The sequence below is a fragment of the Budorcas taxicolor genome, chromosome 8 (assembly GCF_023091745.1).
Source record: "Budorcas taxicolor isolate Tak-1 chromosome 8, Takin1.1, whole genome shotgun sequence".
In the NCBI taxonomy this organism is placed as follows: domain Eukaryota; kingdom Metazoa; phylum Chordata; class Mammalia; order Artiodactyla; family Bovidae; genus Budorcas; species Budorcas taxicolor.
The window spans coordinates 105,682,932-105,968,116 of NC_068917.1; the positions used below are offsets into that span (position 1 = coordinate 105,682,932).

General features: G+C 44.5%; 11 protein-coding genes and 1 pseudogene across 16 annotated transcripts; 4 read left to right on the top strand and 8 right to left on the bottom strand.

The window, feature by feature from the left end:
* The first annotated feature begins 17,354 nt into the window (after nucleotides 1-17,354).
* SLC31A2 (solute carrier family 31 member 2) lies at nucleotides 17,355-25,630 on the top strand. Its single transcript, XM_052644598.1, has 4 exons — nucleotides 17,355-17,439; nucleotides 21,272-21,338; nucleotides 23,433-23,622; nucleotides 24,683-25,630. The coding sequence occupies exons 1-4, from the start codon at nucleotides 17,434-17,436 to the stop codon at nucleotides 24,849-24,851; spliced, it is 432 nt and encodes a 143-aa protein (XP_052500558.1). The 5' UTR covers nucleotides 17,355-17,433; the 3' UTR covers nucleotides 24,852-25,630.
* Nucleotides 25,631-27,775: 2,145 nt separating this feature from the next.
* FKBP15 (FKBP prolyl isomerase family member 15) lies at nucleotides 27,776-89,593 on the bottom strand. 2 transcript variants are annotated; one of them, XM_052644597.1, is made up of 28 exons: nucleotides 89,497-89,593; nucleotides 79,466-79,581; nucleotides 72,151-72,235; nucleotides 71,331-71,400; nucleotides 66,980-67,054; nucleotides 66,508-66,606; nucleotides 64,480-64,629; nucleotides 63,172-63,240; nucleotides 61,008-61,154; nucleotides 58,209-58,351; nucleotides 57,592-57,649; nucleotides 54,463-54,570; nucleotides 52,179-52,281; nucleotides 51,569-51,675; nucleotides 49,979-50,093; nucleotides 48,424-48,533; nucleotides 47,624-47,731; nucleotides 47,107-47,201; nucleotides 46,184-46,286; nucleotides 40,240-40,411; nucleotides 38,166-38,302; nucleotides 36,355-36,510; nucleotides 35,128-35,280; nucleotides 34,048-34,170; nucleotides 32,915-33,022; nucleotides 31,987-32,624; nucleotides 30,847-30,943; nucleotides 27,776-28,356 (listed from the first exon to the last, which is right to left on the bottom strand). In XM_052644597.1, the coding sequence occupies exons 1-28, from the start codon at nucleotides 89,547-89,549 to the stop codon at nucleotides 28,279-28,281; spliced, it is 3,576 nt and encodes a 1,191-aa protein (XP_052500557.1). In that variant the 5' UTR covers nucleotides 89,550-89,593; the 3' UTR covers nucleotides 27,776-28,278. The 2 variants fall into 2 exon arrangements, with proteins under 2 accessions (XP_052500557.1, XP_052500555.1); XM_052644595.1 differs by having other exon boundaries at nucleotides 35,128-35,283.
* A 281-nt stretch (nucleotides 89,594-89,874) lies between these two features.
* On the top strand, nucleotides 89,875-123,965 carry SLC31A1 (solute carrier family 31 member 1). Of its 2 annotated transcripts, none has more exons than XM_052644958.1 (5): nucleotides 89,875-89,985; nucleotides 117,843-118,000; nucleotides 119,020-119,092; nucleotides 120,257-120,425; nucleotides 121,536-123,965. In XM_052644958.1, the coding sequence occupies exons 2-5, from the start codon at nucleotides 117,893-117,895 to the stop codon at nucleotides 121,735-121,737; spliced, it is 552 nt and encodes a 183-aa protein (XP_052500918.1). In that variant the 5' UTR covers nucleotides 89,875-89,985; nucleotides 117,843-117,892; the 3' UTR covers nucleotides 121,738-123,965. The 2 variants fall into 2 exon arrangements, with proteins under 2 accessions (XP_052500918.1, XP_052500919.1); XM_052644959.1 differs by lacking the exon at nucleotides 89,875-89,985 and adding an exon at nucleotides 110,743-110,792.
* Nucleotides 123,966-126,223: 2,258 nt separating this feature from the next.
* CDC26 (cell division cycle 26) lies at nucleotides 126,224-139,797 on the bottom strand. The gene is made up of 4 exons (XM_052645255.1): nucleotides 139,627-139,797; nucleotides 132,226-132,335; nucleotides 131,645-131,766; nucleotides 126,224-126,644 (listed from the first exon to the last, which is right to left on the bottom strand). Exons 3-4 carry the CDS (start codon nucleotides 131,723-131,725, stop codon nucleotides 126,468-126,470), a joined length of 258 nt encoding a protein of 85 aa, XP_052501215.1. The 5' UTR covers nucleotides 131,726-131,766; nucleotides 132,226-132,335; nucleotides 139,627-139,797; the 3' UTR covers nucleotides 126,224-126,467.
* An 89-nt stretch (nucleotides 139,798-139,886) lies between these two features.
* On the top strand, nucleotides 139,887-160,880 carry PRPF4 (pre-mRNA processing factor 4). 3 transcript variants are annotated; one of them, XM_052644691.1, is made up of 14 exons: nucleotides 139,887-139,996; nucleotides 140,736-140,913; nucleotides 142,749-142,935; nucleotides 149,140-149,227; nucleotides 149,652-149,731; nucleotides 149,902-149,995; nucleotides 150,507-150,601; nucleotides 152,047-152,105; nucleotides 152,548-152,671; nucleotides 155,024-155,113; nucleotides 157,566-157,688; nucleotides 157,799-157,906; nucleotides 157,996-158,114; nucleotides 158,978-160,880. In XM_052644691.1, exons 1-14 carry the CDS (start codon nucleotides 139,970-139,972, stop codon nucleotides 159,169-159,171), a joined length of 1,566 nt encoding a protein of 521 aa, XP_052500651.1. In that variant the 5' UTR covers nucleotides 139,887-139,969; the 3' UTR covers nucleotides 159,172-160,880. The 3 variants fall into 3 exon arrangements, with proteins under 3 accessions (XP_052500651.1, XP_052500649.1, XP_052500650.1); XM_052644689.1 differs by having other exon boundaries at nucleotides 139,901-140,002; XM_052644690.1 differs by having other exon boundaries at nucleotides 139,922-139,996; nucleotides 140,733-140,913.
* A 4,141-nt stretch (nucleotides 160,881-165,021) lies between these two features.
* RNF183 (ring finger protein 183) lies at nucleotides 165,022-170,683 on the bottom strand. The gene is made up of 2 exons (XM_052645430.1): nucleotides 170,636-170,683; nucleotides 165,022-165,629 (listed from the first exon to the last, which is right to left on the bottom strand). Exon 2 carries the CDS (start codon nucleotides 165,583-165,585, stop codon nucleotides 165,022-165,024), a length of 564 nt encoding a protein of 187 aa, XP_052501390.1. The 5' UTR covers nucleotides 165,586-165,629; nucleotides 170,636-170,683.
* Nucleotides 170,684-177,655: 6,972 nt separating this feature from the next.
* LOC128052122 (cyclin-dependent kinase 4-like) lies at nucleotides 177,656-178,471 on the bottom strand (annotated as a pseudogene).
* Nucleotides 178,472-192,595: 14,124 nt separating this feature from the next.
* Nucleotides 192,596-206,336, bottom strand: WDR31 (WD repeat domain 31). The gene is made up of 9 exons (XM_052645312.1): nucleotides 206,221-206,336; nucleotides 205,728-205,860; nucleotides 202,405-202,479; nucleotides 201,321-201,465; nucleotides 201,117-201,217; nucleotides 199,904-199,971; nucleotides 198,807-198,948; nucleotides 197,257-197,419; nucleotides 192,596-192,756 (listed from the first exon to the last, which is right to left on the bottom strand). Exons 1-9 carry the CDS (start codon nucleotides 206,334-206,336, stop codon nucleotides 192,596-192,598), a joined length of 1,104 nt encoding a protein of 367 aa, XP_052501272.1.
* Nucleotides 206,337-228,730: 22,394 nt separating this feature from the next.
* On the top strand, nucleotides 228,731-255,714 carry BSPRY (B-box and SPRY domain containing). The gene is made up of 6 exons (XM_052645352.1): nucleotides 228,731-228,931; nucleotides 233,298-233,396; nucleotides 241,573-241,803; nucleotides 243,148-243,173; nucleotides 253,554-253,678; nucleotides 255,188-255,714. Exons 1-6 carry the CDS (start codon nucleotides 228,731-228,733, stop codon nucleotides 255,712-255,714), a joined length of 1,209 nt encoding a protein of 402 aa, XP_052501312.1.
* Nucleotides 255,715-258,307: 2,593 nt separating this feature from the next.
* Nucleotides 258,308-261,041, bottom strand: HDHD3 (haloacid dehalogenase like hydrolase domain containing 3). Its single transcript, XM_052645318.1, has 2 exons — nucleotides 261,000-261,041; nucleotides 258,308-259,480 (listed from the first exon to the last, which is right to left on the bottom strand). The coding sequence occupies exon 2, from the start codon at nucleotides 259,313-259,315 to the stop codon at nucleotides 258,560-258,562; it is 756 nt and encodes a 251-aa protein (XP_052501278.1). The 5' UTR covers nucleotides 259,316-259,480; nucleotides 261,000-261,041; the 3' UTR covers nucleotides 258,308-258,559.
* Nucleotides 261,042-264,784: 3,743 nt separating this feature from the next.
* Nucleotides 264,785-279,308, bottom strand: ALAD (aminolevulinate dehydratase). 2 transcript variants are annotated; one of them, XM_052644762.1, is made up of 12 exons: nucleotides 279,148-279,308; nucleotides 273,826-274,013; nucleotides 272,751-272,801; nucleotides 272,205-272,301; nucleotides 271,620-271,755; nucleotides 271,430-271,513; nucleotides 271,239-271,327; nucleotides 270,977-271,032; nucleotides 270,802-270,889; nucleotides 270,639-270,725; nucleotides 270,093-270,222; nucleotides 264,785-269,443 (listed from the first exon to the last, which is right to left on the bottom strand). In XM_052644762.1, exons 2-12 carry the CDS (start codon nucleotides 273,936-273,938, stop codon nucleotides 269,385-269,387), a joined length of 990 nt encoding a protein of 329 aa, XP_052500722.1. In that variant the 5' UTR covers nucleotides 273,939-274,013; nucleotides 279,148-279,308; the 3' UTR covers nucleotides 264,785-269,384. The 2 variants fall into 2 exon arrangements, with proteins under 2 accessions (XP_052500722.1, XP_052500723.1); XM_052644763.1 differs by lacking the exon at nucleotides 270,093-270,222.
* Nucleotides 279,309-282,484: 3,176 nt separating this feature from the next.
* On the bottom strand, nucleotides 282,485-285,143 carry POLE3 (DNA polymerase epsilon 3, accessory subunit). The gene is made up of 4 exons (XM_052644897.1): nucleotides 284,990-285,143; nucleotides 284,804-284,889; nucleotides 284,330-284,448; nucleotides 282,485-284,048 (listed from the first exon to the last, which is right to left on the bottom strand). The coding sequence occupies exons 1-4, from the start codon at nucleotides 285,053-285,055 to the stop codon at nucleotides 283,876-283,878; spliced, it is 444 nt and encodes a 147-aa protein (XP_052500857.1). The 5' UTR covers nucleotides 285,056-285,143; the 3' UTR covers nucleotides 282,485-283,875.
* Nucleotides 285,144-285,185: the final 42 nt, after the last annotated feature.

The following is a 285,185-nucleotide window of genomic DNA, read 5'->3' on the forward strand; positions in this document are numbered from 1 at the left end:
TTCTTTGTTTTGCAATACCAAACAGTACGAGGTGTCTATTGAGTCAACCAGGACTAGCTGCTTATCATATGGTTCTTCCATTTGCCTCTGAGTCACTGTTGTGGTGTGACATCTTGGGCTAACTTCAACCTGATGGAAACTCTTTGGGGCACTTCAGTCTTCCTGTAGGAAGCAAGCGTGCAAGGCCTGGAGCCCTTGGCAGCTAGAACAGTGTCACAGAGGTGTCAAAGAGTCTGTTAGGACAAGCCCAGGGTCCCTGTGAAGTCAGGCAGAAAGCATGTACCCAAGAAGTCTTAGAGGCAACCCTGGCTTCAAGAATGAACATGTCTATGTAGAAAACCCGCTCCCATTGAGGCCAAAGCCAACCATTCTTTTCTTTCTCATCTGCCTATAGTCCTGAGGCTCACTTGAGTTTGGCTAAAGGCCCTTCTAGACAAGCAGAAAAGTCATAAATATTGATGCTCCCTTTGATAGGCTGAATAATGGCCCTAAAAATTATCCAGGTCATACTGGTGAAACCTGTAAATGTTACCTTATACAGCAAAGGATAATTTTGCACATATGATTAAGGATCTTGAGATGGGGAGGTTATCCTGGATTATCTGCATAGATCCTAATTGTAGCCAAGGGGAGGGAGGCAGAAGGAGACAGAGAGAGAAGGCAGTGTGAGATTTGATGATGCTACACTGAGGGCTATGGAGATGGAGGAAGGTGACTTCAAGCCCAGGAATGCAAGGAATACAGTTATAGGAGCAGGAAAGACAAGGAAGTGAGTCTGACCTAGAGCCTCTGGGAAGAGCAACACCTTGATTTCATCTCAGGGAAATTGATTTCAGTCTTCTGACTTCTAGAACCGAAAGAGAATAAAGGTGTTATTTTAAGATACTCACTTGGTGGTCATTTGTTCCTACAGCCATAGAAAATGAAAGTACCCGCCATGGCAGACTGGCTGGTCCATGCCCTCCTTCATCCTGCAGGCTTCAGAAGTAGAGATGATGGATGGGGAGGCCAGAGGCACTGAAGTGCACCCTGTATTCCATGGGGCTTTCTACTGGAACATGGGGGCACAGAGGCCTGGGGGATGTAGCATGGGAAGTGCCCCAGCAGAAAGAAAGAACACCAGTGCAGCCCTGGCTCCCTGAGAACTAGGAAACAGGTCACAGGAACCCCAGGGAGCTGCCCTCTGGGTGCTCACTAACCCAAGATGAGTAGGGTCATGTTTAGGAGTGAAGAAAAACCTTAAGGTCCTGGCAGTGACAGAGCCAGTGCCAAGAGATGTCTCAGAGAGGGAAGAACTTGGGCTCCAACCATCATTCTGAGGACGAATGGGGCCCAGAACCACAGCTCTCAGCCTCCAGAATGGGCCATCGTCAGCGCTGACTGTCATGCACAGCTGCCCACATGTGACTCCTCCCAGAATATTCCTTACTGCTGGCCTGCGAGTCCCTGCTGAGGTAGGCTTCTGTAGGGCCTGGGAGCTCACATCACAACCTCATTACAGCTGCTGGCTGGTGACACCTCATGTGTGCTCAGAGCCAATGTCACTCGCCCTGTGGGCTCTTCTGAACAACTCTGTTGCTTTTCCTCCCAGATCATCGTGAATCTTTCCCTCATTTATTTCATTTTTTAAATCTTTTATTAACTCTCTCTATGAACTGCCTCAAAGCCCCTGTGTGGAGGAAGGACATGTTAGTAAATAAACAAATGGTCAGTTAAACAAAACCAGGGACTTCCCTGGGGGTTCAGTGGTTAAGACTTTGCTCCCAATGCAGGGGGCACAGGTTCGATCCCTGGTCAGGGAACTAAGATCCTGCATGCCATGCGGGGAGGCCAAAAAAAAAAAACAGACAAAAACCAAAACAAACAAACAAAGACCTTCAGAAAATATTAAGGACATTCTACATCCCTGGCCTTACCTCACCTCCACAAAATGAACCCAAGGGATGAAGCAGAAATCAACAGTGTTATAAGTGTTCCAGTTTTTATTAATGCTTAACAGATTACCCCCCCAACTTAAAGTAGAACAATTGTTTCATTCTGGGTAAGATCTTGTGCGACAGGAATTTAGAAAGGGCTTGGCTGGACGGTTCTTGCTTGGAATCTCTCCCAGGCTTTCACTGAGATGTCCACTGAGGCTGATGTCATCTGAAAGCTCAACCCAGCTGGACCTCAAATCTGGCTTCTTTCACCTGATGCTGTTTGACAGTTGGGAGGTGAAGTGGGCTGTCAAATGGAGCACTTATCCATAGCTTCTCCATATGGCTTGGACTTCCTTATAAAATGGTGGCCTCAGGCAACTCAGATTTTTTCTTTTAATGCTTGGCAGTTCAGAATCCTGAAAGACACCTAGCGTACAAAGTGGAAACTTCATAGTTGTTTTTTTTTTTTTAATGACTCTATTGAGATATAATTTAATACCATAGAATTCATCCTTTTAAAGTATACAATTTTAAACAAATAAGGATGTAATGTACAGAGTAGGGAATATAGCCAATATTTTATAATAACTTTATATGAAGTATAATCTATAAAAATATCAATCATTATGTTATATATGTGAAACTAATGTAGTAAGTTAACTATACTTCAGTTAAAATAAATGTTTGCTCTTGCACATAAAAAAAAATAAATAAAGTATACAATTTTAGAATAGTCATCAGTTCAGTTCAGTTCATTCGTTCAGTCGTGTCCGACTCTTTGCGACCCCATGAATCGCAGCACGCCAGGCCTCCCTGTCCATCACCAACTCCCAGAGTTCACTCAGACTCACGTCCATCGAGTCCGTGATGCCATCTCATCCTCGGTCGTCCCCTTCTCCTCCTGCCCCCAATCCCTCCCAGCATCAGAGTCTTTTCCAATGAGTCAACTCTTCGCATGAGGTGGCCAAAGTACTGGAGTTTCAGCTTTAGCATCAGTCCTTCCAAAGCGCAGGCGGCGGCGGCGGCCAGCACACTAAGCTCAGGCGCAGTCGGAGCTACCGCACGTCCGAGGTCAGGGGCAGCAGCCTAGAGTGCCAGGCTGCAACTGCGGAGCAACGGCCGAGAGGAGCTACCCGGCGTCTGAGGTCAGGGGCGGCGGCCAGGAGGAGCAACCCCACGTCCAAGGAGTGGTGGCTGTGCGGGCGCAGGAGGGCCTAGAGGAGCTATCCCACGTTGAAGGTCAGTAAGGGCGGCGGGAGAAGATACCCCTCATCCAAGGTAAGGAGCAGCCACTGTGCTTTGGTGGAGCAGCCGTGAAGAGATATACCCACGCCCAAGGTAAGAGAAACCCAAGTAAGATGGTAGGTGTTGCAAGAAAGCATCAGAGGGCAGACACACAGAAACCATACTCACAGAAATCTAGTCAATCTAATCATACTAGGACCACAGCCTTGTCTAACTCAATGAAACTAAGCCATGCCCGTGGGGCAACCCAAGACGGGCGGGTCATGGTGGAGAGGTCTGACAGAATGTGGTCCACCGGAGAAGGGAATTTTCCATGGGGATGGTCTTGATCCCCGTCTCGTGTACAGTGTCACGAACCTCATTCCATAGTTCATCAGGCACTCTATCTATCAGATCTAGGCCCTTGAATCTGTTTCTCACTTCCACTGTATAATCATAAGGGATTTGATTTAGGTCATACCTAAATGGTCTAATGGTTTTCCCTACTTTTTTCAATTTGAGTCTGAATTTGGGAATAAGGAATTCATGATCTGAGCCACAGTCAGCTCCTGGTCTTGTTTTTGTTGACTGTATAGAGCTTCTCCATCTTTGGCTGCAAAAAATATAATCAGTCTGATTTCAGTGTTGACCATCTGGTGATGTCCATGTGTAGAGTCTTCTCTTGTGTTGTTGGAAGAGGGTGTTTGCTATGACCAGTGGATTTTCTTGGCAAAACTCTATTAGTCTTTGCCCTGCTTCATTCCGCATTCTAAGGCCAAATTTGCCTGTTACTCCAGGTGTTTCTTGACTTCCTACTTTTGCATTCCAGTCCCCTATAATGAAAAGGACATCTTTTTAGGGTGTTAGTTCTAAAAGGTCTTGTAGGTCTTCATAAAGCTGTTCAACTTCAGCTTCTTCAGCGTTACTGGTTGGGGCATAGACTTGGATAACTGTGATATTGAATGGTTTGCCTTGGAGATGAACAGAGATCATTCTGTCGTTTTTGAGACTGCATCCAAGTACTGCATTTCGGATTCTTTTGTTGACCATGATGGCTACTCCATTTCTTCTGAGGGATTCCTGCCCGCAGTAGTAGATATAATGGTCATCTGAGTTAAATTCACCCATTCCAGTCCATTTTAGTTCACTAATTCTTAGAATGTCAATGTTCACTCTTGCCATCTCTTGTTTGACCACTTCCAATTTGTCTTGATTCATGGACCTGACATTCCAGGTTCCTATGCAATATTGCTCTTTACAACATCGGATCTTGCTTCTATCACCAGTCACATCCACAACTGGATATTGTTTTTGCTTTGGCTCTATCCCTTCATTCTTTCTGGAGTTATTTCTCCACTGATCTCCAGTAGCATATTGGGCACCTAATGACCTGGGGAGTTCCTCTTTTGGTATCCTATCATTTTGCCTTTTCATACTGTTCATGGGGTTCTCAAGGCAAGAATACTGAAGTGGCTTGCCATTCCCTTCTCCAGTGGACCACATTCTGTCAGACCTCTCCACCATGACCCGCCTGTCTTGGGTTACCCCACAGGCATGGCTTGGTTTCATTGAGTTAGACAAGGCTATGGTCCTAGTGTGATTAGATTAACTAGTTTTCTGTGAGTATGGTTTCAGTGTGTCTGCCCTCTGATGCCCTCTTGCAACACCTACCATCTTACTTGGGTTTCTCTTACCTTGGCGTGGGGTATCTCTTCACAGCTGCTCCAGCAAAGCACAGTGACTGCTCCTTACCTTGGACGAGGGGTATCTCCTTACTGCCACCGTTCCTGACCTTCAACGTGGGATAGCTCCTCTAGGCCCTCCTGTGCCTGCACAGCCACTGCTGCTCCTCGGGTTGCTCCTTCCGGCCGGTGGCCCTGGCCTCGGGCTCGGGGTGGATCCTCAGGGTCGCCGTCCCTGACCTCGGACGAGGGGTGTCTCCTCCCGGCCGCCACTGGCCTCCGACGGGGGGTAGCTCCTCCTGGCCACTGCCCTGACCTTGGACGCGGGGTAGCTCCTCTCGGCCGCTGTCTGGCTGTCTGAGGAGGCCTTACAAATAGCTGTGAAAAGAAGAGAGGTGAAAAGCAAAGGAGAAAAGGAAAGATATAAGCATCTGAATGCAGAGTTCCAAAGAATAGCAAGAAGAGATAAGAAAGCCTTCTTCAGCGATCAATGCAAAGAAATAGAGGAAAACAACAGAATGGGAAAGACTAGAGACCTCTTCAAGAAAATTAGAAATACCAAGGGAACATTTCATGCAAAGATGGGCTCGATAAAGGACAGAAATGGTCTGGACCTAACAGAAGCAGAAGATATTAAGAAGAGGTGGCAAGAATACACGGAAGAACTGTGCAAAAAAGATCTTCACAACCCAGATAATCATGATGATGTGATCACTAATCTAGAGCCAGACATCCTGGAATGTGAAGTCAAGTGGGCCTTAGAAAGCATCACTGCGAAAAAAGCTGGTGGAGGTGATGGAATTCCAGTTGAGCTGTTCCAAATCCTGAATGATGATGCTGTGAAAGTGCTGCACTCAATATGCCAGCAAATTTGGAAAACTCAGCAGTGGCCACAAGACTGGAAAAGGTCACTTTTCATTCCAATCCCAAACAAAGGCAATGCCAAAGAATGCTCAAACTACCACACAATTGCACTCATCACACATGCTAGTAAAGTAATGCTCAAAATTCTCCAAGCCAGGCTTCAGCAGTACATGAACTGTGAACTCCCTGATGTTCAAGCTGGTTTTAGAAAAGGCAGAGGAACCAGAGATCAAATTGCCAACATCCGCTGGATCATGGAAAAAGCAAGAGAGTTCCAGAAAAAAACATCTATTTCTGCTTTATTGACTATGCCAAAGCCTTTGACTGTGTGGATCAAAATAAACTATGAAAAATTCTGAAAGAGATAGGAATACCAGACCACCTAACCTGCCTCTTGAGAAATCTGTATGCCGGTCAGGAAGCAACAGTTAGAACTGGACATGGAACAACAGACTGGTTCCAAATAGGAAAAGGAGTACGTCAAGGCTGTATATTGTCACCCTGCTTATTTAACTTCTATGCAGAGTACATCATGAGGAACGCTGGGCTGGAAGAAGCACAAGCTGGAATCAAGATTGCTGGGAGAAATATCAGTAACCTCAGATATGCAGATGACACCATCCTTATGGCAGAAAGTGAAGAGGAGCTAAAAAGCCTCTTGATGAAAGTGAAAGAGGAGAGCGAAAAAGTTGGCTTAAAGCCCACCATTCAGAAAACGAAGATCATGGCATCCAGTCCCATCACTTCATGGCAAATAGATGGGGAAACAGTGGAAACAGTGTCAGACTTTATTTTTTGGGCTCCAGAATCACTGCAGATGGTGACTGCAGCCATGAAATTAAAAGACGCTTACTCCTTGGAAGAAAAGTTATGACCAACCTAGATAGTATATTCAAAAGCAGAGACATTACTTTGTTGACTAAGGTCCGTCTAGTCAAGGCTATGGTTTTTCCAGTGGTCATGTATGGATGTGAGAGTTGGACTGTGAAGAAGGCTGAGCGCCGAAGATTTGATGCTTTTGAACTGTGGTGTTGGAGAAGACTCTTGAGAGTCCCTTGAACAGCAAGGAGATCCAACCAGTCCATTCTGAAGGAGATCAACCCTGGGATTTCTTTGGAAGTTCAGTTCAGTTCAGTTCAGTCACTCAGTCGTGTCCGACTCTTTGCGACCCCATGAATCGCAGCACGCCAGGCCTCCCTGTCTATCACCATCTCCCGGAGTTCACTCAGACTCAGGTCCATTGAGTCCATGATGCCATCCAGCCATCTCATCCTCTGTCGTCCCCTTCTCCTCCTGCCCCTAGTCCCTCCCAGCATCAGAGTCTTTTCCAATGAGTCAACTCTTCACATGAGGTGGCCAAAGTACTAGAGTTTCAGCTTTAGCATCATTCCTTCCAAAGTTTGAGAGGGTGAAGGCACAGTGCACCTCTTGCGAGGGTCTTAGAAGCCTGGGCAGGCGAGTGAGCACGATGGGTTTCTACGCTCCAGAGAATTAGCTGGAGAGAGAGAGAAAGAAAAAGAAGAAAGACACAGGGACCCAAGTTCTGATGGCGCAAAGGTGTTTTATTCAACATAGTGTGGGTATATATACCGTCTTACAAGGTAGCTTTGTTCAGCAAAGATAAAGATCGAAAGTCCAGACTTAAAATTATCAAGGAAACATAAGACAATCCATATCAAAGAGAGAGGGTTGTAAATAATCATTGTTACTCTATCGTTCATTAAAAGGAAGAGGGTCATAAATAGTTACTTCTCACCGAATGAAAAAACTAACGATGGAAATGCATGCATTCCTCTGCCCTGGGAGCAGTTTGTCACTCCTTTTAATTCATGAATATTCAGGAATTAATAAGGAACAGAGGATTCATGACAGATCCAAAATAGCACACAGGAAGCCTCCTGTTAAATGCTTCCTGACAAATCCCCCTATTTTGTTATATTTGTGAAAAAGGTCCTGACCAATTGAGTTTGTTTAGTATTGACCAACCTTATAGAAAGGCAATGATAAACAACAAATATAATTACCAAGACAATCACCAAAGTTACAGTTCCGGACCCGAAGCTGTGGGTAATACTTTGAAACCATCCTTGTGGGTCTAGCCCAGATAATTCATCAGCTAGTTGTTCAGCTAAAGTTTCCAAATTAGTGGAAGAGGGCAGACCTTTAGAAAATGTTTCAAAGATTTCCTTTTGCAGTAATTGTACCTTCAGAGAGGCATTATCATGTATGTTTTGTAAATGAAATTTGATTTGTCCCCAGTTGTAGGCACTATGATTGAGATGAACAGGAGTAACACAAAATTTAGTAGAATTCCAATCACATTTTAGTATCACTTGTTTTTGCAAATCTATTAATTGATCTCCGACCCATGTGATGGCTGTTTTTAGTTCCTGTATTTCCTCTTGAATATCCTCATCTACCTGAGCCTGAGTAGCTCATATATTATGAGCATCTTCAGTCCAATTTTGGATAAAATTATGTGTTTGAACCGAGGTATGTAGAGCAGCGCTGGCGACAACAGCAGTGGTGCAAATAGCTATTAACCCCAAAATGCCAAGGATCAGCCATCCAACGAATCATTTAGATTGTTGGAGCAGTTTAGTAAGCAGTGTAGAAGCAAGTCCAGCCATGAGATCTTCTTCCCAGGGTCGTTGGAGATTTACTGGTAACCACAAATTACGTCGAGATCGAAGAATCAAAAGGGAATCATTTCTTAAAGAAATAGAGGAGTTACAACAAGTATATAGTTTGCAATTAATACAAGTTACAGAATGTAAAGTCTTATTAAATTGTAAATTTCCTATGGCTATAACAAAAGGGAGTGAGACACAGGCCTGTATATATGATTGATTATAGTGAAAAAATAGTTACTGTAACTATGACTGGTCCCTGTGAAATGTCCGGTCCAAGTCCCAAGTTCTTCGGTGCTCGCAGCAAGTTTCCAAGTTCAGGCCCACTCTGTTTATCGAGGACAATCCTAGGACGAGGTGGGGCTAATCAACCGTCAAGCCGCCCAAGAAGTCCTTTATCATGGTAATGCTCCATCGTAGTGTCTTTAATTTTCCATGCCGCTTGAATAGCATAGTCACACACAGTGCTGTTAACATCATCTGAGCAGTTAGATAACCACATACCATGGGGTCCCCAATCGACAATCGTATGATTAGCCACAAACATTAATGTTCCTGATTTGGCTTGACATTTGTCCCAATGAACAGGAGTATATGTAAAGTTCTTATGAGTAAACCCTTTGCATGACGTTCTTTGTTCTTTCCCTAACTCTTTCCCTACAGTCTCAGTAGTATAAATATGGTTCACAGACAAAGAAAGGGCAGTAAATAACCCAAGCAACGTCCAAAAATCCTTTTGGGGAGGCAGGGCGAAAGCCCAAGTTTGTCGGCTAACATTTATGCATAATTCTGCTGGGCCCATGCACAAAGGAAGGACTTCATAACCTAGAGAAATGTTAGTTAGTTTTCCTTCTTCTTCAGAGTGTGAGGGCCCTTTAATGCTCCAAGGAGAAGGCATATGTATAGAGTCATTAGTTGAAACGATTGGTCCTCTCTCCATCCATTCGACCACCTGTAGTAGATGGGGGTTGGTATGTAAGCCCAGGAAGCATGATTAGTTAGAATGGGGACAGGCCAGGAGACTGAGCATTGCCAGGAGAATGTATTCAGGGCTCCGAGGCATTCCCTGTTGAGGGACCAAATTTTCAGCTCGATTGGTAAGAGTTTTTATTTGTCCCCAAGTGGGGAGACCATAGGGGTGATGCCGCTGATAGCAGTGCTTCCTGGAGATCTTCAGAGCCACCATGGCCCACACTGGAATCTCTTCCTTCTGGGGTCCTTGTTGTCCCGTCTCCATTTTGAAGGCCAAGGCCTGCCTTGCGCTGAATCTTCCGAGGAGGAAGCCATGTGAGTTTGCTGGATCCATCTGGGGAAATGCAAGCATACCCCTTTCCCTGCAAGATTAGTTTCCCAGATTTCCATTGTTTTGTTAACCCGTCTTGGTACCAAATGGGCAGAGGAAGAGAAGTGTCCTTCAATTCCTTGAAATGTTTTTCTGCTCTTGTTAAGATATCTCCCTGTGGTAAGTTAAAAAATTTTAAAACAAATAAAGCTGTATTAACAATAGTTATAGGTTTAGAAAATATCTTTTGTTGGAATCTAGTAAAGTCTGCTTTCGATAAGGAAGACAGTAGTGTACCTTGTGTATTCCCCCTTTAAAAATTTTTTTATTTGCAACTTTAGTGTGTGATGTGCTTGTTTGACTATGCCTTGTGCCTGTGGATTATAAGGAGTACCTGTAATATGTTTAATAGAAAAAAACTGTAAAAAATGTTTAAAGTGTCTAGAAATATAGGCAGGGCCATTGTCTGTTTTTATAGAACTAGGAGTTCCAGTTACAGCAAAACAGGCTAATAAATGAGTTATAACATGCTGTGTAGCTTCACCACGAAGAGGTGTGGCCCAAATAAAAGAAGAATTACTGTTCATACAGACAGGCAAGAAAGAAAATGGAGAAAGTTCAGGGCAATGAGTTACATCCATTTGTCATAGTTCATTAGGTTGCAAACTGCGAGGATTAACACCTTGGGCGATGGGTCAAAGATGTAGGGTCTACAAGTAGATCAATTACTAATAATTTCTTTAGCCTGGCAGTATGCGATTTATACTGGCAGTATAGCTGGTGTAGGGAGCCAGCATTGTTATGGAACAGAGCATGCTGTTCCTCCAGAATAGCAAAGGAAACCAGTTTATCAGCCTACTCATTACCACGAGTAAAAGCTATTTGGAAATCAGTAGGAGTTTGTAATGCGTTCTCAATTTGAGATTTATTGATAGGTATTACAATTTTATGAGGATCAGAGCCAATTAGAGTTTTAGTCCTATTTCTTCCATTGATAATGATTAGAGCAATTAAATCAAGGTAGGGTGTAAGTGACTTTATTCCCCTAAAACGGGTATAGATCCATTCTACTGGGTGTTCTTGTTGGGCAAGAAGTCCTGTGGGAGAATGAAGAGAGGGGAGTATAAATAATTCTAGAGGTAAATCTAGTTTGATGGGAGTAAGAAATTGTTTTTGTAATTTATTTTCACTAAATAGAGTTCTCATGCCTCTTGAGATAGTGAACGAGGGCTATTTAAATCAGGATCTCCTTTTAAAGTATTAAATAGGTTATTCAGTTGATAATTAGCAACGCCTAAAGAAAGTCTAATCCAGTTTATATCACCTAAGAGCTTTTTTGACTATGCCAAAGCCTTTGACTGTGTGGATCACAATAAACTCTGGACAATTCTGAAAGAGATGGGAATACCAGACCACCTGACCTGCCTCTTGAGAAATCTGTATGCAGGTCACGAAGCAACAGTTAGAACTGGACATGGAACAACAGACTGGTTCCAAATTGGGAAAGGAGTATGTCAAGGCTGTATATTGTCACCCTGCTTATTTAACTTCTATGCAGAGTACATCGTGAGGAACGCTGGGCTGGAAGAAGCACAAGCTGGAATCAAGATTGCCAGAAGAAATATCATTAACCTCAGATATGCAGATGACACCACCCTTATGGCAGAATGTGAAGAGGAGCTAAAAGCCTCTTGATGAAAGTGAAAGAGGAGAGTGAAAAAGTTGGCTTAAAGCTCAACATTCAGAAAACTAAGATCATGGCATCCGGTCCCATCACTTCATGGGAAATAGATGGGGAAACAGTGGAAACAATGTCAGACTTTATTTTTGGGGGCTCCAAAATCACTGCAGATGGTGATTGCAGCCATGAAATTAAAAGAAGCTTACTCCTTGGAAGGAAAGTTATGACCAACCTAGATAGTATATTCAAAAGCAGAGACATTACTTTGTCAACAAAGGTCCGTCTAGTCAAGGCTATGATTTTTTCAGTGGTCATGTATGGATGTGAGAGTTGGACTGTGAAGAAAGCTGAGCATTGAAGGATTGATGCTTTTGAACTGTGGTGTTGGAGAAGACTCTTGAGAGTCCCTCGGACTGGATGGAGATCCAACCAGTCCATTCTAAAGGAGATCAGTCCTGGGTATTCAGTGGAAGAACTGATGCTAAAGCTGAAACTCCAATACTTTGGCCACCTCATGCGAAGAGTTGACTCATTGGAAAAGACTCTGATGCTGGGAGGGATTGGGGGCAGGGAGAAGGGGACGACAGAGGATGAGGTGGCTGGATGGCATCACGGACTAGATGGACATGGGTTTGGGTGAACTCCAGGAGTTGGTGATGGACAGGGAGGCCTGGCGTGCTGTATTAACAATAGTTAATCCATGGGGTCGCAAAGAGTCGGACACAACTGAGCAAGTGAACTGAACTGAACTGAATTGAAACAGACTGGTTCCAAATTGGGAAAGGAGTACGTCAAGGCTGTATATTGTCACCTTGCTTATTTAACTTATATGCAGAGTACATCATGTGATATGCCAGGCTGGATGAAGCACAAGCTGGAATCAAGATGGCCAGGAGAAATATCGATAACCTCAGATATGCAGATGAAACCACCCTTATGGCAGAAAGCAAAGAAGAACTAAAAAAACCTCTTTATGAAAGTGAAACAGGAGAGTAAAAAAGCTGGCTTAAAACTCAACATTCAAAAAATGAAGATCATGGCATCCAGTCCCATCACTTCATGGCAAATAGATGGGGAAACAGTGGAAACAGTGATAGACTTTATTTTCTTGGGCTCCCAAATCACTGCAGATGGTGACTGTAGCCATGAAATTAAAAGACGCTTACTCCTTGCAAGAAAAGTCATGACCAACCTTGACAGAAAATTAAAAAACAGAGACATTACTTTGCCAACAAAGGTCCATCTAGTCAAAGCTATGGTTTTACCAGTAATCATGTATGGATGTGAGAGTTGGACTATAAAGAAAACTGAATGCCGAAGAATTGATACTTTTGAACTGTGCTGTTGGAGAAGACTCTTGAGAGTCCCTTGGATTGCAAACCAGTCCATCCTAAAGGAGATCAGTCCTGAGTGTTCATTGGAAGGACTGATGTTGAAGCTGAAACTCCAATACTTTGGCAATCCAATGTGAAGAACTGACCCATTGGAAAAGACCCTGATGCTGGAAAAGCTTGAAGGCAGGAGGAGAAGAGGATGACAGAGGATGAGATGGTTGGATGGCATCACTGACTTGTTGGCCATGAAGTCTGAGCAAGCTCTGGGAGTTGGTGATGGACAGGGAAACCTGGCGTGCTGCAGTCCATGGGGATGCAAAGAGTCGGACACAACTGAACAACTGAACTGAACTGAAACAGGTTGTGTGTTTTTTGGTATGACTGGTAGGTAGTCTCTCCACCCCTGCTCTGTGAGTTTGGGAGGAAGGGCCATGCTTGGGTTTGCTACCATTATTATGGGCTGCAAGGCCTCATGACTTCGCAGCTGCGCTTTTCCAGAGCTGGGGCATGGCCCTCTGTCTCGTCTGTCACTGTTCCTCCCCTGGTGACCCAGAGGCCCCTCGCTCCAAGCTCCCTCTTCTGGGCTGGGGTATTCTGTGGGTTGGGGGAGGGTATCCCTGATTTTTCCTGTGCTTCTTCACAAATTATTTTCTAACTGCTCCCACAAACCTCCCCAAACCTGCCACAGTCTCATGGGAAATAAAACCATCACATCCAGAAGCTGCCTTGGTTTCTACCACTTCCTTCTTCTGAAGCAATGAAGCACATGCCTGCTGGAGTGTGCTGATTCATTCAACGAATGCTAGCAGACAGTGCATGTTGTAACATGAGCTCTTGTAGGGACTGGGAGTGCCTTCTTGAATAAAAACACAGAAATCCCTGTTCTTGAGGTTCCATTTGAGTGCAGAGAAAGGAACACTAGGTAACCAAATTAAACAGGATACTTACTAGCCAGTGACGCTTGCCATGGAAAAACAATAAAGCAGAGTAAGATGGGGGGTGGGTGGCAATGGTTGGTGAGGGATACAAAAGATTGCAGTTTTAAATCAGTGGTCAGAGCAGACCTCACTAACAGAGTGACATTTGGGAAAGAAAAGGGAAACTGCAGGGAGAAAAGCATACATTAAAAACCACTTTGGGGAACTTTCCTGGTGGTCCAGTAGTTAAGAATCCATGTTACAAATGCAGGGGTCATGGGTTTGATCCCTCTTTGGGGAACCTTGCCCAGTGGGGAAAAACATTTTAGTGGTTCTTTGTCATAGAATTTCTGACTTTACTATTATTATTTACTTAGTCAGCTGTGCCAGATCGTAATCATGGCATGCTGGCTCTAGTTCCCTGACCAGGGATGGAACCGGAGCCCCCTGAACTAGGAACTCAGCATCTTAACCACTAGACCACCAGGGAAGTCCCAAAGTCCTGGCTTTAAACATGGACTTCAGGTTGTTGGTGGCCTGGCTCCTGCTTCCCCCAACCTCATCAACCTCCAGTGTGCATACTCCCCCTACGCTGCACAGCTCAGATGCATAATGTTGTGTTATGTATTATGTATGTATTATACATTATGCTACTCATAGCATATATATATATATATATATATATATATATATATGTATGTATGTATGTATGTATATAATAGCAGAGGTTTGTGGAAGAACAAGGAAAGTTAGCTGAATGGAGCTACATGGCAAAAATCCTAGCCATAAAGTATTCAACCCCAACCTCAAGCTCCCTTATAACTGTAGATTATTAGTATATGAAGGAGCGGTTAGAGGTTCTCCATTTCAGAAAGGCCCAGAGAGGGATAGCAGTGCCCATGGGGTCACACAGACTTATCTGCACATCAAAGCCAGATATTCTGCAGAAGTAATATTTTGTAGACTTTTCATGAGACATCAAGTTCCTCCACCGAACCTCAACAGGAGAAATGACTGGCTGAATTTTCCCTCCACCAACTGAGCAGGCATGAGCTGAGCACCCAGTTTAAAGGGACCCTGGCTGATCTCTGTGATAACTGAGGCAGCACCGTCTTTTCTGACTGGGGATTCTGTCCTGTCCTGGGGCTGTAGGTGTGCGCTGGAAAGACAAGGGCAGATTCTCTGCTGTTTCTCAGGAGAAGGGGAGCCTACTAGTACAGAATCCGGAAAGAATCTCTTGCCATGGACTGAGGCTTGGCTATCTACGGTGTTACCATTATGAACTGGGATTCTGTTCTCTGGGCGCCGGAGGAGGGACGTCTTTGGGAGATCAGGAAGTAAAGGGGCACTTTAGAACTTGAGGACTGTTATAACACAAACGAGGAAGTGAGAACTAAGTGTGAAGTTCATCAGATTGTAACAAAGCCAACAAAAATAGTCAAATGAATAAAGCTGTGTTGAAAATCCTTTGATGGAAGGTGGGGGAGTGCATGGGAGCCTGCTAGTGTGAAGGTTAAGTCCTCTTATTTCTGTTGCCCAGGTGAGACCCAGAGAGGTGAGAAATTACACCCAAATCACCAAGCTCCAGAGGCCCGGATGCTTCAAGAACACCTCTTCTCCCCATTGCTTCCTCCATGGGGCCTGGCACATCCCTGACAGCCGAGGCCATCCCCCTGCGACCCCTTCACAGTGCTGGCCCCATGCTTTTCCCTGAGGCTGCCCAACCCAATTTCCCTTAACACTTACTGCCTTTCAGACTGAGGCCCTTAGAAGCTGTGTGGCCCTGTGCAAGTGGCTTGGCCTCTGAAGTGGCTTCCTCTCATAGTGTTGTCGAACCCAAGTTCATGCGCCCAGTGCACAGTAAAACCAAACAAACCGAAACGTCAGAGTTTGGAGCAGAGAAAGGTTTATTGCAGGGCTGAGCATGAAGAACAGGGCGGGTAATGCTCAAAAGGACTCAAAATCCCTAATGGGTTTCAGGGAAGCATTAAAAAAAAAAATTATTTGTCTGCACTGCATCTTAGTTACAGCATGCAGGGTCTTCCACATGTCATGTGGGATCTTTTCTCTCTAGTTGTGAAACACAGGTTGTAGAACACAGGCTTAGTAGCTACAGCATTCTGGTTTAGTTGCTCCATAGCATGTGGGATCTTAGTTCCCCAACCAGGTGAACCCATGTCCCCTGCATTGCAAGGCAGATTCTTAACCACTGGACCACCAGTGAAGTCCCTCTGGGGAAGCACTCTTAAAGACAAGGTGAGGGAGAGGAGTTGCAGGGTGTGTGATCAGCTTGTGCACAATTCTCTGACTGGTTGATGGTGAGGTAACAGGGGGGTGTCACAGGGGTCAACAATATTAACCCTCAGGCTCCAGCAGGTCTGGGGGTTACACACTCACGGTCATCTAATGTTAACTTCTATGTAGCATCTGCAAAACAACTCAGGAAATTTGCATCAGATACTGTTATCTAGATACTTCAGGAAGGAACTTAAGATTCTGTGACTGCCATACGGCCGATTTTTTTTTTAAGTTCTTACCAGTTTCTCCTGGTTCAGTACCCAATTTTTGTCACTACATGTTCCCCCTTTCAGTCACTAATTCTTGAGTCAGGTTTTTGTGGCTCAGGAGAGACTTAGGAGATGAAGTTTTCTATAAAGGTGAGGCAGGCAGAGGAGGTAGGGAGGGTCTGTCCCAGGAAGGAACCACAGGATCTTGTTCAGTTACAACAGAACGGAAATATTTGCTGCTAAGGATGACAATGGCTACCATTTTTTGAGCAAGCTCTGACTGCCAGGTTCTCTGATGAGGATTTAACACGCAAGACTTCACTTGACACGCTTCTATTATTCTTTCCATTTTACCCACCAGGAAACCAAGGCTCAGAAATGTAAAGCCATTTCCTGGAGGTCCTGCAGCCAGTTCTTGTTGGCGCAGGATTTGAAATGAAGTCATATTCCAGGTTCAAAGTCTGCTAGTGCTGCCTCTGGTAAGGTTTCTCTAAGAAGCCACTTTCCTCCTAGAAGGACTGGCAAAGGGTTGCTGCTGCGGCTGCTAAGTTGCTTCAGTTGTGTCCGACTCTGTGCAACCCCATAGGCGGCAGCCAACCAGGCTCCCCCGTCCCTGGGATTCTCCAGGCAAGAACACTGGAGTGGGCTGCCATTTCCTTCTCCAATGCATGAAAGTGAAAAGTGAAAGTGAAGTCGCTACTAAATATATTTTAAATTAAATACTGTTAAAAATCCCTCATCCCCTATAAAACTCTCCCCACCCCAAGCAGGATGGATGAAATGGACAGAGAATACAGAAAAACGGCTACACCAATAAAAAAAAAGTTTACCATCCTAGTTATTAAAGAAATACAAATTAAAATTACAACCGTGTATTGCTTTTCATTTCAGATTGGGGGAAAAAAAAATAAGAAAAAGGAGAAGAAGAAGAAAAAGAAGAAGGATGGTTACATGAAAAGCTTGGGGCATAATTTCATTAATTTACTTCTAACTTCTTGTTATCACGTCCAGAAGATGGACTTAACAGGTGCTAAGCTGTTTATTATAACAAGCAATAAATCCTTTTATGATAATGGAAAGACAAGTCAAGTGCAAAACAGGAAGGGGCCCAAAGGGAAGGCAGAAGGGACCCCGCTGTGCTGTGCTGGCGGCTCTGGCCCAGAGGCCGGCTCCGCTCCCTTCTGGGAGCTCGGCAGGAGGTCCGGCCGGTGGGTGCGCCCGAGGATGCGGGGACACTGTGGGGACCACAAGTCCCAGGCGCCCGCGCGCGCGCCTCGCCCGGACCACGTGACCGCGCAGCCCGGGTCGCGATCGCAGCGGCTGTTCGGGCTCGGAGCCCCAGTCCCGAGCGAGCAGACGCGGCCCCGGCGCCCGGCCGCCCAGCACGCTCACCATGGCGGTGAGTCCGGGCGCCTCCTGGAGGAGCGGCCGCGGGGTGGGCGCTGGGACCTTGGAGCAGGCGACCCCGGGCATCCCGCGGTGCCCCTGGCAGGGGGCCGGTGAGGGGGTGTGCTGGCAGCGGTGTCACCATCGGGAGCGGGAGCGCTGGCCGGGGCTTTGGGGTTTTTATTTGCTCCTCCTGCTGGGAGTCAGTCCGGCTTGACTAGCAGTCAGCGGATGAGGGTCGGGGTACGCTGGGTGAAGACAGCCGGGCGGGGGTTCCCCCTGCTCTGGGCGCGGTGACTTGGGGGAGATTGCGGGGCGGCGCCCGTGAGGAGGGAATTCTCGGAGCACTTCAGCCGGCGGCGGGGCTCGCCTACACACACCCCCGGGCGGTTCCCTGCCTTCGCAAGTTCGTGATCTGATTTTTTCGGAGAAAAAAACAAACAGAGCTTGCCACTTTCCATCCTCTTACACTTGGGTTGGAAATAGCGTTTCAGATAAACTAGTTTTCTTGGTAGAGTTCACCTGGGCTGGAGAGAATTGACAGCTTGCAAACTCTTCGGTCTATGAATAAATCATGTACACAGTTTTCTTCCTCCAGGAAGAATAAGCGCAGGTCATTTAGTCAAACGCACACACCCAACTCCCGACGGCCCTCTAAAAGGGGAAACAGATGGGAAGGGTTTATATGAAAAGTTCCCCAGCCAGGCAGTGCTAGGACTGGGACCTTAATCTGCCCCTAAACTCTTTGGCTTATCAATGAGGGCGCTTTTCTGGAAGTGCTTGTTGTTGTTGTTGTTTAGTTGCCATGTAGTGTCAGACTCTTTTGCGAGGCAATGGACGGTAGTTTTCCAGGTTCCTCTGTCCCTGGGATTCTCAAAGTGTGAGTAACTCCAAATGAGAAAATAAAGAAACAAGTCCCGTGATTGCTGTCTTTTTCCCCGTCGCCCCTCCCCACAGGGTGGGGCCCTGAACCAGACACACATAAATTAGCTACTCGAGACCCTGGTTTATCCAAAGCTGTGAAACTGGATGAGAGGCCCGCCCCTTGCGTGTCTGACCACAGGGCTCTTTGACTGAAAACTGCAGCTCCAAGTCAGGGTGTGCTGATTTGAATCTTTTTCACGGGTGAAAAGGCAAGAGAGGTGAGTCTTTGTCCCTCCTTTGGGCCCCTCACTCCCCAGTGGGGTGGACGCTCTGTGTGGACACTTGCAGCTTGGAAAACCTGCACTGTCCATCTGCCCTGACTGCTTCCTGCTTCAGAAGATGTCCTAGCCACCTGCCTCCCTGGCTGGGTTAGGTGTCTTCCAGGGATCTTCCGTCCCCAGTACCCCCAGATGCCCCACTCCCCGGGCCTCCCCCTTGCTGAACACATAAACCCCTTTGTACTATTTTTTTCACTCCCTCTCCCCTAACAAACAGGTGCTCCTTGGGGGCCAAGGACTTGTCTCATTTGTCTCCAGCACCTGCACCCCTAGCACAGCCTGTGGGGGTGTTCCGATCTACTGCGAAAATTGTTTGGGGTCGCTGAGATAGCTGACCCAAGCCTAAGGATGACAGAAAGATCCCAGTTTTGGAACCTCTCTGATTAATTAGCCACAGGGGACGTTCCAGTCATGCCAGCTGCTTTATCAAATGAAGTTGGAGGAGGGGTCAAAGCGCCACACCTCACTCCAGCTGCAGAGATGGAGCTGCAGGCTTCTGAAATTCCCTGAGAGCAATTCCAGTGTAAATGCAGCTTCACAGGATGACTTGCACCTATTTGTTTTTCCCCATCAATTTGTTGTGAACATTTTGCCACCTCAGTGGATACTCTTATCTCTGGGTAGTAGGACTCAAAATAATTTTTTACTTTCTTTTTGGTACTGTTTCAGCTTTTTCCATTAAGCAAGTATCACTTTCATATTAGGGAGATAAAAAGCTATCTTTATTTTAAAATTATTCAACATGATTTTTTAAAGACTTTCTAGCTTTCAGTTTTCATCTTACGAGGTTTTGGACAAATCCTTTCCCCTTTTGGAACTCCTTTTACCCATCTGCAAATGAGAAGTGGTTAGAAAGGGACTAGCATTGGACCAGATCAGTGTTTTTCACATTGAATTTCAGCAGAGCTCAGACCTCTCTCCCCTCTTCACCAAAAGCCCTGTGTTTTATATTGTGGAGTTGCAAGGAACATTTTGTCAGTGTTCTGTGGGGGAAAAAGGTGAAAACCAGGGGACTAAAAATTCTCTGAGAAAATGTTCTGGAGATATAATAGCAGGGTGACTAGTTAATAATACTGTACTGTAGATTTGAAGGTTGCTAAGAGTAGACCTTTAAAGTTCTTATCACAAGAAAGAAACATTGTAATTGTCATGATGGATGTTAACTAGACTTCTTGTGGTGACCATTTTGCAATATACACATATATGGAATCATGTTGTACACCTGAAATGAATACATTATTTGTCAATTACGTCTCCATTTTAAAAACTTTCGGGACACTTGTCACTCTGGCATTTGGAGATTCTAATATTTGGCCATTGTCTTTGAAAGTGAAGTCTTCCACCAGCTGATCCCAACTCAGCCAGGATCTGCTTGGCTATAGCTGGGCACTGACAGTGCTTCTGCTGGTTGAGGTCTCACCCGGTGACAGGAGGGAAACATCCCTTCTTTGAGAGTGTGAGCTGACTGATTTCTCTGGCTTTAATCTTGCCAATCATTAAGCCTGATGCAGGCATTTAGAATCCCATTCAGTTCCCATCTTGTCCTCTTCTCTTGGTCACTGAGAGGCAGCATAGACGGATGGGGCTTTGGCATCTAACTCGACTCGGGTTTGAATCCCAGTTCTGCCAACTTATTAATACTAGCTTTGTGACCTTCGGCAAATTACTTTTCAGAGCCCAGTTCCCTGTTTTCTTTCTTATACGATGGACCTAATTGGCCCTGCCACACAGAAGATTGTGGTGAAGTGAGATATTATATGCAAAGCTCTTTATGCCACCCAGAACACAGGGTGGACCAGCTGCTCTTTGAGAAGAGCCTTCAGACAGGTGCTGCGTGCTCTTTGCTTCTACCTTCATTCTTTCCATAAGACTGTGAGCTCATCAAGGGCAGACACATTAATCTCTCTCCATAATGCTGGGCATGGGATTAGGCTCAGCAACTGTTTAGTGAATTTGGGGTGAACAGGTGTGCAGTACACACTGAAGACAGCTGACCCTGGGCTCATCCATGATAAACACTGCTGGAACAGAATGGCTGGGGCCCTGGGGGTAAGAAGAGGCAGTCAGTCCTCAGCTTAGCACGTCCTCATTGCCTTTCAAGGGCACAAAGGAGTCATCTCTGCATGACTGAAAGCACTGTGACTGGTTGGTCCAGTGAGGATGGGCACCCTCAAGCACCTTACATGTACCAGGTACTGTGCTGTGCTCAGTAGCTCAGTCATGTCTGACTCTTTGCATCCCTATGGACTGTAGCCCACCAGGCTCTTCTGTCCGTGGGGATTCTCCAAGCAGGAATACTGGAGTGGGTTGCCATGCCCTCCTCCAGGGGATCTTCCCAACCCAGGGATCAAACCCAGGCCTCCCGCATTGCAGGCAGATTCTTTACCATCTGAGTCACCAGGGAAGCCCCTACCTGGAACAGGCCAGCTCAATTCTAGCTCTACTGCTCACCCACTGTGGGACCCTGGGCAGTTCCCTGCCCTGTCTGGCTTCAGTTGGCTCTGATGGCTTCTAATGGCCTTTCCAGCACTTAAATCCAGTGACCTTGTTTTCCTGGGTCTTTAGAAGAGGTTGCTGGAGAGCAATCGGGAACATGATTTCCACTGCCCTAAGCCCCCTCTGACGCAGTCCCTTCTCTTTCAGATGCATTTCATCTTCTCAGATGAGGTAGTGCTTCTCTTTGATTTCTGGAGCATCCACAGTCCTACAGGTAAGAATTGGGAAGCCCAGACTTGTAGACTGAGTAACCTGGGCAGTGGGAACCCAGGTTCTCATTATTGTTATGCTCTGTGGACATTTTCGGGAGCCTGACTCTTCTTCCATAAATATTGAGCGGTAACTTTGCATTTGTCATTCCATTTGGAATCTCTGCCCTTCAGACTGCAAAGAGCTCTTTGTGAGGCCCAGAGAGAGGCACGAGGGTGCAGCTTCCCCCTCCATTACAGGGGAAGGAACTGACACCCAGAGAGGGTGACACCCAGAGAGGGGGAAAGACTTGTCCAGGGACACATAGATCAGGCCCTCTTGGTGCCTCCTAGCACCTCCTTCATACAGGGTTCACTGTCTAGTGTCAGCTCAGAAGCCCGGAGTAGCTGCTGCAGCCTTTGACCTCAAGTGAGACATAAATTTGAAAGAGACGAGTATTCCTTTGACTTGAAAAGGCAGAGTTGGGCACTAATTCATGATGGAGTTGTGTTTCCACTTAAGCACTTACATGTTAAAAATAGACTGCTGAGACCAGAGCTTTCACTGCAGGGATCCAGTTGTCTCTGTGAAGAGTCCACGTCTCCCATCTGCCCATTTTCTCTGATCTTCTCTCTCTCTCCAGCTCTTTATACTTTCTCCCCCTATACCTGTTAGACCTGACTCATATTTGTTTTCTTCAGTCTTTCACCATTTTTAATTTCTGGGCTTATAATCTCTGCTGGCAACCTATGGATGGAAATTGCTGTGATCACAATATATCTACCTACAACCTGGGGATAGACTATGGAAGGCATTGTAACATAATAGAAGGAACAAAGAAACAGAGCAGGATGCGTCGTTTCCTAGTTGAGTAGCTTTATTTAGTTACAAAGTCTGTTATTACCTCTGTTAACAGAAATAATACATGTTTCTCAAAAAGTTACTTTGAAATAGGACATGTGGTTTTGTTAACTCTAGCTTGGTAGGCAGATTATAAAATAAAAGTGATAAGAGGACTGTTCTTAGATCAGCAATGATAGTGGCAAAGGCAAAGATTATGAATAATCCAGTTCTACAGAGCTCAGGTCCATTTAAAACAATGTCATTTAATGGCAGAAGACAACAAAATTCTGTAAAGCAACTATCCTTCAATTTAAAAAAAATTAATTTAAATAAATAAATAAAAATAAAACAATTTAAAAATCACTGTGTTTTGGAAGTGTCAATTCTTAGTTCTTAATTTATTCATTCAATAAATTGTGTTGAGTACCATCAAAAAATAAGATAAAAGGAATAAAAATAGACTGGAAGAAGCCCAAATGCCCATCACTACAGGCATTGATCAAAATTGATGCTGGTTGATAGCTAGGACCTCAGCAGGGGTTGTTGGCTGAGGTCTTTGTGGCAAGGTGGCTAGGTTCCCAGAGTGAGTGTCCCAAGAGAAAAAGGTAGGGGAAAAAAGGGAGACAGCAAGAACAAGGTAAAAAAAAAAAAAAAAGCCTAGTTTTTAAGACCTAGCTTTGGAAGTCAGAGAGCATCATTTCCACCTTTATTGGCTGAGGCAGTCCCAGAGGTCTTCTGGGACAAGGGGAGGGAACACAGATGCCACCCCTTGATGGCAGGAATGCTGCCACTGTAAAAAGAGCGTGTGGGGTGGGATAGAGCGAGGCGGCCATCTCTGCAGAATCTAATCTTTCACAGACATTATGAAGCCACAGAAATAAGGTGGACCTCCATGAACTAAAGGGAACCCATGCACCGTGTTCAGAGGACGCAGTGCTGCCTGCTGGGGTGCAGGTGGGGCGGTGTGCCGGTGTGCCGGTGGGCATGCTCCCCGCCACTCCCACCACCCCCCCCCCCCGCCCCCGGCTTTGTTAGGTGGCTTTTCCTGCTGAGCCCAAAGCTACATTCCAGCAGGTCACTCCCATCAACAATGGGCTGGAAGGGGAAAGAGACAGGAGTTATGAGCCCAGCAAGAGTGGGGAAGAAGATGGGAGGGGAAGGGGGGAGGAATGGATTCAGAGGGAGGGTTGGGGGAGGTGCCAAGTCCCCAGAGAAGCTGCCAGAAGGGGAGCAGTGTTTGCCTGGCTGGGCTCTGTAACTCAGTCTCCTTTGACAGGCATGGCCCTTTCCGTGTTGGTCATCCTGCTTCTGGCTGTGTTGTATGAAAGCATCAAGGTTGGCAAAGCCAGGCTGCTCTACCAGGCCCTGATGAACCTGTCCATCCCCACAAGCCAGCAGCTTATCGAAGAGACAGACCAGGATTCTTCAAGTTCAGACTCCCTGCCTGTCAGCAGAAGCCCTCTCAGGTAACAGACGTGAGGTTGGGGGCAATGGGCAGAGTGCTCACACTCACCTTGAGAGGTAGGCTGGACCTGCAGGACACTTAGCCCCACTTCATCCAAGGGAAACTGAGGCCCAGGGACAGACCGGAACTTGCCCAAGTGCTTCCAGTTAGTTGGCAGTGACGTGGACTACAGCCAGGTCTCCTTATACCCAGGCTGGGGCTCTCTGAACAGCCACGTGGGAGGCTCCAATCTCTCTGACTCCGGTGCAAGCCTCAGTCCAGCAACAAGGGTGTCTGTTCAGCCCACCCCCAAACCACAGCAGGTTTTCTTAGATCACTAAGGCTTCCAAACCCAAGATGGTACCTGCAGCTCTTCTATACAAACGATAAAAATTTGTTGTCAGCAGCGTACCAGCTTGGTAGAAGGCAACCTCTTGCTCCTTCCTTCCCTCCCCGTTCTGATAGCCACTGGGGAGTCCCATTCTGTCCTCTCTACAGCACTGGCTGTGCTGTGTCTGTCTGCTCCTTAGGTGGGGGCCTTGAACAGTCACAAACCCGCTGCAAGGGAGGTGTTTTCATACTGGCCTTACTAATATATGTTTTACTGATGAGGACATTTCAGTTCAGAGAGGTTAAGACGCTTATGCTGAGCCACAGTTAGCACGTGGCAGAGCTAGAAATTAGTCTGTTACCAGGGTCCATGCTTCTTCCATTGTAATACTTCCATTCACAGCTCACAGTTGATTCAGGGGGGAAATGTCTGCCTTACTGATGATTTTCTATTATCCTTTGTCAGATGTGATTGATCACATATCTCATTTTCCCTTTTTGCCCTGGATACCAGGCAGCTCAGAGCTCAGTGTGGTAGAGAAATGATTATCCCAAACTCCTTGCACAAGTCCCTCCTCCCTACTCTATCACTGGTTTCTGACATATCTCTTTAAAAATAAATCTCTCCTGGGTTAAGCGTACGGATTATAAAGAAGCTAGTCCTGTACCTTGGTTGCTCTTTCCACTCCCTGACACCAACTCCTAGCTTCCAGCTCTCTGCCGGCATTAACTGGGCATTCCTGTTCATCTAGGTGGTTTTTGTGTCACTTCGGCCAGTCTCTGCTCCACGTCGCTCAGGTGGTCGTGGGCTACTTCATGATGCTGGCGGTTATGTCCTACAACACCTGGATTTTCTTCGGCGTGGTCCTGGGCTCAGGTGTGGGCTACTACCTGGCCTATCCACTTCTCAACATGACTTAGCTGGTTGAGGGTGAGGGCTCTGGGGGCTGGAAGGACCTGGGGCACCTCGTTCCAGACCCTGAACCCCATGTCTCCTGTTTCTTCTGCTGGCTGTTCTCAAGGCGTTGCCGGCTCCTGGAAACTTTCAGCTGAAGCCAGCGCTTGCTCCCTGGAGTTCTGAGGCCATTGCCGCTCCTCAGCCAGGCTGCAGAGGGCCCTGGCGAAGTCTTTCTGTGCCTTTAAGAAGGCTGCTGTGACAGGAGGTGGGGTGGAGACCAGAACCTGGGGGCAGATTTCATAACCATGGCAGCATTTGCTGGATCCCTTTCCCTCTCCTGGGGCGAAAGTAAATGACAGCTGACTAAAGGCAAAGAAGCAGGATCGTTACCAGGGCTGTGACCTACCCTCCAAATACAGTGAGCTCCTCCCATGGGATGGCACTGCCATGGGAAGATGATAGTTAAACGGATTAGGTGTCGGGGAGGGGAGCTCTTTGTGGCCCTAATCTTATCCTGATCCTCCTCCTAATGCAAAACCAAGAATTCACTGAGTAATATTCAATCATGATGTTTTCTATTTCTTACTTACTGCTCACCCATAGTGATCTGGTGGGGAAACATGATTCGTTCAAATACTGAGTAAGCCACAGGGCGTATCGACTGAAGATGAAATAAGCCATCAAGCCAATGAGTAGAGTTAGGTGGGGGCTCTTCAGATATTGAACCTTTTCGCTTGGAAGAAAAGGAAAGAATAGACCCAGGGAGAGAAAATCACTGCTGTCTACTGTAATGTCTATACTCAAGTACCTCATGGGCTAGAGGAAAGATGCTCTGAAGCTTTGAGAATTAAAAAAGAAATTATTTTAATAAATATATATTTTTAAATAGTCTGTGGGTGTCTTCTGTTTCTCCTCATTCAAACAGCAAGCTCACGGAACCCTGAGAGAGAACTGCAGGAGCTGAGTAGGGCTGCCCAGGGCCTGAGTCTGTCTGTCTCCCATGAAGACAACTCTGTGCTCCGCAAACCCAGCACCGAAACGCTGTTCCCTCAGCAGACACCCTCAGTGCCAGCCTAGTCAATAAGCCATTCTTCTGTTCACGTAACAAATAATGATTAGAAAAAGAACTGTCACATGGACTACAAACGACCATGTCGGCACTGTTATTAGCACCTTCTCTCCCTGAGGGCAGAAGCAAAAATATATCAAAGCCCCTTTTAAAAGTTACAATAAGAGCTGAAACAGAAAGTATACTATGTGACGCCTTCAGTACTGATCCGTGTATTCTCCCCACATAAGCAGGGAGATGGAAAGCTGCTCAGTGTCACAACTGGTGTTAAGATTTGTAGTCTTGTAGTTGGATGGTCAGGCATCCACTTCCATGTCCAGCTAAGACCCCTCCCCTGCCCTGAGGCACTGCTGAGATCATTTCTGTAGGTGATCAGCAGCCTCTTTCGTTTGATAGTCTCTTTAAATACAGTTGAGGCTTTCACAGCATGGAGGGCTTTTTAAAAAATCTGCTGTCTAGAGAAATGGCTTATATGGCCAGGTTAAAGTAGGCATTTCAATGGTCTTCAGAGTCAAGTCACAAAAGGTGGTATTTTCTCTACTCAAATTTTTGTTTTTAACAAACACCTATATAATACTTACTATCTACCAGACAGGCAGTGTTCTAAGCACTTTAGAGTATTAACTCATTTAATTCCCACAATAAAGTAGAAAGTATTTCTGCCCTTGTCTCAGAGATGAGGAAGCTAGGCAGCTACAAACAGTCACCCAGCTAATAAGTGGTCAGGCTCCCTGGCCTAGAGTCTGCTCATCAGCTCAGATGAGGGCTGTGGCTGAGGCAGTAACTGGCTTTGGCCACACGGCATCCAGTGGAACAAGGGTGTGAATGCAGACAGTGGAGGCTGAGAAGTCTGTGCTGTGTGGATTTCACCCTAACAGGACGGAAATTGTTTCAGGGGACCTGGGGTGGGGCCCAGGAGCCTGTATTTCTGACATACAACACTGCCTTCCTCCCTCAACCCGGGACAAATGCTGCTGGGCTGGCCGAGAGCCCCAGCTTCAGAATCCCACGGCCAGGATTTGCATCCCTGTTCTGTCGCTTACTAGCTATGTAAGGTTGGACGGGTGACTTTACCTCTCTAAGCCTCAATCTCCTCTATTAAAGGATAAATATCTTCTGTGAGGGCCACTGGAGATGAGACAGTCTGGGTAAAGTGCCCCACAACAGCGCCTAGTTGTTAGACAATAGAGTTTGGTAAATGGTAGTTCTTATGCCTCCCAGGCCCACAGATGGAAGACAGGCTCAAAGCTATCATCAGAAAGGATACGTCTGATTGGCAGGTGAGATGGAGTGGAATCTGGGTTCTTATAAATATTTAAAATCAGGGAACATTTTTATTAAAGTTATTCTACTTTTTAAAGACTGCTTACATGGTCTTTGGAAAATGCTGAGATAAGTAAAATGACCATGAATATTTTCTCACTACTGTTTCCTGCATTAGTCCTGGGCCTGAAATCAGAGAAAATGGAAGCTGCTCTTCAACTGAAGACTCAGGCTCTCAGGTGCCATCCATGATGGACGACAACACAGGGACCCTCCCCATCTTCTCTGCCTGGCTTCCTAGGGTGTAGGACCCGCAGGAGTCAGTGGACGACAGGACTGGTCCTAACCCTGCTGCCCTGAGCCTGAGAGTGGCTGGGATGCTGGGATAGTGCTTGGAAAGCCTAACAGTTCCAGGGTTAAGTACCAAAGGAAGCATGTCACAGTGCTTTCACGCATGTTAACCAACCCAGATCTGTTACAACCCCTACCCTCACATTCCCAGAGGGTACAGGCTGCTCTCGGAACCAGATTTGATTTCACCCCAAAAGCTTGAGTCAGGTTTCATTGCAGACATTTATTTCTGTTTTGTTAATTTCAAATATTCATTGACCTCTTATATCAGATTTAAGGCAGAGAAAAGATACACGTCCCAGGACTGCAGGCAAGGCTGGTAACTGGGCTTAGATGGGGTACTTTACCCTCTACCAGTTCTGCCAGGGAGACCTCACCACAGAAAGTATAGTATGTGACGCCTTGGGACACAGGGAGCACTGAGAGGCAGGTCAGTCTGGGAGTTCAGAGAACAGAAGGCGTGGGAGAGGGCAGGACTCACAGGGCCTTGCTGGAGGGGAGCTCCCCAGCCCTTTCTCCACGGAGGACTGTGAGGCAGGACCAGGGTGGGCTGCTGCCAACCCCAGGGTTCCGAAGACAGGGCCCCACGCTGCTTCACCTGGTCAGGCAGGGGCTCGGAGGTGGGCCAGCTCAGGCATCGGAACTACTGTCCTCAGCGTGCTCACCTTCACCTCACCCCGTGGCTCATCTAAAGCCAGCGCTGGCTGTGCAAAATTGTGCCTAGGAAAGGGTTGGTAGAGAAACCTTTGCACTGGTTTCCTGGGTCTTCATCCCAGCCAGTCAATGTCATCATCATCGTCATCATCTCCAAAAAGGGGTGTTGGGGGCGGGCGTCCCTTCATGCTCTGACAAGACAGGAAAGAGTAGTCAGTCCTCCCTTGTCCCTGCACCAGATGGACTTCCCGCCTGTGCAAGATGAAGTGACCAGCATCTTTCCCGGCTCCAGGTGGGAAAGGAGACTGCTGGTGAGGGTTTAACTGAAAGGACGAACCCTGAGGCCAACAAACCCCAGGCTTCCAGAAAAGCTGAGACAAGCAGTCAGAGAAGGGCGGCAGTCTTTCAACACGGAGACAAGACGACCAACTTTGTTTGGCTCGTTTCGTCATTTATTTGAGAAACACATGTATTGATTGGACAGGTTTTCTCGCATGTGGTAACTTACACATTTCGTGTGGGAAAAGGAAGGGGGAGCAGGATAAGGAAACAGAGAAGCAGAACCGCCCTCAGGGCAGAGGACACAGGAAGAAGGAAGAGTACAGTCACATCTGAAAAAACGCTGTTGTGGCCTGCGGTAGCCTGCCTGGCTCTGGACGTGGGCCCACCATTCGAGAGAGAGTCGAATTTAAAGTCTTGGCCACCCTACCAAGTGGAGAATCCCAAGATGAAGAAAACCCAGGAATGTAGGTTCATATCCCTGGTCTCACTGGCCCTCCGTCCCTCCCATCAGGTAGGAGAAGAAGGGGGATTAACGAGCCAGAAGAAATTCTACCCCCTTTTCATGACTTTAGCCTCTGGCCTTTTCCCTCTAGACTGGCAGGGAAAATCCTATGGGTTGCTGGGACTGACACTGAAGATAGGCACTCCCGAGTGTTCTCTACTAAGTAAGGTACCTTCTGCTCTGGTGAACTACTCTGGCCCGGGATCGGACTTCCCAGGGCCAGCCAAAGGAAGGCAGTGCAATATGATCGGAAGTCCCTGGGCTAATGCCATCTCCACCCCCAACCAACAGACCTCGAACCTCTCCCTGGGCATCCGTGAAGTGATCTCTAAACTCTGATGGTATGGGACCTTAAAACGTGGCTCACTGCCTCTGTTTTGTTCCAGCTGAGGTTCTGGTGTGCATCTGCCAGCTATGTGACCCTGGACCACCTATTTAATGTTCCAGAGCCGTGGCCTTCTTTCTACAAAACGGAATAAAAGTGCCTACGCTTCACTGAACTGGCAGAAGATTAACTGTCTATAGTTTTCAGAGTACCCAAAAAACAGACATTAACTTGATGATATTAGTATTAACACCAATAATGTTCTGCTAAAGTAAAAAAACTCCATCCATATATAGGACAGTCACTTGAGATATTCAATTGGCTTTTTGTTCATATTCAGAACTCTCAAATGAAAATGTAATTCTTGGGAAGAAAGGCCAGTGGGAGAACCAGTGCGCTTTCCCGGGGAACACAAGCAAGAGAGAAAGGGTTCTTGTACATAGGAGCCGGATCCCAGCTCTGCCACAGCTGTTTTCCCAAGGTCTTGGCAAAAAGCAGAATCCATTTTGGTGGATACAAAAGGGGAGAAAATCTGCCCCCATTCACCTCACATTTCTGTTCCTGGGATGGACAGCCTGACTCTGATCTGTGTTCTCCACCCACATTTTACCCTAGTGAAATTATCACAACAGTCAAACGTCCTAGAGAGAGCCAAGAATGCTTGTAACTTAGCACAATGGGGACCATGAATGCAAGAAACGGGGTTCTGATCCAGGCTTAGTCAGCAGATCACCTTTCTGGCCTAACTTTGGAGTTCTGTAAAGTGAGGCTACCCTATCAGTTGTTGCTGCTGTTGGTTTACTCACTAAGTTGTGTCTGACTCTTTGGGGCCCCATTGACTGTGGCCTGCCGGGGATTTCCCAGGCAAAATTACTGGAGTGGGTTGCCATTTCCTACTCCAGGGGAATCTTCCCAACCCCCGGATCGAACCCGTGTACCCTGTGTCTCCTGGACTGGCAGGTGGATTCTTTGTCACTGAGCCACTGGGAAGCCCTACACTCTCAGCACTTAACCCATTCTCTGCCCAGGGATATTGTGATAACAAAACGAGGCAGCAGGTGGAGAGCAGGCTGATGAAGCAGAAAATGCTTAGAAACAGGTGGTCTGAGTAGGAGCCTGGGGTTTGAGTCCTAGCTGTACCATTAACTCACTCTGTGGCTTTAGGTAAATCATCCTTCTGAACCTCAGTCTGTCTATGAATACAGACGCCAGACAAGAAGGCCTTCATAGTCCTTTCCAGTTCTAAAATGAAACACCTTAGCCACGTTGAGGTCTGGAAACCTGGGGCTTCAGCATTCTAATACGGGACTAAGCAGCCCAACTTTCTTCAAGCAGAAATTACTGCTGCATGAATGGAGGCCATGGTCCTTTTTCAAGAATAGAGTGGTATCTGCCCATCCCCACCAGGCTTACAGAGCCGCTCCCTCCCAGCCCCAAGCCTGCTCGCACAGGGCCCTGAACACAGAGCCCGGGTGTGGGCCACCAGCAGACCCCCTTCCTCTTCTCACAGCCAGCGGGGAGGGGCCCCCAGGGGGCAGCGTGGGGACTTGGCAGGGCCTGGGAGTTCCTTACCACTTCGTCTTCATCTTCCTCCTCAGCCTGTGCTTTGGGCTTTGGAACTTTCAGAGCTGCCCCTTTAAACAGTTCATCCTCTTCATCCTCAGAGAGGCTGAAAGCAAAATCAGGAAAATCAAGTCATAGGAAAATGTTCCTGCCCCAGGCCACAGTGCCCACAGGCTCTGGGCTAAATATCCAACAGCTGCAGTGACTGCCCAGGAATCCTCCGCTTCTCCACGCTCAACCCCAGCACTCTTGACTCCCTCCATAACCTACAGCCAGAGCAATCTTTTAAAGCCAGTAAATCAGTCATATCACTCCTGTGCTTAAATCCCCTTAAAAGCTGCTCACTGCACTGAAAGTCCAAACTTCTAACAGTGACAACAAAATCTCACATCCCTTGGCTCCTACTGAGTTCTCCAACCTCGGCATACACCACTGTTCTCCCACCCACTGTGCCTTCTTCCTGGACTGTGTTGCGCCCCTCCTACCGCAGGGCCTTGCGTGTGCTGGCCTTGCTTTCTGCAAACGCTCCTATCCACTCTTGGCAGAGAAGGCTCCTATCCATCCTTCAGGTCTCAGTTTACATGTCACCTTCTCGGAATCCTTCCCTAGTCACCCGACCGAAGGTAGAATAAGTCCCCGTTTATTGTCTATTATAACCCTGATTCTTTTTTTTCAGAAAGCATTTATCATGCATTTATAACATACAGTTGACTCCTGAAGAATACAGGTTTGACCCATGCAGGCCCAGTGATATGTAGACTTTTCTCAATAAACACGATTTGCACTTGGGTGAGTATGGGGGTGTTCAGTCGCTAAGTCGTGTCCGACTTCTTGAGTCTGGAGATGAGCCAATTGTAAAGTTACACACACAGGGTCAGCACCCTTAACTCCTGTGTTGTTCAAGGTCAACTGTATAAGCATTTGTTTGTCTTCCCTAATAGACTGTAAGCTGTTCAAGTCAAAAACCAACTCCACCTTGCCTCCCACACTCCCACAGAGCCTACTGCATGGCAGGTACCGAGTAAATACATGAATGAATGAGTGATTCAGCCAGCCAGCCAGTCTCTGAGGATGAATCACTCGCCCTGGAAAAAATGGAGACAACCTCCACAGGCAGCCGCCTGCTCCTGAAGCTGCTCAGGGACACACCTGGGATGCTGAGAACAGTGTTCAGATGCAGGTGCTGCTCCTGAGGCTGCCAGAGCTGCCTCTGGGCTACACGGTTCCTGGGAGGGAACAGCGGAGCTTGTGGCATCCCTGTCTTCCTGGAGCTCTGGAGGCTGAGGCTCTCCTCCTGGACGTTCAGGTCCCACAGCCAGTGGGTCCACCTTCTCGGGGTCTGAGGTCGGGGACAGTCTCATGGAGCTTTCTTCCTCCCTGACACGGGCATCTCCCAATGCTTCCTCGCCCTCAGAGTCCACAGCTACGGGGCCTGGGGGCCTGGGGGGAACTGAAGTTGGGGGTCCCAGAGCTCTTTGTGAGGGGAGGCAAGCCAGTTCGGGAGGGACCGAACGTTCTTTTATCTCTAAGCTCGCCTCTGTTTCTGAGGGCTCCCCTTCCCTTCTCTGTGCGTCATCCTGGGGGGTGGGACAGCCCTGAGGAGACGGCGGGGCATCTTCCTGGACCACCCGCTCCAACAGCACTGCAGGGGGCTCCCGCCTCTCCCCGTCCAGGGGTGCCTGAGACTGTCCCGAAGGGCTCCGAGGTTGCGCCTCGTCCTCTTCCTCTTCATTGCTGCTCTCTCCTTTCTCTTGCTCGTGTTGGTCTAACAACTGAAGGGTCACCATCTGTTCAAAAGCCAAGAAGGAGGAGAGGATCACTGACCAGAAACGGAGGCACTCCCAGTTCTTCAGTCTCTATTAACACAATTGGTCGTTGAGTTCAAGTAACTCTGCTGTTCCGTCATTTTTCAGTACAAATGCCTTTGTTTCTTCCTCTCAAAAGAGGCTGCCCATATCTGTACAGACATCCTAGTTACTGATCAACAATCTTGAATAATTTTTCACTCAGGATCCTTTGGACGGCACTTAAGCAATGAGATACCCATCTCAATAACACAAATGACAGCCGGCTGTACCTTGATGGTGTTCATGATGGTCCCCAGAATAGCCCTGCCTTTGTAAGACTCCTCCAGCTCAAACTCTCCCCGCAAGGAGTGAAACACCTGGTTCATAATCTTCTTGACCTGCACGACCACGTGAGGAGAGAGAAACAAGATCAAAATGTATGCTGCCAAAGTCAAGCGACTAAGGGATACACGTAAATTCCAGAAAGGGGCTTCTCTCCGGCGGTTCAGTAGCTAAGACTGGACTCCCAACATAGAGGGCTCAGGTTCCCTTCCCAGTCAGGGAACGAGATACCACATGCCACAACAAAGACTCAGCACGGCCAAATAAATTGGATGTTAAATAAATAAATTCCAGAGAGAGGTCTGGAAGGCTTAAATGAAGCCCTCTTAGGACTCTGCAGTAGGACATAGCTGGTCAGGAACTGAGACACCGAAGGCTGACACTGTGGAGGGGACAATGTTGAATAATCAGCAGCACTTGCCAGAAGGGCTACAGGAAGGACGGGTAAGCTGTGGCGTGTGTGCTTAAGACTCTCAAAGATGGCTCACCAATGCCACCCTCCCACTGAGGCCACCCCTGGAGCTGCCACAGGCTACGAGGATTAGTGGCCAGAAGACACTGGCACGCTCCCCACTCCTCTCCTGTGACTTAGAAACATTTCCCTTATCTGTCAAGACCTCAGATGGGGCTCTTTGGGTTTGCCACCAAAGAGACAGGTTCCAATGGGTTAACTCTGATTTAAGTCAGATGGTCGGAGAAGGCGATGGCACCCCACTCCAGTACTCTTGCCTGGAAAATCCCATGGATGGAGGAGCCTGGTAGGCTGTGGTCCATGGGGTCACTAAGAGTCGGACACGACCAATTCACTTTCATGCACTGGAGAAGGAAATGGCAACCCACTCCAGTGCTCTTGCCTGGAGAATCCCAGGGACGGGGGAGCCTGGTGGGCTGCCGTCTGTGGGGTCGCACAGAGTCAGACACAACTGCAGCGACTTAGCCGCAGCAGCAAGTCAGATGGTGGTGGATCGGAAAACAAGCTAACAACACAACACACTGATAACAAAAATCCTTTCTGAAGGCCTGCTATGCATACGCGACCGCCCTATAGGACGCAGTTCACTTCTCTGAAACGCTAGCTCACCTTTTCTGAGGGGTCAGCAGCAGTGGCTTCGACCCCAGACGTCTGGGCCTTGCTCTCTAGGTCCTTGATGTGCTGTGCATTTTGCTCTCTCAGGGATGTGACTTGGGCCTGGAGGGCTGAACACTGCAAAAACGAACAGGCTGTGGCTGTGGCCTGGGAACCTGGACTTCCAAGTGAAGGTCAGGAAGCCCAGGAGGAGGAGAAGCATCCAAAGCTTTAAGTGTCAACCTCACGTCGGCCTGCTGACATCCACACCCCTCCACCCACACCCCAGGCCTGCTGACCCAGAGCACTCCACTTCCTCATCGCTCAGTCCCAACTCACCGCTCCATCTCCTCTTTCCCAACAAGGTCACTTGCCTTGTTCCTAATTAGGTCAAGAATATGATGAAAAACGGGAGGAAGGGTCTGATGACCCTAGTCACACAGACATATGAACGGTTGCCACCAAGACTGCCTTCCTCATCTCTGAGTGGAAGATTTTCAACTGGATACTTTAACTGACCTCCAGATATGAGGACTTCCATACGTGGTGCTGAGCCATCCCTCCTTCTCTCTCTCGTTTTATGCCAGATGATCCCACCACACCTGTGCTCCAGCCCATCTCAGGGCCTTTGTCCAGAACACCTGTGCCCTTCCCCACCTCATCAAAGCTCCTTGTCCCTCTTGCCTCTGCTCCCCTGGGCACTTCCTCTTCTGGGCCTCACAGCATTTAATGCTTCTCTTTGTTTCTCGGTTCTCCCTTTCTTGATTGTGAGACTCCTGAGGAGTGTTCTTTGTAAGCCTTTTCCCTAACAGAGTGCCTGGAACACAACTGGCACTCAATAAGTATTTGCTTAATAAATAAAGGACCAAATTATAATAGAAAACATAGTCCAGAACATGAATGCTGCTTTTTCTTTTTCTAGGTCACTGACCTGTCATCCCAAATGAGTACGTGAAATATGACTGATCAACCAAAGAGCTGAACCAGTATGATTCTGTTTTCAAAAGTGATTAACATCTTTCAGGTACAAAAGGAGCTACAAGACTTGAACAACCTGTTTGCCCACGCTGCTTAAGTCCAAGGGAAAACACTCACCTTCTCCTCCAGCTGGAGCAGCTGCTGCTGACTGGCGTCTCTTTGTGTACACACCTCGTGGTACTGCTGCAGGTGTTCATTCTTGGCAGATGCCAACAGCTGCTCACACTTGGCTTCCCACTGGGTCTGCAGCTCAGCCTGTACTAGAGACAGCTGCTAAGAGAAAGTAATCACTGTATCCTGGGGGGTCTAACTACATCTTGGGAAACCCCATCTTTAACAAGGCAAGAAAGTTAAGAGCCCAGATTTAGCAGAGAAACAACCATCTGGAAGACCTTGGTTGTCAGGACTCCAAAAGGTACTACAACCAGATCAAGGGAGACTGTCTACAGGCAGGTCCCCAGGGCCATAATATGATCACACTTTTCAGGATCTGGACCCTTAGACCTTTTTAAACAGAAGAAATTTATTTCCCTCCAAAATTCCACAGATGATCAAATGGAGGACACCAATTCACTCTAACTAAAGAACATACAACATATAAACATGAATGCAGAAAATTACAAAAAGAAAAGTGGAAAGTGGAGTCGCTCAGTCATGTCCGACTCTTTGCGACCCATGGACTGTAGCCCACCAAGCTCCTCTGTCCATGGGATTCTCCAGGCAAGAATACTGGAGTGGGTTGCCATTTCCTTCTCCAGGGGATCTTCCCGACCCAGAGATCGAACCCAGGTCTCCCACATTGCAGGCAGACGCTTTAACCTCTGCACCACCAGGGAAAGGCTGCTGTCAAATGACTAGAGATTAGCTGTGTCCTGCCACTGCCCTGGAGAAGGCCATGGCACCCCACTCCAGTACTCTTGCCTGGAAAATCCCATGGATGGAGGAGCCTGGTAGGCTGCAGTCCATGGGGTCGCACAGAGTCGGACACGACTGAAGCGACTTAGCAGCAGCAGCCACTGCCCTTGATTTCCCGGCCTCATTACCTAAATAAGTCCCTTCTTTTCTCGGACGATGCCTGGAGGATGGTGTCTGGTGGGTGAGGACTTTCGCCTTGTCATGTTTGGAAAACTTTTTGCCTTCATGTTTTACTTATAATAAGATTTCCACTAAGCTTTAAAACAGACAGAAGATTCTCCATTTGATTCCTGGCTCTTCTTCCACCTTTGTCCAAAGTTAGAGAGCATCAACTATGAGAAATGTCATCTGAAAGGATCAAGAAACTAGAAGCTTTTCTGAGTCCTTCGTGCCTCCCTTTTTTTCCGAAGTGCTTCAGTTTCCCATTACCTGCTCTGCGGCTGCTTGGTCGGTGGACACCCGAGCCTTCTTCAAGAGCTGTCGAAGTTTGTCCAATTCCTCCTGGTGTGATTTGCGAATTTCGTCTATCTCCTCCTCAGCCTGGCAGCGCTCTTGAGCTGACTTCTTTTTCCTTTCTGAGAGGTTCTTAGGAACAAGAGAACCGTCATCAGTTCTAGTTGTTTGAGGAAAATAAATGGAGATGGTGATGGTGGTGGCAGTTACTAACATCACTGGGTCCTTACTTCGTTAATGATAACAATTCATTTTTTCAATTTAGTTTCCCCAATATATTTAACATTCTCGACTACTGGCAGGAAAAAAAACCCAAAACTGCAACAAGAAGAAGGTAAACTAGAAGAGCTTTATCTACCACTGTATTAAGAGATGAGGAACATCTTAACAGTGGTAGGTGTACAGGGAAATAAGATACTTTCATAATCTGCTGGTAAGAAAGTCACAATTCTGTGACAGGACCTTCAAAATACATACACACCCAGAAACTGCACAAATTAGACTTTATTTTAAGGCAGCAGTAGATCATAAAGATTATGAGTTACAAGGATCGTCACTGTAGGAGTATCGAGAACAATGGAAAATGGAAACAGCCCTCACAATCAGAAAGAACTTTTTCTAAAAAACCTGATAAAATTATGGAAGAAACAAAGTACAGACCAAGATTTATCCTCTAAAAGGGCACTAGGCAAAAGGGCTTTACTAGAGAGTTTTATTAAAAGCACAGAAACGGGACACTCTTTTCAAATCTAAACTGTACCAAAATATAGAAAAAGATAGAAATGTTCCCAATTTGTTCAATGGGGCTAGTATTATCCTAGTGTTAAAATTTATAAAATAACAAAAGATACCATTAAATAAGGTTAAAAAACATCAAACTAGAAAAATATTTGTAACATCTATGACTGACAAAGGATTACCACTTTAATAGTGTTTGTAACAGAGGAAATACAAATAGGTGTTAAGTATATGAAAGCTTTACTACTAACAAAAATACTCCTAAAGACAAGCTAAGCATATTTCACCTATCATGAAAGACTGTAAAAATTTATACAGGCACAGTTGGAAGAATGGAGAAATAGGCTTACTTACACAGTGCTGGAAATGTAAGCTAACATACTTTTCAGGATAATCTGGCGATATTTATTTTAAAAATTTATCTGTTGAGAATTTTCTCTGATGCAGCAATTCAAATTCAAGCAATCCATTTTAAGGAAATACTCAAATGAATTTGCAAAAAAAGTTATATAGTACAAAGATATCCATGAAAGCAATGTTTGAAACAGAGAAAAGTCAGAAACAGAAATACCCATCAACAGGTGAATAGTTAAATATAATTACGGTATAGCCTTGCAGCAGCCTACTATGTAGTAGTTACAAAGAATGAGAAAGCACTCATTCTTATTAGTATAATGGCCACAATACAATCTTTAAAGTATTAAACATGATCACATTATTATTAAAAATGTTATCAGTGTACACATGTATATACATATACTTTATACATACACATATGCATGCTACGTGCATGTGTATGTTATACACACAGAGAACAATCTGGAAGAATAATCATACAATTTTTTATAGTTTTTTTTTATAGTTCTTGCCTCTAGTGTAGAGAAGAGGAAAACATAAATTTCATTTTTTATTTTATATTTTTCTGTATTATTTGTATGTTACAGTGAGCACACACTACAGTACTTTTTAAAAGGAAAATAATAATGTTTGTGAAACAGCCCACTCTGGCCACCTGGGTACAAAAGAGAAACTTCAGATGGAGAGCATACCTTTTCCAGAGACTCCTTCTCAGTTCGCAGGTCAGTCAGCTCCTCCTCCAGGGAGGCCACCCTAAGTTCCAGCTGTCTCCGGCTTTGCTTTTCACTCTTGAATTTGGACTGCACTTGCTGGGAGGTTTCTTGGAGCTCTGAGATATGACAGCACAAAGGCTTGGTTGTAGAACCAGAGCTGCCGTGGGCCGTATGGCATCCTGACAGCTCCTTCAAAACTGCGTTCTCTCATCTTCCAGCCCTCCCACACGAGCCTCTTCCACGCACTTCTTCCAGCATCACCTCATTGACCAGCAACAGGCTTATCAAGCCATGAACTGACTCACTGACTTCCACACCCATCCATATTTATCTCTGTACCTACAGGTCACCTCTGACACACACAAAATGGAAGAGAAGTGTACCAAGCAGTCAGAGATCACCCCTGACATGTATCAGTCCTTCAATTCCATGTCAGTCATCATCTCAACACACTGGACTCAACACACTGACATCTTTGTTTAGTAGTGGTCCAGGCCCTTTCTCAATGCCTGGTAAGATATTCTCAACTTTCTTGGTAGCTGGGACATTCTATCAATAGTCTGTTTTCTAAACATTCCTTCTCAAATAAAGCTATTTGGAATATTTCTTTAAAATGTAATCTATCAAACAACAAGGTCCTGCTGTATGGCACAGAGGGACATCTGTGCCATAGGGGTAATATCCCTATGATAAACCATAATGGAAAAGATTTTTAAAAAAGAATATATATATATATATGTATAACTGAATCACTCTGCTGTATAGTAGTAATTAACACAATACTGTAAAACATTGTAAATCAACTATACTTCAATAAGAAAATAGTAACAATTGTTAAAATGCAATGCATCAAAATTAATTTTCTTGGAAAACTTTTGAGACCTTTATGGTACCCTTAAGGTAACTGTCACAGGGCACTGTGAAAACAGAAAAGAAGATATCAGTATGACATTCGAATCTAAGATTTTCCTTCAAGTTTGCTCATGTGATGCTCTAAGAAGGAAAGGACTTATCTTCAAGGTATCACTTCACCAACTGACATCAGTGTTTTTTAGCTCTCTTTTCGGGCAAGTGAATTTTGTTTCTTCCTAAAACTGTTGCTGATCTTGCCATACCTGGCCTACTGGTCCCATCTGTGCCTTCTACATTTATTTTTACACAAGGTGGTGGATGAATCAACATGCCAGTCTTCACAAATCTGCTATTCACCATGTCTCGGGCAGCACCTTTGTGCCAGGCACTGAACTAGTACTAAGGGAAGGACTTCACAAAGATGAGCAAGGCATCATATTTGCCCTTCAGAGGCTTGCATTATAGAAGGGAAAACAGACACACAAGTAGTGCTGATCAAAGGCTAACTCTGAAAATGGTCATAATAATGCACTCAGAGATGCAAGATTTTAGAGGAGATCAAATATTCTAGGGACAAAAAAAAGGGTGAAGTTTCTGAAAGAGGCAGTTTTTGGAGAGAACTGGAGGTAAATCTTGGTGACGGTGGGCACACCACAAGTCTGGAGAACAGTACTGATAAAAAGCAAGACAAATACAGGATGTGCTGAAGCAGCAGGCTGGCTAGTATGCCCAGAGCTACGATGAATTAAGCAACATAACAGGAAATAAGCCAAGGTGGAGGGGCCTTGAGTGCCAGGCTGAAAGATTGCAATCCATCCTCTAGGAAAGAGGCAACCAATGCAGGAAGCACCTTCTTCTCAAGCCTCTACTGAGTCACAAGTTAGAGGAACCCCTCAGTTAGATTAGTCACAAGTTAGATTCTCTCTTCAGGGCCTATGAGGCCAATCCTAAGTACCAAAGATACTGAACACTTGACCAAACAAAGCAGAACTGTGGCCACTTAGTGGCCACTAAATGGAAGGTCAGTTCTCTTGTCATTTATGTCAAACAATCATGTAGGTTTATACTGGTTCACCTTAATTTTTGGCTTCATCCTTCATAACCTTCATGAGCCTTCTGTCCAATGGACCGAGAAGAAGGAAACAGTGTAATTCCTTACGCTTACTTGGTCACAGTCCCAGCCCCCTCCACAAGGGCTTACCCGAGAGCTCTGCCTGCAGCTGGACGAGCTGGCCCCTGAGGAGATCTGTCTCCTTCACACTCTCTGTGAGCTGGACCTGCAGCTCTGTTTCTTTCTTTTGGTGGGCCGTCATTTTCAGGTGCAGATGAGAGACCTGTGCGGTGGCAGCAGCTAGCTCCTCCGTCACCTTGGCCTGAAAAGCGACAAAGTACGACATCACTTTAAACATGCTGATGCCCAACCTCACATACACTGTGCTGGATGAACTGGTAGGAAGAGAGCTAAGGCCACCTTCAACCTGCATTGAATCAAAATCAAGCCCTCATATGTGCAAGGTTTCTGACCCGGGAATTACCTTGTAAAAATAGTATTCTTGCCATTTTCTAGTTTTCCTATAAAGGACAATCTTTTAAAAAAAAAAAAAGAAGAAGAAAAGAGTATTTTAAATTTTAAATTGAATGCTTTCAATGGCAATGCACTTCTCGGTCTATAACTTCTCCTGAGCACTGCGGTACTAATGGTACTATAAAGATCAGTCATGTCAGAGTAACTGTGTTGGGGGTTTTTGGAAGAAGAGTGGTAATAAAAGAAAGGAACACGCCAACTTCTTTGGCTGCTCAATGCATTTTAAACAGTGCTCGTCCTGGCCACACAGGAGCTAAATATTCTCAAGTTACATTCGATGAAACCAAAATGACACCCTGGAAAAATCGTCTACTATGTTTTGTGTATTAAGGGTGATGATGGAAACGAAAGGATGGTCAGTGAAAAGGAATGGTAAACAAACGACAAATACCACGTTCATTTCACCTGAGCTGACGAGCTCCTGTAAAAACAGGACAGGAAAGGCAGTGCGTGATGGCTCCGAAGGTTGTGACTTCCGGACAGCAGGGTGTATCTGGGCTTGGACCATCTTTCCATACTGTATTGCTACCACCATTCCTCCTCCCTAGACCACTGTACTTCACATGTATTTCTACCGCTGACTATTTTCTTGGTATCACTTGTCCCTTCTTAGGGTTGTCACTGTGCCCACCTCACTTTTACACGTCATTCCAAAGCCTTAATCAGTTTTCTAACTTACATTTAAAATCTGATATTTTGGCTCTCTTAAAGGTGGAGGAAATAAAAAAAAATTGTACACAAAATAAAAAGAAATAGGTTATGAATGAGCATCTGAGTGTCCACGGGCAAAGGCTCTCTCTCTGGCCAAACTTCAAGTCAGGGCCTCAGAGCACTCAGCCTTGGTCTCCCCACCCTGTCTTCGGCCTGACCAGCCCAGTTTTAGCAAGAATCCTGCTATGTAAGGTTAGAGAGAATCTCTACCCCTGATATCTGATCACAGCTCTTTATCCCAGTCTTTACTATTTAAGTCCCTGCCCTGTCGTTAGCAAGAATCCCCCTTCCTATGATTCTCCTCTTAGTAATTTTCCATCCAATGACCCTCTCACTCTGCTCCTTGGCTGTAAACTCCCTGCTTGCTCTCTTGCCCTTCTTGTGTTTAGAGTTGAGCTCAATCTTTCGTACCTATTGCAACAATCTTGATTTCTGGCTGCGCCTTGTGACTTGTGGGATTTCAGTTCCCCAACCAGAGACTGAACCCAGGCCACAGCAGTAAAAGCCCAGAATCCTAACCCCGAGGCCACCACAGAACTCTCATCTATACCAACAGTCTTGAACAAAAGTCTCCCTTACAGTTTTAGTAAGCGTCAGAATAAATGTTTTAACAACATCCTTCAGAGTGAGCTCTAAGATACTTATTTTTGCTGTTCAGCAGCCTTACGTTTTCATCTGTTAAACACAGAGGACAAGGGCAGCTTGAATTTCCAGACAGAAGAGGGTTTTCATCTGCCACAAGTAGAATAAAAGTTTTACTCACTGTCCTATCCCAAGTGGCCTGGTAGAAACTGAACTAACACAATGCTCAGAGAGCTCCGTATTCACCGTAGCTCCAGAGTTCACTAATATCAGCGTGAAGACCATTCACATAGCACCTCAGAGCAGCTAAGACCACGGGAGGGGACAAATTCCAGAGGAGAGGCAGTGCTCACGTTCACCAAGAACAAGCAGAATCGAAGATCACTCAAAAGCTCTTGACCCAGGCCCTAACAGAGAAAGGCCTCTTACAAGCAAGAAAAGTAATACTCTCTCCCAAACACACACATAGCGAAAACCGTGAAAGGATGAATGATATGTATAAAAATTATCTTTGAGTGTGGGGCTTCCCAGATGGCTCAGTGGTAAAGAATCCACCTGCCAATGCAGGAGATGCAGGAGACGTGGGTTTGACCCTGGGTCAGGAAGATCCCTTGGGAATAGGAGATGGCAACGGATTCCAGTCTTCTTGCCTGGAAAATCCCATGGACTGCGGAGCCTGGCAGGCTATAGTCCATGGGGTTGCGAAGAGTCTTAGCACAAGGGCATCTTTGAGTGGGAGGACCATTAATGAGTTATGTTTTATGCTCGCTTATCTGTATTTCCTGGAAGAAACAGATGCAATGTTTGTAATCAGAAAGAAATGTGTGAATCTATATAAATTTATATATGTATGTGCATCTGTGTGCACATGTGTGTGGGTATGTAAATTATGATTGTTTTAAGTAAGGGTCTGCAATATCAAGTGAGAAAGGAAAATATCAAAAACCTACACAGTGGATAGGACAGCTCCCTGGTTCGCACTTGGGATCAAATTCCACTGCTGACATGGAGAGCTGGGAAAAGAAAGCCATGACAAGAAAGAACCAAGAATTCAGAAAAACAAGGGAAAAAGCATTCGGGATGGAGGAGAAACATGGTACTGAAGAAAGATGGCCATCTGGCAAAGGGAAAAGGACACAGCTGGCTGCAGGTGAGGCCCCAGGCAAGACTTTTACTCTACCTGGGCCTCAGCTTACTCTTCTGAAAAAGAATAGCAAACTAGATGAATGTTACTTCTCTCCAGTTTTAACCATTATTCCATGGTTTTTTGTGGAAATATTAATACTGCCGTAGAGAAAAATAATTTCATTTACCAAATATTCATTGAGCATATAACCATAGGTTTCTGAACTGTGCTTGCAGGCAGAGAAGTACCTCCAAGCATGAAAGGACCTTGATTATTTCCATTTAAGAGGAGAGATATCACAGGGAAGACAAGTAAGAAATGGATCAAAAGAAAAATGGGAGCGTCAAGGCTTGGTAAGTTTCACTGGAATAAAGGAGACCAAGTGAAGCATGTATATGGCACCTGACTCATCAAGAATATCAAGGCTATCTCCTGCCATTCGGCCCAGGAGATGTCTTCAAACAGATCTGTGTAAAGCCTGGTGCCTAGGACCGAGGAGGTGATTGACAGGTGAAGAGGGTGGCAGAGGATGAGATGGTTAGATAGCATCACTGACTCAATGGACAGGCATTTGAGCAAATTCCAGGAGATAGTAAAGGACAGGAAAGCCTGGTATTCCAGTCCACAGGGCCACAAAGAGTCAGACATGACTTAGCGACCGAACAACAACAACAGGTAGTACTGTTTTTGTTATTATCACTACTGTTTTGGCTATTATAAGTAGAGCACTGACCAGGTTCATGTATCGTACCAGACACTTTTGGAGTTTATCAATAAACATTTGGGTGGATTAGTTAGCTAATTCAGGGGATTGGCAAGTTATCACCTGCACGTCAAACTGGCTTGCTGTCTATGTTTGTGAATAAAGTTTGACTAGAATACATACACACACGCATACATACCACTGATACTCAGCATGAGAGCCACATAGTAAGCTTGCTAAAAACCAAGGTGTGGCAGCTGCCACCTCCACAGTGGCAAAAGAAATCACTGATAAGAGCAGGGCCTGCTACCTGGCTCTGTCTCAGAATCAAGGGGAGCTTTTAAAAAGTTCAGATTCAGAGCTCAACTAGAAATGTTGGATTAGAATCTCAAGGTGAAGCTTACACATGTATATTTTTGGTCAAGCTCCCTAAGTGAATTTGAGGCAGCCAAACCAGTATTTGGGAACCACTGATCTAGAACAAGTTATGTAATGAACTGTAGACCTGAATAATAGTTAACAGCCACAACAAATAAGATATGTGGCTGCCTTGTTAGGAAAGAGAAAGCAAACAAAAGTAGATGAAAGAGAAATAGTAAAAAAGTAGACTTCATGGGGAGTGGGGATCCAGGCTTTGGGACACAGCCACGACAAACAAACGGCGGTGTCAAGGAGCAGTGGGAAAGATTCAGGGTCAAGACTGGACTCGGCAAAACACGGCTTATCTGAGGATAAGGTGTCCACTTTTAAATTATTATTATTACTACTTGACTGGATACTAGCTAAGAAAACATAAAGAATAACAGCAATGAGACCCAAGAAAGGTCTTGTCATTACCAGAATGTGAAAAAGTGTGTAAAGTTATAAAGTGCATCCTACTTAACTTTTTGTGTTTTAAAAAAATATTCAAATACAAAATATAAGCTACCACCCTGCTTATTTAACTTCTATGCAGAGTACATCATGAGAAATGCTGGACTGGAATAAACACAAGCTGGAATCAAGATTGCCGGGAGAAATATCATTAACCTCAGATATGTAGATGACACCACCCTTATGGCAGAAAGTGAAGAGGCGCTAAAAAGCCTCTTGATGAAAGTGAAAGAGGAGAGTGAAAAAGTTGGCTTAAAGCTCAACATTCAGAAAACGAAGATCATGGCACCTGGTCCCATCACTTCATGGGAAATAGATGGGGAGACAGTGGAAACAGTGTCAGATTTTATTTTGGGGGGCTCCAAAATCACTGTAGATGGTGACTGCAGCCATGAAATTAAAAGACCCTTACTCCTTGGAAGAAAAGTTATGACCAACCTAGACAGCATATTCAAAAGCAGAGGCATTACTTTGCCGACTAAGGTCCGTCTAGTCAAGGCTGTGGTTTTTCCTGTGGTCATGTATGGATGTGAGAGTTGGACTGTGAAGAAGGCTGAGCACCGAAGAATTGATGCTTTTGAACTGTGGTGTTGGAGAAGACTCTTGAGAGTCCCTTGGACTGCAAGGAGATCCAACCAGTCCATTCTGAAGGAGATCAGCCCTGGGATTTCTTTGGAAGGAATGATGCTAAAGCTGAAACTCTAGTACTTTGGGCACCTCATGTGAAGAGTTGACTCATTGGAAAAGACTCTGATGCTGGGAGGGATTGGGGGCAGGAGGAGAAGGGGACGACCGAGGATGAGATGGCTGGATGGCATCACGGACTCGATGGACGTGAGTCTGAGTGAACTCCAGGAGATGGTGATGGACAGGGAGGCCTGGTGTGCTGCGATTCATGGGGTCGCAAAGAGTCGGACACGACTGAGCGACTGAACTGAACTGAACTGAAACCTCTGAAAAAAACAGCAGATGAAGGGTTGCAATCTCCCAGCTGATGAGGGAGAGGCCAAACAGGAAGGAATTCATTCCAGATAAACAGTGTCACTGAAGCAAAGATAGGAGGAATGGGGCTTCCAAACCAGTCCTCCTCAACGCAAGACCCTCAGCAGTCTTCCTTACAGCTGCTTCAGAAACAGGTCAAAATACATAATTCTGAGCTGACTGAAGTCAAACAGCAGTACTTTAAGATGCTCTGGCAGACACAGATGAAGAACTGCTTACTTAAACCATCTCAAACTTCACAATAAATATGTGTTACGTGGCATAACAGAAACTGTTGCTGATTTTTTCAGCAGAATAGGATTCCTTTCTAATAAACTGTGTGAATCCTCACCTTAACCAAATTACTAAGATCAGTGATTGCTTCTAAGTCAACTAACTGTAACGTATTTAAAAAATAGAAATCTGGATGGTGGATATATTAAAAATCTGCTGGGAGATTTCTAGTTCTCTTCCCGACAATGGCAAAAGTTCTGCTCAAAAGCAGACTGGTGAGTACATATAGAGGACACACTCCTTGCCTCTACACATCCTGACTCGGGCTTCTCTCTCCCTAGTTTCTTTACCTTCTCTTGCTCAGCATGCAAAACTCTTGCCTGTGTGTTTTCTGTGGCAGTCTGAAGAGAGTTGTTCCTCTTCTCCATCATCAGGTTACTCTGCTCAACATACCTGTGAAATAAGGAGGGAAAAGAAAACATGGATCGGGCGCTCCACGCAGAGCAGGCACAACCCAGTGTGCAGCCGAGCGCTAGTCTGCTCCTGCATCAGCAGCAATCCCAAAGCAGTTTCCTTTCCTAAGATCTGCAGTAATCAAGTTTGGAGGCAGGAACCTGGGCCCAGGGCTGAACTGCTTTGAATGTGTAGAATAAAGAGGAGAGGAATTCGATCCGGTGTAGTGAGGGGAAATGAGAGAAGAGATAGGAATATGAAGGCTGCAAGGAAGGAAGAGAAGAAAACCAATTCCCTCTCCTCCATGTGGGAGATAAGGGACACTGAACAAGAGAAATATGGGAAAACAGTATTTCTAAAATGAAATGCTATATGCTGTGACATGTTCCCCTGACCACTCCTCCAAAATTCTTTTTCAGAAGGATCTAGAAAAATTACAGTGTTTGGGTTTATGTGGAAATCTATGAAGTTCTGGTTGATAAAACAGTCAGTCCACACAGAAGACAGAAGAGCTGACAATGAGTTTTCTAGGCATTAACACTACTTTTACAGATGAGGAAACTAGAGCCAGAAGGAATAAACAGAATGCCCAAAGCCACAGAACAAATGAGGAGCAGAGCGTGGACTCAAACCCAGGTCTGTGTTCTGTCGCAGGCTCCTGAAATCCCTCTCCGTCACCAAGAAGTCATCCACGGGCAGGAAGCAGAAAAGAGAGGAAACATACATAACCCCCCCGAACAAACACGTTCACTGAACTCAGGCATTTACAAGCTAAACGCTTTTCTCTTCATCCTAGCCAGTGCCCCATACCTGTCATTACCTCTGATTTCGTTCAATTAGTTCACTAATCTTGTCATTCTGTTCTTCTATCCGACTGCTCTTTTCAAGGATCTCTTGCTTCAACCTTTCATTTTCCTAAATTCAAAAATATGTGATGTGTAAAACTGAAGTTTTTAAGAGAAAAGCATCAGATAAAAGGGAATGAACTTGAACTGATCGGTGATACTGTTAAAAAAATCTAGAACTTCTGTCCAGATAAATATAAATACTTACAACAACATATCAAATTCTACTTGATGGATACAAATCACTAAACATATAAATGGCTATAAAGTGAAGTGAATTTTTGGTATATGGTCAAAAAAGAAATGCTTCCTTCTGATTACAGAGTGATAAGTCACTTGGACTAGATTAAGCCACAATGGATTTTCCAGAATTTCCCAATTCCGTCGGGCGTGAGTATTTATTACATGCTCTTATTCCTGGAGTGGAGGTTTTAAAGGAAGTACATCTCCAGACAGAGCACGGGAAGATCTCCAGGCTGAGACCACTCTCACCTGAATAATCCGTTGTATGTTACTCATAATCATGCTTGTTTCCATGGTCACTGACATGCTGGGAATGAGCAGGGAATTGCCAGCACTATGCTTCTGTAACTCTTCAACCTATAAAATGAGTACCAGAAAAGTCTTTAAAATTTCATTAAAATTAATGAATTAAATGAATTAATTTCATTAAAATTAATTTTCATTTTAATGAAATTTTTGCAAGGAGAAATACAATGTATCCAGGATCTGACCACTGAGAGGGTTAATAAGTTTCTGAGACAATCTCTAATGTAAGCAGGAGTTTTCTTCTGCTAACTGCATCCCTAAATAAAACAACTCTTTTGGGAAATAACTACTAACCACTATCAATATGGGGCTTCACAGGTAGCTCAGTGGTAGACAATTTGCCTGCGATGAAGGAGATGCAGGTTCAGTCCCTGGGTGGAGAAGATCTCTTGGAGAAGGGAATGGCAACCCACGCCAGTATTCTTGCCCGGAGAATCCCAAGGACAGAAGAGCCTGGCAGGTTACAGTTCATAGGGTCACAAAGAGTTGGACACAACTGAGTGACTGAGCACGCACTACGAATACAGAAACCAAGAAAGAGTGTGCCTATCGTGCTGGTGGCTCCCTTTTCGCACTCCCTCTTTATACCCCCACTTTATTTTCTTTGGATGCACCATGCACGGCTTTCCAGATCTTAGTTTCCCAACAAGGGACTGAATCAGTGAAAGCAATGATTCCTAACTGCTGGACCACCAGGGAATTCACTTTATGCCCCTACTTTCAAAATGAGATGACTCTGTTACCTTAGTCATTAGATGATCCATTTTATCGGCCACTTTGCTGACTGCCATCCGAATTTCAGTGTTATGTTGCCGGGCTTCAGTCATGAGAAATGAAGCCATGTCACCTGATCCTAAATAGACAAAAGCCAAGAAGAAACTTATGAAACTGTAACAGAGGATACTGAATGAGGAAAAACCAACAGCTCTATCAGCAGAGGAAAGAAAGAAATGAACATTTCCAAAGACTAGGAAAGGCTGGCGGTGAGTCACACTGTCAGGAGAAGATGGAGCAGCGGTAAAGGTCAAAGGGCTCCAAAGCTAACAATAACCACGATGCGCTCCTGCGGCATGCAACCAGCGGTACAGTCTGGTTCCAGGGCACACGTGGGGGCATGAGCAGCTCAGATTGCTTCTCCATTCACCCAACTGCATGCAGGGCATTGGACCAGGTACCAGGGATACAGCAATGAGTGAAACACGGTTCCTGCCCTTGATAAGCTCAGTCTGGTGAGGAGACTCACAAGTGAACAGATCACTATAACAGACTGTTGTAAGTGCAAAGAATGAACCATGTACCAGGTTACAAGGTACAAAAAGGAGCACAGAGAACAGCAACATTAACTTTTTAGTGACACATATACATTTACATCTCTGGAAGGAGAGGAGGGAGGGATGGCAAGAAGGAAGGCTTCTCAGAAGAGATTACAGATTTAGTTACTCAAGTGACTGCTTCCTAAGGTCAAGGGGGTTTAAAGATGGAAGACAGTAAAGTTTCATTTCATACTCTTTTGTGTTGACTTTTTATAAAAGTATATTCTTTTTACAACTTTAAAATTATAACAAAGTAGCTTTCATATGAGATATTAAACAGTCATGCTTTCTCCCAATTTCCTCTGATATTTTCCTCTTTTACTATCTACTAAGAACTCTACAAAGCAACTCTGAGAGAGGAATTTAAAGGGCTCGCAGGAAAAAAATGCAAGAAACAAAACACCAGTCAGAAGGGCTTTGAGGGGGATACTGGAAATGTTCTAAAGTTGGAACATGGTGGTGTCTGCACAACTGTGTAAACAAAGTCACTGAATTGTACACTTATAACCAGTGAACTGGGGCGCTGGATGATAAGACACGGAGGAGTCGGTGGATGCGGGGTACTTTTCTCTGCATCGATTCATTAGGGATACATCTTCAGATATAGAGGGTCTCACAGAGCACCAGCTGACGGCGGACAGGAGTCCCTGGCCACCAGAAAGGAACATATGGATCCACATAAAACTGGCAAAGGTCACTGTTTCAGAGAGTGCCTGCTCCAGGAACCTCCTTCCAGAGTGATGGCCAGGCATGACCCAACTTCCAGTCTACCCATAATGGACATGTAGCATGCACAAGAAATAAATCCTTATTACATTTTTAAAAAGAAAGGAAAAAAACTAGTGAACTCCATGGTATGTAAGTCATACCTCAACTAAGCTGCTTAAAAAAGAAAAGACAAAAAGGGCAGAGATCTACTGGAGTCAAAATGAGAAAGGATGGGAGACGGGGAAGCCCAGCAAGAGCAGAAGATGGAAATGCCTACCTTGAAAATGAGGAGGCTGCGAGAGTGGTGCAGGGTACAAGGGCCGAACGGGCTGCAGCTGGGAAGCAACAGCTGGTGCCTGGGGGTAAGCATAGGCCTGCACACCTGCATAGGGCTGAGAAGAGGCCAAATTACAGCCGGTTTACAAAACATTCATCTCTCTTTTCTGCTTAGTTTGCCTTTGATGGAATAAGGTAGGTAAACTGGATGGAGACTCAAACATATTGAAGCTGGCGATGGATAGACCAGGGTTTGGTATTGGACAGTAACTGCAGCAGGAGAGGAATGATGTAATTCAGTGATGCTAGTCACTAATGCCCTACGGGCATCTCAGGTTACTCCCCAGTCCTCTTGTGATGATTTAATTCAGTAGGAATTCATCCCTCAGCCATTGGGCCAATAGATGGTCTGAGACATTGTCAAACTAAGCAAACTCTACTTGGTTTCATTCAAGTAAAAAAAGAGGCGTTCTGATTCCAAACTAAAACCACTAGTTTCCAAAGGATGCCTCTGCCTAGCTAGATTCTGATGTTTATCTGTATGACCAAGCGCTCTCATTTTCCTCTAAGCCTCTGTCACCTCAACAATTAAATGAAAATAACAATACCACTTCTTATGGTTGTTGTATGGGCTAAATGAAGTGATAGATAGCTAAAGTTCCTAACTCCCTGGTAAGTAAGTGCCGGAAGACAATTAATGTTCAATAAATAGCAGCTGTCACTTTAATAATGATGGTTATTCGTCCTTGAATTAAGGAAATCCAGCTCATTTCCAGGGACAGGTATAACTACCCATCCATTACTAAAAAAGAATCTTAGTATACAAGATATAACTCTCCATTAGGTCCATTCGTGAGTGAGAGAGGGCAAGCTAGGACTTTCCTCATTTCTGATGCACCCTTACTAATGAGGCATTGCCTGACCACCACTGCTCTGACCCCTTCCCCCTCACCCCCCTGCATCTGACATGAAGAATCACCAAAGAAGTGAGAGTCTTTTATCATGGGGAGTTAAATCTTATCCATCAAATGTGTTGGGTAAAAGAAAGAGTCTACTGTCCTGGCAAACTGTCAGCAGAGGCACACAGGCTGTTGCCACTGCTTCCTATGAAAACAGAAAAAAAAAAAAAACCCTACTTTTAAGAGCTCACCTCTGGAGGATAACTAAACAATTCGAGTTCAGCTGTATTTGTATACAGCCTCCCCCACTGCCCCTCCACCACAACCATTCTACTGAGTGTAGAGCAGAATCTTAGCCTATCAGCTCTGATAGAGAAGAACACAAAAGACTTGAATATATGTCTCTAAATTAGACATGTGTGAAAAGGAAGGGAAACAAACATCAGTTGGGCTTTCACTATGTGTCAGGCCTTGTACAGGTGTTTTGCTGGTTCTCACATTTAATCTTGACAACCTGTAAGGCAGGTAATCCTTTGATTGTTTAGACATGCAAAAGTGGTGGTTCAGGAAGGGGAAAAATTTTAAGCTCTGAGGGGAACTGCTGCTGTACAAATTGAGCAAAAAGAGAAAAAGAGACTGAAAAGAACAATAATAAATGAGAGCATATAACTGACATGGTTAAAAAATGTTACCTGAAAGGACTGGGCATTTCCAGATACAGCTGAGTGGGAATCAAGAGATGCAACCTGCATCAAAGCAGCAGATGGTGTTTGGAGACCAGAAACAGATGGCTGAGGTGCTAAGACAGAGCAAAAAGTTTTCACTGTTAAACCTACTCCCCACTTCTTGGTACAAGTCCGGACTATCACCTTACATACCATCACCCTTCACACTTGACCACTTGTCTCACCTAATTCTCCTAAAACCAGACCTCCTGGATCTCAGCAAGTAGGATCTAAACCTACTGAGCTAGTGAAAGGAAACTGGGTGTTTTCGGGCGCACAAGATTCAGACCTATGACCCCATCAGCTGACAGGAAGTGCAGAATTACACACAGGGAGATGGCTCATCAGCTGAGTGCCAGTTTCCAAAACTGAGAATGCAACACAGCAGAAGACACAGCAGGCAGACCAGATACATCTCAGGTCTGACCATGCCCTAGCCAGGGGCAGTCTGGGAAGTTTTATACTCTAGTCCAGTTCTCAGTACTAAAACAATACAGCCTAACATTTTGGAGTACAGTGATGATAATTTTGGTACCAACTCAATTTAAGGCCACAGAGCCTCAGAGGGATTCCTCACCTTGTGAGGTCATCTGTGGAAGCACCGGATGGGCTGGCTGAAGAGAGGGCTGGACGGATGGGGTCACCAAGGGCTGCCCAGCTCCTCGAGGACCATTCACATCCTACAACAGGCATGAGCATTTTGGTTATTACATCTATGGGTCCTTAGCTGAAGACTGAGACCGACTGTCCACCCTAAACCTGCTTACAACCAGTGTTTTAGACCAAAAAAAAAAAAAAAAGAGGAAGGAAAGGTAAGCAGAAAGGCACGAATTTAAGGCATGGGCTCTGGGAGGAAGGCACTCTATTATGTACCAGAGTAGGATCTCTCTCCCTGTAAGTTATCTCAAATAATTATAGTTAAATTTCCAGTGTACATTGATGATGTTATTTTATCTGAAGCAGCTAAAGTGACTGCTCTCCATAATGAATCATTTTCCAAACCAGCAGCTACCTTAAGACTGACCTAGTCTGCTTCCACAGAATTAGGGCCTCTCACAAGGAACCCCAGCGAGTAATGCAGCCTTTCTCTTCTGCCAAATAACCTCCACAGACCTCAAGGTACTCACAGAAAATCACACACAGTAGGATTCACTGTGTCTCATTACCAGGCTATTTTTGACAATATAGTTTTAGAGTATTTTCCCATCATTCTTTTTCTTCATAAAAGCAAAGCGATGCTGGTCCTATTGTAATTCTAAATAAAGTTAACACTGCACGGAGCATGGCTTCAATCACCAGTCAAGGAACTAAGATCCTGTATGGCACACAAAGTGGCCAAAAAAAAAAAAAAAAGAATGTCTAAACAAACTTAATGTATAGCATCTTCCTGATTCACATGAGGAAACAAGAAACTTGAGGCACAATATACAGTGACAGTGAGTGACTGCGATCTGCTAAGCTACAGTAGTTCAAGGGCTGAAATCTCTTCGACATTCTTTTACTTTAGAACTTCCTCTTATCTCCTGAAATCCTCAGAAATGTATTATGTGTTTCTGGAAAAGCACCCCAGGTTTACATGATTACACAAATCAACCTAAACGTCTAACAACAGAATGAAAGGAATTATGATAAATCAATATAACAGAGCACTGGGATATCTTTAAAGGTAATAAAGCTTTGCTTTATTTCTTTTCCTTATATTATTGATACTAACATAAATGTTCATGATATAATATTAAGTTCAGAAATCTGATTATAAAATGACACAAAAAGAATGCCCTTTTTGTTAAATATGTCTTTTTAATTTAAATTACCCTATAATAAGTAAGTAGCACTTACAAATTTTAATGAGAATATTGTCTTACCCAAATTTCATTTCTAGAACCCAGATAAAAATCAATTCTATAACAGGTCCCAGAAATCTTATCTTTGTTAAAATGTTAAATCTGCACACAGCTTTTCCATGAAGAAATAAAATAAAAATATGAAAAAATAAAACTGTTCATGAATTTTTTTCTTAAGATCATCACCTTTGCTTTGCTGTACATCAATGTCAAAGAATCCTAAAAATTAATCACTGTTAAGTGTTTCAATTCAGTTGAGAAAGCATTATTTTATTCAATAAGGAATTAACCAGTGGTTAAAGAACTTAATTGGAATTGTTACTTCTTGTCATTCACCAAATTCCAGATGGACTAAATATGAAATAACAGATCTAAATATATAATAATAAATATTTTAAAGACACATGTAATGTTTACAATATCTGAAAGTGAGAAAGCTTTCTAAGCATATTGTCAAAAAAAAAAACGAAGGGAAAAATTTGATAGATAAAATTTTTAAACTTGAAAAATCAACATTTCCCAAGAGAATCTAAGCAATTCAATCAACAAATATGACTTGAATATTCTTTATGGGTTGAGCATCATGAGGTCTAAAAGGTTTGATTTTTACTAACAATAGAGATTTCAGTAGAAAACTAAAGTAACCGCTTAAAACCGCCCAGTTCTTGTGACAGATTTACAGAATTGCTTCCATTTCTCAGGGGAAGTGCTAATTATAGGAGAAACACATGTACCAATACCAACCTGTATCATTTTGACTATAAGCTCTCTCAATAACAATTCTGGTTAGAGGCAGGAAAAGCAATAATTTCAATTAAAAGAACAGAGAGGGACCTCCCTGGTGGTCCAGTGGCTAAGACTCTGCACTCCCAGTGCAAGGGGCCAGGGTTCAATCCCTGGTCAGGGTACGTCCCACATGCTGCAGACCCAGGGCAGTCAAATAAATAAATATTAAAAAAAAAAAAGGAAGACAGCAACATCTGCACTATTCATTCTAAGACAGCCAGTGGGACATACTTCAATTTCTGAATCATTAGAATCCAGCTGTGGTGGAAGAATGGGCAGCATGGGCTGGCCCATTTTAGCCATCCGAGAGATCAACTTGGCCTTGACTGTATCAGGATTCTAAAAGGAAAGGAAAGACAAAAATCACTGTAATCAATGTTCATTACCTTTAGTCAACTCTATGTCTTTGACTCTTATGTCAAATCTTTCAGTAAGTCCCCCTGTCACATCTATTGAAAGCACTTTTTCTATAAAATGAAAATTAAAGATTTCTTTCCTAGAAGCATACATGGGTCACAATTAATGATAGTAGAAAAAATAATTCCCTACATGTTGGAATGGACAAAGTGGTTCCATCTGTATTCCTTCATTTCAATCAAGTCTCCTTACCAGGCATAAGTATTCTCACTTTACAGATGAAAAACGCAAGTACAGATTAAGGGAGGGAGGCATTTTAGATAATAATACCTTCTCAAAAGCCCAAGAGCAACTCAGTAGGTAAACATTCAGAAGAGATTTAGGGAGAGAGGTAAACAGGAACTCTGTGTTCTAAATTCAGGTTCATTTAACACTGACTTGGCACTGATGACATACTAGTCCCTGAGCTGGATGCCTCTGTATTCATTAACTGGTTCAAAGTGCAGTTTTCAGAGCAGTTTCTCTTGCGACCCTATGGACTGCAGCAAGTCAGGCTCCCCTGTCCTTCACCATCTCCCAGAGCTTGCTCAAGCTACTGTATACATAAGACATTAAACTTGCTTACAGGGATGGACAACACTTCATATAATTTGTAAACAAATATATACTGAGAGCGTGTGCTCATCTTTTTTTAACAGTGAAGGCACATCAGCTAAAAACGTTAGATCCCTTAAAAGAGGACTAATTATATAAACCAATATCCACACAATGGAACACTGGGATCTAAAGATAAAAGAGAATGAGGAAGTTTTCCACGCACTAACATGGAAAGACACTGTTAGTATAAAAAGGTAGATAATACATATGCTATTTTTTGTGAAAGGGAGGAAATAAAATATACATTCCTACTTGCTTGCATTTGCATAAAGAAACACTGAAGGAAAACATAAGAAACTAATAAAAGCATTTACCCAAGGTGCAGGGAGGGGAGGGGGGGGGTGGGCCGTGAAATGAAACAAGGGTACATGAGGGAAGGGTTAGGAATGAAGTCTTCTCAATGTATATCCTGTTATATTGTTTTGCTAACTGTGCCCTATGAATGTAATTATATATTCAAAGCAAAAGATAAAAACTTGGGAAATTCCCTGGCAGTCTAGGTGGGTTTTGTCTTCCAAAGAAGGGGGTACAAGTTTGATCCCTGGTAGAGGAGCTAAGACCCCACATGCCTCACAGGTAAAAAACCAAAACATGAAAAACAGAAATATTGTAACATATTCAATAAAGACTTTAAAAATGGTCCATATAAAAAAATTTTTTAATAAAAACTTCAATGTAAAAAGATGGTTTAAGTTTTATGTCATATGAACCTTGTCTCAATTAAAAAAACAAAATTGCAAAAAAAGAAAGGAAAAAAAAACATTGTAGACCACTAACTTACCAAAAGTTACCGAAGTTTAGAAATAATTGATAAAAGTAGCTGTGTCTAGAGAGTACAAAAGAACTAATACTGAACAATTTTGTCGGCATTCAAAGATCTGAGATTTTACACTGTTTCCCCATTTTCTTGATTCCTTGGCTTAACCTTCTGGGTTTAGATCACTTTTTATACATATCAGATCAATTATTTGCTTAATTAATTCCTACTTTGGATTGGATATAAACAAGTAAACTAGAGTTGGAGGGAAATTAATCATCCATTTCAGTCCACACAGTTATCCTAATGTGGCAGGTGAAAGCTACAAAGCTTTAGAACTTGAAGCACCTCAGCTGTCATTCCATCCACATGCAGCAAACAGATGCCTTCATGGAGCAGGCAGGGCAGCCTCCAACACAGTATACATCCTCCCAAAGGTCTTCAAATCCAAAGTTTATTATAACAATATGCTAGTCTCCTTATCTCAAAGTTTGGGAAACACAGAAGCCCAGCAACCTGCTCAAAGCCAACTGCTACTGCTGCTAAGTCGATTCAGTTGTGTCCAACTCTGTGTGACCCCACAGACAGCAGCCCACCAGGCTCCCCCGCCCCTGGGATTCTCCAGGCAAGAACACTGGAGTGGGTTGCCATTTCCTTCTCCAATGCATGAGAGTGAAAAGTGAAAGTGAAGTTGCTCAGTCATGTCCGACTCTTCGCGACCCCATGGACTGCAGCCCACCAAGCTCCTCTGTCCATGGGATTTTCCAGGCAAGAGTACTAGAGTGGGGTGCCACTGCCTTCTCCGCAAAGCCAACTAGCTGGGGAATTAGTGTAGAATTCCTCTGAGAAAATGAAAGTATAAAGACATGTAGTGTTAGCAGTAATTATGATAATAAGAAGCAATGGTCACTGAGCTCTTACAATATTCCAGACACAATACTAGAAACTCCACAGGCATTACTCCATTTAAACCTCATGGGCTTCCGCACTGGCTCAGCAGATAAAGAACCCAGCTGCAATGCAGGAGATGCAGGTTCAATCCCTGCACTGAAGATCCCCTGGAGAAGGAAAAGGCAACCTGCTCCATTATTCTTTCCTGAAAAATCTCATGGACAGAGGAGCCTAGCAGGCTACAGTCCAAAGGGTCGCAAAGAGTCAGATATAACTGAGCGCACGCACGCACACACACATACACACGTACACACATAATTAAACCTCATAAAAATCTTGAGAGATTACTAAAGACATGTTTTATGTAGGCTCTGAGCTTAGGGCTTTATAAACATATCACAAAGAGGGGCTGTGAGAATTATTTCCATTTTAATAAGGAAGAAACTGAAGATCAGGGAAGTTAGATAATTTTCTCAAGGTCACATGTTTGTAAGAATAAAGATTTGAATCCAGGTCTATGCAGAAGCCCAAGCTAATTTAAACTGACTCCCAAGTAAAGGACAGTGAATCAAGTAACCACTGATTTCTACCCTAAATCAACATTTCTCTCTCTTTTTTTTTCTCTAACCTACCACACCCGAGGCACATGAAACCTTCCTAGCAAACTGAGGTTAAGGAGATAATACATATATACTCACTGTATTTACTGTAAGCTGTTCACTAAGGGAGTTAGATTTGGAACGAAGAGCTGACTCCCTGAAAGCAAATAAGACATATCCTGAGATAAAAACAAAATCTATAATCACAAGTCCAGATTATACTGGATAAACACTGTTTTTTAAGATGTTTGATAATTTAACAGCTGTAAAATAGAATTTCAACTGTTCTGTAGTTCGCATAATTTCTGAAAGCTACTGAAGATAAACAATTTTCCATTCAAACAGATAAATTTACATTTTATCCTTAGAGATAAGTGTTTATGGCTTTTGCCCAATTTTTCTCCAAAGTTTAGCAGATATTCTTTTATATCTGAATTAGTGCTTTTATAGACTATGAATATTAATCCTTTGTTAGAAAATCTGAAGCAATTATGTTTCCCATTTCCTTTATCCCATTATCCCCCCTCAATTATTTAAAATTATTTCAGTTTTCAACTAGTGCGTTGGTCCAGAAGTTCATTCAGGTTCTTCTAGACGATGCAATGGACAAACTTGAACAAACTTTTTGGCCAACTTAATATATCCCTATTTCTGAACTACCCTAAGAATCATGTTTATGGACAATAAAAGAGCTTGATGCAACTGCAGTGTCTCACCCTAATTTGAAAGGCACCGATGCGGAGGGTGACACAACAGGGTCCGCAGAGATGCTGTCAGCAGCAGGGACGGGAGAAGGGGCTGCAGAGCCCCGGGAGCCAACACTGTGCCCATCAGAGCCAGGATCTCGAGCAAATTTGACCTAGGGAAAGACCAACCACAGGGTGAGTAGGCCAACAGGCCACAAAAACAGCCCTCTTCCCCCTCCATTCTCCTTCCATCTTACTTATTCTTCATCACACAAAGTCATTACCTGCTCATGGTAGGCAAAAGAGAAAATGGAGACAAGCCAAAAGAAAAAAAAAAAAGATAATTATTGGCAATTCAACTATTAAGGATTTCAGATGTAATATTTCACATTTATATTATGTGTATGTGTTTTACAAAAATGGGGCCATATTGCTTCACTCACTCACTGATTAATGTATTAATATTTCAATGTTAACTAAATTATTAATCAACAACATCCTTTTTAACTTCTAACTTGAAAGGTCATACCCTTAACTGCTATCAACTACAGGAAAAAGTTTCCAAAGGACTTTGGGGACAGAAGTCATAAATATCTATGTTATCACAAAATATATTTCATCATTTCCTACTTGGTGGACATTCAGTTTATTTCTAATTTCTTCCATACAAACAATACTTCTATGAACAGTTTTATCTCTGTATCTTTGCACATAATCTTTTCCAAAATACAAATTCCCAGAAGTTAAATTGCTGGGTAAAAGTTATACTCACTTTTAAAACTTTTGATATATACCATTAAATTTCACACCATAAAGGGTGAGCTACTTTTATACTCCGTATGTATGCTCAGTTGCTCAGACATGTCTGACTCTTTGGACTGTAACCCACCAGACTCCTCCATCCATGGAATTTTCCAGGCAGGAATACTGGAGCGGGGTGCTATTTCCTACTCCAGAGGATCTTCCTGACCCCCGGGGATCAAACCCAAGTCTCCTGCCCCTCCTACATTGGCAGGCTGATTCTTTACTACTGCACCGCCTGGGAAGCCCTTCTACTCCAAAGTGAAGTGAAGTGAAGTCACTCAGTCACGTCCGACTCTTTGCGACCCCATGGACTGTAGCCTACCAGGCTCCTCTGTCCATGGGATTTTCCAGGCAATAGTACTGGAGTGGGGTGACATTTCCTTCTCCAGCGGATCTTCCTGACCCAGGGATGGAACCCGGGTCTCCTGCATTGTAGACAGACACTTTACCGTCTGAGCCACCAGGGAAGTCCATTTCTCAAAACTCTTGTCCCACTGGGTAGTGCCGTTCTCTATCACCCTCGTCAGCTTTGTTGTTGTTGTTCCACCATGTCTCACGGCTTGCAGGATCTCAGTTCTCCAATCAGAGGCTGAACCCAGGCCATGGCAGTGAAAGCCCAGAATCCTAACCACTAGGCAACCAGGGAACTCCCCCAGCCTTGTCAGTTTAGTAAACGATTTGTAATTCTTTGATTATTGGTAAAATAGGGTATTTCTTTCTTATGTTTACAAAAAAGTCTTAATGGATTAAAATTGATTTGTTATCTATCACAGCCATGATGTCCTCAAAGGAAATGGAGACAGAATATAAAAGCTGTGAAAAAAGCAGCTGGAAGCATGTCAGTCAAAGAGGGCTGAAATGCCCACCAGAGATAAGGGTAGGAAGCGTCACTGAGAAACAATGCAGGAATAACACCACGATGAAGATGGCCATACCATCTACTTGCATTGTATTTTGTAGTTTACAGTCCTAAACACTATCGCATTTGGACCTAATAATCACCGTGTAAACCAAACAGAGTCTTTTTTGGGGTGAGGGGACAAGGGGTTGGAGGGGGAACATTAATGAACCACAGTTGCTATAAAATTTATTTGGGCTTCCCTGATATCTCAGACAGTAAAGAATTTGCCTACAATGCAAGAGACTTGGGTTTGATCCCTGGGTTGAGAAGATCCCCTGGAGAAGGGAATGGTTACCCACTCCAGTATTCTTGCTTGGAGAATTCCATGGTCAGAGGAGCCTGGCAAGCTATAGTCCAGGGGTAGCAAAGAGTTGGGACACGACTGAGTGACTAACATAGAAATTATTTGTAATAAAATCTTTAAATAGTACAAAAGGGTAGAATGTAAAAGTTTCTGAACTCCATTTCCATTCTCCAGAGGAAAAATCACTACATTTCTTTAAATGCCTCCAGAAATTTCAAATGAATATGTGGGCATATATATATATATTTATTTGTATATGATACATACACACACAAGATCATTCTACCCATACTGTTCTGCAACTTGTATCTTTCACTTAAAAACAGATTTTCGATATTCTTTAAGAAATACACAGATGTCCACCCCCTGAAAAACCATAATTCAATCAGTCTCATAATGATGCACACTTAAGCTGTTTCCAGTTCTCCACTATCACAAACAATGTGGCAAAAAACTACGCCTCTGTCTCTAGCTATCTATCTACACACAGGTATACGTGCACACTTATGTAAACACATTGACAGGGTAAACTTGTAGCCACGGGATTACTAAATCAAAAAGTATGAACACTGGGTAAGAATCACTATTTTACAGAAAAAATAAAAAGAGAAGTGACTATAAATACAGAGCCAAGAAGGACGTAAACTTTGGCCTTTAGATTCCAAAGCTGTTGTTCTTTCCAACTATACCATTTCTACTTAAAAGAAAAAAAGAGAGAGAGAGCGAGATCTTCAGAATCTTTTCCAACACATTTATTTATTCATTTTACCTAACTAGCAAAGAGGACTCATCAAACACAATACAGCACAATTTCACTCACCCGCCTAATCTCCACCTCGAACACCAGGATCGAGTCTGTTGAGGGAGTCCATCCTATTACCCCTTCAGAGCCAGAAGCGCAGGCTGGGGGGATGATAAGCAACCGCTTCCCTCCTTTCCTCATGCCCACCATTCCATCCTCCCAGCTCTTTAGGAATCAGAGAAGAGGAAAAGTTCATCAGATACAAACCTTCTCATAAGACAAAGCATAGTAGAGGATCATCAGTTTATGCTCCCCGCTCCCACACACCAGTTATAAGAACATCTAGAATACTTCTTCTCAGCTGACTTGTCAAAACCAGCACATCCAGGGCTAAGTGAAATATCTCAGATGATGAGAGAAACTGGGAGGAACAGAACGGCATTAAAAGAGAAAGAAAAGCTATCATTTATTAAACATACTTTTTTCTAAGTACTTTGGTAAGTGCTTTACTTCCACTATGTTGTTTAATTCCTAAAATAACGTCATAAGGTTAGTAGCAATAGCCCCATTTTACAGAAGAGAAAACTGAGGCTTAAGAAGGTAAGGTAACTAGCCCAAGATCAGTTAGTACATTGTTAAGTCAAGATTCAACACTAGATCAGTCTAGCGTTAAGTGTCATGCCCCAACTACTATCATCTCCAGGAAAAAGTTTCCAAAGGATCCTGGGAAAAGGAGTCATTAACAAAGCTATGGAGAAAAACACTCTGCCACACAGATGAATGAGTACTTAACAATGCATCAATATGTCCTGACACAAGGATACCTCACATGTGTAAAACATCCTCTTTTTAAAAAAAACTTCTAAAAAAAGAAAAACAAAAAGAACTTCTCATTTTATATTGGAGTATAGCTGATTAACAGTGCTGTGAGGGACTTCCCTGGTGATCCAGTGGTTGAGACTCCACGTTCCCAACGCAGATTCAATCCCTCATCAGGGAGCTAGATCCTGCATGTGGCAATTAAGATCTGGCACAGCCACATTAATTTTTTTTAAAAAGAAAAAGAAATAAAAAACAGTGTTGTGATAGGTTCGGGCGGACAGCAAAGGGACTCAGCCATACAAATACAGGCACCCATTCTCCCTCACTCCCCTCCCATCCAGGTTGCCAGGTAACACTGAGCAGCCGAGCAGGGCCCTGCCTGCATGACCTCTGAGTTCTCCGGACTTGACCTGAACTGACTGAAACAAAGGAGAAGCAGCAAGGAAACCACCTGAGGCAAGGTTAAAGAGCCCAGAGAGGCTCATCAAGATTGGGAGATGAGACCTAAGACCCTGCACACACCCAAATCAGGTCAGCAACCCCACCCTTTTGAAACAGTGCAGAGGAAGGAATGAAGATTGTTACTGCCTTGATCCTTAGCCTATACCCTGACTATATAACCTCTCCCTACTCACCAGGGAGGGGGGCACAGGTTCTTGAGGAGCTAGCCTACTGTACTCCCCCTTTGCCTGGCAAAGTAACAAAGCCACTCTTTTTTTCTTCTCTATAACTCTGTCTCCATATTTCTGTTTGGCACTAGTGCACAGACAGCCAAGATCCTGGCAAAAGTTCCCTGTGCTATATAGGACTTTGTTGGTTATCCATTTTAAACAGGAGAGTGTACATGTTGATCCCAAATTCCCTGTCTCTTTTCCTCCCATTCATCACCCCTGGCAACTATAAATTTGTTCTCTAAGTCTGTGAGTCTGTTTCTGTTTCGTAAAATAATCTTTACTTTATAAAATACATCCACAGTTGCTAGAGAATAAATTCACAATGTGAACCCAGGTCCTTGGACTCCAATCCCAATGTCCCTCCTGCTATGTTGCAGTTGCTTCCCAGCATGATTCAAAGCATCCCAGACAGATCAGAATCACTCATTAATGATACACCTCTAGAAGAAACAATTTAATCTCTTTCCCAAGGAGGCAAAAGGAAGAATTTAATAGTTCCCTCAAAACTACAGAATGAAAAATGAAAGGCAGGGACCACAAAAAAGAAATGTACCCTTCTCCAATATATTGTCTCACAGGGAAAAGGCTCTCAAATCCAGATAACGGAGCACATTTTTCTGTATTTTATAATCAAGCCTTTCAAGAGTCTCAGAAAATAAACCTAGCTTAGAAATTTCATAAAATTCAGTCTAAATTAAGCACACTGCAACTGATAAACTCTTACAAGAACACAGTTAAGCCTTTACCTTGATGACTTTTCCCGACCCCAATTTCAGGCGAAGAAGCTTATCTTTGTTAGCAGTGGAATCAAAAACCTGAAAGTTGATCAAAATAAATGTCAGCCAACTTCACAAATAATAATAATCATTATGATGTTCAACTTAACACAGAATAGCACAGTACTTCTGACATAGGTAATGTCAAATATACTGGAAAAATACTTCTGACCTGAAAAAAGGGACCACATCATGGCTAAAAGTGTTATCACACTGAGTATCTCCGAGGCAAGGAATTTCCAGGTTTAGAAAAAAATAAACTTCTACCACCACATATTTAAAATGATCTTAATCTATAAAGAATTTTCAAATAAATTATCTCATTTGATGTGAACAACCATCTGGCCAAGAAAGTAGATAGAGCCCTACTAACTAAGCTCAACTCATGGGGGAAAAAAAAAAATTAAGAGCTTAAATGATTTGACAAAGTCAAGTTAGGATAAAATTGGGACTTGAATCCACATTTTTGGACTCATAATCTAAAGCTCCTTTTATCAAACCATACTACTTTTGAGGGCTTAATAATATAAAAACACAACAAAGCCCAAACTATTCACACTAGTATAAGAAAAACAGAGAAACAACTGTGAAGAAAGTCTAAAAAGTTTAACGCCTAATCCCATAAGAATCTATTCAAATTTAAAATTGGTTCAGGAGGACAAGATGTAGACATAAACAATTACCAAAAATAACACTGGTGCAAACTAGTTTCCACTTGCTCTAAGGAAGAGACACAGTGGCACCGAGCAGATTTTATACACTAGCATTTCATGGCTATGCCTCAAAAGCGGGGGTAGAAGTCAAACCAAGGCTCCTAAAAGATTTCTATTTGCTAACAGCAGCATACAGACTCTTGAGAGTCCCTTGGACTGAAAGGAGATCCAACCAGTCCATTCTGAAGGAGATCAACCGTGGGATTTCTTTGGAGGGAATGATGCTGAAGCTGAAACTCCAGTACTTTGGCCACCTAATGAGAAGAGTTGACTCATTGGAAAAGACTCTGATGCTGGGAGGGATTGGGGGCAGGAGGAGAAGGGGACGACCGAGGATGAGATGGCTGGATGGCATCACGGACTCGATGGACGTGAGTCTGAGTGAACTCCAGGAGATGGTGATGAACAGGGAGGCCTGGTGTGCTGCGATTCATGGGGTCGCAAAGAGTCGGACACGACTGAGCGACTGAACTGAACAGCAGCAATTCACAGTAATATACTGTACATTTGAATAGCTCTCATGCTATTTAAATTACAAAAGAACTTGCAAGGTACTTTTTCTTACCTGGCCCAGAACGTGATTCTGAAAGAGCCAGCTGGTATAGGCCACTTCTAAAGAATCTCCAACTTCTACAGCAGGGCCTTCCACTACAATAAGGTCCTGTGACAGCACTGAATCCAGGGAAGAGGTGCTGTTGCACTTGGCAATGCAAACCTGCGAGGTGAAATGGAAGCAGCATGAACCTAGTTTAAGCTCAGTTAAGGACTCACTCAGTTACTACTAATTGCTCTCTTCCAAACAGTGGCACCCACTTACTTACAAAACAAATTACATGTTTAGAAGCAAACCATCCAGAAGTCAGTAATCTTGCCAGCAATCAAAGTGCTTAAGAGTATGGCTTTGGAGTCTGACTGTCTGAGTACAGATCTGGGCACTGCCACTTATTAACCTGTGACCTCAGCCAAATAACATAACTCCTATGAACCTTATTTCAGAGTTTTTTTTTTTTTGTAGGATGGGATAAAGGCTTTGCATATTTCCTAGGGTTAGACTGAACCTAACTGAACCCTAGGTTAGACTGAACAAGGAGAGTACTTGGCACAATGCCTGGCAAATAACAGTAAGTACACAATAAAACATTTGCTATCATTACTATACTAATTTACTGCTTCAGTGTTTGGGAGCCTATGAAAGATAAGGGAGCATCTAAAAAAAAGGTCAAAAGGCTATTTAAAGAAACAAAATAAAGGCCCTTTACAAAACCATGATGTATTCCTAGAATTCATCTCTACCACCTACAGATGTACCCATATTATGTTAGCTCAGATACTAGATAAAGAAGTCAAACATAGTTTTATGAATAATTTTTATATAGTCAATGTTTGAACATATATACCTTAGAAACTTGCTACTCATTTTCTTTAAAAAAAAAGTTTCATTATTGCAATCAAACAAATGCTAGCTAAAACAATGAGAAGTCATTTTTTTATCAAGTAAATAAGAGTAAGAAGGAAAAAAAAAACTATAATAATTCTAAATGTTGGCTAAGGGGCTTCCATGGTGGTCCAGTAGCTAAGAATCCGCCGTGCAGCGTAGGGGACACTGGTTTGATCCCTGCTCCAGGAAGATCCCACATGCCCAGGGGCAACTGAGCCTGTGTGCCACAACTACTGAGCCCAAGCTGTGGAGCCTGTGAGTTGCAAACACTGAGCCTTCGCACCAGAACTTCTGAAGCCTCAGCGCCCCAGAACCTGTGCTCTCCAACTAGAGAGCAGCCCCTTCTTGTTGCAACTGGAGAAAGTCCAAGCATAGTAACGAAGACTCAGCACAGTCAAAAATAAATAAATGTTGGCAAAGGTATAGTGAGAGAACTGATATGGATGTAAAATAGTACAATTTATACAGAATCTAAAAATATATGAACTCTTTGATTCCATCTTTCACTTCTTCTAGCCTAAGGAAATAATCAGAGACCAATGCAAGAGACATGGGTTCAGCCCCTGGGTTGGGAACATTCCCTGGAGCAGGAAGTGGCAACACACTCCAGTGTTCTTTCCTGGAAAATTCCACAGACAGAGAAGCCTGATGGGCTACAGTCCACAGGGTCGCAGAGTCGGACATGACTGAGCTACTGAATACACATGCATGCTGAAAGGACTGTAACTACATATGCACCTTATACATAGGAAAAAAAAAAGAAATGTCACATGGTAACAGTGATTACTTTGGGTAGTAAGATTATGAATGCTTTAAAATGCTTTTCTAAATTTTCTATAATGACAATGAAATAACTTTTAAAAAATTCTTTTAAAATAATGTCTTAAAAAAGATAGTTGTATTTATTCCTTAAGATAATTTATGAGACGTGTTTAAAGGTATGTTTATATTTAGCCTTTTCTTTCTCCTTTCAAGCAATAAGTATTCTTATTATTTCCCTAAAATACAATAAGTTCAAGGGATGAATTTAGTGGGGTTTTTTAATGCTTGTAACTAACGATATAGCAAGTCATGAGTTTTCCATATATTTTCTTAAAATCAAGGGAAATCCAGACTAGCGCTTGGCTCTTCACAGAAAGAATACAATAATCTTGCCTGTTTATTGAACTCCACAGCAGCCTTCTCCGACTCAAACATGATGGACCAGTTTTGCCTCTGGTCATCATAAAAGGTGCTGTAGTTATTGGGCCGAACCTGGAGAAAGGAGAAATGTTGAGATAACCCAACAGCAGACAGCACAGTGGATACATGTGACTGCCTAAGCTCACGGAGAAGGGCCTTGCCTCAGGTGGACCCAAGGAGAGTTACCAGGGAACTTACTTCTTCCCTCCTATCCTCTACCAATCACCCCTTAGTCCACAGAAGGAAGTCAAGAGACCTTCCCGAGAGGTTCTGTTAAGACATTCACTCTGGGGAATTTCCTGACAAGCACAGCCAAAAAAAAAGATACCTACCCTAGAGTCCAGAGTGAAGACAGTAGATCTAATTCCCACCAGGTATGCACAGACCCATCTTTCCTATAAACCAGTCCCAAAGGAGCTACTGGTTCCAATAGGGAAAGCCTTACCATCAGCTCAAAGTTCAGATGAATCCTGGCAACAGTTACTGGCTGTTGCTGACTGATATAAAGAAGAATCTTATACTGTACTCAAGCATAGACGGGCAGAAAAAAAAGAGAGAGAAGTTAAAGAACAATACAAAGATGTCAGGGGTCATGCTTCATGCAGGTATAAAACTCAAACCTCAGTTAACCCATTAAAGTTTAGAGTTTATCTTCTCACCATCTACTTTAATCTCTCCTCATTTCGACCCTACTCTTTTAACTGTAATTAGCAATGTCTTTATTTTGTTGGTGTTTTTATTTGAATGAGGGGTGACTAAAGAGATAGGCAAATGGCCCACAAGTACATAAAAAAGGTGTTCAACATCATTAGGCATAAAGGAAATACAAATTAAAACCACAATAAGGTACCAGTTCACACCTATTAGAATTGCTATTATAGAAAAAGGGAAAAAACAAAGTGTTAGCAGGGTAGTGGAGAAACTTGGAACCCTCATATATCACTTATGGAAATGTAAAATGGTATAGATGCTGTAGAGAGAGTTCAGCAGTTCCTTGAAAAGCTAAACAAGGAATTACCATTCAGTTCAGTTCAGTTCAGTTCCTCAGTTGTATCCGACTCTTTGCGATCCCACGAACCACAGCATGCCAGACCTCCCTGTCCATCACCAACTCCCGGGGTCTACCCAAACCCATGTCCATCGAGTCGGTGATACCATCTATCTCATCCTCTGTGGTCCCTTTCTCCTCCTGCCCTCAATCTTTCCCAGCATCAGGGTCTTTTCAAATGAGTCAGCTCTTCACATCAGGTGGCCAAAGTATTGGAGTTTCAGCTTCAACATCAGTCCTTCCAAGGAACACCCAGGACTGATCTCCTTTAGGATGGACTGGTTGGATCTCCTTGTAGTCCAAGGGACTCTCAAGAGTCTTCTCCAACACCACAGTTCAAAAGCATCAATTCTTTGGCATGCAGCTTTCTTTACAGTCCAACTCTCACATCCATACATGACTACTGGAAAAACCATAGCCTTGACTAGATGGAACTCTGTTGACAAAGTAATGTCTCTGCTTTTTAATATGCTATCTAGGTTGGTCATAACTTTCCTTCCAAGAAGTAAGCGTCTTTTAATTTCATGGCCATATGACACAGCAATTTCCCTCCTAGTATAAATGCAAAAGAACTGAAAAGAGGGACTCAAACATACACTTGTACATCAATGTTCACTGCACTGTTATTTACAGTAGTCAAAAGGTGGAAACAACTAAGTGTCCAGCAGATAATGAATGGATAAATATTAAAAATGTGCCATATATATATATATACACACATACAATAAGATATTATTCAGCCATAAAAATAACCAATTTCTGATACATGCTACAACATGGATGAATCTTAAAAACATTTTGCTAAGTGAAATAAGCCAGACAAATATTTTATCATTCCACTTATATGAAATACCTAGAGTAGGCAAACTCATGATAGTGTGGGACAGGGAAGCCTGGCATGCTGCGGTCCATGGGGTCAAAAAGAGTCAGATATGACTTAGGGACTGAACAACACAGAAAGTAGATTAGGGGTTACCAGGGAATAAGGGAAAGGGCATGGGGAGTTATTGCTTAAAGGTTACAGGTTTTGTTTGGGGCGATGAAAAAAGTGGAAAGAGTGATGATGGTTGCTCAATACTGTGAACGCAATATATGCAACTGAATTATACAGCTAAAAATGATTAAAATGGTAAATTTTATGTCTCATACACATTTACAACACACACACACAGAAATTAAAATTCAACCCTAGAAGGGAGGGAGAGACTGGTACAGAAGCTCATATATAATCATGTAGTAGAAAGGACCTCCCTTATACTATGTGAGGCATATATAGCAGGGACTGATCACCTCTTGCCAATCCAATTAGAGACTGAGCTGCTCAGGGAAGGATCACAGGTATATGAAGAGCTGGCTCACTTCTGGGCTGTCCCTATTCCTGAGCACTAACTATGGAGGCTTTTGATTGAGAGCCTGGATGGCCTCTGACTCTTTGGTCCTGAAGTTTTCTGCCCATCAGAGATTCTGAGCTGAGATTCTTTAGTCTCTTCCCCATGAAGTTCAAAATCTAGCACATGTATTGAAAGGACATGTTCAAAATCTAGCACATGTATTGTTGCTTCCCAACCGTAAGTCGGATTTTATCTCCTATGAGCCAAAGGCAATCTTTCCCTCTGCTTTTCTGGCATAGTCCGCGGACTTCCACACCACACCCCAGTTCATCAAATGTCCCGTGGGGAAAAACCATCTTGTGTTTGGAGTGCCTTCTGTTTTTGCCAATGTCTTTTTTCCCCAGTGGTCTCTGCTTGGGACACACTTGATGGTTAGTCTACTCCTAAGTATCAGCAAAGAGCTCAAGGCAAGGAAACGCTCAGCTCATTGGCTCTTTCCTCTCAGAATTTTAATTCATCTACTCCTCATCATTTCCATAGCTCCCTAATACAATTTTTTCACTTTGTCTTTTTATACTGTTGCCTGCTACAACATAAGACATTCTCTCTGGAAGTGAAGGGTGGTGACGTCCCCGTGTGCCTGTGCTAAGTCACTTTAGTCATGTCCAACTCTGTGTGACCCTATGGACTGGGCAGCCCATCAGGCTCCTCTGTCCATGGTATTCTCTAGGCAAGGATACTGGAGTGAGTTGCCATGCTCTCCTCCAGGGGATCTTCCCAAGCCAGAGATGGGACTCACATCTTTTAAGTCTCCTGTGTCAGCAGGTAGGTTCTCTACCACTAGTGTTACCTGGGAAGCTCACAGTCCCAATACCAGATTTTTAAAATCCAAATGGCAATCTCTAATGAATTAACAAAGTTAGATAATAATCAACAATGGCTGGTAACAGGGACTTCTCTGGTGGTCCAGTGGTTAAGACTGTACGCTCCCACTGCAGTCGGTGCAGGTTTGATCCCTGGTCAGGGGGCTAAGATCCCACATGCCTCCTAGTGGGTCCAGAAAAAAAAAAAAAACAACAATGGCTGCTAACATGACAAAATGAGAGACAATCAGACATTATATATCTCCCAATGGGAGAATGAGAGATTTAAGGAACACAGTAACAAACTGCAATGCATGGACCGTATTAGGTTGAAAATAACTGTTAAAAAGAAAAAAACAGATAATCAGGGAAATCTGAATACTAACTGGTAGTGTGCATGAGATCAAAGAATTATTGTGGATTTTGTTTAGGAGCAATAATGGTTATGTTTTTAAAATCTTTATCTCGTAGACATATGTACTAAAATATTTCCAGCTAAAACTGTATGCTGGAGATTTATCCAAAATGATCTGAGCAGGAGAACAGGAAGACAGGTTGGAGTTGAGATGAAAAAGATTAATAACTGTCAGACTTCAGTAATGGACATGTGGGTGTCTGATATTCTAGTCCCACTGTTTTCACACGTGTTTTGTATATTTCCAAAATTAAGCTTTTTGTTTTTCATATACATGAGTGTTGTCTATTACTTCAGCTACCCTGAACAGGTAATCTTCTCTCTCAGCATCTCAGAATTTCTGAGGTATGTGGACTGCATGTTATCTGGACCTCTGAAATTCTATTGTTTGCTATGTGTATTTTAACAATCTTCAAAACCTTCTGGAGAAGAATTTGAAGCTAGATACAATCTACCCTGGCCACCTGATGCAAAGAACTGACTCCTCAGAAAAGACCCTGATGCTGGGAAAGATTGAAGTCGGGAGGAGAAGGGGATGACAGAGGATGAGATGGTTGGATCACCGACTCAATGGACATGAGTTTGGGTAAGCTCTGGGAGTTCGTGATAGACAGGTAGGCCTGGCGTGCTACAGTCCATGGGGTCACAAACTGACAAGACTGAGCGACTGAACTGAATTGAATTGAACATAATCTATACAAGGAAATCAGTCTCTGGGCTTCTAATCACATCTTTTTGACTCAAATCAGTATTTTGCTGTGTGATAAACTGTCCAACTCACCAAAAAGATACACACACACACACAAAAAAAAGATAAACAGTGGTCATACTCTAAGCATTGCTCATTACCTAACAAAAGAATGTCCTTGGTAAATGAATGACTCCAAGATTCTATAAATTCTTAAGCTAGATCCATATCACAAAGGTCAAACTTAAGGAATTTGAGTGGTTGAATTTGTTTTAATGCACAACAGTAAGCAAAACGTGACTATAAATATCATTATACACCTAACATTAAAAATTCATATTAAGTACAATCATTCTAATCCTCTGATATATAAGCCAAGTCCCCATAAAAACCAGTTCACTGGTATGATTTGGGACACCTGAATATACATGAGACAAGGGGGCATTCTCACCTCTCTGGTTGTGTGATTTCCCAGGACTGCAGCACCAAATTTGCCCTGCTTTACATATTGACCATTTGTGCTATAGAAGAAAGAAAAACAGGTATTAACATTTCCTTCAAATAAGTAGATCCAGCTTTCAGACATTATATATCTCCCAATGGGAGAATGAAAGAGATTTAAGAAACATAGTAACCAACTGTAATGCATGGACTTTATTAGATGAAAGGTAAAGGTAAGGTAAAGGTAAAGTTGCCCAGTCGTGTCCAACTCTTTGCAACCCCATGGGCTGTAGCCTACCAGGCTCCTCTGTCCATGGGATTTTCCAGGCAACAGTCCTGGAGTGGATTGCCATTTCCTTCTCCAGGGGATCTTCCCGACCCAGGGATCGAACCCGGGTCTCCCACATTGTAGACAGACGCTTTACCGTCTGAGCCACCAGGGAAGTCAAGTAACTGTTAAAAAGAACTATAGAAGTGGGGAATCTAGTCATTCAGCCTCTGGAAAGGGCAGACAACAGTTTATAATTTAAAGCTCTGACACAACTTCTTTACTCTTTAAACATCTACTGTTCATGATCTTTCTCTGAACTTTTAAAAAGGCTGCTGCTGAGGGTATAAGCACTTCCTAGAGAGAGTACACAAGGTGATGGCTCTTCAAAATTTTGTGTACAGAACTGCCCAACTGAAACATTAAAAGCATTACTAATACTTTGTCTACGGCAGGACTGACTAGCCATTTTGCAATGAAGAGAGAGGCCTATCGTGAAAAGACAGGAGCTTATCCCGCAGCCCCAAGCAACTTCAGAAAGCGGTCCTTCTCGGCTACTTACTAACGATAGGCATGGACTGCTGTGGCAACCAACACTGTGGAAGTGCCTGTCGTGGTGGGCGCTGTTTTTGGTGTCCCCTGATTCCCTGATGAAGAGATGAAGGAGAAAACAACAGTTGTCATTCATTTCTTGCTTGAAACTGATTTTTAACCATTAAAGCAGCTTCAGAATTCTTCTTTAACCTTATAGTTGATGTCACAATGCTTTTACAACCTTTGTCCTCATCTGATCCACAAAAGGGCCCCTGTGGTTATGGCTGGCGATGAAGAGACTGAGCCTCTAGGCCCCAAGTACCTTACATGGTGACAGTAGCAAGCCTAGGACTAGCGCTCAGGATTCTGGCTCCATTCCAAACAAACCCTTGGGCTGGACAAGCAGCACTGTCTAGAAAGCAAGATTATGTTCCATTACTTTCTTTTCTCCTTTCAATATGTTGACAGTGATAATTAGTAAAAATGAAGTTGTTTCCCCTTCCTTTACTTTCAGAGTTGAAAATTTTTGATACTGAGATTATATTCATAACTTTACTTTCACAGTAGTAAAGCAACACTAACATTTAAATTAGTACATTTAGAGTAAATCATATATGCACACCCACCACAGGAACGCACTGATGGAACAGTGAGAACACAGGTGTGGACATAGCAGCTAAGAACTTATTTTCGAAAGAATCCTCATTTGATTCTTTTCGTTGTTGTTAAAAAACAAGACAACAGGCCCAAAGTGGAATCACTGAGCCTAAGCTCCAATCCACTAAACAGAGATTCAACGTAATCACAGTTTTGGCTCTTCAAGAAATGGAATCTTAAACCAATCAGGAATGATCTGATAAGTTCAGTACAGTTGCTCAGTTGTGTACAACTCTCTGCGACCCCATGAATCGCAGCACGCCAGGCCTCCATGTCCATCACCATCTCCTGGAGTTCACTCAGACTCACGTCCATCAAGTCTGTGATGCCATTCAGCCATCTCATCCTCGGTCGTCCCCTTCTCCTCCTGCCCCCAATCTCTCCTAGCATCAGAGTCTTTTCCAATGAGTCAACTCTTCTCATGAGGTGTCCAGAGTACTGGAGCTTCAGCTTTAGCATCATTCCTTCCAAAGAAATCCCAGGGCTGATCTCCGTCAGAATGGACTGGTTGGATCTCCTTGCAGTCCAAGGGACTCTCAAGAGTCTTCTCCAACACCACAGTTCACAAGCATCAATTCTTTGGCATGCAGCTTTCTTCACAGTCCAACTCTCACATCCATACATGACCACAGGAAAAAACCATAGCTTGACTAGGCGGACCTTAGTCGACAAAGTAATGTCTCTGCTTTTGAATATACTATCTAGGTTGGTCATAACTTTCCTTCCAAGGAGTAAGCGTCTTTTAATTTTATGGCTGCAGTCACCATCTGCAGTGATTTTGGAGCCCCCCCAAAAATAAAGTCTGACACTGTTTCTACTGTTTCCCCATCTATTTCCCATGAAGTGATGGGACCAGATGCCATGATCTCCATTTTCTGAATGTTGAGCTTTAAGCCAACTTTTTCACTCTCCTCTTTCACCTTCATCAAGAGGCTTTTTAGTTCCTCTTCACCTTCTGCCATAAGGGTGGTGTCATCTGCATATTTGAGGTTATTGATATTTCTCCCAGCAATCTTGATTCCAGCTTGTGTTTCTTCCAGTCCAGCGTTTCTCATGATGTACTCTGCATAGAAGTTAAATAAGTAGGGTGACAATATACAGCCTTGACGGACTCCTTTTCCTATTTGGAACCAGTCTGTTGTTCCATGTCCAGTTCTAACTGTTGCTTCCTGACCTGCATACAGATTTCTCAAGAGGCAGGTTAGGTGGTCTGGTATTCCCATCTCTTTCAGAATTTTCCATAGTTGATTGTGATCCACACAGTCAAAGGCTTTGGCATAGTCAATAAAGCAGAAAGAGAGGTTTTTCTGGAACTCTCTTGCTTTTTCCATGATCCAGCGGATGTTGGCAATTTGATCTCTGGTTCCTCTGCCTTTTCTAAAACCAGCTTGAACATCAGGGAGTTCACGGTTCATGTATTGCTGAAGTCTGGCTTGGAGAATTTTGAGCATTACTTTACTAGCATGTGAGATGAGTGCAATTGTGCGGTAGTTTGAGCATTCTTTGGCATTGCCTTTCTTTGGAATTGGAATGAAAACTGACCTTTTCCAGTCCTGTGGCCACTGCTGAGTTTTCCAAACTTGCTGGCATATTGAGTGCAGCACTTTCACAGCATTATCTTTCAGGATTTGAAACAACTCTACTGGAATGCCATCACCTCCACTAGCTTTGTTCGTAGTGATGCTTTCTAAGGCCCACTTGACTTCACATTCCAAGATGTCTGGCTCTAGATGAGTGATCACATCATCGTGATTATCTGGGTCGTGAAGATCTTTTTTGTACAGTTCTTCCGGGTATTCTTGCCACCTCTTCTTAATATCTTCTGCTTCTGTTAGGTCCAGACCATTTCTGTCCTTTATCGAGCCCATCTTTGCATGAAACGTTCCCTTGGTATCTCTAATTTTCTTGAAGAGATCTCTAGTCTTTCCCATTCTGTTCTTTTCCTCGATTTCTTTGCATTGATCACTGAAGAAGGCTTTCTTATCTCTTCTTGCTATTCTTTGGAACTCTGCATTCAGATGCTTATATCTTCCCTTTTCTCCTTTGCTTTTCGCTTCTCTTCTTTTCACAGCTATTTGTAAGGCCTCCCCAGACAGCCATTTTGCTTTTTTGCATTTCTTTTCCATGGGGATGGTCTTGATCCCTGACTCCTATACAATGTCACGAACCTCATTCCATAGTTCATCAGGCACTCTAGCTATCAGATCTAGACCCTTAAATCTATTTCTCACTTCCACTGTATAATCATAAGAGATTTTATATAGGTCATACCTGAATGGTCTAGTGGTTTTCCCTACTTTCTTCAATTTGAGTCTGAATTTGGCAATAAGGAGTTCATGATCTGAGCCACAGTCAGCTCCCGGTCTTGTTTTTGTTGACTGTATAGAGCTTCTCCATCTTTGGCTGCAAAGAATATAATCAATCTAATTTCGGTGTTGACCATCTGGTGATGTCCATGTGTAGAGTCTTCTCTTGTGTTGTTGGAAGAGGGTGTTTGCTATGACCAGTGCATTTTCTTGGCAAAACTCTATTAGTCTTTGCCCTGCTTCATTCCGCATTCCAAGGCCAAATTTGCCTGTTACTCCAGATGTTTCTTGACTTCCTACTTTTGCATTCCAGTCCCCTATAATGAAAAGGACATCTTTTTTTGGTGTTAGTTCTAAAAGATCTTGTAGGTGTTCATAAAGCCATTCAACTTCAGTTTCTTCAGCGTTACCCAGGGATCGAACCCGGGCCTCCCGCATTGCAGGCAGATGCTTTACCATCTCATGCCACTCAATTCATGAACTGCTGAATATAGCCAATAAGATCTTTAAAATTTAATCAGCTGAATTTTATTAACAGTATTGACATATTTTTTCCTGTTTATATAGAGTACATGTATACTGTAGAAAACTTGGTAAATTCAGAAACACACAAAGAAAATAAAAACAATCTATAATCTCACCACCAAAAAATAAATATCAATAGTATGATGTATTTATTCCTAGCCCTGTTTCTATATATATAAACTTGTCAGCTTTTTCATCTTTTTAAAAAAACAACATTAATGATATGATTTGGCAATTTCCTTTTCTCACTTAGTATACACATTTCCTTATACTCTTCAAAAGAATCTCCAAAACAAATACCACTAGCAGTATTAATATGCCTGCTTTGCATCCTTGCCAACAAGAGGAGATGAGCTTTCTCAATCTTTATCAATGGGATGGGGGGCATTTAGCGAAAGGGGAATGCCATCTCACGGTTGTTTTCATTAGCATTTATTGATTACAGGGAAGCAGAAATTCAACATTTTCTATAGATTTGTATTGGCCATTTATTTTGTTTGATTTTGATGAATTGCCTATTTTAGATTGTTGGCTTATTTTCCTAGTCTGTGGTGTTCTTATTCTCCTTATTATTTTGTAAAAACCGACAACAGTACTTTCCAGTTGTATGTATGTGACGCTATAGAATATAAAACTTCTCTCCAGAGAAGTAGTAAATGACCAAGAAAAAGAGAAACTCAGGCCGCAGTTAACACTGAGAAAAAAAATTACTGTCTCCTCAAGGCTCTCATCTCCCTACCTATCATCCTGAAAATGCAAGGCTGTTCATGGATTTGCTAGAGGGATAAGCAAGTCAGATGTCACAATCATGGGATCTTCTCATTGGCTAAGCATTTCTTCCTCTCTGAAACCAGGATTGTACAGATTGTTTAATTCCCTGCTCATAAGGACTGCTTTTAATATGTGATTTGAAATCTTTTTCTCCAGCAAAGTTTTTCACTTTCCTTTGAAAATATTTTATCTCTTAAATTTTTTAGTTTAAAAATGTCCTCTTACCAGCCTCCTATTTCCCTTAAGGCGTAACCTGTTGTGTGTATTCAAACTGTGTTCCTTCTAGTTTAGCCTTCATTTCTGAAATAATTTTTCTGATATCTCTAATTCTTGCCTGAGTCCTGTCACCTACTTCTGTGATTTTAAAATTCTCATTTATGTTCCCATTTCATGTCTTTATGTTATTTTCTTAATGGTAATAGGTGGCTGCAGTTTTGATCTGTGAGAATGTACAGAACAGAGCTCATGTTATAGGGATATTATTCTGCTCCTTGCTCTTGTAATAACTTTGCATGGAGCTTGATACTTTTCTATTGATTATTTTTATGTGAAATTTGCTTTTCCGAACTTTTAGACAAAAGAGTGGTTCAAGGTGGCTTTCCTAACTTCATGGAACTCACTCCTCTGCTGTGAGGATTCAAAAAAGCAGGGGGGCTTCTGCCTGCTTCCTGATTCTGTTCTAGCCCTACTTTTATCTGAATCTTCTCTCCTTTGCTATTTCTTTTTTTTTAATGTATTTATTTGGCTGTACTGGGTCCTAGCTGCTGCACTTGGACTCTTTTAGTTGCGGCTTGTGGGATCTAGTTCCCTGCCCAAGGATCTAACCCAGGCCCTCGGCATGAGAGCACCAGGTCTTAGCCACTGGACCACCAGGAAGTCCCTAACCTTCACTTCTAATATCCTTAACCTCTTCAATTTTAATTCCACTCCCAGCAGGTTCCTCTTGGGGTGGGGACCTCTCTGAGAAGGTCATCATAGAGGGTGAGTCTCAAAAGTTCATAGAAGCAAGAATGCTCCAGTTCTTCTAGTCCCCATCATCAACCCCTTTACTCAGGCAATTAAAACAGGCAAAATGCTTTGCAGTTTCAGCTTGACCTGCCGTATTTCTCATGAACATCTATTGGCTACTTTGGGGTTCTCCCACTCTCAGAGGCAGATATTATTCCATTGCTTCCTGGTTTTCTCCCATGCAAATGTTGACACCATGCAAGCTGGGTCCACACCTGCTTATACTTGGGAGGTTCATGAAGATCTTTTTTCAATTGGTTTTAGTGTAAGTATTATCTATAAGTTTGTCTATTTTATCTAGTTTCTCTGTTTCTATAGATCTCTGAAGAGATTCAAGAGCTATGCTGCAAAAAAAAAAAAAAAAAGAGCTATGCTGCAGCCACTTCCTTCTCTACAATAACTTGCTACATAAATACTCCTTGAACAGAGAGCATCTCCTGTATTACTAGTTTTTATTTTATTTGTGAATGCCTACATAAGACAATATAGTTAATTTTTCATTTTAAATACCTCTATAATTTCCCCTTTAAAAGCATAACAAATTCACAGTTGTTGTTTTCTAATTTAAAAAAACCAAGTTACTTCACTGGGTAGGGACTGAGGGTATTTGTTTTTATCCACATCCATTAACTCAATCACCATAAACTGAGTCACAAGCACACTGCTAATGAAAAGATGTGCCAGAGGAAATGTAAAAAGCACAGCCTACTAGAAATCTGGCCAGATTATGGCTTGGAGACTAGGACCCACAATCCACGACAAAGCTGTCAAAAGTGACAGGTAAGACTTGGAGCAGGGGTCTGCAAACACTGTATGTAAAGGGCCAAACAGTGAATATTTTGGACTACAAGCTGCACAGTATTTGCTGCAAGGATTCAACTCTAAATATCCTAACAGCACCCTCAGTGTCAGCACTGTGCCTAGCACATAAAAGACACTCAATACTTCCCTCTTTCATCCAACAAAAATTTAATATAACGTCTCTTACCACTTGTTCTGCTCTGGGCTATTCCTTTCATTTACTCATTCACTTGTCTGTTTTGGCCACACTGGGCCTTCATTGCTATACCTGGGCTTTTTCTAGTTGCAGTGAGTGGGGACTGCTCTCTAGCTGCGGCGTACGGGCTCCTCACAGGTACCTTGCGGTGGCTTCTCTTGTTGCGGAGCACGGGCTGCAGGCACGCAGGCTTCAGCAGCTGCAGCACACAGGCTCAGTAGCTGCGGTGCAGGGGCTTAGTTGCTCTGCCACATGTGGGATCTTCCCAGACCTGGGATCGAACTCGTGTCCCTCACATTGGCAAGCGGACTCTTATTCATCACTGGACCACCAGGGACGTTCCTGGGCTGTGTCTATCAGTCCCTCACTCCTCTTCAGACTCTTACACAAATACAGCAAAGTGTAGAGGAGGGCAGAAAAGTTTTGGAGTAAGTCAGATCAGAGTTCAAATTTCAGTTCTGTCACTTACTGGTTTTGACCTTAACTATGCCCCCAAACCTCTCTGAGCCTCTAAAATGGTGGCAGTCTCACCTACTTCACAGAATTGTTAAATCAGACAATCCAGGTAAAGCACCTGAGGCCAGACATGTGGCAGGCATTTAAAAAATATTAGACTCTTCTTCTCTCTTTTTATTCAACAAATGTTCATTCCTTATTTCTTGTGTTCATCATGATGAAAGGTACAGGTGATATAGCATTGAGCATCACTGTCTAGTTGGGAAAAATTCACTGTTAGCATATATCTAACCTATCCAGGTGAAGGATGTGAAAGGCAGCTAGCTCTTCCTTCTTGTCAAAACACTGGACAGTGCCTACTTTGAGTGCCTCGGGCAGAGTTTTGGAGAGTGGTTTCCACCTGGAGCAGAAGGGCTTACCTGTGACCTTCCTCCATCAGATTCCAAACATAAGCATACCACCTAGCCACCAGAAAGAATCTGAGAGCTCAGAGCAGTCTGTGCCTCACTGGTGGTGAGCCTGGCTAAGCCGATCAAGGATGGGTGACCTAGCATGACACCTTTGGAAGGTTGTTTAATGTTCCAACTAGCCTGTCGGAGATCAATCCTAACCTCTTAACTTACCGGTTGGTGCTGTTCCCTGGCCTTTCTTGGGTTGCTTTGGAGCTGTGTACTGGAAGAACTCATTTCCATGGCCAGCAGCTGCCTGATCCAGTCCAAAAAGAGAGGCCAATCTGGTACTGTTGCAGAAAAGGAAAACGACCTTTCATTTGACACATTTCAAACCTGGGATTATTACAAATGCTGCTCATGCTCCACCCTTGAACAAATCCCTCCTCGACTATATATCCCACCACTCGATATCAGAAGCAGCAGCTAAGTATCTTTGAAATCAAGATTGTATTTCTGATCTGGGCAGCACCGAATGGCCTTGCCCCTCCACAGGACTCTGGTCAAGGCGTCTCTTTTTTCTGGGCCTCCGTTTCTTCATCTGTAAATTAAAGGGATTAGCCCAGGTATCCTCTTCAAACTGTACATTCTTACCTTTAGCAAGTCATAGTTTCCTAGTTTTTACTAGTTTATTACACTGAAGTAAAGTTATATTACAGGGAATTCCTGCTGGTACAGTGGTTAGGGCTCTGAGCTTTCAAAAAAAAAAAGGAAGAAAAATAATATTGTCACCTTTAAAAAAAAACTGTATTATAAGCTTACTCCATCAAACATAATCCCAACTATGATTCCATCCCTCATGGCAGAATGATTCTTTTATGATGAATCTTTATAAGATTCATTATGATGAATCTTATGCCCCAGCTATTCCACTGAAACTGCTCTTACTAAAGTCACCAACAATCTCTTTGTTAATGAACAGTTTGTTTGTCTTTATCTTATTTGGCTTTCATCCTGCCTTTTTACACTGTCAACTAATTTGTTCTTCTTTAAACAAACTCTTCTCTTGACTTCTGTGGGGATATCTGCAAGGGTGGGAAGAGGGGCTGGCCCAAATAAGAGGTCAACAAATGTTAATGGGATCCCTCGCTTATTGTCTTTCCATCTCTCTGGCTCATTTAATTCCTTGTTCTCTTCTACCACTGTCCAACCTTTAAGCATCCATGCTCCAAGATTTATTCTCTCCTTTGGCAATCTAATTTATTTACCTTGATATCAGTGCTATCCAAATGCTGATGATGCTCAAATCAGTATTTCTAGCACAAAATTTCTTCTGAATGTCAGACAACACAGATATCCCACAGGGAAGACAAATGCAACATGTCCAAACCAAAGCTTGTATTTTCCAGTGTCCACTGCCCCATAAAACCTGTATTTACTCTTGTGCTTCTTCTCCCTGAATGACATTTTGTGTCAGGGTCCTCAAGACCACCTTCAGGCTCAGTGATTTGCTAGAAGGACTCGCTGGGCTTAACACATAGTTATAGCATAATATATATAATATTATACTCAGGGCTAGGATCTATTAAAACAAAAGGATACACAGCAAAATGAGCAAAGGGAAAAGGTGCACTGGAGCAAAGTCCAAAGGAAACCAGGAACAAACTTCCAAGAGTCCTCTCCCAATGGATACAGGACATGTTAAATTCCTCCACCAATAAGTTGTAATAACGTCTGAGTGTGGTCTGTCAGGAAAGCTCACTAGACATTCAGTGCCCAAGGTTTTTTATTGTGGGCTAGTCACACAGGTGCTTCCTTGTGGCTCAGCGATAAAGAATCTGCCTGCTAACACAAGAGACAGAGGTTTGATCCCTAGGTTGGGAAGATGCCCTGGAGAAGGAAATGACAACCCACTCCAGTATTCTTGTCTGGGAAATTCCAAGGCCAGAGGAGCCTGGTGGGCTACAGTCCAAGGGGTTGTAAAGGCTGGACACAACTTAGCGACTAGAGAGCAACAGTCACATAGAAACCTTCTAACATGTACCAAAATTCTTGACTCTCAGTGTTGGCAATTATGAATAAAGCTGCTAGAAACATTAAAAAAAAAAAAAATCTAGACTCCCAGAAGACAGTTCAGTTCAGTTCAGTTGCTCAGTCATGTCTGACTCTTTGCAACGCCATGAATCACAGCACGCCAGGCTTCCCTGTCCATCACCAACTCCCGGAGTCTACCCAAACCCATGTCCATCAAGTTGGTGATCCCATCCAGCCATCTCATCCTCTTTCGTCCCCTTCTCCTCCTGCCCCTAATCCTTCCCAGCATTAGGGTCTTTTCCAATGAGTCAACTCTTCGCATGAGGTGGCCAAAGTATTGGAGTTTCAGCTTCAACATCAGTCCTTCCAATGAACACCCAGGACTGACTGCCTTTAGGATGGACTGCTTGGATCTTCTTGCAGTCCAAGGGACACTCAAGAAGAAAGACAAGGTTCAGTATAAACCATATCATTTGCACAAACAGTTGAGGCACAGTGAGCTGCTCTTATCATTTGTGGAAAGCTTTATATCACTGTGGCAAACTGTGGCTGTCAATCAAGTTCCCATCTGCCAGCAAAGGGTCAACCTTGTAAGCAGGACTTTCTAAGGATAACAGTCTCAGGTTCAAATGCAGGCTACTGTTACACAGTGGAACTTTTAATTTCTCATATAAGGTACAATCTTTACAATCTCCAGTCTTTGGATATGCTATTCTCTCTGTCTGAAACATTCTTCCCCTGGAAGCTGCTCCTTAATCTCAAAGACTAGGTTAGCTGATCTTCCTACAGGTTCCCAGAGAACTCTGTACTTCATTCATTCAAGAAATATGCACCATACCCTATGTTAAGTGCTACATATACACCAGTGAGCAAAACTGGGTTCTGTTTTCAAGCAACTTGTATACTGTAACAAGGGAATTAGATACACACTATATAACTGTAACCTATAACATGAGATATATAGCAAGTGGCTGTTATATGGAGTATAACATATAGATCACACTATGGAGTAAACATAGAGATTAGTAAAAGTTATTCAGCTGTTTATCATCTAACATGGTAATCGATTATTGATTATGATCACTTCTTGACTGTATGGGTTTCCTAGGTGGCTCAGTGGTAAAGAATCCTCCTGCATTGCAAGAGAGGGAAATGGCTACTCACTCCAGTATTCTTGCCTGGGAAATCCCAGGGACAGAGAAGCCTGGTGGGCTATAGTCCTTGGGGTTGCAAAAGAGTCCAACATAACTTAGCGACTAAACTATATTTTCCCTGTGGTCTGGTATGTAACAGGCTCAATAAGTGACTCAAAGTCTTATTTAGCTCTGAGCGCCACTTCTCCAAAGCCATCTTTAGTTTAGGTAAAGTAAATATTGAAGCTTCCCAACAACTTTTTTTGGCTATTTCCCATAGATAATTTTAATGTATAACACATACTAGATTTTACAAAATAAATTTAATATGATATTAATACCTTGTTTTCTCAAGGTAGTGAGTATACTGTGAGTTTCCTGTAAATAGGACCAGCAATGCCTACTTTAATGGACTAAGAGGTTTCAATGAGATTACAAACATAGACAGCAGTGCTGGCCTACTCCACATTAAGATATCAACAAATGCTAATGAAGTTTCAAGAAGACCAAGAGATCTCCTTTTACCTAGGGCAATCAGAGCAGGTTCCCTAAAAGAATTTTAAGATCCTAGGAGAGTTGAGCAATGCCTTTAACTTTGTGAAAAATTTGCAAAGCTTAAAACCTTGTTAAGATTAACAGATTATGCACAAATCGTGAATGTCCTTGTTAGCTTCAGTAAACTATGAGTACTGACTTTACTGTTTTAATTTTGCAGATTTCTTTTCAACAGAAAGACAAGAGTATTATAGGTAAACTATGCTCCATAGATGCCCTAAAGGCCAGCCAACTGATGACTGCAGGTCAATCCAAAAGTCAGGTCAACCCAATTATCTTTCAGATTAAAGCTATTTTCTATTAATTTTTAAAATGAACTCTACACAGACCAGGGGCACAGGTTTTTTTTCTAAATGATTACATTTTCTACTTCTAAAGTGTTCTCAAATGTACATTGACATCAACACTGAAGTTGCTCAGTCGTGTCCAACTCTTTGCTACCCCATGGACTGTAGCCCAGGCTCCTCCGTCCATGGAATTTTCCAGGCAAGAGTACTGGAGTGGGTTGCCATTTCCTTCTCCAGGAGATCTTCCCAACCCAGGGATTGAACCTGGGTCTCCCGCATTGTAGGCAGACGCTGTACCGTCTGAGCCACCAGGGAAGTCCCAAATGTACATATCCCCCTAATTACTTCAGCAAGAGTGAGTTTGCTAACTCTGGACTTCAGTCTCTAAGTTTATAATTCATAGGAAAAGTCATTACAGCATTAATCACATTTAAAAAGTAAATGCCAATGCATTTAGGTATCAAAGTCCTTATCTAACCTTAGTTTTATATTCCTTTTCTTTTCTCATTCAAAACAGAAATATACACATGTAGGATATATCAATATATTTTAACAAATGGGGATTCTTTTTGTTGTTAAAGTACTTCTTTTCCAAACTGTTGTATCAAACATTTACTTCTATTATAATAAGAAGGCATATGGGTAGTCAGGCATATGAAATCTGCTTGCCTGATTTCAAATGCAGGTTCTTCTACTTTTTAGCTGTTTGACCATGAACAAGCTACCTCTCTGAGCATTATTTGCAAAATGAGATTAATAGTAAAAACTGCCTCAGAGAGTAGTAGAGAGAAATTAAATACAATATTGCATATGTCATACTTCGTATAGTACCTGGCACAGAGTAAGTACACAATATGTTTTATACACAGGTGTACACATCCTATTACCTTAAAAATGTCAATTCAACTCAGATACCCCTAGAAGGAAGAAAGCATGCTTGATCAATGAACAAGCTGACCTGGAACTATGAACTGATATCAGCATAAATACAAAGCTACAAGATGGGGAGAAGTCTCAAAGATCACTGAGAACAACCCCATTATTTAATAGACTGGGGTGTGGAGAGCCAAGGATGGGAAGTGAGGGACTTCAAAGTCACATTCCTAACTGGGGGCAGAAACAACTTCAGAATCAAGGCATTTCCATATCTTTTATACAACTTAAAAATGCTTTCTGATGATCAGTTCTAAATTTCCTTTTTCTACCTCTACAATGGGGATTTATCATTACTATGCTAATCAGACTTGTCTACATATAACTTTTACATAATCTAAAACACAAGTATATATTACTGGCCCCCTAAAAATGCTTTTTGATTATTATTACTGGACTGTTGCATTCCATTACTAAACTGGAAGTTTTCCAGTGGCAGCAACTGTGCCTTATTCCTATCTTTGTCAGCTGAAGCCAAGTACCATACACCTGGTAGACATTCACATATTTCTTCATTTCAGTCTCAAAGCGGAGAAAGGGCCAAGACCCCCCAAAAAAGCATCCTGATTATTACTTTATTACTTCTAGGTTAACCATGGACCAAGAGGACTGAAAAATCGGAACACAAATTATTAATCATCTAGACAGCCATCCTAGGCACCAATACTCTCACTTCTTTTAGGCTTGACTATCTTAAATAGAATCAAGGAAGTCACACATTTAAGTCATGCATGCATGCGCTAGTTGCTCAGTCATGTCTGACTCTTTGCAACCTCACGGACTGCAGCCCGCCAGGCTTCTCTGCCCATGGGATTCTCCAAACAAGAATACTGGAGTGGATTGCCATTCCCTTCTCCAGAGGGTCTTCCCGACCCAGGGACCGAACCCTGATCTCCTTCATTGCAGATAGATTCTTTACCCTTTGAGCTATAGGGAAGTCAAGATACCATCAACTACAAACTGGCTCTAGCAAAGAGTATTGCCAGAGACAACAACAAGGGCATTTGCCGCTGCCTCTGCGGAGATTGAACCCTGTGCTGCTGCAGCTGTTGACCTTTAACAGCTCCTGAGGGAGTTCAGGGTGGAGTGAGGCACTCTGTGCTCCAGGATATCTGGTGGGACAGGTCTTCAGAGAGTTGGGTATTTTTAGGAACTGATTTCATGATCCCATGAAATGGGATTGTGCGGGTAACAATAAACTGTGGAAAATTCTGAAAGAGATGGGAATACCAGACCACCTAACCTGCCTCTTGAGAAACCTATATGCAGGTCAGGAAGCAACAGTTAGAACTGGACATGGAACAACAGACTGGTTCCAAATAGGAAAAGGAGTCCGTCAAGGCTGTATATTGTCACCCTGCTTATTTAACTTCTATGCAGAGTACATCATGAGAAACGCTGGACTGGAAGAAGCACAAGCTGGAATCAAGATTGCCGGGAGAAATATCAATAACCTCAGATATGCAGATGATACCACCCTTATGACAGAAAGTGAAGAGGAACTGAAAAGCCTCTTGATGAAAGTGAAAGTGGAGAGTGAAAAAGTTGGCTTAAAGCTCAACATTCAGAAGACTAAGATCATGGCATCTGGTCCCATCACATCATGGGAAACAGATGGGGAAGCAGTGGAAACAGTGTCAGATTTTATTTTGGGGGGCTCCAAAATCACTGTAGATGGTGACTGCAGCCATGAAATTAAAAGAAGCTTACTCCTTAGAAGAAAAGTTATGACCAGCCTAGATAGCATATTGAAAAGCGGAGACATTACTTTGCCAACAAAGGTCCATCTAGTCAAGGCTATGGTTTTTTCAGTAGTCATGTATGGATGTGAGAGTTGGACTGTGAAGAAAGCTGAGCCCAGAAGAATTGATGCTTTTGAACTGTGGTGTTGGAAAAGACTCTTGAGAGTCCCTTGGACTGCAAGGAGATCCAACCAGTCCATTCTGAAGGAGATCAGCCCTGGGATTTCTTTGGAGGGAATGATTCTGAAGCTGAAACTCCAGTACTTTGGCCACCTCATGCAAAGAGTTGACTCACTGGAAAAAACTCTGATGCTGGGAGGTATTGGGGACAGGAAGAGAAGGGGACGACAGAGGATGAGATGGCTGGATGGCATCACTGACTCGATGGACATGAGTCTGAGTGAACTCCGGGAGTTGGTGATGGACAGGGAGGCCTGGCGTGCTGTGATTCATGGGGTCGCAAAGAGCCGGACACGACTGAGCGACTGAAGTGAACTGAAGGGCATACTAGTTGACTATCAACCTGTGCTTTCCAACTGATGTAGATCCTACTTCAGAGCCATCCCCTGGCCCAAACTAGAAACTTTCCAAGGACACTGCAATTGCGAATACATCCTGCCCCACTTGGAGTAATGCTTTGGGGTAATACAGAACCTTAGGAAGAAAGTCATTTGGCTTTCTAAGGTAGACACTGATAGTTGAGCTTTGTTCAGCTGGAACCCTGGGGGGGGCATAGCTGAGGTCAGCATTGTAGGGTGACCAACAGGTCTAATTCTGCGCAGAATACAAATTAAATGGATCTGGTCTTAGTTCCTGGTGGTTTCATTAATCATAATGGCTGACTCAATGATATATTCACAGGAAAATTTGCCAGAAGTCAGACAGTGTAGAAATGAGGGGTGGATATTCTTGGGAAGGTAGCCTTCAATAACATACCTATATATCTTGTAACAGTTTATATCCTGGACCATCTTTTCACACATATTCATGTGGCAAGACTGAGCAACTGAACTGAACTGAACTGATTTCATGATCCCAATCTTATCATCTCTTCATATCTAGAAAAGCACTAAATCCCTTCATGATGACATCAGATCCTTTCAACTATCAGAAAACCTCTTGTAAAGTAAGCTTGATTGCATTGAACTCCCCCTTCACCAAAATCTTATATGTTGACCTTCCCTGAGTGCCTCTTTTGAGCAGTCTCTCAGAGCTATCTGAGGTGCTGCCTCTCAGGCTGCAGTCCTCATTTTGCCCCAAATAAAACTTAACTCGCAACTCTCATGTTGTACATCTTTTTCAGTGGAGAATACTTACAAATTATAAGTAATATACAAGAGGGACTGAAAAGCAGCCACAGTGCTCACTGTCATGTGTTCTACTTCCTTACAGGGAACCAGAACAGGAACAGCTGAATCAGGAAATGCTGGTGAAACCTTCTGTATTCTCAACCTTAAACTCAAAAGTTCTCTGTATATCCTTGTTTCGAAGCCTTTTTTCATTCAATTAGCGGTTGCCTGTGTTTAGGGACGGAGTCTCATGCCTACAACTAGCTTCTCAAGACCTTGAAAAGCCTGGACAGGAAAGCAGCATCGCTGAGCCACCAAGAACTTATCTCAGGCCAGGAATGTGGGGAAGAGCACATGACTGTTATTATCTATTCAGGAATTTTCAGTCAGCAGTGTTTGTTGCACCAAAGTTGGAAGCCCAAAACTCTACTTAATATTCTAATTTAATAACCTATATGGGAAAAGAATCTGAACAACACTGCCAATCAACTATACTACAATATAAAATAAAAATTAAACTTCCCTCCAACACTTTCACCTAGTGAAGAATGTGAATCTAAAGCACACTTTGTAAACTTTCAAAAGGTACAGCCATTTGAAAAACAGGTTGTTAAGAAAAAAACATTCATCCAAATGGCTGACTACACAGTCAACAGCAACAGGCTGGATGCGTGGAAATATTAGTGAATGCTTTGGGTGCAGTAGGAAAAAAAGGAACCAAAGATTGCTTAACTCTAAAATAACTGAGCAACCAAAAGAACTCAAGATGAAACTAAGTGGATGCAGGCCATCCAAAGTGAGGGCAGGGGTGGAACAGAGCAGTGAGGATGAAAAGAGAACTTAGAATGGCTAATATAGAACTAGTCACTGTGTAAGTCAAAAGATCCTATTTAAGAGCAAAACAGAGCCAGCGCCATTTTAAGTCAACTGAACTCTCCACCAGGACTAGAAGCAATCTGAGAGCACACAGAGCAGCTTAATCATCTCTGTAACCTCTAAGCATTTAGTAGAATAAGGATTGTAGGATTGTATACTGGTGTTTTCCTCATTCCTGGGTACCTTCTTAAATGGTTAAACAGATGTTCAAAGAACGTGAAAGTCTCTCAGTCCCTGCACCGACTCTATATACTCCATTGGCTCAGACGGTAAAGTGTCTGTCTACAGTGTGACAGACCTGGGTTCGATCCCTGGGTTGGGAAGATTCCTTGGAGAAGGAAATGGCAACCCACTCCAGTACTCTTGCCTTGAAAATCCCATGGATGGAGGAGCTTGGTGCAGACTACTATCCATAGGGTCGCAAAGAGTCGGGCATGACTGAGCGACTTCACTTTCTTTCTATACAGTCCATGGAATTCTCCAGACCAGAAGTGGTTAAACAGATGTTCAAAGAAAGGCTCTGCAAACATCAGAATTTGGCAGTTCACAAGTCTGAAGGCAGTCAAGCTGTCTAAAGCTGTCTACCGACACATTACAAGAGAAAAGGTTAAAATGATTACTGGAAGAGACAAGGCCCTGACTCTTGAAAACCTGTGTGTGTGTGTGTGTGTGTGTGTGTGTGTACATATATACATAGACTGGGGACAGGGGACAGCAATTGCAGTTTCCTACATGGGCTCTAAGCTTTAGAGAGCAATTTCACAGTTATCATTCACTCAGCAGGCACCTTCTAGAGCAGTCACTATGTGCCAGGTACTGCGCTGAGCGCTGGACAGCAGGAACAGACTGAACAGTCCGTGTCCTATTAGGGCTTATAATCTAGTAGGTTCGGTGTGCAAGATAAAGGTAAACACACCTAGTTGTGGGGATAAGAAAGAGAAAGCAGTTTATTCTGCCTGGGGCTGTGGGAGAAGGGAAAGCACCGAAAAGGTGACATCCGAGCTAGGCCTTGAAGGATGGTGAAGCTGACCCACCAGGGCCAATTCTGATGGGTCAACGTCTTGTCCACGGAGCAGAGAAAGCCTCATATCGGCACTGGTGGACTCATAAAAATTCTTAGGTATTTTTATCAACAATCATACCCATTTCACAGCAGGAGAAACTATGACCCAGAAAACAAAAGTTCCAACCCTGTGGTCATACTGCGCTTCAGGGGAGATGTCAGGTCCAGAATCCGGGTGGACAGACTCAGCACAGTTTCAGTTCTGTCCAGATTCCGGGACCTGTACAGCACCGGAATGTGGCAAGGGTCTCGGGACCCGGAAGTTGGGAAGAGGTCTGAAAAGAGAGCGACCCCCTCCGACCGATCTGCCAGGCTCTCAGCCACGCCCTCTTGCCCTACGCTTCTGCACTCACCCGCCGCTAGGCGAGAGGAAGTCGGTATCGTCTTCGTCTCCAGCACCGAACATCGCGCCGCCTTTCGCCCCGCTTCGGGGAGGAAGTCGGAGCGTTTCCAGAGACTTTCAACGCCGACGCCGTAAAATGCCGCGGCGGCGTGCTGCTTTCCGGCAAGGCGAACTCTCTCATGGTTATTGGGCCAGGAGGAGACTAGGCTGTGGAGAAGGTGGAGCAAAGGCAAATGAGAGGACCTGGCGGGCGAGGCCTGATGAGTGACGTAAGCTTCTTCTGCCCTCAGAGGCGGTGAGAACGGCAGGCGCTCAGAAACTCTGGGCGGCGATTGGCCAGCGAGTCAGGGGGCGGGGTAGGGGCGGGAATCGACGCTTCGGTGGCGGTCTCGGACACGTCGCGAGGGTCAGAAGTGGAGGGGCTTCTGAAGAGTCCTGGAGGTGTGACGGATTAAGGATCGGAGAGAGAGGCACCGGTAGCGGGACTCGATCTGGAAAGGTAAGGCCTCTTCTGCTCCTCTCGCAACCCGGGCACGAACACAGTCCTTTCTTCTCCGGGACAGGGACCTCCACGCCACTCTGCTCCGCGAAAGGAGAAAGGGCCCGGGACCGGAGGTCTGGAGACCCGAGCTTTCGGCCCAGCCCCCATTGGGACATAACTGGAGTGACCTTGGGTCAGGGTGTTGCGTGCCTCCGTTTCCCTGTCTATAAAACGAGTCTGATCCCCCTGCTGCCTGTTCCCTGTGGCCGCCCTCGCTATTTGTTCAACGAGCTGTTTGTCCAGTGCTTCAGTGTGCTGGCTGGTCAAGAAGCTTTAAGACCTCAGAGGTCATCCAATTCAATCCCAGTCTCCTCGTAATCCCAGACTTCACAAATATGGAAAGACAGGAACTCAGCACTTGGATGACTAGTCCGAGGTCACACAGAGTAAAGGGCTGACTGAGGCTGGATCCCTGGTTTCTTGATTAGGGACTTAGCAAGCTGCCTTGGTCAACAAGAATGTTATCAACCCTTAAGTACTGTGTACTCTCACAGAGTGGGCATACCTCTGGAGAGAAGTTCCTTCCCTAGTGTCCACCTACGCAGGAGAGCTGGGAGCGGGTGATGGAGAGGAGGAAGTTTCAGAAGCTGAAGATCCCTGGCCCCAACCTTGGCCTGGATTTTGCTTAATCTTGTCACAAATCTAAGTCAACATCATTTGTTGTCGACTTCTCTCCAGTTTGCACCCTCTCTATCTGATACAAGCATTTCTTTGGTTAACCTGGTGTCTTTTTTGGAACAATTTATGGGTAGGCCTAACTTAGCCGAAGGAGGTGTGGATAAGCAGAATATGTCCCACCTTAGCTTCTTTACACAGATCTCAATCATATTAGGACAACACGTGTCCCTTACCTGAAAGTTTTAATCTGTTAACATGAGTACGGAGTGAAGTGGTTGGTAACTCCTTCCCAGAGATTTAATGCTTCTTAGCACTTAGCTTGTTCTGCTTTTATTCTAGTTTGTGTGCCTCTATTAAATGGTAAACTCAAGGACAGTGACAGTTTTATTCCTCCTGGTGTCTCCTGTGTCGCGGAGCACTGTGCCCTCTTGCCTGTAATGGGTTCTCGTTTACTCGTTTGTTAGACTGAGTATGTAATTCAGCCTTGTTTCCTTATTCCTTAATTTACCCTCTTAGCATATTTTTTCCCCATGTGACCCAGAGAGCCCAGCAATGGCTCTTGCCTTGTCTAAGTAGCTTCTAGAAAGATAAAAGTGCTGTACTAGCTGTGAACTGTCTGGGTAGCTTAGTCTCTTTTTTTCAGTTGAAGATGACTTTAATGTTGTTTAAAGCTCTAGGGGAGGGGGAAAATGAGGAACGGGATAGCTAGAAATATTATATGTAGGTCTAATTTTTGTTCGTAAAGTATTCCTCTGTTAAACGGAGGGATAGGACTGTTGTCTGCTTCCTGTGTTTATTTTACAGATTAAGATGGTTAAAGCCGCGAAGGCTGACAGTGTTAAAGCAGTGATGCAACTGGAGGCTAAGCACTGGAACAGGAATCCTTTGTGGTAGCTGTCTTTTGAATGTGAGCTTGGCTACTCTGGGTGCAGGGGAAGAATAATCTATATAAGTAACAGCTCTTTCCACCCCCTCTGCCTAGGACTGGTTATTGTCATTCCATCACTGCAGCATCTGAATAGTGCTTTTTACAAATGTTAAAGGGGACCAATGAGCACTTATCTTGTGTTCTTGAGTTGGGAGTGTTTTCTCAGTAAAGCATTTTTTTTTAAACCTTTTAATTTTGTATTGGGATATAGCTGATTAACAATGTCGTGATAGTTTTAGGTGAACATCAAATATCCAGGGTGTTTAAGTTACCTTTCTAGATAGGCAGGAACCCTAACTAAAATCTGGATCACAGATCAGCCTTCTTAGTGACGAGACACCACAAATACGCATGCCCGGTTTGCCCTTGTAGGACACAGCTGCTGGTTCTGATTGGCACTGGGAGAAAGGAGAAGACAGTGATGAGCCTTCCTCAGTCTTCCAGGCTTTTTTTTTTTTTTTTTAAGATTTATTTACTTTTTAAAAGTTTTTGGTTGTCCTGTGTCTTCATTGCTGCACACGGGCTTTCTCTGGTTGCGGAGAGCAGGGGCTTCTCTTGTTTCGAGCATGGGCTCTAGGTGTGTGGGCTTCAGTAGCTGGGGCTCATGGGCTCTACAGTGCGGGCTCAGTAGGCATGTGAGCTTAGTTGCTCCGTGGCATGTGGGATCCTCCCAGATCAGGGATCGAACCCACGTCCCCTGCATTGGCAGGCAGATTCTTAACCACTAGACCACCGGGGAAGCCCAGTCTTCCAGGCTTTGGGCTGCAGGATTGAGTGCACCTAAAAAAGCCACTGTCTTCCTGAAGTAGAATAGTGGACTAGGAATCAGGAAACTTGAATTCCCGTCCTGGCCCTCCTAACTCTCCCTGAGCTTGGGCCAGGCTCCCTAAAATCTACCAGACATCCATTAAATAGTACTGCTGGGGATACGAAGGTAAATAAGCACTACCTTGTCTCAAGTTTGAATAAAGCATTTTTGTTTGTTTTGCTTAAGTATATAGCTTTTAGATGTATTTGTGAAATGTATTGACCCACCCTGAAGATTAATCAGAAAGCATGAATTTTAACAGTTCCTTTAGAATTATCAACAATTTTGCTACAGAGATGACAGTGTTTATATACAGGTACTATATAATTCTATATAGTATATTAATCTGTTCTGGTGAATGATTTTAAAACTAATAGTTTAAAATTATAAGCAAGTTAGATCTTAAGTGTGGTGTTAGGATTATGAACTGAACGTAGGTTTGGGGTTGGAATTCCAAGTGGAAGTGAGGCAAGGCTTTCCAAGTTTAAGACGAGTTGCACTCTTCAGTTCAGTTCAGTGGCTCAGTCATGTCTGACTCTTTGCGACCCCATGAATCGCAGCACGCCAGGCCTCCCTGTCCATCACCAACTCCCAGAGTTCACTCAGACTCGCGTCCATCGAGTCAGTGATGCCATCCAGCCATCTCATCCTCGGTCGTCCCCTTCTCCTCCTGCCCCCAATACCTCCCAGCATCAGAGTCTTTTCCAATGAGTCAACTCTTCGCATCAGGTGGCCAAAGTACTGGAGTTTCAGCTTCAGAATCATCCCCTCTAAAGAACACCCAGGGCTGATCTCCTTCAGACTGGTTGGATCTCCTTGCAGCTCAGGGGACTCTCCAGAGTCTTCTCCAACACCACAGTTCAAAAGCATCAATTCTTCTGGGCTCAGCTTTCTTCACAGTCCAACTCTCACATCCATACGTGACCACTCTTAACTGATGCAATTAGGGCTAGTAATTGGCTAGCTGAAAAAAAAGTAAATTAAAGCAGAGAATGATACAGATATTAGTTACCCGTAGACCTTAAGCATTTTATATTTTAACTTAAAACATAAACATCTTTTGCCACTTTTTTAATAGAAGTCTTTTCTTGGAATGTGGGTCTCGGGGATCTGCAAACTACAGTGTAAGGGCAAAATCTTGTCTTGACCTGCTGCTTGTTTCTGTAATAAAGTTTTATTGGAACCCAGCCATGCTCACTTGTTTGAAAATGAAAGTGAAGTCACTCGGTTGTGTCCGACTCTTTGTGACCCCACGAACTGTAGCCTGTCAGGCTCCTCAGTCAGTGGAATTTTCCAGGCAAGAGTACTAGAGTGGGCTGCCATTTCCCCTGCTCGTCTTTACCTAGTCTTGCCTTAGCTTTCAGCTCGGTTTTCATAGACAACTTCTTGAGAGTCTGTATAGCATAGGAGTTAAATTCTTAAGCTCTGGAGCCAAATTGTTTTGCCACTTATGAGTTGTGTAGGCCTTGGGTACATTGTTCAATGTACCTCCTTTGTAAAATAGAGATAATTAATAGTATCTAGTCCTAGGGTTCTTGTGACATTATCTGAGGTTATTCACCTAAAGCACTTAGAGCAACATCTGGCAGGTAGTAAATACTCAGTAATAGCTGCTGCTGTTGTTTTCCTCTTCTCCTTTTTACTTCATTGCTTTACCTAATATTCTATTAAATTATATATTTAGAATAATAAACACAATTGCGGTACATGGGCTTGTGGATAAACACAACTGATACCCTCAATCAACACATAGTTTCACTTAGACAGCTAGTGTTGCTCCCTTGATACTGGAGACTGGCCTAGCTAATGTGTCATTAGTTAAACTGATTAAGAGAGTTCTGTGCAATAGTTTGCTGAGAGTTTAGGATGATAGTATATATAGGGAAGTAGTGGATTAAAATAGAAAAGGAGACCAGGACCATATTTGTTGAATAGATTGAAAGCCAAGCTTGTACTTAGTCCAGTAGGAAATGGAATTTTTTATTCTAAATGACATGGGTCATATTTTTTAAAATGCAAATGGTTTAAGATGTGGAGTTGATGTGAGAACTGAGTGCAATATGGTATGGTAAACATTACTTAGGGCACTAATATTCATCTGTTAAAAACCTCAATCCAGTTCTTCTTTGGATTATAATCTCAATTTTGAATTGAGAAAAATAAATGTTCTAGACTGAATGTGAATAAAATTAAATGACTTCTCTAAAGGTAACAATGTGTACTGTGCCCCTAAGAATCTGTTTCTTAAGCCCTGTTCCTCTCCTTGTTCCCGTTTGCCTCTGCTGTTGATTCTTTTTGCCCTCCTCACCAGACATGCTGCAAAAGAGAAAAAGATGACTTAGTTGTCACTGAAAAAGCAAGTGTTTATAGCGACAAGATGACTTCAACTAGTGGAATATGTCAGATAAGTCAGTAACCAGGCAGCACCCAGATAACTCTGCCATTTAAAGTTGGCAAGCCAGGCATGGTTGGAAAGGGAGGGAAGAGAGAAGGCAGGTTGCTGACTGATGCCTGCACTCCCACATGCAGATTTTAGCATAATAAAGCCATCGAAAAAAATCTTTTCTGTAGTTTGTAACTAAGTATGAGAAGTCAGCAAGGGTCTGACTCTTAATCCTATTAAAACAAGCAGTTTGTGCCAAGAGAAATCTTAGAGTAGGCACTGGGAAGGAAGTGCTTTTGAAGTTTCCATTGCTTTGAGTAATATTTCATGATTTAGGTAACATCCCCAAGTAGAGGAGGGGCCCATCCTTAGGAATACAAAGCCCTGCAGAGAAGGAAAGGGTTGAGAAGGGTCCACCCTACCTCTTTTCCTTTGCACAAAGGACCTGGGTTTTTGTATACAACCTGCTTTTGTAGGCTGAGGACATTGTGCAGTGCAGCATAATGAGATGGAAACCTGCATGACAAAAGTAAATAAGAGAAATGATTTGGGGGGCAACACGCGAAGAGAGCAAAACTCTAGCAACCAGTAAAATGTTAGCAGAGCCTTTTTTTTTCAGCCAGATTGAGTCTTTCCCTAAATAGGTAGTAGAGTTATTATAGAACTATACAGAGTTTTTATGTAATTTTGAGCAGTTTAGAGCATCTAGAATGTATTTGTTCAGTTCATAAAATGAAAGAAGAGGAATGCTGCTAACTATGTCCCCACAGGTGCCCATTCCTCTCTCCTACCTTTTCCAATGGCTTTTTATCAGATCCCATCACCTTGTGCATCACTTATATCTTAGTACATCTCCTACTGTATTTTAATTATTTGTATGTATCCCTTGTATGAAGGCTGAGCGCCAAAGAATTGATGCTTTTGAACTGTGGTGTTGGAGAAGACTCTTAGCATCAGAGTCTTTTCCAATGAGTCAACTCTTCACATGAGGTGGCCAAAGTACAACCAGTTCATCACACTATCTTCACTCAATAGGTGCACAATAAATTTGAATGAATGAATAAAAAATATGAAAACAAATGAATGAATGAAGAGACTGAGTTTCTCTGGTCAGACAGGTAATAAGCCCCAAGAGTCAGATATTGAACCCAGGTCTTCTGATTCCTAGAACCCCTGTCCCCTGCATTAGCAGGCAAATTCTTAACCACCAGGGAAGTCCCAAGTCTGTATGTTTTCAGTGACATGAAAGTGAGCCCTGTGTGGGACTTGGATATCTCCTTTCAGAGATAAATTTTGTCCTCTAATGAGAAAGCAGGCTATCAGTAATAAAATCTCATATTTACGATACCTTAGAATTAGGAGGTATTCTGACTTATTGATCGTTACAAACCTGTGAGATGGGTAGGGTGGGTATTTGTATATCCATTTTGCAATAGAGGATCTAGTGCATGTTGAGTTCAGGTGATTTGCTTAATATACTGATACATGGCAAACTAGTGTCTACAGCTGAGAGCCTCTGCTGCCTAATCCAGGGCTGTTCCCACTGTTCTCACACTTTTCATAAAACACTGAGATCTTAACATAAATCATACTTAAGCATTCATGGTTAGCATGGTGGAAATGCATCAAGACTACAAATGGGTCCTATAAGAGGAGTTTGAAAGGGTGCATCTCCTGAGTGCTTTATTCCAGGATGTAGCTTAAAGTGAAAGTGAAGTCGCTCAGTCGTGTCCGACTCTTTGTGACCCCGTGGACTGTAGCCCAACAGGCTCCTTCTCCGTCGGATTCTCCAGGCAAGAATACTGGAGTGGGTTGCCATTTCCTTCTCCAAGGATGTAGCTTAGCCAACAACAAAAGGTATCAGAGAAGTGGAGTATAGTAACTGGGAGATCCACTCCCTATTGGACTTAGGCCCTTCTATCATTGCATAACTAAAAGACCTTTTCAGTTTGTTTGTTTGACATATCAAATTTGAGCTGTCCTATTCGGACCAGGCAAATAAAAGCTTTTCTAAAGGCTTTTGTGAAGAATGTAGTTGTATACTTGATCTTCTTTGTAGAGAAAGGTGAGAGTGGGCAAGAGAAACAAGAGCTTCTGTATTATTTGTCACTAAAACAGGATATGTAAAGCTCAGAAACCCCTCCTCCTGCTGCTGCTTCCCGGCAGACTGTCTGGAGAAATCACGGGGGTTGGGGAAAGTAGCTAGCCCAGTGTTACAGAAGCTGGATCCAGAAGCAGGTGAGTAAAGAGTATATTAGCATCATTGGGCCTTTCTTGACTGTCCAGTGGTAAAGACTCCAGGCTTCCATACTTCTACACTTCCACTGCAGGGGGTACAGGTTCAATCCCTGGTTGGGGAATAAGATCCTGCATGCCCTGTGGCCCCCAGAGTTAGTTCAGTTCAGTTCACTTGTCCAGTTATGTCTGACTCTTTGCGACCCCATGGACTGCAGCATGGCAGGCTTTCCTGTCCATCACCAACTCCCAGAGCTTGCTCAAACTCATGTCCACTGAATCGGTGATGCCATCCAACCATCTCATCCTCTGTTGTCCCCTTCTCCTCCTGCCTTCAGTCTTTCCAGAGTTAGTATAGGTGTTTACAAACAATATGCATATACTCTTCCCTTTAAAAAATTTTTACAAATGATAGTATACAGCATCCCATCTTTTTTCATCTCATAATATACCCTGGAGGTCATTCTCTATCAATGTGTAAGAGCTTCTTCATTGTTTATGGCTACAGAGCAGTCCATTCTATGGAAATAATTTACTTCATCAGTGCCCTGTCAATGAATGTTTAGCTTGTTTTTTCAATATTTTTTGCTGTGAAGGACAGCCCTGCAACAAATAATTTTGTTCATATAACATTTCACATATGTGTCAGATTATCTGTAGAATAGATATTTAGAAGTGAAATTGTAAATGATCAGTGAGAGAGATGAGAAAGTATCATTTCCTTAAAAATATCTTGATTTAAGTAAAGGGCCAAGTATAAGCAGTCTCATCAAAATGATGTTGAACTGAGAACTTGCCAAAAGTCACATCACAATCCTTTTTCTAGTGTTATTCAGTGAAGTATTACTCAGGGTATTATTACATTGTAAAGGGAATGTTATAAACTAAGGACCAAAGGGGACCGTCTCCTAGCTACTTTTACAAGTATTTGCCATGTAGAAGACTAGCTGTTTTTTACAGTCCATGTATGGACTGAAAGTGAAAAAAAAGATAAGAGAACCTAATAATTTTCTGTTTATATGTGCTTTTTTTAATGGCTTCCCAGGTGTTTTTTTTCTTTTTTTGCTGATTGTGGGATGAGTTATAACTTTGTAAAATGGGTAATACCAGAAGAATCTCTTGCCTTTTAGAGGAGCTGCTACTGCTACTGCTGCTAAGTCGCTTCAGTCATGTCCAACTCTGTGCGACCCCGTAGACGGCAGCCCATCAGGCTCCGCTGTCCCTGGGATTTTCCAGGCAAGAGTAGTGGAGTGGATTGCCATTTCCTTCTCCAATGCATGAAAGTGAAAAATGAAAGTGAAGTTGCTCAGTTGTGCCCGACTCTTAGCAACCCCATGGACTGCAGCCTACCAGGCTCCTCCGTCCATGGGATTTTCCAGGCAAGAGTGCTAGAGACCTCAAAGCAGACCAAAATTAAATCATCCCCTCCTACCTTCTTGACCAAACCCACTCACCTTCTTCCCTCCCTTCCACTCTTCCATCCTTCTTTCTCTAGGTGTCTTAAGCCGTTTGCAAAATCTGCTCTGTAAATAGCAGGTTTCAGCTAGAGCCTCCAGCCTCTTGTAAAATTTCCTATAACCCCTGGGGCAGGAGGAGAAGGGGACAACGGAGGATGAGATGGTTGGATGGCATCACTGACTCGATGGACATGAGTTTGAGCAAGCTCCAGGAGTTGGTGATGGACAGGGAAGCCTGGCGTCCTGCAGTCCATGGGGTCACGAAGAGTCAGACACAGCTGAACCACTGAACTGAACTGAGACGGTACTTAGTAAATACTTCCTGACTGAAGTTTGGGTAGATGTCAATTTGGCTTCAACTTTGCTACCCTCTCAAGGTGACATCTTCATTTTACCTGCACAGTGTGACACACCCTCCAGCCCACTGGTATGCATACTTGATATGATTCAGCAAGAGACAAAAGACGAAGTAAATTATCTTGGAGAGGAGTTTGTGTTTGTGTCTGTGTATGTTTAAGGAAAGGTACACACACACAGCAGGCTTCCCTGCTGGCTCAGACAGTACAGAATCTGCTGGAGACCTGGGTTTGATTCCTGGGTGGGGATGATCCCCTAGAGAAGGGAATGGCAACCCACTCCGGTGTTCTTGCCTGGGAAATCCCATGGATAGAGCCCGGCAGGCTACAGTCTATGGGATCACAAAGAGTCCGGCAACTAACTTAGACTTAGCAACTAACACACACACACAGTCCTTCTGGCCGCAGGTGCCATTGTTTGTGCTGCAGTTAAAAAATTGGAGCCTTATTTATTAAGCTACACACAAGTGGTAATTATGGATTTAGACTTGAGAAAGTGAAAGTGTTAGTCGCTTAGTCATGTCCGACTCTTTGTAACCTCATGGACTGTAGCCTGCCAGGTTCCTCTTGTCCATGGAATTCTCCAGGCAAGAATACTGGAGTAGTTAGCCATTCCCTTCTCTAGGGGATCTTTCCCACCCACAGATGGAACCTGAGTCTCCTGCATTGCAGGCAGATTCTTTCCCATCTAAGCCACCAGGAAAGCCTGATTTAGACATACTCAGTAGGAATAACCTACTTATTTTGAGTCTTCAACTCAAAATAAACATGTATTTTTTGATTCCCACAGATCTCATCTTATGTGTATATAATCATAAACATGAATATTAGATGAACACAAACTCTGTCAACTTCTGATTTTAGAATAAAGAAACTTGTCTATGGGCCATGGTTTAAGTACTCATAAATTCTCTGTGGCATAGCTCTGGTAATCTCTGTGGGATAGAAGATGACTAGGCTTACTTTTGGACTATAACTCCTGTAGTAAGGTGAGAGGAGTATAGGGCCCAGCATGTAAGTTACCCAGATGGGTCCCATCTTTTCAAATATAAGCTTTTTTTAATGCCAGATTCCCAGGGGAAATTACTGCTAGGGAGTGCCAATGAGATGCCTCAGTAGATTTCTTTCTGCCTGTTATTTGGACAACTCGTAAAACGCCCACAAACTTTCCAGAAACTAACCATGAAAAGAGTTTCGTTTATTATGGCTTCAAAAATACCCGAGGTGTATGGTGCTGTGTTATAGCTTAGAATTAAGGGGTAGAGTTAACTTACCTCTTACATATTCTTAAGAAACTTAGAATGTAGAAAATATAAGATGGGCCAAAACATCTTACATTTCAAGGTTGCACTTTGAACAATTTTTTTTCCTTCTCAAAATGCTAATGAAATGTCTTTAGAAATATAAAAACAGGAGAAGGTAACTGTTGTCATGATTTACAATAAATATTTGATCTTCATCCCATTTCTGGCTCTGAGCTAAAACCCTTGGAATTTCCTAAGTGACTAGAGTTGGGTTTCCCTGGTGGTGCTAGTGGTAAAGAACCTATCTGCCAGTTCAGGAGACAAGAGACAGATTTGATCCCGGAATCGGGAAGATCCCCTGGAGAAGGAAATGGCAAGCCACTCCAGTATTCTTGCCTAGAGAGTTCCATGGACAGAGGATCCTGGCGGGCTACAGTCCTTGGGATTTCAGAGTCAGACACAGGAGAAACGACTTAAGCACCCATAAGCCACTCAAGCAAATTTTATAAAACTCAAGGAGAAGAGATTGTGGGAGCCTCTGACTTATAGCCAGTGGATCACAAACACAGGCTTACAGTTGACATCTGAAGTGAAGGGCAGTCTTGTGGGACTTTCTAATCTGCATAATCTGATGCTATCTCTGAAAAGATAGAATTGAGTTGAATTGTAGGACACCCCACTAGAGTTAGAGAATTGCTTGGCAGCAGGGAAAACACCCATTAAAATATCTTTTATCATTAGAAAATAGAGATTAAAGAAATCTGAAACTTGGAGACATTTCAAAGACTATAAATGCAGATTGGAATCAAATTGAAGCAAATTACTGACCACTTGATTCAACATGGGTGAAGAACATCCTTCCCTGTGAAGTGCAGTGGATAGGGTTCACTGGCACACCCTAAACACTCCCAAAATGAGAACAACAAAGATTAGAAAGAAAAATTAGCTATGGAGTAGCTATGCATGTGTGCTCAGTCGCGTCTGACTCTTGTGACCCAGTGGACCATAGCCCACCAGGCTTCTCTGTCCAGGGGATTTCTCAGGCAAGAATACTTGAGTGGGAAATGGACAAAGGACAAATCAAAAGATTGGAGGGGATTATACCTATGCTAAGTTTAGAAAGAACAGTAGATTGAGAAGTAACAGTAATGACTGTTGATCGAGGGCTTACTGTGCTTGGGCGCTGCACTGAGTTCATGTTTAAGGGCACGTGGTGGGCAATACTCTCATTGCGGTCGTCACGGAAACTGAGTATCCTGCTGCCTCAGTGAGCTCTTCATAACAATCCCTATGAGGTAGGCTACTTCTATTATTTGATTTTAGAGCGGAGGCCAGAGATATTGAGTAATTCACCCAAGGGCCCACAACCAGCAGGTACAGTTTTACCAGTTAGAGATTGAGTATCACTTCCTTGCATACTTGGAGAGCCGCCATAAAACAGAAAAAGAAAATATCTCTTCTGCCCACAACTTCCTCCTCATGTTTTTTGTTGTTTATTTTTAGTGGTCTATTCAGGGTCTCAAGCTGAACTCCCATTTTCAGATAAGCAGGAGCCGATGGTTAGGGACAGGCCCTGGAGTGCTCAGCTGGGAGCCAATCTTAATTTCATTAATCACGTTGGGAACTATTCCCACAGTGTGTGAAAGAAACTGCTGTCAAATTCCCAAAATGAGCCATTTTGTATTAAATTTAGTGTTAGCCCAGAAAGTTCTTTGATTATTAGGTGGTTCAGTTCAGTTCAGTTGCTCAGTCGTGTCTGAGTCTTTGTGACCCCATGTACTACAGCACGCCAGGCTTCCCTGTCCATCGCCAACTACCAGAGATTGCTCAAACTCCGGTCCATCGAGTCGGTGATGCCATCCAACCATCTCATCCTCTGTCGTCCCCTTCTCCTCCTGCCTTCAATCTTGCCCAGCAATCAGGGTCTTTTCCAGTAAGTCAGTTCTTCTTACCAAGTAGCCAAAGTATTGGAGCTTCAGCTTCAGTATCAGTCCTTCCAATGAATATTCAGGATTGATTTCCTTTAGGATGGACTGATTGGATCTCCTTGCAGTCCAAGGGACTCTCAAGACTCTTCTCCAACACCACAGTTCAAAAGCATCAGTTCTTCAGTGCTCAGCCTTCTTTATGGTCCAACTCTCACATCCATGTATGACTACTGGAAAAACCATAGCTTTGACTAGACGGACCATTGTCGGCAAAGTAATGTCTCTGCTTTTTAATGTGCTATCTAGGTTAGTCATAACTTTTCTTCCAAGGAGCAAGCGCCTCTTAATTTCATGGCTGCAGTCACCATCTGCAGTGATTTTGGAGCCCGAGAAAATAAAGTCTGTCATTGTTTCCCTTGTTTTCTCATCTATTTGCCATGAAGTAATGAGATTGGATGCCATGGATTGGAATGAAAACTGACCTTTTCCAGTCCTGTGACCACTGCTGAGTTTTTAAAATTTGCTGGCATATTGCGTGCAGCACTTTATCAGCACCATATTAGGTGATCCTATGTGTAAATTTTAAGTGATGCTGGACTACCTTTGTGCCCTTTTGGGATATCACAATAAAGAAATGCTTTATTTTAGTTCCTGGTTGAGGCTTAACTTTCTTTTTAGCTCCCTCATTTAAATATATTGGGTTGGCAAAAAAGTTCGTTCAGGTTTTTGTAACATCTTATGGAAAAACCCGAACAGACTTTCTGGCCAATCCAGTACAGTCCTTAGATCCTGTGCACTGTATCTATGTCGTCTTGTGCTTGTGCTTATTACTTTAGTTGTGTTTCTAACCCCATGGACTGCAGCCCACCAGACTTCTCTGCCCGTGGAATTTTCCAGGCAAGCATACTGGAGTGGGTTGTCATTTTCTTCTTCAGGGTACCTTCCCGACCCAGGGCTGGAACCCGCGTCTCTTGCGTCTCCTGCATTGGCACCTGGGAAGCCCTTATCTATGTTGTTTGTCTTTATAATTCAGAATTTTGGTTCTCAAATTTCAGAATACATAAGAATTGCTGTATACTTGGATATATACCTAAATTCTGAGGCCCCATTCCCTGAGAGGAGATTTGGGAGTCTAGAGTGGAGTCTGTAATTTTCATTTTTAGCCAAACTACTTGAATAATTCTGATTCAGGCCGTCCTTAGACCACACTTTGAGAAGCTCGTGAGTTAGGAGGGTAGTAATTAACATTTATTATTTTCCATGTATGTTATTAGTGTGTCAGTCACTTTCATATGTATCTTTATATTTGGTGTTCAAAAAACAGTGAGATTTTATTATCCCAGACTTATGTATATTATTTCCACAAAATTTTAGTAAACCTGTTCTTAGCTCCAAAGATGGCATGGCTTTGTGATAGTCAGTGTCTGACTCCAAGAACCAGGAGGGCTCTTGCTCTTGGTACGTTTGCTTCAGCAAGTTATCTCAGAATTTCTGCTCTTTTCTTTCAAGCTATAATAATTATAAAGGCACAGGTGGGCTATAATCCATACATTGCCTGAGAATACCTCAGATTGTTGAATCAGTGGTTGGGAGTGATGACTGTGACAACATTCACCATTTGAAAGTTCACACAGAGGCATAATAATCAGAAGTGTTCTGGTATTTTAAAGGAGTAGAATAAATGGTGACTTTTTATTGGTGACATTGTTATGAGTTAGCTGTTTCAAAGTTCTGTTTTTGACACTGAAAATATATAGTAGAACGGCATCTGGGACTTTTGTTAATTTCAGTGGGATGCTGAAATATGGCCTGGAGCTCAGGCTATATGGAAATCCATTTACTTAGAGCCACACAGAGACAAAGCAGCCTAGAATACTGCAGTTAAGCGTTTTAACACAAGGCACAACTACTCTGGAGGTGGATAACAAGTAGATTTAGCTCCTCCTCAACAACTTAATGGACTTGCCTGGTGACTCAGGCGGTAAACAATCTGTCTACAATGCAGGAGAACAGTGAAGTTGCTCAGTCGTGTCCGACTCTTTGTGATCCCATGGACTGTAGCCAACCAGGCTCCTCTGTCCATGGAATTTTCCAGGTAAGAGTACTGGAGTGGGTTGCCATTTCCTTCTCCAGGGGATCTTCCCAACCTAGGGATCGAACCCAGGTCTCCCACGTTGCAGGCAGACATTTTACCGTCTGAGCTACTAGGGAAGCCTAGTAGCAGGAGACCCAGGTTCAATTCCTGAGTCAGGAAGATTTCCTGGAGAAGGGAATGGCTACCCACTCCAGTAATCTCACCTGAAGAATTCCTTTAATGCGCTTTACAGACTTGCCCAGGCCCTTGGATAATTTGATGTTGGTTTACCCTGAGTATAGGCAGTATTCATTTCTTTCTCCCGATAAAAATAGGTCTGTGTTTCTTTCCAAGCTCCCTAAAAACTACAACTTTGTTTCCTTATCTCAGTCTCCCAGGATTGCCTCCAGAAAGTAAATAGCTACCTTTGTTTTTTGTTTGTTTTGTTTCCTTTTGACTAGGGGGGCGGGGTTCCTCCTTTACTAGCCAGGGATTGAACTCATGCCCCCTGCAGTGAAAGCATAAAGTCTTAAGCATTGGACAACCAGGGAAATCCCTAACACCTTTATGTTGAGAGACAAGGACAGAAGAGTTGGGTGAAAGTCCAGTGATATGAGTAATAAAATGATCACTGGACTTGAGGTCAGAATCTGGATTCTAATTGCTGACTGCCACCTGACCTTAACTAGTCAGTTAACCTCTTGTACCTCTATTTTCCAGCTATAAAAGTAAGTAGCCGTTCTTGTTTAATCCAGTCCTATCTTTCGCATGCAGTTAGGTCTAGCAACATACTACACTGTGCTTGCTCAGCAGGAAAACCTGAGAACGTGCTGGAAAGAAAGTTTACTATTGATTGGACCCAGACTCAGAAGCATTCAGTCAACAAGTATTTATTGAATACCAAGGTAAATGGTATATTAGACTCCACCTAGTCTAAAGTAGGCCTTACCATGCATGCCAAGAACAGGATGTGAGTAGCTTTCTTCAGCCTCGTTATTGAGCACTCATAGAACATAACCCACAAAGTAATAATCATGCTTTTATGTATGTTACACGGTCTTTTCCTCTCAGTATTTCTTACCATTCATTATCTTATTTTAATGATACAAAAGCCCTGAAAAGGAACAAGACAGATTTTATCTCATTCCCCTGACTTTCAGATGAGATGCCTAAACTCAGAGATCAAAAATGGTTCTCAGAGACTACCCAAGTGGTGCAATGGTTACGACTCTGTGTTTCCAAAGCAGGGGCTGTAAGTTCAATCCCTGGCTGGGGAACTAAGATTCCGACATGTCATGAAGTATGACCAAAAAAAAAAAGTGGTTCTCGAAGAAGTAGGGTGATTCTGCCTCAAGGGGATATTTGGCAAAATCTGGAGATATTTTTGGATTGTCACAGCTGGGATAGTGCTTCTGTCACTTAGTGAGTAAAGGCTTGGAATACTTAAACTTCCTACAGTGCACAGGACAGCTCAAAAAGAATTGTTCAGCCCCAAATGTCACTGAGATCAAAATTGAGAAACTGACATTGGCGTTTTACTTCCAAAGAATACAGAGTGATGGAGTTGGATGAAGCAGAAATCCAGGTCTTGAACTCAGTCTAGTATATTCTCCACTGCCCTTAGCATTAAAAACTGGAGTCACATAAATTCTGGATTTATTGCTAGTGTCTTGTGGAGTGAAAAGTGGGATTTGTCAAATATCATGGCTGAAGATTTCCATGTTTAGTATAGATTGTATAACCCAATAACAGTCCACTAGGCACGTGCTGTCCAGGGAGCTTAGTCTACCTTCGTCATATTTTTCACCTTACTGAGAACCTACCAAATCTGAGTAAGTTACCCAAATGCTATTGAAATCTGAATGCAGCCCCTTTAACAGGCTCTGCATAGTACCGACTGCCTATCGAAAGACTCATGAGACTTTTATAGGAAATGTCACCAAGCTACTCAGAGAGAAAGTAGCAGAGCCAAGATTTGAATCTTACCTGACTCATGCTGTTAACAATATTCTGTAAGCTTAACTCCCTCCTACAGAAGTGGACCTGCTCTTACAACCCAAGGTCGTCCTTGTAGAGTATTCTTCAGTTTTTGCCCCTCAAACCATTAAATAAGCCAGAAATTAGAAGGTTCGTCTAATCCTTTGGAAGTTTTAACAGATGTCTTTTTGGATTTGGGGAAATTAAAGGATTATGGCCCATGGCTCTGTAAGGAATTTGTTATTTTCCATCTGTGAACGCCTCACAGGAAGCTAGAGCAGAAAATATTATTAGGTAAGAACAAATAAAGGCCAGTTATTCTACACAGCATAAGTATTCTATTAAAATATAAATCTGGTCACATCCCTCCCCTGCTTATTACCCTAAATAGCTTCCAGCTGCCCTTGGAGTAAAGTTTAGTCTGCTCTAAATGACCTGTAAGGCCTTCTTCACTGTACCCCTTTGGCCTGTCTTCAGCCTCACAGGCTTCTCTTCCTCGTACTCACTATGTTCTATTCATACGGACCTTGAATGACCTTGATTCTTTTCTTGCCTCAGGGGTGCTATTCTCTGCCCATCTACCCATCTCCAGTAATTTTCAGTCTGCCTGAATGTTACCTTAAGAGGGCTTCTCTGTTCTCTCTTCTGCCTACCCCTGCTTCGTCCAGGTTAGCTTACTGTTATTCTCCTACCACAGTACCATGTGTATTTCCAACTATATACTTAAACACATTTACTTATTTACATATTTGAGTTTCCTCCTCTAGGGTAAGTTTTGCAAAAGGAAGAATCTTGTCTTTTGCACCTGGATCCTTGTAAGTAGATATAAAACCTACATGGGTTTTGTAAGAATTAAATACATTTTGAGTGAATGAATATTTTGTCCAGTGTTCTTCCAGGTGCAGTAAGGAGGTATGAATTAGTAACTTGCCCTCTAAGAACTTTGCTGTGTGTATATGGTGTTTTTTATCTTGTATTTTAAGAACTGTAAGTCAAATGTTCCATAAGAGAAGATTGCTAACGATATCCAATAAAAAGCAATTTCTTCTGTCAGGAATTCAAGGAAAACCTCATAGATATTTTAACTTTATCCTACTTTTGGCTTCCCTTGTGGCTCAGCTGGTAAAGAATCCACCTGCAATGCGGGAGGCCAGAGTTTGATCCCTGGGTTGGAAAGATCCCTTGGAGAAGGGAAAGGATACCCACTCCAGTATTCTGGCCTGGAGAATTCCATGGGCTGTATAGTCCATGGGGTAGAAAGAGTCAGACACGACTAAGCGATTTTCACTTCACTTCACTTACTTCTGACACATTTTAGGTGTACTGTAAATGTTGAATAATTAACGATAGGATTTTCACATATTCAGAAGATGGGACGGGGACTGCTGAGCCAAAAAAGCGTACAGCTATCAAAGTACTAAATTTATTCAGGAAGAGTGAATGGATGACTTTCACTGGAATATCTGAATGTAGAGAGGATTAGATTGGGGTAAGGCTGGGAAGGAAATCTGTAACAGAGACATAAGTAAATGCCAGTGAAAGTGAAAGCCACTTAGTTGTGTCTGACTCTTTGGGTCCCCATGGACTGTATAGTCTATGGGATTCTCCAGGCCAAAATACTGGAGTGGGTAGCCTTTCCCTTCTCCAAGGGATCTTCCCAACCCAGAGACTGAACCCAGGTCTCCGCATTGCAGGTGGATTCTTTACCAGCTGAACCACAAGGGAAGCCCAGGAATACTGGAGTGGGTAGCCTATCCCTTCTCTAGCGTTTCTTTCCAACCCAGGAATCGAACCAGGGTCTCCTGCGTTGCAGGTGGATTCTTTACCAACTGAGTTATCTGGGAAGCCCCAAATGCCAGGTAGTGGACATAAAATAAATGATGAGCAGGGTGAGGTGAAGAAAGATACTTCTGTGTTTCTTTGCAGACAGATTAGTTCGTGGGAGTAAAACCTAAAATGCAAATCACGGTTTGAGAAATACATGCAAATAGTATCTGGATACTGGTTTCACTGGAACTACTGGTTCTATTATCAACACCATCACCAAAAAACAGCAAAATGCAGCTCCTCTGAAACACCTCCTGTGCTTGGTTTGGCTGGAAAGAGTGTTTGCATCCTTATATTTCTGGAATGGAAACATCCTGAGGGGTGCTAAAACAGTTGTTACAGAATTTGGTTGTTACTGAATAGCTGTATCTGATGACTTCTAAAAGCCTTCCAGGCTTTTTTTTTTGTGGGGAGGGGCATGCTGTGTGGCACAAGGATCTTAGTTCTCCAACCGGGGGTTGAACCCATGTCCCCTACAGTGGAGCAGGGGAAGCATGGAGTCTTAACTGCTGGACCACCGTGGAAGTCCTAAAGCCCTTCCAATTCTTAGTGAGGTTTCTGTGACCCACAAATTGAGAGGCAGGGCACTAGGTTTTATTTTGAGGTGGTCTGCCGATAGATGGAGAGATGGCTCGTTCATCTCTTTCTAGGTCTGCTTGTTGAAGCCAGACTTCTCTCCTTAGCTGAGTCAGGAGGCTAAGCATCCAAGGAGAGTTTGTTAAATGTCTGCAGTTGATGAAGATGAGGACTTGGAGAAACACTCCATTCAACTGTTTCTCTTACATCTTCTCAACAGTGTTCCATCAGGTGGTGACTAAAACAGACAGATTGAAAGAGCATTAAAAAAAAAAATGGGGATATTTGAGACCTAGTCTCAGTTGGAGTCATGAGGAAAGGCACATTGTGCTATGAATGGTCTGAGGTTTTAGAACTAGACCTTGCAAGAGGTGGAAGATGTGTTGCATTTAGAGATTATAAGGATGGGCCTTGCAGACTAGAGAAACAATGTCAGAGAAGACACCAGACAGCAAAGTGTGGTAAGAGTAGAAACTGGGCTAATTAGACTTGTTCAGCTGAAACACAAAGTACCTGTAGGCCAAAAGGTAGGTTGAGGCCTTTATTTTAAAGATCTATGATCTTAGAACAAGGAGGTTACTAGACAGTGGAGAGGTTGGTAGGCAGTGGAATGCTGGGGACAGATAAGTAGAGCCATGCTTTAGGTAGATTGATTTGTCATTGATGTATCACATAGGATGAACAGAGAGCAGAAGTACCGTGAGAAAAAACCCATGTGTGTAAGAGAGTGATTGTGAAAACCAGAGGCAGCCTGAGTGAATCTTCTTACTTATTTGGATTAGGAAAAATGATCAAAATTTGACACTGAATAAATAGTAAGGCAGATTTAACAGAGAATAATCCCTGGCCTAGGAATGAGGATACATAAGTTCTTGCCAGGGTACTTCCACAACTTTCTAGAATAACATTGAACAGGTTGCTTAAACTTTCCATGTGTTGGACTTCCCTGGTGGCTGAGCAGTAAAGAGTCTGTCTGCCAATACAGGAGAAGCAGGTTTGATCCCTGGGTCAGGAAGATTCCATTCCCCTGGAGAAGGAAATGGCAGCCCACTCCAGTATTCTTGCCTGGGAAATCCCATGAACAGAGGAGCCTGGCGGGCTACAGTCCATAGGGGTTGCAAAGAGTTAGACACGACTGAGTGACTAATACTTGCACTTTTCACTTTCTTTGCCGTGGTTCCTCTGAAACAAGAAGAGATACTGTGAGGATTTGTTGTTGTTCAGTCAGTCAGTAAGTCGTGTCCGAATCTTTGTGACCCTGTGGACTGCAGTACGTCAGGCTTCCCTGTCGCTCACTATCTCCTGGGGTTTGCTTCAGCATCAGTCTTTCCAGTGAATATTCAGGGTTGATTTCCTATAGGATTGACTGGGTGGATCTCCTTGCAGTCCAAGGGACTCTCAAGAGTCTTCTCCAGCACCACAGTTCGAAAGCATCAATTCTTTGGCACTCAGCCTTCTTTAGGGTCCAACTCTCACATCTGTCCATGACCACTGGAAAAACCATAGCTTTGGCTATATGGACCTTTGTTGGCAAAGGTCTGTCTCCGCTTTTTAATGTGCTGTCTAGTTTTGTCATAGCTTTCCCTCCAAGGAGCAAGCATCTTTTAATTTTGTGCCTGCAGTCATCATCTGCAGTGATTTTGGAGCCCGGGAAAATAAAATCTGCCACTGTTCACATTTTTTCCCCATATGTTTGCCATGAAGTGATGGGACTGGATGCCATGATCTTAGCTCTTTGAATGTTGAGTTTTAAGCCAGCTTTTTCACTCTCCCCTTCCATTTATCAAGCGGTTCTAGTTCCTCTTTACTTTCTGCCATTAAGGTGGTATCATCTGCATTGGGTATTTTAAAAAGTTTGTCCTTAGCATGCTTTCTCTTCAAAATGATAAGCCTCTGTTATTATATAGCTGTATAATTTGTCTTATAATCAGTTCCTCCAGGACAAACGGGCTTCTCATCTCCTTTGCTCAGCCTGAGCAGATTAACCATTGTTGAGTGGAGATGTAGAAAGATATTTATGATAGAAGGGGGTGACCTTGAATCCCCTGGAAGCAAAGCCTTTCTTGTCTTATTCTGATTAGAATCAAATCATGGGTTTGCTTTCTGTCTTTTCCATAGATAGTTAGAATGAGATTCACAGGGCAGCTCCTGAGTGGTCATTCTTAGCCAAGAATTTCAGTATAAAAGATCTACTGCCGCTAATTCATAGCTCTTTTGTTCTTCTAAAAACTTTCAGTCCATGTAGCCTTTCTTGTTTGCCTAGATCACTGCGTCTGTGCTTAGTCGCTCCGTTGTGTCTGACTACTTGCAACCCCAAGGACTGTAGCCTGCCTCTGTTCATGGGGATTCTCCAGGTGAGAACACTAGAGTGGGTTGCCATGCCCTCCTCCAGGGGATCTTTCCAACCCAGGGATTGAACCCAGGTCTCCCGTATTGCAGGACAATTCTTTACCACCTGAACCACCAGGGAATTGGTCACTCATAAATGGAGGCCCTTTAAGTTTTAAGTGTAACCATTTGAAGTAGTTTTCGCCTTTGTCTTTGGCCACTGGTTACTATTGATGCATCCGATTAGTCTGATGCATGAGTGGTACAGCCACATAGACTCTGCTATCACTTAAGTGTGTAGAGTGTAGTTTGGTTTCTTTCCACAAAAAGTGCTTTCAAGGAATCCTGCAACAGACTTATCTTTGCTATTGTTACTTCTTATGTTCCCTTAAGATCGTTATTACTGAGACCTTGTTCAAGGGTGTGCATGGTAGCCAGACTTAGATCACAAAATGGCTTAGGCCTAAAATGGCTTCTTTTATATCTAAAGGCTAAACCTGCTTCTTGTCCTCACGGGCCTCCTATGCTGCAGCGAAGAGCCAGTTTTGTCTCTACGATGGATCTGTTTCCTTGACTTTAACTTTTGTTTTGTGTTGCTTTTGTTATTATGTTGTTAGTTACTCAATTGTGTCCGACTCTTTGCAACCCCAAGGACTGTAGCTGTCAGTGGGATTCTCCAGGCAAGAATATTGGAATGGGTTGCCATGCCCTTCTCCAGGGGATCTTCCTGACCCAGGGATCGAACCCTGGTCTCCTACACTACAGGTGGATTCTCTGAGCCACCAGGGAAGCCCCTTTATTATGATAGTACATAATGACCTGCCTTGGGGAAGACTGCACCTCTGCTAGAAAAGATTGATATATCACCTCTGGAGGATGGCCATTCCAGGAGATATTTGCAAGATAATGGTCTTTACTTCCTCAACTCCTACCTGTCTCTGTCCTATAAGGAACCTGGCATCCAGACCCAGACAAGATGGTTATTTTGAGACATTAGTCTACTGTCTTTGTCAGCCAGCTTTCCCAATAGAATTGTATTCCTTGCCTCAATCTTCTGGTTAATTGGCCTGTCCAGCAGTGAGCAGACCGAGCTTGGACTCAGTAACACCTACACTATCTGTTTACAGTAGAGCTCACTTTGGAATTATCAACAAAGGCACAAACTTAGAAGAGAAAATGGTAGCTTTAGGTTTTGTTTGTTTTTGGTACTCTGCCTCACAGCATATGGGATCTTAGTTTCCTGGCCGGGGATCACATCTGTGTCCCCTGCATTGGAAGCTAAAGTCTTAACCACTGAACTGCCAGGGAAGTCCTGGTAGCCTTAGTTTTATTGAAATTTTTTTAAAGGATAAAATCTAGGTTTTCTTTCTTTCCTTTTCATTTTTTTTAATTTTTAGTGGTAAGGACTTCCCTGGTGCCTTAAATGGTAAAGAATCTGCTTACAATTCAGGAGACCCAGGTTCGATCCCTGGGTGGGAAAGATGCCCTGGAGAAGGAAATGGCAACCCACTCCACTATTCTTGGGTTTTGCTGGCGGCTCAGATGATAAAGAATCCGCCTGCAATGCAGGAGACCTGGGTTCAATCCCTGAGTTGGGAAGATCCCTGGAGGAGGGCATGGCAACCCACTCCACTATTCTTGCCTAGAGAATCCCATAGACAGAGGAGCCTGGCGGGCTTTAGTCCATAGGGTTTGCAAAGAGTCAGACATGACTGAGCGACTAACACAGTGTTGGTGGTGGGGTTTTGGAAATTATTCTCTGGCGTTCTGTCTTTATGTGAAGTCGTTCAGTCGTGCCCGACTCTTTGTGACCCCGTGGACAGTGAGTGGCCTGCACCAAGCTCCTCCGTCCATGGGATTTTCCAGGCAAGAGTACTGGAGTGGGTTGCCATTTCCTTCTCCAGGGAATCTTCCCGACCCAGGGATCGAACCCAGGTCTCCCGCATTGTAGACAGACGCTTTACCGTCTGAGCCACCAGGGAAGCTACAATTATAGCATGTGCCGTATCCCCTCCCATCACCTGCCAAATTTAACCTGGGCAGAACTCTGTGATTTTAAGGTCTTTACCATTTCCTTTTTCTTATTGGCCTGACTTATTTTCTTGCTGCCTCTACTGTCTCATTTTCCTAAACTGTTATTTAATATATTGATATGGCAGAACTCTGGGAGTCAAAAATTTTTGCCAGTTCTGGCTAGAACCTGTGTATAAACTTAAGATTTACTCACGCCTAACACTCTTTGTAAATGAAATTAGTTTAAGTATCCTTATGATTAACTGCACTCCAAGAAGGATACAGGCCAAGGAAAGAGAGTTAAAATATCCAAAGCATGGTGTGGTTATATTCAAACAGTTATGACCACATTTCTGTCAGTCAAGTTGGAGTAAAAATGTGAGGCCAGGGCCTAGAGTATGAGTGAAACAACATCATAGCCATCAAGGGAAAGGGCCTTCCCCATTTATATTCATCAAATTGTATTTCCCTTCCCTAGAATTGTATTTCCCTTCCCTAGAAACCACTACATTTTTTTTCTAAACAACTTCAGTATATTGGCCTGAAATGTCAGGCTATAGAGAGGCACCAAGGCCTGTTTTGTTACTGCATTATTTCAAGATCTCTCCTTTATTGCTACATTCCTTTGCCACTTCCTGCAAACAGCATAAGTGCAGCAGGATTCATAAAAGATCGTGTTACTTACTCAGTCGTGTCCAACCCTTTGCGACTCCACAGACTATAGCCCACCAGGCTCCTTTGTCCATGGAATTCTCCAAGCAAGAATACTGGAGTGGGGAGCCTTTTCCTTCTCCAGGGTATCTTCCCAACCCAGGGTTCCAACCCAGATCTCCTGTATTACAGGCAGATTGTTTATCATCTGAGCCATGTATAGGAAAATTTCAAAGTTCTCCTATAGAGGCACTTGAAACAAACCCAGAGTCATTCCTCAGAATATCTGCTGACCCCATACAGGTCATGAAAAGGCAGGATTAGTCCAACTAAACTTGTTGTTGCTTCATCACATGAACGTGTCCATATGCAGGAACCCTTGTTTACGGTAGTGCATTGTCTTTGATGTTGAATTTCTCCTGTCTATGCTTGCCAAAAGCTTGTATCATCAATCATAACTATTGACTCCAGAAAGCAGAAGAGTGACTAGATAGAGTTCCCTTTGTTAAATGTTTTTACAAATCTAAAAAAGAACATGACCCTAATCATTTTAAGAATAAAAGCTTTCTTCCTTATCATGAAAGTCAGGAAAGACTGGTAGCAGTCTCCAAAAGAATTATCTGAGGCTCCGGATTACATCCGACTGAGCTGGAGGAGAGAGACCATATGGCAGATGTGTGACCACTTCTGTGTAGTCTTTTGTGGGATCTAATCGTAGTCCCTATGGACTATTGTTTCTCATTCACCATTGTGAAATACCAGGAAAATAAAAGAGGATTTAAAGTTTAAGGTCAGTGCTAAGACCCAGAATGGGCGTCGGAATTTAACCTGCTCGCTAGTTCCCTATCTTCTGTCTATAAATTGATATATATTTTGCTAGAGATGCTAGATTTTGCAAAAAATATTCTGGCCCTCTAAGGTTTAGAGTGCATGTGTTTGGGAGAAGTGTTGGCAGGAACAGAGGAAGCTTCTTTTCGATGATTCTCAAAAGTAGACTGAGAAGGAATTAGATCCTTGAATCCAAGGAAGTTTTGAAACCTATTTTTATAAAGACGGTACCATACTTATTAAATGGGGAAAAGGGGAAGGTAGGAAATGCAAAGCTATGTGGGATTCAGTGGTAGTGGTATTCCGTCATGTCTGACTCTTTGTGATGCCATGGACTGCAGCACACCAGGCTTCCCTGTCCTTCACCATCTCCCAGAGCTTACTCAAATTCATGTCCATCGTCGGTGATGCCGTCCAACCATTTGTCCTCTGTCATCCCCGTCTCCTCCTGCCTTCAGTCTTTCCCAGCATCAGGTTATTCAGTTTAGGATGTGTCATTCATTCTAATAGTATTCCAGCCAATACAAGCAAGTTGGCATATAGCCAACCTCAAGTACGCCGCTGAGCATGAATGTTCCCTGGAAACTGAATAGTGTAAAGCCTTCCAAAGAAATAAGCTTCTCACCTATTTTTATATGAACTAAGTATCATAGAAATTCATACTTGATTTTTTTCTCTCGCCAAATCCTAGACCGCTTCTGATCTATTTTCTTAAAGAGCAAAGAAGTTTTCTATGCTAGACAAGAGAGCTTTTATGAACCATCCACATGTGTTGATAGTCATTTTGTGGCCTCGGGAGAGAGGATAGGCAGAAAGGGCTTGAAAGTGGTCTTAGCTAGAATACTCTGCAAGAGAGAAGCTAACAGAAAGCTGACTTTTACCTAGGATTCTACTATAAGAAATCCACTGTGGGCTTTCCTGGTAGCTCAGTGGTAAAGAGTCCACTTGCCAATGCAGGAGACGGGGATTCGGGGAAGATCTCACAGGCCCTGGAGCATCTGAGCCCTTGAGCCACAACTCCTGGAGCCCACGTGCCCTGGAGCCTGTGCTCCACAATGAGATGCCTGAGTAGCAGAGCTGGAGAACAGCCCCTTCTCTCCACAGCTAGAGAAAAGCCTGCACAGCGACAAACCCCCAGCGCAGCCAAAAATAAATTAATTAATTAAATTATTTTAAAAAAAGACAAATAAACAAGAAATCCATTGTGAGAGTTTGCTGGTGGTTCAGTAGTTAGGATTCAGTGCTTCCACCATTGGAGGCTTGGTTTCAATCCCTGGTCGGGGAATTAAGATCCTGTGAGTCACATGATGAGGTCAAAAAAATAAAGGTAAAAGAAAAAAAAGAAATTAATTGTCTATTGACAGTGGAAGGAAATAGATTCGGTTCCTGCTCTGTTCTCTAGTATATTTCAGTGTGAAATGTATCCTACAAGGTGATACTTCAAAACAGGTGCATAACTCGAAAGACGTTCTTAAGATTTGGACATATAGAATACTGATACATCTGAAGAGGTTTGATTAAGTACTTTCATTAAATAGGTGTCTCTGATTGGCAGTGAGATGCCTGGACAATTAGGGACCCGTGGGTCTTCAGAAGAAACACAGTGAAAGGAAGAATATGTGAAAGTTCATGAGGAAAATCAAGGGCACAAATCTTAATTAGTTTCTGATGCTCTCGTGTTCTTACTTTTTAAATTGTCCTTCACATTTCATCTCATGCCCCAAACTCAGTTATGCCTGTTCCGTTTCCCCTTCTAACTTTAGCCTTGAAGCGCCACGAGGAAGGAGTCTGTCTGCTTCATCTCTGTATGTCCCTCAGTCGCTGACGCCAGAAGGCGCACCACAAGCATTCGTGTATTCTCTCTTGTTGATTATTTTTGTGTGTATTCTGTTTTTATTTAAACCATTCACTATAAATAAACCTTTGTGGACAAAAATCTTACTATGTATCTCTTTGTACCTCTGATCTGGTCCCCTTATGGCAATGGTATTAACACCACCAGCTTGTTGAGTTCTCTCATGATGAAGCAATACAGTATCTGGCATGAAAGTTATTTAAATTCATAGTTGAATTTTGATTATCTGTAACGGATGCTTTGGCGTTTCCTTTGCTGGAACCTATTTTTTCAGCTTGCTATCATAGAATCATGGGATAGAAGTTGAAGAGGGGGAAATAAATGGTGGAGTATTTGTGCTTCTGTATCTCAAGTGCGCCTCTCTTCAGCCTCTTGGTAGCCCTGCCATATTCCCGTCTTTCGTTCACAGCGCTAATCACCACACGAAACTGTTCTGTTTACTGTTTCTCCATCCTGCGCTTTGTCTGTCTTATTCACCGTTGAATTATTAGCACTTAGCTCAGAGTTTGGCGAAAGCTGGATAAATATTTATTGATTGGATTAATAAAAGAGGCACACAGGCTGATGAACATGAACACCTACTTGGGATTTCTAAAGAACTCTTTTCTCCACAAATTGGCATTGAGGGACACATAAAGAGAATCCCACCACCTCCCCCTCTACTCTCTTCACCTTCCCACTCCCCATCCCAGCTACCAGAATTTTTGCTCTTTGAATAACGTCTTGGATGGACTTTTGCAATAAAACCATTAAGGGGTAGTAAACATAGACACAAGACTGAACGTGCAGTTGTCTAGACTTAATTTAATAGAGAATATCTAATTTATACCTTTTTTTTCCCCCATGTTCCCCGGTCTAATGCCCTGCTGATATTGATAGTGTATCAAATTCTGAACACAGTGCTTGCCTAGGGCAGCAGTAGACCTTTCCTTCTAATTTAAATTAGCTGAAGCCTGGTTGTCCCTATGTGAGAGTGTATTCGTAATATCCTGACTGAACACAGGCCATCCAATTAGGTGAATTATCTTAAAACTCTTGCTTTTTATCTACTGACATTTGTGATCAGAAAGGCTGTTAAATTTCATCCGTGGCATCAATTTTATGCAAATTATTACAAATTATTTCCTGCCACCCAAAGAAGCTACTTTTCTTCTCCTTATCTCATATTCAAGTTTGAACATACATTGAATGTATCTAGAAGAGCATTGATTCTTCAGAATAAGAGTTAGGTTTCTGATATTGTATAGCTGATTCACTTTGTATTGTATTGTATGGTAGAAACTAACATGACATTGTAAATCAACTATACTTCAATAAAAATGAATTTTTTTAAAAAGAGAGGTTTCTGAAACCCTATGTACAAATCCCTTCTGCCAGAGAACATCCCCTGTTGGTGCAGTTACTCCTCTCTGTGTCTGTAGATAATTAAAAAATAATTCTGAGTAAAATGTTAGGGGAGCATATATTTATTGGCTGAAATCCCACGTAGACTAAGTATTTATCAAGAAACAAGATTTGGGGAATTTCCTGGCAGTCCAGAGACTGGGACTCTGTGCTCCCAGGGCAGGGGACACAGGTTCCATCCCTGGTCAGGGAACTAAGATTCCACGTGCCACACAGTGTGGCCAAAGGAGAAAAATAGGCAAGCTGAAACATTGTGAAGATTAAAAAAAAAAAAAATCAAGACTTTGTGTTTTTAATTATTGTATATAATTCTTTTTCTTAAAAGAATCTTCTGCTGACTCAACTTTTCCTGGGAAAATAGGCCGTTCCCACCACATGGGGATGAACATGGATATGAGTGGTGGAGACAACAGCACCATGCCACCTCACCATCACCCGACCACGTCATCGGACCACTCCCACAACCACGTGATGATGATGATGGTAAGTGCCAACGCGAAGGCAGCCCGGGCCCTCCCCCACCCCCCGGGTCATAGAAATGATCAGATTTTAGGACTGCAAGATGACTGTGTTTGTCGTTGTTGTTCAGTCACTAAGTTGTGTCCAACTCTTTGCAGCCCCATGGACTGTAGCACGCCAGGCTTCCCTGTCCTTCATTATCTCCCAGAGCTTGCTCAAACTCATATCCATTGAGTTGGTGATGCCATCCAACCCTCTCGCCCTCTGTGTCCCCTTCTCCTCCTGCCCTCAATCTTTCCCAACATCAGGGTCATTTTCAATGAGTCAGCTGTTCGCATCAGATAGCCAAAGTATTGGAGCTTCAGTTTTAGCATCAGTCCTTCCAATGAATATTCAGGGTTGATTTCCTTTAGGACTGACTGGTTTGACCTCCATGCAGTCCAAGGGACTCTCAACAGTCTTCTCCAATACTACAGTTCAAAAGCATCAACTGCCTGGTGCTCAGCCTTCTTTATGGTCCAGCTCTTACATCCATACATGACTACTGGAAAGACCATAGCTTTGACTGTATGGACCTTTGTCAGCAAAGTGATGTCTCTGCTTTTTAATACACTGTCTTGGTTTGTGATAGCATTTTTTTTTCAAGGTTAAAGATCAATTTACCGATGAGGAAAAACTAAGGCAGACCTAGAGAAGTCAAGTGATTTGCCCAAGATTATGTGGCAGGTTAATTTCATGGCTATACCAGAATCAATATGGTTCTTTCTTCAGTATATCTTCCTTTCAAAATTGACCCTGGATTAATTTCTTTATGCTTTGTGTAGACGAGAAAAAAGACAGAAGTTGACAGCGAGGGCAAAGGAGAGTACATGCAGAGAAGTGCCTATATTAGTGATACGAAAATGAGGAGAAAGCTTTCCACTTCAATGAATGCCTCTTATTACCCAGAACTGCTGCTTACAAGTGTTCTAAGCTTCTTGACCTGAGATTCTCATGTAGAAACTTCGATTGTTTCTAACTAACATGTTTTGGTTTCCTGGCAGCCTATGACCTTCTACTTTGGCTTTAAGAACGTGGAACTATTGTTTTCCAGTTTGGTGATCAATACGGCTGGAGGTGAGTAAGCCATCAGGTGTTGTTTGAAGGTGACACTCACATGAGAGACAGTGACAAAGAATCTGGAAACCCAGCACCTCTTCCTGCCAGAGTTACTGAGTCGTGAGGGTTGCGATTGTAACCATCTGGTTCCCTATTTCCTACCTGGAAGATAAGGATACACAATGACTATTAGGTCCTACTGTAAACCTCTCTTAAATAACATGTGTATGTTTTAGAGTTTCTGAAACATAATTTAGATACAGGTCGGAGTCTTTTGCAGACCATTGTCTTTCACCCTTTTCCAGAGTGTTTCCTTGTTTGATTGGTCTCAGACGTAAGACTACAGTCAAGTTCGAATGGTATAAGAAGCATTTTATATATACATACCACAAAATAACCCTAGCTTCAAAACTGTTAATCGAGTACAGTCTCTTTGGACCCACAAAATCGATTGTTTTGGGAAGAAGGGAAGCATTTAATTCAGGTAGTATGTTAAATGTTTTGAAAACATGCATATTATTACCAACAATTTACAGTGTGAAAGACAGAATTGAAATGCCCACTCAAGAAATAGAGTCACATGCTTTAGAAGGGCAGGCAGGGCACAGTACGGCATGTGGGATCCCAGTCAAGGCTGGAGCCTATGCCCCTACACTGAGAGGTCAGAGTCTTAACAATAAGCGTTTTATTTCTCTTTCACGTATTTTACATTGTGTGTCTCTGTGTGTGAAACTAATTTAATCACATCAAGCAGCCAGACCAGAAGGTTATTGTTGTTCCAATTATTTTTTTGTTATATTAATCAGAAAAGGAGTATATTCTTTAGTAGAGACTGTAGTTTTCACTAACACCGTCTTAGTCCTTCTCTTCCACTCATGGAATATATAACATATATAACATATTCTGGAATTAACAGTAGAGAGTAGCAGTTTTTTGGAATTCCCTGGCAGTCCAGTGATTAGGACATGGCACTTTGACTGCCCAGGGCCTGGATTCAGTCCCTGGTGAGAGAACTAAGATTGTGCAAGCTGAGTAGCAAGGCCCATTCCCACCCACCTCCACCCCATCCAAAAAAAAAAAAAGAGGAGCAGTTTTTCTACGTTTTCTTTCACGCTTGGAGAGCACACCAGCTAAGCATTTTGCATGTTTGACATTACTGCCATCTTTTCCTTTCCTACTTAGAAATGGCTGGAGCTTTCGTGGCAGTGTTTTTACTAGCCATGTTCTATGAAGGACTCAAGATAGCCCGAGAGGGCCTCCTGCGCAAGTCCCAAGTCAGCATTCGGTACAATTCCATGCCCGTCCCAGGACCAAATGGAACCATCCTTATGGAGACACACAAAACTGTCGGGTAAGGAGATTGAACAGATCCAAGTGGAAGTTCTGTAGAGCTGAACTAGCCAAATAGCAAAGTGGCTATTTTATTAGCAACAGCCCTTTTCTTGAGTTAATGATTCCATGTCACCTTGATCAGCACTCTGTGGAGGCTTGGGGTTGTGAGTCATTAGGTCGAAAGAGGAATGATACTAACTCTTCTTAGAGTTCATTCTGAATTCTAAGCTCTGGTCACTTTGAAAAAAGGAAAGGAATCATTTTAACATATTAGTCAAATAATAATAAACAAGTTAAAGAAAGAAGTTTCAGGTCAGGGTACACAAGAATGGCAGAACCCTGTTGATTCCTTTCTATAGAAAGTGGTACCTGCCCACCTCTGGTCTCATTTTGTTATAACACTATGCAAAGGTCTGTATTTCACTTTAGAAAGTATTTGGATGACTTGGTTTTCCCCACAGATTGGCAAGTGCTTTTTAAAATTCCGTTATAATAGAAACGTAGATCTTAAAGCTAAATTGGAATTCAAGGAATCCTATAGACCAACGTCTTACTCTCAAGTAAGCACAATGTTATTTATTCCAGTAGTACCCATGATTGAGGGCCAACCAGATTGCGACTCATCTAAGCTGACAGAACTAGTGAGTGACAGAGGAGATAAACCGCTAGGTCTCCTGATCCCTAATTAAGAACTGTCTAGTATACCACCCCACCGTCAATTCTGTTTCCAAGTCTTTAAGAGTATGAGCTTTGCGAAGGTAGAAGGCCTGAAAATGTTCGCAGCAATAAGTGTGGGAGGGTGTGGGTCATCCCTTTCAGGTTCCACTGTGGGGGTGAGTCACACTCCAGCCTCCCTCTGCCCTCCTCCTGAAGAGCTTGACTCCTGCTGCCATAGAACCATATCTGGCTGATGTCTATTAACCTCATAGCCCTATCATTTTTCATTCCAAGGACCAATAAACAAAACTTGCATAGACACAAGTACCCTGGAGTTGCCAAGGTGACTGAGAGAGGGCAGCTCAAGCTGAGCTCATGACTACAACTGTTCCCTTTCTTGCGCCTGAAGCACGTGCTGAGCTGCCTGAGCACTCCTGGGGCCCTAACTCTTGTGTCCCTGTTTACTCTCCAGGCAGCAGATGCTGAGCTTCCCGCACCTTCTGCAAACAGTGCTGCACATCATCCAAGTGGTCATCAGCTACTTCCTCATGCTCATCTTCATGACCTACAACGGGTACCTCTGCATTGCTGTAGCAGCTGGGGCTGGCACAGGGTACTTCCTCTTCAGCTGGAAGAAGGCAGTGGTAGTGGACATCACAGAGCATTGCCATTAACGTCTCAGTCCATGGTGTGGCCTTATCGATTGCAGTGGAAAGCAGTTCAAGACTGGAAGACAGGATTCCACCTTCTCTTCTTGCTCCTTATCTCCTTACGACACACATACACCTGCTCAACAGAGGTTTAGCTTACAGTCTCTGAGTTAAAGTGGTAACTTCCTTCCCCCGACACTTCTTTCCCTAATGAGCTGAGTTTCCCATTTCTCTTGAGGTGAAGCCACTCAGGAGAAGTCCTCTCCTCCGTCATTATCTTAGATCCGAGTTATATGTTCTTATCTAATCCAGGTAGCTTTCTGTTCAATGGCTCAATCGCCTGCTTCCTTTTTTTTAGTCTTGTGTTCTTTTTTTTCTTTTAAACAGACAGTTTGTGAATTTGATGGGTTTTTCCTGGGTCAGTGATGGAAATGGGTTCACTTTAGCCAGGATTGATGGCAGGCGAGGGAAAGTCTTGCCCAGCTAAACCCAGAACCCAAACATGTTTTAGTCTTTGGACTCAATGAGTGGAAGATAGGTTATGCCTTCCCTAGATGTGACGTGTTGCACCAAAATCTTTGTAGGGGGCAGAGATGGTTTGAGACTGTATAAATACAGGCCCAGAACTTGCAGAACAGTGCATTCCTGGGTGGCTGACTAATCAACTTATGTTCCCACTCAACATTTTAATTAGAATGAACTTGTTAATCAAGGAAAAAAGGTGACAATCAATTTGAGAAAATAGATATTTTAAAATGAAACCATTGACATTTTTACTTTGATTTGGTACCTTAGTATGTCACAGCTGAATGAAGCAAGCGTTTAAACATTTTCTTCTGTTACTGTTTTCATGTGTCTGCCTCTAAACCAGTGATTTTCAAACTTTAGCATGCATCAGAAAATCACCTAGCGAGCTTGTTAAAAACCCAGTTGTTGGGCCTCGACCCAGAGCTCCTAAATCAGTATTTTTAACAAATTCCCAAGTGATGCTCCTGCTGATGATCAGGGGACCATACTTTGAGCATCTCTGCTTTAAACTAAGGGAGTATCACCTAGTGGGTGAGCTACCTGGGACTGGGCACGGGAATTTGATTTGCTATTAGTAGGTGGTGTGTCTGGGCTTAACTCATGTACTAAATGCTGCTGGTCAATACTTAATCATTCCACAAACATTTATTCAGCCCCGGCTGTGTCTGTGTGCCCAGGCCCACATGCACAGAAGGGCTGGAGCCAAAGTAAACTTTTCTTAGCATGTATGAAATCACTAGTCCTTATTTTTAAAGATCTGTAGTTTCTTGGAAGTAGCCTGAAGGTTGAGAAAGACCTTTGATCTGCAATGTAAATCAGCCAGTCTTGGGTTAGAAGGGCAAAAGCCCAGCCATCTCTTTGAGAGGCTTAGGGTGTGGTTGGCTGATGGGCAGATTTTCCTCAGCCCCGACATCCAAAGGCATACCAGGCAGATCCTCATTCTCTGCATGACCATCTTTGTTACTCGGGGTGGGGAGAGCTTAATTAGATCACAAGTGGCCAAAAATTGCTTTCCTTAGTGAAGAATCGTATTGGATTTTTATTCTCGTTAGTCTACGCTGCAGTCTTGTTCCCAGTCCAGCCTACCTCTGTATAGTGACTCTTGTGCTGGTCTATTAAATCCTGCCCTCCTTGGTGCTAGACTCCTTTTGTGCCTCAGGGCAGGAGAGAGAAAACACAGCTATCCTGTTGGCCTCTGTTGTGGTTTTGAAGTTTGTACTTACTCTGTTGATACCAGTTAAATATTGGAGGGCGACAAATGTGTACTTGCATGGCTTTGAACCAAGAGAGGCTTATGAGCTTAGCGGATCGAGGTTAAAACCTAAGAACCAACACTTAGAATTTTATGTTCTTCTCTCATTCCAACCCCTTGTAGTGCTGATACTTAGTATAAGCAAAGGGAATGACAGGTACTGATAAAAATCCAACATTAAGGTACAAATAGCCTGTATTGTCTCAGAAGCCAATGAATAATAAAACCCTGAGAAATAAAATCAATGTTTAGTAGTAACCCTGGTACTCTCTAGACATCTTGTCATGATCTGCTATGAAGTAACCTTATCAGGTTATTTTCAAGGTGTGAAAAATCAAGGCCAGTTAAGACAAAATGCTGCAAATTTCAAACTCTCAGAGAAGCAATTTGGGATATGTCTTTGGGTATTCAAGATAGAGTCTCATGAGAAACCTGAATTCTGTGATCTTGAGCTAGGTTGCCAAAGGAAGAAACTAGTGAAGGGGGAGGGGGGGAAGTAAACCTTTAATTCTGTCTTTCTTGAGTTCTTGGACTGTGTTAATGTTGATAATCTTGTTGCTTTTCACATCTATACCCCTGTTCATTTAGAATTTTAGTGCCTGACTGTTCCTTTTGGATGCAAATTGCTCGTTTCCTCCTGTTCACAACAAGTGGAAGCTGTATCGTCCTGTCTTTGGCCCCTTACTTTCAGTCTTTTATCCTATACATCTAGTCTATTAATCTCCCTAGCCCTCCCAATGCACTGGACAATGCTGTGCAGTGGGTTTAGATATTGATACCAACTGGAAGCTGTAAAACTCATTCGAGACCCTTAGCACACTTTGAGGAGCAATTGTCCTGTTGGAATTTCTATGAGGCTGGGTAAAGGGCTACCTGGTACTATCCACTAAGTTACAAAATCTTAGGTACCGTCTCCAACCTATGCCAGAGGAACATTCAGCCCCTCACTGCCCACAGACAGAGGCCTCTGTCCACCAGGGAATCAGTAGTTTCTTCACTACTTCTATGGTAGGGTTGTCTGGAATTCCCTTTTAGGCTGTGGGGCACTGGTTTCGGGTTCCCTGTAGAAGCTGGAAGGGGAGGTGGTAGGGAGTATACTTTCATGTCATTTACTGTTGGTCCTGCCCTCTCCAGCTGGTTCCTTGAGAAGATACATCTAAAGATACAAAGTCTGCATTTGATATAATGCCTTAATCACTGGGTCTACAATTAATGTTGACTGTTTTAGATTGTAAGCTCCTGGAGGGCAGTATTGCTGTCGTAGGAATATTTTAACAGTGTCATGTGCAAAAGAACAAATAAATATTTTGATTTTGTGATTCTATGTGTGTCTTCCACCCAGAGTGATGTCAGAATCAGTGGTCTCTTCATTGTCCACATGGACTCCGGCCATTATCATCAGTTTTTAAGATGTCCGTCTTTCAGGTGGCGTGACCCAGTTATAGTTTCATCTCACTGTCCTCCTCCTACTTTAAACGACAGGCTTTGTACACGCCAGAAGAGTTCACATGACCTTTTGCACAGGACACAGTCTTAATGAAGATGCAGTATCTCAGTACACCGAAGATTTTATCATATCATAATCGTTTCCCTGTGTTTATACTGACAGAACACCCTCTTGAGTGTGGCTATTAGGAGGGAAGAAGAAACTCAGAAGCCTCAATGTTTTTGTGCTTCTGTGCCCACTCATGCTGGGAAGCCACAGTGACTGGTTAAGGCAGTCTTGTATGATTTTTTTCCTCTCACTCTTTGATCCTGGCCTTTGTAGCATTCAAAATAATTGAACTCAGTTTCCCTATCTGGAGCCACTATTGCTGTGTTTTCAAGATAAAAGAATGGAAAATCCCAGCTGAAAGTGGAAGAATAAAACTATTGTAAGAATGGTAGGGAAGACGTGAAACTATATATCCTCTTCTCTTCCTGCCCCCCACATTGTGATTACCCAGACTTAAACTACCCCAGAAAGGCTGGGTAAAATCCTGCTAGTGGGTCTCTACAGAACTGCTGATTCCAGAGGTTCTTTTCTACTATAGTTGGCAGTTCCCAGTAGTTGAATTAAACAGTGAAAACAACAGGACATAATTCTAGTCTCTGAGCTTCCTCTCAGATTGACTCGTTAGGAAAGCTCTCAGGCAGTTTGGGAAAGAAGGAAAACTGGGATGGTTGGAATGCTAACACTCCACTGCCTATCTTCTCAAACTAGTTACAAAGCCATTCTATAAAGATTCTGGAAATCCACAGCTGAATCAGGTTTATACAAAATCGTGAGATTCTAATCTCCACAAGGGCAGGGATCTCGATTTGTTCCCTGCTGTTACTAAGTGCCTAGAATGGTACCTGGCACATAGGAGGCACTCAATAAATACTTGTTGAGTAAATGAATTAAGTGAAAAATCAGTTACAGGGATCAACTGGATGTGTCCTGTGTTCATTGTGTAGTTGCTAAGTTGTGTCCAACTCTTTGCAACCCCATGGACTGTATCCCACCAGGCACCTCTGTCCATGGGATTTCCCAGGCAAGAATACTGGAGTAGGTTGCCATTCTTCAGGGGATCTTCCTGACCCAGGCATCAGACTCTCGTCTCCTGCGATGGCAGGGGGATTCTTTTTACCTCTGAGCCACCTGGGAAAGCCCATTCTGTGCATAGGGTCTTTTAATTAAGATGAGAAGAATGATGTAGCAATTTAATGGTGCTATTATATTTCATTAAGGATGTCACACACTTTCCCAAAAATATATTTATTTTTAAAAACAAAAATCAGACAAGTTTTATCGAGTCATATTTTCCAGAGACAAACCAGAGTTTGAATTTCAGAGTGAAAGTTAAGCATCCATAATCTCATGCAGAAGTATTTCTCTGCAGGAGGTAAAATATTCTGCCTGACTTCAAGCACTCCATTCTCTAAATCTTGTTTGTGTTTCTACCATCATTGTACTCCATTCCAGGGCTCTGGCACACAAGATAATCCACCTCTAAAACTCAAAATTTCCAAATTGAGATGAACGATTGTTGGGCTTTGGTTGGGGTTTATAACCAATTCGATCATTAATCATTTGTTCCCGGCTCTTGGGATCACTGCTGAGTCCAATGGCACCTTCTCCATCACTGCCTCCTACAATGTCCACATCTTCCTTTTGTTTCTTACGTGTCTGAAAGTTTAAATGTTTTAGTGTTAAGGCAATATTCTGTTCATTAACAAACATTTATTTAGCACCTACAATGTATTAGGCATTAGGGAAAAGGATAGGGTTTGGGATTACACAACAATAAGCTGAAATCCTAGGTTTAGATGGTTAGGGGTCCGAGAGGATATAAGAGGATGCAGTGATAAAAGATGTAAGCCCTACCTTCCAGGATGTCACAGTCTAAAAGGGAAATAGACCATTAAAATAGAAGATGAATCAGGGCTATGACAGAGCAAAGTCCACACAATAGATGGAAATCAACATGACTGGTAAAACAATAACCACCAGAAATTAACAGATGACACCATGAGATTAAATGTAACACGAGAACAGAAAGTTTGTGCTATCTTATCATGAGGTCTGTCTGACTTGGGGAATTCATTTTTGTTTTCAGATAAAAGGTTTGGCTCCAGCCACAAGTTACTACAGAATTCACAGTCAATGTCTCAGTTTGATCACTTTCAAAGAGAGAAACTAACATCCTACAACTACCCTACCTGAGAGTTTCTTATTAGAAGAATAGCTCCCCTACACCAATCCCAATCCCTGGAATCACTGCTATTCTTCACCACTTACTGCTATTCTTCACCACTGCTAAACTAGGAGCCTTTAAATGCCAGCATCAAAGTATATAGTGCATCAGTGAGGTATTACTTTATATATATGTGTATATATATATATATATATATATATAAATACATAATGACCTTCCTGAGTTACCCTCTAGGTTATACTACCTACATAACATTAGAAAAGCTCTCCCTAAACACCTTTGTGAAGACAAGTTCTAAAAGGCACAGGATGATATCATTTTATAAGCTGTGAGAAATTCAGAATATCCAAGTAAAATGAAATCATTGAAAAGGCTTCCAACTGTGAACAACTGCTGACTATTTCAAAATCCAGAGTCAGCAAAATGTAATTAAACTAATTTTAGTAACAAGTAAAATACCAGGTTTTCTGTTCCATTTTAGCACAGAACAAAAACTATTCCTCCCTCCAAAGTTGCTCTAAAACAAGTGAAACCCACTAAATAACTGTCTGTAGTAAAAAGATTAAAAACAAGAACAAAAATATCAGGGCATAAATTTAGATCTAGGAATAAATTTGACCAAGGAGGTAAAAAGACCTGTACACTTAAAAATGAGACATTGTTGAAAGAAACTGAAGACACAAAGAAATGAAAAGGTATTCTATGCTCATGGATAGGACAGTTAAAATGTCTATACTCCCTAAAGCAATCTACAGATTCAATGCAATCCCCATCAAAATCCCAACAACATTTTTCACAGAAATAGAACAAAAATTCCTAAAATTTGTATGGGACCACAGAAGACCCCAAGGAGCCAAAGCAATCTTGAAAAAAAAGAACAAGGCTGGAGGTATCACATTCCCTGATTTCAAATTACACTACAAAGCCACAGTAATCAAAACAGCATGGTATTGGCAGAAAAAGAGACACAGATCAATGGAACAGAACTAAGAGCCCAGAAATAAACCTTCACATATGCAGATAACTGATGTACAACAAAGTAGCAAAGAACATCAGAGAAGGCAATGGCACCCCACTCCAGTACTCTTGCTTGGAAAATCCCATGGACGGAGGAACCTGGTGGGCTGCAGTCCATGGGGTCGCGAAGAGTCGGACACGACTGAGCAACTTCACTTTCACTTTTCACTCTCATGCATTGGAGAAGGAAATGGCAACCCACTCCAGTGTTCTTGCCTGGAGAATCCCAGGGACAGAAGACCCTGGTGAGCTGCCATCTCTGGGGTCGCACAGAGTTGGACACGACTGAAGTGACTTAGCAACAAAGAGCATACAATGGAGAAAGGACCGTCTCTTAAATAAATGCTGCTGAGAAAATTGAACAGCCAATGCAAAAGAATGAAGCTAAATCACTATTTTGCACCATGCTGCTGCTGCTGCTAAGTCGCTTCAGTCATGTCCAACTCTGTGCGACCCCATAGATGGCAGCCAACCAGGCTCCTCCGTCCATAGGATTCTCCAGGCAAGAGTACTGGAGTGGGGTGCCACTGCCTTCTACACAAAAATTAACTCAAAATGGATTAAAGACTTTATTATAAGACCTCCTCAAACAATAAAACTCCTAGAAGAAAACATAGGTGGTATGCCTTCCTCAGGCAAGGGAAACAAAAGAAAAATAAATGGGACTCTATGAAACTATAAGTCTTTGGCACAGCAAAAGAAACCATCAACAAAATGAGAAGACAGGATACTAAACGGGAGAAAAGAGCTGCAAATAATTTATCTGATAAGGGATTAATACCCCAGATATATAAAACTCTCATACAACTCAACAACAAAAAAACAGATGACCCAAGAATCTGAATAGACATTTTTCCAAAGACAGACAGATGACCAACAGGTATAAAAAAAAAAGATGTTCAACATCACTAATTACTGCTGCTGCTGCTGCTGCTAAGTCACTTCAGTCGTGTCCGACTCTGTGCAACCCCATAGACGGGAAGCCCACCAGGCTCCCCCGTCCCCAGGATTCTCCAGGCAAGAACACTGGAGTGGGTTGCCATTTCCTTCTCCAATGCATGAAAGGGAAGTTGCTCAGTCGTGTCCGATTCTTAGCGACCCCATGGACTGCAGCCTACCACGCTCCTCCATCCATGGGATTTTCCAGGCAAAAGTACTGGAGTGGGGTGCCATTACTAACTACTAGAGAAATGCAAATCAAAACGACAATACGATATCATCTCATGCTCATTAGAATGGCCATTATCAAAAAGAGAAGAAATAATAGGTGTTAGAGAGGACGTGGAGAAAAGGAAACCACACATTGTGAGAATGTAAACTGGTATAGCCAGTAAGGAAAACAGAATCTAGATTTCTCAAAAAGTTAAGAGTAGAACTCCCATATGATCCAGCAATTCCACTCCTGGGTATATATCAAAAGAAAATGAAAACACTATTTCAAAAAGATGAGTTCACCACCATGCTCATCACAGAGTCATTTACAATAGCCAACATATGGAAACAACCTCAGTGCCTCATGACAGATGAATGGATAACGCAGATGTGGTGTATCTGTATCTATCTAGATACACCATGAAATACTACTTAGTCATAAGAATTAACTCAATTAAAAAAAAAGTAACTCAATGGGGAGCTGACTCTGCAAGGTCAAATTTCAGTATGAGACTAACACTGAAGTTTACAACTGAAGTTTAAACCATAAGGGACTTTCAGGGAAAGAGTGCATAGTGTTCACTGACACTGAAATTAAAGATAACTCGTCAGGAGAAGATAAGGTGGAGAGATGACCAAGGACCAGATCAAAAGGGCCTTTTATGTCATCCTAAGGAATTTGTACTTTATTCCAAAAGCCAGTAAGGAATTTAAGTCTTACTGATTGACATCTAATACCGTGCGGTAAGGCTATGCTTAAAAAATACACATTGAACTCCTACTAGATGCTAGGAACTCAACAGTGGAGAAGACAGGCATGATTTTTACAATCAGCGTTCCTAATGTAAGTGATTTTACAATAAATAAATCATTGTAAATTATAATAAGTGCTATGAAATAAAAGAATAAAGTGTTCTGGGAGATCCTAATGAGATGGAGAGAGCACGGGTAGGAATGAAACACCGAAGCTGGACAGGGTCAGAAGAGGCCTCTCAGACTGAGGAGGTCACATTCAAACTGAGACATGAAGAAAGAGGAAAGACTCCAGGCAGGGGAAAATAACACGTGCAAAGGCCACGAGTTATAAACAGTTTGGCATGTTCAAGGACATAAAGGAAAACCAATGTGCCTAGGGTGCAGAGGGCAAGGCAAGAGTGGCAGATGAGACCTGAGAGGAGCCAGAACATACAAACACTTGGAGGCATGACAAGGAACTGAGGCTTTATTCCAGGTTCAGGAAACCACTGAGGACGACTTTCAAGCATGAGAATAACATGAGCTGAAATTTTTTAAAGATCATTTTATATAGATACCTAATGGAGAAAGGATTGAAAATACAATAATGGAAGTAGAGAGACAACTTGGATGCTATTCGAATTGTGCAGTGAGATAATGGTTATTGGAATAGGGTTCTAACAGTGGAGATAAAAAAGGTATGGGTAGATACTAGAAATATTCTGGAGGTAGAACCAAAGGATTTATGGAAAAATTGAATATAAAAGGTGAGGGAAAGGGAGGACTTAAGATTGACTATCAGGATTATGGCGAGAGCAACTATATAGATACTGACATAGAGTATACTGAGGTGAAAATGGTTCGAGGAAGAAATCAAGAGTTTTTTGTTTTAACATATTACACTGAATAACATAGTACACTGAATAATGACCTCCAAAGCTGTTGCTGCTGCTGCTGCTGCTAAGTCACTTCAGTCGTGTCCCACTCTGTGCGACCCCATAGGCGGCAGGATCCTGTAATTGTTGCCTTGTATGTGAAAACGGTCTTTGTAGATGTGATTCAATTAAGGATGTTGTGATGGGGACATTTCCCTGGAATATGTGGGTGGGCCCTTAATGCCAATGCATGTATCTTGTAAGAAAGGGCACAGGGAGACGTGACAGGCAGAGAAGACAACGTGATTACAGACAGAGACACCGGACTGATGTGGCCACAAGTCAAGGAATGCCAGCAGCCACCAGAAGCTGCAACAGTCAAGGAACAGAACCATCGCCCACAGTCTCTGGAGGGAGCACAGTCCTGGTGACATCTTGATTTTGGATCAGTGATACTGGTTTCAGATTGCTTGCCTGCAGAACTGTGAAAGCCTAAATTTCTGTTGTTTGAAACCACCAAGTTTGTGGAAATTCATTACAGCAGACACAGGAAGCTAATACATTATGTTTAAGATGCCTGTAAAGCATCCAAATAGAGATTTCAAACAAGCTGTTGGTGTGAGAATCTGGAGTTCAAAAGTTAAGGGTTACTGTTTTAAATATTCCTAAGGGTTTGAAAGTTGTACTCTTACCTCCAGGTCCTTTCGAATGCTCTCGAACTCCTCAATATCATCAAGTTTCAGCTCCAGGCGGGTTGGTTTTCGTCGCAGCATAATGAAATCAACACTAAAGGGCAGATCCAGTAAACTCTTAGCTGTTAAAAATGGTAGAGAGGAGAAAAAATTGGAAGGCATAAACCCCAGCTACAAACATAAGATCAGTCTGTAAGCATGCACACAAAAACAAATGGTGATACAAAAGACTCATCCGGAATCCCACACTGGCTTCTAAGTCCCGAGGGATATAATTACCACGTTTTTATTACATGACGCAGATCCACAACTCTGTAATTACAAAAATCTCCTTCTTCCAGAATTTAAAATAGCCGGCTGCCTATAAAAGGATTCTAGGCATCAATCACTTTAATCTCATGTCCATTCCCAGAGAAATATTCTAGCTAAGAGAATAAAGCTAAAATATCACAATTTTAATTCAGTATAGTTAGTAGGAAATAGATTTGACCAACACTATCTGGGAATTGTCAGAGACTTATGATCACTCCTGAATGCTAAAATCAGTTTGCGAAATCATATGAAAACTCCTTCTAACTCACCAGTTCACAGGGTTATCCTCAAGGTCTAAATAGGCCCTCAATGGATGGGTTATTCATTCAACCAACAGTTCCTGTGCTCCAGCTACTGAGTTAAAAGGCATAGTCACAGTCTGTGGGGAAAACAAACATAAATAGAAAACCGCAATATACTGTAGTAAGAACTTTGATGAGGGTAATGTAATGGCATCACACAGGCATCCAACCCAGTGGGGTGAACAGGGATGTGGAGGAGATGATGTCTAAGTTGATTTCTGAAGGACAGGCAGAAACGGGGGATTAAAGGCATCCCAGGCAGAGAGAATAAGTATACACAGAGGCTCAAGAGAACACTCTGGAATCTGAAAACCCAAGGTAATGTTTATGCTACAAAAAAAAAAAAAAAAAAGCTTTTTTTTTTTTCCTTTTAGAAGAAAATAAAACTCCTCAATTGAGTTTAAAACCTGTTGATGGCATCATCTTTATATCCTCATGGTATCCAGTAGAGATCATCTATAATAACCGTTAGTAAATGCTCTGTTGAATAAACTGAGAGATCCAAACCAAAAAGAAAGTGGAATAAACTTTTCTTGAGCACTGTGCCACACTCTTCTTTTTACATTCTCAGGTTTACTTTAACACAGAAATTCCATGATGCTGGCAAAATTATGCCTATTTCGCAATGGCACCCCACTCCAGTACTCTTGCCTGGAAAATCCCAAGGGCAGAGAAGCCTGGTAGGCTGCAGTCCACGGAGTCACTAAGAGTCGGACAGGACTGAGCGACGTCACTTTCACTTTTCACTTTCATGCACTGGAGAAGGAAATGACAACCCACTCCAGTGTTTTTGCCTGGAGAATCCCCGGGATGGGGAAGCCTGGTGGGCTGCCGTCTATGGGGTCACACAGAGTCGGACACGACTGAAGTGACTTAGCAGCAGCAGCAGCTCAGATAAAGTCTTAGCTGCTCAATTTGATTAATAAATGTCAGCCTCCTGGGAAATTCCCTGACAGTCCAATGGTTAGGACTCTGGGTGTCCACTGCAGTGGGCACCAGTTTGATCCCTGGTTGGGGAACTAAGACCCACATGCCTCAAGAAGGAACAAAAAAAAAAAGTCACCCTCCTATAAAAATTGTACATAGGCCACAGGGAGAGGATTACATGAAAATCATGTAAGTGAAAGCTCCTTTAAAATATGCATAGGCCCCTCTCGCCTTCTCAGATGGCCCACACTCTGTAGAGTGTGTTTCTCTCTAAATAAATTCACTTCTTACCAAGCAAAAAACACACAAACAAAAACCAAAAATATATGTACAGATATAAATTATTAATACATGTATCGAGGCTATAGACAGGACTTTGAAATACACAAAGGAAGAAACGTCTCCTCCTCCCACGAAGGTTGGGACAGACACAAGTAATATCCCTTATCAATATAAAACACTGGTATATCACATTTCAAATTGCTTTGTACTAAATCAGATATTATCTTGATTCCAATGTAGAAAAAAAGTACAGGAGGCCAAAGTTCCAAGGGTGGAGAATGCTTAAAAGAAAAAAAGAACTGAGACACATTTTAACCTTTCTGCAAACTGTAAAAAGCTCACCACTAGGGAGCAGTATAGAGTAATATATAAAGGTGCCTGCTCTGGAGATGAGCATGGCCTTGCTCACCAAAACATGACCCAGTTTGCCCCACGGCCAGTTCCTCGCATCAGGAAGCTTGCACAAACCTTTTATCCTCTTCCATAAGAGAGCAGAAAGAATGAAAACCACAATCACAGGGAACTAACCAAACTGACCGCATGGACCACAACCTTGCCTAACTCAATGACTCTACGAGCCACGTGGTGTAGGGCCACCCAAGACGGACGGGCCATGGTGGAGAGTTCTGACAACATGTGGTCCACTGCAGAAGGGAATGGCAAGCCACTTCAGCACTACTGCCTTGAGAACCCCATGAACACTATGAAAAGGCAAAAAGATACGACACTGAAAGATAAACAGCCCAGGTTGGTAGGTGTCCAATTCTCCAGAAGGAATGAAGAGGCTGACCCAAAGCAGAAATAACACGCAGTTGTGGATGTGTCTGGTGGTGAAAGTAAAGTCTGATGCTGTAAAGAAGAATATTGCATAGGAACCTGGAATGTTAGGTCCATCAGTCAGTTCAGTTCAGTTGCTCAGTCATGTCTGACTCTGTGACCCCATGGACACCAGCACGCCAGCCTTCCATCCATCACCGACTCCCACAGCTTGCTCAAACTCATGTTCATTGAGTCAGCGATGCCATCCAACCATCTTATCCTCTGTCATCCCCTTCTCCTGCTGCATTCAATCTTTCCCAGCATCAGAGTCTTTTCTAAGGAGTCAGTTCTTCGCATCAGTGGTCAAAGTACTGGAGCATCAGCCCTTTCAATGAATATTCAAGACTGATTTCCTTGAGGATTGACTGGTTTGATCTTGAAGTCCAGGGTCCATGAATCAAAGAAAATTGGAAGTGGTCTAACAGGACATGGCAAGAGTGAGCACTGACATTTTAGGAATCAGTGAACTGAAATGGACTGCAATGGGCGAATTTAACTCAGATGACCACTATATCTATTACTATGGGGAAAAATCCCTTAGAAGAAGAAAATGGAGTAGCCCTCAGAGTCAACAAGAGTCCAAAATGCAGTACTTGGGTGCAATCGCAAAAATGACAGAATGATCTCTGTTCATTTCTAAGGCAAACCATTCAATATCACAGTAATCCAAATCCATGTCCCAACCAAAAATGCTGAAGAAGCTGAAGCTTAATGGTTCTATGAAGACCTACATGACCTTCTAGAATTAACACCAAAAAAAGATGTCCTTTTCATCACAGGGGACTGGGATGCAAAAGTAGGTAGTCAAGAGATAACTGGAGTAACAGGCAAGTTTGGTCTTGGAGCACAAAATGAAACAGGACAAAGCCTAACAGAGTTTTGCCAAGAGAACACCCTGGTCATAGCAAACACCCTCTTCCAACAACACAAGAGAAGACTCTACACATGGACATCACCAGATGGTCAATACCGAAATCAGATTAATTATATTCTTTGTAGCTGAAGATGGAGAAGCTCTATGCTGCTGCTGCTGCTAAGTCGCTTCAGTTGTGTCTGACTCTGTGCGACCCCATAGACGGCAGCCCACCAGGCTCCCCTGTCCCTGGGATTCTCCAGGCAAGAACACTGGAGTGGGTTGCCATTTCCTTCTCCAATTCATGAAAGTGAAAAGTGAAAGTGACTGCAGCCTACCAGGCTCCTCCATCCATGGGGTTTTCCAGGCAAGAGTACTGGAGTGGGGTGCCATTGGCTTCTCTGAAGAAGCTCTACAGAGTCAGTAAAAACAAGGCTGGGAGTTGACTACGGCTCAGATCATGAACTCCTTATTGCCAAATTCAGATTTAAACTGAAGAACAAAGAGAAAACCACTAGGCCATTCAGGTATCACCTAAATCAAATCCCTTATGATTATAGAGTGGAATGACAAATAGATTCAAGGGATTAGATCTAATAGACAGAGTGCCTAAAGAACAATGAATAGAGGTTTGTAACATTGTATAGGAGGCAGTGATCAAAAGAAAAATAATTGCAAAAAGGCAAAATGGTTATCTGAGGAGGCCTTACAAATAGCTAAGAAAAAAAGCAGCTGTGGAAACTGGAAATGAAAGGCAAAAGAGAAAAGGAAAGATACACCCATTTGAATGCAGAGTTCCAGAGAACAGCAAGGAGAGATAAGAAAGCCTTTTTAAGTCAACAAGGGAAAGAAATAGAGGAAAACAATAGAATGGGAAAGAAAGACTAGAGATCTCTTTAAGAAAATTAGAGATACCAAGGGAACATTTCATGCAAAAATAGGCACAATAAAGGACAGAAACAGTATGGACCTAACAGAAGCAGAAGATATTAAGAAGAGGTGGCAAGAATACATAGAAAAACTATACAAAAAAGATCTCAGTGACCCAGATAACCACAGTGGTGTGCTCACTCACCTAGAGCCAGACATCCCGGAATGTGAAGTCAAGTGGGCCTTAGGAAGTACCACTACGAACAAAGCTAGTGGAAGTGATGGAATACTAGCTGAGCTATTTCAAATCCTAAAAGATGATGCTGTAAAGTGCTGCACTCAATATGCGAGCAAATTTGGAAACTCAGCAGTGGCCACAGGACTGGAAAAGGTCAGTTTTCATTCCAATACCAAAGAAGAGCAATGCCAAAGAATGTTCAAACTACCACACAATTGTATTCATTTCACATGCTAGCCAGAGTAATGCTCAAAATCCTTTAAGCTAGGATTCAACAGTATGTAAACTGAGAACTTTCAGATGCACAAGCTGAATTTATATACAAGCAGAGGAACCAGGGATCAAATTGCCAACATGCCTTGGATCATAGAAAAAGTTAGAGAATTCCAGAAAAATATCTATTTCTGCTTCATTGACTACACTAAAGCCTTTGACAACAAACTGTGGAAAATTCTGAAAGAGATGGGAATACCACACCACCTTACCTCCTCCTGAAAAACCCGTATGCGGGTCAAGAAGCAACAGTTAGAATTGGACATGGAACAAGAGACTGGTTCAAAACTGGGAAAGGAGTACGTCAAGGCTGTATATTGTCACCCTGATTATTTAACTTCTATGCAGAGTACATCATGCGAAATGCCGGGCTGGATGAAGCACAATCTGGAATCAATGCAGGGAGAAATATCAATAACCTAAGATATGCAGATGACACAGCAGAAAGTGAAGAGGAATTAAAGAGTCTTAATGAAGGTGACAGAGGAGAGTGAAAAGTTTGGCTTAAAAAGCAACATTCAAAAAATTAAGATCATGGTATCTGGTCCCATCACTTCATGGCAAATAGATGGGCAAACAACGGAAACAATGACAGACTATTTGGGGCTCCAAAATCACTGTGGATGGTGACTGCAGCCAGAAATTAAAAGACACTTGCTCCTTAGAAGAAAAGCAATGACAAACTTAGATAGCATATTAAAAACCACACACATTACTTTGCCTACAAAAGTTCATATAGTCAAAGTTACAGTTTTTCCAGTAGTCATATACAATGTGGGAGCTGGACAATAAAAAAGGCTGATCACTGAAGAATTGATGCCTTCAAACTGGTGCTGGAGAAGACTCTTGAGAGCCCCTTGGACAGCAAGGAGATCAAACCAGTCAATCCTAGAGGAAATCAACCCTGAATATTCATTGTAAGGACTGATGCTGAAGCTGAAGTTTCAATACTTTGGCCACCTGATGCAAAGAGCCGACTCATTAGAAAAGACCCTGATGCTGGGAAAGATTGAAGGCAGGAAAGGGGGATGACAGAGGATGACATGATTGGACAGCATCATCAATTCAATGCACAGGAGTTTGACCAAACTCCAGGAGATGGTGAAGGACAGGGAAGCCTGGCATGCTGCTGTCCATAGGCTCGCAAAGAGTCCGACATGACTGAGCAACTGAACAACAATTGGAGGCAGAGATTCTAATTCCATCCCCACTGATCTTGGACAACTGGCTTCACCTTTCACTAGATCTTGGTTTCCTGGTCTGTATCTATTGTTGTATGGATTGAATGTCACATTGCAGCGTAAATCCCTGTAATGAAACCTGGCGTTTATCAAACGCTCAATCAGTTCAGTTCAGTTGCTCAGTTGTGTCCGACTCTTTGTGACCCCATGGACTGCAACATGCCAGGCTTCCCTGTCCATCACTAACTCCTGGAGCTTACTCAAACTCATGTCCATTGAGTCAGTGATGCCATCCAACCATCTCATCCTCTGTTGTCTCCTTTTCCTCCTGCCTTCAATCTTTCCCTGCATCAAGGTCTTTTCAAGTGAGTCAGTTCTTTGCATCAGGTGGCTAAAGTATTGGAGTTTCAGCTGCAGCATCAGTCCTTCAATGAATATTCAGGACTGATTTCCTTTAGGATGGACTGGCTGGATCTCCTTGCTGTCCAAGGGACTCTCAAGAGTCTTCTCCAACACTGCAGTTCAAAAGCATCAATTCTTCAGCGCTCAGCTTCCTTTATAGTCCAACTGTCACATCCATACATGACTACTGGAAAAACCAAAGCTTTGACTAGATGGACCTTTGTTGGCACAGTAATGTCTCTGCTTTTTGATATGCTGTCTAGGTTTGTCATTGCTTTTCTTCTAAGGAGCAAGCGTCTTTTAATTTCATGGCTGTAGTCATCATCTGCAGTGATTTTGGAGCCCCTCAAAATAAAGTCTGTTACTGTTTCCACTGTTTCCCCATCTATTTGCCATGAAGTGATGGGGCCAGATGCTGTGATCTTAGTTTTCTGAATGTGGAGTTTTAAGCCAACTTTTTCACTCTCCTCTTTCACTTTCATCAAGAGGCTCTTTAAGTCTTCTTCACTTTCTGCCATAAGGGTGGTGTCATCTGCATATCTGAGGTTATCGATATTTCTCCCGGCAATCTTGATTCCAACTTGTGCTTCATCCAGTCTGGCATTTTGCATGATGTACTCTGCATCTAATAAGTTAAATAAGCAGAGTGACAATATATAGCCTTTACTACTCCTTTCCTGATTTGGAACCAGTCTGTTGTTCCATGTCCAGTTCTAACTGTTGCTTCTTGACTTGCATACAGATTTCTCAGGAGGCAGGTCAGGTGGTCTAGTATTCCCATCTCTTTCAGAATTTTCCACAGTAAACATCCATTATTATCGTAAAGAGGCCGAGGGGAGGGGAGGGGGCTCTTTCCAGCTCTGGAAACACCAATATTTTGAGCATCTCCACCCCCTACAAGGAGAAGGAAATGGCAACCCACTCCGGTACCCTTGCCTGGAAAATCCCATGGACAGAGAACCCTGGGAGGCTACAGTCCATGGGGTTGCAAAGAGTTGGACACGACTGAGCGACTTCACTTTCACTTTCACGCCCTGCAAGGGGGCAAGAATCTTGTCTTGTCCGCCTCTGACGCCCCAGCACCTAGGGCAGCAGAGTCGTGCAAGTTGCTTGCTTGCAGTTTACCTGACGCCTCACATTCATCATCTCTCTCGGAATAAGACAGAAAGACCTGCTGAAGACAGCAAAAGCGGGGCGTGGCTCCTCCGCCTGGTCTTTATTTCACTTCGGCGCTAGAGGGCTCTTTGAACTTTTTGTTTCACCACTGCCCAAATCCACCGAAAACCCACCCAGCTCAGAAGAAACTGCCAAGAGAACTTCCTGACAGCGGAGGAGAACAGCACTCCCGCCGCAGCTCCCGGGCTGCACTCAAGGGTCCAGGGCGAGAGTTTCCATGGCAACATGGGCCTTGGCTCCAGGAGGACTTAGAGCCCCTGGCCGGGCCGGGAGCCGACAGCAGGCCCCGGAATCTCTCGATTCGCTCCCTGAGTTCAGTTCGCAGCCGCGTGATTCCCCGCACTTACCTCTTTTCAGGCCTGTTCAGTCCCTTTCCGGAACCTCGGCGCCCACCCGGAATCATCCGCTAAGCCAACTGGACTACACTTCCCACACTGCCTCTGAGTTTCTCTCTTCGCAGAACCCTGGCCTCCGCGTGCTTCTCTCGGAGGCTCTACAGATCACATCTCTCAGCTCGCCCAGACTCCCTCCTACTACGATTCCCATAATGCTCCACGCCTCCCAGGATGCTGCGTCGGACCTAGGACCACTTCCGGTCGGTGACGTAGTTCCCGTTTGCTGGGCGCGCGGTGGACGGTCTGAAACGTAGAGCGCGGCTTTCGCTGGGGCTTCGCGTCCCCGGAGCCCAGCATGGCTTCCTCACGACCCTCCTCCACGGTACAGGTCTCATTCTGGCAGGGAGCGCTGAGGGGGTGGGGGTCCCTGCGAAACGGCCGTTAGGGAACGGGCTACGGCGGTGGAGGGCCAAGGAGGAAGGCTTCGGTGTTTTCCTAATTCTTGGGTGCTTCCATCTGTTTTAGCTCGTTTTCACCTCTCACTCCAGCCCCGAAATGTAAATATCTCTTCCGTCTGGTTCAGAAACGGAGCTCTGAAAGGGAGTAGAGTCTTGGCCAAGATTTATGACACTTTCAGAATTCTTAATTGTAACGAGGCCTAACTTATGTACTGTTTCATATCCGAAACGTTTGAAATGTATGAACAGTAACTTTCTAACTTGTCCCCCGTACCATCGCGTTGGTTATTTCAGTTATCCTTGATACCACTGTGATGAGCAGTAATTCTGGAAATTTCGTAAAAGCCAAGAAGAGATTTCACCTGCTGCAACCGTATGAAATACACATGTTCGAGAGAAAACCTTTGACAGAAAAATCAGCACGAGAAATTCACTAGTTTTATCTATCTCTTCCTATCTACAAAACTTAAGTGATTAAGAAACTGGAACCACTCTTTCCCTCCACCCCCAGATTAAGGAAGACACATTTTAACTGGTGCCTGGTTTGTCCTTTGTGTGCGGAGGAAATAGGTTTGAAGCTCTAAATAAGCTGCATTCTGCTGCGAAACCTATTAGGTTGCTAAGATTAAGCTTTAGGTTAATCTAGGTCTTTTGTTTTAGCAGGCAACCAAAACTAAGGCACCAGATGACTTAGTGGCTCCTGTTGTGAAGAAACCACACATCTATTATGGAAGTTTGGAAGAGAAGGAGAGGGAGCGTCTGGCCAAAGGAGAATCTGGGCTTTTGGGAAAAGAAGGACTCAAAGCAGGAATTGAAGCAGGAAACATTAACATAACCTCGGGTAAGATGCAAATTGTGAGTTCATCTTTACCTTTGGTGCTCAAATTTTCTGTAATGATTACCTGCCTCATCTTAAGTATCACTAGTTTATGTCAAAAAACTACAACTAATAAGGTTGCACCTATCAAAGTCCATATTCTCCGCCTACCTGACTTGGTCTTATCATCCAAAGAACCTTTTTCTTAAAACCTTTTATACAGTTTTCCTTCAGTGAACTGTTAGTAATTTTACTAGGAATTTATTTATTCAGTGTGTATTTGAATTCAGAATGATTTCCTTTGTCTTCTGGAGATCTAGTGTAGTTCTGGCGTTAGCTTGGAGCTACTGTGTTTCCTAATATTCTCCTCTTTTTAGTTTTTTATCTCTTTTAAATTTTAAAGTGATAGCCATCTTTATTTTGAAAGCAATTAAACAATAAAGAAACATGAAGTAGAAAAACCTGTAATCTTTATTAATTGGAGCTATATCATTTCAAGAACTTAATAAAGCTATAAAAATACACTTTTTTTTCCCATAAATGAAATCACGATAAACCAATTGTTTCGTAACCTGCGTTTGTCATTGTGAATACTGTTAAATGGGCTTTCCTGATGGCTCAGTGGGTAAAGAATTCACCTGCAATGCAAGACACAGGAGACAAGGTGGCTTTGATCACTGGGTGGGGAAGATCCCCTGGAAGAGGAAATGGCAACCTACTGCAGTATTTCTTGCATGGAAAACCCCATGGACAGAGGGGTCTGGTGGGCTACAGTCCACCAGGTCGCAAAGAGTTGGAAACAAGTAAGCCAATAAGTATGCACACACTGTTGAGGGTATTTTTTCATGCCAGTAACTAGTAGTCTACTGTATTTTAAAAATAAAATCATTCATGTTTGTCGTAAGAAATTCGGACGGTATGGATGGGTATAAAAAGACTTCTGTGCAGATAGGACTTCTGTTGTTTCTCATCGACCCTCCCACACATTTTCTTTTCTATACGTGTGCACTTTTCATGAGTTTTAAACCTTTTATGTTATTTCAAACATGACTGCATCACTCTTGTACTTCTCACTTCTCATCCAAATGCTTGTTTTTTATGTGAGTTTTAAAACTAGCTACTAGATTATCCAAAAAGCCTTATAGTTAAGGCTTTATCATTTTCATGGTAATTATTTCCAGTTCACTGTTAGATTTGTTAGTGTTCCTATACTGAGACTATTTCAGAGAGTAGCTTTGGCAACTGTTAAAATAATGTTTCTATTTTGCCATGGATAGAAAGCCTAGTTAACTTGTTAAAAGTGCTCCATATTCTCATTGTCTCATGAAGGCTGTGTGTTTATGTAAGTGTAAGTTGCCAAATGAAACAAGATGACTTGAACCAGTTTCTGGCCTTTAAAACCTCATTTAGTTTTCTGTGTTTGGCATACCTTAATAAACTGAGAAACTGTAAAGTTTCTAACAGATTAGTTAACTGTCCCTAGAGGCATGCAGCGGAGAAGGCAATGGCACCCCACTCCAGTACTCTTGCCTGGAAAATCCCATGGACGGAGGAGCGTGGTAGGCTGCAGTCCATGGGGTCACTAAGAGTCGTACACGACTGAGCGACTTCACTTTCACTTTTCACTGTCATGCATTGGAGAAGGAAATGGCAATCCACTCCAGTGTTATTGCCTGGAGAATCCCAGGGATGGGTAGCCTGGTGGGCTGCCGTCTATGGGGTTGCACAGAGTTGGACACGACTAAAGCGACTTAGCAGCAGCAGCAGAGGCGTGCAAACTCCAGTTGTAAAAACTTATTTCTCTCTCCTTAATTAAAGAAGATTGGTGATTATGCTGATATTGCCTGTTCTGTTTATAGGAGAAGTGTTTGAAATTGAAGAGCACATCAGTGAGAGACAGGCTGAAGTGTTAGCAGAGTTTGAGAGAAGGAAGCGAGCCCGGCAAATCAACGTTTCCACAGATGACTCAGAGGTCAAAGCTTGCCTTAGAGCTTTGGGGGAACCCATCACACTTTTTGGAGAAGGTCCTGCTGAAAGAAGAGAAAGGTACCCTTTCTAAGTACTTACTCTTTTTAAATCACAGGATTATAGTTCCAGATTTTAGTTGTTGTTGTTCAGTCACTAAGTCATGTCCGACTCTGACCCCATGAACTTCCTTGTCCTTCACTGTCTCCCAGAGCTTGCTCAGACTCATGTCCATTGAGTCAGTGACGCCATCCAACTGTCTCATCCTGTTGTCCTCTTCTCCTCCTGCCCTCAGTCTTTTCTTGCATCAGGGTCTTTTCCAGTGAGTTGGCTCTTCGCATCAGGTGGCCAAAGTATTGGAGCTTCAGTTTCAGCATCAGTCCTTCCAATGAATTTTGGAGGATTGATTTCCTTTAGGATGGACTGGTTTGGTCTTGCTGTCCAAGGGACTCTCAAGAGTCTTCTCCGACCCCACAGTTCAAAAGCATTGATTTTTCGGTACTCTGCCTTCTTTACGGTCCACATCCATACATGACTGCTGGAGAAACCATAACCTTGACTATATGGACCTTTTTCAGCCAAGTGATGTCTCTGCTTTTTAATGCACTGTCTAGGTTTGTCATAGGTATTCTTCCAAGGAGCAAGTGTCTTTTAATTTCATGACTGCAGTCACCATCCACATTGATTTTGAAGCCCAAGAAAATGAAATCTGACACTTTGCACTTTTTCCCTATCTATTTGCTATGAAGTGATTCAACCAGATGCCATGATGTTCATTTTTTGAATGCTGAATTTAAGCCAGCTTTTTTCATTCTCCTCTTTCACTTTCATCAAGAGGCTCTTTAGTTCCTCTTCACTTTCTGCCATTATTTAGTTGATACTTGTAGCTAATCCTTTAATAGAATGTCTCACATAATGTTGACAGAATATCTTATTAAGTTGTGTGAATATGGTTTAGTCCATAATCTAAGTCTTAGGCCAGTTTATTCTCCACTACTAATTTTTCTTTATAAACTGTGAAGATGTTAACATGTTCCTTCCCCTTCCTCTCCTTAGTGTGTAGTTTTGAGTTGGGTAAAATTTGTCACTGAACTCTGAAAATTTAAACAGCAAACGCGTTTTTTGTCATTAACATAAAACATGATGGTAAGTGTTTTTTGGACATTATTGGAAAGAGGTATTTTCCTCAGATAATGCTACTCTTGTGATTCTGAAGTTCCAAAACTGTCAGTGACAGGCTAGTCGTGTGCAGTTATGAGGATGTGACCTGCCTGCCTCTTCAGGATTTGGGGCTCAACTATTCCTCACTTACTACGTTTACCCTCTTAAGGCCCTTGCCACTCTTCAGCCCAGTGCAAACTGACTGACCACTACCACGTTGAAATGGCTGTTCATTAAGGTCATCAGCTCATCTTTACTAAGAATAGCCCCAGTACAGTGCCACCTATTCCATCCTTCAAATGCTCCCTTTCCTTGGCTCCCATAAAACCCAGTCCTCCTGTTTCTTTAGCTAATTCTTCTAAGCCTCATTTTCCCCCTGCGTAACCTTTATAAACCGCTGTTGTTTGTCCTTGTCCAACACCAGCTGTGAGGGATCAGGTCCATTCCCAGGGCGTGGTGTATGTGGAGTTTATATGGACTCCCATGGGTTGGAGTCTGATGACTCCCAGGTCTCTGTAGCCTGGCTATTCGATAGTCTCAAATTTGACATCTCTAAGTTGTTGTTGTTCAGTCACCAAGTTGTGTCCGAGTCTTTGCAACCCCAGGGACTGCAGCATGCCAGGCCTCCCTGTACCTCACCATCTCCTGGAGTTTGCCCAAGTTCATGTCCGTTGAATTGATGATGTCATCCAACCATCTCATCCTCTGTTGCCCTCTTCTCCTGCTGTCTTCAGTCTTTGCCAGCATCAGGGCCTCTTCCAGTTAGTTGGCTGTTTTCATCAGGTGGCCAGAGTATGGAGCTTCAGCTTCAACATCAGTCCTTCCAATGAAAATATTCAGGGTTAATTTCCTTTGGGATCGACTGGTTTGATCTCCTTGCTGTCCAAGGGACTCTCAAGAGCCTTCTCCAGCACCACAGTTCGAAAGCATCAGTTCTTCAGAACTCTGTCTTCGTGATGGTCCAGTTCTGACACGCGTACATGACTACTGGATACCCCATAGCTGTGACTGTACAGACCTTTTTCAGCTAAGTGGTGTCTCTGCTTTTTAATATACTGTCTGGGTTTATCATTGCTTTCCTTCCAGAAAGCAATCATCTTTAATTTCATGGCTGCAGTCACCATCCGCAGTGATTTTCTTCATCCCAAGAAGAGGAAATTTGTCTCTGTTTCCACCTTTTCCTCTTCTGTTTGCCATGAAGTGTTAAGACCAGAGGCCATCTAATTAGATTTTTTAATATTGAGTTTCAAGCCGACTTTTTCACTCTCTCTTTCACCCTCATCAAGGAGCTCTTTAGTTTCTCCTTGCTTTCTGCCATTAGAGTGGTATCATCTGTATATCTGAGGCTGTTGATATTTCTCCCAGCTTGTGAGTCATCCAGCCTGGCATTTCCATGATGTACTCTATGTATAAGTTAAATAAGCAGAGTGACAGTATACAGCCTTGTCATACTGCTTTCTTAATTTTGAACCAGTCGTTTATTCCATATAAGGTTCTAACTTGTTTTCTTGACTTGCATATAGGTTTCTCGGGTGACAGGTAAGATGGTCTGGTATTCACATCTCTTATTTAAGAGTTTTTCACAGTTATGATCCACACAGTCAAAGGCTTTTGCATAGTCAGTGAAACAGAGGTAGATGTTTTTCTGGAATTCCTTTGCTTTCTCTATGATCAGTGAATGTTGGCGATTTGGTCTCTGGTTCCTCTGCCTTTTCTAAACCCAGCTTGTACATCTGGAAGTTTGCATTCAAGTATTGCTGAAGCCTAGCTTAAAGGATTTTGAGCATAACCTTACTAGCATGGGAAGTGAGCACAATTGTCTGGTAGTTTAAACGTTCTTTAGTACTGTCCTTCTTAGGAATTAGGATGAAGATTGACCTTTTCCAGTTCTGTGGCCACTGCTGAGTTTTCCCAAATTTGCTGAGATACTGAATGCAGCACTTTAATAGCATCGTCTTTTAGGCTTTGAAATAGCTCAGCTGGAATTCCATCACCTCCACTAGCTTTATTGGCAGCAGTGCTTCTGAAGGCACTCATGATGTTTGGCTCTAGGTGAGTGACCACACCATCAGGGCTATCCAGATCATTAAGATCTTTGCTGTACAGTTCTTCTGTGTATTCTTGCCATCTCTTCCTGATCTCTTCTGCTTCTATTAGGTCTTTACTGTTCCTGTCCATTATTGTGCGCGTCTTTGCATGAAATGTTCTTTTGCTATCTCCAGTTTTCTTGAAGAGATCTCTAATCTTTCTTGTTCTGTTTTCCTCTGTTTCTTCGCATTGTTCTTTGACGAAGGCCTTCTCTCTCCTTGCTAGTCTCTGGAACTCTGCATTCAGTTGGGTATACCTCTCCCCTTCTCCCTTGCCTTTCTCTTCTCTTCTTTCCTCAGCTATTTGTAAGACTTTGTCAGACAACCACTTTGCCTTATTGTATTTCTTTTCCTTTGGGATGGTTTTAGTCAGTGCCTCCTCATGTACGGTATTACGAACCTCTGTCCATAGTTTTTCAGACACTCTGTTCGCCAGATCGAATCCCTTGAATCTATTTCTTACCTCCACTGTATGATCATGGAGGATTTGATTTAGGTCGTATCTGAATGGCCTAGTGGTTTTCCGTGCTTTCTTTAGTTTAAGCCTGAATTTTGCTATAAGGAGCTGATGATGTGAGCCACAGTTAGCTTCAGGTCTTGTTTTTGCTGAGTGGATAGAGCTTCTCCATTTACGACTGCAAAGAATAAAATCAATCTGGCATTTGGTGATGTCCACATGTAAAGTTGTCTCTTGTGTTGTTGGAAAAAGGTGTTTGCTATGACCAGTGTATTCTCTTGGCAGAATTCTGTTAGCCTTTGTCCTGCTTCATTTTGTACTCCAAGGCCAAACTTGCCTGTTACTCCAAGTATCTCTTCACTTGCTCCTTTTGCATTCCAATCCCCTGAGATTAACAGAACATCTTTTTTTTGGTGTTAGTTCTAGAAGATCTTATAGGTCTATCATAGAACTGGTTAGCTTCAACTTCTTCAGCATCAATGGTTGGGGCTTAAACTTGGGTTACCGTGATGTTGAATGGTTTGCCTTGGAAACGAACCGAGATCATTCTGTCATTTTTCAGATTGCACTCAAGTACTGCATTTCAGACTCTTATTGACTGTGATGGCTACTCCATTTCTTCTAAGGGATTCTTGCCCACTGTACTAGATTTAATGGTCATCTGAATTAAATTTGCCCATTCCTGTCCATTTTAGTTCACTGATTCCTTAAAGATGTTGATGTTTATTCCTGTCATCTCCTGCTTGACCACTTCCAATTTACCTTTACTCATGGACCTACATTGAATGAAATTAAAAGACACTTACTCCTTGGAAGAAAAGTTATGACCAACCTAGACAGCATATTAAAAAGCAGAGATATTACTTTGCCAACAAAGGTCCATCTAGTAAAAGCTATGGTTTTCCCAGTAGTCATGTATGGATGTGAGAGTTGGTCTTTAAAGAAAGCTGAGTGCCAAAGAGTTGATGCTTTTGAACTGTGGTGTTGGAGAAGACTCTTGAGAATCCACTGGACTGCAAGGAGATCCAACCAATCCATCCTAAAGGAAATCAGTCCTGAATATTCATTGTAAAGACTGATGCTGAAGCTGAAACTCTAGTCCTTTGGCCACCTGATGCGAAGAGCTGACTCATTTGAAAAGGCCCTGATGCTGGGAAAGATTGAAGGCAGAAGAAGGGGACGACAGAGGATGAGATGGCTGGATGGCGTCACTGACTCGATGGATGTGAGTCTGAGTGTACTCCGGGAGTTGGTGATGGACAGGGAGGCCTGGCCTACTGCAGTCCATGCGGTCACAACTGAGCAACTGAACTGAAGTGAGCTGACATTGAACTCATCTATTTTCCATCCTTTTCCTGTTCTTGCAAATAACACAACCATTCACACAGTTTTCAGTTAGAAACCTGTGTCACCTTCTCTGTAACCCATCAGCAAAATCTTGTTTATTCTGCTTCTGAAATATACCTCCAGCATGTCCTCTTTTCTCTCCCTCCACTAGTTTCACATTTAGACTATTGTAATAACCCCAGATTTGCTGTATTAATTGTTTGCTTAAAATCCTACAGTGTCTCTTACTAAACTTAGAGTAAAAAACTCCTAATATGCTCTTCATCCTTACCTTGTACCCTTCTTCCCGTTTACTAGACTTAGTAGCCATAATGATCCTCCTAGGATACTCAAGCTTTATTTTCTGTCTTTTGACTTAATTTTCCTTTTTTTGTTCCCCTCTCTCGCCTTTTGTGTTGTGATTTAGTCGCTAAGTTGTGTCTGACTCTTGCGACCCTATGGACTGTAGCTTGCCAGGCTCCTCTGTCCACGGATTTAATTCTTTGGGTTTTACCATAAATACCACCTCCTTAAAGAAGCTCTTCCTAACCTCTGGTTCCTGGTAAAGTGAGCCCCGACATTATGCTCTGTCATGGTATGTTACTTTGTTAATAGCCTCGCAAAGGATATACTTTGTTTGTTGTTTGTGTCCCTTAGGTGACTGTCTGGAGTCTCCGCTGCCACCGTCTTATTCAGTCCATTAAGACTCAAGTGGGAGGATACCACAGTATACTGAGTTCCCTCCTTTGTTCTTCCCTCTTTTTTCTCCATACTTTTCCAGGAGTCTTTCTCAAATGTGAACCCTGCTCACCCTGGCAATAGGAGCACATTGTGGCCTGGCCCCTGCTGAGATTTGCAGCCATTTCTCTCACTCAGCCTTTCCCAGTACCCCATGCTCCAGCCATACTGAACTGTTGATTCCAGGCTCAACATGCTTGCCTCTAGACCTTCACATTTGTGGAACCCTCTGCCTTAGCTATCCTTTCTGAACATTCTTGACCTATTGACCTGATTGATTGAGGGCTCAGTTTAGAGACCATCTTCTCCACAAGGCCTTCCCTGATTCCCTCCAAGTCTAGGTGGTTTACTCATGATTCCCCTTAGCACCCTGTGAAGTCAAGGGTGTTTCTTAGTCATTTTCTATACTTAGTGCGTCAAGAGTATCCAACACACTGTGGCGCTGAGTGAAGTAAGGTGAAAGTCCTACTTTACCTTATCTCAACTCTATTTAAATTCTGCTCTTCTTTGTTACAGGTTAAGAAATATCCTCTCAGTGGTCGGTACTGATGCCTTAAAAAAGACCAAAAAAGATGATGAGAAATCAAAGAAGTCCAAAGAAGAGGTAAAATATGTCCTTGGCTTCATAGTGTCAGCACTCGGGAGGCAAGGGGCTAGTTCTCTCGTTTTCTGTTTTCAGAGCTGAGCTTTGCCTCGGATGAGGTGCAGAGCAGGGGTTGGAGACTGCTGTTCAGGAATAGTTGTTGGCAGTTGTTTGTGGTTCCTTTGTAGATACAAACGGAGGTAAGCGAGTTTCCCATTTTGGGAAAGAAGCACAGCATTCCTGGTTTCCCTTTTAAAAAGGAACCAGAAATCATCCAATAAGAACTCATAGAAAGAAACACAGCAGTAAGCACATATACCTGATTTCATCACATTATACTGAACTAATTCACCTTTTTCCTGGGCAGTTACAGTAGGGAATTGATAGCTATGAAAGAGGCAGGGATGCCTCAGACTTGACATTTCTGCTCTTATTAAACTTTCAGTATCAGCAGACCTGGTACCATGAAGGACCAAACAGCCTGAAGGTTGCTAGACTGTGGATTGCTAATTATTCACTGCCCAGGTAAGGAGAAATTTGAGAAGGAGGAAGAAGCGTGCTTCTTGTTTCCTCTCAGGGACTGAGGATCTGCTTTATAATGACTGTGGTTGTTAGTTGAAATTGAGTGGTACAGAGACTTCTGTGGACTCTTGTTTCCAGCCAGTTTGCCCAGGGTAATGTTTTCTGTGTTACAGGGCAATGAAACGCTTAGAAGAGGCCCGTCTTCATAAAGAGATTCCTGAGACAACTAGAACCTCCCAGATGCAAGAGCTGCACAAATCTCTCCGGGTAAGACGCTCTCCATGATTGTCCGATGTCTTAAACATTTCTTGCAGTGTTTATTAAATGTTCTACCTTGGCCCGCCTCTAACAAATAAAAGGCAGCTGTACATCTTTGCTTGCACTGTTGCTGCTTGAGAGGATCCGTCCGTTAAGGTGCCAGGGAACCTGCTGTACTTTGTACGAGGCAGGCGCCTGTGGTTCCTGTGCTCTAATTCTCCCTTTTAATATGTTAGACTTTGCTTTAAGGCTTGCCATGGCTTTCTGGTTTATATTTAGTGGACAGAGACGCTATCGACACAGACTGTAGATGATGAGGGAGTTCCAGATAAGCCTTGACTCGGTTCATTCATTCATTTGTAGAAGTGTCTCCTGACAAAAGAGGAGGGGTGGGGAATCTTAGGGTGGGTTAAAACTGAAAAGGTTTTTTTTGTTGTTGTTGTTGTTGTTTTTATGGTGGAAAAGCCAAGAAAGTCTTGGGTTAGCATTTAATGATTCCTTGTTTGTCTTTTTTTTTAAGTCTTTGAATAATTTCTGCAGTCAGATTGGGGATGATCGGCCTATCTCCTACTGTCACTTTAGTCCCAATTCCAAAATGCTGGCCACAGCTTGTTGGTAAGTCCCCATTTTACAGTGTTTCGTTTTCTTTTCTCTGAATGGGGTTCTGGGGGGAAAGTCAACATTTGTTTTCGAAGGCCATTGCTTGGCTTCCCTGGTGGCTCGGCTGGTAAAGAATCCGCCTGCATTGTGGGAAACCTGTGTTCGATCCCTGGGTTGGGAAGATCTCCTGGAGAAGGGAAAGGCTACCCACTCCGGTATCGTGGCCTTGAGAATTCCATGGACTGTATAGTCCATGGGGTCGCAAAGAGTCAGACGTGACTGAGCTACTTTCAAAAAAAAGGTGAAAAATAAATAGAAGGCCATTGCCATCCCATTTTCCTCTGCTGCTCATGATCACATCAAACTAGAGGTGGTAATGTATACCCATTGTAGTTTATAATAGAGCTTTCAGTTCTCATGTGTCAGTCATATTCTTGGCATTAGCATCATTTTGGAGCAGATATATTAATACAAGGAGTTTATAGACTAATTATACACACCTTGATATAGCTTTTCTTTATTAGTTATGTGACCTAAACAAGATACTTCATACTTTTAGTTATGTGACCTAAGCAAGATACTTCTGTGTAAGCTTCAGTTTCTTTATCTGTAAAGCAAAGCGAATTACCGTTTTTATGTTTATTCTGTTTTCTGTTTGCCATCGCATATGCAAAAAACTTTTAAGATGTGAAAACTTTGGTGTTTTGTTCTGTTCAGTCACTTAGTGTTCTTGTGGGACATTGGCATCTAGTGAGGGGCTATCTTCCTTACATGGTACACACAGAAGCTACCTGACTAGGCAAAAATCAAGACCAGTTCAGGAGAAAACCAAGGACCTATGTAGATCGTCCACCTCTTCAAAGCCTTAGCCGTCTTTACTATAAAGTAGAAATGACTCACTTTGCTGTGCAGCAGAAACTGACACAACATTGTAAATCATCTATACTCCAATTTTAAAAGTTAATTACAGAAAATAAAACGAACACACAAGTAGAGTAGAAATGATCATTCTTGTCTTACGTACTTCACAAATCTGTTATAAGGGTCATCTGAGATGATAGAAATAAAAGTAATTTGTTGGAATTTTTCAAAATAAAGCGTTTTTTTTTTCATGTAATTACTTTGTAAGTAATATGCTATTCATATTTAAGGAGATAGTATCATTATTAATATTACAGTTAGATAATTTAATTTGTCCTACTTTGCCTAGAAATTGGTCCAGAAGTTAAGGAGAAGAGCAACTTGTGCTATAATATTTATAGTCCAGTAGAGGCCTTTGTTTGCTTCAGACCTGGTTATAGCTTTCTTACATAACCCTTCAAATGATAAGTCTTTTCTTTTTTGTCTGCCACTATAACAATTTTGGGGGTAAGAAGATACTGTCCTTTAGTAATGTTACCAAGATACCTTTTCCTTCCCAGACCAACCCTGGCTGAGGTGCTTTCCTTTGTGTTTGATAGGAGTGGGCTCTGCAAGCTCTGGTCTGTTCCCGATTGCAACCTCCTTCATACTCTGCGAGGTGAGTTAGACTCTTACCCAAATCTTGGTCTTTTTCCCAGTTCAAACTATCAAGCAGTGTAGCTCTTAAAGCTCTACCGGACACTCAAACCCAGTACACACACAATTAATTCTTGATATGATCTGACTTGGTTTGGTTTTCTTTGACTGCAAGGTTGAATGATAATGATATCATACGCATATTTCTCTCTCATGTCCAGCCCTACTCTGGCATTTGCAGTCTGTAAAGCAAGAAACTTTTTTGTGTGTGTTTAGCTTTTTTTTTTAATGTAATTTATACGTTTAAATTTTAAAAGTTCAGTTTTTTAGTAGTTGAATAACTAATACTTTATAGGTTCACGTTTTCTGAAATGTGTATATATAATATTCCTCATTGTGTATATTTACACTTAAGTTATAACAGAACAGCAGCCCTTTAATTTCCATCTCTTACACTCCTTCAGGCCATAACACAAACGTGGGAGCGATCGTATTCCATCCCAAATCTACGGTCTCCTTGGACCAAAAAGACGTCAATCTGGCCTCTTGTGCTGCTGACGGTTCTGTGAAACTGTGGAGCCTTGACAGGTGAATATTACTGCTCTGTCCGCATGGCAGCCACCACAGTGAACAGTTGATTGGTTGGCCCTAGGGACCTAGAACGCTGTACCTTGGTTTTTGCCTCTAATACAGTGACCACTGTTTCCTGGCTCCAATTATTCTGGAACGATCTGTTATACCTGCCATTGCAGTAGATTGACGTTGGAGAAATGCGCTATTTGGTAGATTGACTGAAAATAATACTCCAGACAACACATTGGTTCTTAGCAAACAGCCGCAGGGGAGAGAAAGAAGGCTATGTCCAGCAGTATTGCCAAGGAAGTGGTATCTCCTCCCAGTTTCGTCATACTTTACCTAAACCATATTTTCCAATTACAACAGGCTTGTCTGTTTTAATGTGTTTGTGATTATTTATTGTTTTCCAAGAAATAGTTAGAAGCACCTTGTTGCCTAAAAGACTTCTGAATTCAGTTGCTTAGTTTTCCTTCTTTGGGAAAGCGCATGAGGCTTTTGTTCTAGGATTTTGTGAGGAGCTAATTAGTGTCTCCACTCTGCTAGATAGGATATTACCTGTGAGCACAGCAAGTTTTAATTGGCTTTGGTAATAAGTAGCAATGTTTGTTCCCCTAGGGCTTTGATTAGTTCTGTGTATCCACATTAATAGTGTTCCCTTTTTAATTGCCCTCTTTAGGGTTTGTGTTTATTTCCTTTCACTGGTGTTTCAGGTCTTTCTGCTGTTGCTGGTAGTAGAATTTAAGGGCCACTGAAGGGAAACTGAGCCTCTGTTTAGGAGTTCTTTCATGAAGATCCTTGGATAAGCTGAAGTTTGAGATAAAATTATCTATAAGCCACTTGCACCAGAAATGTTTGATACTGCCCTGCATCTCTATCAAAGTATGTTTCTTTCTAGACTCTCAGCAGTCCTTTGGTTCAGAGAAATTATTTTGCTTGTTAGGTTGAAGTATCTTATTTTTCTCTTAATCGTAAGTGCTATAGAATTGAGCGTTTGTTGACAGTGAACTGAAGTAGAAGGACAATGCTTACTGAAGTGCTGTGGCATCTGCTTCTGCTTCACTGACTACACTGAAGCCTTTGACTGTATGGATCACAACAAATTGTGGAAAATTCTGAGAGAGATGGAAATAGCAGAACACTTGACCTGCCACTTGTGAAACCTGTATGCAGGTCAAGAAGCAACAGTTAGAACCGGACATGGAACAACACACTGGTCAAAATTTGGAAAGGAGTACGTCGAGGCTGTATATTGTCACCCTGCTTATTTGACGTACAAGCAGAGTAAATCATGAGAAATGCTGGGCTGGATGAAGCACAAGCTAAAATCAAGATTGCCTGGAGAAATATCAATAACCTCAGATATACAGATGACACCACCCTTATGGGAGAAAGCGAAGAGGAACTAAAGAGCCTCTTGATGAAAGGTGAAAGAAGAGAGTGGAAAAGCTGGCTTAAAATTCACATTGAAAAAACTAAGATCATGGCATCTGGTCCCATCACTTCATGGCAAATAGATGGGGAAACAATGGAAACAGTGACAGACTTTATTTTCTTGAACTCCAAAACCACTGTAGATGTCAGCTGCAACCATGAAATTAAAAGACACTTGCCTCTTGGAAGAAAAGCAATAACAAACCTAGATAGCGTATTAAAAAGCAGAGGCATTACTTTACTAACAGAGGTGCATATACACAAAGCTATGACTTTTCCAGTAGTCGTTTATGGATGCAAGAGTTGGACTGTAAAGAAGGCTGAGCTCCGAAGAACTGATGTTTTTGAACTGTGGTGCTGGAGAAGACTCTTGAGAGTCCCTTGAACTGCAAGGAGATCAAATCAGTCCATCCTAAAGGATATCAACCCTGAATATTCAGTGGAAGGACTGATGCTGAAGCTGAAGCTCCAATACTTTGGCCACGTGATATGAAGAACTGACTCATTGGAAAATACCCTGGTGCTGCAAAAGATTGAAAGCAGGAGGAAAAGGGGACGACAGAGGAGGAGATGTTTGGATGGTATCACTGACTCAATGGACATGAGTTTGAGCAAGCTCCACGAGATGGTGAAGGACAGGGAGGCCTGGCCTGCTGTAGTCCATGGAGTCACGAAGAGTAGCACACACCTGAGCTACTGAGCAACAGAAGATGGGCATGTTCCCCTGTGGACATACGTAATAGTCCCAAAGCTTTTATAACCTTGGGAGGTGATTAAATTATCATTGGCCCTAAAATTTTAAGATTACAAATTACAATTTGGCCTGCCCACCCATGCAGAATGAGTGCCTGTGTGCTCAACCATTGAAAAAAATTCAGTGAATATTTGCATGACTGTAAAATAATTTGCTTACGATATTTGGTTCCTTTTCAGTGATGAACCGGTGGCAGATATTGAAGGCCACACAGTGCGTGTGGCCCGTGTAATGTGGCATCCATCAGGACGTTTCTTAGGTACTACCTGGTAAGCCATCCTCTTATTCTGTCTTCAAGTAATATTTTCTTGGACTGCAATGAATCAGAATCAAAAAAGACTATATGGTACAGTTAAGGCTACGTGTATTTGGCTTTAAATTGCAGTTAATCTGAAATTTCGGTCGCTAAATGCCAGAGAGCTAGAGTTTCCCTCTTCTCTTTCTTGGCCAGTACTAGAAGTGCATTTTTTGGTGGAGGGGGGGTGGCGGGGTGGGCTATACATTGTATTATAACTTCACTGCTTACAGGTCAGTCTCTTTTCTTGGTTCTATAAATTCAGTGAGGCCAGAATCTATTACAGAAGTTTTTGAGATACAATTTACATGCAGTGAAATGGATTTAAGTGTATAATTTAGTTGGTCTTGACAAATGCATACATTCACATGACCCACATCCCTGTTGTTGGAGGTCCAAGGGAACAAAAAGTCCCCACCAAACTGAGAAGTCACTTTTTTTTTGGTTACACTGAGTCTTCGTTGCTGCCTGTGGGCTCTCTCGTTGTGGTGAACGGGTGCTGCTTTTGTTGCAGTGCACATGCATCTCATTGCAGCGGCTTCCCTTATTGCTGACTAAGCTCAGCCTCTAGGCGCGCAGGCTTCAGCAGTTATGGCGCATGGGTGACCCACGTCATGTGGAATCATCCCGGACCAGGGATTGCGCCCATGTCCCCTACATTGGCAGGTGGATTCTTATCCACTGTACCATGAGGGATGTCCCTGAGAAGTATCTTGAGATGAATAATCAAGGTGGACAACTCCATCCATATAACCAGTGGATCAGTTTATTATAGGGTCACTTATAGGGTGGGATCTGGCAGTCAGCAGTCCTGAAGCATTCACAGCTACACTCTGCACCTTCAAGAAGCCATTGCAGCAATTTTATAGTGAACGAAGGGTATGGGGGTCTGTGCTTGGAAGCAGGAAGTACATTCCTAAGTCAAGATTTATGAATGGGTAACCAGTAGGTGCTGGGAATACATCAGCAAAGGTCTTCATTGTTTGACGACTAACAGAGCATGGAGGTCTCCTGGTCCTAATGGTTGTTAAACAATATCTATTAACTATTAATAAAAGCCCTTGACAATAGAAAAGTGATTTACCACACAGTACAGTTCTAGGTGGGGTCAGCAGGAGGACAAGAAGGACTGTATGGGCCCAAGACGGCATCAGTTATGCTCATAGCCATACACTTGTTGATAGAACACTTGCATCACCCCAGAAAGTTCCCCCATGCCTTTCCCAGCCAACTCCCCTTTCCAAAACAACCCCTGCCCTGATTTCTATCACCATAAATTAATTCTATATGGTCATACCATATAAACTCATTTGTGTCTGGGTTCTTTTACTCAGCACAACGTTTTTAAGATGCATTCTTGTCGTTGCATGTATCAGTAGCTCCTTTTTATTGCTGAGAAGTAGTCAGTTGCATAACTGGCAGTTTATCCATTCTCCCATTGGTGGACACTTGGGCTGTTTCCAACTCTTGGCTGGTAAGAATAAAGCTACTATACGTACTCTTGTCCAGTACTTTTTGTGGACATATTTTTCTTTCCTTTCTCTTGAATAAATACCTTGGAATGCAATTGCAAGGTTATAGGATAGATGTATATTTAACTTTTAAATTTTCCATAGTGTTGGTGTCATTCTGCATTCCCAGCATTCTAGTGTTGTTGTTGTTGTTGTTGTTGTGTTAACATCTTTGCAACATTTGGCATTGGCAGTCTCATCATTTTGCCCAGTCTTGCAAGTATGTAGAGAAATCTCATGGTTTCAGTTTTTATTACTCTGATGACTGTTGGTGTTGAGTCATATGCTTATTGACCCTTTGTGTATTTTCTTTTGTTCAGTGTTCAGGTGCTTTACTCATTTTTTAACTGAGGATTTTTTATTTATCTTTTTTCCCATATGTATTACAGTTTTCTCATTTATTGAGATTTTCACTATTGAAATTGCTTTGGTGGCTGCATTGAAAATCATTTGACCATGTATGTGCGGGCCTCTTTATATACTTTCTATTCTATTATATTCTCTTGATTTATTTGTGATTGATTATATCCCCAACATTCAGTTTAGGATCCAGTAAATGCTCAGTGAATGGAAGGACAACAGTGAAATTGGGGAAGAAAGTAGGTGACAGAGTCTTTGTTCTGGGCCATTCTAAGGGGATTCTCTTTTCTAAAATAGCCACTGAGGTAGTTTTTTAGGCATAGGCAGTCCATAGTTTCCCATTTAGCACCCAAGACAGATATGCTTAGTTGTGGAGACATTATTTATGCCAGAAAAGAATTTGTTAATATGGTTGTTTGAGTAGTTTCAGAAATATAACTTGAGCTCCAACTATTTATAGTACTTGGTACATTGAAGCACTTTGTACACTTGTAATTTATAGCACTTTGTACACTTTGAGTATCTGCTGGTTAATTATTAGCTTGGCTTTTTAAGCTATGACCGATCATGGCGCTTATGGGATTTGGAAGCTCAAGAGGAGATCCTGCATCAGGAGGGCCACAGCATGGGTGTGTATGACATTGCCTTCCATCAAGATGGCTCTTTGGCTGGCACTGGGTAAGGCTTCTCCCACATAGCCGGGGCAGCTCAGTCCTCTGACCTCTGACATCTGCCTGCTTCCACAGAGAACTGGGTTCAAAATACTCATTCATGAATTGTTTTGTCAGGGGACTGGATGCATTTGGTCGAGTTTGGGACTTGCGCACCGGACGTTGTATCATGTTCCTAGAAGGTCACCTGAAGGAAATATATGGAATAAGTTTCTCCCCCAATGGGTAAATAAGCTCACTGAAGGAGGGGTGGAGGGGTTATTGGTCAGGAAGTATTCTGTGTGTCTAACTTCCTCGCTACATCTGATCCACAGCTATCACATTGCCACTGGCAGTGGCGACAACACCTGTAAAGTGTGGGACCTTCGACAGCGACGTTGTGTCTATACCATTCCTGCCCATCAGAACCTAGTGACAGGTGTCAAGTTTGAGCGTAAGTTTTCCTTCTGTTGTAAGCCTAACTTCAAGACAAACAGATTGCATTTGCATGAAATGCAGGCCAGGTGTTAGCTTAACTTGGAAGGGGAACGTTAGAGAATTTGGACCCTGCTGAAGGAACACATGATAATCTCCTTCCCTCGAACACCCTTTCAGACACAGCTATGACTGCATGCTTCTTGTTGCTAGGAAGGAAAGAAGACTTCTGTGCATGTTTTGCTTTCCATGGAAGGTCCAAGCTCTTAGTTCTTAATATTATTTTGAATAGGTTGTGTATCAGGGAAAGAACCAAAAGACCTTAATAATGTTATTTGTTTCCCTAAGTCTGTCTGTAGTTGTTCTCTTTTTTGTAGAGGCCTAGTAAAAATGCAGATTGGAGGTTGACGTTTTGTGAATGCCGAAATAACATCTTTTTGAAAATAGTATATTCTGGTGGATTTGGGGACATCCCAGGTGGCACAGCAGTAAAGACTCCACCTGCCAGTGCACGAGATGCAAGAGACGTGGGTTTGATCCCTCGGTTGGGAAGATCCCCTGGAGGAGGAAATAGCAAGCCACTCCAGTATTCTTAATTGCTTTAGATTTTTTTTTTCCTCATGTGGCATGTGGGATCTTAATTTCCCAACCAGGGGTCAAACCCATGCCGCCTACAGTGGAGGCATGAAATCTTAACCAGTGGACCGCCAGGGAAGTAACCACTCTAATATTCTTGCCTGGAAAATTCCGTGGACAGAGGAGCCTGACGGGCCACCAAGAGTCAGCCACGACTAAGCACACAGCCTGCAGATTTGGGTTCTTTTCTTTTCTTACGCTCTCGAATATTTCAATTCCTGAAGTAATTCCTCTTCTCTTTTGTAGCTATCCATGGGAATTTCTTGCTCACTGGTGCCTATGATAACACAGCCAAGATCTGGACTCACCCAGGCTGGTCCCCTCTGAAGACTCTGGCCGGCCACGAAGGCAAAGTGATGGGCCTAGACATTTCTTCCGACGGGCAGCTCATAGCCACTTGCTCCTATGACAGGACCTTCAAGCTCTGGATGGCTGAATAGGCAGGACCATGGAAGAAGGACTCAAGCCTCACTCTCCCTTTAGAGCCATTTTCGAAAGAAAGGAATTGATGTGTTTTGCTCTATCATGTATTTTGCCGGTTACCATGTATATAGATCCTCAAAAGAATTGAATTTCTGTCTCAGCTCCCACTGCAGGCAAGCAGCCCGATCCCTGGGTGTTGGTCAACCCCTTCCATGGTTGAAAAATTTTAGTTTTCATCTTCAAGCCCCTCCATGAACTTTGTAGACGTTGTTTTTATTAATCTTTTGTTTGAATGCCCTCTTGCTTCCCTCAAACCACTCAGAGTTTTTACGTCTTGAAACCTGGCTTTCCGTTACATGGTACATGTTTCAGGACTCCATGTGACCCAGCGAGCAAGACGGCTGTGCTCTGTGCAGGAAGCCCTCAAGTAGAGAAGCACATCTCACTGTGCGCTGGCTGAACAGTACCTGACAGCGAGAACCCTGAGAATGGAAGGCGGGACGTAGACCACAGCTGTGTCCTGGGTTACGCAGTGGAGGTCTCACCTCATCCTGTTGAGTTCACTTGGAATGCTAACTGCATCGGGAAGTTCAGAACTGAGCATCTGCCTCTTCAGAAGATGTCTTCCATTTTGCTTTGAAGTTTGGCATCCTTTGTGTTACCCCAAAACTAGGCCATTGTGTCAAGATTCTATGAAATTTTTAGGAAGCAAACACGATGCCTCTATTGTGCACGTTCTTCTCTGTTGGTTATTTATAGGTACCCTTCATGTGGAGGTAACTCTGGGGGGAAAAAAATCCCTAATGGGTATTCCTAAACGTAAGCTTTTTTTCTTTATTGCACACTTGCTACAGAGTAAAATCCTATTTAAAAAACTGTCCTTTAAAGAATTATTTTGTAGAGTGAATCATTTTTTTTGTATAGTGAAGCATTTCCTGAGTCCACAGAGATCCCTTTTTTTAAGTTTAGGGTGTAACAAATGATCTCAAGTATGGCTTATTCCAATTCCATCTCCTTAGTAAGCATTCTGTCAGTCTTTTTTATTTCTAATAGAGGGCTGTTGCATTATAGGCCAGACTACAGTGAACTGTATCTGGACCCTCTAATTCTTATTCATTGGCCATGCAGCAGTTACCTTCTCTTTCCACCCCAGGTACACAACCACTGAAATCTGCATTCGCACAGATTCACACAAAAGTAGAATTGGCAAGGATTGTGTATAGAGAATTGAAGGGCTTATATGATGGCGGCTTGAGCATTCAAAACACTTGTCCTTTGCTTCCCAGGGAGGCTGACAGTTACTCTTGTACAAACTATGAATGAGTGACATGTAGCTAAATAGACTTTTTAGTCTGATTTGAGTTGCAACCAAGTGGTTGCGCATCCTGTGTCCTCTGGAGGTTCTGGATTATCAGCTCTGCCTTCCATTGGGCCCTTCACTCTTTTCACTGTTTAACGGGCTCTATTTCCTCCATAGTTGTGGTGGTTTAGTCAAAGTTGTGTCCGACTCCTGCCACCCCATGGACTGTAGCCCAGCAGGCTCTTCTGTCCATGAGATTCTCCTGGCAAGAATACTGGAGTGGGTTACCATTTCCTCCATAGTTAAGCCATGAAAAATTGTTTTTTTCATAACTGCCTTTGTAGTGTGTGGAAACTAATAATGAACCTTAGTGTATTAGCATGCAATTTTTAAATATAGTGTGTGCAAGATTTTCTCAAAGTGAAATTTTACTATCATTCAAATGTGTCTTTTTGGTGGGATGGGGTGTTCCAAGTGATTTAGATGTAGCAACTGAGTGAAAACATTTCATCTAAGCCTTTGGCAAAAGAAATGTGGACTACACATTTCCTCGGTGGAAATGCTAGAAAGCCTTTGGCTGAGGAGCATATGCTAAGTGTGGCATTTCGTGATGATGATGAGATAAACACTACCGTCGTTGCGTAAGAGGACACTTTGTCTAGATCCTGCCAGGCAACACGGACATCTTGTTTAATTCTCACAGTCTCATGAGTTAATTATTATTGCCTTTTTTACAAACAAAACTGCAGTTCAAAGAAGTAACTTGCTCCAGATGACCTAATTAGTAAGTGGTAGAGTCTGGTCTCTGTGACCTTATAAGAGGTTTCCTAGGACTTCAGTATGTTAGCAACACTGACCAGCCCAAAAAAAAAAAAACAGTCTAGCCAGCACAGCCTGTTCCTGTACAAAGCCTGAACTTTTTAACTGCTCTACCTTGTATTTATTTTTTACTTGCATTTATTTTTTGGCGGCGTTTATTCCCAGGCCATCACGTTTTTTGTTTCTTCATTTTCTTCTGGGGTATGTTTTTCTTCTGTGCCACCTCCTCTTCCGGTTTAGGAACAATCTCCTTTTTCAGTGAGAATTTGTCCTTTTTTCAGCGTGGCAGGGACAGTGAGGATCGTCTCAGTGTGGCAGGGAGAGCTCCTGGATCGGGTGAACCACAAGCTCTGTAAATCCTGTGCCCCTTCTTAGGGGCTTTGTTCACCTGGATGTGCTTGGTGGCCAGAGCATCTGTACCTAAGCCCTTCAGTTCGGCATTGCTCTCTGCATCTTTGAGCAGCCCTCTGGACCACCAACCCTGCATCCAGCCCCGCTTTGGCCTGAGCACACCTGCCAACTCTGCCATTGTGACGACAGAATGGCATGGCACATATTCTGTAAAGGGACATCGTTCAGATACTTGGTGGCATTTCAAATATGCACACCCTAGATGGCCTGGGCCGTTTCACAAGTTCTTAAAGTGAACATATGAAGATTTTGAACCTCTCGATTTGCATGATTTTCTGGGGTTTCTGGGTCAACTGAATAGCAAACCATTTTTAGAAGTCCCCTTCTTTCCCCTGGCTGGCAGCGTGGAGGCTGCATGATGCCTGGAGTTACTGGAAAAGACGTGAACCAGCAGGAGTCTGTCAGAGCACTGGCCGCCTTCCTGAAAAAGTTCGGGAAGCTGAAAGTCCCTGAGTGGGTGGACACTGTCAGGCTGGCCAAGCATAAAGAGCTCACTCCCTTCAATGAGAGCTGATCCTACACGTGAGCTGCTTCCATTGCACAGCACCTGTACCTCCAGGGGCGCTGGGCTTGGCCCCACGACCACGATCTCGGGGGGATTAGAGGAATGGCGTCATGCCCAGCCACTTCAGCAGAGGTTCCAAGAGTGGCCCATCAGGTCCTCCAGGCCCTGTAGGGGCTGAAAATGATGGAAAAGGACCAAGATGGGGGCTGCAAACTGACATCTCAGGAAAAAGCTCTGGACAGAATCACCAGACAGGTGGCAGCTGGCAACAAACAGTATTAGAGCAAATGATCCTGGGTTAATAAATTGCCTCATTCCTTAAAAAAAAAGTCACCTCAGGTCACTTACTGGAAAAGCCTGTTCTACCATTTATACCACATCACTGCGTCTGTTACTCTGACTTCATGCCAAAGGGAGTTAATTTCATCACTTGTACCTGTGGACTTACAAGGAAATTATTTGTATTTTGGGTCAGATGGTGCTTTGTTCTGTAGAAATGTCTTCAGCATTGCAGCATGTCTTAGCATCCCTGACTTCTGAGTACCAACAGCCAGAAACAAAACTCACCCCTGCATTGGAGGACCAAAGATTTCTAAATGCACTGTAGAAGGACGGCACTGCCCAATGTTAGAACCATTAATATTAAATGTGAAAACAGAAGGTGCTGCAGTGTTAAGTATAACCTTCCCTATTCCAGAATACTCAAAGCTGAGTCTTGCTTGGTGAATCAGCCACTCCAAGAGTAGAGGTTCTGTTTTGACTGAAAGGCCTCCACCACAGGCTAGCTGGGTGACCTTGAACAAGGTAGCTGAACTTGGGGAGCCTCAGTTTCATCTGTGAAACTGGGGTGAGACCTCCTGAACTCGGGAGCAGTCGGCCCTAGTACAGAGGCAGGTGTTCCTTCCTGAGCCTCCCCCAGCTCCTCTCTCTGTTCCTCATGGCTCTGAGAACGTGAGCTCATTGCCTAATTGACCCGCCACAAGGTTAAGAAGCAAGAATGTGTAAAGAAATGAAGTCAGTGGGGAGAAGTGTGGAGTTCCAGCTTTAGGGTAATTACCTGATGGCACAAATGGAGTGGTAGATGTTAGTCCCTTGGCAGGATATGAAGGCGGCTTTCCGATTTCGTAATGGAGAACTTTTCCTTCACAGTGGAGCTTCAGGCTTTGGTGTTGCTAAACATAAAGTCTGCATGTCTTAGCAGTTTGGGACTATCTTATACACCAAGACCCATAAGAATTTATAGAAGCTACCTTCATGAAACTCACAAAATGTTATATAGAACAAAGGAAATCAACTCAGTTTCTGGGCTCTGAAAGCTTATTCTACAAATTCATCCCCGCAGAACAAAATGTTACCATTTTGTGATGGTGTTCTCATTTGCTTTGAGGTCGTTTCAGAGACCTGAGTCACCAGGTAGCATTAAAAGTGGGGAAACAGAAGTCAGGGTTTTAGATACTGCAGAGGTGGCCACTGGCAGTCAAGCAGCAGCCAAATTCTATCCAGTTTCCCTTGGTCCCTAGAGGCTGTCATACAAAATAAAAACCAGGGTCCCCTGGCCGTGCTGCTTGGGATGGGAGCTAAGGCTTTTACTCTATCCAGAGTTTCTGCCTTATCTCTTTTTCTCTTTTTTCCACTTCATGACATGTGGAACCTTAGTTCCCTTGCAGTGGACTCAGGATGTCCTAACCACTAGACTGCCAGAGAATTCCCTGCCTTACTTCTTTTTTTGTAAAACATAATTGTATTTATTTTTGCCTGCACTGGGTCTTCGTTGCTTTGCGAGGCCTTTCTCTATTGCAGTGAACAGGGGCTTCTTACTGCCGTGGCTTCTCTTGTTGCCAAGCTCAGGATATAGGCATGCAGCCTCCATAGTTGCAGCTTAGTTGCTCCTCAGCATGTGGTATCTTCCCCGACCAGAGATTAAAAATGTGTCCCCTGCATTGGCAGGCGGCTTCTTATCCACTGTGCCATGATGGATGCACCCTGCCTGGCCTCTTAAGGCCGGAATTACAATGGTTGAAGGAAGGGAATCAGATCTCTACCCCGCACCTACCAGGAGGAATAAAAATCTTTTCCTCCAAATCCCAGATTTCTTTTGATCCACTGACTTTGGTTTCTTTTCCCTTTAAACTTTTATACTCTTAACACTCCATAAACCACATACTAACAAGAGGTCATCGTGAACAAGAAGCAACTGAGTGGGCCTGCCCTCCTTACTGATAAGGACTCTGCCACTCCTGGTTAATCCTACCCTTCTCTCCCCCTAGTTCTGACAGAGGACCAGCCAACGGGTTGTTGAATAAGTGAATAAACTAATGAATGCAAGCTCTTTTTACCGGGAATGTTTGCAAGAGAGCCAAAGAGAAAACTGAAAGGAGAAGACAAACACACTTGCTCCCAATTGAAGTTCACTCCCAGATTTTTTTTAGCAACAAATAGTAAAAAGAGCAACTAAAAAAACAAACAAACAAATGTGAACTGAGTTCAAAGCAGCTCCAGTAAGAAGTGCAGCCTGCTATTTGGGCTGGACAGGCTCCTGGGTACCCTCATCCAGCCTTTTGGCACAACTTGCTTCTGGCTCTGTAATCACAGGTCTGTTCTCTGCCCTTCCATGACCCACGGTTCACACCCAGAGGTCTCTTCACATCTTCCCCAGTCCGTTAGCTTTCAGAGGTTCTTATTATAGTAGGACTCTTGCTAGAAGCAGATGCACAGCCTAGCCGACCCCTGGATTGTAAAAATGAACAATACTATGAAGGAAGACCACCCCCAAGTGGTGCTCTGCAGTCCCCATACCCAGCAGCTGCCAGGAAAGGTGTCTGGAACAGACGCTCACCCCACCCCCAAGAAAAATCGTCTGGTGCAAAAGATGGAGAAGATGAACAACACGGTGCCGCAGAGGATGACTGCCATCGTGTAGGCAAAGATCCGGAAGTGCGGGTTGCGGAAACACTCCCGCAGAGAGTAACGGCTGGGGATGGGGACTGGCCTAGTGCCAGGGCCCACGTCCTGGGGGTGCCCAGCCTGACTCCCAGGCTCAGGGCCCAGGTCCAGCGTGTAGACCCGGGGCTGGCGCAGGAAGTAGCGGCTCTTGGGCTGGTTCTTGAGGCAGAGCTGGTGGCCTTCCAGGATGACATGGTGGGGCTCCAGGCGGAGCAGGGTGAGCACAGCAGTATCCGTGGGCAAGTCAGTGACAGGCTGTCCGGAGGCCAGCATGGTGGGGTGGCGGCACAGCGGGCACAGCAGGCGGCGCGTCGGAGTCGCCAGGCTGATGTGCGCCAGGCATTCCACGCAGAAGGAGTGGCAGCAGTCCAGCACTTTGGGGGTGTGGAATGTGTTGTTGAAGGGGTTCCAGCAGACAGGGCACTCAGGCTCCCGGCCCTGCTGCTCTGCCATCCTCAGGCCAGACACTTGGGGGGGGGTTGCTGACAGGAGACGTCCTGGCAGAAAAGGAGCAAAGGAACACCCATTAGTCTCCGTGCCCGTGCTTGGCCCCAGGCTGTGTCTTGAGGGTTGTTGAAAGGCATTATCATCCATATTTATTTCGCAGATGAAACTGAACCTTATATTCAAAAAGATGAAGTGAAATGAACTTATCTATAAAACTGAAATAGATGTAGAAACAAGCTGTGGTTCTCAGGGGGCAGGCGGGGGAGGGATAAATTGGGAGATCAGGACTGACATGTACACAGTACTATATATAAAATAAATAACTAGTAAGGACCTACTGTATAGCACAGGGAACTCAGTACTCTGTAGTGACCTATATAGGAAAAGAATGTAAAAAAGAGTGGATACATGGAAAGTTATGACCAACCTGGACAGCATATTAAAAAGCAGAGACATCACTTTGTCAACAAAGGTCCGTCCAGTCAAGGCTATGGTTTTTCCAGTGGTCATGTATGGATGTGAGAGTTGGACTATAAAGAAAGCTGAGCACCGAAGAATTGATGCTTCTGAACTGTGGTGCTGGAGAAGACTCTTGAGAGTCCCTTGGACTGCAAGGAGATCCAACCAGTCCATCCTAAAGGAGATCAGTCCTGGGTGTTCATTGGAAGGACTGATGTTGAAGCTGAAACTTCAGTACTTTGGCCACCTCATGAGATGAGCTGACTCATTTGAAAAGACCCTGATGCTGGGAGGGATTGAGAGCAGGAGGAGAAGGGGATGACAGAGGATGAGATGGCTGGATGGCATCACCAACTCAATGGACATGAGTTTGGGTAACTCCAGGAGCTGGTGATGAACAGGGAAGCCTGGCGTGCTGCAGTCCATGGGGTTGCAAAGAGTCGGACACAACTGAGCGACTGAACTGAACTGAATATATATAACTGACTCACTTTGCGGTACACTTGAAACTAACACAACAACAAAAAAAAGAAACTAACACAACATTGTAAATCAACTATATGCCAATAATTAAAAAAAAAAAAAAAAGTGGTTGTTTCAGATCACCAGGTTCCTAAGCCTGGTGCTCTGGCAGCATCCCCTGTGCTGGGCGAAGGCCTGAGCCACCCCAGCATCATTGAGCTCACGCTTAAGGAGACAGCTCTCTGGCCTTGAAAGCGGATTAAAATGCTTCCTGTGCTGTATGGGATTGCCCTTGGTTTCCTGGACTCCAGGGAGAAGCAGGGGAACCGCAGACAGTGCTTCATGAGCTAGGTGTGCTAAGTCACTCCAGTCCTGTCGGACTCTTTGCAATCCCATGGACAGTGGCCTTCCAGGCTCCTCTATCCGTGGGATTCTTCAAGCAAGAATACTGGAGTGGGTTGCCATGCCTTCCCCCAGGGGATCTTCCTGGAGGATGAATATTTCCCTACCTGCTACCTCACATCCCTGGCTAGGGTAGAGATGGGCTTTGCCGATACCTGGTCTACCCCTCCTCTGGGGGCAGATGCCAGGCCCTCCCTTCCTCATCCCCTTGGGCTACAGGGCCAATCCCCGCAGTCCGTGGACCCAGTGTTTGTGCAGGGCACCACGCTGGCCTGGCAAAGGGACCTCTGTGAAGGCTCTTCCCTTTGACATGAAATCATGGACAGGCTCCTCCCTCCCCGGCTCCCCAGATCAACCCTTCCAGAGCCTTCTCCCAAGATCTGGTCTCCCCTGGCTCCTCCTCCATCCGTTTGTCCTAGAAACCCCCAAAGCACCCACCTGGGCTCCCTTGGCACTAGGGTAGTAAGGCAGACTGCCCCGGAAGATCGGAGGCTCCAGTCTTTTCCTCTCCAATATCCACAAAGCCTTGGGAGACTGCCTTCTCGCCACCAACCCCGGGGCCTGTCTCCATGGCAGCGCACACGCAGCACCTGCAGCTGCCAGGTGGCCCAACCTGCAGCCTCTGGAGCGCGCCTGCCTGCCTGCAGCAAAGGCCAGAGTGGCAGGTGGGGAGGTGGGGGACCAGCGTTCCACTGGGGCGTGGCAAACAACGCGCCCTGGAAGCCAAGCGTCTGCGAGATTGTGGGCAGTCTCCTCAAGGCCTGGGCTCCCTGGCCTAGAAAGGCAGGGGTGGCAATTGCCTTTTTCTAGATTGTAGAGAGGGTAAATGACCCTTCTGGGCTTCCTCTCTCCTGGGCCCTCATTTCTTTTCTACAATGGCTGAAACCTCCTTCTCACACAAAGGAGCTGCCAGCCCTGCCCTTCAATTGCTATGAAATTCACTTGCTGCCCTGCCTAAAGTCTCTGACTATTCTCTCAATATCAGATTCAGCAAGTGCCCTCCTGATCACTTAATGGGCCCAAGGAGCTACACCCAGAACATGCAGGCCTCGTTGCCCCTTTGTTCTTAGAACACAGACGGTCAGCCGGCAGGCACTGACTACTGAGTTGAGTCCAAGACTTGACCCTCCCACCACCCTGGGGACTCCAGAGGGAGTCATGGAGGAGGAGCAGTGCTCCAGCCCCGCTTCTGTATTTCAGCCAGAAACACGGCTTTCCTCATATTAATCATTCGAACAAGCTGAAGAGTTGAGCTTCTGAGAAAAAAAAGAAAAGTTTAAAAACCTCTTCTCCAACCTAAGCCCTCATTTTGCTGGTGTGTGTGTGTGTGTGTGTGTGTGTGTGTGTGTGTGTGTGTGTGCGCGCGCGCACACGCTCAGTCATGTCCAACCCTATGAACTGTAGCCCGCCCAGGTTCCTCTACCCATGATTTTCCCCAGGCAAGAATATTGGACTGGACTGCCATTTCCTTCTCCAGGGAATCTTCCCAACCCAGGGATCAAACCCGTGTATCTTGTGTCTTCTGAATAGGCAGGCAGATTCTTTATCTCTGTTGCCACCTGGGGAGCCCTTTAGTCTCCCCCAGTGTCACCCATGGGCTTCCCTCATAGCTAAGTGGGTAGAGACCTGCCTGCAATGCAGGAGACCCAGGTTCAATCCCTGGGTCAGGAAGACCTTCTGGAGAAGGAAATGGCAACCCACTCCAGTATTCTTGCCTAGAGAATCCCATGGACAGAGGAGCCTGGTGGGCTACAGTCCACGGGGTTGTAAGGAGTCAGACATGACTTGTGACTAAACCACCGCCAGGGTCACGCACTGGTGACCTCGGAACTTCTAGGCCACCACCATGCTGCAGTCAGAGAGACAAAACCCACCATTCGGTTCACCTGCTGGATATGTGTTACTGACTGGATAGTGAGAGTTTGCATTTCACTAGGAGAGTTCTTGGAGAAGGCGATGGCACCCCACTCCAGCACTCTTGCCTGGAAAATCCCATGGACGGAGGAGCCTGGTGGGCTGCAGTCCATGGGATGGCGGAGAGTCGGACACGACTAAGCAACTTCACTTTCACTTTTCACTTTCATGCATTGACAAAGGAGATGGCAACCCACTCCAGTGTTCTTGCCTGGAGAATCCCAGGGACGGGGGAGCCTGGTGGGCTGCCGTCTATGGGGTCGCACAGAGTCGGACACGACTGAAGCGACTTAGCAGCAGCAGCAGCAGCAGCAGGAGAGTTCTGGCAGCCATAAATATTCCTCTCATGGTAGGAATCCAGGAAGCGTGTGGGGGCGGGGAGGTGGGGGATCTGGGGACAATGTGTCTCCCTTGTGCCCCAAACATGACCTCATCTACCCTGACTGAAATGGCACCTGAAGCAAAACCTGCTTACGCTCTCAACCATGGTTTCCTGGTTTCCTGATAGACCCTAGACCTCTGTCACTGCCTCGTGTAGGGAAGAAGAAGACATGCCAGGGGAGGATTAACCAGCTCTGGCCAAAGCTGGGATAGTCTGCCAAAGATCCCGACCAATGAATGCCTCCTCCTGTGGGTCTTTCGTCCATCCGTCCAGCAGTCATTGAATTAACGAGAGCTCATCACAGCTCTCAATGGACATGAGTCTGAGTGAACTCCGGGAGTTGGTGATGGACAGGAAGGCCTGGTGTGCTGTGGTCCATGGGGTCGCAAAGAGCTGGACACGACTGAGTGACTGAACTGAACTGAACTGAGCATCACAGGTCAGGCACTGTGCTAGACACTCAGTAAATAACAGGGAACAAAACAGACCTAGTCTCTGACCTCACGACATTTAGAGTCTAGTGAGGGAAGGAAACATTTAATGAGTGAGTGACGGGCAATAAATAAGCGCACAATTTTAACGAATGCTATAAACAAAAAGGAAAGTGAGCTTAGAGGACTGGCTGCTTCAGATGAGACTACCAGAGAGGGGATAGGAGAAGAATCCAACCCTGTAGAGTGGAGTAGGAGCATTCCAGCTCAAGAGAACAGCCTGTGCCAAAACTCTGAGAAGCAGCTTTGAAGAAATGAAAGGAGGCTGGGTAACTGAGGTGTAGTGGGCAGGTCTAGATTGGAAAGTGGCTTAGGAAGAATCCTGAGGAGAATCCTAAGAGAGACTGCCCTGGAGGCTGAGGAAAGCATCTGGGTTTTTTATTCTAGGACTGAGTCTATGTCTGTGTATGCTTACCAGTGGCGCTGGGGAATGGGGGCTGACCTGATCCTGTTTCTATTTTAAAAACACCATTTCAGCTGCAGAGCAGAAGACAGACCGAAAGGCATGAGTGGAAATGAAAGACCAGATAGGCCCTCTAGCGGTGGTCCACGTTGGGATGGTGGGACTTGATGCAGGTGAGGCGATGGTGGAGAAGATCAAAGGGATGGGTAAAAGAGATCTTTGGAGATGGGATCAAATGCACTCTCTGAGAAGCAGTGGACAGCAGAGATTCTCAAACCAGATTGTCAAGGCTATTGATCTCCAAGCCACTGCTTATTAGGGCTGTGATTTCAGCTGAATTGCTTAACCTCTCTGTTCTTCCATTTCTTCTGAAAAGGAAGCTAAAAGTGGTGGTGCCTCAGAGGGTAAAGTTCTTAGACAGAACCTGGCACCCAGGAAAGACTGTCTATGAGGTGGTTGAACTATCCCTGCAAAGGGCTTTGAGAGAGAGGAAGGCTCAAGGGAGACTGAGGGCTTCCAGGCGGTGGTAAAGAATCCGCCTGCCAATGCAGGGGATGCAGGTTCAGTCCCTGGTCCGGAAGATTCCACATGCCACAGAGTACCTAAGCCAGCATGCCACGACTACGGACCCCTTGCTCGAGAGCCTGGGAGCTGAAACTGCTGAGCCCAAGTGCCGCAATTACTGAAGCCCTTGTTATCTGGAGCCTGCGCCCTGCAATAAGAAAAGCCACCACAATGAGAAGCCCAGGCACCGCAACTACAGAGCAGCCCCTGATTGCCACAAGAGGAAAGTCCCCAAGCAATGAAGACCCACTACAACCAAAAATAAAATAAAATTGAAAAAGGCTGACTTTGAAGCCATGAAGCTTTCTGCATTGAGCTTTGAGAAGCCCCTGAATTCCAGAGTGTGTCAGAAGAAGCAGACCTTAAAATGTATATAACCTTGATTCAGCAGTACCCCTCATTGGAAATTTATACTATGTAAACAATCCAGGTCCTGTGCAAAGATCTGAGCACTGCTTTAATGGTGAAAAATTGAAAACTGCTTAATTATCCAATAGTAGGACACTGATTAAATAAGTTCTCTCCATCCATACAAAGAGACGTTCTGCAGCCTGTAAACAATGTCCTAAAACATCTATTGATACGGAAATACATTCATGACATGTCATTAGTGAAAAGAACCAGCAGTAAAACCATATTACAGTACAATCTACTTTTCCAATATATGTGTGCAGTGGGGAAAATGCATGGAAAAACAAACTGTCAACAGTGGTTATCTCTGCGGCTAAGAGTGTAAGTTTGTTGGCTTGTTTTTGATTCTATCTGAAAATTCAAACTTTACTGTGCTAAGCTTATATTACTACCCTTAAAGAACTTCCTTCCCCACAAGGTAGACTTCCGTTTTCTGAAGTTCCATGGCTAAATCTGTTAAGGGTTGTGAGGAGGGATGATTATGGTCGAACCAGCACCTGGGCCCTTATCGGCCATGGTCCCCTCAGGCCTTGGCTGTGGTTTCAGAGTCTGTCTCCAGGAAACAGGAGAGACTGGCCACTTATCCAACTTGGACTGACTCTTAAGTTGGGATATCCCAATACCACCCAAGACATCACCTCTGTCTGTGACCCGCTCACTCAGCCAAATATCAGTTGTCTGTCTGCTTTCAACTTGGAAAGAGGAAAGAGGTAAAGAGCTAGCATTTTCATAGAACGTCCCAGTTTACAAAGGGCATCAGTTCTGGCCAGGGTCTGAGTGGAGTGACTCGCATTTTGATGGTAAAATTGCCTTTTACAGTTTTTTTTTTTTTTCATTTGCATAGACCATTTGATTGTGTGAAACCACCCTCAGAAGAAAGCGGGATCAAGAGTTGAAAGTGTGTAGTTTTAGAACCAGACTTCTTTGCTGTGAGGTCTTAGACAAATGGCTTAACCTCTCTGAGCTTTGTTTTCCTCTATGATAGAGGCTAATGAGCCCACCTCATGAGCTTGTTGTGAGGAATGGATAATGGCTATTATGTGCCCAGCAAAGCACAGCAGATGCTCAATGCATAGTTAACATGACATTTTTACACTCATTTTATCGATGGGAATATCAAGACTCAGAAAGGTGAATTGACTTGCCCAAGGCTTCACAGCTAAAGAATGGTTGAACTTGAAAGATGATCCCAGCAGCCCTGCCTTCCAAGCCGGTGTTCACCCCAGGGACAAGCTGCCTCTCCAGAACGCAGGGCTCTGTGGCCCTTCCCTCCACGACCCTCCCTGACTCCTTACCTGTTTCTCAGCGCCTCCTCCACCTCCTCCTCCTCGGCTGAGCGGTCCTGCAGCGTGCTTTCTGGGCTCTGCCTGCTCCTGGCGCGTGGATTCCAGGCAGCTGTGGGCGGGCCTCATTTGCATGGTCTTCAGGAAGCTCTTGGCCAGCTCATGTTTTCTTCTTTCCCTCTGATGACTTTGGACAGCCTGAAAGCTCTGGTTCCATCCTTCTCCTGTGAGTCACTCTTGCTTTCTCTCTAAAAGGGTTGAAGTCCACTTGTCTTTGCAGACCCGTGTTCTGTAACACAGAACACAGCTTGGTCTGCTGCCATCATGGCTGACTGCACCGCCTAGGCTGACACACCACCTTAGCGGTAGTTGAAGGCCAGGCAGGGTGCTTCTTTGAAGTCACTTCTGCCCCTTGGCCCAGATAGATCCTCCCCTACTCTGAGCCCTACCACCAAATTACAAAGGGCTCTTGCAAAATATTAGGAAAAGGCAAATAATGTGAAAGGAAAATGATCAGGGGGAGAGTCTTTGAAACCAAAGCCTGAAGAGCCTGGGTTCCCTATCAAGTCAGATTTCTGGGTCAGAGTCAAGTCCTCTATCAGAATCCGGACTCTCCTTACTAGTGATGGAGACTTGAGCAAATTGACTTCTCTAAATACTGGTTTTCTCAGCTGCAAACGAGCATAATAATTTTACCCATTTGATCTGCAGGTTAAATGAGATAATTTGGATAGAGATCATAACACAGTGCCTGGTTCACAGTAACATGCAGTAAATCTTAACTATTATAAATGATCAGGCACATCATAGAAAAAGAAATACAAATGGAATAGACATGTAATTATTCAACCTCATTTATAATTGTTGCTGTTGTTCAGTTGCTAAATCATGTGTGACTCTTTGCGACCCCATGGACTGCAGCATGCCAGGCTTCCCTGTCCTTCACCATCTCCTGGAGTTTGTTCAAACTCATGTCCGTTGAGTTGGTGATGCCATCCAACCATCTTGTCCTCTGTTGAACCCTTCTCCTCCTGTTTTCAATCTTTCCCAGCATCAGGGTCTTTTCTAATGAGTCGGCTCTTTGGATCAGCTGGTCAAAGTACTGGAGCTTCAGCTTCAGCATCAGTCCTTCCAGTGAATATTCAGGACTGATTTCCTTTAGGATTGACTGGTTGATCTTCTTGCAGTCCAACAGACTCTCAAGAGTCTTTTCCAACCCCATAGTTCAAAAGCATCAGTTCTTTAGTGCTCAGCTTTATGGTCCACCTTTCACACCCATACATGACTACTGGAAAAACCACAGCTTTGACTAGACGGACCTTTGTTCGCAAAGTAATGCTTCTGCTTTTTAGTATGCTGTCTAGGTTGGTCATAACTTTTCTTCCAAGAAGCAAGTGTCTTTTAATTTCATGGCTGCAGTCACCATCTGCAGTGATTTCGGAGCCCAGGAAAATAAAGTGTGTCACTGTTTTCATTGTTTCCCCATCTATTTGCCATGAAGTGATGGGACCAGATGCCATGATCTTCATTTTTTGAATGTTGAGTTTCAAACCAGCTTTCGTACTCTCTTTATTTATAGTTCATGGAATTCTCCAGGCCAGAATACCGGAGTGGGTAGCCTTTTCCTTGTTCAGGGGATCTTCCCAACCCAGGGATTGAACCCAGGTCTCCCGCAATGCAGGCAGATTCTTTACCAGCTGAGCCACAAGGGAAGCCCCATTTATAATTAGAGAAATTCAAATTTAAATAAGATACTGCTATTTTCCCTATCAGACTGAGATTGAATTAATAATAGCTTAAAATGCTACTATTATTAAAAGTAATAATAGCAGTCTATGTACTTTATTAAATCCTTCTGATCGTTGACAGTGAATCATCCCAGTGTTCCCACAAGGCACAATATAGGAAACAGAACATCAGTGACTCATCCTTACTCTCCCACAGGTAAGGGATCAGAAGCTCTAAGGGATTTGTTTGCCCAAGCGCTCAGGAGAAACAAGTGAAAGAGCTGGGACTGGAAGTGCGGCCTGAAATCTCTGCTGTTGCCTCATTCTCTCCCCAAATCATGTTCATAAGACCTCTTTTTGTTCCCTCTCCTATTCTTCTTTTATTCTTTTTTGTTTTTGTTATTCAGTCGCTAAGTCACGTCCAAATCTTTGAGACCCCATAGACTGTAGGGATCCATTCCTTTACAGATCCTTTAAATTGGGGTTTGGAGAAAAAAAAAAAAAAAACAGAAATGAAAGTATTTGGTGATGTAATCAAATGTCCTAGTCCCCTTAATTTGTGTTTTACAATTTTTATTTTAGAATAGGTGACACATTCATGTATTCAGCACAATGAGAGGTCTGATTTGGCAATGGAAATGTTTTTCTCTCAGCTACCTAATTTCCCTAAAAATTAGCATATTATACTATCAGTTTCTTGAGTATCTTTCCCAAGATGCTTTATGAACACACATGCAAAACTCCTATGTTAGAATGTCCATGTATTTCTTTTCCTCCCTTTTATACAAATGTGCATATGGTACACGTTTTTACATCTTGCTTTTTTCGTTTAATGATGTATCTGAGATATCATTCTGTATTAGTGTATAAAGAGTTTTTTCCTTTTTTAAACAATAATTTTATTTATTTGTGTGTTGGTTGCTGTGGGTCTTTGCTGCTGCATGGGCTTTCCTCTAGTTGCGGCAAGCAGGGGCCACTCTCCTGTTGTGCTGTGCAGGCTGCTCGTTGCACTGGCTTCTCTCGTTGCAGAGCACAGCCTCTAGGGCACTCGGGCGTCAGTAGCCGAGGCGCTCAGGCTTCCTTGCTCTGTGGTATGTGGGATCTGCCCAGACCAGGGATCAAACCTGTGTCTCCTGCATAGGCAGGAGACATTCCTTACCACTGAGCCAAAGGGAAGCCCCTTCAGTTTTTTAATGGCTGTACTGGATCTCATTGAATGACTGTACCAGAAATTACTTAATCATTCCTTTTTTTTTTTCTTTGTTTTGTTTTTCCTGTATAAAAAAGGATCCGAATCTCAAGGTATAGTGAAGGAGGGAACAAGAGACACACCCCTTGGTGTAAGGACACACAGGGGCAGAGTGGTTCTATTTAGCCAGCATTTATTGTAGTAAAATATTCTTAATAAGTTTCACTCACCATGTAAAAATATTCTGGTATGCATTCTTTATAGTGAAGTGTTACTATATGACATCTTATTTTTTCAGCAAGTCAGTATATCTTCTGTACTTCATTATAAAAATTAGCTCTTGAATTTCATTTGCAAATACACTTTTTTTTCCATTTGGCTCTATGGTTTGTTGCCTGCTTAGCTGAATATATAATGTCAACTTATCCTAAGGCTGTCCATGTACTTAATTTACTTAAGTATTAGTCTTGATGGGGAAACAGTGGAAACAGTGTCAGACTTTATCTTTTTGGGCTCCAAAATCACTGCAGATGGTGACTGCAGCCATGAAATTAAAAGATGCTTACTCCTTGGAAGAAAAGTTATGACCAACCTAGATGGCATATTCCAAAGCAGAGACATTACTTTGCCAACAAAGGTCTGTCTAGTCAAGGCTATGGTTTCTCCAGTAGTCATGTATGGATGTGAGAGTTGGACTGTGAAGAAAGCTGAGCGCTGAAGAATTGATGCCTTTGAACTGTGGTGTTGGAGAAGACTCTTGAGAGTCCCTTGGACTGCAAGGAGATCCAACTAGTCCATTCTAAAGGACATAGGATTTTTTTGGAGGGAATGATGCTGAAGCTGAAACTCCAGTACTTTGGCCACCTCATGCGAAGAGTTGACTCATTGGAAAAGACTCTGATGCTGGGAGGGATTGGGGGCAGGAGGAGAAGGGGATGACAGAGGATGAGATGGCTGGATGGCATCACTGACTCGATGGACGCCAGTCTGAGTGAACTCCAGGAGTTGGTGATGGACAGGGAGGCCTGGCGTGCTGTGATTCATGGGGTCGCAAAGAGTTGGACACGACTGAGCGACTGAACTGAACTGAACTGAACTGAAAGCACTCACTGTGTATCAGTTCAGTTCAGTCACTCAGTTGTGTCCGACTCTTTGTGACCCCATGGACTGCCACATGCCAGGCCTCCCTGTCCATCACCAGCTCCCAGAGTTTACTCAAACTCAATGTCCATTGAGTCGGTGATGCCATCCAACCATTTCATCCTCTGTCGTCCCCTTCTCCTCCTGCCTTCGTTCTTTCCCAGCATCAGTGTCTTTTCTAGTCAGTTCTTCGCATCAGGTGGCCAAAATACTGGAGTTTCAGCCTCAGCATCAGTCCTTTCAATGAATATTCAGGACCGATTTCCTTTAGGATGGACTGGTTGGATCTCCTTGCAGTCCAAGGGACTCTCAAGAGTCTTTTCCAACATCACAGTTCAAAAGCATCAATTCTTCAGCACTCAGGTTTCTTTATAGTCCAACTCTCACATCCGTGCATGACCACTGGAAAAACCATAGCTTTGAGTAGACAGACCTTTGTTGATAAAGTAATGTCTTGCTTTTTAATATGCTCTCTAGGTTGGTCATAACTTTTCTTCCAAGGAGTAAGCGTCTTTTAATTTCATGGCTGCAGTCACCATCTGCAGTGATTTTGGAGCCCCAAATATAAAGTCTGTCACTGTTTCCACTGTTTCTCCATCTATTTGCCATGAAGTGATGGGACCAGATGCCATCATCTTAGTTTTCTGAATGTTGAGCTTTTAAGTTTCGCTGTGTATAGGAATTTGTATTTTGGAGGTGCTTGATCTATCTGCAAAGAAAAATTAAGAATGATTAGTACTTTATTACACAATGTTCCTAGAAGTCTTAATTGTGTTTATTAAAAAACAAAAACAAAAAAACTGTAATGTTAAACTTGTATGCCTGGAAGTAATTAAGGTACATCATTACTGTAGTTTAAAAGTTGTACATGACCAAAAAAACTGTAATGTTAGACTTGTATGCCTGAAAGTAATTAAGGTACATCATTACTGTAGTTTAAAAGTTGTACATGATAAGACATATTTTATTTTTACTATATGTTTTTACTGAAAGATCTATTCTCTGTCCCAAGGCAAGCATGAGTAAAATTAGGTTAAATGTTTTTTTTTTTTTTTTTAAAGGAGGGGTTAGAGAGGAATGTCATTAAGGCAGCAAAATAGTCTCTATTAAAAACTGGAGGAAGTCTCCAGTCTCCAGTCTCCAGTCTTTGCAAGCCTCAGAGACCGATGTAGAGGTCACACTCCAGGATTCGAAGGAAGGGAAATGTCAGTGTTTCCTCTCTTGGTTCTGATGCAACCATTCCCATTGCTCACCCTGGGTCACCGTGCAGATAAGAGTGCCTCTGGACTTGGAAGTCAGAGATTCGCTGGTGTGGGTTAAAAGTCAGCATCTCTAGCATCTCTGGAATAGCTGTGCTCCAGACTCCTCAGCCTCAGGTACCAGCGACTAGGGGCTCGAGGCCCTCTGAGGGAAAGGGCTCCATGGGGCAGAGACACTTCTCAGGGCTTGTCCTCCTCTGGGGGCAGTCCAGTCAGGTCAAAGATTTTACCTAACTGGTCAGCTTCAGAGGTTCTGCAGAAGAGAGGCCTTTGAGGAAACATCTCTGCAGAGATACGGCCAACGTTCCCCATGTCCACAGGTGTTGCAAATGTAGACAGTAAAGGAACTTCTGGAGTTCAGGGTACCAGAGTGTAACGAGTACAGAGGTAAGTGCCAGATGGAAGGGGCAGATTCTGGCCAGGCCAAAGTCAGCCAGCCTGACTGTCCCACTACTTGTCACTTGAATGTTCTCTGCTTCAGGTCTTGGTGAATGAAGAAGTGAGCATGAAGGAAATCTAGGCCTCTTAGAAACTGGTGCCTCACACCCTTGATGGTCTCCACGGGTAAGCCTGGTGGGGGTGCCTTGTCCTGGACCACAGGTCTCGGTCCACATACTCACACATCAGGATCACTTTGGTCTCCTGATCAGTTCAGGCTGGCACAGGTGTCCAGTAGGCCCCCTCCAGGGCACTCATATGTTCTTGAGGGCCACAAAGTGACCACTGTGGGGATCGTCGGCCTTGCACTCCATCCCATGGGCACCAACACCAATCTCAGCAACTGGCTCATCTTGAAGGGTAGCCATTCTCAAACCAGAGGAGACCCCTGCCCCATGTTGAGAGATACAGGGACAGCCTGTTATCAGGGCACTGAAGTCAGTTCCTGTGGTGCCATACACTCGAGCTCTGTCCTGGGCAAGAAGTTGGATGCTCGGTTCTGTTCTGCTCAGTCGCTCAGTCATGTCCAACTCTTTGCAACCCCGTGGATTGTAGCTTGCCAGGCTTTTCTGTCCATCATCAGCTCCTGGAGCTTTCTCAAACTCATGTCCATGGAGTCGGTGATGCCATCCAACCGTCTCAGTCCTCTGCCGTCCCCTTCTCCTCCTGCCTTCAATCTTTCCCAGCATCAGGGTGTCTTCCAATGAGTCACTTCTTCACATCAGGTGGCCAAAGTATTGGAGTTTCAACTTTAGCATTAGTCTTTCAGTGAACATTCAGGACTGATTTCCTTTAGGATTGACTGGTTGAATCTCCTTGCAGTTGGGGATCAACTGTCACCCCCATGGGTGTACTATAGACACAGGCCAAAGCTAAAGCCGTCCCCTTTACCACCACCACCACTGAGTGACGAGCTGCCCAGCCATTCCCTTCTTGATCTAACCCCTTGTCTTCATTTTTGGCTGTGCCTCAAGGCATGCAGGATCTTAGTTCCCTTGCCAGGGATAGAACCTGGGCCCCCTGCAGTGGAAGCTTGGAGTCCTAACCACTGGACCCCAGGGAATTTCCCCTAATCCCTTCATTTTAAATATATAAACATTGGATGGAAAAATAAATGCCAAAATGATTGCAGTATTTAGATAAGTCTAGAATTGTCTGAAAAATAGTTGTGTTCTTTGGGAAGCATTTTTCCTCTGTCTGATCAGGAAACAGGGATGTCTCACGGCTTGACCTGGTGGCCTGGAATTCCCTTTCAGCCCTGGAATGCCCTACTTTCCATTTCTGGTTAACTAAGTTTAGTGAGAATTCAAAACACTGATTAAGCCCAGAAGACCTAGTTTGTATTTGAAAGTTTGGAAGCCATGCTTTCCGGTTTGGCAACTCTTGCAAACCATGAAGTTTATACAATTTGACATAATAATATAATTTCCTGTAAAAGATATGTGTCATATTGTGACTTATAGTAAGAATTGTATATTTGGCTTTCATTCTGTTCCTGGTGCAGATTCCTAAAACCCTTGTAATGTCCTAAGTGATTGAGAACAATAAAGGTGTCTTTGTTATGTTAATGAGGTAACTTTCAAAATACAAGATAACCTAAGAATGGGGGCTGCTTGCCAAGGGAATCAACCTTATGATTTTGTGTCTGAGTTTTCGGTCTGGTCCTTACAATCCTAACTTTAACCCTCCACCTCCTGGGAGGGGAAAGGAGCTAGAGATTAAGTTCCATCAGCAATGGCCAATGATTTAATTAATCATGGCTGTGTAATGGGGCCTCATAAAAATCCAAAAGGATAGAGTTCAGAGAGCTTCTGGACTGCTGAAAACATCAAGCGCTAGGAGAATGGTGTGCTTCGAGAGGGCATGTGAGTTCCACAGCCCTTCCCTCTTACCTTGTCCTACACATCTCCTCCATCTGGCTGTCCATCTGTTGTTGTCATTCACTTGCTAAGTTGTATCCGACTTTGTGACTAAATAAATGGACTGTAGAATGCCAGGTTTCCCTGTCCTTCACTATCTCCCAGAGTTTGCTTGAATTTCTGTTCATTGAGTCGGTGATGCCATCCAACCATCTCATCCTCTGTCACCCTCCTTCTCCTCTTGCCCTCAGTCTTTCCCAGCATGAAGGTCTTTTCCAGTGAGTTGGCTCTTTGCATCAGGTGGCCAAAATATTGGAGCTGCAGCTGTAGCAGTCAGTCCTTTCAATGAATATTCAGGGTTAATTTCTTTAGGATTGACTGATTTGATCTCCTTGCTGTCCAAGGGACTCTCAGGGGTCTTCTCCAGCACCAAAGTTTGAAAGGATCAATTCTTTGGCCTCAGCCTTCTTTATGGTCCAACTCTCACATCTGTACATGACTACTAGAAAAACCATAGCTTTGACTAGACGTACATATGCTCAGCTATATCCTTCATAATATCCTTTATAATATGCTACCTTATAATTACCTATATAAGGTAAATGGAAGCAAATATTTCTCAGTCCTGTGAGTTGCTCTAGCAAATTAATCAAACCCAAGATGGGGTCATGGGAACCTCTGATCTCTCGCCAATTGGTCAGAAGCACAAGGAACTACGTGGGCTTTCAATTGATATCTGAAGTGTGTGTGGAGGGGAGGCAGTCTCGTGACACTGAACCTGTAAGCTTTGGGATCTGATGCTTTCTCCAGCCAGGTAGCATCAGAACTGAGTTGAACTGTACACCCAGCTAGTGTGATACAGACACATCCAAATCAGTCACAATTGGAATATACCTATATCTTTTGGTTCAGTGAGGATGTTCATTGCAGTTTTAACTACAAATTAATTTTTTAAAAAAATAGAGTCAAGTATAGGACCTCAGTGAAGTGGAAAACTACACAATCATTTAAAATGATATTGTACAGCTGTGTAGAGCGGACCTTTGGACTCAGAGGGAGAGGGAGAGGGTGGGATGATTTGGGAGAATGGCATTGAAACATGTATACTATCATGTAAGAATCGAATCGCCAGTCTATGTCCGACGCAGGATACAGCATGCTTGGGGCTGGTGCACGGGGATGACCCAGAGAGATGGTATGGGGAGGGAGGTGGGAGGGGGGGTTCATGTTTGGGAACGCATGTACACCCGTGGTGGATTCATGTCAATGTATGGCAAAACCAATACAGTATTGTAAAGTAAAATAAAGTAAAAATTAAAATTAAAAAAAAAAAAAAGAAAATACCAATAAAAAATAAGAATAATTTTAAAGTAAAAAAATAAAATAAAATGATACTGTGGAAGAATTTTTATTGACTTGTGAAAATGATCACAATATACTATAAATGGAGGGGGCAAAGCAGTTTACAAAACATTGTATGTGTGAGTCAGACTTTGACAAAACTTGTAAAGGCTGAAGGCCATGAGACAAAATGTCACAATGGTTATCTCTGTGTGCTAGGCTTACTGGTATTGTCATTTTCTTATCTATATTTTTTAAACTTTTATTAATAAATATGGATTACTTTTAATAGGGACAAAGTAGGATAATCAAATAGTTAGCCCAGAAATTTCATTAGGGGAGCACAGATAGAGGGGGAATTTTAAGGGACTTTGGGGGACTATGGTAAGTTAATGATCACTTAAGCAATCAGATTTGATTAATCGTAAAATCAAGTAGGCTTTCGTAGCAACAGAAGCCATGAAGCAGGAGCATGGCCAAAACAATTCAACAATGGCGGCATGAGACCGCATCTCGCCCAGTGAGTCAGTGAGTTAATGGCTCCGAGGACATGCTCTTTGCACACATTAAAAACAACGATTTATGAAAGGTGACAATTCAAAGGGAAAGACCTTCATTGTACTGAGACCTGAAGTAATTTTTCTGTAGTGCCAGCCTGACCATGTAGGGACAAGAAAGTTCCCCTACCCAACCTGGAGGAGGAGTTGATGATGGAAGTGTGACATCTATTGAAGAATGAGAAATAAAGTGGTCTTCTTCCCCTCCCCACATTTCCTCTGATTATAAAAATATAAGCCATGGAGTTCTTGAGGCAGCACCCTCTCACCAATCAATTGTAAGCCTCATAAGAGTCCTATTCTAATAAATCACTTTTTATCTATTATTTTGCCTCTTCCTGAATTCTTTCTGTTCTGAGACATAAAGGACGGAGCGGAGCCCCCTAATGGCTTCACTTCTGGAGTAGGGGAATTCACTTGGAAAATAAGTAAGTCTGAGTTTTCTGCAACCAGGGAATCCAGAACTTAAGGAGAAAAGGAAGGCGGGTGTGTAAGAAATCAGGGCATTGCAAGCATTGACACAAAAACACCTCGTCTAAGCATGGCCCTTCCCCGGGTCACTTCTTGTCTAGCGAGCAAATGCGCTATCACAGTGTCTCTGGGTGGTCGGGGCTAGGGAGTACTTTGCAAATAGTGGAAAATTTTCCGGGGAGATACCCAGGAGAGATAGTGAGGCATCTCAAGAATTTGAGAGTTGAACAAACTTAGTTCATGCTTGGGAAGTGAGGTCAGTCAGCTGGAAAAGCACCTTGTCTAAGCAGTCCGTTGAAACTGGGTGAGTGAAGAGTCATGAGATGTGGTGGAGCGCAGCCAAGATCTGGAGTGGAGGTGGAAGGTGGCATGAACCACGTAGGGAGGAAGAGGCAGCAGAAGGCAGGAAACGGGCAGCGGAGGAGGCAGTAAAGGCGGTGACGAGGCAGGTTTGGTCTGGTGACCAGGGCTGAGTGAGACCCCACCCCACAAGGGCAGGGGCAGCTCCCCCTGTGGGGCACCGCATGGGGTCACCTGGCGCGTGACCTTAGGCCCGCCCAGAGCCTAGAGAAGTCCCAGCTGCAGAGGCCTCACCCGGAGACTGAGAGCAATGCCAAAGCTCAGGCGCACTCCAGACTTAAAGTCAGAATGTGCATTTTTACTAGCTCCCCAGGGAAATTCAGACACACACTGGAGTATGAGGACTAATTTAGGAAAAAATATCCCCAGTACATGCTCCTTGACTCATCCTGAGTACATTCATCTTCAGATTCCTGAAGACTTCCCATGGACCTGACACCAAGAAGATGTTCCAGGCAGGGCTGGGTAAATCTCAGCGTGGGAATGGACATCTCTGTGTCTCCTTTGTATAGCATCTGAATCTGTTTCACAAGCCACAATCCTTATGCAAAACCCTTGGGGCCAGATATGTTTTAGAATTCAGAATTTTTCATATTTTAGGAACATAATATGATGCACTGACCATATATTAGTGAGATCCGAGGCAGCACACTGTAATCAAATGTACTAATATTCTGCAATTTATTATAGAGTGAAAGCTGAAAGAATAAGCACCATCAGGTCAGGCCAATTTTGGCACCAAATTTAACAAGAAAACCTTTGGAGAAAGAAATGGCAACCCACTCCAGTTATTCTTGCCTGGAGAATTTCATGGGCAGAGGAGCCTGGTGGGCTCCATGGGATTGCACAGAGTCAGACACGACTGAGCAACTAACACACTTTGTCTCCAGACTGTGGGAATTTTAGGATTGTGGATAAGGATTATGAACTATTTTATTATTCTATTTTTTAAGGATTTTTTTAATGTGGACCATTTTAAAGTCTTTATTGAATTTATTACAATATTGTTTCTGTTTTATTTTTGGCTGCCCCATGCAGCTTTCAGGGTTTGTTGTGGTCTGTGTGTGGGCTGGAAAAGAATTTCCAGACATGAGGTGGAATGAGAGGAGAACAGCATTTATTAGAGCGGGACACACTGTTAGAACAGTGGGTTGGCTCGAGAGAGAGCCGACCAATACTGCATCTGTTTTATGGTTTGGCTTTTTGGCTGTGATGCAAATGGGATGTTAGCTCCCCAACCAGGGATCAAAGCTGCACCCCCTGTATTGGAAGGCAAGGACTTAAAACACTGGACCACCATTTTATTTTTAAAGTGTACCAGTTGAATAAATCTAGAAACGTTGATTTGCACTATTTCCCAACCTTCATTTACCTCAGACTTAGCAGGAACTACACAAGACCTAGATATTCTTTCGAATATAAAGCAGTTCACATAATTACTCTCGCCAAGCAGGTCACACCTGGCATTGTAGTCCCAGATCAACTAGAGGGGTTCTGTAAGGAGTGACTGGATTTTGATGAAATCGAGAATTTTTCCCAGCTAACATCAGTTTTTGAAATGTGCGAGCTGAGGCTGGACCCCCAGCGCCTCCAGCTCCTAGCCCTGGGCTTTCCTCCCCTCCCTTCATCTGTTTTCCCCTCCCCGCTCTATCCCCAGGCAGACACAGGACAGCAGGCCTCCTGCCCATGCTGCCTGGATTGTATTTGGAAACTCAAAACTGCAATCAGACAGTTCTTCCTCCAGCTGGGCTGTGAAGCATCTCATTCTCCAAACCCCCAGAGCTTCTGCCACATTGGGCTGGCAGTAATGGTCCCCCGAAGCTCCTTGGTGTAAGTTGGGCCAGGCACAGCCAGAGAAGACCTCACACTTACTCTGAAATCTTTCCCCATGTGACCCCTGCCTGGAAGGAAGACAGTGGCAGCGTTGCAAGAGGTTGTTTATGTAAGGAAGGGACAGGGGAGTTTCCAGGAAGGTCTCAAAAGCTTTCTCCAAATGCCCGAAGAGAGACGGCCAAAGTCCATCTCTGCTCTTGGAGTGCTCAGCGGGCACCACCGGAGAAAGGGACCCTCTCACGGGGCTGTTAGTCAAAATCAGGAGGCCGGGCCACACCCTCCTAGGTGGGTCCACAAGGCCTCATGGTCTGCACGCTTTTCTGTGGCACTTTCTCATTGGTGCTTGCCTCTACACCTGTTTCCCTTCTCTCATGGGAACTGACTCTTTAACTTTTATTGTAATACATGTCAATATGGAAAAATTAGGTGACTCAGATGAATAATAATACGATACTCAGGAGCGATGCTAGGCACAATTTGAGGGGCTCTACCTGAACCTGTGACACTTCTGATGACGCTCTGTGAGCAGGTGTTACCATCATATAATCTCCGTTTCACAGGTGATGGCACGGAGACACAGGTAGGTCCTTGGCCCCAGGTCTGTGAGGCTAAGAGGAGGCTGACTGGGATCCGAACCAGGCATTGTGGTACTGGAGTCAACACCCTAAACCCAGGCCACATCCCAAAATCCTACACACAGAAGTGACCACCAAGACATTTGGGTATATAGCCTTTTAGTATTTTAAATATACAATTTTTTTCATAAATTATTATAAAATAGGTGCTTACCTTGTAGCTCAGTTGGTAAAGAATCTGCCTGCAATGCAGAACACCAAGGTTTGACTCCTGGGTCAGGAAGATCCCCTGGAGAAGTGGCAACCCACTCCAGTATTCTTGCCTGGAGAAACCCATGGACAGAGGAGCCTGGCAGGCTACAGTTCATGGGTCACAAGAGTTAGACACGACTTAGCAACTAAACCACCACCATTATAAAATGTCTTACTCTATGCAGTTTTGTAGTCTTTGTACTTATCTTTCCACATCATGACACATTCTACAATGTTTTCTTCAAAATGAAAATAGCCTTTTTTTTATCATAAAAGTGACAGAAGAATTAAATTTATGTGTTTGCTTGTAGTGTATGCATGAAACGTCTCTGAAAGGGTTCTGCAGATGCTGGAACACTGGTTACCTCTTGAGGGAGCCAGATGGAAGGCAGATGTGGATGAGAAGGAGACTGCTGTGTCACCTCTTGTACTCTTGATTATGACTATATAAATGTTATTGATTTCAAAAATAATTAAACTTTAAAAATGAAACTAATTCATCCTCATTATAAAAAAATACAGGCATAAAGTAGAAAATAAATTCATCTTTAAGCTCAATGCTCAGAGATAACACTGTTAACATTTTTGGTCTGTTTCTTCCAGACCTTCATCTATAAATGTATAGACATATATGCAGATATGTTTTTACCAAAATAGGATGAGGCTGTATGGAGCTGTTTTGTCACCTGTGTTTTTCACTTAGGGCGAATCATGGACAATGTTCCATGCAGCCTCATTTTAAATGTCAGCAAGGTTATCAGTCATATACAGGTGGCTGGTTTCCAAAGGAATATTCCTGGATAGACTGAGTTCAGCACCTAGATATGCAGTGCTAGTTGATACCAGGGTTATTTTATTAGGAGACTCGGATGAAATTATGGTTGTGAAAGTGGTTTGTAAAGTATAGAGCATACAAGATTCTGTTTTAAATTCTGGCCTCTTAACTGGCCATGTCAGGAAGAATGGTGGAATCAAAACCAGTTGGTCCAGCTTCTAAGGTTGGCTCACAAAGCTGACACCTCCCTAGTGCGGTCTTCATTTACACACTCATTTGCTTATTTATATTTTGAGTCTTAGTTGTGGCATGTGGGATCTAGTTCCCTCATCAGGAATCAAACCTGCATTGGAAGTGCAGTCTTAGCCACTGGACCACCAGGTAAGTCCCTGCACTCATCTTTAAAGCTGAGAGTTTTAAGGAAAGTTTAAAAGCACAAAGTGTTAGCAAGGATATGGAACTGAAACTCTGCTAAATGTCTTACAGCTGGTGGGAATGTGAACTGGGACAAACTTTTCGGCAAAGAGGTGCTTATCTACTAAAGCTGATCATGTAAGATACCCTATGGCTCAGAAAGGCCTCCCCTGCTTATACAGTGAACACAAATGCAGGCAGATTTCATCACATGACTTATTAATAGAATGTTCATAGCAGCACCATTTATAAGCATGCCAAACTAGAAACTTCCCATATGCCCATCAGTAGTTAAGTGGATAAATTATAATATTGTCACACAATACAATACTATCCAACAATATGAATCTATCTCACAAACATGTTGAAACAAAGAAACTTGGCTCAAGATTAGAGCACAAACTGTTTCTCTTAGCTCTACTGCTACGTAACAAACTGTTCCCAAACTTGGCGTCTTAAAACAACTGGTTGTTCTTCATGATTGAGTGGCTAGTTGTCCAGTTTCTCTTCTGATGTCATCAGTGGCTGCATTCGGCTGAGGGTTTGGCAGGGCTGGAAGGTCCAAGGAGACCTTGTTCACCTGTGTGGTGGTTCTGGGTTCTTTTCCACAGGGCCTCAGTCACCTCTCTGGTGTGGAGGCCTCAGAGCAACGTTCCAAGAGGGTAAAAGTGGAGCTGCAAGCTCTAAGGGACTTGCATAGCATTTGTTCCTCTGCATTCTGTCGGTCAGCCAAGTCAAAGGCCATCACCGATTCACGGCGTTGAAAAAACAGACTCCATCAATAGACTACCATTGATAATGATAAGAGATTACCATTATTGCCAAATTCAGAATAGTATTGCCAAATTCAGACTTAAATTGAAGAAGGTAGGGAAAACCACTAGATCATTCAAGTATGACCTAAATCAAATCCCTTTTGATTATATAGTAGAAGTGACAAATAGATTCAAGGGATTAGATCAGATGGACAGAGTGCCTGAAGAACTATGGACGGAGGTTTGTGACACTGTACAGGAGGCAGGGAGCAAGACCATCCCCAAGGAAAAGAAATGAAAAAGGTAAAATGGTTGTCTGAGGAGGCCTTACAAATAGCTATGAAAAGAAGAGAAATGAAAGGCAAAGGAGAAAAGGAAAGATATACCCATTTTAATGAAGAGTTCCAAAGAATATCAACGAGAGACAAGAAAGCCTTCCGCAATGGTCAGTGCAAAGAAATACAGGAAAACAATAGAATGGGAAAGACTAGAGATCTCTTCAAGAAGATTAGAGATACCAAGGGAACTTTTCATGCAAATATGGGCACAATAAAGGATAGAAATAGTATGGACCTAACAGAAGCAGAAGATATTAAGAAGAGGTGGCATGAATACACAGAAGAACTGTACAAAAAAGATCTTCATGACTCAGATAACCATGATGGAGTGATCACTGGACTAGAGTCAGACATCCTGCAATGCAAAGTCAAGTGGACGTAATGGAATTCCAGTTATTCCAAATCCTAAAAGATGATGCTGTGAAAGTGCTGCACTCAATATGCCAGCAAATTTGGAAACTCAGCAGTGGCCACAGGACTGGAAAAGGTCAGTTTTCATTCCAATCCCAAAGAAAGGCAATGCCAAAGAATGCTCAAACTACTGCACAATTGCACTCATCTCACGCGCTAGTAAAGTAATGCTCAAAATTCTCCAACCCAGGCTTCAGCAATACGTGAACCGTGAACTTCCAGATGTTCAAGCTGGTTTTAGAAAAGGCAGAGGAACCAGAGATCAAATTGCCAACATCCACTGGATCATGGAAAAAGCAAGAGAGTTCCAGAAAAAAAACATCTATTTCTTCTTTACTGACTGTGCCAAAGCCTTTGACTGTGTGGATCACAACAAACTGGAAAATTCTGAAAGAGATGGGAATACCAGACCACCTGACTTGTCTTTTGAGAAACCTATATGCAGGTCAGGAAGCAACAGTTAGAACTGGACATGGAACAACAGACTGGTTCCAAATAGTGAAAGTAGTATGTCAAGGCTGTATATTGTCATCTTGCTTATTTAACTTATATGCAGAGTACATTATGAGAAACGCTGGGCTGGAAGAAGCACAAGCTGGAGTCAAGATTGCCGGGAGAAATATCAATAACCTCAGATATACAGATGACATCACACCTAGGGAAGAAAGCAAAGAATTAAAGAGCCTCTTGATGAAAGTGAAAGAGGAGAGTGAAAAAGTTGGCTTAAAACTCAACATTCAGAAAACTAAGATCATGGCATCTAGTCCCATCACTTCATGGCAAATAGATGGGGAAACAGTAGAAACAGTGACAGACTTTCTTTTTTTGGGCTCCAAAATCACTGCAGATGGTGACTGCAGCCATGAAATTAAAAGACGCTTGCTCCTTGGAAGAAGTTATGACCATCTAGACAGCATATTAAAAAGCAGAGGCATTACTTTACCAACAAAGGTCTGTCTAGTCAAAGCTATGGTTTTTCCAGTAGCATTTGAGAGTTGGACTATAAAGAAAGCTGAGTACAGAAGAATTGATGCTTTTGGACTGTGGTGTTGGAGAAGATTCTTGAGAGTCTCTTGGACAGCAAGGAGATCCAACCAGTCCATCCTAAAGGAAATAATTCCTGAGTATTTATTGGAAGGACTGATGCTGAAGCTGAAACTGCAGTACTCTGGCCACCTGACGCGAAGAACTGACTCATTTGAAAAGGCCCTGATGCTGGGAAAGGTTGAAGGCGAGAAGGGAAGGGGAGTGCTATGCTCCCCGATTCTTGAGTTCTATACTTGCAATTCCTGTATCAAAACGAAGGTCCTTATAGACTGAAAACAATCTCTCTCAATACCAATGTTGAAAACAGACTTCTGAAGGCACATTTCTGCTGCTGTCCTGAAAGACCAGATATTATTTCTGTTTTGGTGACTGTAAACCCAGAATTCTTCAGGAACCTTCTTTAATAATCATTGTTCAGGAAGTCAGTGATAATCAGGACTTGTCCGATACTGTGAGGATACCAATGATGTTCACTGCATCACAATACTTGCAGGCAGAAATGCTGCTATTTTTAAAAAAAACACCCTTTTCCAGGTTATTTTTAACCTTTTAGAAAAAATAAAGGTCCTCATAAGATAGTTTAAGCCACTAAAAAAAACAAATAAATATTTTGAAAAGAAGGTCATAAATAATCACCATGCAGTTTCCTTAAATATTAATATATAAATATTTTCAACTTATATAAGTAAATATATGATTTTTTTTAATTGTAATATAATTAGCCAGATTCCAAGGGCTTAAATACTTTCATAGAAAAAAGCTGGACTTTTCTGGCGGTCCAGTGGTTAAGACTCCACAGTTCAACTGCAGGGGACATGGGTTTGATCCCTGGTGAGGGAACTAAGATCCCGAATGCCATGTGTGTGGTATGGCCAAAAAAGAAAAAAAAAGTCAACTGTCTTTGGAAGGTTCCCTTATGTGATTTTAGAGGAACAGCCTCTAAAATGAGATGTTCGATGAACAAATGAACACATTAGGGCATGAAAGACTGAAAAATCCTATAAAAACATGTGCATTTATGAATCTATTTTCTACTTAAAATGCACAGGTAAGGAATTTCTACATCAAGCAGGTGTAGAGTGTAGGGAAATGATTTAATTGGTAACAGAACTGGGCTTGTCAGAGTCCTTTAATTTTCTCACATGCTGCTACTGCTGCTGCTAAGTCGCTTCAGTCGTGTCCGACTCTGTGCGACCCCAGAGACGGCAGCCCACCAGGCTCCGCCGTCCCTGGGATTCTCCAGGCAAGAACACTGGAGTGGGTTGCCATTTCCTTCTCCAATGCATGAAAGTGAAAAGTGAAAGTGAAGTTGCTCAGTCGTGTCCGACTCTTAGCGACGCCGTGGACTGCAGCCCACCAAGCTCCTCCATCCATGGGATTTTCCAAGCAAGAGTACTGGAGTGGGGTGCCATTGCCTTCTCTGAATTTTCTCACATACATTCCCTCTAATTCGTCTTCCCTGGGACCCCCTCCCAACCCACTCCCTTAGATTCTCTTTCTTCTTCCTAGAAAAAAAGGCTCGGTTGTAGCACTATTAGTTTAAGACTTGCTGGACTTTACCTGAGACACCTGTCTACTACTCCCAGGCCCCTTGTCAGGAGGATCTCCTTGGAGCCCAAAAGTGGATAACTGGTCTAGAAAAGGTACAAACAGTGTCACGGTCTAAGAATTTCTAAAGTGGACCTTGTGACATCATGCAGAGGCTAAGGGGTGAGGCAAAGGGCTCCTCCCCTTTCTCCCCATGTGTGTAACCTCGGGCAGAGGACTGCACGTCCCCAGGCCTCAGTTTGCTCATCTGTGACAGGGGACTAGCAGAACCACAGTGGGAATATGTGTGTTCAGCCACCTGCTGGTGCTCAGTGAGGCCTCTTCCTCTCTCACCATGTCCTCCTAGGGCTCAAAGATCTGTACCTTAAGGGATCACAGGGCAGCTGGATAATGACTGAAGGGTTAGAAACCACGACCTAAGGTGCGTGGGTAGAGTGGTGGGTGTGTCCCATGGCAAGGACAGCATCTAGTCTGGGCAGAGAGGGCACTGGGGAGCTGGGGCTGCCAACTGTGAGCATCCAGCAGCTTGCTTGGCATTTAACATGGTCCAATTCTCAGAACAGCCCTGTGAGGAAGGTAGGGTTATGAGCTCCATCTTCTCAGTGAGGAAACTGAGGTTAACTTTCTCAAGATCATTCAGCTGAATGGGGACATGGAGAGTCCAACCTGGGTCTGATGCTTTGCATCAGCTTAAGATGCTCCTCTCCGGTGGCTGGAGACAGCATGGGGGAGCTGGCCCCAAAGAGGAGCAAGAGGGGGACATGGAAGATGGCTGTCAGCCACTGGTATCAGAGACAGGCAGGGGCCAGAGAGGACTCTTTGGGACTCATCAGAAAGGGACTTGCCAGGCCTCAGCTGCTTTATGTGTGGGCCTGCCGGAGGCAGGAGTGAGTCTACTTTCCCTGGAGGAAAGCAGGCTTGTGAGCACCAGGCTCGGGACCGATTTCCTGGGGACCACCCAGACAGACGGGAGCACCCCGCTCCTCCTCACCACGGGGGCTCAGTGGCACGGTTGGGTCCGTCTTCCTACTTCTTTCTCCATGTTCCACTGTCACGGCAGGCACTCCCTTTGCCTCGCTCTGGCCATCTCCCAGAAAGGGTTATATAAAACTAAGTAAAGATATTAAAATACACAAACGAAGTTCTTAGCCTTAACCTCTCCATTCCTGTGTCCATGGAATGGGTCTGATGATCCGTTCGATTCCGGGAGGGCAGGGTGGCTGTCACCCTCCTTGCCTGCCATCGCAGGCTTCCTGCTCATGCAGCGCTGGCCCAGGCGGCTTTTGCTTCCTGGCCCTAACTTTGATTCTTTACGCTGGGAAGGGGCTGTGATTAGAGCTTAATTTCATATCTGCAATCCATTTCTTCCATGGAGCTGCACTAACCTTTCCCATCTAGATAACTGTGAGGCAACCACAACAGTTTCTCTCTCCGCTACACTTTTTTCTTTCGTGGAGACATGGAAAAGGTCAGTTCAGTAGACTCAGACCTGTGTTCTGACTCTCACAGACAGAGGCCTATCACTCTTATACTCACAGGTAATCATTCTGAGCTATAAACCTCTTTTTTTTTTTAAGAGAGATGCACATTCTATGAACATAATGCAGTCCATCTTGGAAGGTAAGACGGCCTTGGCAGAAACACTCCACAGATAGGAGTGTGGGCCATTGAGAGGCTCATAAACTCACTTTTCTGAAAGAGTAGTCCCCAAAGCTCACTAAAAATTGTACTTGGATTTAATTTTAATTGAGAGCCAGATTTGAGTCCGTATTTCTAATCTCTGCACCTGATTTTGACTTAAACTGACTTCTAACACTGACGTATCTTCCAAGGGAACCTAAGCAAAGAACATCAGCTCCAGATCGCCCTCCCCTCAAGAGAACATGAAAAAACACAAAGTCACACTGAGAAAGAAGGGGCCACAGTTTGCTCTTGTCCAGTGAAGGTCTCTTGGCCTCAGAATGCCGCCACTTCCCGCAGTTCCAGCCCTTGGCTGCGGTCCACCCTGAGTAAGTGAATTCCTCTGCTGAAACTCACACACAATAAGGAGATGGTGTCGGCCACCGCCAGGGAAGTCAAAGGTCCTGATCCATCCAGAGACAAGGTGAAAAGGCAGGCTGGGGAGGAAGGGGGAACCGGCACGTTAGACCAAGGGTGCCATATCATGAAAGGCAGCGTCTTTGTAAGAAACCTACAGAAATAAAGCATGTGCTATGTATACGCATCTAACCCAGGTAAGAGAGGCACCCAGTGCCTCAGAGGAGCGTTCACTGGGGAAGTCAACCTAAGTTGTCAGCACAGGACGTATTCCACCTGGAAGTACACTGGACAACTGGGGCCTCACTGCAAGGCCATGTTAAAATGCTGCCCTCAGGCGCTTGCCCAGAGAACAAAGCGCAGAGCAAAAGGTAAGGATACCAATCTTCAGCTATGGCACCCCGGGGTCTCGCTTTGTCTTTTCAGGACAAAGGATGATGGGGCACCTGCAGGGCAGTCTGGGGCTGCTGACCCACTCCCCTCCGTCAGCGTCTTGCAGGCTGCTCTTCTAAGAGCACACATGCACGCCTGGCGGGCCGAGCGGCGCTTTCACACGCGGTCCTCCCTGGTCTCGGGTTTCGATCCCTGAATCTGGAACAGCTGCTCCTCCCACACGCCCAGGTCAGGGTACCTGACTGCACTCACTGTGGAAGCCACTAGACGTGACCCCACACATCTGAGGAGGGCAACCCTATCCTCCCCTGCTAGGAGCTGAGTTTCTGGGAGATGACTGTCGTTGAAGGGATTTGGCTTGAGGGTCTCTAAATGAACACTAGCCCTCTGTCTGCCAGAAGCCAGTGTCTAGGACAGAATAGTATGGAGGCAGTGGGGTGCTGGTAAACTGGCTTTTTGAAAAGAAAAAAAAAACCTTCATTCATAGCATTTGCCAATTTTTGTGAGGTTAAATACTCCTGCCATGACCGTATTAAATATTCCTGAATATTTAACTGTCAGCGAGTAGAAGCTGGCTCCGGCATAGCAGCACATCGAGGAAACTGCGGCGAGCTGGCTCCCTAAAGCGTGTCTTTCTCTGGTGCTTTGCGTGACCCTACTACAGTCCCAAACCTCAGCTGCAGAGTCAAGAGAGGCCAGAGTCTTTCTGAGGCTATCCTTACCCCACACCTCACCCCCACCAAACTGAGGCTCTCATTTTAGCCCTTGAAAATGAATCTTAAAGTGGCAATTCTTGTTCTCTTTTCCAGACATTTTGAGCATCACAACTTAAAACATGATGAGGAACTTCAGGTAGAAAGAATGAAAGAACCAAACATATTTGAGCTTTTAGGAAGGTGTCTGTACAACATGATACCAGGGCTTACGTGGTTACAGCTTCTAGCCAGCTGGACAGGGAGTCTGGTCTCTTGATGCCATCTCTTAACCACTATGGTGGTGGACAGTGGCAGAGCACGGATGACTCTGTACATGCTGAGCAATGGAAGAAAGAGTTTTAAAGAAACCTACAGGACTTCATGTATCTTTGAGAAGCAGAAGGAAATGGCAAACCACTTCAGTATTCTTGCCTTGAGAACCCTATGAACAGTATGAAAAGGCAAAATGATAGGATACTGAAAGAGGAACTCCCCAGGTCGGTAGGTGCCCAATATGCTACTGGAGATCAGTGGAAAAATAACTCCAGAAAGAATGAAGGGATGGAGCCAAAGCAAAAACAACACCCAGTTGTGGATGTGACTGGTGATAGAAGCAAGGTCTGATGCTGTAAAGAGCAAAACTGCATAGGAACCTGGAATGTTAAGTCCATGAATCAAGGCAAATTGGAAGTGGTCAAACAGGAGATGGCAAGAGTGAATGTCGACATTCTAGGAATCAGTGAACTAAAATGGACTGGAATGGGTGATTTTAACTCAGATGACCATTATATCTACCACTGTGGGCAGGAATCTCTTAGAAGAAATGGAGTAGTCATCATGGTCAACAAAAAAGTCCAAAATGCAGTACTTGGATGCAGTCTCAAAAACGACAGAATGATCTCTGTTCATCTCCAAGGCAAACCATTCAATATCACAGTTATCCAAGTCTATGCCCCAACCAGTAATGCTGAAGAAGCTGAAGTTGATCGGTTCTATGAAGACCTACAAGACCTTTTAGAACTAACACCCAAACAAGATGTCCTTTTCATTATAGGGGACTGGAATGCAAAAGTAGGAAGTCAAGAAACACCTGAGGTAACAGGCAAATTTGGCCTTGGAATACGGAATGAAGCAGGGCAAAGACTAATAGAGTTTTGCCAAGAAAATGCGCTGGTCATAGCAAACACCCTCTTCCAACAACACAAGAGAAGACTCTACACATGGACATCACCAGATGGTCAACACCGAAATCAGACTGCTTATATTCTTTGCAGCCAAAGATGGAGAAGCTCTATACAGTCAGTAAAAACAAGACCAGGAGCTGACTGTGGCTCAGATCATGAACTCCTTATTACCAAATTCAGACAAATTGAAGAAAGTAGGGAAAACCGCTAGACCATTCAGGTATGACCTCAATCAAATCCCTTATGATTATACAGTGGAAGTGAGAAATAGATTTAAGGGACTAGATCTGATAGACAGAGTGCCTGATGAATTATGGAATGAGGTTCATGACATTGTACAGGAGATAGGGATCAAGACCATCCACATGGAAAAGAAATGCAAAAAAGCAAAATGGCTGTCTGAGGAGGCCTTACAAATAGCTGTGAAAAGAAGAGAAGCGAAAAGCAAAGGAGAAAAGGAAAGATATAAGCATCTGAATGCAGAGTTCCAAAGAATACCAAGGAGAGATGATAAAGCCTTCCTCAGCAATCAATGCAAAGAAATAAAGGAAAAGAACAGAATGGGAAAGACGAGAGATCTCTTCAAGAAAATTAGAGATACCAAGGGAACATTTCATGCAAAGATGGGCTTGATAAAGGACAGAAATGGTCTGGACCTAACAGAAGCAGAAGATATTAAGAAGAGGTGGCAAGAATACACAGAAGAACTGTACAAAAATCTTCATGACCCGGATAATCATGATGGTGTGATCACTCACCTAGAGCCAGACATCTTGGAATGTGAAGTCAAGTGGGCCTTAGGAAGCATCACTACGAACAAAGCTAGCGGAGGTGATGGAATTCCAGTTGACCTATTTCAAATCCTGAAAGATGATGCTGTGAAAGTACTGCACTCAACATGCCAGCAAATTTGGAAAACTCAGAAGTGGCCACAGGACTGGAAAAGGTCAGTTTTCATTCCAATCCCAAAGAAAGGCAATGCCAAAGAATGCTCAAACTACCGCACAATTACACTCATCTCACATGCTAGTAAAGTAATGCTCAAAATTCTCCAACCCAGGCTTCAGCAATATGTGAACCGTGAACTTCCAGATGTTCAAGCTGGTTTTAGAAAAGGCAGAGGAACCAGAGATCAAATTGCCAACATCTGCTGGATCATGGAAAAAGCAAGAGAGTTCCAGAAAAACAACTATTTCTGCTCTATTGACTGTGCCAAAGCCTTTGACTGTGTGGATCACAACAAACTGAAAAATTCTGAAAGAGATGGGAATACCAGACCACCTGACTTGTCTTTTGAGAAACCTATATGCAGGTCAGGAAGCAACAGTTAGAACTGGACATGGAACAACAGACTGGTTCCAAATAGGAAAAGGAGTACATCAAGGCTGTATATTGTCACCCTGCTTATTTAACTTCTATGCAGAGTACATCATGAGAAACGCTGGGCTGGAAGAAGCACAAGCTAGAATCAAGATTGCCAGGAGAAATATCAATAACCTCAGATATGCAGATGACACCACCCTTATGGCAGAAAGTGAAGAGGAACTAAAGAGCCTCTTGATGAAAGTGAAAGAGGAGAGCAAAAAAGTTGGCTTAAAGCTCAACATTCAGAAAACGAAGATCATGGCAACCAGTCCCATCACTTCATGGCAAATAGATGGGGAAACAGTAGAAACAGTGTCAGACTTTCTTTTTTTGGGCTCCAAAATCACTTCAGATGGTGACTGCAGCCATGAAATTAAAAGATGCTCACTCCTTGGAAGGAAAGTTATGACCAACCAGTATGATAGCATATTCAAAAGCAGAGACATTACTTTGCCAACAAAGGTCCGTCTAGTCAAGGCTATGGTTTTTCCTGTGGTCATGTATGGATGTGAGAGTTGGACTGTGAAGAAAGCTGAGCACTGAAGAATTGATGCTTTTGAACTGTGGTGTTGGAGAAGACTTTTGAGAATCCCTTGGACTGCAAGGAGATCCAACCAGTCCTTTCTGAAGGAGATCAGTCCTGGGTGTTCATTGGAAGGACTGATGCTAAAGCGGAAACTCCAATACTTTGGCCACCTCATGTGAAGAGTTGACTCATTGGAAAAGACTCTGATGCTGGGAGGGATTGGGGGCAGGAGGAGAAGGGGACAACAGAGGATGAGATGGCTGGATGGCATCACCGACTCGATGGACATGAATCTGAGTGAACTCCAGGAGTTAGTGATGGACAAGGAGGCCTGGCATGCTGCGATTCATGGGGGTGCAAAGAGTCAGACATGACTGAGTGACTGAACTGAACTGAACTGAGAGGCAGGCTCCTTACCTCCAGTGTCTTGATTCCAGATCTTCACCTTGCAGTCATGTGATGAGGTAGCAATTGCAGGCATCAAGGCTAAAGCTCTGGGTAGAAAGATACAGGACGCAACGGTTTGGAAGTGCCCCCTGTACTCACAGATTCTGCTCCGTGTCTGCCTCAGGTCCCACAGCTGCAAAGTAATGACAGGGGCTGGCTTGCATACATATTTCCCAGCTTCAGACATGCTTCATTCTCTAGTATCCTCTCCCCAGCCTCTCATGATGCACCTACTCCCTCAACCTACCTCCTCACACAGACACCCTTATCTTCATCCCTCCCATCCATGCATCCAGTCAATCAGTGACTATGTGTCAAAGAAGCCAGGTTAAAGATGGTTTAACTGGGGGTTGTTGCCTTCTTCATTATCATCATGGCAGCACAGTGGAACAGAAGGGGGTGACCTATTTTCTACGACAGCTCAAGAGTGGCCTTATACCAGCCTCCTGGCATCTGTGGGTCCCATGGAGACCCCACAGTTAGGAACACCTTCTCATAAGTGTATACAGGTGCAGACCTTCTGATTTAATACCAAGACACTGACTCTTGGTATAGGAAGACTAGATTCTATAACAAGGGAGACGACAATTCTGCCAGCCCACTCCTGCTGATACTAATCAGACTACACTTAAGAGAATAATGTTCACAGACAAGAGCACATGGAATTGTGTCCAAAAAATAATGAAATCTCTGGACACTGAGTCACTGTCCAAGGAATAATTGTAGGAGCTGGAAATGCAAATGCTTAGCTTGGAGAAGAAATGCTACATCAGAAGCCTGGGATTCAACACTTCAACCTACCACTTATGAGAAGTGTGGTCTTGTACAAGAGATTTCAACTCGCCATGCCTCTATTTCCCCATCTGTAAAATGGGAACTATAATAATACTGAATTCGCGAGATTGTTTTAAAGATTTAATGAGATAATGCACATGATGTGCTCAGCCCTGTGCCCTGCACATAATAAATGTCCAATAAAATGGGAGTGGTAGTTGTCCTGTTTGGATACTAGATAAATCTTTTAACTAATATTTTACTGTGAGAAATCCAAGGTACTCTGGAGGAGCCAAGGCAATCTATCCTGAAATTAACTGCAAGGAAAGGTATAGGGATTCAGGATGTGGTGGGCCCTTGACCAACACTAGAGCCTCAAACTTCCCAAAGAACTTGAATTCCTTTACTGCGACCACATGCGCAATGGGAACACACTTGATTCTTCAAACAGTTCATCCCCTTTCTAAATTCTACTGGGATCAGGAACATTAGCAGGTGGTTCTGTGTCTAACGCCTTCCTATCTTGACTCCCATCACATTCCTCTTTTCTATGACTGATGCAGAGAGCTTAGGAAATGGAGTTTTCTTGAAAGAAGCATCCAGAATGCCAAGGATTGTGTATAGTATGCACTTGGAATAGACCTGAGACTTTAGTAGAGCCTGCCTGTATAGCTCAGGACAGGCAGGAGGCGAGAGGAAGTCGTTTCTCGTCAGCACCCCGATACCTGGACCCCACAGTCTCTCACCGTGGCTTCACAGCCTTCCCCTTCAAAGCCGCTGCTGCAGGAGACACACTTGTGCCCATCCTCACTGACCTCGCAGTACGTCTGGATGTGCTGCTGGGTGGGAAATGTATGAGCTACCTGCAGCCCCCGACTGTCCCACAGTCTGAAAGAAATTACGGCAGCGAATGAGTTTGCAGTAAATGTGCTGAAATGCACCTGTAACTGCCTGTGAACACCGAAGTCTTGGCTCTTTGCAGGCTTTGGCAAGTCAGAACAGAACGCTGTGATTTACCTAAAAACAGCAACATGAACCAGATCACTTTCAGAGATGGTAAAGCTGTCAGGAAATAACCAAACTGAATGACATCTGAGTTCTTTCTATTTTGAGATCTAATTAATGGGAATTTAGACCAAGCATCTTAATTGTTCAAGTTAATTTGTTAATTTGGTCCTTTGGGGTACTACCTTCAACAGACAAGAGGGAATATTTCTGTGCCTGTGATTTAACAAAAATTTTCAAAGATACATATCATGATGGAGAGAAGCAGGCATCATTTCAGAATCAGACACAGAAGATTTATAGGCCTTGGCCAACTGACCCATGGGGTTAACTGGGGACTGTTTTGTTTTACCTCTTGTCTCAATTTTACTTCTTTATCTTCTTCCTACCATTTTCTAAGAAGAATCTCTTGAGATCCAATATTTCTGGTCATGCTTTCTAGTCCAAGAAGGATTTACTTCATTTGACTTCCCTGATGGTGATTCTGAGGGATAGGTGATTGAGAACACCTGGAGCCCAGTAAGGGCCACTTGAAGGGGTGGGAAAAGCAAGCGACTGACTCTGAGGTTAATCTGAACATGTTCCCACAGTCAGGGCTGGCAGAATCAGCTGCTTCTAAAAACCAGCCAGAACAAGCTGGCCTCCTGCCATTCCACCTCTATCCAGGTGATCCGTGGGGCCGGATCCGAGAGACACCAGCACTGGCAAAGTGCAGAGGAGGGGAAGGCCCTGGGGAAGGCGCAGCAGTGCGGAAGAGCAGAGCAGGAACAGAGTCAGGTAAGCACGGGAGCCACAGACCTTCACCAGAAACACCTTCACTGCTGCTCAGTAAGCCCACCTGATGCTTTTATCCTCGGAGGTCTGGAGTATGTAAGGTTCTCCGGGGACCCAGCACAAGTGAGTGACCTAGAAAAAGCACAAGTTTCAAAACGTCTCCACACCATGCCATTCCCCTGCTGTAATTTCCGTAAATGTCACTAAATAGCATCTCTGTCATCACTTCTCAAGGATGCTGAGCCTAGCACATCTGACTTAAGAGGGATTTTATGTGGTCCAGAGGCCCACCGGTCATGCTCAACCTGCAGCTCCCAGGTTATCAGCAGCAATGGAAGCACCTGGACCGGGCGTGAGCCCCGAAATGCATGCAGGACTCTCAGAGTGTCGAAACCCAAACACCGCTGGCCGAGCGGCAGCTAAGGAGAGCGGCCTCTGCTTTCAAGTGGGACCAATGAAACCCTAACTTGAGGCCTCCTCGGGTTCAGGAAGTGGGCTCAGTGTCCCTGTTTCCCTTTATCCTTGCAGCCCCCTGCTGGACAGGCGTGAAACAGTTTTCAAAACAACCGGAGGTAACACGGTTTTCACTTCTTCCAGCAACCTGCACAAATACGGAGGGCACGGGGCAAGCACATCCTGCCATCGGCAGCTGTCTTCAAAACTCGAAAAGACCACGTGACTAATGTCTGACAACCACTAAAGGACATTGCCATGTCAGGTGATATAACTCTCCCCATTCTATAAATGAAGACACCAAGACTTCTAGTAACTTTCTTGGGTTAATACAGCTAAAAAGTGATGTATCCATGCTTTAAACCCAGGTACGAGGTTAGTCATAGGCAGTGGGGTTGACATCAGTCTGCTACCGGAAAACACTGGTCTTCATAAGCAAATCAAACTATACAAACAGCAAAAGGTCATGCTTATTTCTCTGCATAATGTTACATATACTGAACACATGATAAGCATAAACTGTGAGCTTCTGGAGGCCAGGAACCAAGCCCTGGGCCACTAACGCTGCGTCTAGCACAGTGCCTGGTCCACAGAAGATATGGAATAACTATGTTCTGAAGGCATAAGTGAGGACACCATTTAAAACTCCAATATAAACTAGTGGAGTTGTTCTCTGGAGCAGAAGACCTTAGTTAGGGGCGAGCAGTAATTAGGACCCAAGACTCTAAGGCCTGGTCATGTGGTCTCCACGTCTCTCTCCTAGGCTCTTCCTCACCCCAGGCTCCCTTCTGTTGCCCTGCTCTGGACCAAGTTTGAGTTCGTACCAGGTTCCTGGAGACTGACGCTCTCTCTGCACACTGTCCAGTGCCCACATCCCACAAGAGCAGGGTGTTGTCACGGGAGCCAGTACACAGTTGTGATGAATCTTAGGGAACAATGACAAGATGGTCCATGAGACGGACTTGGGACAGGGCTTTTCAGAAAAGTACCACAGTGCTGGTGTTGGGAAGACGTTGGCTTGACCTCACCTGGACTCACGGTCAGTCCAGTGACCACCATGGTGTGGCCAGAGAACTGCTGTCTTGGCTGTGAGGAGCTCTGCAAGTCCCACATCATGACCATCTTATCGCGAGAGGCGCTGAAGAACTGGCTTGATTTGTAAATACACGCTATCTGCTCAAAAAAAAAAAAAAAAAAAAGACAGCTCTAGTATGCTTGTTTGGACGTTAAAAATGGAACAAGCCTGGAGATGAACGTGCTAGAGCCTGGTGTTCACTCTCAGTCTGGCTCAAAGTGCACTGTATCTGGCAGGTAAACAGACTCTGTCCTACGTGACTGTCGCTGATAGTCAGCCTCATTAGGATGGAGTTTGCTTCTCAAGTTTCGGTTCATGTAGGTGGACTTCAGAGAGGGGAGTTACATAATTTGACATTCTCTATCATTTTTGCTGGAATCTCAGTCTACTCTGTCATGCTCTTTAACAAATTAATTATTTAACTGTTTCTGGCTTCTAAAAAATTTCCCCAACTAGACTAGAAGTTTCCTCAGTATGGAGAGTTTGTCATTTTCTTACCTAGAGTAAACACTTAGTGAGGCTTCGATACATGACCCTGGTGAGTTAGGACAGGGCAGGGGGAGTTAATCTCAGCTCTCCTCTATTTACTACCTGTGCTGTGGTACGTGCTAAGCCGATTCAGTCGCGTCCAACTCTTTGCAACGCTATGGACCATAGCCCACCAGGCTCCTCCGTCTATGGGATTCTCCAGGCAAGAATACTGGAGTGGGTTGCCATGCCCTCCTCCAGGGGATCTTCCCGACCAAGGGATCAAACCCATGTCTCTTACATCTCCTGCACTGGCAGGTGGGTCAGCGCTACCTGGGAAGCTATGAAGGGCTTAACGATGAGACAAAAACTGTGTCTACTATACGTGTAACTATAGCTGAGTGAATGGTTTGCTCTGGTGTGAGCGGGGCTTCACACAGTGACATCAAGTGAAACCTCTGCATTTTTCCTTAACGCTGAAATATTCAACCACTCTTACTACATAGAGCTACAGGCATTCCTTTATTCAATTCCAAATTTCCTCGTGATGCTAATCATATGACAATTACCTTGGTGACTTCATGCTCATGTCCTTTGAATCTTCTCACCACATTTCCAGTTCTCCAGTTATAGGCCACAACTGTCTGCAGAGAGTCATTAGAATATTTTAGTTTAATTGATTTTTTTTGTTTAGCTGAAACAACAAGCCTTTATCTTGTTCTCTACCTAATTTCTCCCTTTCTACGAAGGTTTTATTGTAGTGTTGCTCCTCATGCTCCCCAAGTTTGAGCTCTCTGTCTCTTCCAGAACTGGGCCACTCCGCTGAAGCGTCTGGGCCTTAATGATGGGTTTGGGACAACACTCCCCAGGGACACCTGGTTTAGGTTGAGGTTCTGGGTGTAGATGCTGAAGGAAAATCTACATGGGATTAGATTTTTTTTCCCTACTTAAAAATTTTAATCATTTTTAGGTGTACAATTTAGTAGAGTTAAAAGTATATTTAGGGACTTCCCTGGTGGTCCAGGGGTTAAGATTCTGCACTTCCAGTGCAAGGGGCATAGGTTTGATCCCTGGCTATTTCAAATCCTAAAAGATGATGCTGTGAAAGTGCTGCACTCAATATGCCAGCAAATTTGGAAAACTCAGCAGTGGCCCCAGGACTGCGAAAGGTCAGGTTTCATTCCAATCCCAAAGAAAGGCAATGCCAAAGAATGCGCAAATTACCACACAGTTGTACTCATCTCATATGCTAGCAAAGGAATGCTCAAAATTCTCCAAGCCAGGCTTCAACAATATGTGAACTGTGAACTTCCAGATATTCAAGCTGGATTTAGAAAAGGCAGAGGAACCAGGGATCAAATTGCCAACATCTGCTGCACCACTGAAAAATCAAGAGAGTTCCAGAAAAACATCTACTTCTGCTTTATGGACTATGCCAAAGTCTTTGACTGTGTGGATCACAACAAACTGTGGAAAATTCTTAAAGAGATGGGAATACCAGACCACCTGACCTGCCTCCTGAGAAATCTGTATGCAGGTCAAGAAGCAATAGTTAGAACTGGACATGAACAACAGACTGGTTCCAAATAGGGAAAGGAGTATGTCAAGGTTGTATATTGTCACCCTGCTTATTTAACTTATATGCAGAGTACATCATGAAAAATGCTGGACTGGATGAAGCACAAGCTGGAATCAAGATTGCCAGGAGAAATATCAATAACCTCAGATAGGCAGATGACACCATCCTTATGGCAGAAAGCAAAGAGGAACTGAAGAGCCTCTTGAAGAAAGTGAAAGAGGTGAGTGAAAAAGTTGGCTTAAAATTCAACATTCAGAAAACTAAGATCATGGCATCTGGTCCCATCACTTCATGGGAAATAGATGGGGAAACAGTGACAGACTATTTTGGGGGGCTCCAAAATCACTGCAGATGGTGACTGCAGCCATGAAATTCAAAGACACTTGCTCCTTGGAAGAAAAGTTATGACCAACCTAGATAGCATATTAAAAAGCAGAGACATTACTTTGCCAACAAAGGTCCATCTAGTCAAAGCTATGGTTTTTCCAGTAGTCATGTATGGATGTGAGAGTTGGACTATAAAGAAAGCTGAGCACCGAAGAACTGATGCTTTTGAACTGTGGTGTTGGAGAGTCCCTTGGACTGCAAGGAGATCCAACCAGTCCATCCTAAAGGAAATCAGTCCTGAATATTCATTGGAAGTACTGATGCTGAAGCTGAAACTCCAATACTTTGGCCACCTAATGCAAAGAGCTAAGTCATTTGAAAAGACCCTGATGCTGGGAAAGATTGAAGGTGGGAGAAGGGGACAACAGAGGATGAGATGGTTGGATGGCATCACCGACCCAATGGACATGAGTTTGAATAAACTCTGGGAGTTGGTGATGGACAGGGAGGCCTGGCGTGCTGCAGTCCATGCGGCTGCAAAGAGTCAGACAGACTGAGTGATTAGATTGAACTGAACTGGGAAACTAAGATCTCACATGCCATGTGGCATGGCCAAAAAAAATAAAAGTATATTTACACTGTTGTGAAACAGATCATATTTTTTTTAATATATTTATTTATTTGGCTGTCACGGGTCTTAGTTGAGGCATGTGGGATCTTCTATCTTCACTGCAGCACATAGGATCTTTAGTTGCAGCATGTGGGATCTAGTTCCCGGACCAGGGCTCAAACCCGGGCCCCCTGCATTATAAGCAGAGAGTCTTAGCCACTGGACCACCAGGGAAGTCCCCATACTTTTTTTTTTTAATTTCAAAAAATCTCATCCATAATCCCATCTGCCAGAGAGAATCATTATGAGAATTTTCTTCCCGTCCTTTTTCCAGGAATATATTTTAGTATTTTGTTGTATTTCTCCCCCTAAACAGGATTCAGAAGCATTCTCTGGCCCAGTCTCTGTAGTTCAGTACTATGACCTAGTTAAGTCCCAGGTTCATAACCTGCAAAACAGAGAGGCTAATCCTTGAACATCTACCCCTCATAGGCGAGGATCACAGAAATATAATATCATGTCTAGATGTTAAAACAAAATACTGCCAAATAAATGATGCATCCTGATTTCAGAGGTGTTAAAATGTAGAAACATACATATCTTAGAATCAGTGAAATACATTATGAAAATGGAATTTGAAGATTCTAAATGGCTATTGAAAATTAGTGGCATTATTTGTTATGAAAGAATCAGCATTTCTGCTAGCAAGAGCCTAGGTCTGAGTGCTACGACAGATCCAAATATGAGGGAGATAAAGCAACCAGATTTACACTGAAAATGGGAGCAGTCTCGAAGTAGTGGTAGATTATTTTGGCAAAAGAGAGGCCTAAAAGAGACTAGAACTTTCCTTTTGCTGATAAATAACTCCTATGTGCATGCAGGTGTAAAAATGGACAAGCTGAAGTAATACTTGTCATTTATAAAAAGCATGTGGGTGATCTTGCAGAGTGCTGAGGGTATTCCCATTTAATCCTCACAACTATCCTGGGTGGTTGGCATTGCTGCTGCTGCTGCTAAGTCGCTTCAGTAGTGTCCAACTCTTAGGGACACCATGGCCTGCAGCCTACCAGGCTCCTCTGTCCATGGGACTTTCCAGGCAAGAGTACTGGAGTGGGGTGCCATTGCCTTCTCCGGTGGTTGGCATTACTACCCGCATTTAATAGATAAGGAGCCTGAAGCTCAAGAAAATGAAAAGACTTGCCCAAAGTAACAGGAAGTGGCGGAGTAGGAATTTAAACTCAGTCTTTTTAACTCTAAAGCGCATATTTTTACACTATTCAACCCTGCTGCCAGAAATGAAAAGCCAGCACTTCCTTTCTAAACATCTGCCCTTCTCTGCAATAAGCTGGTTCCCTGGGAAGCACTGGAAACCCCACCTTATCTTTTCCTCCGGAGACACAGAGGTCTGAGTTCAGAGCAGCAACAACAGAGACGGTATCCATGTGAGCTGGGCTATACTCTTGAAAGGCTTTAGTTTGAATCCTCTCTTCGATAAATCCATCAGGCCTGCTAAAGAGAGGATGGAAAATGAGGAGCCCCACGGTGTAGGGTGCACAGTGGAGCAAGGGGAAGAGAGTGTGGACCACAAGGCCAAGCTGAGGAGAAAGACAGAAAGGGAGTAGAGAAAGGAGACACACTGAGGTCACCAGATGGCATTATTAACTCTGTAAATGCTCAGAATGAGTGGATGACTGGGGTCTGATAAAGGAAGAAACCCAGTCTTTGCTTGCTCTAGAGATGATTCCCAAAGAAGACCAAACTGACTGTTCAGGGAGGGCATCAATGATGGCTCCGGGCCTTCTCCTTCTATAGGAAAGAACTGTCATGGGGCACAAACTGGGGATCCCACCCGAGGGCAGACTGCTATACCTGTATTTGTAAGTGCTGTGTTTGAATTTGCTCTGCAGTTTCCCCATCACTGCACAGAGCCTGCACAAGACCTTCTGGGGAAGAGCTCGTTTCAGATGGCACCTGAGCAGCAGCATCCCTTGTGGCTGCCAGAAGCTGTGTTCCCTGTTTGGTAAAAAGAAGAATACACACTGTTAACTCTGTGAGGCACAAGAACAGCAGGTAGTATGGTTATGCTAAAACCTTTTTTTGTTTTTATAGACTAACTGGAGGCATTTGGCTTTCCTCCTTACCCTGCCTCAGAGTTATGGCCCTGGGAAGGCACCATCCCTCCATACAGCATTTGCAGATAAACAAAAACAAAATTAATTTTAAAAATATTAAGATGCTCCCCAGTAAGTCCAATATTGAATCACTATGTGATCCAACAATTCTACTCCTGGGTATATAGTCCAAAAAATTGAAAACAGGTGTTAAATCCAAAATTTATACATGTATGTTCAGAGCAGCACTGTTCACAATAGCCAAAAGCTAACAACAACCCAAGTGTCCACCAATGGATGAATAAACAAAATGTGGTTTATGCATGCAAAGGAATATTATTCAGCCATTAAAAGGAATGAAGTACTGGGAATTCTGTGGTGGTCCACTGGTTAGGATTCAGAGCTTTCACTGCTGTGGCCTGAGTTCAATCCCTGGTTGGAAACTGAGATCCCATAAGTTTTGAGGCAAGGCCAAAAAAAAAAATAAAAACCAAAACCAATCTATACCAGTAAGCTTCTTAGAAAAGAGCTTTAGTTATTCTAAAGGCTATAACCTTCCTAGCTTGTGGGACTGCTATTAAATACTTTTCAGGGTCATGAGGTTATTCTGTAATAAGAATGAGATGTGGGAGATAGTGACACAGGTAATGACCTGACCAGCAGGTCTCAAAGTGTAATCTCAGGACTGCTGGGGGTTCCTGAGACCCCATCAGGGAGTCTGTGAAATCCTCTTCCCAACTATGTCTCTATGTGAGTCCTGACTTTTTTCTTATGCTACAATGCAAACAACATCCTGCAATAGATTGAATGCAGAAGCAGATATGAGAATCCAACAGTCTTCTGTTTAAGCCAAACAGTAAAGAGATTTGCAAAAATGTAAAACAATACTGTTCTCTTCCAATCAAACATTTTTGTGTGTTTTCAAAAGTATATTTATTTTTCATAAAATTATTTATGTTTACATGCAATAAGGCTTATTATTTTTAAAAGAGTTAATATGTAAATATTTTTTTAAAAAATCTCAGTTTTAATGTCAAGATCAGAATATGTGGCCACTGTGGACGTCTGATGGGACTGAAGGTACATGACTAGGACGTAATCTCAGCTTCTCTGGGTAATGTTCGTCTGCTACTCAATCAGCTGTCCCGAGATGGCAGAGGGTAGAGGTGGGAGTACCCAGTCGCCATCTCTTCCAGGGCTCTGCTTAAAGAAATTCTAGGAGGAGTTTCTTATGGGAACGATGAGCCTATCTAGTTCTAGGAAGAATAGTCTATAACAAGAAATAGCAGCTAAAACTCACCAAGTACTCTTCATGCAGGATCTTAGTTCCTGGACCAGGGATCAAACCCAGGCTCCCTGTAACGGAAGCTTGGAGTCTTAACCATTGGACCACCAGGGAAGTCCCATATCATTACCTTTGAAAAAACCCAGTTTTCCACTCTATGGAGGTCCCTCAAAAAACTAAAAATAGAGTTGCTGTGTGATCCTGCAATTCCATTCCTGGGGATACACATGGAGAAAACCTTAATTTGCAAATATAAGTTACCCCAGTGTTCATGGCAGCACTATTTATTTATAACAGCCAAGACATAAAAACAACCTAAATGCCCACTGACATATGAATGCATCAGGGTGATGTAGTACATATATATACACGGAATATTACTCAGCCATGAAGAAGAATGAAGTAATGCTGCCTGCAGCAGTGTGAATGCAAGCAGAGATGATCACACTTAGGGAAGTGAGTCAGAAAGAGGAAGTGATCCCATATGTTATCATCATACATGGAATCCAGAATATGGCAGAAATGAACCTACCTGCAAAACAGAAATAGACTGACAGACACAGAGAACAGACTTGTGGCTGCCAAGGGGGCGAGGGGGAGGGAGGGACTGGGAGTTTGGGACTAGCAGATGCAAACGATGACATACAGAATGGATGAACAACAAGGTCCTGCTGTATCGCACAGCAAACTATAGTCGACATTCTGTGATAAACCAGAATGAAAAAGAACGTGTGTGTATATATATATGTATAACAATCACTTTACTGTATAGCAGAAATAAACACAACATTGTAAATCAACTATACTTCAACAAAATAGATGAAAACAAAAAAACAAAACACTTAAAAAAAACCAACAAAAACCCACCACGGTTTTCCAGAAGAATTTCAGCCTACATTTGAAAGCTGCCAGAATTGACCTCCTGAAAAGAACAGGTAACCAGTGAGAAACGGACTATTTCCTGCCATATCAGTAAACAAAGGGTGTCACAGTCATCAGGAGTTGCAGCCACACACTATGGTGAGCTGGTGAGTCCTGAGGAGATTCAGGATATGAAAAGAATCTGCAGATCAAAGGAATGATTTCAGCGAGCCCAGACTCTCGCATCTTCCCATACATAGAAAAGTGCTAAATTCCCTAACTTGATGCATCTGGTTTCCTTTTCTGTTGTTGTCTGTGTGTGTGGTTTTCTTTAATTAACAATAAGTTTTTGATGTTCAGACTACCTGCCCTTTATTGCAAAACTCCTACATATCCGAGCTCACCCCCTCGCCTCCTTGGAATAGATTTCTTGGGATTACTTGAGATGTCGCCTCCCAAGCATGAAGTCCTACAAACTCCTACCGAATAAAACCTAACTCTCAACTTTTAGGTGGTGAATATTCTCTAAGTTGACAAGGAACAGAAGCAAATGCAGTGGAAAGAACACGACGAGCGGCATCAAGAGCTCTGGGCTCTGGCACCAGGCCTGCCTCATCTCACGTGTGTCATGTGTCATGGAGCTCCTCGATCCTCCACACTGTGCCTCAGCCTCCCCTCTAATGTATAAACACGGACACCAGACTCCAAGATTACTAGCAGACTGTATGCTCCATAAGAAGAGGGACTCTCATATCCTTCTCTGTACTTCAAGCAGCTTGCACGATATGACAAACACATGTGTTGTGAAATAGCAAACCTAAGGCCTCTGGATGTGAGAGCTGGACTATAAAAAATGCTGAGTGCAGCAGAATTGATGCTTTTGAACTGTGGTGTTGGTGAAGACTCTTGAGGGTCCCTTGGACTGCAAGGAGATCCAACCAGTCCATTCTAAAGGCGATCAGGGAAAAAAAAAAGAAAAAAAAATAATAAAGGAGATCAGTCCTGGGTGTTCTTTGGAAGGACTGAAGCTAAAGCTGAAACTCCAATCCTTTGGCCAACTGATGTGAAGAGCTGACTCACTGGAAAAGACCCTGATGCTGGGAAAGATTGAGGGCAGGAGGAGAAGGGGATGACAGAGGATGAGATGGTTGGATGGCATCACCGACTCAATGGACATGGGTTTGGGTGAACTCCGGGAGTTGGTGATGGACAGGGAGGCCTGGCGTGCTGAGGCTCATGGGGTCGCAAAGACTCAGACACAACTGAGCACCTGAACTGAACTGAAGGGCTCCTCTAATTCAGACACTGTAGAGTTCTCTGTGACAAGCACAAGTGCTGCCAGATAGACCAGAGGGTTCCCAGAGAAAGAGAACCAGATGGAACTTCTTTGACATAAGAGAACCATTATAGGCCTAGACATTTTGTGATCTAAGCCTGGCCAGAAGGCTTGCTCTTGACCACATCAAGTGAAGTCGCTCAGTTGTGTTCGACTCTTTGTGACCCCATGGACTGTAGCCTCCCAGACTCCTCCATCCATTGGATTTTCCAGGCAAGAATACTGGAGTGAGTTGCCATTTCCTTCTCCAGGGAGATGATAAATCAATTGTAAACATTCCCAGTTCTGTGGCTTCCCTGGTGGCTCAGGTGTAAAGAATTCCCCTGCCAATGCAGGGAACACAGGTTTGATCCTTGGTGCAGGAAGATCCCACATGCCACGGAGCAACTAAACCTGTGCATCGCAACTACTGAGGCTGTGCCTTAGAGCCTGGGAGCCGTGACTACTGAAGCCCAGTAGAAGCTGTACTCTGCAACAAGAGAAGCTACTGCAATGAGAAGCCCACACACCCCAAGCAGAGAAAGCCTGTGCAGCAACAAAGACCCAGCAGAGCTGAAATACTAGATAACGTTTAAAGTTTTTAAAAAAGGACTCCCGGTTCTCTTTTGAAGGCACAGGATAGCAAGAGGCACATTCTTGAGCTACAGTGCAGGATCCAAACACCCTCAAACACTCAATCACAAGACTGCTGCTGCTGCTGCTGCTGCTGCTGCTAAGTCTCTTCAGTTGTGTCCAACTCTGTGCGACCCCATGGACTGTCGCCCACCAGGCTCCTCCATCCATGGGATTTTCCAGGCAAGAGTACTGGAGTGCGGTGCCATTGCCTTCTCCGAACCACAAGACTATCTGGTACTTAAGAAATGATGATGCTGACCTCTGCTGACCTTGGTGACTTAATCAACTAAAGCTGTGACTTTGACAACCTGTGTCCCAAATCTAGGCTGAACTCTGCTCTACTCAAGCCCCTTATGAATATGCATACACCACCCGAGCCCTTTCATATATATGCATGCACTCTTATCTTAAAACTTCTCCAGTTTTGCTGTTCCGAGACACAGTTTGGGCAAATATCCCTGTTCTCCCAACTTGCTGCAAGTTCTAAATCCTTTCTTCTGCTCTTTGGCTTGGTTGTGTCTTTTTGGCTTGACACCCAGCAAGAGGGGAATCTAGTTTTTCAGTTACCACAAATATGCCCCCAGGAAAAATTCCAAGATAGTTTTCAAAAAGCTTGCAGTGTTGTACTGTTATAGTTAGATAAGAGATTGCAGGGCTTCCTATCCGCCAACCTAACCCATTTTTGAACACTGCCACCAAACTAAGGACAGATGCCACCCACAGATCTAGGTCACTGATGCTATAAATGGATTGACTCTGCTTAAAACTGATTGGATCTTTAGTTGGTGTCTTCTGACAGCCATACTTCTATCTGAAGCATATTCATGGGACAATCTAAGGAAAAGAAAATCTTTAGAATTACTTACGCCCAAACCAGTGGGATCTTCTTGGTGAGCTGCCGTATTTCTAAAGTTGTAAACTTTGTAAACTTGGTGAGCTGCTGCTTTGTAAAGCTATCCTTTGGAAAATAGTTCAGGCAGCCACTTCCTAATCTCTGTTATTAGTGAAAAGACAATCAGATTAATCTCTTCTCTAAGCATGTTTGTACTGAAAGGAGATTTACAAGGTAAATAAGAAACTGTTTTAAAGAGATTGTTAAGTGTCATTTCCCCTCACAAAGATTTATCTTGCAAAATTCAAAGATTTTATAACTTGCACATTTCCAATACTTGGGGAAACTATACCATAATGTTAACTATACAACTATTTTTAAATGTGCAAAATAGGATATATTTAAACTCATTAAATATTTTTATTTTACTCATAGTAATATTTTCACTCATCAAAAATCTTCAGGAGTGATTGCTTACTTCCAAGCTTACTGTTTCTGTAAGAAAGGCAAATTCTCCGGTTTAAAATAATACTTTAAGTATGAATTTTTAAAATATTACTTTAAGTAGAAACAGTTTCTCAAAATCATCACATATAAACTCTTTATTTAAAGATCTGAAGAATATGGGCAGAAATATCATCTGCTCAAAATTCTAACTAGGTAGAGCTCTTGACTTCTAGCCCAGAATTTCCACTATAAACATCTACAAAGAAGAAACAGCTTTACTGCATTTTAACAACTAAATTTTAAGAATTCAAATAAACTCTAATTATTGATTGATCTTATTCTAATTATTAAGAGCAGCACAAAATAGTCAGAATAATATTTCATTAGGCACATCAGCCTTGAAATGAGGCCTAGGTCTGAATTATAGTTCTGCTTTGTTCAGTCTAGAGCAAGTTCCTGAACCTCTCTAAGTCTCAGTTTCCTGTGTGTAAAGTAGGATAATAATGCTATCATTCAGCTTCTGTGAAGATTAAAAATTGCACTTAGAGACATCTCTGGTGGTCCAATGACTAAGACTCCGAGCTCCCAATGCAGAGAGCCAGGATTTCATCCCTGGTCAGGGAACCAGATCTCACACACTGCAACTAAAGATCCCGTGTGCCAAAACTAAGACCCAGTGCAACCAAATAAATTTGCTGTTGCTCTTGGTTAGTAGCTAGGTTGGGTCTGACTCTTAGCGACCCTACGGACTACAACCTGCTAGGCTCCTCTGTCCATGGGATTTTCCAGGCAAGAATACTGGAGTGGGTTGCCATCCTCCTCCAGGGGATCTTCCTGACCCAGGGACCAAACCCAAGTCTCCTGCATCACAGGGGGATTCTTTTCCACTGAGCCACCCGGGAAACCCAAACAAACAAATAAATAAATATTTTTTAAAACAGCACTTAAAATATGCCGAGGACTTTTAAAAGTGCTTTATATTTAACTCATTTAATCTATTCCACAAGCCTCTGAGATAGACGTTGTTACTATCTTCATTTTGCAGATGAGAAAAGTCAGGCACAGAGATGTTAAATTACTTGTCCAAGTTTACACATAAGTTGCAAGTAAGCGTCCTAGCTGAAACTTAAGTATAGGCATTTGGACTCCAGGGGCTTTGCTCCCTACCAGCTTACTATACTGCATCTCTGCAAAAGCTAGTGCATTTCAAGCTCTTGGTTCGAGCTGCAGATTGTTAGTAACAAATGATGACTACCCGAATGGTTACTGGATTGACAGAGATAGCAATGCTAAAAGTGGCAATTTTCACTATTATTAATTCTACTCTTAATACACACATATTAAACATACATTACAAATATACACAGAAAATATACACATTTGAAAGTGAGTCTGGAGTATATTAAACTGAAGCCAATTATGTCTCCTGACCAGAGTGACTGATCACACTAAGGCTAAGAATTCATTATGTTAGATATTATATGAAAGGAAGGGATGCTCCCACTCGCTCAGTTGTCTTGACTCTTTGCATCCCCACTGACTGTAGCCTGCCAGGCTCCTCTGTCCATGGAATTTTCCAGTCGAGAATACTGGAGTGGGTTGCCATCCTTCTCCAGGGGAATCTTTTTGACCCAGGGATTGAATCTGCGTCTCTTGTGCCTTCTGCACTGCAGGAGGATGCTTTACCACTGCACCACCCGGGAAGCCCAGGTATGATATAGCAAGGCGATTTAAAATCTTGAGAACAAAGAATATGTACTTGGATAATGTCCATGTTGCTGTAGACTAAGAAATGAAAACACTATTCAAGTAATCTGCCATAGTTTATATAGTGAACCTGCAGTATACTTGTGGAGAAGGCAATGGGACCCCTCTCCAGGACTCTTGCCTGGAAAATCCCATGGACGGAGGAGCCTGGAAGGCTGCAGTCCATGGGGTCGCTGAGGGTCGGACACGACTGAGCAACTTCACTTTCACTTTTCACTTTCATGCATTGGAGAAGGAAATGGCAACCCACTCCAGTGTTCTTGCCTGGAGAATCCCAGGGACAGCAGAGCCTGGTGGGCTGCCGTCTATGGGGTGGCACAGAGTCAGACATGACTAAAGTGACTTAGCAGCTTAGCAGCAGCAGTATACTTGAGAAAAAGGAAAATGTCTTCTTCATTTTTGTATTTGCACTTTGAGCAAGGCCTAGGAAAACAGGTACAAGGCAAATATCTCTTGAATGAATGAATGAATGAAATATAAGGTGGGAGAGTCTGCTTGGCAAGCTTTTTTTTAAGGACCATCTCACATGCTAGTAAAGTAATGCTCAAAATTCTCCAAGCCAGACTTCAGCAATACGTGAACCGTGAACTCCGTGACGTTCAAGCTGGTTTTAGAAAAGGCAGAGGAACCAGAGATCAAATTGCCAACATCCGCTGGATCATGGAAAAAGCAAGAGAGTTCCAGAAAAACATCTATTTCTGCTTTATTGACTGTGCCAAAGCCTTTGACTGTGTGGATCACAATCAACTGTGGAAAATTCTGAAAGAGATGGGAATACCAGACCACCTAACCTGCCTCTTGAGAAATCTGTATGCAGGTCAGGAAGCAACAGTTAGAACTGGACATGGAACAACAGACTGGTTCCAAATAGGAAAAGGAGTACGTCAAGGCTGTATATTGTCACCCTGCTTTTTTAACTTATATGCAGAGTACATCATGAGAAACGCTGGACTGGAAGAAACACAAGCTGGAATCAAGATTGCCGGGAGAAATATCAATAACCTCAGATATGCAAATGACACCACCCTCATGGCAGAAAGTGAAGAGGAACTAAAAAGCCTCTTGATGAAAGTGAAAGAGGAGAGTGAAAAAGTTGGCTTAAAGCTCAACATTCAGAAAACGAAGATCATGGCATCTGGTCCCATCACTTCATGGGAAATAGATGGGGAAACAGTAGAAACAGTGTCAGACTTAATTTTGGGGGGCTCCAAAATCACTGCAGATGGTGATTGCAGCCATGAAATTAAAAGACACTTACTTCTTGGAAGGAAAGTTATGACCAACCTAGATAGTATATTCAAAAGCAGAGACATTACTTTGCCGACTAAGGTCCGTCTAGTCAAAGCTATGGTTTTTCCTGTGATCATGTATAGACGTGAGAGTGGGACTGTGAAGAAGGCTGAGCACTGAAGAATTGATGCTTTTGAACTGTGGTGTTGGAGAAGACTCTTGAAGGTCCCTTGGAGTGCAAGGAGATCCAACCAGTCCATTCTGAAGGAGATCAGCCCTGGGATTTCTTTGGAAGGAATGATGCTAAAGCTGAAGCTCCAGTACTTTGGACACCTCATGAGAAGAGTTGACTCATTGGAAAAGACTCTGATGCTGGGAGGGATTGGGGGCAGGAGGAGAAGGGGATGACCGAGGATGAGATAGCTGGATGGCATCACGGACTTGATGGACGTGAGTCTGAGTGAACTCCGGGAGATGGTGATGGACAAGGAGGCCTGGCGTGCTGCGATTCATGGGGTCGCAAAGAGTCGGACACGACTGAGCGACTGAACTGAACTGAACAATATGTGCATACATGCTAAATTGCTTCAGGTGTGTTTGACTCTTTGCAACCCCGTGGACCACAGACCACAAGGCTCCTCAATCCATGGGATTCTCCAGGCAAGAATACTGGAGTGGGTTGCCATGTTCCCCTCCAGAAGATCTTTCCAACCCAGGGATCAAAGGCATATCTCTTACATCTCCTGAATTGGCAGGGGGGTTCTTTACTACTAGTGCCACCTGGGAAGCCCCCAACAATATTTGGGTCCTTTAATACTGTCCAATAACAGATTTTCCAGGTAGCAGTTACTCTGACCCATTCCACATATCAGCACTAGAAACACTACAGAGGACTTGGTTCCAGGTTGAATCAGGCCTAAATCTGAATCCTAGGAACCATTTCTGCCCCAAGCTACTCTCCAAAGGCCTTTAAGATCCTCAGTGGTCACTCTATTTTTAAATTTTTATCTTATTTAATTTTTTGGCCTCACCGTGGATCATGTGGAATCTTAGTACCCTCACCAGGGATCCGACCTGTGCCCCCTGCAGTGGAAGCATGAAACCTTAACCAGTGAACTGCCAGGAAAGCCCCTCAATGGTCACTCTAAGCATAATTCAGAGAATTCTCTTTTAACCTTCCAGGGCAACATTCCTTGGTACACTCCAGAATATTTCCACCTGTCACTTTCCATGAAGAAACTGGGACTGGAGGCTCAGACGGTAAGGAATCTGCCTGCAATGCACAAGACCCGGGTTTGATCCCAGGGTCAGTTAGATCCCCTGGAGAAGAGAATGGCAAAGCACTCCAGTATTGTTGCCTGGAGAATTCCACAGACAGAGGAGCTTGGGCGGCAGTCCACTGGGTCACAGAGTGACTAACACTTTCACTTTTTTCCATTTCTGAAGGTCACAAAGGGGTGAAGCTGGGGCACTGGATCTTATTCAGCTGGACTCCTGGTCCACTGTTCATGTAAATGATGATTTCATAGCCCTCTCCTTCTCCCCAAATCTCCTTCTGCATTCATCTAAACTACACTCTGGAAGACCAAGGAATCTAAAACCAAAGCTCATTTAGGGAATCAGCACTACGTCAGAACTCCCAAGGTTGCCCCAAATTGTGGCGACAAACGGCGCAGTTTTTCCTTTCAGATTACACAAATGCCCTGCGCCTCTTCTAAACGTTTGCCCAAAGCTTATTTTTGATGAGGCTGGGCCGGGGTGGTGGGAATGGATGGAGGGGTGTTCACCCAAGACTGGATATAAGGCCACCCAACCCAAGGCGGGCCCCGGGAACCCCCTCCCCGCTTTGGCCCGTCAGGCGGGTTCGGCTCGGAGAGCACGAGGGTTCCCACTTCCCCTCCCGCCAGCTGCACCCTTTCCTCCCGCCTCGGGCTCCATACCCACCGGCGGGCCGGCCGGGCCGGGAGCTGAGGCCCAACGAGGACGCCGAACCCGACGGCGTCCACAGCCTCCAGGCTCCGCAGCCTCCGGCGCCTCCGCCCTTAGCAACGAAGCGCGCGTCGCTAGGTCTGGAGTCCTGAGAAAACCCTCCGGGCGCCCTCGCCAGCCACCGAACCCGGGTTCCGCTCGCCTGACGTCTCCCTGGGGTAGAGCCGAGAGAGTCCCGCCGCCTTCTTACTGCGACAGTCCGTGGAGGAGGTTCCAGAAAATAGGACTGATGTGTACAAGACCACCAATGCCAGAGAATCTGTATTATACAAGGAAACCATGTATCACTGTAATAGCCACTGAGGAAGCATTTAATAAATGTCTTTTTAACTATTCATTCAGATATGGCTGTTGCTTTATTTCTTTTCCCTGATTCCACTCAGGCAGAGATCCCTCCCTTGTACATTTCTCCAGGTCTCAGACACCCCTATTCCTTTCTTTCTTTCTTTCATCAAAACTTTACAGCCCAACACCATAGCAAGGAGACCCTGGAGTACTTCTTGAGATCCAATGGGAAGACGGTTCTAGAAACTAACATCAGCCACAAGACAGCTTTTGTAGTTGTAGTTGAATTTCTTCTAGATTAGAGTCCTTTCATGTCTCTGTTCCTAGTACAGAACACAGGATTTGCTAGTGGCTTGTTGAATGTGTGTTGAATGAATGAATAAATGAATGAATGGCAAGGACCCTAGGCAACATTTCTTTTGCACCCTAATAGGTGCCTCTTGCAGTGCTGGTCTCCGAGCAGAACTGCCTTCAATGAAGACTCGTGCAGTTTCTGAAAGTTAGGTATCTGTAGGATCAGAGATGGCGAGGGAAATTTACCTTCATAGAGTGTCAGGGCTGGCCATGGAGGTCTATCGTTGGACCCAGAGAGGGAATCCCCTCCAAGCCTCTGCATCACAGTTCCTCTAGCCTCTGTTAATGCTCCCTCAGTGATGATACATTCATTAGTTTATCAGTTAGTGGTCTGTTGTTAGGAGACTTCCTCCTGACAGGAGCTGGGATCTGCCTTCTTGCCATTTACAACATTAATCTTAGTTCAGAGCCAAGGACTCTGCCTAGAAACTTAATCTCTCTTTCTTATAACAGCCTGGCAACTTTCAACCAGGAGAGACTGACTATTTTGCCTGGGATACTAGGTTAGGCTTAGCGCAGCTACAGAGTTGACTTACCAGATCCCTCCCTGCCTGGTAATATGTTCCAGTTCTGAGTCTGCAGACCCCCTGGAAGCTGCCTTAGGCCGAAGGCACCAGAAATTCCCAAACTGGTATCTCTAGCCAGACTTCTCCTTAGATCTGCATATCCACCTGCTTCCTGCCTACTTCCACCTAGATGTCTAAAAGACATTTCATCCTTGACATGACTCACACTGGAAACATTATCTCCCCTCCAAACCTGTTCTTCCTCTTTTCTGAGTACTGGGCACCACCATTCATCAATCACCTAAGCCAAAGGATCTAGGAGTCATTTGTAATTTCACCCTCTCCTCTGTGTTCCAGAACAATCCTCAAGACTTCTCAATTCTGGCTCCTAAATATCCAAAAAACAAAAATCTCTCCGCTTCTTTCTACCCACCACCCTGCTTCAGGCCAACATCATCCCAGTGTGATAGATTAAAAATGGCCACAAGTTCTTTGTAGCTTCTCCTATCAGAGCCGGCCTTGAAACTCATTTGGTGAGTTTATGCCTCAAAAGGCCAAGTAGTTTCTGCTCTCACCTTCTTGAAACACTGCCACCACAGGAAGAAGCCCAAGCTAGCCTGTTTAACACACATGGACCATCCAATAGATAGCACCAAATGCCAGCTGTATGACTGAGACTATTTTAATTAAAAAAAATTTTTTTTTCTGTGCACCACACAGCATGTGGGATCTTAGTTATCTGATCAAGAACAGAACTTGTGCCCTCTACCTTGTGGAGGTGCAAAGTCTTAACCACTGAACCACCAGGGACGTCCCTGAGTGAGGCTATTTTAGACCAATGAGACCCAGCTGAGCAATCACATAACTGCAAGCACACGAGTAAACAGAAAAACAGCCCAGCTGAGCTCAGCCCAATTTGCCATCCCAAGAACTGTGAGCAAATAAACAGCTGTTACACAAGCTGGAATCAAGATTGCCAGGAGAAATATCAATAACCTCAGATATGCAGATGACACCACCCTCATGGCAGAAAGTGAGGAGGAACTAAAGAGCCTCTTGATGAAAGTGAAAGAGGAGAGTGAAAAAGTTGGCTTAAAGCTCAACATTCAGAAAATGAAGATCACGGCATCTGGTCCCATCACTTCATGGGAAATAGATGGGGAAACAGTGGAAACAGTGTCAGACTTTATTTTTGGGGGCTCCAAAATCACTGCAGATGGTGACTGCAGCCATGAAATTAAAAGACGCTTACTCCTTGGAAGAAAAGTTATGACCAACCTATATAGTATATTCAAAAGCAGAGACATTACTTTGCCGACTAAGGTCCGCCTAGTCAAGGCTATGGTTTTTCCAGTGGTCATGTCTGGATGTGAGAGTTGGACTGTGAAGAAGGCTGAGCGCCGAAAAATTGATGCTTTTGAAGTGTGGTGTTGGAGAAGACTCTTGAGAGTCCCTTGGAGTGCAAAGAGATCCAACCAGTCCATTCTGAAGGAGATCAACCGTGGGATTTCTTTGGAAGGAATGATGCTAAAGCTGAAGCTCCAGTACTTTGGCCACCTCATGCGAAGAGTTGACTCATTGGAAAAGACTCTGATGATGGGAGGGATTGGGGGCAGGAGGAGAAGGGGACGACAGAGGATGAGATGGCTGGATGGCATCACTGACTCAATGGACATGAGTCTGAGTGAACTCCAGGAGTTGGTGATGGACAGGGAGGCCTGGCGTGCTGCGATTCATGGGGTCACAAAGAGTCGGACACGACTGAGCGACTGAAATGAACTGAACTGAACTGAAGCTTTGGGATGGTTTATTATACACAAAAGACTGTAGCCTACCAGGCTCCTCCCTCCATGGGATTTTCCAGGCGAGAGTACTGGAGTGGGTTGCCATTTCCTTCTCCAGGGGATCTTCCTGACCAAGGCCCCAAACCCGGGTCTCCCGCATTCCAGGCAGACACTTTAACCTCTGAGCCACCAGGGAAGCCCACACAAAAGATAACTAATATCCAAATTCCTTCATCAGGTTCTGTAAGGTTTGGAATATACTTTATCTTTGAATCTCAACTTCAACCTCTACCAACCATACTATATGCTTCAGTGGTTGAAACCACTTGCAGCTCCCCGGCTTATTCAGCTGTCACTTGTGAATCCTTTCACAGGTGTCCCTTCTGTCCACAGTCCTTACATTGATCACCTGTCTCTGTCTGCCTCACTATCCTCAGCTTAAAGGCCATCTCCCTCTCTGCCCACAAGTCTTCCCCACCATACCTCTCTTCCTCCAGACTGAGTTATCCGTCTTTCCTTTGTGCTTGCAAAGCCCCCACAGTTTCCACCATCTAGAGTAATTTTTCATTTTCTTGTCTTTCTCACTTGATTGGGAGTTCTATGTGGGCAGTGGCTTATTGATCCCACTTGAATTGATTGCTTGTGTCAACACAGCGTCTAACATACTGCTACAATAAGACATTCTTCTATGATGGTAGTGTTCTGTATCTTCTCTGTACCATCTCCTAGTCCCCAGCCACTTGTGGTTATTGAGCACCTGAAATGTGGCTAGTGCAAGTGAAGAACTGATTTTTAAATTGAATTTAATTCTAACTGTGTGTGTGGTGGGGGTGCTTCTTCTGGGTGGGTCTGTTTGTTAGAAAGCCAGACCGTGAGCTTTAAGATCTTGGTATTTAAGAGTAATTGTCAGGATTTTTTTCCTGCCCTGTTGTTTCTTAGAATCTGTTGGGCTGTGAAACACTGTTTTTTTCTTTAGAGAAAAAGAAGGTATGCTACTGCTGCTGCTAAGTCGCTTCAGTCGTGTCCGACTCTGTGTGACCCCACAGACGGCAGCCCACCAGGCTCCCCTGTCCCTGGGATTCTCCAAGCAAGAACACTGGAGTGGGCTGCCATTTCCTTCTCCAACGTATGAAAGTGAAAAGTGAAAATGAAGTCGCTCAGTCGTGTCCGACCCTTGGCGACCCCATGGACTGCAGCCCACCAGGCTCCTCTGTCCATGGGATTTTCCAGGCAAGAGTACTGGAGTGGGGTGCCATTGCCTTCTCCGATGAGATAGGCACTTAGTTCAGTTCAGTTCAGTTCAGTCACTCAGTTGTGTCCGACTCTTTGCGACCCCATGAATCGCAGCACGCCAGGCCTCCCTGTCCATCACCAATTCCCGGAGTTCACTCAGACTCATGTCCATTGAGTCAGTGATGCCATCCAGCCATTTCATCCTCTGTTGTCCCCTTCTCCTCCTGCCCCCAATCCCTTCCAGCATCAGGGTCTTTTCCAATGAGTCACCTCTTCCCATGAGGTGGCCAAAGTACTGGAGTTTCAGCTTTAGCATCATTCCTTCCAAAGAAATCCCAGGGCTGATCTCCTTCAGAGATAGGCACTAGACAACTATTATTTGGAACCACTTTTTCTTTCCTGTGAATAACATTAAATTTTTTTTTTTGTATTGAAGTAGAGTTGATTTACAATTTAATTTTAACTTTAAATTTTAGTACCCATGGTACTATGTTTTTGTGGCTATAGTATTGGGCAGCTCAGTTATGCTCATGGAATATTTTTGGCTTGGTTGTAATTTTTCCTTTTTTTCTTTTTAAACAGCCACTTCTGGTCATTATATTCCCTTCTCACCCGCCAAATACTGATGCATTTAAGGATGCAGGTGATCCTTTATGATGATTTTTCCCATGGTTGTATTTCTTTCTTTCTTTTTTTAATCACTGAGTATTTTTGAATAAAGAAATGAGAGTGAAAGTCAGTCATGGACAGCCAATTAGGACGCAAGATAGAACGCTGTGGGTGTAAGTAAGGCAAATTCATATACTGCCTTTTTCCCCCTGACCTTTTATCCCCTTAGTGTAATGAAACCAGTGTCTCTAATTCTGCCTTATATAAATATTGATATAAGCCTAGTTCTTGGCTTTTTACTGCATTAGCCGGATTCTCTCCTGGACTTTTCCGGTTTGATACTGTCATTCCTCTGAAGTGAGCTGATCCTGAGAGCCTTCTGGAGAGAAGACCTGGTCTCATCCAGTCCCTTCTTGGATCTCATCTGGCCAAAGTAGAGAAGACTCTGCTTAGAGGCCTAGACTTCACCACGTGGCAGCCACGTGGCCTGAGTCTGTAATTCAGCAGTGACAGACGGCCTGCTGCTGCTGCTATGCTGCTGCTAAGTCACTTCAGTCGTGTCCGGCTCTGTGAGACCCGAGAGATGGCAGCCCATCAGGCTCCCCCATCTCTGGGATTCTCCAGGCAAGAACACTGGAGTGGGTTGCCATTTCCTTCTCCGATGCATAAAAGTGAAAAGTGAAAGTGAAGTCACTCAGTCGTGTCCGGCTCTTAGTGACCCCATGGACTACGACCTACCAGGCAGGCTCCTCTGTCCACGGGACTTTCCAGGCAAGAGTACTGGAGTGGGGTGCCAGTGCCTTCTCCGGGCAGATGGCCTAGCCCCTCTTAAAGGTGACAGCTGAGACTGGCTATGCTGTGAATACATCGCAGGAGAAAAGAAGCCGCAGTGCTGAGAGACTTCTTGCCACTCCTGTAATCCATGCAAGCCCCAGTCAGATGTTTCCAGCCCTGACATCAGAGACAGGCAGGCAGACAAGGGCCACTACTAAAGGGCAGGTCTGTGGGACAGTAAAGGCCAGGGATAGTCCTTTTCAACAGAATTTTCTCAAATGTTCACTACTAAAAAAAAAAGAGACCAAAACCAAACATCATAAACTAGTGAAAAGTTAGGTTACAGAGCAGAATGTACAGATAATCCCAATTTTATAAAAATAAATACATTCCCACCTATGTCATACAGTAGGAGTTAATGAATATTTTATCATGTGTGTGGGAATCTGTAAAATAAACTTGTGGTGCCATTTCAGAATGTGAATTTGTTACAGGGAAGAACTGACTCCATATTGGATCTGTTTCTTTTACTTTAATCTTTGCTTCCTGTGGCTTTCGTTCACTAAAATTACATTGTCCATACCTAATGGAGGGGCTTCCCTGGTGACTCAGATGGCAAAGAATCTGCCTGCAATGCAGGATACCCAGGTTTGATCCCTGGGATGGGAAGATATCCTGGAGAAGGGAATGTCTACCCACTGCAGTATTCTTGCCTGGAGAATTCCATGGACAGAGGAGCCTGGTGGGTTATAGTCCATGGGGTCAAAAAGAGTTGGACACGACTGAGCAACTAACACATACACAATGTCCTGCCTCAGGAACCCTGCCCCTCTGTCTGAATGTTAAACCAAAATGCCTTTGTTTAGGACCCTGTCCATTTGTGGATGGCTACAGGAAGGGAATACCAGCCCACCTGACCTGCCTCTTGAGAAACCTATATGCAGGTCAGGAAGCAACAGTTAGAACTGGACATGAAACAACAGACTGGTTCCAAATAGGAAAAAGGAGTATGTCAAGGCTGTACATTGTCACCTTGCTTATTTAACTTATATGCAGAGTACATCATGAGAAACGCTGGGCTGGAGGAAGCAGAAGCTGGAATCAAGATTATCGGGAGAAATATCAATAACTTCAGATATGCAGATGATACCACCCTTATGGCAGAAAGTGAAGAAGAACTAAAGAGCCTCTTGAAAGTGAAAGAGGAGAGTGAAAAAGTTGGCTTAAAGCTCAACATTCAGAAGACGAAGATCATGGCATCTGGTCCCATCACTTCATGGCAAATAGATGGGGAAACAGTGTCAGACTTTATTTTTTGGGGCTCCAAAATCACTGCAGATGGTGATTGCAACCATGAAATTAAAAGACGCTTACTCCTTGGAAGGAAAGTTATGACCAACCTAGATAGTATATTCAAAAGCAGAGACATTACTTTGCCAACAAAGGTCCATCTAGTCAAGGCTATGGTTTTTCCAGTAGTCATGTATGGATGTGAGAGTTGGACTATAAAGAAAGCTGAGCACTGAAGAATTGATGTTTTTGAACTGTGGTGTTGGAGAAGACTCTTGAGGGTACCTTGGACTGAAAGGAGATCCAACCAGTCCATCCTAAAGGAGATCAGTCCTGGTTGTTCATTGGAAGGACTGATGTTGAAGCTGAAACTCCAGTACTCATTGGAAAAGACCCTGATGCTGGGAAAGATTGAGGGCAGGAGGAGAAGGGGACGACAGAGATGAGATGGTTGGATGGCATCATCAATTCAATGGACGTGGGTTTGGGTGGACTCTGGGAGTTGGTGATGGACAGGGAGGCCTGGCGTGTTGCAGTTCATGGGGTCGCAAAGAGTCGGACATGACCGAGTGACTTCACTGTCACTTTTCACTTTCTTCACCCTTACTCCCATCTGTAAAATAATCTGGCATCCAGACCTCGAGATGATAGTTATTTTGAGACATTATTCTGCCATCTTCTTGGTCTGCTGGCTTTCTGAATAAAGTCGTATTCCTTGCTTCAACACTTCATCTATAGACTGATTAGCCAGTCCTCTGTGAGCAGAGCGGTAATGTTGTAGCCACGCGTTCCGGGAAACAAACGCACTCAGAAGGACAATGCAGATAGTGGAGTGCAGTTTATTACACCAGTGGGCCCAAGGCAGAGTCTCCTCTTAGCCAAGGACCCCGACAAGTTTTTGTGAAAATCTTATATACCCTAAGTGTATATGTTCAAACCCAACTCCCCAAATTCTCTGAAACTAGTCTGAACAAAGGAAAAGAAAGATACATTCAAAGTTAACCTGTGGTTCATATGCCTTAAACCTGTGATTCATATGCCTTAGGCCTAGGTAGTTCAGTCAGTCAGTCAGTTCAGTTTAGTTCAGTCGTGTTCGACTAGGTAGTTGCTGCTGCTAAGTCACTTCAGTCATGTCCGACTCTGTGTGACCCCATAGACGGCAGCCCACCAGGCTCCCCCATCCCTGGGATTCTCCAGGCAAGAACACTGGAGTGGGTTGCCATTTCCTTCTCCAATGCATGAAAGTGAAAAGTGAAAGTGAAGTCGCTCAGTTGTGTCTGACCCTCAGCGACCCCATGGACTGCAGCCTTCCAGGCTCCTCCGTCCAGGGGTTTTCCAGGCAAGAGTACTGGAGTGGGCTGTCATTGCCTTGTTCGACTAGGTAGTTAACAGTGGACAATTATTAATAGGCCTGTGGTCATATCCCAATAAGCATAGTAGAATTTATGATTCTATTTGGTTACACAGATAATTAGTGTATTCTTTTAGGTGATGGAGAGTCTAGATACAAGCCCTGGGGCTCTTCCATTCTGGGGGAGGGGGGGGTCTGGTTTTCCAGTTGGTATGTCGTTTCCGTAAATACTGGGCATATAGCTCAAAGTCCACAGTCTGACCCAAGATGGAGTCCTGCTTTCAAGATGGAGCCTGTTCTGTCTGTTTCCTCCTTCAGTAACACGTTGTACAGTGTACAAGCAGTAACAAGTGTACAATTCTTTGGCAAGGGGAGAGAGCAGAGTTCATGGCATAAAAAGAAATTTCGCCCTTGCTCATCCCTCTGCCTGGAAAGTTTCTTCCCCAGATACTCTCAGTTTGCTTGCTATCTTTATCTAGGACACAGTTCCAGACCTCCTCCTGCATCCTTTCTGTATCAGCACCTCCATCAAGCCTTCTTTCCTGTGATTTGTGAGTCATTTTCGTCCCTCTTATCACTTACCAACATTATATTACATACCCATTTGTTTTACTTGTCTGGGAGAGTAGACTTTGTTCTTCTTTACAGTTGTATCCTCAGTGTCTTAAACACAGCCTGACACATAGGAAGGTGCTCCATAAATCTGTTAAATGACTAAAATGTAACAAAGGTTACATTCTTCTCTGTCCCTAGCTCACCCTGTCCTGCCTCTGCAAGCCCTAAAGTTCAAGTTCAGCACTCCCCTCCCCCGTACTCCCACCAAGGCTCCAAAGGTCACCTTAGAGAGGCAGCTTTCAAACTTTTTTGATCATGACTCTCAGAAAAATATATTCAGTCTCCAGGGCTCACACCTGTACATGCATATGTCACTGAAACAACCTAAACACCCTTACTAAGAGCAATGTTTCCTACTTTCTCTCCCCCTCTCTCTTCCTTTCTGTTTCACTTTCTTTGATGCTAGTCTCCACTCCTTCTTGGTTGGAGACCACATGCCAATAGGTCACCACAGCCTCAGGGCAGTTTCTAGGAGTGGTCAGAGGGCTCATTTGTATCCTAGTCTCAGGACAACTACCACAAACGCAGATTCCTGGGTCCAGGCCAGACTTGTAAATGAGAATCTCCCTGGGTAGCCTGTCTGCTTAACCACTCCTCTTCCCTGTCCATCTCAGGTGATTAGGTGGTCTGATAAAGTTTGGGGGATTATGAGTATCCTTAGGCTTCTTGGAGAAGGCAATGGCAACCCACTCCAGTACTCTCGCCTGGAAAATCCCATGGATGGAGGAGCCTGGTGGGCTGCAGTCCATTGGGTCGCTAAGAGTCGGACACGACTGAGTGACTTCATTTTCACTTTTCACTTTTCACTTTCATGCATTGGAGAAGGAAATGGAAACCCACTCCAGTGTTCTTGCCTGGAAAGTCCCAGGGACGGTGGAGCCTGGTGGGCTGCCGTCTCTGGGGTTGCACAGAGTTGGACACGACTGAAGCGACTTAGCAGCAGCAGTAGCAGTAAGCTTCTTGGGGACAAGTGTTGTTGGGCAGGGCTTCATATGCATTAGGGAAGGGGTTGATTCTCCAGTTCCAGTCCAGCTCAGCCCCTGAGAGGTGGAACAGATGATCCCAATTTTATAAAAGTAAATTCATTCCCACCTAAGCCCCTTGTACTCTCTAGTCCCTCTGCCTGGGAGCACTTCTGGGAATTCTGTCTCTGCTTTCCTGCCTACAGCCCTCCTACGGCCACCATAGCTCTAGGGCCACACCCAACAAATGGGCCCCACTTTCCCCAAGGGCCTCAACCCCTTCTTCCTCCTGCTGCTCTCCCCAGTTTCTTTCCTTCAGACAAAATCACCTCCTTCTGTTTTCTTTGCTCTTACCATAAGATTCAATAGTCCTCCCCTCCTTTAGCCCTTCAAATAACAACAAAAAATTCTAACCACCATGTCTATGGTGGCCCATTTCTATCTCCATCCCCAGAAGTATAATCCCAGAAATACTATGATGAGGCCTTCACCCTTCCACTGAGATGCACTACAAACTTCTTTTGACGCCAGCAATACTACACCCCTTTAGCCAAACAACCTCACAAAATTTACATTTCGAAAACTTGCTACAAGTATATTTACAGATCCTCACATGCATAGTAAAACATTAACCCCTAGGGCATGCCATACACGCAAGCTAAGCACTCTGCAGATAATATCTCATTTAATTCTTGAAGCAGCCCTCAGGGATAGATACTATTATCGCCCCCATTTTAGAGATGAGATAACTGAAGCACTAAATAATCTGACCAAGTTTCCATAGCTGTAAACTGTAAGTGGTGCAGCTCTGGGGCTGAAGCCTCAGGGGCTGACAGAAGGGAAGGATTCTCTTTTCTTCATAAAGCTGTGGCTTAGAGGGGCCTCTGGGTCAAAGTGCCTGAGCCCCAGTGTGAAGCAGGATATAGTGATGTGCCTCTTTAGGATTTTGTTCTTACAAGCGTTCAGTTGCTGGACTTAGAATACCACTTGTCACCTAAGGACTGCCCCTTCTGCCTTTGGCTGATTTCTCTCCTCAGTCCTCTGCCAAGACCTCCTAAAGTGGAATTTGGGGGTTGGGAAGTTGCACTCTGCCTGTACGCCCAGGAAAATCTGTCTGTATCCCGTGCAGAGGGTTCAATTTGGCCTTAAATTCCTTTATCAAATCCTAAGGAAAAAACCTTCAAGATAGCTCAGGTATTATTAGCAGTAGTTCCTTCTAGGGATGGATTTTTCATCCAGGTGCTTATTTGCACATTCTATTTCCTTCAGTTAAGATGCATTGCTTTTTTCAATACTAGTTAAACATTTTTTTTTTTTCAAATTAAGAGAACTTGGATATAACGACTTTGGGGAAATCAGCCTAATACAGATGGGCCTTGGTATGCAATTTAGAAAATATTAATCATATTGACCACAAGTCCAACTGCCTGAGTTCCAGTCATATTGCTACCAAAATAATAACTGTGAGCCCTGGGGCAAGATCCTTAACCTCCATAAAAATGGGGATCATAGTAGCACTTTGCTTGTACTATTAGCAGGCGCTTAGCAATTGCAACCACCGTCTGCGCTTAAGATGCTGTTTTGTGTTTTAACTCATTTAATGCTCAGCACAAATCGGTGACGTAGTTGCCACATAACTCCCGTTTTACAAGTGAGACCCTGGAAGGTCCTCAGCCAATAAACAGCTAAATGGGATTTAATCTCAGACAGCCTGACACCAGAATCTAGCTTCAAGCTACTTAGTTAAAGTTGCCTGTCAAAAAGAGTTGTTGGGGTATTACATGATGGGATGCTTGTAAAGCGCTCAGCAAAACTGGCACTTAGTAAGTGCTCAATGAACAGCACTCAACTTCCTACAGTCACGTTAATGTGTTTTATGTTTATTACAAAACAAACACGCGATAAAACGCGATTCAGTAAAACATCAAGAAGACTGTTGAAGCGGGCGGCATCTGGCCCGGCTTGGGGCGGGGTGTGGGGCGGGCGCCCGGCGGGCGCCCACCCGGCAGCGGGAGCGGGGCGGGAGGAAGCGGCGCGGTCTGGGCGCGCCGGGCGCTCTGCGGGGCTCGGGGGGCGGAGCCAGGGAGGCCCCGCCCAGCCGCCACCTGCGACAGGTGGAGCGCTCGGCACCCGGCGCTCGGCCATGTCCGCGGAGGGCGCTGGGCCGGGGCCGGGGCCGGAGCCGGGGGCCGGGCCGGGGCCGCTCTGCCCCGAACACGGCCAGGCTCTCAACGGGTTCTGCTGTTCCGAGCGACGGCTCGTGTGCGCCGCCTGCACGGGGCTGGGCGGCCGCTGCCGGGGGCACCGCATCCGCCGGGCCGAGAAGCGCGCGGAAGAGCTGCGGGTGAGCGGGCGTGGGCGCCGGCAGGCGGCGGGCTCCGGAAGAAGGGGGCGCCGTGTGGGGGAGGCGCTGAGACCCGGCAGGGGCCCGGCAGCGGGTCGGGGAGTCGTGGCTCCGCGAGAGGCACCGGCTGTGGAGCGAGGCGGTTGAGGGTGTGGCTTCTGGAGTCCAGCTGACCTGAGTTCGAGTCCCACCTCCATCAGGTCCTCTCTGTGAGTCTCGCAATCTCTGAGCCTCAGTGTCCTCATTTGTAGTTTGGAGGCATTTATTAAACGTGTTGCTCGGTGGGGCTGGCTTTGGGCAGTGAAGGGCTCCGCTGCTCTAGGTGCCCGGGACAAGGCGTTCCCCGGCTACCGCCCCTTTGGAAACTTGATAAAACTCGGTCTCTCCTTGTTTCCTAGCCCCTCGACTCAAAGCTCCTCCCCTCATCCTCCCTTCAGCCTTCCTGGTGAGGTGACTTCTCTTCCCTTTCAGGATTGGCCTGGACTGTACTTAAAGCCGGTTTCACTTAGGTAAACGGAGGGGGCGGGGAGGATGTCAGGAGGTTCCTACTGGAACCCTTCACTTAGGCCTTCTTTCTCCCCACCTCCGCCTCCAGCTTGGCTTCCTGCCACCAACCTCCCCTGTGCTGCTGAGATTGGAGAGTCAAGTCACCATGGGGCTTCCTGTCTCCTTCCACCCCACCTTTGGTCCCTGGGGATTTCTTTGCAATTTGATTAACCTGCTTGATTCTCCCAACCTCTCCCTGGAGGTCTGCGCAGCTGTGACGCCTGAGGGCTCAGACTGGACTGTTATAAACACACCTGACAGGGTACTGGAGAGAGGGATTCAGTTATCCAACAGCACCTGAAAAACTCCTGGTGGGTAACAAGTAGGACCACCAAGTTGGTGATGATGAAAATAAATTTGGATAATGTGGTATAATGAACTGGCGCGATGGATAGAAACTTTGGAACTTTGCAAGTTCCAAAGCACTTAAATAGCCATCATCTCATCTCATCCAGACCTTTGAAGGTGTGGTCCTACCTACCTTTAATAGATGAGGGAGCTAGCTGAAGCCCAGAACAGGGCAATAACTTTCTCAGGGTTCCAAATGTTCAGGGGCTGGACCAGAGGAGTCATTGCCGAGGCCAGAGAAAAACCACCTCTTTGCGTCAGTGGTTGGAGGGAGGAAGTAATGCTAATGGGAGTGAGAACTTAAGACCTTTTTAAAAAAGTTGCCATCAGGGCTGAATCTGAGTGGTAGAAGGGGTTGAAACCTGGACTGGGGGGAGCAAGCCTGCAATTTGCTTTGGAATGGACTCTGCCTGGTGCAGGGGGCTTTCCCTGAGCCCTCCTAAGGCCCTTCGCATATTCATCTTATTTGCCTGGAGGGGATATGTCTTGCCTTCTCTCCTTCCAATTTTTTTAAAAAAATTATTTTTAGCTGTGCTGGGTCTTTGTTGCTGCCCAGGTTTTTCTCTGTTGGTGGCAAGTGGGGGCTATTCTGTAGTTGCAGTGTGTGGGCCTGTCTCGGCAGCGGCCGCCTCTGTTGCAAAGCACGGGCTTCAGGGCACATGGGCTCAGTAGTTGTGGCTTCTGGGCCCCAGGGCACAGGCTCAATAGCTGTGGCACACAGGCTTAGCTGCTCCGAGGCATGCAGGATCCTCTCAGACCAGGGATCAAACCGGACTCTCTTGCACGGGCAGGCAGACTCTTCACCACTGAGCCACAGGGGAAGCCCCCTGCCTCCAATTTTGAGTAAACTGTGGGTTCTTTGCAGACTTCTCTGTCCCACTGGCCAATCAAAGAAATTTTGCCCCAGGGCAAGATTGTTACTAAACTGGGCAAAAACAAGGCCAGCTCAGCAACCTCTCTGTTACCTTCTGGATACCTGCCCTGTAGCTTTTCAGAAGCTAGTCTCACTTCCCTCAGTCTTGTGGTGTGTGGTGGCCACAGCTTTCTTCCAGTCAAGTCATTTCTTTAACTTGGTTGTTTGGGCCAGTGAAGTGTAAGACTGAGTCCTGATTGTGGAGGGAAGGATTTATAAGAACTGCCTGGAAGAGACAGCTGAGTCGCCCTTGGCAGATGGAACTGGGGCAAAGCTCTTAGGGGAAATGGTGGCGGAGCTGCTGCTTGGAAGTGCTCCAGCTGTTACCTGGAGAAGTGGAGTGGCAAAGCTGGGACCTGGCCGTCTCCACGGGCAAGTCACTTCTCTGTGGGCCTCGGTGTCTTCATTTCTAAAAACTCCCCTGTCTCAGGGCCAATGCTCACAGCTTTGGGAGCTGTGAACTGCTGAAACTCTTGTGGCCAAGGAAGTGGGTGTTCATTCATTCGACAAATACTGAATATTTATTCAGGGTCTTCTATGTATAGAAACTCTCTTCTAGGTAGTAGGACATAGAGAACAAGTTAAAGTCATGATGCTCATGTTCCTGTAGGGTATGACAGCTACCAAAGTAGTAAACAGACTCACGATATACAGTCAGGGAGTAATAAGTGCAAGGGAGAAAAAAAAGTAATGACATGAAGTGTGGGATGGTCAGGGAAGGCTTAAGCCTTCTTGGAGTCGAGGAACAAGACATAAATGGGAGATAGAAGGAGCAGGAGGTGCAAAGGCACTGAGGTCGGGACGGGTTTAGTGTATTTATGGAACAGTAAGAAGGCTGGAGTAGTAGGAGGACATTGGACAGAAAGGCAGAGTCCCATCAGGTAGGGCCTTGTTGGTTACAGTCTCACTGTGGGTGCATTGGAAAGCCACGAGAGGGTTTTGAGCTGGGATGTGACTTGATCTGATTTTGTTACCAAAGGTGGCAATGGCTAACGAGGAAGCTGGGGAGGTGGTCAAGAATAAAGGCCCTGTTAGGAGACTCTATCAGCAGTTGTTGTGGGAGATCATGGTGATCTGGGTGGAACAGCAGAAGTAAAGGTGAGCAACCTAGATGTCCATCAGCAGATGAATGGATAAGAAAGCTGTGGTACATATACACAATGGAGTATTACTCAGCCATTAAAAAGAGTACACTTGAATCAGTTCTAATGAGGTGGGTGAAACTGGAGCTGATTATACAGAGTGAAGTAAGCCAGAAAGAAAAACACCAATACAGTGTACTAACACATATATATGGAATTTAGAAAGATGGTAATGATAACCCTGTATGCGAGACAGCAAAAGAGACACAGATGTATAGAACAGTCTTTTGGACTCTGTGGGAGAGGGAGAGGGTGGGATGATTTGGGAGAATGGCATTGAAACATGTATAATATCATATAAGAAACGAAGCGCCAGTCTAGGTTCGATGCAGGATACAGGATGCTTGGGGCTGGTGCACTGGGATGACCCGGAGAGATGATATGGGGAGGGAGGTGGGAGGGGGGTTTAGGACGGGGAACACGTGTATACCTGTGGCAGATTCATGTTGATGTATGGCAAAACCAATACAGTATTGCAAAGTAAAATAAAGTAAAAAAAAAAATTGTGTACCCCCCCCCAAAAAAAGAAGTAAAGGTGACCATAAGTGGCCAGAAGAGAGAGAGAGACTTTGGAGAAGAGGCTGGTAGGACTCACTGATGGATTAGATGTGGGGTTGGAGAGTAACTCCTGGAGTTTTGGTCTGGGTAGCGAGATTGATGGAGAAGGCAATGGCACCCCACTCCAGTACTCTTGCCTGGAAAATCCCATGGACAGAGGAGCCTGGTAGGCTGCAGTCCATGGGGTCGCTAAGAGTCAGATAGGACTGAGCGACTTCACTTTCACTTTTCACTTTCATTCATTGGAGAAGGAAATGGCAACCGACTCCAGTGCTCTTGCCTGGAGAATCCCAGGGATGGGGGAGCCTGGTGGGCTGCCGTCTATTGGGTCGCACAGAGTCAGACATGACTGAAGTGACTTAGCAGCAGCAGCAGCGAGATTGATGCTTGGAAGTACTGTTAATGAATGGGGATTCCTTGGGGAAGAGCAGCTTAGGAAGCCATGTTTTTGTGCTCAGTTGCAGGTGTGGACAGTTAGGGGGCTGGATATAAATGAAGAGTGAGTATAAGAAAGTGATTATGATGGACCATGGGATTTGAGGATCAAGAGGGAAGCAAGGCCACCAAAAGGGATGATGGACAGTGAAAAGTGCTAAGACTAATGTACTGGTGACTCCATCTAAGCTGAAGGATTGTTGGAATGGAGATTCTAGAGTGCGTGATCCAGGATGGAAAGTGGTGGGTAGGATGTGGGATCCCTGAAGATTTTGGAAGTGGCATAGTTTTCAATAATGATGAGTTCTGAGATACGACCATGGGAGTAGGTGGCTGAGGTGGGGTAAAAGGGGAAAGAATCACTGGAGTGGAGTGAATGGACCAACTGTGGATCCAGATACCATGGATGTCATCTGTGTTGCAGAACAAGATTGTGGACCAGTGTGAGAGGCTGCAGTTACAGAGTGCTACCATCACCAAATATGTGGCTGACGTCCTGCCAGGGAAGAACCAGAGAGCAGTGGTAGGTAATTTTTCCCCTTCCCCCCACCCCCGCCCGGCCCCCCTCCTAGGATAAGCTCTCAGCCTTAGGGGCTTAGACCAGTCTAGAGTTCCTTCCCAACCTCACAGACCCATTGTGCTACTGACAAAGCTGGATGCTCAGGAAGGATGGTTTCCTCTTTCTTGGTTTTACATCTGGGCAGAGTGGGTTGTTCCTAGAATGCATTTGATGCAAAAACTGATTTAAAAATAACTTTCTTCAGGTAAAAGATCAGCTGAGTCTTCTACCATTTTAATTATTTTGTGCTCAGCCCCGGTATTATAAAATAACCATCTAACCATCGAGTAGGACTTTTACATTGCACATTCTTTGTGACAGTCTTAGGCAGGAGGTGGTAGTAACATCCCTGTTTACAGACGGAGAAATGGGTCCCCCAGAGGTTAATTGACTCACAGAGTCAGTTCTATGAGCTGGATCGTCTGACTCCCAGAAGGTGATCCCTCTGCAGCACCTCACTAGTGCGTGCGTGCCAAGTCGTGTCCAACTCTATGGACTGTAGCCCACCATGGTTCCTTTATCCATAAGACTCTCCAGGAAAGAATACTGGAGTGGATTGCCATGACCCCCTCCAAGGGATCTTTCTGACCCAGGGATCGAACCTGTGTCTCTCTTGCATGTCCTGCATTGGCAGGCAAGTCCTTTACCTCTGGTGCCGCCTGGGAAGCCCACAGCGCCTCACTGCCGATCCTTTATTCAGTTGATGCATTGCTGCTGCTGCCTCTTAAGTCTCAAGTGTGCCCTTCAAGGGCAGGGGCTATGAGTTTCTTCCTGCACACCCCTGCCTTCCTTCCCCGAAAGTACATGGAGCAGACGTGGTACTATTTTAGCCAAAAAATAAATGATTTTGATCGCAAGGAATCGAGTCCAGTTGAACTACTGATAGCATAAGTGAAACAGCATTTCTTGGATTTTAGATACACGAGTCTTTCAGAACCTAAAGAGGATGAGAAGCAGGAACAGACAAGCTGCTAGAAGTCCAGGCAGCTCTTCTCTGTGCATCTCTGCTTCTCTTTGCCTGATGATTTCTCTCTTTTTCTTCATCCTTCTCCTTTTCCTGTCTTAACTGCACTGGCTGGGACCTCAGCGCGATGTCGAATAGAAGCTTTCGTAGTAGGTGCTGATTTTGAGGGGAATACTTACAACATTTTTGTCATTTATTTGATTATTTAACAAACCTCTGTAAGCACCTGCCACACACCAAGCACAATTGGTGTATGTGCTAGAGGTTCCACAGTGAACAAAACGTAGGAAAATTCTTGTTTTCGTGAAGCCTACATTCTAGTCAGGGGAGGGTGTGTGTGTGTGTGTGTGTGTGTGTGTGTGTGTGTGTGTGTGTGTGTGCGCGCGCGCGTGCATGCTATGTTTAGTCGTGTCTGACTCTTTGTAACCCTGTGGACTGTAGCCTGCTAGGCTCCTTTGTCCATGGAATTTTCTAGGCAAGAATACTGGAATGGGTTGCCACTACCTACTCCAGAGGATCTTCCTGACCCAGGGACTGAACTCCTGCACTGGAAGGCAGGTTCTTTACCAGCTAAGCCACCAGTGGAGAGGGCTAATAACAAATAAAATATATGCTATGTCAAAAGGTGATAACCTCTATGGAGAAATAGAATGCAGGAAGGGGGTGGGTCATGTTGAGAATGGGGTTGTAATTACATATGCTGTGATCAGGAATTGCCTCATTAAGAAGATTGATATTTGTATAAAGTTTCCAAGAGGTGAGGGAATGGACTGTATATCCTGGGGAAGAGTGTTCCAAAAAGAGAAAAGGCAAGTGCAAAAACTCTGAGATGGGAGCGTACCTGACATGTTGGAGCAGAGTAAACAAGTAAGAAGACAAAGGCGATGAAGTCGGAGAGCAGTGCATGGAGCTAGGTAGAATCCTCACGGGTCACACACAGAGACTTTGCTTTTATTTGGGGAAGGCAGGAAGTTATCAGAAGTAAGATGATATGACTTAAGATTTAAAAGGAGCGGCTGCTGTGTTGAGAAGTGACCATAGGCAGCAAAGGTAAAAACAGGGAGACTGATGAGGAAGTGTTGCAGTAATCCAGGTGAGAGCTGAGAGGGGTTTGGACCTGAGTGAGTGTGGTAGGCGGAGAAGGCCATGGCAACCCACTCCAGTACTCTTGCCTTGAAAATCCCATGGATGGAGGAGCCTGGTAGGGTGCAGTCCGTGGGGTCGCACAGAATCGGACACGACTGAAGCGACTTAGCAGCAGCGGTAGCAGAGTGTGGTAGGAATGGTGAGAAGCAACATATATTAATACATACTTTCTGAGGGAAGAAAGAGCAGGATTTGCAGATGGGTTGGATGTAGTTTGTGAGAGAAAGGGAGGAGGGATCAGGTTAACTCTTATTTTTTTTGATGTGAGCAACTGGAGGGATGGGACAGCCATTTACCGAGGTGGGGAAAGATTGCGTGTAGAGTGATGGCTGGTGCGGGAGGAGACTAGAGTTCAGTTTTGTACGTGTTCGGTTGGAGATGACTATTAGGCATTCAAGTTAAGATGTTGAGTAGATAGCTGGGTACACAAGTTAGGAGAGGGCTAGGCTGGAGACATAAATGTATCAGTGTGTAAGTGAGGGTGGGGTTTCCTGTGTAGCTCAGTCAGTAAAGAATCTGCCTGTAGTGCTGGAGACCTGGGTTCGATCCTGGGTCAGGAAGATCCCCGGAGAAGGAAATAGCAACCCACTCCAGTATTCTTGCCTGGAGAATTCCATGAATGGAAGAGCCTGGCTGGCTGCAGTCCATGGGGTCACAAGAGTCGGACACGACTTAGTACACTGTCTTTTTTTTTTTTTTAATAAGTGAGAGTATAAAGTGAAAGTCATGGGAAATGACGAGATCACTAAGTGAGTAAAATACAGATAGAAAAGAGCACGGTTCCAAGGACTGAGCCCCAGGGCACTCTGACATCTAACCATCGAGTAGATAGGAACAAGCAAAGTAGACCAAGAAGGAAGCAGTTGGTACACAGGAATAAAACGGTTAATAAGAGTGCTGTGTTCCACAATAGGTTTCAAGGAGATGGGTTCAGGTTTTGCAGAGAGATCAAGTCAGGGGAGACATGAGAATAGACTCTTCAGTAACATGCTCCTCGTTGGAGATCCTGACAAGAGGAGTTTGGTAGAGTACTGAGGTAAAAGTGTGAGCAGAGTGAATTTCAGAGAGAGTAGAAGAAGAGCAATTTGAGATAGTTGGCACAGATGACTCTTGAGGAATTTTGCTGTAGAAGGAAGCTGAGAAATGGGATGATAGTGAAGGGGGATATGCCATCAAGAGATAGTGGAGGGGGATATCCATCAAGAGACGGATATGCCATTAACAAACAAGCAGATGTTTGTTGCTTGGTTTTTAAGATGCGGGAGATGACTCTGTGTGTGTATGCTGATGGGAGTTGCTCAGTAGAGAGGGGAACGTTAACGATGCAGGAAAAGGGGACAATCTGGTTTAGCGGGGGGGTGGGAGCTAGTAAACAAGTGGAAGTATTGGCCATAGGTAAGATGCACAGGCAGTTTATCCACAGAAATGGGAAGATAGAGGGCATGAGCACAGGTGCAGGTAGATGGGTAGGTGTGGGCAGAGCCTGTTGAAGTTCTCTTCTGAGAACTTCTGATTGCTTCTCGTTTCCCTTCTGATTGCATCTGTTTTCCATTATTATTTCCTCTTTATGATTTTTTTCCTTCTGATTTTTTTTAGGGGGATTTACTCTGTAGTTTGTTAACTTCCCGAGCTGAACACAGCCTATTGATTTTAGTCTTTTTTCATTTTCAAAGTGAGCATTTAAGCTATGTATTTCCTTCTAGGTATTGATAGAGGGATATCCCACAATTTTGATATGGTATTTTCAGCGTCATTCAGTTAGAGTATTTAAAAATCTCTACTACAACTTTTTTCTTGTGCTATGAGTTATTAGATTTTTAATAATTTTATTATTAATTATTTATACTTTAAAATTTTCAAATATATGTTTTTACCTTTTACGTTAGTATCAGTATCTTAGTTCCCAGACTAGGGATCAAGTTTGTGCCCCCCTGCATTGGCATCTCAGAGCCTTAACCACCAGACCTCCAAGGAAGTCTGTAATTAAGCTTATTAATAAGTTCAAATTTTCTCTATATTTACTATTTTTTTGATTGCCAGATTTTTCGATTACTGGCAAAGGGGATTTACATTTTCACACTATGCTGTGAATTTGCCTATTTTTCCTTATAATTTTGTCAATTCTTTTTATATTCCTGGTACTATTTATTAAGTGTATATATTTAAATTTGTTATATATTCCTGGTAAAACATCCTTTTTGTCACTTTTCAGTGACAGTACTCTTGCTTGGAAAATCCCATGGGTGGAGGAGCCTGGTAGGCTGCAGTCCAGGGGGTTGCTAAGCGTTGGACACGACTGAGCAACTTCACTTCCACTTTTCACTTTCATGCATTGGAGAAGGAAATGGCAACCCACTCCAGTGTTCTTGCTTGGAGAATCCCAGGGACAGGGGAGCCTGGTGGGCTGCTGTCTATGGGGTCACACAGAGTTGGACACGACTGAAGTGACTTAGCAGCAGCAGCAGTGACATTTTATGAACAGGAATCCTTTTTGCCTTCAAGACTATTTTGTCTTTTACTCGTTACTAGACCAACAAGTGTTTTCTGGATATATCAGTTTCTTTTCTTTTACTTTCAACTTCTTATGTTGTTTCAGGTGTGTTTTAGAAACTGGGTTTTGTTTCCTTTTTAAAAACAGTCCAGGGCTTCCCTGGTGGCTAAGTGGTAAAGAATTCTGCCTGTCAGTGCAGGAGACACAGGTTTGATCCCTGATCTGGGGAGATCCCACATGCCACGGGGCAATTAATCACCTGCGCTACACCTATTGAGCCTGTGGTCCAGAGCCTGGGAACTGCAACTATTGAGCCCATGCGCCACAGTTACTGAAGCCTGCGCCCCTAGAGCCCATGCTCTGCAATGAAAGAAGCCCCCGCAATGAGAAGCCTGCACTCCACAGTGAAGAGTAGCCCCGCCTGCAGCAGTTAGGGAAAAGCCCGCACAGCCACAAAGATCCAGCACAGTCATAAATAAATAAATAAACAAAATTTTACAGAAAGGTTACAAAAATATTTATAAAAAGTCCAACCTGATAATCCCCTGGCTTTTAACTAGTGAGTTTAATCAATTTATTGCTATTGAGATTACAGATATACTTAGATTTATGGCTGTCATTTTATGTTTTCTGTGTATGCTTAGTCATGTCTGACTCTTTGTGACCCAATGGACAGTAGCCTGCCAGGTTCCTCTGTCCATGGAATTCTCCAGGCACGAATACTGGAGTTGGTTTCCGTTTCCTACTCTGGGGATCTTCCTGACCCAGGGATCGAACCCACGTCTTTCGCGTCTCCTGCATTGGCAGGTGGAGTCTTTACCATTAGCCACCCGGGAGGCCTGTTTTCTATGTAGTCCACTTTTACTATTTTTTAAAATTAATTTTTACTGGAGTATAGTTGATTTACAATGTTGTGTTAGTTTCTGCTATACAGCTAAGTGAATCAGTTATACATACACATAAATCCACTCTTTTTTAGATTCCATTCCGATATAGGTCATTATAGAGTACTGAGTAGTTTTCTGTGCTATATAGTAGGTTCTTATAGTTATCTGTTATGTATGTGTCTGTGTCAATGCCAGCCTCCCAATTTATCCTTCCCCTGCTGTAGTCCACGTTTTCTATGCTTTTTTCCCTTCCTTTCCTCCCTTCTTTTGAGTTAATCAACCCCTCTTCCCTTCTTTTTCCCTGTGCTAACTTGAAAGTTGTATATTCTATTTATGGTCTCTTTTTGGTCCCCTTAAGAACTTTTTAATTAATTAAAAAAATTTTTTTTTTTTTTTTTACTATGCTGGGACTTCGTTGCTGCACACAGGCTTTCTCTAGTTGCTGTGTGCAGGATTCATTTTAAAGCACATCTTTTAATAATTCCCTCATTTGTAGAAAGTTTCCCCTTTTTTTTTTAATCAGAGAGGTCTTTATTGCACTTTTGTTTTGTATGATGGTTTACATGAGTATACAATTCTAAAGTAAATCACAAGCCCCATTTGATTACACTGGTCTTCAGTTTCCTTTCTACTTTTGGACTCCAAGGGATTTCCTTTTCTAAGCTGCCAGAAGTAGCTTCACTTTAAAAGGATGCTTTGGTCTATTTTTCCAGCATTTCTGTGTTTTGGTCTGTGTGTGTTAATCACTCAGTCATGTCTGACTCTTTGCGACCCTGTGGACTGTAGCCCACCAGGCTCCTCTGTCCGTGGGATTCTCCAGGCAAGATTGAATACTGGAGTGGGTTGCCATGCCCTTCTCCAGGGGATCTTCCCAAACCAGAGATCAAACCCAGGTTTCCCGCACTGCAGGTGCTTTACCATCTGAGCCACCAGGGAAGCCCGTGTTTTGATCTAGCAGGGATTTTAGTTTCTTCAGGGATATCTTTGGAAAGCAAAAAAATTTTTTTCCCTGGGAGTGACTTAAGAAGCGTGTTGAAATTGACTGCAGCCTTCTTGTCAGGGGGTATCTAATGCATCTTGGGTCTGTTCTTGATCCTGTTCATACAGTACAAACGGGACTACAGAGACCCACCCGTGGGAAAGGCATTGAGGTGGGCTAGAGAGAGGAGCAAGAGCTAATGATACCAAATATGTATGTGCAAGGCTTTGTTCTTCTTATATATATTGACTCACTTGACCCTCACAGTAGCCTTATGAGGTTGGTACTATTAGTATCTTCATTTGATAGATTAGAAAACTGAGGCCCAGGGAAGATAAGGAATAATGTTCCATAGTTAGTAAATAGAGCAGCTAATATTTAAACCTAGGCGCTGTCTCTACAGCCTAATTTCCTAACCACTGTGTTATGTTGCTTCCAAAGAACACTGGACTTAGAATCTGAACCCCGGGGTTCATGCAGCCACTCACTCAGGCCGTCTCTCTTCTGCCTGGGGCACACTGTGGGTCTCAGTCTCTGCTGAAAGACAGGCCTAACTGTCCCCTGCACTGTGCAAGGCAGGTCTTTAGGGGCAGGAAACAAGGAGAGCCACTGACTAGCCCCGACTTTCTGGCATGAGGGAAATAGCTTCACCGTCAGGTGTCTGGCAAGAGTGCAGGAGCTTCAGACAACAGTGCCATTGGGGAGGATGGGTTACCAGATGGCATTAATGGAGGGGAATAGTGTTGGACTGAGAGTCGGGAGAACTGGGTTCTAGCCCCTGCTTTGCCACTGACTCGGTATGTGAGCACCACCAAGAGATTTTTGAGTTAAGGTAGAAAGAACTTTTCCTGTTAATCATTCAGTAAATATTTGAGCACCTGCTCCTTGCCAGACACTGTGCTAGTTGCTAGGGGACACATGCTAAATTCATTGACTTAGAATTTATTTCAGCCCTCTTGTGTGGCAGATTAAGAATGCTACCATAGAAGCAATTGCAATGGACAGATTTGGGAAGTAATGAGCTTTTTGTCCTCAGTCATGGTCCAAATAGATGCTTCCTTCATAGCTCAATTGATAAAAAAAATCTGCCTGCAATGCAGGAGACCTGGGTTTGATTCCTGGGTCAGAAAGATCCCCTGGAGAAGGAAATAGCAACTCACTCCAGTATTCTTGCCTGGAGAATCCCATGGACTAAGGAGTCTAGGAATCCATGGGTTTGCAAGAGTTGGACATGACTTAGCGACTAAACCACTAGCATGGTCCAAATAGGAACTGGACTACTGTTTGTGTGCATTCTGTTGATGATAAACTTTTTAGGCCTTTCTGCTCTGCATTTCTATGATTCTCTGACCTGGTCTCTTGAACTTTGGGTTCCTAACTGTGAAACAAGCAAGTAATTCCAGCTGGATCTTTTGAGTGCTGCCCAGCACTTTCATTCTGTTATCTTAGCTCCATGAGATGTGACCTGGATGTCTGGATCTCAGCATTCTTTTCCCTGAACCACATTTGGGAAATCTTAGGGCTCGGGTGTTTTAAGCACTATTACTACCCTTACTGTAACCCATATCAGACGTGGCTAATCAATCTCAGCACTTCTTCTGGCTGAGCCCCAACCCTCCTAATCTTGCTTGGGGCTATGCCAGGACCCAACTCCTTGTTTAATTCCGGGTCAGAGCATGGCCAGCGCAGCTCGGGAACTGGTCATCCAGCGGTTGAGTCTGGTGAGGAGTTTGTGCGAGAGCGAGGAGCAGAGGTTGCTGGAACAGGTGCATGGCGAAGAGGAGCGGGCCCACCAGAGTATCCTGACGCAGCGAGTACACTGGGCCGAGGCGCTGCAGAAGCTGGACACCATCCGCGGCAGCCTGGTGGACATGCTCACTCATCTGGATGACCTCCAGTTGATTGTAAGTCAGGCGGGGGTGAGGACACCACAAGTTGACCAGATTCCGCCAAAGTCTGAAAATGAGACTGTTTTATTGGTAGGAGGTGGGTGGAAAATGATAATTTGGAACCAGCATGAGACAGGGCAATATAACTATATGGGGATTTTTTGTTTGTTTTTGCAACTGGTAACTGTTCTTTCAGTAGTGAGCAAATATTTACTGAGTACCTAATGTATGCTAAGCATTGTTTTATCTATGTTAGTTGCTCAGCTGTTGTCTGATTCTATGCAACCCTATGGACTGTAGCCCACCAGGCTCCTTTGTCCATGGAATTCTCCAGGCAAGAATATAGGAGTGGGTTGCCATTTCCTTCTTCAGGGAATCTTCCAGACCCGGGTCTTCTGCATTGCAGGCGGACTCTTAACCATCTGAGCCACAAGGAAAGCCCTAAGGGTGCAGGTACAGGATACAGCTGTCAGCAACTCACAGCCTTGTAGAAGAGACAAATATATAAACTGATAATTAAGACATGGAGGGATATGTGCTATGGTACAGGGCATTACTGGGACCTGGGGCCCCTGCAGTCCTGGCTTGAGGGGGGTGGTAGTCAGGGAAGCCTTCCTGACTGAAGCGACTTAAAAGCTGATGCCTCAAAGACAAGAGTCATAGCTTTGTAAAAGGAAGTGGGGAGAGGGAGTCCAGAAGCTTGCAGAGAGAACACTGCACTGACAAGAGGTCCACTGCAAATACAGGGCTCATCCTCACTCCCACCACCTGGAAATCACAATCCAATATGTTGGTTCATGTTCTTTCAATGTATTTTATATAGATATGCTGGTACCCGCAGTTTTAAGGTGACAGTGTGACATTGCAGTAGATGTGCCAAGCAGAGAAATGAGAATGTGGAACAACATTGTCGTTGTTCAAGTTGCCCCTCTTGTGGCGTCATGGTTTCTGTGACTGTCCCAGATCGCGCATTCATTTTGTCACACAGCTTTCATGTGCTGAGCACATTCTGTCCCAAATGCTGGGAGAGTCACAACAGAAAACTCAGTGAGTCCCGTCCATTGAGCCAATGGGCAATGAAATGTTGGGTAAATAGGTGATTGTCCAGAAGTGTAGTCGGAGGGAAACCTAGGGTGCCACGGGGCTCAGGGCACAGAGGGATTCATTTTGAGTGCATGATGGGAGAGGCCTGTGAAGAAGGACCCATAAAACTTGTGCAGGGTCTTAAAGAAGGAGTGGATGTTTTTATTCTAGAATTTCTGTCCACGTGGAGCCCTCCATGCAAGTTAATTGTAGTCAAGTCTTGACGACCTGCTGGGTTTCTGGTGCCAAGCCTGACTTTGTTTTCTTTTCTCACAGCAGAAGGAGCAGGAGATTTTTGAGAGGTGAGTATGGCCCTGGTATTTGCTTGGGCATTCATGGAAGCCATGGCCTTTGACCTCTCCGAAGTCTACCAAGTCCATTGCTGTCAGGCCCCACTGCTCCTGGGAGGAAGCTCGGGGTGGGCAGCTGAGTGGCTTTCCTGAAGCCAGGCTTGAGGCTTGTCATGGGCTTTCTTAAACATTATCCTGTTAAAAAATGTACAGTCACCCGGCTGGGAGGATTTCACCATCTCCATCTACAGATGAGAATGCTGAGGCTCAAAGAGGAGAAGGGACTTGCCTGAGCCCCAGAACTGGGGCTTGGACCCACAGCTGACACCTGACCAGTACGGTCTTCTCTACTTCATTCCCCCTTTCTCTAATGAAAGAATCTGAAATCTAAGTCTGCATTACTAGGAAAATTCTATTTTAACTATGCAGTAATAAAAGAATTTCACCAGGCCCTACTTGAGTTCTGAAAAGTCTTGAAAGGTTCTGAGACCCAAGAGCCAGAGGAAGTGGCCAGTTCAGTTCAGTTCAGTCGCTAAGTCATGTCCGACTCTTTGCGACCCCATGAATCGCAGCACGCCAGGCCTCCCTGTCCATCACCAGCTCCCGGAGTTCACTCAGACTCACGTCCATCAAGTCCGTGATGCCATCCAGCCATCTCATCCTCGGTCGTCCCCTTCTCCTCCTGCCCCCAATCTCTCCCAGCATCAGAGTCTTTTCCAATGAGTCAACTCTTCGCATGAGGTAGCCAAAGTACTGGAGTTTCAGCTTTAGCATCATTCCTTCCAAAGAAATCCCACGGTTGATCTCCTTCAGAATGGACTGGTTGGATCTCCATGCAGTCCAAGGGACCCTCTAGAGTCTTCTCCAACACCACAGTTCAAAAGCATCAATTCTTTGGCACTTAGCCTTCTTCACAGTCCAACTCTCACATCCATACATGACCACAGGAAAAACCATAGCCTTGACTAGACGGACCTTAGTCAGCAAAGTAATGTCTCTGCTTTTGAATATACTATATAGGTTGGTCGTAACTTTTCTTCCAAGGAGTAAGTGTCTTAATTTCATGGCTGCAGTCACCATCTGCAGTGATTTTGGAGCCCCCCAAAATAAAGTCTGACACTGTTTCTACTGTTTCCCCATCTATTTCCCATGAAGTGATGGGACCAGATGCCATGATCTTCGTTTTCTGAATGTTGAGCTTTAAGCCAACTTTTTCACTCTCCTCTTTCACTTTCATCAAGAGGCTTTTTAGTTCCTCTTCACTTTCTGCCATAAGGGTGGTGTTATTTGCATATCTGAGGTTATTGATATTTCTCCCGGCAATCTTGATTCCAGCTTGTGTTTCTTCCAGTCCAGCGTTTCTCATGATGTACTCTGCATAGAAGTTAAATAAGCAGGGTGACAATATACAGCCTTGACATACTCCTTTCCCTATTTGGAACCTGTCTGTTGTTCCATGTCCAGTTCTAACTGACCTGCATACAGATTTCTCAAGAGGCAGGTTAGGTGGTCTGGTATTCCCATCTTGTTCAGAATTTTCCACAGTTGATTGTGATCCACACAGTCAAAGGCTTTGGCATAGTCAATAAAGCAGAAATAGATGTTTTTCTGGAACTCTTTTGCTTTTTCCATGATCCAGCGGATGTTGGCAATTTGATCTCTGGTTCCTCTGCCTTTTCTAAATCCAGCTTGAACATCAGGGAGTTCACGGTTCACGTACTGCTGAAGTCTGGCTTGGAGAATTTTGAGCATTACTTTACTAGCACGTGAGATGAGTGCAATTGTGCGGCAGTTTGAGCATTCTTTTGCATTGCCTTTCTTTGGGATTGGAATGAAAACTGACCTCTTCCAGTCCTGTGGCCACTGCTGAGTTTTCCGAATTTGCTGGCATGTTGAGTGCAGCACTTTCACAGCATCATCTTTCAGGATTTGAAACAGCTCAACTGGAATTGCATCACCTCCACTAGCTTTGTTCATAGTGATGCTTTCTAAGGCCCACTTGACTTCACATTCCAAGATGTCTGGCTCTAGATTAGTGATCACATCATCATGATTATCTGGGTTGTGAAGATCTTTTTTGTATAGTTCTTCTGTGTATCCTTGCCACGTCTTCTTAATATCTTCTGCTTCTGTTAGGTCCAGACCATTTCTGTCCTTTATCGAGCCCATCTTTGCATGAAATGTTCCTTTGGTATCTCTCATTTTCTTGAAGAGATCTCTAGTCTTTCCCATTCTGTTGTTTTCCTCTATTTCTTTGCATTGATCGCTGAAGAAGGCTTTCTTCTCTCTTCTTGCTATTCTTTGGAACTCTGCATTCAGATGCTTATATCTTTCCTTTTCTCCTTTGCTTTTCACCTCTCTTCTTTTCACAGCTATTTGTAAGGCCTCCCCAGACAGCCACTTTGCTTTTTTGCATTTCTTTTCCATGGGGATGGTCTTGATCCCTGTCTCCTGTACAGTGCAACGAACCTCATTCCATAGTTCATCAGGCACTCTATCTATCAGATCTAGGCCCTTAAATCTATTTCTCACTTCCACTGTATAATCATAAGGGATTTGATTGAGGTCATACCTGAATGGTCTAGTGGTTTTCCCTACTTTTTTCAATTTGAGTCTGAATTTGGCAATAAGGAGTTCATGATCTGAGCCACAGTCAGCTCCCGGTCTTGTTTTTGTTGACTGTATAGAGCTTCTCCATCTTTGGCTGCAGAGAATATAATCAATCTGATTTCATTGTTGACTATCTGGTGATGTCCATGTGTAGAGTCTTCTCTTGTGTTGTTGGAAGAGGGTGTTTGCTATGACCAGTGCATTTTCTTGGCAAAACTCTATTAGTCTTTGCCCTGCTTCATTCTGTATTCCAAGGCCAAATTTGCCTGTTACTCCAGCTGTTTCTTGACTTCCTACTTTTGCATTCCAGTCCCCTGTAATGAAAAGGACATCTTTTTTGGGTGTTAGTTCTAAAAGATCTTGTAGGTCTTCATAAAACCGTTCAACTTCAGTTTCTTCAGCGTTACTGGTTGGGGCATAGACTGGGATAACTGTGATATTGAATCTAATCACACTAGGAAGTGGCCAAGAGGTGATAATTTTCCAGGCAAAGAAATTAAATTCTTACCCTGCGTGTGTGAGATTTCAGAGCTCACAGACACAATGTGTGCTTGGGGAGCACAGTCCATTCTTCTTTATTTTTATAAAGATAGCAATATTGATATCAATAGCAATATATGTACATGGGAGAAAGAAAATAGTTTTCACCAGTAGAAAATGATTTAAAATGAAAAATGTCTTTATCACTTCTTCCCAATTCTGTTTCTGAGTGGTGATCAGCTTTAACAGTTACATGTGTGTCTTGTAGGCTTTCCCATGTTTAACCACAAAAGAGTGTGGGGGATTTTTCCCCTCTTTAAAATTTTGTTTTGAAAACACAGATGGGATCACCTCCTATTTGTTTTATAACTTATCAGTCTATCTATCCTGGTACATTTAGATTTACCTCACTTTTTGAGAAGTCTGTGAAGTATTCCGCAGTATGGATCTTCCTAAATTTAGGTTACTGTCTCCTTATGATCTTTCCCACACTTCTCCTAGTCTCTCTCTCTTTTTTTTTTAATTTACTTGCCTGCACCGGGTCTTAGTTGCAGCATGCAAAACTCTTGGTCGCGGCGTGTGGGATCTAGTTCCCTGACCAGGGATCGAACCTGGGCCCTCTGCACTGGGAGCTTGAAATTTTAACCACCGGACCACCAGGGAAGTCCCTCTCCTAATCTTTTCTCTTTTATCTTCATCATCTTCCCCTAATACAGTCTGTCCTTAATATCAAGCTGATCTGATTTCTTTAAAAATTCTTTATTTTTGGTTTTGAAATATTTCATATGAATAGAAAAGTTGCTAAAGTAGTATAATAAACTTAGAAAAACTAATTGATATCAGTTAGCCACATTTGCTCTCTGTTTCTTATGTCTCTTTCTTCCTGTCTGTCTAGTGTATATGTACAGAAAAACTTATTTTTTCTGACCTATTTGAGAGTAAGTTGCAGATAGCATGACTTTTTATCTTATCGCCTACTTCAACATGAATCTCCAAAAAACAGACATTCTCTTACATACCACAGTATAATTATTAAATTCAGGAAATCCCATGTCCATATAACATTATTATCTAATATAGAGTCTGTATTCAAATATTGCCAGTTGTACTAAAAATGTTCTTAATAGTCTTTGGAATCCCATTCCCCCCCCATACCCAATCCATCTGATCTTTTAATCTGTAATTTTTCCTTCACTCTTTTCCCCCTCTAAACACTTTTTAAGAGTCTAGGACAGTTTTATAGAATATCCCTCAATTGAGTTTATCTCATGTTACTTCACGATTAGCTTCAGGTTGTACATTTCAGGCGAGAGTATCTCATACGTGATGTCCTCAGTCTGTCTGTCATACCAGGGGGCACTGATATCATTTTGTCCAATTATCAGAGATGTTACCTTTTTAAATTGAAGTATAATTGACATACAGCATTATATTAGTTTGTTTAAATTGAAGTATAGTTGATGTATAATATATGTGTATAAAATAGTGGCTCACAGTTTTTAACGGTTGTACTCCATTTGTAGTTATTATAAAATATTGGCTATAATATTTCCTATGTTGTACAATGTAGGCTTGTTGCTTATTTTATACATAATAGTTTGTACTTCCTAATCCCCTACCCCTGTCTTCCCTCCTTCCTTCTCTCTATTCATAACCACTAGTTCTCTATATCTGTATTCTCTATTTCTCTATGTTCTTTTTTTTGTTGTTTTAGCCATTAGTTTGTTGTATTTTTTTAGATTCCACATATAAGTGGTATATAGCATTTTTCTTTCTCTAGCTGACTTATTTCATTTGGCAGAATTCCCTCCACATCCACTCATATTGTTGCAGATGGCAAAACTTCATTTTTTTTTATGCTGAGTAATATTGTGTTGTATATATATGTATATATATCTGTATGTGTGTATATATATATATATATACACATACACTACATCGTCTTTATCCATTCATCTGTCGATGAACATTTAGATATCTTGTATATCTTGGCAGTTATATATAATGCTGCTGTGAACATTGGAGTGCATGTGTCTTTTTGAATTCGTGTTTTTTTTGTGTGTGTGTATGTATGTATATGGGGCTTCCCTTGTAGCTCAGCTGGTAAAGAATCTGCATGTAAGGCAAGAGAGCCTGGTTCGATTCCTAGGTCAAGAAGAACCCTTGGAGAAGGGATAGGCTACACACTCCAGTATTCTTGGGCTTTCCTGGTGGCTCAGCTGGAAAACAATCCGCCCACAATGTGGGAGACCTGGGTTCGATCCTTGGGTTGGGAACATCCCTTGGAGAAGAGAACAGCTACCCACTCCACTGTTCTGGCCTGGAGAAGCTTACATATCTTGGCAGTTATAAGTAATGCCGCTGTGAACATCGGGGTGCGTGTGTCTTTTTGAATTAGTGGTTTTGTGTGTGTGTGTGTGTGTGTATGTATAGACCCAGTAATACAGTTGCTGGGTCATGTGGTAGTTCTGTTTTTAGTTGTTTTTTTCTTTTTTTTTTTAGAAACCTCCATATGGTTTTCCACAGTGGCTGTACCAGTTTACATTCCCACTACAGTATATGAGAATTCTGTTTTCCCCACATCCTCACTGTTTGTTATTTGTGTTCTTTTTGATGATAGTCATTCTGACAGCTGGGAGGTGATAGCTCATTGTGGTTCTAGCTAGCATTTCCCTGATGATTAGTGATGTTGAGCATTTTTTCAGGTGCCTGTTGGCAATCTGTATGTCCTCTTTGGAAAAATGTGTATTCAGGTCTTCTGCCCATTTTTGTTTTTATTTTCTGGGAGGACAGGGTTTGGCTGCACCATGTGGCTTGCGGGATCTTAGTTTCCCCACCAGGGATTGAATCCCAGTCCCCTGCAGTAGAAGTGTGGAATAACCACTGCACTTCCAGGGAATTCCCTTTCTGCCCATTTCTTAATTGAGTTTTTGTTTTCTCAATGTTGAGTTGTATGAGTTGTTTATATATTTGGCTATTAACCCCTTACTGGTCATATAATCTGCAAATATTTTCTCCCAATTAGGTTGTCCTTTCATTTTGTTGATAGTTTCCTTTGCTGTGCAAAACCTCTTAAGTTTAATTAAGCCCCATTTGTTTTTTTGTTTTTACTTCCTTTGCTTTAGGAGACAGGTCCAAAAAAATATTGCTACGTGGAACTTCTCTGAGAGTCCAGTGGTTAAGACTCCATACTTCCAGCACAGGGTTCGCAGGTTTGATCCCTTGTTGGGCAATTAATATCCCACATGCTGCGCAATGTGGCCAAAAAACAAACAGACAAAAAAATGCTATAATTTATGTCAAAGAGTGTTCTTATGTTTTCCTCTGGGAGTTTTTTGGTTTCTAGTCTTCCATTTAGGTCTTTAATCCATTTTGAACTTATTTTAGTATATGGTGTTAGAGGATGTTCTAATTTCACTCTTTTACATGTAGCTGTCCAGTTTTCCCAGCACCACTATTGAAGAGACCATTTTCTCCACCATATCTTCTTGCTTTCTTCATTGCAGATCGTTGTTGCTATGCGTAGTCGCTCAGTTGTGTCCGACTCTTTGCAACCCCATGGACTGTAGCCTGCCAGGCTCCTCTGTCCATGGGGATTCTCCAGGCAAGAACAGTGGAGTGGGTTGCCATGACCTCCTCCAGGGGATCTTCCCAACCCAGGGATCAAACCCAGGTCTCCTGCATTGCAGGCAGATTCTTTACCATCAGAGCCTCCAGGGAAGCTCAGGGCCTTGTAGGTCAAGATAAGGAAACAATTATTTGGACTATTACTATTGTTGGGAATGTGAAAAACAGTAGAGTCTTAGCAAACCATCTGATCAACCCCTTAGTCAAGGGGGAAGACTGAGCCAGAGAGGGATAGATATTTGCCTAAGGTCACAGCCAGTCAGCAGCACTGCCAGGACTAGAACCCAAACCTCCAGATCCTCAGTCAGTACTTCCTTCCACTGCTCAGACGTACTTGGAGTATTCAAGAATCTGATTTTGGTGAACCTCTACAGCTCAGGGTAAAAGATAGAACAGAGCAGCCTGGTCCTACCCATCTTAAAACCTCCCTGAGTCCCAGATATAATGCCCGCCTGGGTGGAGAGCCAGTGACAGGTTCCTGACTCAGTGCACAGAAAACAAATTTCTCATCGTAGATTAGCTGACCATAAATGTGTGGGTTTATTTCTAGGCTTTCTATTCTGTTCCATTGATCCATGTGATCTTGATTACTGTAGCTTTGTAGTATAGTCTGAAGTCAGGGAGCATGAGTCCTCCAGCCTTGTTCTTTCTCATGATTGTTTGGCTATTTGAGGTCTTTTGTGTTTCCATACAAATTTTAAAATTATTTGTCTAGTTCTGTGAAAAATACCTTTGGTATTTTGATAGGGATTATACTGAATTTGTAGATTGCTTTAGGTAGTATGGTAATTTTAACAATATTAATTCCTCCAATCCAAGAACATGGTGTATCTTTTTGTATCATGGTGTATCCATCTGTTTGTATCTTCTTCAATTTCTCTCATCAGTGTCTTATATTTTTCTGCATTCTGCCTATAGGCCTTTTACCTCCTTATGTAGGTTTACTCTTAAGAATTTTATTCTTTTTATGTGATGGCAAATGGGACTGTGTCCTTAATTTCTCTTTCTGCTAGTTCATTGTTAAGTGTATAGAAATGTAACAGATTTCTGTATGTCAATTTTGTATCCTGCAACTTTACTGAATTCATTGATGAGCTCTAGTAGTTTTCTGGTGGCATCTTTAGGGTTTTCAATGTACAGTATCATGTCATCTGCAAACTGTGACAGTTTTACTTCTCCTTTCTAGTTTGGAGTCCTTTACTGTTATTTTTTCCTCTTGTCTGATTGCTGTGTCTAGGACTTTGTTTATTCATTCACTTATTTAGTATCAACATAGACTCATAGATTCTTGTTTTATTCAGTGCATTGTAATCTATTACTATTATTATTAATTTTGACCTTCAAACTGTCCCAGATTTGGCCAGTAGGAGTCCCTTCAAGCCAGATCCTTCTGACAATGCTTCATCATTCTTAGAGCACTTTCTTGCTTTTCAGCACAAGAAGATATCCTAGGCACAGCTTCTTCTTCTCCTGCCCAAGCTCTGGAATCAGCTATTTCTCCAGGGAGTCTTGGTTCCTTTTAGTGGTGAAGAGTATTTAAAAAGATTTAGGCTTTAGGTGTGTTCCCTGCGACTGATGCTTTGCTTCCAAGCCTTCTCAGTAGACAGCAGGCAGGGTTGGGGAGTGTGTGTGCACATAACTTTTTTATTCCTGAGTCTGTATCACAACTTCTAATTCCGGTCAAACACCACAGGGTTTTCCTATGCCTTTCCTTATTCTGTATGTATGTAGTTCTTTCACAGTGAGAACCGTGGCTCCCAGCAAGAGCAATGTATCTATTCATTTGTTCAGTCCTGCAATACACAAACAGTTGTTTGAGTTGCGAAACCCATAGTATGGCAGACAAACCTACTAGGAGAGTTCAGGATTTATCTGTAGTGCTTTGTGCTTTTAGACTGAGGGTGCGTACTCTCAAAGTAGAGTTGGCCCTCCATTTCCATGGGCTCCCCACTTACAGATTCAACCAACCAAGGGATTGAGTGTTTTTGAATCTGCAGATGGGGAACCGCAGATACAGAGAGCTGACTGCAAAGGATGTGAATGCCCCATGGATTTTAGTACCCCTGGGTGTCCTGGGACCAGTCCCCCTAGGACATGGAGGGACGATTATACCGTTTTCAAAACCTGTTTGTCGGCCCCTAAGGTTGTTTCCATGTCTGTGGCTGAGCTCAGCCCTGGTCTGCCATGACAGAAGGCCATGCTGCACAGACCGGGTGTTCGGGTCCTGGCCAGGGCCCTGGTGCATGCCAGCCTCGTTTCATTCCCGCTCCTTTGGGGTCACGAGTTTTCTCTTCTATGGCATGAGGCAGCTGGACCAGCCGATTCTCTAGACTCTAGTGTCTATAACTGGCCTCAGATTTGCTCTGATGATGATTCAGCACTGCTGACACCACCTCCTCCTTCCTCCTCACCTGGTCGCTGGGGCTTCTCCAGAGCCAGCCTCAGTGCTTTGAGAAGACAGCAACAGAGCCTTTCTTGTCCCGACCACAAAGAGTCTTTGTAACTAGAGGCTGCTTTCAGCTTTCCTAGGGCTCTGTTCACCTCGCTCCTCCCAAGCCAGGACAGTTGGTGCCAGTCTTAAAAAAAAAAGAGCTGGCATCCATGAGGAGACATGCTCGCCCTCTAGCCTCCTCCTCTGATTGTGGACAGAGCCACGAGATCTGGGGAGGAGAGTGTGTGTTCTCACTTCTTTGCTGCCTGAACTCAAAGCTACCTTCAGGATTAGAGGCAGGGGGAAGGTTCTTTCTCAGAAGCCAGATCAGAGGTCTGTGAGGCCCTAAGGTGAATCCTCACTCTGCCTCACAGCCCTTCAGATTTCACTTCAGGTCAAGGGAAAGATAATGGTGCCTGGACCCCAGTCTGGGTTTCTTTTGTTTCTGCAGGGTAGCAAGACTTTAAATCCAGGTTCTTCTTTTTAGCTGAGTGCTTTCTCTGAATCTCGGTTCCTTCCTGTCCAATGAAATAACTGCCTCCCAAGTTAGAGCAAAGATCCTGAGATTCTACATAGAAACAGCAAGCCTAGAGCCCGGCTGCTAAATACATGACAATACTCCCCTCCTAGGTATCTTGTGTTCCCAAATCTCTTCCAGCAAAACCCAGTCCCTGCTGCGAGCTGAAAAGAGGTGTCTATTGGGAGCAAAGTGCTATGATTACTTTATGGTTGGGGTGATAACTGATCATTTCTTCTTATGTGACTCCTGAGAGGTGTTTGATTTAAGAGCAGAGGAATGGCTGTACCTTTTGACCATACCAATAGGTTTTGCTGCAGTAGATTTTGAAGGAAAGCGAGATTTTTCTCCATGCACGCTGATGGAGTAGAAAGACCATGGCACAAAAGGCTTAGATCCTCCTTGTAGCTCTGGTCCTCCTCCCAGCTAACTCAAGAGAGACACTGGTAACTTGCTTTCCCCACAGAACACACTGACACCAAGTATTCCCTTCCCTATAAACCATGTGCCTTGCTGGAATTAAGGCTCCAAGGCATAGAGGGAATGCCCACCTTCTCTTCTGGCTCCAGCCCCTTCTCTTTGGGGGTTCCTATGTGGGGCCTGGCCATTCTTGCTGTCACCCTCATGGGAAGAGGATTTTACTTCCGTCCCCCTCCTGAATTGATCCAGATACGTTTCCAGAACCTCCCTAAATCTCTTTCTGTTTTTTTTTTTTTCCCTGCACAAGGACGGAGGAAGCAGAGGGCATTTTGGATCCCAAGGAGTCGGAAAAGTTAAACTTTAATGGGAAGTGCACTCGGAGTCCATTACTGACCCAACTCTGGGCAACAGCCATTCTCGGATCCCTCTCAGGTTAGGAACTGCTGGAGCCAGGCTCCTGTCTGGGTGGGCTTTGCTGCTGCGTCACACTGGGGACTGGTGTGTCTGGCATCATAGCTTAAGCAACCAGTGATGCTGGATGCAGGCTTGTCAATGGAGCCTAAGTTCTGGACAGGGTTGGGGCAGCTGGGCCAGGTCCTCTCTGTTTCCAGACCAGCCTGTTCTGTGGTTGGGTCTGGGAAAAATCCTGTTCCCAGAAGTCACGTCCTCCTTATGTTCTGCCCTACTGCAACAGCTCAGTACTATTTCTTGGAAACCTAGTTTCTCTTTAAGGAGCCGCAAGAGTTGCAGGTTTGGTCCCTGGGTCAGGAAGATCCCCTGGAGGAAGGCATGGCAACCCACTCCAGTATTCTTGCCTGGAGAATTCCATGGACAGAGAAGCCTGGTGAGCTACAGTCCGTAGGGTCGCAAAGAATTGGAACACGACTGAACACGACTTGGCACATGCAATTATGTGGCCAGCTGGAGAGCACCTGGAGCAAGAATTGAGCTTCCTAGATTCGTCTCACTCACCTGACATTGACTCAGGCCAGTGGTGGGTCTGGCCTTGTGCTGCATACTTGGGCCACAGAGGTGGACGTGATGTGGATTCCTGCCTCTTAGAATTCCCCCACTGGGAGGGTTCTCAAAGCAGGTCTCCCCCAAATTAAATGGAAGCTTCTACACTGCCTGTTGTAGTATCTTCATGATTCACAGAAAGGCTAAGTTAATGGATTGAATTCAATTTTAACCCTCCCTCCCTGCACATTCTCCTTAAAATGTTAGTACAAGCTACAGCTTCTCTTCTCTAGATTCTGGAATCCAGTGGTGCCTGGTTTGCCAGCAGTCGCATTTACTGAGTTGTTGGAAACTGCGTATCTGATGCTTTCAAGCTTTCAGGAACCATGTCACTAGGACAAGTCTGATCTGGATATTGCGTATGCCCAACTAGAGAGTACTGCGATCAGTGCATGAAAGTTGATCAGTTGTGTCTGACTCTTTGTGACCCCATGGACTTTAGCCTGCCAGGCTCCTCTGTCCATGGAATTCTCCAGGCCAGAATACTAGAGTAGCGATGCCCTTCTCCAGGGAAATCTTCCCAACCCAGGTCTCCCACATTGCAGGCAGATTCTTTACCATCTGAGCCACCAGGGAAGCCCAATCAGTGCCAGTGCTAAATGTAGGAACAATATGCTGGGTCTTCATTTGGCTCCTGCCACTAACTTGGTATGTGACCTTGGGCAACTCGCTTCTCCTCTCTGGACCTTATTTCTCTTACTTGTTAATGCTTGGTAATTTACAGGTATCATCTCATTTGATCCTCACATCCACCCTGTGATAAGTCCTGTTCTGATCCCCACTTTTATAGATGAGGAATCTGAGGCTCAGAGAGAGTAAATGGCTTTACCTGCCAGTGAGTGGTGAAGAAGCCCTTTGCTACCTGGCGGACCAGGTCAGGGCTGAGGGTGGGCCTTGGGCAACTCAGAGAATTCTTTCTGGCAGGCACGGAGGACGTGCGTATGGATGAGAGGACAGTCAGCCCCTTCTTGCAACTGTCAGATGATCGGAGGACCCTGACCTTCAGTGCCAAGAAGTCCAAGGCCTGTGCAGATGGTCCAGAGCGCTTTGACCACTGGCCCAATGCCCTGGCTGACATGTCTTTCCAGGCTGGGCTGCACGCCTGGATGGTAAACGTCCAGAACAGTTGTGCATACAAGGTGGGCGTGGCCTTAGGCCAGCTGCCCCGCAAGGGTTCTGGCAGTGACTCTCGTCTGGGCTGCAATGCCTTCTCCTGGGTCTTCTCCCGCTATGGCCAGGAGTTCCGTTTCTCACACGACGGGCAGCACGAGCCCCTGGCGCTGCTGCGTTGCCCAGCTCAGCTGGGGGTGCTGCTGGACTTGCAGGCACAGGAGCTGCTGTTCTACGAGCCTGCCTCGGGCACCGTGCTCCACATCCACCATGCGTCTTTCCCTGGGCCCCTCTTCCCGGTCTTTGCTGTGGCTGACCAGACCATTTCCATCGTCCACTGACCTGCAGCTACTGGGAGGCCAGGTGTCCCTCCCCACCACCCTTTCAGCCCACGTTTCTACCCAGTGTCATCTTCACAAATGCTGCCTGTGCCCCATGAGCAGCTTTAGGGGGGAATCTGGGTCCAACCATTAAATGCTGGGTATCTGGGGGAATCCGTTACTCCCTGAGGCTTGGTTTCCCAAATCCACCATCCATCTGGTCCTCTGAGGGTGTCTCATTTGCCCCTTTATCACTGGCATCCAGTATCGTGCCTGGTGCAGAGTGGGCATGCGATAAATGTGATCAGTGAGTGGGCGCATGGACTGATGGATGGATGGATCGGTGGATGTATGGAGGGACAGGTGACCAGATGCATGTTGTAGGCTCTTCTGGAGCACTCCTGCCCCCAGGAGACCCTGTCCTTTGGCAGAAAATCTTATGGCTGAAGCTCTTTCTCGGTGCTTCTCCATCCTTTTCATGACACGGCACAGAGAAAATATTTTTCTAGCACACAAGGACAACCTGGAAGGGATTTAGAACTTCTGCCAGGTTGCTGTTGGCCAGAGGACTCTGGCCTCTGGGGCTCTGTCCTCCCCCAGGTTCTCAGGAGACTCGGGGGATCCTGTCCCCAGGTAGCCTGCCTGCAACACACCCATCGGAAGCACTGCCAAACTAGGCAGAGCTCCAGCCAGTGCCCACCTGTGGTCACAGGGATGAACTTCTTTCCCAACTGCAGCTGTACATGCCATCACCTAATGCCTTCTCTAATACAGTGAGACCAGGGTGAGGCCTTCAAACCAGAAGGAGCCAAGGGAATAAGAGGGCCAGCCTTAGAGAACATGTACATTATTAAAGACTTTAAAACACTGAAAAATTTCTTCTGTGTTCTTTGTTGGTAATTGGGCAAATCCCCCAGGTGCCAGCTCATATCTTGTGTTGTGTTTGCTGGGAAATGAATGTCTTCACCCTCTATCCACATTCCCAGATACAAGCAGGAAACAGCTCAGCACACACAGCTGAAAGGGCCTGGGGACAGGGTTCTGGGCCCTGCATTGCTGAGACCATGGTCAAGTCCCTTCCTATCCTCTGAGGAGGTCACTGAGAACAGTGGTCCTCCCATTTTGTTTCACCTGGGAACACCATCCCAAGGCAGTCTTACCTACAACTTACCTGTAAGGCTCTTGGGCTCAAAGATGGAGGACAGGGCCTTCCCCACTCTGAAGTTCATTCAATAATTTACTAAACACTGGGTGGGTCAAATCAACCTTTTCAGTTGACATGACTTCTGAGGACCTTGCAACTCTGAAACCACTGCTCATGACCTTTGAGTCCTCACTGCTTGACAACTGGAAATTAATGTTTAGTCACCTGGCCTTGGCACTAAGCCCAAAGAAGACAGATCCACAAGAGTTTGGCCAAGTCTAAGAAGAGCTTCCTGTCTGCTTGAGCACAGACTCTGCTTAAAACCTAGGTCAAAGCCATTTCTTCTATGCGGCACCTAAAGGTCTTCATGCTATTCTCCCCTCCCCCAGCTACCAATCTACCTTCCCACAGCAGCTGTGGGTCCACAGTTCATGGGCCTGCTGCTAAGAGTGCCCCTCTTACCTGTCTGCCCATCTGTGGGCCACTCCCAGTTCAGGGTCCACTCCAGAGCCCTCCCCAGCTATTGGCACAAGGACATATACTGTGTATGTGCCTGTCTGTGCCTTTTACCTGTATACCCCTGGACTTGGCACTGGACAGGGCACAGGTGTCCAGTAAACACCAAGTAGAGAGGAGCGTGAAGGGGGAAAGACAGAAAGAGACATGGAATTTCACCAATGATTCCCCCTCCCCCGCTTCCCTGCACTCCTGCCAGTTGAGCTCCAGTCTGTTCCCAGTGCTTTCCCACTCCCACACTACCCCTGTGACCGGGGTGCTCTTCAACACTGCCATCCTTAGGACATCTTCTCTATTCTCCCTGGATCTCCATGGCATCATGTCTCATGTGACACAGATCACTTTCTACTAGAAGTCAGGCCAATGGGCTCTGGAGTCAGACTTGCCTAAAGAGAACCCCAGCTCCTGCAGGTACTAGCTGTGACTCAGGCAGGCTACCTAACCCACAAATCCACTTCCTCATCTATAAGGTGGAAGTCACACTTGCAAGGCCCACTAGAGTTATGTATACATACATAAGGCCCTGCAGAGTATTTAACACACTGCAGGCCTACATCAGCTGCAATTAGTGTGTTCCTTGTCTAAAACTTGCTTCAGGGAATTCTCTGAAGACCCAGGGTTCGATCCCTAGTCAAGGAAATAAGTAAGATCCCACAAGCCACAAGGCATAGTTAAAAAAATTTTTAAGTAAGTTTCCTCTTCAGACTATGCAGTCCTAGAGGGCAGTGTCCTTACAGCTCAGCTTAGTGTCCTGGTTACCTAACTAAGCTCCTCTGATCTCCAGGCTTCCCAGGGGGAGAGTCATGGAGACTTCATGAATGGAAGAAGGTCCCCAGGACCTCTGCTTCAACCCTAGCAATCTCTCACTTTTCCTGTTTTGCATGTTGGGGTTCCACCTAAGTACTCCCATGACAAAAGGCCCTGCTGCTAAAAGAAAGTTTGAAAGTGCTGGTTTTGAAGCTAGTTGGGCCCTCATGAATCTTGTTGGAGGTGAGGGGGACTTGCAGTGGAAAAGGGACACGGGTTTGATGAATGAATCAGAGACCAGGAGCTGGTTGGTGGGGCAGGGCTGAAAGGCGCACTCAAGGCTTTACAGTCAGAACGTGTTATAGAGGCTGCAGGGGGAGGGGCAAAGGCCAGATCTTGGGAAGAAAAGGGTTCCCTGTCTCCAGTGTCTGTTGACCCCGGCCACTTCCCTCACGAGACTCAAAGCCTTGCGGGGGAGCCCGCCAGGTGGTCAAGGGCAGGCAGGAGAAGGGACAGTGAGGGGAGAAAGTGTTCCTGGGGTACAGAATCCTTGACCGCAGGGTCCAAAGGCTCAGGGCCAGCCACCAGGAAGCTGTGCATGCCTACAGCCCGTGCTCCCTTGTAATCACATTGGTAACTGTCCCCAATATGGGCTGCCACCGCCGGTTCCACCTGAGCAAGGTGCAAGGCCTCATGGAAAATACGGGGGTCGGGCTTGGGCCAGCCGGCAGCCTCAGAGGTCAGCACAAAGTCAAAGTGTTCCCGCAGGCCAACACCTTTCAGGATGTCCTCTAGTCGTCGGTCAAAGTTGGAGACCACTGCCAGCCTCAGGCCTCGTTTTCGGCACCCCCTAAGGGTGGCCTCAGCCCCCTCCAACACCTGCCAGGTGCTAGGACTGCTGAAGTCCTTATACAGCTGCTCAGCGATGGGGGCCACAGCCTGGGCATCCCGAACACCAGCCTGGTAGAAGGTCTGCTGGACCAAATCCAGCCACCACTGGCGGGAGGTGAGGCCGTGGCACAGGCCATAGTTGGGGAATCTCTGGCTCTGAGCCTTGTACGCCTGCCTGAAGGCCTGTCCCAGGGCTGTGGCTTCCACCTCCAGCCCGTGGGCCCGGGCCTTAGTGGCATATTCCACTCCCACGGGGTGGCGGAGCCTGAGCAGCGTGTCCTTCACGTCCCACGTCAGCAGTCGTAACTGTAGCCGGTGCGCCATGGGTCTGCAGGAGGGGGGCCAGTCCAACCTAGGTTGGCCCCTTCCTCAGGTCCCAGGAGGTTGAGCTGGACAAGACCACCCTCACCCAACCTGATGGTCTTCTCTTTCTGGGCTTCGTGGGTTAGATCTGCTGGCACTTAGGTAATGGCTTCACAGCAGAAAATTCTGGAATGAGAGAGCAAGTGAAGTGGAAGTTCAGGCTTTGGAGTTAGAGACAGACTGGGTTCAAATTCTGATGCTGCCAACTCACTGTGAGACCCAGAGTGTCTCTGAGGCTCTGTCTCCTCATGTGTAAGGAGAGCAGAGTGACTCAACCTCACATGACTGCTGCACCAAATAAGATTTCTCCGTTCCTTTCACCTATTATGTGCTATATGCTAGGAGAGGGACAGACTTGTAGCCCTCGTGACAGTCACAGGCAATAAAGAACAGGGGATACAGCTATCAGACAAAGAAGGAAGGCAGCAGGTACCATGAGGATATCAGTCCAGAAACCTGATTTAGACTTTGTTGGCGGGGAACTTCCTAAGCAAGTGTAGTTTCAGTGACAATTTGAGAAGGCCGAATCAGCAGACGTGCTGTGTGTTCATAGTCGCTCAGTTGTGTCCAACTCTTTGAGACACCATGGACTGTAGCCTGCTAGGCTCCTCTGTCCATGGGGATTCTCCAGGCAAGAATAAGGGAGTGGGTTGCCATGACCTCCTCCAGGGGATCTTCCCAACCCAGGGATCAAACCCAGGTCTCCTGCATTGCAGGCAGATTCTTTACCATCAGAGCCTCCGGGGAAGCTCAGGGCCTTGTAGGTCAAGATAAGGAAACAATTATTTCGACTGCTATTACTATTGTTGGGAATGTGAAAAACAGTAGAGTCTTAGCAAACCATCTGATCAACCCCTTAGTCAAGGGGGAAGACTGAGCCAGAGAGGGATAGATATTTGCCTAAGGTCACAGCCAGTCAGCAGCACTGCCAGGACTAGAACCCAAACCTCCAGATCCTCAGTCAGTACTTCCTTCCACTGCTCAGACGTACTTGGAGTATTCAAGAATCTGATTTTGGTGAACCTCTACAGCTCAGCGTAAAAGACAGGACAGAGCAGCCTGGTCCTACCTGTCTTAAAACCTCCCTGAGCCCCAGATATAACACCCGCCTGGGTGGAGAGTCAGTGACAGGTTCCTGACTCAGTGCACAGAAAACAAATTTCTCAGCCTAAAATCTATAGGCTGGAGGCAGATTCTTGCCCTAGAGCCGATTCCAGACACCCAACCTGTTCAGTAGAAACCTAAGGGGCCAGAGTTCAAAGTGCAGCTAAGTCGTTGCTGAGGGACAGACCAGGCTGGTGAATCTGGGGACAACCCTTAAAGGAAGTTTGGCAACAAAATTTCAGTCAGTCTGGAACTTTAGGGAGACCCTTCCAAAGATATTCCCACGTGGCAGGTGGGTAGATGAAGGCCCAGAGAGGATCGAGAACTCGTCCAGAGTCAGGCAGTGAACCACTGGCACAGCATTTTCCATTTCTGGAAGCCGGAGTTGGGGCTTCTGGCTGCCGGCTTAAATTGCTCACCTCCCTCCCCATTTCCAGGACTCGATGGCGGCAAATTCCAGGTAGCCTGCCCTAACCTGACCTATCTACGCCTGAGGTATGCAGCGGGACCTGTGGCGCCAGCCCCCGGGCCCACGACCTACCTGCCTCACGGGGAAGTAGGTCAGGAAGGAAGCTGCAGCCCCACGGCCGCTAGGGAGAAGGTAGAAGCCGCAGACGCTCAGCGGCGCCCCTTTTCTCACGAATCCTAGCCCTCCTCCTGGCGCTCCGTCTCTCCCCGCCCCGCGCCCTCCGCTCCGCCCCCTCCGCCCCCGCTCCGCCCCCTCCGCCCCCGCCCCGCCCCCTCCGCCCCCGCCCCGCCCCGCCGCCTCCGCCCCCGCCCCGCCCCGCCGCCTCCGCCCCGCCCCGCCCCGCCGCCTCCGCCTCCGCCCCGCCCCGCCGCCTCCGCTTCCTTCTCCTCGCTTTGCCTCACCCCGCCTCCCCGCCTCCGCCGCCTCCGCCGCCTGTCTCCGCCCGGCCTCCTCCACCTCTACTCGCACCCTGCCTGTCTCCGCCCCGCCTCCTCCGCTTCTTCCGGCCCTCCGCCCTCGCCTCACCGCCCCGCCCTCCCGCCTCTCTTCGCCCCACATTCTCCGCCTCCACCGCCTCTCCGCCCCGCCTCCTCCACTTCTCTCCGCCTCCTACCTGTCACCGCCCTGCCTCCTCCTCTTCTTACGCCTCTCCGCCCCGCCTCCTCCGCTTCTTCCGGCCCTCCGCCCTCGCCCCACCGCCCCGCCCTCCCGCCTCTCTTCGCCCCACATTCTCCGCCTCCACCGCCTCTCCGCCCCGCCTCCTCCACTTCTCTCCGCCTCCTACCTGTCACCGCCCTGCCTCCTCCTCTTCTTACGCCTCTCCGCCCCGCCTCCTCCACTTCTCCCCGCCCCTCCGCCCCTCCGCCTCTCCCCGCCACGTCCCTCCACCTCTCCCCGCCCACGCCGCTTCCCCTCTGCTTCTTCTCCGCTCGCTCCGGCGGCACCTTCACCGCACTGTATCCGGCGCTCTAGTCACCAGCCCTCACCATCGTTCGCTGCCCTCCTCTTCCCTTCCATGACCTTCTCTGTCCCTTCGTAAAACCCCACAGCCTCTCGGTTCCAGATCCCGCACCGCACCAATCAGCTTGCTCGCTTTAGGCCCTCCCTGCTCCCTGCGTGCGCCTGGCCTCCCCATCCTCGCCCAGTCGGCCTCGTGGTTCCTCTCTGCTTTCCCCGCTCATTCCGCGCCCCCACCGAAGTTCCTTCTCCGCCAGCCGTGGTTTCGGAGCCCCCCTTCCCCCAGGTGCCCAGGCTGATTGGGAGGAGGGGATTTCTGTCCTGGTCTGGCTTGGTGAGTGCTGGGTAAACTTGGGCAAGGTGCTGACCCTCTCTGGTCTCAGTCCCCAATCGGTACTCGGAGAGAATTGCTTTCTGTTGAAAACTTGTCTTAACCCAAGACAATTTGCTGAGGGTAGAGTCCTCTGTAGAAACCTTTTTTTTCTTTTGATGAAAAGAGAAGTCAAAATCTTAGGTGTCTGTGCACTGCAGGGATGCCTGATAGAAATACAGTTTTGGAGGAAAGAGAAAGCATAGCTTTATTTCTTTGCATGGCAGAGAGCATGCAGCAGGCTAATGCCTCGGATAATGTTTGCCCTTCCCTGGGGAAAAGGGAGAGGTCTTATAGTCTAGGCTTTACTCAGGGGTATGTGATACGATTCAAGGCAGTGACAATCTTGCATTCTCTTTTATGCAAAGTTTTAAAATGGCCATAACATTGAGTCCGGTCGTCAGAGAGGTTATTTGCTGGTAACCTTTTTGAAATGAAAAAATGCCAAAGGAGTTAAAAGGGTGTGTAGGGGAAAAGAATGCCAGGTGCAGGATAGAATTCACAGTCAGAGAGTGATTAAGGAATTAAATTTGTGAAGGAAGTCTAGTTGCGTGCACTAGAAACAGCTAGAGTAAAACTAGGATTGCTGGACTCTTCCAGGCCTGTTCCAGGCCTGTTCTTGGGGGTTTTATAGCTGTTTACTCATTCCTTCATTTCCCTTGCTTGTTAGCAGTAAAAAACCCCACTTTTCCATTTCTGTTTAACAAATTCCCAATGCTGGTTCATTTCTTCCATTTCGGTGGACGAAGGGAATCAGGCGTTGTTCCCATCTGGCTGAGGATAAAATTTCAGTGTCATTCCACTTGACGAACATCAGCTGTTTGGCCCAGGAGCCCATCTATCTCCTACTTCAAAAGTAGTCATGTTTATCTCAAAAATCTTTAAAAATACAAAGCAACAGCCCAACAGCCCATTCACTCACTAACTGCTTATTGAGGGCACTAACTTTGTGCTGACCTTATCTGCTCTGTCTGACACCGTGTTCTTCACTGAGGATATATACACTGAGAAACAAGACAAGGTTTTTGCCTTCAAGGAACAGGGGCAGGCAGAAAAAAATCAAGTAAATAAACAAGATTTCACAGGTGGTAAGAGCTATAGAGGTAGAAAACAGCGGTTTCATGAACAGTGACAGGGCCTTCTTTGGATGAACCAGTTAGGGGGGGAGCAAAGATCTGAAGGGCAACCAAGCAAAGATTAAGGATAAGTACAGCTGAGCCAGAGCAATGGCCTCTCCATTGTCCAGCCACTTCCCAGGGATTGCTGCAGTTTGGGTTTTCATGCTAACAGCCCATGTTCTAGGAGCACACAAACATGCATGATTCTATTCCTTTCCTCCCTCCACTTCTTTTTTGTTTTATAAAAACAAAACATTCCTCTGTATCCCAAGGCAGCTCTGTTGATTTTATTCAGAACTGCCTCACCCTCACTGGTCTCAGGCCTGGGAGGAAATACAAAGTTCAGAGTCACAGACCTTGGCCGCCAAGGGAGAGCTTGACTCGGTAAGTTTTTCAGCAGAGAAGGGAGCCTTGAGAATCAACAGGAAAGCCAATGATAAGTCCTGCTATTTTGAAATAAAATTTTTTTTAAATTAGCCAGTTCAAAGATAGGTCCATGTCATAGATACAGTTTCCTTCCTAAGGCAGATGACAGGAATTCCTAGACGGTTTCATTCTTTCATCTCCCCTGTGTGGATTCTGGCCTAGTGATTGCTCCTGGAGACACCTGGCATGTCACAATACTGGCTGTTTTTTTTAAAACAATTTTTTTTTTGGGTCGCACCATGCAGCAGCATATGGGATCTAGTTCCCCAACCAAGGACTGAATCCGGGACCCCTGTAATGGGAGCCTGGAGTCTTATCGCTGGACTGCCAGGAGAGACTCTGTACGGACATTCCATTATTTGGCTGTGCCAGGTCTTCGTTGTGGCACTCAAGCTCTTTGCTGTGGCATGGGTGATCTTTAGTTGTGGCATGTAGGATATAGCTCCCTGACCAGCGATCAAACTTGGCCTCCCTGTGTTGGGAGTGCAGAGTCTTGGCCAGTGGACCACCATGGTAGTGCCCTCTATGGATATCCTTGAACACATGTTTTGGTCACATGCATACATATTTCTGTTGGGTAAATCCCTAGATGAAGAATCACTAGGCCATAGGTATGTGTATGTCGTTTCAGTAGATGGGGCCAGTTTTCTGAAATGGTTGTACCAATCATGCTGGAGAGTTCAACTTGCTCCACATTCTCAAAAATTGGCAGTCTATGTTTTTTTTAAATTTTTGGCATTTTGATGGATATATGGTGGTATCTCATTATGGTTTTGATTTTCTCTGTTAAGTAGTGAAGATAATACTTTTTCATGTATATTGGCCAAGTTTTCACTTACATGAATAACACATGAATATATTCTCGTTAGACATAATACATGAAGACAAAAATGTACTTGAAGCTAAGGCAATGCATAAAAGATAGTCCTAAGCAATCTCTCACCTCTACACCTTGCAGTCCCTCTAGTTTTGAGCACTGGGCTTGAAGTTAGGAGATATGGATCCAGCCTTGGTCTAACACTGGCTTGTGTGAATTTGGACAAGTCCCCTCTCTGAGTCTGTCTCTCATCTATCGAATTAGAGTGTTTAACCTGATGGTCTCTAAGGACTTCTTTGATATTCTGGCCATTGTGTCTGTCATTACAAAAACTCCATGTGGGGGGATGGCCATTTGCCCCTATATCCATCTCTCCATCTTCCTTAGTAATTGAATCTCTAAGTTTTAGCTGAGCACAGGGCTGCCCCACCAGACTCTTTTCCGGCCTTTCTTACACAACTAGGTGTAGCCATGGGACTGAGTTCAGACAAGGGCAAATGATGTGTGCAACTTTCAGGTTGTGCCCTTGTGAAGAAGTAGCATGCCCTCTACTTGCTCGTCTCCTCTTTCTGCTGACTGAAAGAGGGCCTGATGGTTGGAACTGGATCCGCCAACTGTGATCATGAGATGGAAGCCAAGATGCGTTGATGACAGAACAAGGCAGGAGTCATGACCCCCCACACCATATAGCTGATCATGTAGCCCAGACTACTCAGAAACACATTTCCATCTTAAGCTATCATTATTTTGGCTTTTGTTATAATTACTGAACATGAATCCTGACTAATACAGAGTAACTGGGGAATGACTTTAAATCTGATGTCAGAGCAGATTTTTCTGAGGCCGTGACATTTAAACCAAGATCTTAACAATGAAAAAGGAGAACGCTGTTAAGAGTTTAGGTAAAAAGCACTCCAGGCAAAGGGGACAACCACAGGTGCAAAAGCTGAGATCCTACCAGCCTTACATCTCCTTGCCACATCTCCCATGCCATTGTTCACAGGGACTAAACTGAGGCTGGTCGTGTGACCTGAGCAGGACCAATCAGAGACCTCCAGAGATCTGCTATGTGAATACTGGGATAGAAAGGATTAAGGACCATCTTCCCTGGTGGCTCAGATGGTAAAGAATCTGCCTGCAGTGCAGGAGACCCAGGTTTGATCCCTGGATCAGGAAGATCCCCTGGAGAAGGGCACGGCAATCCACTCCAGTATACTTGCCTGGAGACTTCATGGACAGAGGAGCCTGGCAGGCTACAGTCCATGGCATCGCAGAGTCAGACATGACTGAGCGACTTTCACAGACAAGGACCTTGCTGCTGTCAAGTGGCAAAAACCCATATTAGAATAAAGGCAAGCTGAGGCAAACACAGATGACGATAGGAAGGGATACAGGCTTCCAGGAGAGACTGTATCTGTCACTTGCCACCAAGAGTGCCCAGAACAAGGCAGAATATGGGGCGCTGCAAGTGACAGGCCCTAATGTGTGGAATTGGCAGAGTCCACACAGGGCAAGGTCAGGACTCCCCTTTCCCTAGTTGGGAAGTCGGTTGTAAAATGTCTGGTTTAAATGCTTGTTGTTTGTGGGGACCTCAACCGTATGCCCACTGAGGTAGTTTGAGGGACCTTAGTGAAATGAAAAGTGAGGATGAGGCAATGTGTTGGTTATCTGTGGTGGTCTGTGGGATGCCGCATTAAGGGACAAGCTACCATCCAAGCTGGCAGGTCCTGAGAGGGAAATAAGAAAATCATATTGTGTTGAGAGAGGCCCTTAATGCTCACCAGATACCTGGAAATCTGAGAATAATAAGCCTCGCTGCTTGTGAGAGCCGAGTTCTCTGCCCAAGGATAAAATTATGGTACCTCAGGTGCTAAGTCCTGACTCCAGAGGGCGCCCCTCACATAGACCATATGCCTGAAGGCAGCTCAGCCCCTGGATGTGCCCCGTTACTAGAGCTACCAAGAGCATCAGTGTTAGAGCTATAATTTTGTTACTGTTTATTGGGAGGTGGTACAGCCGAGTAGGTATGGCCTTCGAGTTGGGCTGTGTGATTTCAAATCCCAGCTCTGCTGTTTTTGGTGACTGGGGTTCTAGACCCAGTTCTGCCACAAACTGGTTGAGCGGCCTTGAGAGTCATATAATAACTGACAGACAGAGCTTCTTCACTGCAAACCCACGCTAAATTTAAGGATTCCCTTTCCAAGCTCTCACCTCAGTCAATGGCCTGCCTATCAGCCACCCAGGAGCTCAAGCCAAGTTTGCCCTTGACCTCTCACCTAAGTCCTAAATCTTCTCTTCTCCACCCCGACGGTCACACTCAGTCTAGGCCACACTTACTTGTGCTTTGCCACAGTGCTGTCAAGATGCTTCTATAAACTCAAATTCCAACTAAAAATCTTAACTTTGTACTGTATTTTCCAAGTCTCCTGTAAACGTGTTATCATATTTTCATAATTTAGAAAATAAAAAAGATTAAAAAAAAAAACATTAAAAACCTTTTGTGTGTTCCAGCAACCCCAGCCGTCCAGCTCACTTTGGCCCCGGGATCCCTTCGGCTGGGAATGATCGTCCCTAAACATGTGTCAGCTTGGCTACTTGCTTTCTAGGTCTAGGTCTAAATGTCAGACCTCAGGGAGATGTTTTCGGATCCTTCATACCAGGTCATACCTGGTGGCCTTCCAGCGCCTGTCACTACCTCAGTGGTAACAGGTCTGCCCACTGATTCTCCTCAGGGAGCCCCATCATCACTCTGCTCAATGTTAGCTCCTGGGGGCTCGGGACACAGTTATTTGCTTCCTGAGAATGGTTTGTACCTAAAGGGCATGTCTGCCTCCCATCTCCTTGTGCCTAGAACAGAGCTGGGCCCCCTCTCAGCTTGGCAATGATGAGTGTGGGATGACCTTGAAGAATGTTCCCTTCCACACTAATCAGAAACGAGTTCAGGGCCAGGGAGCACAGAAACGAAGGTGGTGCAAGGTTCTGGCATGGTCCAAACTCAGACCCGTCAGTGGCTCATCGCTCATGTTTTCGGTCTCAAGGTGATTCTTCACATCCCAAAAGCTGAGTACAGGATGAGGTGGCCACAGCTCTGTGGAAGAGCACCAGGAGTCAGAGGGGAGCTGCCTCTAACTCAGGTATTTCTAAATTTTAAAATAGATTATACTGCTTTAACATCCAAAATAGTCTTGCTTTGGCTCTAGAGCTGGGATTCTCTGTCACTCTGCAGACAGGTGGGTGGACTTACAAACTGGCCCCTCGCTAGCTGGGCCTGAACTTTCACCTGGGGGCGCGGAACATGACATCGAATCCTCTTAGAAGAACCAATAGAGACCTGTTTTTCAAGCCAGAAACCCATGAAGGCATCTCGGTCCTTGCCTCAATTCTCCAACAGGAAAACATTGGCAAAGCTTGCTTATTTGGTCTTCAGAAAGTATCCTGAGCACATTCCGCTTCTTTGCTCTCCACTGCCACAACCTTGGTCCAGGTCACTGGCATGGTTCCCTGGGGTCTGCAGCAGCCTCCCAACCAGGCTGGTTCTGGCTCGCCCCTCCATTTTTTTTCATAGCAGCAGAATGGGGGAAATTGGAACACATTAACGCCTGGTTAAGACCCTTTAGATGGCTTTCTATCAGATGCAAAATAGAAACCAAGCTTCCTAGAAGTGTGGGATCTACCTTTCCAACCTCTGGTGCTGTCATGCACCTTCTTCTTCATCTGGTTCCCACGATGGGGTTCCTGCTATTGCAGGAACCTGTACACTCTGCCGTCCTTCTCGCAGCTTCTGACGTCCGCTTCCCTCTCCTCTTGTTAAAGGCCTTTCCTTGCCCCTCAATCTCAGGAAGGGCTTCTCAGGCGAGGCCCCTCATCTGTTATTCTGTCTCAGACCCCTTCTTTCCCTGGAAGCACTATTACCATCTGTAACTGCCTTATGTCTGTTTTCTTGTTGGCTTTCTTTCTGTCACCCTGGTTCCCTTGTGTAGATTCCACGCAGAGACAAGCTGAAGTCTGTCCTGCTATATATCCCCAGGACCCGGTATTGTGCGTGGGCACAAAGCAGACCTTCTCAAGAAATATCTCTGCAATAAAGAGTCTTTTTGGTGGTGCCATCGCCAACAGTCAGGAATTCTCTCTTTGCTTCTGAATTTTGATCCTTCGGCAGTGTTCCTGCTTGTTAACAAATTAATTCTTTTCTGCTTGTTAATGAGTAATTCTTCTCTGGGTTTATGGCTCAGAGAACAACAGGAGACCTCAGGCAGCCTGGCAACCACTGGCCTGTGTGGGGATCGCTTTACAGTGGAATTGCAGCAAATGTCAACTCTAAACCCAGGGTGTCAACCTAGGCCTGTGTGCCCACCTCTGCTGCCAGAGGCCTCCAGCTTTCCAGAGCTTCTTAGGGTCCAAGAATCAACTTCCCTCTCTCCCTTAATGTTCCAAGCCCTTCTCCCAGACCCCACTGAGCTGATGCCATGAGTCCTGGTGGCTTTCCAGCTGAAGTGACCCCAGAGGAAGGAGCGGAGTTGGCAGAGGTGAGCTTCAGGACTGACCCAGAGGAGGGGCTGGGAAGCCTGGGAGAGCCAGTGAGGACGTAGCTGCAAGTGGGATGATTTGGCAGGCTGGCAGAAACCGCCCAGGGCTTCCAGGCACCCGCCAGCACATAAGCAGGAAGAGGGCAGGAGTGCACAGTTCTAAAAGCATCGTTTACTTTGGTTTTCACTTCTGCAAGGCTCAGGAATAGAAAAGTTCTCGTTGAATCTGGTACACTTTCTCCATCACTCCTTCAGCCACTGCAGTAGCTGAGGCGTATAGTAGGTGATGATGACATCGGCACCTGTGTGGGGACAGAAGCAGGCAGCAGGGCAGGGCATCAGCTCAGGAAATACCTTCTGGGAGGTGAGGGCTGGGGTGGGAAGAAGGCTGCTATGAAGAGGCACAGCCCCAGGGTGTCACCACCTAGGACCTGAGTCCAGTTCTGGTCAGTCCTAGCTCTATACACTGTGTGACCTTGGGGAGGGCATTTTCTCTTTCTGGGCCTCAGTGTGCCAATGTATAAAATTGCACAGTGGGGGAAATAGACAAGCTGTGAGTTCCCCCACCACGCCATGTGCCTAACCAACAAAACTAGCTCTCATTTCTGAAATGACATGCATATGCCAATTACACGCAGCATCTCATTTAATCCCCTCGATGACCACGCACCCTCTCTCCTATCCCCAGTCTACAGATAAGGACACTGAAGTTAGAGAAGTGACTTGCCCAAGGTCTCAAAATCAAAAAGTAACTGAGGGCTCCGCGTGCTTCATTGCTCACCTTCTGCCCCGCAGTTTCATGTCCCTTCCCCAGCCTGTCTGTTTAGATCAGACATTGGCATTTCCAGATAGGTGACTCCAGGCTGTCCCCTAACTTTATTTCCCTATTTGTCAAGCTGCCTATCAGTTCCCTGTGGCCCAGGTCAAAACCCCCCACTCCTGCCTGCTCACCTGCTCTGCGGAAGGCAGTCATGACCTCTAGTACAGCAGCCTTGAGATCAAATGCCCCAGCCTGGGCCCCGTGCCACAGCATGGCGAACTCTCCAGAAACGTGGTACACAGCCAGGGGGAGCTCAGGGTGCTGTTGGGGAAGCAGTGGGGGACAGGCAGGTTGAAGTGGCAGGGGGGTGGTTGTGCCTCTGTTGTCCCTTCCTCCCTGCCACGAGACCTGAGTCATTGCTGCTGGCAGCCTGGCCCACTCTTGAGTTGTTCAAAGGCTCCTCTGAGCCCTGGCACAGAGGCCCACAGTGTTTCCCTGGCAGGGATGGGATATGGGAGGTGGGGGAGCGTTCCAGTTCCTGGGCAGATTGCTTCCAACTCTGAGATTCCCTAGATCAAAGGTCCCAGAATCTGTGGACACACTCTCATCTCCCCAGCCCCAACTCTGGCCCTTGTTGCCCAGAAAGAGAAAATGCCTTCCCCAAGGTCACACGGTGTACGGAGCCAGGACTGACCTGATCTGGACTCAGTCTTAGGTGGCGACACCCTTGTCCTCACCTTGTTCTTTACCTCCCGTACGATGTCCAGGTAGGGTGTTCCTGGCTTCACCATAAGCAAGTCCGCTCCCTCCCGAACATCCCGGTCCTAAGAGATGAGGTATGTTGGGGCAGTGCTTGGGAGGCGAGGTGACAGGGGGTGAGGCTGGGTGGGGCTCACTCACCACCGCGCGGAGGGCCAGGCCTCGTGCTCCGGGTGGCAGCTGGTAGCAGCGGCGATCTCCAAAAGCCGGGCTCGACTGAGCTGCGTCCCTGGGAAGCAGAGACACCAAGGTGGGCTCCAGCTTTGGGCTAGCAGGTCAGGGATTCAACAGCAGACCCTCACCCATCCCTACTCACCGGAAAGGTCCATAGAAACAAGAAGCGAATTTGGCACTATAGCTCATCACTGATACCTACAGGGAGACAACAGGGTCTCGGCTCAGCCAGCCCTTTCCACGTGTCCCAGGGTGAAGTGACAAGGAGAGGAAGGACCCAGGTCCAAAGAAGAGCCTGTGTCCTAGGCCCATTGGAGCTCTGGGCCTTGCTTCATCCACGTGAGGGGCAGACACAGGGGCAGGTCTGGCCCAGGCTCTCTCACCTCCCCACACCCCTCCCCTACCCTGTTGCCGAATCCATGTGCCATCAGAGCTTCCTTGATGGCTTCCACGCGTCCGTCCATCATGTCCGACGGGGCCACCACCTGGCACCCTGAAGGGCAGAGGGTGGCCTTCAGAACTCTGGGATCCTCCTCTATCCACCCTGCCGCCTCCCTGACCTGGGGGTGCTCATCCCTGCTGGAGGCTCACTCACCTGCCTTGGCATAGGCCAGAGCCACCTCTGCCAGCCGCTGGCGGCTCTCCTCAGCTTGGAATGACCCATTCTCACTCAGAAGCCCTGCAGGACAGACAGCTGGGTTTGGGGGAACAGCTCGGGCCTCCACGCATCCCCGGCACAGCGGGAGTGCAGGTGGCCATGGGGCTGGTGGGAGGCGAGAGCTCACCACAGTGACCGTGGGAGGTGTAGGGGCACAGGCACACGTCGCAGGCCACCAGGAGGCTGGGGAAATTCTTGCGCAACAGACGGATGGCCTCGATAGCCGGGGAGTCCTCGGAGTCGGCTGCGGAGCCCCGCTCATCCTAGCGGCAGGGGAAGGACAACGCAGTGTGTCTGTACACGAAGTCTTAGGGAGGCATGGTGGCCTGCTATCAGAGCAGGCCAGCCCACTCCCTCATCACCACCATCGCCCCTGGACCAAGAGGCCTGGGGAGGACTATTCCCACTTTGTACAGGAGACCTGACTTGCCATTCAGAGTTGCAGCCCTGCTTAGCTTCCTGATGCCACATGGCTGCTGTTTCCAGGGCAGGGGCTGTGTTCCTTCACTGGTGGCCCCAGGCCACCTATCAGACAGATGAACGCACCCATCAGACAGATGGGCAAGCTGAGGCCCCATGTAGCAGAGGCCGGGACCAGCAGAGCCTGGGACCAGCACCAGGCTGGAGCGAGGGTGTGGTCACTGTGGAACCTCAGCTTATTTGCACCCCGCCCCCCCAACCCTTTCTTCTGACTCCTCCTCCAACTCATCACCTTGGGAACTCTGCTGGGGACACCGAAGATCAGGACACAGCGTAGGCCCTCCTCCACCAGGGGTTTCAGCATCTCTTCCAGCCGGTTCACACCATACCTGTGTGCCGAGGCTGAAGTGAGGCAGGGCCCAGGCCAGGGTCCCCCCACCCCTCTGGTCTGTGCCTCTGTTAAGAGTCAAGTTGCAGATGGCATCAGGAGGGCTCAAGTTTCACAGTATAGGGTGGGGCAGGAACACACCCATCAGACAGATGGGCGAACCAAGGTCCCATGTGGCAGAGCTGTGGGATTCAGCTTGGAAGACTCCTTCAAGGTTCTGTTACTGAGCTCTCATCTGAACTTCAACTCTCCTCTGCTGTGATGCCTTTGGTGATAGGCACCAGACTGCCTCTTTTGTTGTGGAACAACCTGCCCCCGAGAAAACCCTTCTGATGGGAAGTCAGCCTCTCCAGATCGTCTCCCTCCTGGGTCTGCATCAGCTTCCTGGCACCTCCACCTGTGAAATCGCTCCCTCCATCATAACCCTGCCCTCCCCACCCCAGTTCCTACCTGGCCACTCCTGGGAGGCTGGCGATGGGCTGTTTGTCATCAGGAACATCCCTGCAAGAGCCGGGGATGGGCTATGGATTGGTAGCTGTGGGAAGGGCCAGTGGTGAGGGGGTGAGTGGAAGGGATGGTTGGGAACCTGGGAAGGGATATGGAGGCGGAGGTGGTGGGAGGAGGATGGGATCCAGTGTCTGGTTCCCCTGCCTGGCCAAGCCCAGGGCCTGAAATAATAATAGGAACAACAAGAATAACAGTGACAACAAGCAACTGTGCTAGAACAGTACTCACAGGAAGGAATGAAGTGGGTAAGAACCTGGACTCTGAGTCAGAAGGTCCTTGGTTGCTAGCCCAGTCACTTACTGCCTGGGTGACCTTGACCACATGATATTCTCTTTGATCCGTATCCTGGGTGGATTCATAGGGAATGCACTGTGCAGCTTGTGGGCTTTTAGTTCTCCAAACCAGGTAATGAACCTGGGCCCTTGGCAGTGAAAGCATGGAGTCCTAACTGTTGCACCTCCAAGGAATTCCCCATTCAACAAATATTTATTGAGTACTTATTATGTGTCAGGTACTGTTCTTGGGGCTGGTGATCCAACGGTGAACAAAACACAAAAACCCCTGCCCTTGTGGAGATGACATTCTAAGGGATCATATCCATATTCTTCTCATCTGAATACTATCAGGGTAGAATGAGGTAATATCTATAGGTGCTTAGCACAGTAGTACCTGGGGTACACTAAGCCCTCAATAAGAGTCAGGTGCTATCATGAATGATGATGACTGCCACCTTTTACATGTACAACCTACAGAAGATCTCAACTTCTGTCTTATGGCACAAACCCAGGGTGACAGGCAAGGGTTATTTTTATTTTCCAACAAGGAGGACTGTATTCTTTTCAAGGTTTGTTTTTTTTCAAAGATGGTTGTCCTAAACCCATAGGTCACTTCCAATACCTTGAGCTCCAAGCTGACAGTTCACTTTACCCCTTACAACACAGACACCTGCTCTGTTCACACACACACCCCCCCAACCCACCCCCTGTAGATCAGAGACCTGGCTCATTGGGGGACTCACGTGACAAAGATGGGGTAGATGAGGTTGGAGGCGCTGAGGCTGGTGGCAGCTGTCTGCCAGTTCCAGAGCAGTGGGTGGAAGTAGCCGCTATGCAGAACTGACTGAGGATGCATGGTGGGCACGGGGGGCACAGGACAGTCAGCTGGTTGGAATGGAGGTCTCCCAGGGGGTCTGCTGTGTGCTCAGCTCTGGGGGCAATGGGAGGCACATGAGACATGGTCCTTGGTACCAGGAGGTGGTCACATTCCCCCAGGCTCTAACCCAGTGCTACTGGGGTTCATCAGTTCCTGCCAGTCTGCATCAAGATAAGCAGACACATGATAGTAGGCCTTCAGAAACTTCCAGAGCAATCTGAATCTAATGATATAAAATCTGGATTTGTATTTTACACAGTCTCTCTTTTAAAAAAAAACAAACAAAAAACATGTCTCTAATAATTTATTTTCATTGTACTTTATCAAAGAAATCAGTCTGGGGTGGACTGGACATGAATTACTATGAGAATCCTTGATCTAGCCACCACTTCAGCTCTGCCTATTCCATGAATGACATCCGTGGGCATGGCAGGAATTTCAGAAAAGTACAGATAAGCAGAAAGAGAAAAATGTCCTGTAATTCTGCCTCTAGGGAAAAGCACTGCTAACCCCTTGACCCATGGACTTATCATGTAGGACACATGTGATAAGTGGGCACATGTGCACAGGATTAAAAGGACACGTGAACAGGATTAAAAGGACACGTGAACAGGATTAAACGGCAGTGTCTGACAGACAAGACACCCCTGGGAGTGGCCACGGGTGTCCTTTCCAGCCAGACAGCCTCATGTTGCTCCCCAAGCACCTGCCACACCTGGCCACCTTCTGGTTCATTTTCTTTCCCTAGGGGGCTGTGCTCCTCTTTCCACAACTCCCCCAGCCCCAAATCCGACCAGGCCCTCCACGAGACAGTCCCTCCTTCCCTGTCCCTCTGCGCCGTCTCCTCTCGCCCAGATCAGTCTCTCTTATATAACAGTCCTCTGTGGACCTATCTTATCTCGTCCCAGTAGGCAGAGCTTCTGCAGGGCAGGGTCCACACTTAGTTCATTTTTGCCTCCCCCACAGCACTCTGCCACACAGTAAATATTTAATTGCATGAAGTACAATGACAACATGCGCTCAATGCCAAATAAGAGGTGTAAGAAGAAAGCTTCGGCATTAAGATGTGCTTCTCGAGCACCTACTATGTGCCAGGCCACGGTGGGCACTCGCACACGTGGTTTCTCATCCAGCTGGCACTGCTGTAGTGGGAGGTTGGGCAGACTGAGTGCATCTTGGAGAGGCTGAGCCCACTGCGAACAAGCCAGGACTTTCCCAATGTGAGTCAGGAGGTCAGAAGCTTGTTGGAAGAAGATAGGACTCGAAGTTGGTTTTGCAGGATGAGTGGGTTCAGCTTTATAGAGGGAAATGGGAGAACGTTCCCTCTGGAAGGGAAGGAAGGGGCCAGGGTGGGGCAGGAGGATGGGGTGTGGATGGCTGGGAGGACTGAAGAGGCAATTGAGGATGTGTGTTTGGAGGAGAGGAGCTAGGGGTGGGTGGGGGGTGGCCAGGATGAGGTCAGGGAAGATTTCTGAGCTGGGGGTGGGGGAGGGGCTTGGTCAGAGCCTGGCTTTAGGGAGATCATTCTTGCAGCCTTAGTGGAGCCCAGCCAACTAGGAGTAGAGGAGGACAGAGGCTGTGGGGCTAAAGGGGCGGGAAGGAGGGACCATCCTAAGGCGGCCAAGAGGCAGTCTCTTGGGGCGGATGCTCTAGCTTGCTTGACCTGGAGGACAGCGGAGCCAGTGACAGACAGGAAGAGGGCGGTGGGGAGCCGAGCTTGCAGAGAGAGGAGGTGGAGAGCTCTGTTTTAGACACTTCCTTTTGGAAGTGCCTAACAGCCAGCTGGGGGGGAAAACAAAGAGCTACCAATCTCTCCTTGTATGAATGGGACCTAGAGGCCCAGAGAGGGGCAGGGACTTACCCAAAGCTGCACAGTCTCCAGGCCTGTTGTGGGAGGGGGGTCCTTCAGTACACTGATGATGCCTTCCCCTCCCTCTGCCCCGCAGTTCCCCAAGGCCCCCTTGGCTTCCTCCCAGCTAGCTCAGGGGCCGGCTTTGTCTGATCCTCCTCCTTGGCGGGGTTGGGGTGGCGGGGTTGGGGTTATCGGGAGCCACACAGGTTCCACTTCACCGCCACACCCCTGGGGCCAGCCACATCATCTGACCCAGGGCAAGCCAGGCCTCCCCAAAGATGGCCCAACCCCCATATGAGCGTTCGTTCAGAAGATACAAAGTCCTGAGCGCTGATTCTGTGCAAGATTTGCTCTCAGGTCTGCCAAGGATTAGCCCAGCTCAGAGACGTTAAGTCTCTTGCTCAAGACCACACAGCTAGTTAGTGACTGAGCCAGAATGTGAGTTTGTTGCAGACAATGACTACAGGGTTTAGCCTACTATACCCCATACTACTGATAAACACTTGATTCAGCAGAAGTCTCTCTGCCTATACTATCTCTGCCTTGAGGCTGGAGAGGTGCAGGATATCAGAGGAAAAAATACTGAGGGTGTGTCATGTGCTGAGCACTGCACTAGGTACTTTATACACATATATTATCTCATGTAATTGCAGAAAACTGTCCTAATTTTTAGTGCTAAGAAGACGGAGGCTCAGAGAGGTGAAGTGACTTGCTCAACGTCATTCACATCACATTTTGAAGCTAGGTTCTAACTTACTTTCCAGAGAACAACAACCTTTATGGCAGCTGGCCCCAGGCTTCTGGAATTCAAGACTGCATTCCACTGGTCTCAAATCTGTATCTACTTTAGAAGGCTGCTGAAGGAACAAATGCCTTCAGAAGCAACAGGGCAGGCTGCCTAGGGCCGTGCAGTCCCAATTTACCCAGAGGAGACTGGGGTTTTAAGGGTGGGGGGCAAGGGAGGAGGGTGAGAGTGGTAAGGGGCAGGCCTTACTAGGGCAGTTTCACTTTTATCTGCTTTTTTTTTTTTAATTTTAGGTTTCCGAGAAAGATTTGAGAAATGGGTATTAGTGCTGAAAACATTAAAAGAGTTGAAATCACCAATCCTGTTTAATCCCTCACATTCTGCTGTGGAAGCAGGGTGCAGAAAGCAACAGGAGTTGTTTGATAGCCACGGCAAGTCATGTACAGCTCTGAGCTTGACCTGGCTTCCACTCAAGTGCCCTGTTACCTGCCCCACACACAGTCATCCTGTTACATATGAGCTTAATAAACAAACATTTGTGCAGCAGAACACCACCCCCTGAGTGTCACAGCCAAATCCAGATGGAAGTTTTGCTTTACCAAAAGACCCTCAAGGACTGGAAGATTTATCACAAACTTGGGAGAGGCCCTTTTCCTAAATTAAGGGAGCCTCTAAGCCACAGCTCAAATCCTGTGACACCACACTAAAGACAAGGGCAAGTCACTATGGGATTCAGAACACATTAGCTTAACTGGCAGGCTGTAGCAGGCAGTGCAGAAAGAACAACGTTTCAGGGTCAAACAGTCCCGGGTCTTGTCTGTGTGTGACTCTGGGCAAGGCTGCGGAATCTTCATTTCACAATCTATGAAATGGGAACGATACTATCTAACTTACAAAGCGGCAGAGAAGATCAGAGATAGTGAAGAGGTACGTGCCTGGAACAAGGAGCCACACGGTAAACACGTAGCTGCTGCTACTTTTACTGTCGTGAGGAGCAGAAGTGAGCTGACTAGACCTCCAGGAGGGTCCTCACAGCTGTGCCCTCTGCACCCAGAAGGGAGAACATTCCCTCAAACCTGGATGGGCCACAGGGTCTTCCAGGATATCTGAAGTGGGGGGTTCCTGCCTTCCAGCAGTTTACATGGTAGAGGAGAAACCATCACCATACTGATGCTTCAGTAGAGGGGTGGGCTACAGGCTGTGGGAGGGACCTGTCTCTTGGGGAATCAAGCATGGATGGCTTCATGGAAGAGGGGACACTGAGGCCTAAGTAAATTTCAGACTGATTGTGAAAATGTCTCCTTCCTTGGAAGGTAACCTCCCCCACCCGAGAGTAACCTAAGTTGGGCCCTAGAGAACCACCGCCAGGAGGAACTGAGAAGAGCTGCTGGGTCTGATGCCCCCCGTGTTGTGTTCCTCTGAGGATTCCAGAGGCTACGGTCTTAGCACAAAGGGTTGCAAGCTGCTGCCACGGAAAGCTGGCTCTGCCACTAGCAGGGCAGGAGACAGTCAGGAGAGCCAGCTAGGTAAAAGGTGCTCAGGGCTGAGAAATCCAAAGCCCCAGAAGGGCCTAGTTGGTAGGCAGTTCTGAAAAGGATCTGACTGGCTGCCTGTTTATTCAACCTGCATTTCCTGAATATCTATTCCGGCCTGCCCCACGACTTGGAATGGGGATTAAAGAGAAGGAGACCCAGGCCTTGACTTGACTTTGAAGAGCCCAGTCTCATCTGGGCTTAGATATTTGGAGCTAAAAGGAGAATCTGCCAGTTCCAAACTCCTAGAACATACTGGTTAAGGGGGTTCCTGAAAGCATGCTGATTACATCACTGAAATGATAGTAATCTGGGCTGACACCGGTCCAAGATTGTACAGAGGGTCAACGGGGCTGGAAGCCAGGTCTCCAGCAAAGAATTCTTCAGTGTCCACCATTACCCCTGGAACTTTAAGTACAGATTTCAAAGCAACAGAGGTGGGCTCCTGGAGAGCTCTGCAAGAATGGGATGGGGAGGGAAAAGGCAGGACAGTGACTGTGCACCTGGCTGAAGCTGGCTGCACGACGGTTAAGCGTGTGGGTTTTGGAGTCTGTGGATGTGGGTTCAAATTCTGATTCTGTCACTTTTCAGCTGTAAGACCTCAGTTTTCTCATCTGGTAAATAAGAACTTGAACCGACCTCAGTGGGCTGTTATAAGATGGAATGGGCCAGTGCAGACAACGTACAAGCAATCCTAGCACTGAGCGGCTGTTATTGTTTGCACCGCCCTCCCGCATCCTGCGAGGCACCTCCGGCTCTGAACTGAAGGAGAGAGCCCCGGTGGTCTCCAACGGAAAGGACTCCAGAGGAGACTCGGAGCCCAGGCCCGGGTCTCTAAGGGCAATAACCACGCAGAGACCACCCTCAACCCCAAACCCCGCTGCAGCTGAACAGTCTACCTCTAAGAGCCCCAAATAGGGGTCGCACGGTGACTCCGTCCCCAGCTGCACAGCCGGCGCTTGGGGCGTACAGCACAAACTGGGTCTGGGGACACAAGACTTTGGTGCCACAGCACCCGCCTCCAAGTCCGCCATTTCCCCGAGGCCAGACCCTACTCACCTGCCTCCCTAAGGAGTCCGAGACACCGCTCCCGCCAACGCTGTCGCGGGCTTTAGTCTCCCGGAGGCCACGTGCGGGCGGGGCGGCTCTTTCTGAAGCAGCACTCCCCGGATCACCGCAGCCCCCCGGCGAAGGCGAGCAGGCCACGCCCGCTACGGGCATTTTGCCTGAGGGCTGGTCCGCTCCGGCCGCGGCCCCTCCTACACATCAGCAGGCCTGGCCAATCGGGTCTGCCGAAGGGCTGGCGGGCCCGCCCCTCCCTTCGCCGGGATTTGCGCATGTGCAGGGAAAGGCCCCAGGGAGCCCACTTGCGGGCCAGGGGCAGTGCTCTTCTGTGCTTCTTGTGGACCGGCTTGATGGTTTTGTTTAAAGCCCCTCTCTTCCCAGCCTAGCGCATACTTGGCGCTGGTTGCTTGTTGAAAGAATAATTAGATGTCTAGGACATTAAAACAACACCATCGTGCCTAACACAATAACTAAGTCCACTTTGCGGACTGAGCAGTTCAGAATTGTTGAGTTCAGCAGCAGGCTGCCCTCCAAGTTTTCAGAGAAAAGTTATTCCAGCGTAATTTTTCAGGGCTTACTCTGAGCCATCGTTTGGAAGATGTGATGTGAAAGACATGGGCACTTTGGAAAGGCTTCAAGTCTGATAGGAGCATCAGACCTGTCTATCTATCATGGGTACAAGGAGAGATTTGACCAAAAGTCTGAGGGTGAGTGGGCAAGGTGCAGCAGAGTATATTCAAGGGCAGGAGGGATCTGGTGAGTCTTCTGGGGCTTGGGTGAACTGGTAGCATCAGATGAGGGAAATAAGGGTCGAGATCAATACCGTAGCAAAGGAATACCTTTGTAAAAGTGAGACAGGGATTATTGAACAGTTGATTCTGATCTGTGAAGGATGCCAGTGGGTTGTATTACACTTATTCTCAGGTTTTATTTATCAAAATCTGTACTCCAAACCTTTTTATACCTCTTTATATTCCAAGTCTAAGAGACAGGCTTAAAGCTGGGAGAATATGATACTGTTTAGTTCCTAGCTACTAGAGTTCTGATCTGTGTTCAAATAAGGAAGAAAGTAATGTTGGAATGGTGGAAAGAAAGTAATGTTTTTTGTGCATTAAAGAGTCCAGGGACAGTATCATACCTTTTACATTCACTTATCTACATTTGATGACAACTATGTTATTACCTTCATTTTATAGATTGGGAAAACAATTGCCAAGAGATTAATTTGCCCATGTTACCACTAGGATTTCTCAATACATGTTTACCATACTCCTTCAACTCATAATAGAGGTGTGTTCAGTCACTCAGTTGTGTCTGACCCTTTGCGGCCCTGTAGACTATAGCCTGCCAGTCTCCTCTGTCCATGCAATTTTCCAGGCAAGAGTACTGGAGTTGGTTGCCATTTCCTACTGTATGGGATCTTCTGATCCAGGGATCAAACCTGAGTCTCTTGCATTGGCAGGAGGATTCTTTACCACTAGCACCACCTGGGAAGCCCCGCTCATACAGGTAATCACAGGGTGGAAATTTTAATCTATTTTTCCCCATGTCTTTTTGGCCTTGCCATGCCTTATTTGGGATCTTAGTGCTGTTTGGTATAATCTGTTTTTTCCACGTCTCATGCAGGGTCTTATTTCCCCCACCAGAGATGAAACCTGTGCCCCCTGATTTGGGAGCTCAGTCTTAACCACTGGTCCACCAGGGAAGCCTCTTTATCTCTTGGCTGACAGACCTGTTTCCACTTCCTGCAGCCTTTAAAATATAATTCTACCTTAATCTGTTACTCTTAACCATAAAAAAGTACTGTGAATGCAACAATATAAATCTTAAATATTATGTTGAACAAAAGGAATTAGACACAAGAGAACATATTGCGTGATTTCGTTTATATGAAGTAGAAACACAGGCAAAATCAATCTGTGCTGGGAGTCAGGATCGTGACTACTACTGGGTAGACAGGGAATAATGAGAAGGGAAATCAAAGACTTTTTTAGGGTGCCGGTCCTGTTGTTTATTGATCTCAGTGTGTTTCATGAATGTGTTGTTTGTGAAAATTTACAAAACTCTACTCTTATTTGTACTTTTTGTATATATACCATACTTACTAAATAAAAGTAAAAACAAACAAAACCAAGTCCCCCACTAAACTATTTTGAGTGCCTCCCAGGTAGGTACACATGAAATTTATGTTAGAAATCAATATTACCTAAATTTAAAAAAATAAATTATATAATTAGAAATGAATATATTAACATAGAATGAGCAAACTGAAACTTGAAATTTGGTTTGAATTCTGCTCCAAAAACAAATACTTGACAACAGTGCCTCTGATGTCTATCAGAAGCCACAGGGATTAGTCTTTAATTTCATCACGGAGTACAAACGTTATGTATGTATCCAGATTTTACATTTTTCTTAGTCTACTAGTATGAAAGAAAACTAATTATCTTAGACAAGATTATCAGGTTTTTTTTTAGGTTTTTACTATTTATTTATAATAGATATTCCATGTCCCGGATCGTCTCTAGTCAGAGAAAAGAACGTGTGTACAGAAGAGAAAAAGATAAAAACAAGGCCTTATTGTGTGTATCCATTGTGTTAAGAATCTTGTGTCTTAAAATTCTCAAGATAGGTATTATATTGCCAATTTAGAGATGAAAAAACTGCACTTTAGTGTATTAAAATTTAAAAACTTGTACAGTAACCAACTATGAAGGACTCAGTGTATGCTGTTTTCCCAGAGACGTAATACTGTCACATATAGCTGTTAGAGATATATCATCAATATAAATTGCAAGCGAGAAATAAGAAACAAATATATATTGAATAACTTTGTCTTTCATACAAATATAAATGTGACAGCAGGAAAAAAAAAAAGGGATGTTTCTGCTGTGGAGAAGGGAAAGCCACTGGGGGTGTGTTTGTATGAAAAATGCTTTGAAACAGCTATATAGATCAGAGGTAATATGGTGTTACAGTTGAAATCGTGGAGGTAACAGCAGTGTTCCTTCATAGGGTTTAAGAGTTAATACTTGATAGCAGTTTGAACACTGCCAGATACATAGCAGTGATTCAATAAATGTTTGCATCTAGTATGTATAGGGTGCCCAGCAGAGCCATGGAAAGCTCTCACTGTGGTTGAAGAGTAGCACCCTTACCTGTTAACAACCAACATCTGCTGGTGGTCCAAGGTGATGCAAGAGCCCGTATTTACAAGGATCTGGCTCAGTTCACACCACAAGAACTGTATAGAACATGATCCGTGGTCCTCCCCCAAAGCACACTTGTATCAACAAGAAGGATGATAGAGGAGTCATCACTTTTAACAATAATGTTTTTTATTATACAAAGCATTATAATTTTCTCAATATTCTTCACTCAATTATCAACAAACTTTCCACTGTATTCATTGAACAAATAAACAGTGTCAAACTACACTTCACTACCTTTCAACCTCCAAGCACTCAACTTAAAGAGACCAGCAAAAAAGTGCTTGGAGCACCAAATGGAAAGAGAAGAACACCTGGAAAGGTCAACAGAGATACTTAGAAGCAGTTAAAGGGGATGGGTTAGGGGAGGAAGTAAATTCCTGAGCACCATCAGATTTCCCTCATGGGTCAAAGAGGTTTACAAAATCAGTTTTAAGACATGAGATTAGAACTAGGGACTCAGAGGAACCCATACTCTGGGATACTGCAGGTCATCCAAGTTCCTGGGTTGGCAGAAGTAAAAAAAAGAGGGACAGAGAAAGTGGGAGTGGGGAGCAGAGGAGAGGCAGCAGGACAGAGACAGGTGCTGAGAAGCACAGAGGGAGAAAGCTGTGCCTAGAAGAAATAAAGTTCGGAACTTGTCATGAATTGGAAAACGAAAAGCCATAGTCACAAATCTGGAAGATGGACTACGGGACACGAAAACCTGGAATTTTATACCTTCCAGGAGGTGATGACAAATCCTGAAGCTGTACAGTGGCAGGCAGTGAGGTGCATTTAAAACTAAACCCTGTTTTATAAGAGTAAGACTTTGGCAACCTTGCTTAACTAATTCTACTCTGTGGATTTGAAAACAATGTGCCTAGAAGGTAGCCTCCCAAGCAGGTTACACGTCTACAGGCAGTACAGAAGGGCTCTAAGCCAAGTGGGTCTATAGAAAACAAAATTCAATTAATGTTACTGTCAAGTGAAGAGACAGCAGATTTCATTGTTCTCTTCAACCTTTTTAGTAGTTTCCTAAAGCTAAGCCATTCTGATCACTTGAAATAAGCTAGTATTGCCAAATACTGTATAATCAAATAGGTCGACTGTGATCAAACCCCAATTTTTCCTGAGCCTTAACTGCCTCTGTGACTTGGGACACAGTTGCAGCATGGAAATTACTATTACTTTTCTGGAGGGCAGGGAGGGAACTGGGGGTCAACAATTGCCTAACTATATGTGTATGTAAACAAAAGAGATCAAACTGACCAATTAAATTAGCCATTCAGAATCCCTCTTGCCAAAAAGTTATAACCTTAAGACTGAATAAGCAAACCAGAATTCTGCTGCTCAGATGTTCTGAGTCTGGGAAGCACTGGCTTTGATGATAATCCTGATGATAATTCAGTTTTTATTTCAATCTTCTCAGGCTCTTCTGCCTAAGACTACTCTGCCCAGCCGGAACAAGCTTCACACAAACGTGTACCAGGTTTTCTCGTGGTTCCTTCCAAGGGGCGTCTCCCCATCCTCCTCAGTTGTCCACTTCCTCCTCTTCATTCTGTTCTTCTTCCTCCAGCCTTTCCTCATCTTCATCATTGTCCTCATCCCTGCTCTTGTCCTGCTCTTCCGAATCTGTTTTTTTGTCTTTGTCCTTCTTCTTTTGCTCTGAAGCTTCCTTCTTGCCTTTCTGCTCCCTCCTATAAGCTGTAAGGATAAAGAGGAGGTTAGGAAGCAAGGCTGAACCAGACAGACAGCAGCAGCTAACTCAACTGGGTAACTGGAAAAGCTGAGGTACAAAAGGAAAAATAATCTGCCCAGCATCACCAAACAGATAAATGAGCTGGTGCCTGCCATTTGAGTCGCATCCAATACTTGCTACTGGACTTTTTAAGAGACTCAAGTTGATCAAATCTCAGGGCCTAAATGAGCAGGTCATTTAGGATGAACATCGACTTGGATGTTCAAGAAGACGAAACCGCAGTTACCTTCCAGAGCTTCCTTTAATGGGGTAACGAACCGCTGAAACTCCATCTCCTCCATGGCTGACAGCACATCGCTGGCATTCAGTGTCTTGCGTTTCCCTTTCATCGCAAAGTTGTTGGCACTGAAAGAAGAAAGATCAAGGGCTGTCAGATGCCCTCTTGCCGCGTATGGTGTGGGTGGGAAAAGAAGCGCCCAAAGGTGGAACGGGAAAGCCTGCGTCTTAGATGCCTGCATGGATATTTGTGACACGGTAAGTCCCACCCTTCCCTATACAAAAGGGTTAAAGTAATTGTCTTATTTTGTTTCATAGATTTCAAGATCTAGAACGAGGGCTCGGAACCTCGCTCCATTGAGGTAGAACGTAATTATTGGGGTTTGCGGGGGTCCAGGTTACGAACTCCAAATCAGGTGGCTCTCTTTACGCCTCCCTTAGGCTTTAGGCCCAGCTAAGCTTCGGCTAAGTCTGCCCGCCTTACCAGGATGTGGCGTACAGCACGAAGACGCTGGCGGCGCGGGAGATGGCGCTCCGGGCCTCCTTGGAGATGTTGACACCGTCCGGGAGCTGTGAGAAAAGCGAGGGTGAGCACAGCTACCGGCCCAGCACCTGTTTCCCCCTGCCCGCTCGTCCGCCCCTGGTCCGGCCGCCAGCTGGAGCTGCTTACCGCCTCCTTGATGATTCTGGTGATGACGGCATTGGGCAGGTTTAGGTCCTCGGGCCTCTCCGCCATGGTCGCGGCCGGGGACCGTGCCTGCGACCTCCTCTTCAGGCCGCCACGGCGTCCGGACTTCCCGCGTCGCCACGGTCTGACCCAGCGAGGCTTCCGTCCCACCCCGCGTTGCCTACACCGTGTCCCACAG

Bases quoted from the DNA above. Each gene is read 5' to 3' on its own strand.
- SLC31A2 (XM_052644598.1), top strand. The intron at 21,339-23,432 runs GTAAGAATTGGG...CTCCTTTGACAG, and splicing joins GAGCATCCACAGTCCTACAG to GCATGGCCCTTTCCGTGTTG. The intron at 23,623-24,682 runs GTAACAGACGTG...CTGTTCATCTAG, and splicing joins GTCAGCAGAAGCCCTCTCAG to GTGGTTTTTGTGTCACTTCG.
- FKBP15 (XM_052644595.1), bottom strand. From the start codon at position 89,549: ATGTTCGGTGCTGGAGACGAAGACGATACCGACTTCCTCTCGCCTAGC. The intron at 50,094-51,568 runs GTAACATTTTTT...GCCTCTTCTCAG, and splicing joins GAAATGCCCAGTCCTTTCAG to CCCTATGCAGGTGTGCAGGC. The intron at 36,511-38,165 runs GTATGCTCTCCA...CTTGTTCCTAAG, and splicing joins AGAAGGAGTCTCTGGAAAAG to AACCTCTCAGAAAGGAAAAA.
- SLC31A1 (XM_052644958.1), top strand. From the start codon at position 117,893: ATGGGGATGAACATGGATATGAGTGGTGGAGACAACAGCACCATGCCA. The intron at 118,001-119,019 runs GTAAGTGCCAAC...GTTTCCTGGCAG, and splicing joins ACCACGTGATGATGATGATG to CCTATGACCTTCTACTTTGG. The intron at 120,426-121,535 runs GTAAGGAGATTG...TTTACTCTCCAG, and splicing joins GAGACACACAAAACTGTCGG to GCAGCAGATGCTGAGCTTCC.
- CDC26 (XM_052645255.1), bottom strand. From the start codon at position 131,725: ATGCTGCGACGAAAACCAACCCGCCTGGAGCTGAAACTTGATGATATT. The intron at 126,645-131,644 runs GTAAGAGTACAA...TTAAACTTTCAG, and splicing joins GCATTCGAAAGGACCTGGAG to ACACGTAAGAAACAAAAGGA.
- PRPF4 (XM_052644689.1), top strand. From the start codon at position 139,970: ATGGCTTCCTCACGACCCTCCTCCACGGTACAG. The intron at 152,672-155,023 runs GTGAATATTACT...GTTCCTTTTCAG, and splicing joins AAACTGTGGAGCCTTGACAG to TGATGAACCGGTGGCAGATA. The intron at 157,907-157,995 runs GTAAATAAGCTC...TCTGATCCACAG, and splicing joins ATAAGTTTCTCCCCCAATGG to CTATCACATTGCCACTGGCA.
- RNF183 (XM_052645430.1), bottom strand. From the start codon at position 165,585: ATGGCAGAGCAGCAGGGCCGGGAGCCTGAGTGCCCTGTCTGCTGGAAC.
- WDR31 (XM_052645312.1), bottom strand. From the start codon at position 206,336: ATGCTGCTGCTCAGGTGCCATCTGAAACGAGCTCTTCCCCAGAAGGTC. The intron at 202,480-205,727 runs GTGGGGTTTCCA...GACTCTCTGCAG, and splicing joins TCTCCGGAGGAAAAGATAAG to ACAGTTGTGGCCTATAACTG. The intron at 201,466-202,404 runs GTAATTGTCATA...TTTTTTGAGCAG, and splicing joins ATGAGCATGAAGTCACCAAG to ATAGCGTGTATTTACAAATC.
- BSPRY (XM_052645352.1), top strand. From the start codon at position 228,731: ATGTCCGCGGAGGGCGCTGGGCCGGGGCCGGGGCCGGAGCCGGGGGCC. The intron at 243,174-253,553 runs GTGAGTATGGCC...TCCCTGCACAAG, and splicing joins GAGCAGGAGATTTTTGAGAG to GACGGAGGAAGCAGAGGGCA. The intron at 253,679-255,187 runs GTTAGGAACTGC...TCTTTCTGGCAG, and splicing joins CATTCTCGGATCCCTCTCAG to GCACGGAGGACGTGCGTATG.
- HDHD3 (XM_052645318.1), bottom strand. From the start codon at position 259,315: ATGGCGCACCGGCTACAGTTACGACTGCTGACGTGGGACGTGAAGGAC.
- ALAD (XM_052644762.1), bottom strand. From the start codon at position 273,938: ATGCATCCTCAGTCAGTTCTGCATAGCGGCTACTTCCACCCACTGCTC. The intron at 270,223-270,638 runs GTGAGGACAAGG...CTTCCCCAACAG, and splicing joins TACGGGAGGTAAAGAACAAG to CACCCTGAGCTCCCCCTGGC. The intron at 269,444-270,092 runs GTGAGCAGGCAG...GTCCCCACACAG, and splicing joins GACTGCCTTCCGCAGAGCAG to GTGCCGATGTCATCATCACC.
- POLE3 (XM_052644897.1), bottom strand. From the start codon at position 285,055: ATGGCGGAGAGGCCCGAGGACCTAAACCTGCCCAATGCCGTCATCACC. The intron at 284,890-284,989 runs GTAAGCAGCTCC...CTTTTCTCACAG, and splicing joins CCAGAATCATCAAGGAGGCG to CTCCCGGACGGTGTCAACAT. The intron at 284,049-284,329 runs GTAACTGCGGTT...TTATCCTTACAG, and splicing joins ATTAAAGGAAGCTCTGGAAG to CTTATAGGAGGGAGCAGAAA.